Genomic DNA, 242,174 nt, shown 5'->3' with positions numbered 1-242,174 from the left:
TTCTTGGATGAACTGTCCTATTTTTCTTGCCTTTAAGAAGACAAATGAAATCACTGAAAGTATTGCTTTAGAAACTATTTCCAATTCATTTTCATCCTATATATTTTTAGTACTTTGGAGCAATTTACTTCTCATTTGAAAAGAAAAATTGATTTTTATTTAAAGCATAAGCAACAGTGGGTTTTCCTTATTCCCTAAAAAACTTGAAAGGTAAAATGGTTCTCATATGAAATTAAAGACAACAGTGAGGTTACCCTATTCTTACAGAGTAGAATACAATGTACAATACTTATACTTTTTGGCTGGGCCTAGAGGTTGTGTTAGCTGCTATTTTTTTCCCTTCAATTGTGTTACTTCTGTTCCCATTCTAGAATTTCCAAAGTCCTTAACTATAAAACCATTTCTCGGGGAGGCCGGATGGCTCAGTTGGTTAGAATGCGAGCTCTCAACAACAAGGTTGCTGGTTCAAATCCCACATGGGATGGTGGGCTGCGCCCCCTGCAACTAAAGACTGAAAACAGTGACTGGACTTGTAGCTGAGCTGCGCCCTCCACAACTAGACTGAAGGACAATGACTTGGAGCGGATGGGCCCTGGAGAAGCACACTGTTCCCCAATAGTCCCCAGTTAAATTTTAAAAAATTATCTTCCCTTGTGTCTTTTTCTGATGGAGAAACTGACCTAAAATGCATCCCTGCCACATGGAACTGACCTAAAATGGTGGCCTGAGCAGAGAGAGAGGTCCCCACCCTAAGCCCCAGCCCACTTCCACATAGCCCCCTCCAAGCCACACCCCGAGCCAATCACCAGAGGACACCTACCCCTTCCCCGACTCGAGGAAGTCCCCAACCCATAAAAACCTGCTCAAAACCTTGCTAGGGCCTCAGTCTTTGGGAAGGATCCCACTGAGCCTGCCTTCTAATAAAGCTGACTCTCCTAACTCTCTGAGTGCCGCTTGGGTTCCTTCCGGTCCTTGTATCCGTAACATTTCCACCAACCTTATAAATGGCTTAGACATTTCCTTACCATCAAATACACAAATAGACTATACTGGGCACTAGTCTGGGTACTACCGGAAAAGGATGTTGATGTAACTGACCCTATTGACCCTGTTTTCTGCTCTCTGTCGGCTTCTGTATGCACAAGCCTTTCTTTGCGTGAATGAGGCCTCTTCTTGCCACCGTGCCAAGTCCTACTGACTGAGAGCAACCTCCTCGGGAGCTTCATTTAGATCGTTAACTTCCAGTGACCCTTCGGTCACTTCGGAATCTTCCTCATGCTCTGCCTTGCTTGAATTCATGCTTTTTCCCTAACACTGCACATGGTTGCTGCAATCTATGACAGATGGTCAAGTTAGCAAAGCGGCAGACAACCGAGGTAATGATAAAAGATCTTAAGTGTGACTATCAAGGTACACAGCTGGAATAGAGACTCTGAATGCCACACTCAGCCCTGAGTTGGCGCCTCTTTCATCTCTAGGCTCCCCCTGGCACCTGCCGCTCCCTTGGTGCTCCCAGGAGCTAGCTTTTACCTTGCACTTCTATTGTGCCTATTACAGAGCGTTTTCCTGTGTTTTATTCTTGCACCAGACTGTAAGGTGTCATTCTTCTGGGGAGGGTCCTCCAGTGCCAGCACGCTGCAATGCCCAAGATGCCTATTTATAAATGTGAAGCGCATTCTTATCTATTACTGTGACTAGTGGTAAGTATTGATGCTGTTGGACCTCCGTGAGACATACTTTACAGAAAAAGGATAACCTTCTCGTAGAATCATCTTTAGATAGAGCTGAAGGAAGAGTGCGTTAGATCAGAACCAGCAATATCTTTACCCTGAATGAGATCATGAAGACCTAGGAAGACCTTAGGAGGCTTAGGAGTGGAGAAAATAGTATCAGACAAAGCGGGGAGGGAGGAGAGGGCAAAAGGGAAGAGGATTACAGAGGCACACCCTCTTGTGAGATTACACAGTGATTAGCACAGTGAAAATGAATATTTATGAAGGCAGCGCTGATTATATTACAGGGGGTCATTTGAATAATCATGAATATGTGTCTGTGCATTTGGACCTAATGGGACAGTTTTCTGTCCTTAATGAGGCATTGGCGTGTGTTTGAAGAGCTGGGGAGAGGAGAGCGGGAGCAGAGAGAAGGACGTGAACAATACGGGTCACAAGGGTTTGGCACGTATTTTTCTCACTGTACTGCTTTCTTATCTCTGCAGTCTGGTCTATATAGGTCTGGTGGAAAATGTCTGACGATGCACTGGGTGCCTGTCCCCACATAGGCTGAAATGGTTTGCTGTTTCTTCTAAACCTACTCTGCACTTTAGAAGGGGGAAACTTGACACTCTGTCCTTAGCAGATTATGGAACTGAGTTTTAGGAAGATATCCAAGGTCACACAGCTACATCATGGCTAAACCAAGCCTTCAGATTCATCTCCAGGGTCACTCCCAAGCGCATGGAGTGAATGAATATACATCCCCTTTGCCTGGTTGATTCTAGGTTATGCCTATTGTCCTGCCATAATTACTAATTTGATTTTCCCTTTCATTCACAAAAGTGTAACAGTTAGGATGTTAAATGGTTCGAGGAAAGGACCCATTTATTTCTTTTATTTCTTTTTTTTTTTTTTAATTTATTGGGGTGACAATTATTAGTAAAATTACATAGATTTCAGGTGTCCAATTCTGTATTACATCATCTATAAATCCCATTGTGTGTTCACCACCCAGAGTCAGTTCTCCTTCCCCATTTATTTCTTTTACCGTCAGTCCCTAGCAGGATGCCAGGAGCCCCGAAATGATGGTGGTTGTTTTGAAGGGAGAGATCACAGGAGGGTGGGTGGCAGGAGGCAGGAAAGGCATTAAGGGATGGGAGCATTTATCTATTCATGTGAATTGTTCAGTGGGTGAGAGAGAAAGGCTGTGGAAGTGTGGAAATTTCAATCTCAACAAAGTGAAATGGATTAGCTTCTCAGGGAAGACATACATGAAACCAGCCCCACACAAGACAGGGCATAAACCAGAATGCCAACTCGGTTATTTTCTACAAAAAGAAAGAGCTCTACTTGGTCCAGGCATGCTCCTGTGAGCGATACAAGCAAGGGAGAGGAGAGGTAATCTCGCATCCTGGAGCAGGGCCAGCCTGGGTCCAAACTAGCTCTTTCTTTTTCCAGTGTGTTCAGTTTGACCTTGGGCAAGCCCTCTAGCTCTCTGAGACCTGGGATCCTCGGCTGGAAACTGGACTGTATGAGGCCGAAATGCAACAAAGTGTGTACCCAAGGTTCCTAGCACAGGATGCCCACCAATCCACAGGAGTTATTATTAGGCTCTCCCTGTTGCAGGGTGAAGCCAAATTACATTCGGGGAGCCAGCTCACAGGGACCTAGAGCAGGGGAGGTAAGCAGTGATTCAGCTATGCGTCTTCTCCTCGCAGGGCTGCACCTGACACATGAGCTGGCACCTCCCACCGGGAAGGTTCTGGGTCAGGCTCTAGCAGAGCAGGAGTCTGACTGGAGTTTATTTTCCCAAGGCTCTAAGCTAACCACCCCCCACTTCTGATTGACACATTCTTTCTTTAGATATGCTAATACTTTCAATTAGATTACAGTCTTGTCTTGCCTTGGCAGGCTTTCTCTCTTAGGGGGACTTTGTCTCAGGCCTTTTTTTTTTTTTTAATTTATTGGGGTGACAATTGTTAGTAAAATTACATAGATTTCAGGTGTCCAATTCTGTATTACATCATCTATAAATCCCACTGTGTGTTCACCACCCAGAGTCAGTTCTCCTTCCATCACCATATATTTGATGTCTCAGGCCTTCTATATTAGACTTTTTAATAGTTCATCTCTAAGGAGGCAAGCAAACTTAACCTTTTTTCCCAGTTCCTTCAGAAGTATCCCAGTCTGGATACCTCCAACCTGGACCACATATCCATTTAACAACGATACACAGAGCGTGCCAAAAAAATGTATACACATTTTAAGAAAGGAAAAAAACTGTATTAAAATTGTAATACTCAATATATACCGATAACAAAAGATGAATACAAGCCATGTTTGACTTCTGCAATGACAGAAGGTATTCAAAGTGGTTCCCATCAGCGTAACTTTGATACAGCTTTTTTCCTTTCTTAAAATGTGTATACATTTTTTTGGCACCCTTGGCATTTGACTGTCTACTGGGATCTTGGGTGATTTTTTTTTTTTTTTAAACAGAAGAAACTACATCTTACTTTCCTGATCTACAGACCAGGTTGTTCAGTGAGTTGTTATGAAGATTAAATGCAGTCATCCTTGAAGAAATTTGAAATGAGACAATCTTGGGTACCATAGTATATGGTGTATAGTAGACTCTCAGCACCCTGGTACAAAGCCCTCAAGGCAAGAAAGACTTTCTTCCAACAGTGAGACCCTGAGGACCTATGGGAACGTACCTTGCCAGGGGATTTGGGCCTAGGAAGAGGCTGGGGAGTAAGTAGGCGTTGGATTTTTGGAGGGCTGAATAAACCACATGGAGTAGATTTTTCCTAAGAACGTTGGGGTGTTTAGGAGATAAGGGTCCAGAGGCTCGATAAAAATTAGAGCATGGAGGAAAGGCTAAAGGAGGGTTATGGATGACTCACATCTTTCAAGCTTGGGTTCCATATGGAGTAGTGGACAACAGACATGGCACCAGGCAGCCTGGGATTGAATGCTGACTCCACGGGTAAACGCTGTATGCTTGAGCAAGTGACCTAATCTCATGTGTAAACTGAGATAGTCACAGGACTCAGCTCTTGGCTTTGTATGAAAATGTGGGTCAAATGAGATAATACGTACAGAGCAAAGTACTTGGAACATTACATGGCGTAGAGTAAGTACGCCCGAATGTTGGGTATTATCCCTGTTACTGTAATACATCACACACCCAAACAAGTCCCAGATCCTGCAGCCAGCTACACAAACACGGATCTGAGGAATGGAGGGGGAGGGGGAAGATTACCAACTGCCCAAGGATGGAAACTGCAGGAAGGTGGAGCTCCTCCTCTAAGTTGAGTCACTGTTCTTACGAACTTGGTTACTTGGTTTCAATCGCTGATTAGAAAAGGAGGAGCTGCCAGAAGTAGGTGTCCGTCCCCCCCCCCCGTCCCCCCCCCCCCAAGGGCAGACATAACTCCTGGCAGCTCAAGGGAAGTTGCGGTACTAGGAGAAACAGAAACAAAGGCGAGAACCACAGAAGTATAGCAAACTCTGCAACTATTGAGAGCATAAAAGCTTTGTTCTGAATACGGCTCACCCATGAAGGCAGGAGAAGGTTGTATGAACTTGAGAAATAACGTTATGTTGGACAGAACATAGCAGATTCACAAGAGCTCCAAAGCAAGACAGCCCAGTGTTAGTATCTCTTTTCTGAACCTCAGCACCAACCTGTCTGGCTGTCTAGGTCTTGCGCTTGTTTTGACTTGTTCTCTTGAGGGTGGTTTCTTGGATCTTTGCAATTTTCTTGGCAGGTTTTCAGTAGCAATCTGTCCCTGTTCACCTCACTTTCTTCCTGCATCCCACCACTATATTGTTGGTGTTTGGTCAGTTCATTGTGTACTGAGATATACGTTGCTCATAATTATGCTGGAGGGTAAAGGCACAGCCAAGCTTAAAGGAATTAGCAAGAAAAACACATACATGGCAACTTATTTGTATAAACGTAGATGTTTTCTGGTTGTTTTTGTTTGTTTGTTTTCCTCCAGGTAGGTGAGATGTCAGACAGGCAGAAGGAAAAGAACATTTGGCTTCCTTCTGGGTAAAAACCAACCTCAAACCATGGCAAGAAGCACTTATTTGCTGCTGCTGGGTAGAAAAGGTTTGCTTTATGTGCCTCCGACCACTGCTCTGGCTTCCTGCCTCTGGAAAAGACCCAGAAGAGGAATGCCATGGGTCACAAGAGTTACTTAGCTGAGTAAATAGACATGAGTGATTGGAGGAGAATTACAAAGTCTTCTCTAAGTAACCGAGTCAAAACTAACAATACTCGGTTGTCAGAACAGCAGATGAAGCTGCCCAAACTGTCACCCTAGACACATCCAAGTATTTTGAAGACTAGCTGTTGAGGACAATATTTGATGGGTGTAGTTTTGTTTTCTAGCTTATGGAAACGAGTGCCCAATAGAGGGATAACAGAGTGAATGCAGTTGGGGGAAGAAGTCGGGTGATTATAGATGGGGGATACTGGGCAAGACAAGGGATGGATAAGGGTATGTTAAAAACAGAGAAAGGATTTTGTTTTTACTGCCAAATGTATGGCTTAATTCTGATTTGTGTCAGCAGGATTTGTAAGCTGTCCTTTGCCTGGGGTTTGGCAGTTGGGTATGTACTGGTGGTCTTAATCCAGTATCTGGACCAGAAAGCAAATGTTTTCATCCTTGGAATCCCCGTTACAATTGAAAATTTTCCAACGAGACAGCGGAGGCCAGATGGAAATATGGCATGCTTTGTCCTGCTGGCCCTAAGTCCTCAGTTGGTGCCGTATTGCTTTGTGCTTTCTTCCTTCACTCCTGAATACTTATTAGTGCCTGCAGCGTACCAAGCCTGACCAGGTTCCAGAACACTACATTTGGGAATTTAGAGCAGTGAACCCAGCAGACCACATCTTTGCCTCTGGAGCCTGCGTTTGAATGGGAAGGCAAGGAATTAAAGATGCAATATAATTAGGGTTGCAAGATTTAGCAAATAAAAATACAAGACACCTAGTAAAATTTGAATTTCAGAGGAACAATGAATAATTTTTTTGTATAAGTAGGTTCGGAAGATGGCATTGTATTTTATGCGGTAAACTTAAATATAATGCCGGGTAGTGGTAAGCGCCGTGGAACAAATACAGCAGAGTAAAGGGCTAGCTAGCTAGGGATGGAAAGGTGCAATTTTAGTAAGGGTGGTCAGGGAAGCTCCCTCTGACAGGTGACAATTGAGCAGAGACATGAATGAAGTGAGGGAGGGAATCAGGCAGGTAGATATCTGTGGAAAGAATATCCAAGAGAGCAGGAACCAGACTTCAGAGGCTCTGAGGTCCAATTCCAGTGTCAAGAATTGGGCTCTGCACCAGCAAGCTTTTAATAACTGATGCTAAAAAACCAAATTTCTACTGAGTAAATTTTTTTTTTTAAGGTGAGATATCTTTTTTTTTTCTTTCTTACTTTATTGGGGAACTGTGTATTTTCCCAGGACCCATCAGCTCCAGTCCAAGTTGTTGTCCTTTCAATCTTAGTTGTGGAAAGCGCAGCTCAGCTCCAAGTCCAGCTGCCGTTTTTTCAATCTAGTTGCAGGGGCCGCAGCCTACCATCCCTTGGGGGAGTCAAACTGGCAACCTTGTTGCTGAGAGCTCATGCTCTAACCAATTGGGCCATCCGGCCGCCCCTGAGGCAGCTCAGTGGCAGCTTGTTGTCTTCAACCTAGTTGTGGAGGGCGCAGCTCACTGGCCCATGTGGGAATTGAACCAGCAACCCTGTTGCTCAGAGCTCGCGCTCTAACCATCTGAGTTATCTGGTCGCCCTCAACTGATAAATTTAAAGACCAAATTGGCTTTATTCAGTGATTCATGAATTGGGCAGCAGCCCATCTAGCAAATAGAAAGGACCTTATAAAATGGGAGGCAAAAGGGGGCGGGAAAAAGAAGTTTCTGACAGAGTAGAATCAGGCAAGGTCACCTTTCTCTGGGGGAAGGGTGGGGACCTATTGTACAGATGACCTCACCAGTTCTGATGAGGTAATTTTCAGATTGACTGGTTAAAGGTCCCATTCCCGGGAGAGGATGCAACTGAAGTCAGGTAACTACTAAGTCTCGGTTTGCTGATGTGGGGCTTAGCACAAGTGACTCCATGTTGGGCCTGTTGTCTCTGATTCTTTAACACTGGGGCTGGTCTAACTCTGGGTCAGTCCACAGTTCTATTAGCCATTCATACTAGATGCCAATTCTACAATATGTTTATCAAAGTCTCAGTGGTCCAGGATGGAAAAAGACAAAGAATGGAAAGGAGACAGGTTAATACAGGGAATTGCTGAGCATGGCCTGGAAAGGAATGCAGCCTCCAATCTCTATACCAGGGGCTATGAGAGTTCCTTTGGGACCTTATGCTAGTACATTTCTCCATGCCAGAGAGTATTACTGGGATCTCCAACACAGGTGAGTCAGTCAGGTAGAAGGCCTGCTTTAAACCCCATCCTACAGGCATAATAGTTTGGTATGAGTGTTAGTGTCCCTCTTATTTCTACACTTGCACATACAGTTCATGGCTGTAGCATCCATCCTTGGAAAGTGCCCTGGATGCAGATAAAGAACGGTTTTCCAAATGCTACCTAGAGATCCACAGCTCTAAGACAAAGGGAGGCCTTCCTGGCTTTATATATCTTCATGGGCTTTTGCGATTTAATGTTAAGTGCTTACATAGTCACATCTTAACTAAGACAATAATAAGAAAGGAAATTTTTTTCTGCAACAAGTTTCGTAACAGAAACAATAAAAATATTTTATTTTTTTAAAATAAACAGGTTAAGAGAATGAAAATCACAACGTTGTTCTTTTCCCAGCTCTGCCCTTGGGGTCCCTCAGATCCTACCCACCTGATCTTGCAGGAGTACTGCAGTGGTCTTGTTTTACAGATGGCAAGAATTTCCCCCTCGTTTATGGCAAGACTTTCTGGCTTTGCTAAGGAAAAAGGGATCAGATCTCTTTATTGAGATTTTCCCAAATGCTTTATTATTTATCCAAATGCTTTATTATTTAGTAGGTTCCAGAGAGGAAGGCTTTAGGATACTTCTGTGTGTGTTCTCTTTCCTCTCCGGTCACTTGGCACTACAACCTCAGACAGGATGGATGAGATGGAAAGATGAGGCTGGAGTCAATTTAGAAAGGACCTGAGGGGACAAAATCAGCGAGAACCAAAATGGGCTACCCCCACCCCACCCAGCCTGGACATTGAAAATTTAAACTACACCTTAGAATCTACATTAACATGACTTTGCTATTCCATTATCTTCATTAGCATTTTTTAAATTCTTCCAGAACTCATCTGCCCAAGACAATGGTTTGATTGTTTCTTGGAAGAACTTCTCCAAAGACCAATCAACTCTTCTATGGAAAAGACACAATAGTCAGTGCTCTAAGATTCTTTAAACCCCTGACTTCAAAGTCCTCACCTTGCTGTTCCCCCCAGTCCCCCAGTCCTGAGCTCGTATACCTCCCTGCCAATTCCGCCTTAAATCAAACTGGCAATTCTCATTAAATTCTGACCTTCCTGCCCAAGCTTTTCAGGGTGGTGTTCTTCCTTACTTACCACGGTAAGCCTCAACCTGAACTTTCCCTTATCAACAGGTTGTGATGATCATGTTTGGGGAGGCAGCTTTTGAAAAGAGGGTCTTTTTTTTTTTTTTAGAGGGAAGGAATAACATGGTTTATATGCACTTCATATGATAAACTGTTGCTTATGGGCGGTTTGGTGAGAAGAAATTGATTGAAAAGAAGTTGATTAGTTAAGTCTCTACAGGGATCAGGTGAGAGATGTGTGCTTAAACCAAGACATCACGGCAGGTAGGAGCAGAGGGCAAGTATGTTGGGAAGGCTGCAGAAAGAACTGCAACACTCTCCTCTTGGATGTGGAGGGGGGCGTGGAATCTGGCAGGGGTGGGGAAAGGGGTTTGGTTCCATGGGGTGGCATGGCAGTGGAGGATAGAACCGGGGGAGCATGTGTTTGGACCTCCTGGGTTGGAAATCGTCAGTCATTTCCCTAGTTTACTTGGCAGTTCATGGCAATCTGGAGTTAGGGAGATGTTAGGAATAGAAACCCAGATTTGGGGATCCAGAATAAAGAGATACTTGAAGCCCTAAGAGTGAATGTGTTTTGCCAAGAAGCAGAGATTTAGAAAAGAAGAGGGTCCCAGATAGAACCATGAGGAAAAGGGTTCACAGATGGACCCATGAGGGTCACAGATAGAACCATGAGGAAAAGCGTTCACAGATGGACCCATGAGGGTCACAGATAGAACCATGAGGAAAATCCGTATTTAACAGGAATGAAGAAAAATCAGCTAAGAGGAAAGACTGAGAAGGAATGGTCTTTATGGGACGGGGAGAGGTGTCATGGAAGTTAAGGGAGAATTTCAAGAAGGTGCTGGTGTGAGGAGCCCCATGCAGAATTCCCAAAGGAGGGAAAATGTTTCAGACTATTGTTTCATTAAGGATGGCAGCCAAAAAGGGACCAGAGGGTTTATTTTATGCCCTAAGGGAAAGATTCTTTATTCCTGTTGACTTAATTTGTGTTTAGAGCACCTAGAGGGATTTATTTAACGTTCTTTGCAAAGCTATTGAGTGGTGTGCATGGTATGTGGTGCCTGGTGCCTGAGGTAGCTGGTCGTGGTTTATGCTCTCAAGTTTCCTGGTGCTGCAGTTGAGTTGACTTCACACTATACATGATGGGGTGGGATGGACAAGATGGATGGAGCAAGGTCAGAGATGAAGCCCTGCCGGAAAGGGAGGACCCAGGAACTCTCTGTAAGTGATGTCACCTAGACCTTTACATTTGGTGAGAGGCTAAGGTGGAAACTCTAAAAGGGTGTGATGATGATTATTTATCTGATACTTGGAATATTCAGCGCCACATACATTTTATTTCCACAAATCTAGACTGTCAGTGCAGTGAAACTAAGGAGTACAGGTTTTCACTGTGTCCAGCAAAAGTTGAGCTCATCTACTCAAGGACATTTTTTGAACCCAGTGACTTTTAGACCCTTGATCCATCACACCTATATATTCACTTATAAATTAAATGTAGGGAGTACTATTCTGCCATATATATTACAAATTATACACAAAAATAGACATATAAGGATGAAATAATGGGCTAAAAATATTAAAATTTAACTTCCTTTATTAGCAGTATAAACTATTATGCTGTCATTAAAATTCTTAATATTGAACATGTTTTTTTGGGAGGGGAAATCTTGGTATAACATTGTGATAAAGGAATTTGAGGGTCTTGTTCTAAATTGAGTTTTTTTTTCAACTTTGGTTGTTTTAATCATTGTCATGGTAGGAAAAGATGCTTTCTTAAAGTTGTGTACCATTGGAAGAGATGGATTATTTTCACCACTTACTTAATGATAATTCTCATTTTTCAATCCCACTTACCAATTACACCAAAGGTTTAGCTGAAATTCAGGTGATGAATCTGTTTCCCCATGTCAGTCAATTGTTCCTGCAATGTAAATTGGAAGATGTTGCATTTGATTTTTAAGTTTAAACCAATAGGTTCAAACACACTGAAACATGTCACCTGGGAGTTTTTTATTAACAGTTTAGGAAATTCTGTTTATGATATTTTAAGCGTACATATCTGAGAGTTGTCTAAAGTAATACTCATATATAGCTTTTAAGCACCAAATCATGAGTGATTTCCCAACATCTGTTTCTAAAATGCTCTTTCCATAGCATGACTTTTCTTTCTAGAAGCAATCAGTTCTTTTTCGGTGGTTAAATATTATCTTTACCTCAGAAAGACCGACTAAACATTTTTTGTTCTAACAAAATATCTGCCAGGTAGCATATTATGGACAGCATTTACCAAAAGAAAAGGTCAGCAAGTTTGAAACTACTCTTTTTAAAAGGACAGTGAATAACTTTAAGTTCTTTGCCGTAACATGACCAGCAAATCAGTGAATGATACAAAAGATTTTAATAGTCACACCTCATCTTTCAAAGTGCAGTAGAGGACCTCTTTTTATTTTTACTTAAGATTTTTATGAAAATCTAGCTAATACAATGTTATGTTTGTTTCAGATGCACACCATAGTTATTCAACAATAGAGTTCCTCTTAAAGAGATTGTCGTGAAGTCCTTCACACCCCTTCCTCCTAAAAATAAAATTAACCTCCCTGATGATATCCTGTAGCAATTTATGAACTTCTGGCTTCAGTTTCTTGGCCGTAATAGCTTATCTGTGAATGATTCAGTGATGAATTTTTTTTGTATTGGAATTTTTGTAATTTAATCCCAGAATTTTAACTTTCTGTATAGAAGCTGCTTCTTCAGTTGTTATCGTTACACAGTTAAAAAAAAAAAAAATCATATGTTGTTTTGATGAAAGAAATCATTTACTGTTGAGAATATACCTTCTCTGCTAAACTTTTTGTTTACTCATTCATAAAAAATAAGTTTTTTTCAGAGATGTCATCGTTGGAACAGGATCAAGCATATACCCTAAGTAGCAGCCTGTTAGAAATAGCTGCACTTTTCTTTCAACAGTAGAACAATCCTCCCACACTGTGTAATTTATTCTAATACATGTTGCTTCAAATCTACAGCAATATTTTTTAAGCGTCTTCCAACTGTTTGCCGACAAACGAATGTATTTTATTTTGCAGTCATATTTTCTGGTTTTTATTTTCATATTTTAACATTTGTTTGTTTATATTTGTGTTTTCTACCTTTCCAGAAATAACCAATGTTTCCCCAGTGCTATCTGGCTTTTGGTCTTTTGGCATTAAATAAATTTATGATTAAGTTTAGCAAAAATTATAAAGCATTTGCTCATCTCTTATCTCTCAACATCATTGAAAAAAACCCTATAGGCATTTTTAATCAATCTTGATGTTCTGAACATCTAATATTTAAATGTCTTTCTGTGTGTGATGCCATTGGGGAGACCTGGGTGAGCCAAAGTGTCACTATCCTTGACCTCACAGGTTTCTTATCTCATGGGCAGAGAGCCAAGTAAACGTTGAATATCATGTGAAAAGGACAACTTAGGGACACATGTCAGGGGCACCCATACTAAGCTTGTATGTGTGAGGAGAAGTCAGGGAAAGCTTCTCTAAGTGAGTGACATAAATTTAGACCTAAAGATAAATGGGAGTTAGATGAAGGGGACTGGGGAAGGGTGGGGAGAGTCTTTCTGAAAGACGGATAGCAATGTGAAGGCCTGCCAGTGAGAGCAATCAGGTCTAATTCAAAGAACAAAAAGTTCAACAAGATCGGATGTGAGGAGGGAGAAGCAGGGATGTGGGCAGGCAAACGGGTTGACTCATGGAGAGCCATCTAGGTCATTTTTATTGAGTCTGGACCTTATTCTAAGGACAATAGAGAGAGATGAAAAGGTTTGAGCAGAGATGATATCTTTAGAAAGTTTCTCAGAGTTTTCAGTGTGGAGGATATAGTATTGGAAGTTGGTCCTGTTGGAGGCCTGGAGATCAGTTAGTGACCAGTTCCACGTTCAAGTGAAGGGCCAGAGGTTGATTCGGGGTGATGGACATGGACAGAGGGATTGGAATCCACAGAGACGTGGGAGGTAGAATCTACAGCACATGACGATGGAGTAGATGGGAGGTTAAGGAAATGCCATCAGAGAGTGGAGTCAATGGGGACATGGGGCTGAGTTTCCTAGAAATAGGCTCTGGATACTCTCTGGAAATCTACTCGTGAGGGACTGAAGAAGGCAGGATTAGGCAGAAGGAAAAGTTGACCTACAATGCTCTGGAGACTGAGAACTCATCCAATTTACAGGAAACACTGGAGCTTGGGTGGCCCTTTAGAATTTGCCCAAATTAAGGCAAGTGGGCCAAGCCTGTGTATCTCTACATCAGCTAGACATTGTCTGCTCCCTGGGGCAGGGGCAGGAGTCAGGTGGTGGTGGTGGGTGTAGGGGGTTGGGGGGTGGTGTAAACTTGGTCAAGAGAGTTTCCAGGAACTGACACAAGATGGTAGCCAAGGCAGTTTGCAGGGAGGGATTCAGCTGTGAGTGCTCAGTAGCTAATAGTCTCAGCAACTAGGGGTTTGGTGTACACCCTGAAGAGAGGTTCTCTAGACAAAGTACTACAGTGTCCACCCCAGTGCAAAAGATCTTTTTTTTTTTATTGGGGAAGGGGAACAGGACTTTATTGGGGAAAAGTGTGTACTTCCAGGACTTTTTTCCAAGTCAAGTTGTTCTCCTTTCAATCTTAGTTGTGGAGGGCGCAGCTCAGCTCCAGGTCAAGTTACCGTTGCTAGTTGCAAGGGGCGCAGCCCACCATCCCTTGCGGGACTGGAGGAATTGAACTGGCAACCTTGTGGTTGAGAGCTCACTGGCCCATGTGGGAATCGAACCAGCAGCCTTCGGAGTTAGGAGCACGGAGCTCCAACCGCCTGAGCCGCCGGGCCGGCCCCAAAAGATCTTATATTTATTCTTGGACATGCTTACTTTTAGGGGCCTGTAGGTTTATTATCCATTCCTTAGTTCACTCACAAATAACTAGTTAATTTCAACTATGGGATGTGCAAGACATTGTGCTAACTGGTGTGGATGGTGGGAGTATTGGGGTAGATGCAAAGATGAAAATTCATATACATAGTGCCCAGGAAGCCTCAAGGCTACGGGGGAACAATGAGACCTGTTCTCAGGTGAAGCTGAGTCTCCATTTCCTGCGTGTTCCCTTCTCCATCTGGAAGGATTAAGCCTGCTTGCTTTTCCTTTTCTCAGATATTTGTCTGGCTTTCTCTTCTTTCTCTTCCCCTCCTCTTGGACTTAGAGCATAGGAAACAAGCCCAAACATCAGTTCCTTTCAAAGAAGCCCAAGTATGATGTAAAAGTTACAGAGGGGTAGGAAATCTTACACAGTTCTCAACAGGCCTTGTCACAGTGCTTGAAGAATCCTTTGCTGGTCTCCCAACCCCCATACTTTCTGGCTCTTCTGTGATTCTCTAGAGTTCATAAAACAACACTTTCTTTGTTTCCCTACCCTTCTCTTTCCTTGGGCAAGGCTGCCTTTCCAGCATGTAGGCCTAAAAAAGACAGTGGGAGACAAAGATTAGTGGATCCATCCAGAAGCCAGGATGTCAATGAGATATCTATGGGCCCAACTTTGAACTGTGAATTAAACAAGGAGGCCATTGGACTGAGGTAGCTCTCATCCTGTGGTGACTTCTGTAAGTAAACCAAAATCTAAGCCTGTAAATACCTCAAGGTTAGAAAATCGAAACGCTAGGGCAATCAGTCATAAACCGCTAACTGGGCTGTAAGCTAGAGCCGGTTAAATAATTTCTTTGTTTCTGCACATTCACTGTCTTTCCTTGGCTCCTGTAGGTGGAGCGTTCCTAACCACTTCCAGTTTGGCACTGCCCGATTAGCACAGATTTTTGCTCAAATAAAGTCTTAACATTTAATATGCCTCAGTTTATCTTTTAATAGAACACAGTCCCCAACCCTTCAGGTGTCTGAGTGATGAAAAGCCTTTGTAGGCATTTCCAAATTAGGGTTTGGGAGCAGGGAGGTGGCTTTGCTGCAGAAAATCTATTTATGAAATCACTAACAAAGGATAAGGGAAATCCTTTCCTAGACCTCCCCTTCTGACAGACTAATAATAATTTAAATCTGCTTATCATCTCTTTCAAGGGTATGTTTTTGGAAAATACAACAACCGAAAATCCTGATTCTATCACTATGTTGATGTTAAAAATAAAAAAAACCGGACTTTTTCCCCCCCCTTTTCTTTGCTGGCCGCTCAGCTTCAGATGTTTCAATTATAATGCTAGTGCAGTGTTGAGCAGTATAATAATTACTTTAAAAACACACCAATGAATTGAACATATTAAACTCTGTACAAACGCTTAGGCCTAGCTTAGTTTTGAGCTAAAAAATGTGTAGCTCAAGTCACGGGGCTGGCAGTTGAGGAGTGGCTTGTAAGGCCATTTGATGGTGAGATAAAGAAAAGGCTTTTCTTTTTGTCTTCGTTCTCCTTTCCCTCAAGGAACGCACCTTTGTGTGCTTTGCCTAACAAAGGAATTTCCAAATTTCATAGTGGAATTTGGAGGGGAAATATGATGTGAAGACTGATATCTATATATACACGCCTGCAAAGCTGGCTTCAAACCACAAAAGGATTAAAAAAAAAAAAGCTGGGATTTTGCAATACACTGATTGGAGGAAAAACTCAGACATTGAGAGTTAGCAATAAAAACAGGAACAACAAAATCCGAAAGGGTTTGGAATTCCTTTAGTTTCTCTTTGGCATAATAATGATATGATTTCTTTGTTCTGTCCTTTCTTACCAACAGCACTCAAATAATAGTTTATTTCATTCTTGCAGTGGAGTTACTTCTATTGTTGCCGAAAGTGGAGTGGTGCCCAAGATAGCCTTACACATGTAGAATAGCATGAACCTTTGTACTGATTTTTTGGAAGAGGGGTGGTGTCATTTTGTAAAAAATTACACTAAAAACAGCTTTCTTCTGCTGTGAAATTCAATGATTGCATCGAATGGACTAAGATGGGTGCTCTGCTTTTGAACTATTGGTCTACCTGGCAAAGGGGTTTCTCCAAATTCCTCTCTGTAAAAATAGAACTGAGTTAAATTGCAAACAATTCTCTTTTACTTTTGGTTGTTTATGGGTTTTAAAAGCAGATGCAATGTTAATTTGTCGTCGTTTGTGCAAATGATGAATTGTGCTTTCAAACTAATTTCTTCCAGTTGAGCCTTGACCAAAACACGGCTTTGTACAAAGCTCTGCTCAAAAAGTATTTGGCATTATGAAGCCATGAAGCAGTTCTACACTGAAGACACTTTGCGATAAGCAATCCAGACTTTAGTGCAATTCTTCTAACCATTCAAACACTGCAGTGCCGTGCTTTCAAGTCTTTTGAGAGAAGGGAGTGGGGGAGGGGCAAGAAAGTATTTGAAGTAAACAAAGATTTCAAATCTAGGAAACCTAGGATTTCCTATAAAATGCATGTTACGAAATTCCATATGTTGTAATACATGTAGCGTACCAAGATTTCAGATTAGCAGGTCTTTGGATACTTTTCAATACATGCAATGTTTCACGTGCATATTAATAAAGGCCCACCTTTGGGAGAAGGAAAAAGGCCTCCTTTCAAATGAAATGAAGCCCAGGTAAAGTTGAAACTCAACCCACAGAATACTGACACTGTTTTCAGGCTAAAAGAAGATGAGAGTTTCAATTTCATCATCTTGTAACACTGATAAATGTGATGCCGTGGCTGGCAAAATTTGCAGACTACATAGGTCTTTCTAAACACGTGTAAATATGTGTCCCAATTTATGTGCAACTTCAAACGATTTGCTGTTTGAAATGAAAGACCAACAAATCTTCTGCAAGACAATCATTTGGTTCATTTACATGAAAAGCCTTAAATAGCAAAAATGCTACTTCAATTTACATCATACCGTGTCCCCATAACAGAGGACAATGGCTTCCTCAATGGAAGTGAATGCAAAGGAGAGGCATACTGAGATTTAAACAAAACAAAACAATTTCCCAGCAGTTCGCGAATATTAATCAATTGATCTAATTTAAAATAGGCCACACAGGAACGTTTCCTCTGCTGGGAGTTTTCACTGCTACTTGAGTAATAGTAGTATCTTCAGGGTCCGATCAAACAGGAGTGAGCCTTTTTAAGAGATTATGGTGACATTTTTTCAGATCTTTCTATTTTGTCCTATTTCTAGGGTACGCACAATCAGCTTGACATGGGGTTTCTCTCTCGTTTTAAAGGCTCTCTCAATTGAGTGCAGGTCTGTGAATCACGTAGGAACCAGGACACAGGGCTGGAAAAATAGCATGCCTGACCTGGTGGTAACGTATTGTCTCCCTTTCAGATGTGTTAACGACTATACACACCTTTGTGGTCTTTACGGGTTTATATGTGTTATCTTTTTGTGTTCTGTAGGCTTTGACCACCTGCTGTACGTACAGTATGTGCTTGTTACATGTGTACACCACCTCCCTTCCTGAATTTAAAGACCTAGCTATTACATCTTGTTTACTCATATCATTCCCCCCCATTAAAAAAAAAAAAAAAGACTTCATGAACTGAACATGCCATGTTTCAATCTGGCCCCAGTGGCTTTTTCTCTGAAAGCAAAACGTGTGTCTTTTACACCAGGGCTTTCTCCCCACCCCAGGGGGTGTCTTCCATTCTTTTGTGGCTCAGTTTAAGGCGGACAGGGCTCCAAACCACTAACTAAAGCGAAGGGAGCCCCTTCTTTCACCTCCAGGGAGAATTTCAGATTGAATTTATCTGAAGATAGCGTGCTCTCTTCTTACTTATTTGCCACCATTACGAGGATAACAAAACACCACCTTGGCTTCAAGATCCTGGGTAGAGAGGCTCACGGTCTTTCTCAACCATCTTTGGCGAGGCCTTGCTTCCTTCCACTCGAGTAAGTTGCGGCTTGGGGCCATGGAAAGGACTGGGTGAGCGCCTGAAATGTCGTTTGAAAAAACAAGCAGCCCTCCCTCCATCCCCTCACCACCACCACCCCGCTCTCCGGGGCGAAGTTGCGATCCAGCAGCCCCAGATGGGCGAGACTTGGCAGGTCTGCGGGGCTCGTCTTCCCTCCGCAGCGCCGGCACCGGCCGGGCGTCCGCGGGGCTTCGCGCTCTCGCTCCTCTCTCCCGAATCCTCCCTTCCCCCACCGGCCGCCCCCTCCCCCTCTCCCGCGCTCCCTTTTGTTCGCTCGCGGCTCGGGCCGAGCCGCCGCCGCCCGGGCCCGCACCCCCAGCTGTAGGCCCCGGCGTGGCGGGCCGTCCCGCCGCCGCCGCGGCGCGGCCTAGAGCGCGGCGCCCGGGGAGGCGCGGGGCCAGGCCGGGCGCACGGCGAGGCCGCGGCGGCGGCGGGGCGGCCCGGGAGCCCGGGCGGCGGCGGCGGCGGTGAGGCCGCTCCACCGCACACGCACACACACAGACCCCGGCAGCGGGAATGCAGATGACACGCCCGTAACATGGAAGCCGCCGCGGCCGCCGCTACGACGACAGCAGCAGCCACAGCAGCAGCAGCCGGCGGCGCCGCGCTGAACAAAGGTCATCCGAGCTGCGGCCCAGACGCCCGGGCTTGACCGCTGCAAAGGCCAACCCCGGGAAGGGGGTGGGTGTGCGCCCGGGGGGCGGGGGGCGGCGAGGGCGGCCGGGCGCGCGAGGGGCACAGGGCAGTGTAGGAAGGGGCGCGGGTGGGCTCCGGGGCGAGGCGGGGCGCGGCTCCTCGTGCCCACCCCTGCGGGTTGGGGTGAGCGCGTGAGGCTCAGGCCCTTTCGCCTGACTGTAGTGGCCTGTCCCACCCTGGCCTTGGGGACAGCTGGCCTTCGCGCCCCGCCAGCTTCCTTGGGGGGCCGAGGACGAGCCGGTTTTGCTAGGCCCCACGAGTTCAGAGAGGGGGGCCACGTGAGCGCAGGAGCTCGCCTCCTCCCCCCTGCGGCGCTGGCTGTGCACCGAGGCTTTTTAAAGGCCTCTGTGCCCCTCTTTGCCCCTTCGTTTGCCCCCCACCCCCACCCCAGGCATCTCTAGTTTTCTGCCCCGAGGTGAAAGGATTTGGACGTCTCCCCCCAGGTGCTTGAAAGAAGAGAAGGTTGGAGGAGGAGGAGACTGGGGGGGCTGTTGGTGGTGGTGACAGGGCTGGGAGAGAGAGGAGAGGGACGGGAGGAGGGGGCTGGGTGGGGTGGGGGTGACAGGCAGAGAGGAGCCTGGTCAACAAGCCAGCACCACTCTGCTAGGAGGCCGAGGCCGGCTCCTGCCGCCGACGCAGCCAGTGTGAGGAGACACACATAGATTGCTTTCTTGGGGACTCTTTGTCAGCCACCAACACAGAGAACACACACTGACACACACGTACACAAAGATCTGAGCCAGGTTGTGGGAGGTAAGTGGGGGAAGGAGAAGGAGGGGGCAACAGTGTCTGCGGTGGGCTTTGGGGTGGAGGGGAGGGGGGATGGGCCCTGAGGGGCTCTGGGGTGCTTGTGAGGTGGGCATTTCCAAGACTGTGTGCTTGTGTGCTGGCTGATGACCTTCCCCTCCTCAAGAAGACCTAAAAGGGAAAAGCAACCCCCAGTGAGATCCCCTGTGCTGATGATTTTCAGGGACTTGTTGGCAACTCAGCGAGGGTTGCCATAGCTTTTTTATGTAGGGTGACCAGAACCGGCTGAAACTGGTTTGAGGCAGATCAGCTCCTGAACACAATGCAGTCACTGAGCTTCTACAGTGGGATAGCAGCTTCCTCCCTTCATGGCAGCCAAAAGCAGGAGCTTGCAGGAAGGTACCATCCCAACACAGTATGTGAATGCACACTTAGACACCACACAGCACTGGTACGTGACTAATGGAGTCCTAAAAGATTCTGTGTAGAGAAGATGGGGAAAAAGGTGCAGGTTTGCAAGGTCTGAGCTTACTTGGGCTTTTCCTGCCTTTTTCTTTTGCTTAAGGGATGGACAAGAAGCTGAGATTTATGACCCTTATTAAAGGAAAAAAAAAATGTGACTTGCTAGGGTGGGGACACTTGGTTTATGCAGTCTCTCTTTCTCTCTTTCTCTGTGTTTTTAACAAAACCAAACCAAAATGAACTGATGGATTTGTAATGGTAGTTTGTTTGTTGCTGGAGAATGCTACTTTGCATGCTTTTTTTTTTTTCTCTTGCAGGCTATGTTCTGTTTTGTGCTTTTCCTTTTAGAAGCTACTAAAGGGTGTTGGGGATACTTCTGACTATTATGAAGGCCAAAAGGTAACAATATTGTTCTAGGAAATGAGCATAAATGCTTTCCAGTGATGCTGTGAGGCATACATGCTGTCTTTTTTTTCCTTGTAGGCCTGTTGACTGGGGCTGCTTTTAACCCTTTCATGTTTGCAGAGAATGCAACCGTGTGACAGTAACTGAACCATTGGTCCAAAGTCTTTCCCAAAGGTCAAGGTTCACCAGGTGAGATACGATATTTTGAGCATGAATTTTAGTATTTATTTGAAGATCCATTCAGACACAGACTGACAATGGGTTGGTACCCTGGAGATAATACTGGGTTCAGAGGGGGAGAAGAAATACTCGTAATGTTATCCAAGTTTAATGGGGTTAGAGTGACTGTATGATGGTATTGCTATCCAGCTGAAATCAGGGACTTCATTCAATCGCATGTGTCTAGTCATTTAGAAGAGTCAGGCCTGGAAAGAAGCAAGGTTGGAGGATGGTAGGCATCAGGGCCTCGTGGAGAATGCACTGTTTTGCATAAGACTAAAGCAATACACATGTAGCATTTTCCTGATGATTACAAACTAGGAAGGACTTCGCCAAATCGAAGCAGCCTCGCCACCTTTTTGGGACTGGAGAAGTCTGAAGGTAGATTTGCCTTTTGTTCTTCATCACCTTTACCTTGCTCTCTGTGTTAACCTGAAAGGTTTTTCACTCCGAGTCAAGTGGTGGAATGGCTTTTATTGATTTTGGGGGCTGTTGACAGTGAGTTTGCCATTGGATTATTTGTGGCATACATTTTAATGTGAAATCCTAATGCAATACCAGGAGGAAAGCGGGTAGTCTGGCTTCGTCTGTGAAAAGGTGCTGTTAACTCAAAGCTTTACAGCAGTGGATGGTAGAAAATGCCTAATGCCTTAAGAGATTGCAGTTAGATTTGAGCTGGCATTTTTATGCACCCTCCAGAAGCAGGGGTTTTAGAGGGAAGGCGAGAAGAAAGCTGTAATGACTGTAGCCAAGTGAAGAACAAAGGCAGTGAGAGCTTACAGGGGAGTACTAAACATTTTGCCTTGGGGTTCCTTGTGAAAAGAACTTCCACTTCCCCAAACAGGAAACCAGCAGCTCCAGAATCACATCCAATATGATGTCATCAACAGATAGAACTGGTTCTGTCTTCTGGTTTAGTAAAAAAAAAAAAAAAAAAAGTACAGTCAAGAGGAGCCCATAGAAGACATGATTGAAAATAAATTTCTCTCCTACTTTGAAGAGGGTATTTTATTCCTCTTTGCGGTCAGCAGAACAGAGCCTTTTCAGAAATGTGTTTTCAGAGGATCTTAGAATTGGTTGTGTGCTGGCAGTTGGTGGCCAGAATATCTGCAGAGGAGGGTGTCAAGTATGCAAGGGTTGTGATTGTTAAAAATGGTTTCATACGATTGCAGAGCATCCAGTGTGAGAAAACAGGCAAAGGGAAACAGGAGTGCATGGCTAGCTCAGACTGTTTTAGTATTTTTATAGAGATAAATGTAATCTCAGACTGGTATACCAGGAAATAACTTACGTGATGGGACAAAATTTTTTACAAATCTCTGCTAAAATTGGTTTTTAAGTCTACATCGTTTTGGACTGCCAGAGGTGCTGTGTCTGAGTGTGGGCAGAAATGTGCTTGCAAAGCAGATACCAGTCCATGTTGCATGATGGACTGCTCCTGCCTTTTTGGTGCCAACTAAAACTCAGATGGCTAATATGATAAAGCTTAATTAGCTTAATACAATAAGCTGTTTTATAATTTAGTCCTTTACTCCTGTCTTTAGAAAGTCAGTGATTTTTATTTGATTTTGACTGCTAACCCCTTGCAAGGACTCTTTCTGGATAATATGTTTAAAAGCCCTTTTTTGTAAGGCATTGCATGTCACAGAATGTTCTGGTTTACTCTCACTGTGGCTTTTAGCTTTGTTCCTCCCCCTCCCCCCAGAAGGCTCCTGGAAAATAGCATTTGTTTTGCATTTAGGCCAGTCTTTCCAGCTGCAAATGCAGTGTGAGGTTGGAGAGCTGGTTCTCCAGGGCAGCAATCAGGGAGCTCATCTTGGATGGAGGTCTGTCTCAGGTGGCGATCTCATGCTGAGGTATAACAATGTGGCAGGCCCAGGTCCCCAGGGAGGGGATCAGAGTTTCTGGGCTTGGGAATGTGAATGTGAGTGTGGAGAACAAGTAACAGTATTAGCATTCTTTCCTGGAAGAGCCAGGAGGGAACAGGGGGGGCACCTACTTTTGGGCCCGGGACCTGTGTTTGGCTGTCACTGTTGCCTTGGGGGGCAGCCACAGCTGGAGCCCGGAGGGCGCCCCCACCCCCATTGGGATTGCCTGCGGCAGTCTCTCAGGCACCAGTCCCCTTTGGAGGAGGAATGTGTGGGTTGGCTGAAGAGAGGGTACACTGGAAAGAAAGTATCACTGGTTGTTGAACCTTTGCGTGTTTGTGTCGTTTGCCTACTTAGAATCAGTTTTTCCATGTTAGAGAACTTTGGATCCTGGGGCTTTTAGAACTCTCAGCCTCCTAGTTCGGGAGGACTCTTGTCATCTCTTTTTTCACAAAGAGATCCATCCGCCCCGCACCTTGACTCCTTTCTAAAGGAAGGTTTAGGAAGGAGGCGTCCAACAAGTAAATGGAATTTTCTGCTTATACCTTTCTTTGACTAGGCTGGGTTAGAATTTTAGGATTTGTCGTCTCCCATCCCCTTTGTTTCTTCCCTTGAAATGCTTTCTTGGGCATTGCTGTGGGGTTACAGTCTGTCTTCTGTTGATTTTGCATAATCTTCCCCATATCCTTAGCAGAACTCCATCTGGCTGTTCGCAGCTGGAGCAGGCGCCCTGATATGGCACCTCACAAAGGTTACCACTCCAAGGAAAAGTCCTGGAAGTGTCTGGAAAAGATCTGGGGTTGCCCACTCCGCATTCCTCTAACACCTCTTCCTAATCAATACAATTCAATAACCCCAAAACAACAGCAGCCGTGGTAAACATTAAGGAAATCCACCGAGTCATAATTAAATTAAAAATTTTTAACTTTTGAATTTATATACAGTAAGATTTACTCTGTGGTGTACAGTTTTCTGGGTTTTGACAAGTGTACAGCACTGTGTGTCTGCCACCACTGAAGAATGGTTCCATTGCTCCCCCAAACTTTCCTCCTGCTGTGCCTTTAAGGTCAGACTCAGCTCCCTAGCCCAAGCCCCTGGCAGCTGATTTGTTCTGTCCCTGTATTTGGCCTTTTCCAGAATGTCATACAAATGGCTTCTTTCACGTGGCAAAGTCTTATGTTTGAGATCCATCCGTCTTTCTTTGTGTATCCATACGTGGTTCTTCTTTATGGCCAAGTTGTAGGCCACTGTATGGGTGTACCACAGTTTTTTATCCATTCACCAGTTGAAGGACTTGAGGGTTTTTTCCAGTTTTTGGTGATTGTAAATAAAGCTGCTATAAACATTGGCATACAGGTTTTTGTCTGAACATACTTTTTTATGTCTCTTGGGTAAATCCTTAGGAGTGAGGTGGTGAGGTCATCTAGTAATTACGTAAGAATTAGAAGTTTGAAAATAAATTCAGCTCGTCATAGCTCACAGAAAAGATGTAGCCTTGTCAGCTGCAGTTCAGACTTCCCAAGTCAGAGATTGTAGTGAACGTGATCTGACGACACAGGAGAGATGATCGTGATAATAGGCCACTCACTAACAGGATGACATGCTTTATAACCCAGAACTAATTGGAATTAGCTAAAAGTGGAAACGAAAAACAGCAAGTGGTAAACTCGCCTTTATTTCCTACAGCAGTTATTTTTAATCGCTTCAAAAATATTTGTCGGTTTCAGTTTTACATTTGTCTTCAGGTTCGGAGAAACACCAAACAATAATAGAAACAAAATTTTGGAAAGCGGTACCAGAGATCTTTGTTGAAATCATAGTCATGTAAGCAACTTAACTATAATTGGTCTGATTTATTGACTGCTGAAAGATGGGTGGTGTTTTCTTTTTTTTTTCCCCCTACGGCTCAGTTTAAGATTTATTGAACACCTATCAGGAGCCAGGTTATATGCGGAGTGATAGGTATACCAAAAAGGTGTGCAAACTAGAAACTAGGAGCAAGGTACCCAGGATTAGAATCCGAAACAAAATGCTATATGCTTTGAATTTTTATCCCCTATCATCAATTATTTTTAAAGCTTAGTTTTTTTTTTTTATGTGATGGTGTTTTAATACATGAAGTTAGTATTCAGCTTGTATGCCTTTTAAGGAAGTGAAAATACATAAGCAATATCAAGGTGATGAAACAGGATTTTGGAAGCAGATTTTTTTTTTTTTTTTTTAAGAGGATAACATAGCATTCAGGATCTGGAAGAGCAAATAGACCCAATAGACCCAAGGTTATGGTGATGTAGAGGGAGGAGAGCCCAAGAAGTGGGGAGTGATGTTAAATTGGGGATTATTTCATCCACTTAAGAGATCCTTACTGAGTGTTTCCTAAGCACCGGATATTGTGCTAATCAGCACTGGGAGTACCGAAGGAAAAGGAATCCAGAGAAAAATGTAGTGGGGAGTAGCCTGCAGATGCTATGACAGGAATGCGAAGGAGCCATCTAAGCTGAACCGTGAAAAACCAGTAAGACTATGTAAGGCCGGCAGAGCCTTGGGGGGAAGAGCATGAGAGTCCGCTGGAGCAGCGTGTGGAAGGGCACGGAGGGAGCCTGGTGCCGCCTGCAGGGATGGGAGAGCGGGTGTGGGAGAGGAGAGGAAGCTCAGGAGGCAGTCCAGGGCCAGGCTTCTGACGGCCATTCTGTGTAGTTCAAGGGGACTTCCTTGGATGGCAGTGTAGGCAGATACTTGCTTGTAAGGACGAAGGCCCTGGGGCAGTACTGCGGGGATGGAATGCAGGCTGGAGCCAGGGAGGTCAAACTGTGGGGCCACTGCAGCAATCAGGAGACAGGCAGCGGGCTTGATCCAAGGTGTGCGGTGGGGAGGGAGTGGTAGGCGGTGACTGCGTCACACAGCAGCTATGCATGTGGTTGGTACCTGATGAGATATGGGGAATGATGGCGGGGGGAGGGATAGAGGCTCCGAGATTACTGGCTGCTGTTTCTGTCTCTGAGATCCTGAATTCAGAAGGCAGAATAGATTTGGAAAGGAGGTGCAGGGGCCTGATACAGTCAGTTCAGCTTTAGGTTGAGTTGCCTGTGGAGGTGTCCTTTGTCTCCCAGATCTGTTGGGGCTAGAGATCTAGATTGGGAGAAATTTGCATACAACAAAGATGATAAAAGAAAGGTGTCAAAAGGGTTGAGTTTGGGTTCCATATCATAATGGTTTATATATTAAAAACCATAAATGAGGTGCCCTAGGAGGGGGCGTGGTGGAGTGGGGGGGGCGCCTGAAGAACTTAAGATGCATGCTTCGGGAAGTTGGAGGGCCAGACTTTCCAAAAAGTCAGAAAGTATTAGTCGCTAACACCTCCAGGTAGGCTTTTGCATCTGTTCTATCATTTAATACTGAAACAGTGAGACGAGCTGTGTACTGTTATCCCCATGAAGCAGGTGGGGCAGCAAAGATCCTAGCCAGTGTCTGCCAGCTCATAAATGGTAGCAGAGGCAGAATTTGAAGGTTGTGCCCCACCACGAGGCTATTCTGCCTTGGGGGAGCACAATTGGTGGATATGGGGAACTGGTGGGAAGTGTTTAGGGGTGTGGGGCAGGCGGGAGGTGTCCGAGAGAGGGTACAGGTAAGTGAGTGCTAAACAGCACTGATGGTGTTCAGGTTGGGGGTGCCAGACGGTGGGTAATGGAGAAGTTTGAGTCACGGTGAGGGCCCTTGTCATTAGCCAGCTCTTCCCGAGTGCAGTCATTGCAGAGAGAGGAGCATCTGGATGTACACCAGAGACAGGGCCAGAAATAGCGTGTTGAAAAGACATTTTTCCTAGGATGAGGATACAAATTGGAAGGGAGACGGAACAAAGAGATGTTTTTGTTTTATTTATTCTTTGAAAGGGATGAGAGAGTCAAGGTAAATTAAAGTGGTATTGAGAAAAGTCTTTTGTTCCAACAATGAACACACACAGTTTAAAGAGTTCTTTGAATCATCTTCTACAGATAGAAAGTTCTAAATTCTGCTTTAGAATGGGGGTGGGGAGAGCAAATTTCTACTTAATCTAAACCTGGAGACTGAAATAAGTAATTGTTAGACAAACTCAAGAGTGGCCTTTTGAGCTGACCAAGTCAGCGCCTCTGGTCGATGATGTTTAGGGCCTGTAAATGTAGGCTTTTATTGTTTTATTCAGTCAGATCTTACAACTGTAGATAATTAGAGATTCCAGGCACCTTGAAGGATTCATAGAGGCCTGAAGATAAAATCAAGGTGTTGTAATTCTTGAATGTTTCCTCCTCAACTCAGCCTTTTCTTTTTGGAAGATAAACTCCTGCTTTCCAAAGGCTGACTCATGAGTCTAGTAATGGGTATTGATTTTGATCATTTTTTCCTGTGAGCAACAAATGCTTTCTAGGGATCTGAATGGTAAGAATTATTAGATTGCTGAAAAACTTAGGTTAGAAAGTTCAAAGCCCCGTGGAAATACTTCAAATCTTTATAGTGACCGCCTCCTTTTCAATAGTGAGCCCATACTGGAGTGGGTGGAGGGGAAGCGGGGTCATCCCGTAGTTCGTAACAGGTTTGGAACTGGAACCCAGCTCCGGGCTCCTGGTCTCAGGCTGTTGGATCATTACTTTATTTCTGCCTTCCAAAAATTTATCATGTGTGTTTTGATGGTATATAAATCAGCTCATATTTAAACTTTTTGATATCATGTGAATCTGAAAACATGAATTATTCAAATTAAGCCTCCCCTAGGTAGGTACTCATTAATAAGCTGGTCCGTAACACTTGCTGGTTTAATGTAGCAAGAACGAGAGAGGCAGTTTGAGGTTTGTAGCTTGCGAACTGATTATGCCTGGTGTTCTAGTTAAATCTGGGTGGTAAGGCCGTGGAGATTTTCACTTGCCTCTGCCTAGCCCTCAACGATATAAACCTACTATGTTCTGCCACTGACGAGTGGTGGGACCTTCAGCAAGTTACTTAGATTCCAAGCCACACTTTTCTTGTGTTTTTATGAGGATTGCATACACTAGCAGAGTGCCTGGTACGTGGTAAGTCCTCCTAAAATTAAAATCTTAGCTATTCTGTGTTCCCCAGTGCCGTTTTTGGGAAGGGTCTTTGCCTGACATGCTTTTTTTTCTGTCTTGGAGGAGGTTGGTTTCTTCTATCCTTCCTTTGATCTTATTTATAAGTAGATTTTTTTTTTGTGGGGGGGGCATGAAGACACAATGAGTGTCTCCTACCTTGGTCTGTAGGTCTTCAGTTACACCTGCGCTGTATCTGGTTAAAACGGTGAAATGTAGGCAAGAGGGAAGCGTACTTATTCCCACTTGGTTGTACTTTCACTTGTAGGTGGAAAGTCTTGGATGAATTTTGTAGTTATGGTCTTATATTTCAACTGTCTTTGTTTCTAGAAAAAATCAAAACCCATCAGTGAGTGGCTGTAGTCTAGATTGCCTGTCTATTGGTGCAGTTTAGGTTGATCAGAGTTTTAAAAACAACTTGATTGTGAAAATATGGCAGGTGGGCTAACGCCCCTGATCTGCCCCTTTCCCCTGGCACTTTGCTTCCCACGTTTGCCGACAGTGGCCAGGCATTCATATCTTGCCCCCTGGGATTGGGTGGTGATAGACAATTGAGCGGAGAAAGCACACAAGGGGCCTAGGACTAATTATTTTGTGTCTAGAACTGCTCTGTCCAGTATGGTGGGCACCAGCCACTCAGGGCTATTGAGCACCTGTAACCTGGCCCGTCCTGACTGAGATGAGTTGTAAGCATACAAGACACACCTGGTTTCGAAGACTCTTATGAAAACAAGAATGTAAAGTACCACATTAACAGATTTTTATACTGATGGCATATTGGAATGCCAGGAGGACTGGAAACGGGGAACTCCTGTCATCTTGCGCTCAGCTCACTCTGGTCTTCACACGGCCACGAGTCCTCAGTTATCTGTGTGCCTAACCCTTGGTGGAACTGCCTTCTCTTTCCTGTGCACGTGGCATAGATCGCTGTCCCACAGCCCTTACATTGCCATGTGCCCATTTAAACTGCTGGGAGGTGTTCTCCTCTGTATTCCTGAGTCCCACCTCCGGTTCTCAAGACCAAAAATGTCACCGCTCCTGGTCTAATCAGCTGTGGCTTGGTGGGCAGGGTTATTGCTAACCCTTAATGTTAGCAGTAGTCTTCGGTGGGCTTATGAAACATCCCCTGAGGGAGGGGGCTACTACAGTAGGGATCCTAATGGCCAATTCGATTAGCGCTCTCGCCTGTCTAGTCAGGGCATTCCTCAGTTTATAATTGCTTTCTAGAGACTGTTATTGTAAGGGCAAAACCTGGTAGCTGTCTTTGTTCAGACATCAGCAAAACCTTTGAGTGAATGAGTAAAGGCAATGAGAAATGATTTACACGTTTGTTAGCTAAGTTTAACAAGCTGTGGGCACAAAGGAGGCAGTGAAAAGGGGGTGGGGGCGGCCTTTTCATAGAATGTGCTCTTGTTCATATATGAAAATGACATTGTTGACCAACTATTGGTTTTTGCAGTGACGGGGGTGGGTTTTCCTTGGTTCGTCCCATCTTTCATCTGTTCGCCTAACCTAGAGCACAGAATTGCTTTCTGACTACACTGTTTTGGGAATGCAGTCTGTACTTAATTCATTATTATCAGAAAATAGCTTAGCCATAAATGAGTGAATGTGTGTCCTTAATTTTTACACTATTTTCTGACATGCTTACTTGGATGGTGGGGTGTGTGTGTGCAGGGAGAATATAAAAAAGGAAAGATCTGCGTCTAAATAAAGGTTCTATTAAAGGTAAATTTTGGATAGAATTGAGAAAAAGAAGAGGGATGGGGCTTGACAGAAAGAGAAAGATGATCCAAGGAGGGAAATGATGGGGAAGTTTAACACTTGTCATGAGGAGAAAATGTGCAGAGGACGCTGAGCATTGCTATCTGTCTAGGACAGAGATTTTGAGCCAGGAAATGATGAAAAACCAGAGTCTTAAGGAAGATTAGCTAAAGGGAAGATTAGCTAAAGGGTGACTTGGTCACCCTGGGAAAGTGCAGCTAAGGAAACTGTCTATTCAGAGCCACTTTTGATTTCTGAGTAGTTAGGTGTCACAGCAACCCTGACTGACAGACAAGTGGGTGTTGTTGTTTTTTTTTTGGTGGGGGGAGGGGAACAGGACTTTATTGGGGAACAGTGTGTACTTCCAGGACTTTTTCCAAATCAAGTTGTTGTCCTTTCAGTCTTAGTTGTGGAGGGCACAGCTCAGCTCCAGATCGAGTTGCCAGTTGTTAGTTGCAGGGGGCACAACCCACCATCCTTTGCGGGAGTCGAACCAGCTACCTTGTGGTTGAGAGCCCGCCCTCCAACCAACTGAGCCATCTGGCACTGGCCCATGTGGGAATCGAACCAGCAGCCTTCGTGGTTAGGAGCACGGAGCTCCAACTGGCTGAGCCACCGGGCTGGCCCAACTGGGTGGTCTTAACCCACTTTCTGCCGGAGGAATTTGAGGCTCCTTAGTCAGTGGGAGTTGGCATTCATACCTGGGTCTTTTTGACCCCAAAGTGTGTTCCTTTTGCCATTCTTCCATATAGTAGCCAAACTGTATGAGTGCTTTAGAGTGTAGAAATGGAATCTTTCCCCTACTTTATAATTACTCAAAGTCACAAAAACATCATGTTTAGCTTTCAGTATTTGTTCCATAAGGTGCATAGCAAATGCTGATTGTCTGAGTAATGCATTGGACTCAGACGCTGGAGGTGGGATATTTGGCCAAATGTCTGGAGGAATTCATTGTTCATACCTCATGTTTATGGTCTCATGGGTGGATCAATATGTGTTTGAGGCCTCTCATAGGTAGGGGTGTGCCGTGTGTGTGTGTGTGTGTGTGTGTGTGTGTGTGTTTCAGTCTCCTCATAGGTAGGGATGTATCTTTTTGACAAAATGCACGTCTGGCCAATGTTAATTTTGGGAAAGATAAAACACACAGTTTAGCAGCTGAGTAATATTAATTAGGCTTTCATGGTTTTAATGTAGACGACTCAGAGACTTAAAAAAATTGTGTGTTCCTCTAGTCTTGAGCATTAGGGTATTGTTGACCTCTGTTGGAGTTTCGAATTTAGCTATAACTTCTTTGGTTACACAGTGCTCTAATTTCAGGTCGTTGAGGATAGGAAAAATTTGTTCTGCATCTACTGTGCTTAGAAGGCCTTGCTGGCCTGCCTTTCTGCAAGGGGCACCTCAGTTAAAGGTGCTCATTATTCTGTGTGGTCATTGGCCATTCTGATGGTCTCTGCCTGGTTAGCACGCCTATTCGGGAGCATCGGAGTGGTGGCTTAATTTCTTCTAGGTCTTTCTCTGCTAGAATCCTCTTGCTGACCTTGTTTTGATGCTATAATAACTTACTCTAATAAGTATTCACGATATTCCAGGGACTGTGGTAAGCACCTACCTGGATTATTTTATTTAATCCTCATAGTAACTCTATGAGGTAGACCTTTTTTCTATTTCATACTGGAGAAAACTAGTTTAAAGAAGTGAAGTAACGTGCTTGGAATCTTGTGACTTTCAAAGGGAAGAGCCAGGACTCACTCCAGTTTGTCTTGCTCCAAAGCCGTGCTTTTAACCACTGCACTGTGCTGTGGTTTACAGGTGTCATTTCAATAGCTAATCGGTGGCAAGCTCATATGTCTTTGAGGTTCAAAGCCACTGCTGTGTCAGCCAGGATTTCTCCTGTTGTCACAATCCAGGAGACATTTCTTGCTTGCTCCATGACACTGATGTGGCTATGGCGACCGACAGTAGGCAAACGTTAAGCAATACCTTGCTCTCTTTTCTGATTTTTCTTCCTGCACCTTATAAATGTGTGCCTACTTGTGTGCATGTGCATTTTACAACACAAATAGCTTCATTTTGACAGGACTCACAGAACCAGCCAAACAAGGGTTTTGCAATCATTTTTAGGACATGAAAGTTAAGGCAGAGCCCCTTTAGAAATATTTTCTTATTGCTCTTCCTCCATATTTGGAGATGTGTTCCCTTGGACTGATGCAGAGGCGCCCCCGGGGAGGAGGAACTACCAGGAAACACATGGAGTCAGAGGTGGTTAGAAAAATGGGCAGGAAGCATCTCTGTCACACTCCGCTCCAGCAGATGCTCCTATTTCCTAATACCATCTCCCAATACCATCTCCCAAGGAGAATACTTTCTTTTTTCCCCCCTTCTTTCACCTCCCCCCCCCCCCCCCGACTCCGGTTCAAACCATTGTTTCTCAGTCTAGTTGTGTAGGACACAGCTCCCTGGTCCATGCTGGTGTTATGAGCCTTGTGCTCCCCCGCCCCCCCTGCTGAGACAGTCGGTCACCGGCTCACAGCAGCTCACGGCAGCTCTCGCCAGCTGCCAGCCGCTCACAATGGTTGCCGGCCACTCAGGCTGGCTACCAGCTGCTCCTGGCAGCACAGGGTAGCCCATGGCAGCACACAGCAGCCTGCGGCAGCTCACACCAAGCTCCACCTGCTCAAGGGCTCAGCTCCCGGGACAGCTGTTGTTCACAATCTTAGCTGTAGAGGGCGCAGCTCACTGGCCCATGTGGGAATCAAACCGGCGACCTCGGCGTTAGGAGCACGGCACTCCAACCACCTGAGCCATGGGGCCAGCCCAAGAATACTTTCTTAAACCCTGTTTCAAGTGTGTCCCAAAGATGTCTCACCCTGTAAGCTTCCAGCCTCATATAAGCGTGGGTAGTGCTCCCAGCCTGGATCCCTGTAATGAAAGTTCACATTGGAAGTTCAGAGCACTTGCAAGCTCAGAGAAGGCTTGAGAAAAGAAAGCGCTGTGTGTGTGTGTGTGTGTGTGTGTGTGTGTGTGTGTGTCTGTGTGTCTGTATCACCCAGCATTTCCCAAATTCCTAGACTGTAGAATCCCTCCTTCTCCCTTTCTGGTGGGAATGTGTTTTAAGTGAAGTTGGTATCTGGTGAGCATTGTTTAGGGCTTTGGCGATGGCATCATTCTGGAAATACAAAACGAGTTGTGATAACTGTGCAGGGAGCCCATTTGTCCGCACACTTCCTCAGTAGGTGGGAGAGGAAAGGGGCGGGGCTGGACTGCAGCATCTTGCCCCCATCTCCGTGCTAGGAGAAGGCCTTGGTGTGGATGACTGAGGAGAGCAGGCAGGTTTATTGTGTTTTTAGGATGATTAGGTCTCGGTGTGAGGAGGACAGGGTGAGCAGGGGAAGTGTCTGTTCACTTAGAGCAGGATTTTTCCACCTCAGCACCACTGACATTTGGGGCTGGCTAATTCTTTGTTGTGGGGGTGTCCATTGCATTGTAGGATGTTTAGCAGCAGCCCTGGCCTCTACTTTCTAACCCACTGGAGGCCAATAGCATCCCTCACGCCCCGCCCAGTTGTGACACCCAAAAATGTCTCTGGACATTGCTAGCTAAGGATCATTGGTGGGGGTGGGAGTGGTGGCAGAGGGGCAAAATCGCCCCAGTTGAGAACCACGGGCTTAAAGCTTTGTAGCAGGAACAATCTTCCAAATTTTAGGTTGTGCAATTCTAGAAGAAAGATCTCCCAGGGAAGCAAGCAAGCAAGCATCTATCATTGAACTGGAAAATCCCCAAGAGAAGTAAATCCCTTCAGCTACTTGTTTTCTCTTCCATGTTTTCTAATGCTGGAAGTCTCAAAAATGTGGGCAAATATTTTAAATTTAGTATTTCAAACAAAGAAAAATTACTGGTAAAATTGGTTAGAAAACATCAAAAATAGAGCTGCTGGTTTGATTGGAGCATTTTAGGTACAAAGGCTTCTGTGCAGGATTTAGGATTTATGTGCAAATATTTAGACGGTATTCAGGTGACAAAGGAAAATTACTTTGAAGTTCCCTTTTCTGTACTCAAAATATCACTTCTAATTTAGAAAATCTATACTTCAAGCTAGCATTGTAGAGATGCTACTAAAAGTGTGGTATTTATAAAATGCCAAAAGAATGCTTCTAAAGCCTTTGAGTTTACCTCCTAAAGCAGGAATCCTTTGTTTTTAGTACTTTAATGGATAAGTGATTTTCTTAGTTTAGAAATGTTGGAATTCACCAAACATGCTTCATTAAAACGAAAGAGGCAGTTTCTATCCAACAGTGAAGGAATTTAGACATTTCTTTCTTGCTTTCTCATCGCCAAACTATTTGAATAATCCACTTCAAGCAGAGGCTTTAATGAATTTTCCTGAAGTTTATTAACAGTGACAGGTTTAGCCCAGACCCTTTCAGTATTTCTCATTGATGAATTAGTAAGTTGCCATTACAAGGGTCTTTGAGTTGAAAGAATGTATATCCAATGGGAAATAGAGCTCATACAAAGGTACCTTTGCCAGAATGGCCAAGATTGATGATTTTGACTATCTCTGAGTTTATAGGAAGTAGAACTTCCACCTATTTCCCTGTAGACACGAGATTCTGAAAATGCACACCTACACTTAGGTGGATGAACTTTGAAAGACATTTTTCCCTTATCAAAATGTTTGATGTGCATCGTAAGCCTTTCTATGAATTTTACATCTATGTATCTAGACATATAAAAATGCAATTTACTTTAAAAAAAATTTTAATGTAGTATATATTGTTTTGATGACCTGATTTTTTTTTTCCACTAATGGTATGTCCTGATTGCTCCCTGTCAGTTTCTATAATAGAACTGCCTTACTTTTAACGACTGCATTGTAGTCCATAAAAAGATGTGCCGTAAGCAGTGTGAAAGTGCTTAACGCTCCTGAGCTGTCAAGATGGTCACGATGGTGAATTTTATGTTACGAGTATTTTATTACAATTTTAAAAAGAGTGTATCATAGTTGATTTATTTATTTCCCCACCGACGGACATTCACATGTTTCCCAGTGTTTTGCTGTATTACAAATAAATTCACCAAACATTTTTATACAGATGCCCCTTACTTTGGAAGATTTCGTAGTTTTGGTTTAAAACTTTGCGCCCCCCCCCCCAGGATCAGTGTGACATGTTGCCCAGATACCGCAAATAGGATCCTTGCCCTTTTTTTCTTTGGAAGTAACTAAGGAAAGAGCTGATGTTTACTTTCTGGACTTGAAGGATTGATTGGTTGTGGGGGTGCTGTTGGAAAGAGAGAATCCTGCAGCAATCTCCTTAGCTGAAGGTTTTCTTTTATTAGCTCGCAAACTCAGTGGAAGCCTGGACAAGCCCTGCCCTGAGCACTCTTTTACTGTCACACACTAGGTATCTGCAAAGATGGTCAGCCCAGGGAGACTACCTGGTTCCCAGAGGCATTCCTGGAGGTGAACTGAAGGCCACCCCTAGGGAGAGCACACAGCTGGATAACTGGGGTAGGCAGCTTCTTGCGCTGAGAGGAGGCGCTGGGCTGAACCCAGCCGGCTCTTCAGATCTGGGCGCAAAGGTTTGGTATTTAGTAACTAACTTCTGTGTTTAATTGTTTTAGCTGAGCCTTCTTTTGAAATGCTAACCTGAGGGCAGTCCTGCCCTTTAAATTTACATTCTGCTTTCGAAAGAAAAACATGGGGCAGGTATTTCTGGAAGCTTTGTATATTCAGTAAGTAGATACTCCACTGTTCAAGAACCTTAGCACACACAGCAAGTCAGCACAATTCTATTTTTGACTCTGAGCAAGAAAAAGAAAACACTGGTCATGTGGAGTGACTGGAGTTGCTTAATTTGGGTATGTTGGATGCAGGTTTAGTCACAGGGTAATCGAGTACCCTGTGTCTCATGGGTGGGTGAGGTGGTCTGGTGGGAGAAGACGGAGATAAACCGGCTGGTTTGCTGCAGCAACGCGGGACCTGTCACCTTCCGCTGGGGCCTCAACCAAAAACCACAAAGCAAAGCAGAACCCCCAAGCTCGGGTACAGAAGTGTCTGTGTCCTGCGGGGCTAGTCTGCATTGTGAGCTGTGGTGAAAGTGTCCTGTTCCAAATCCAAGTCGCTCTGTGAATGCTGGGGTGAGCTGTGGTTAGTCCCACTTCCTGAGGAAGTGACTGAGGCGGCCAGCTTTGTGAAAGCTGCTTCACCCAGGGAGCCCCACTGGGCCAGAGGAGTCGAAATCGCATGCAAATTGATTTTCCTTTGAGCAGGGGCTTTGGAATTCAAGGAGCCCTCCACAAACGATCTTTTTGTTAGGTTAGTGTTTTGCTTTCAAAAATGATTTCTTACTGCTCTGCTATTCTCAGTGCCTTTTGTGGGTGTCCTGTACTCCCAGAAATCAGAACCTTGACAGAGAGAACTTTGTTATCTGGAATTACGCTCTGATCTAAGTTATGAAAGTCTAATGATTTTGAAAGGAATTTAGTCACTTGAATAATAAAACACAATCTTCATGGGATATTTAATATTGAACAAGCAGACTCAGGATACAACTACTAGCTCTAGTTCATTAATAGAGGAAAATGTGAAAATTGGGCATTTTGGAATTTGCATGTGATTTTAGCAGACTACAAATGAAAATCAAATATTAAATCGGTCAGCTCCATGTGAAAGTAAAGACCCACGTTGAATGTACCCTATCATGGCTCGACATCATGTATTTTCTAATTTAGTAAATATGTAATCAAGTATTTTCATTTTGAGTTTTTTCTTTTTGAAAATGAGAGTATATGATTAAAACTTTTCCTGCTCTTTCCCGTTTTCGGCATATTTTGGACCATATTTTCTCTTTCCTTCTTCCCAAGCATTTAGATAACACGTGGGCTCCCTGTTTCTGGCTAGCTGCCACCATAAAGAGGGGAGCTTTTTCAGGCGTATACCTTACTTAAATCCATCAGGTTGTCTTTCTTGAGCCATGTAACATATGTTCTTCATGTTACTTTTACTTGCCTCTTCATATATATCTTAATTTTTCTGTAAAATCCAGTTATGAGGGAAATAGCACTCGCATTAACTCGTGCATTCTACTTCAAAGGACATTGTTCCAGAAGTGGAGCAGGTGCGTAAGGAATCCTAAGTAAAATTAAGTAGCTATCCCTGTTAGTGCTTAACTGCCACAGCCTGGTCTTATCCAAGCCTGTGCTGTCCTTCCTTCCACCCAGAGGGCAGTCGCTGTACCTAGGGCTCCCGTTTCCTCCCTGTCCTCCTGAACTGGAAGGGTGGTTATCACCTCCTTCAGGACTTCTGGTTATTTTTTTGACCTTCATCTGTATGGAGTATCCGCTTGCTAAAATCCCCATGACTGAATTGCACTGTTAAAAGAATTTTTTTCTCTCCCCCTTCCTCTCTTTTTTGAAAAATTAAAAAATGTAATGAAAAGTATGATACGAATCATATATCAATCCTACCTATTTGCTCATCAGCCACTATTTTAAATGTGAATGTCTCATTGTACGCATGTTCTGTTCCCTCCCTCTCTCCGTTCCCTCCTCCTTCCCTCCTCCTCTTCCTTCCCTCAGACCTCTCCCTTCTAGTAAGTAAATGGCTCCTTCCTTCCTTTTTGGAGGAATCTGGGACCCTTATACTAGAAACATTAAAAAAAAATCACCAGATAAAACATACTATGCTTTATAAGTGGGGTTAAAAAGTTTCTTATACTCGGTTTTGGTCTGTGTTTTTGCATTTATTTTAAGACTTTTTTAAAAAATATACTTAAACTGAGTATTTATAACAAATTTGACTAACGGTACCTTAGAAAGTTGACTAGCTACTTTATTCTGTCTTTCTGACCAACCGTTTCTGTTTTGTTCACCATTTTCCTTTTCATCCGACCATATGATATTACGTGCCAGCCTAAAGCCGGGTGCCCTCCAGAAGCTTGATGAACTTTTGTGTTCACACTTACCTTGAATTGGGGGAAGTAGTTTATTGTTTAGATAAGATTTCCTTCAGGCTAAGATCCCATAGGAAAATGAAAGTATAAGAATACTGAAATATCAGGTATGTGGATAAATATAAACCACTTACCCATAGGCAAACCTAGTTTACTATGAAATCAAGAATATGTCGTCTCTTGAGGGGTGGAATGACAGAAGTTGTTCTTGGAGACATATTAAACTCAAGGGTCATAATTCAAGAGCATGCGTCAAGGATGTTAATGTGTGTTTCTCTCATCTTTCATTTTATCACGAGTTAAAAATATATCTTCAGAATTTTAAAGCAAATGGGTGAAACTCAACACTATGTCTTAAAGGTTATATTTTGAAGTGTTCTTATTTTTGCAAAAATTCTTGAAGAAAGGTCTCGTGGTTTCTTGCTTTGGCAAAATTTCTTTGGAAAATAAATCAAAATCTAAATTTAAAAGGGTACTCTTGAACAAATGTATGTGTTCAGTTAACATAGACAATTGACCTGCCTGACATGATGGAAGCATGCATAGACATAAAAAGGTGTCTGTGATATACTGTTGAATGTAAAAAAGTATTATGTTAAAACTATACATGTGTATATGTATTTATGCTTACAATTGCATTTAGAAGTCTATATCCCAAATGTTATCAGAACTTATCTCCGACAAGTGGACCTTCTGGAGACTGACTTTCTTTCTGTTGCTTATACTTCTAGGTTTTAGAGTATTGGCCAAGAGTATATACTACTCTTATAATGAAACTATTTTAAAAATCCAGGAATGAAAGAGGAGTGTTTTGAATTGATGGCAATCTGTTGAATAAATAAAGCTCTTTTCAAAGGTGCAACCTGGGCATTCAAGTTCAGAGTGATTCTAATAGAGTATGCAGTGTTCACACAGAGATTTTGGTTGTACTGGCTAGAAGGTCCCTGAATGGGGGTGTGAAATAGACAGAGAGGTGGGGTGCCATTACTGCAGCAGAAGTCATACAAAAGAATGCAAGATTCTGCGGCTGGTGGATAAAATGATGGGGTTCTTGACCTATAGTTCGTGTAGTGCTCAGTACACTGAAAGAGTCTTGAGTCATGCTTCCCAATAAACTGAGAGTAAGTTGGTTATTCCAGGTTATCAAATCAGCAATTCTTATTTGTACTTCAAGAAAAAAACAATTAGAAGTTTCTGTGAGTTACTGAATCTTCCTATTATCAAGTTAGTGGTTAACTTTCAGAATTCGGAAGCTGTATGCATTTTTATTTAATATATTAATATATTAGAACTGCTTGCAGACCTAGCTTACCTGTGAAATGGTTGGCTTTAATATTTTATTTATCTGCAATGGGTTTGGCTTATGCTTCTCATGTGTGTAAGCTAGAGAGAGCAGTGATTGTGTGGCGTAGAATGATGGCACATTTTTACTTAACTGTGGATCAGCTGAGTGGTTCCAGAATATTTGGATCCTTCTGGAAAGGCCCCCAAATGTCCACTGGGTTTATTGTGGCTTTTTCCTTGTCCTGTATTTACTGTCTTTGGCAGTGAGATAGAAGAACCATTTCCTCTGGTTTCAACTTAGAGAAGACATCCGTTATAGCCCCTCCACTTAGAGAAGAGATGCTCCGTAGCCCATCTCTGTCTTGCTTAGTACCTTTGAGTAGATTGCTGTCATTTTTCTTGTTCTCATAGCCCATCATTGTCTGATCATTCTCAGCACTTTTGTTAAAGAAGCATAAATATGTGGTTTTCATCACAGAAAGCCTTTCCTCTGTTTAGGAAGGGTTTAAACAAAATAAGTGAAGATAATATTCTTATTATCAAATCCAACAAACCATGGCTGGTTCTGGGTATTAATTTGCGAGGCTTTAAGATTATCGACCTCCTTATTCTTCCCTAAGGAATTAATTAATCATTTGCCTTTTTTGCAGTTTTGATCTTCGTCTTACCCACTTCATTTCCATTAGATTTGAAGTCTTCCTCAATTGTCAGGTACTCCTTGGTGTCTTATGAACAGAAGTAACCTATCAACTTTTTCTAGCTATTTTGGCGGTTTTATCTAGGTTAATTATGCCCTTCCTGGAATCTTCTATAAGTTGATGTTCATTAAGGTTTTGGGGGCTATCGGAATCATAAGAGAGATGCATTGTGGGACTTGGAGAAACATTAACATCTCACAGGAAAAGCCCAAAGAAATGGTGCCCAAACGTTCCCCACATCCCCGTGGCACGGGGCCAGCAGACAGAGGCTCCAATTGGGTTTTCTGTGTAAATTGTCACTAAAGATAGACCCAAATTAGACTGCCCCAGTTTGATTAGCTAACAGCACCCCAATCCTAGCCTGTATTGGTGGCCCTCTACAGAGGAGTAAGAATCTTCTGGATGCCCAGCCATCTCTGCTCTGTGTGGTGGTTGGTGTCTCCTTGTCGGCTGCAAAGGAGTAGAATCATTTTTTGAACATGGTATTTCCCAAAAGGCACACAGCGCCTCTGAGAATGCTTAGGAGGAAAAAAAGGGTCTGGAGATCAGGTAGATTTGGTAAACATTAGATACTCCAACCCTTTTTTGTGATTCAAAATGCGCATAACCATAGTAAAGATCTCAGAATGGGATGGGGAGAAAGATTTGGGGAACCAGTTAAAACGTTAACCATTTGACCCTAGAATCTTCCTTCCTTCCTAATATCTATAAACAGGGACATATTTGGGGACACAGTGATGTAGGGATGACTTGGCATGTTGGCGCTGCCTTACTGGCATGTCCCTCTTCTTAACCCCACCAGTGACATCATGGTAGTCACTTAAAAGTGATGTAAATGGTGTGGGTGGGATTGTGTCTCTTGAAGCCCAAGAATGGACACAGGGACCAGAAGAGGCAAAAAGTTGGAAAGGAAATCGTTTATTAGAGGCAGGAGAAGAGGTTGCAGCTCCCCAGCGGGAGGGGGTGCCCGAAACTGGGAAGCTCAGTGTCTAAGGCAAAAGCTCTTACTTTTATACCTTCCCTTGCCTGCTTGGGTAAGGAGCTGGAACCTTCTAATTGAATTCATCTATCAGGTTTGTCCTGTTTGCCCATCCTGAAGGGATTAACGAAATAACCCATTCCTATCTGTCAGATCTGTTCCTTTGTCCAGACAAAAGGGATTTGAGATAATTTATTAGGATTTGAGATAATTTATTAACCTCAAGGCGTGTTCTCATATCTTTGTCTTGGAGTGAAGGAGACGTTCCAGAACCTGGAGTTTCAGGATATGGCTGCTTTTTTGTTTATTCCACCAGGTACCTTCCTGTCTACCTAACGACATGCTGACTAACCTGTCTCAAAAGGCATCGTGGTGGGTGTATTTGAATCATAGCAATGAATAAACAATCAGGGTTCCCACCCCTCAGACTGCTGGTTCTTAAAGATTACTAACACTGCTGATATTTACCAGCCATTTCCCTCAAGATGTTGCGAAAGGGTACCGGACATTAGAATACATAAATGTTGAAAAGACCGAGATAAATTGGACAGATTGAAGCCAGTGGAGATTAAGCAGAGAGGTGTTTTCAGGAGGCTTTGAATGGGAAGAAGATAGACTAGGCTGAGGAGTAGAGCATATGGAGATAAACCAGCAAAAGAACAAGTTGGGAGACAAGGTCCCAGCCCTGTGTGACCTTACATTTGACAATGGGCAGCCTCGTTAGCTAGAGACATAAAAGGCTGTATGGACTACATTCTTCAGAGGCCGTGGTTTTGTTCTGGGGTCAAGTCTTAGGTTGTAAGCCTTTTCTTTCTGCACCCCCTTCCCCCCACCTTTGAACAAAAACACAAAAAATTCTCTCTGGGTTGGAATTTCTCATTGATATTGGTCCTGGTCTAAGGGGGACTTGTTAATTAACATTTCATTATGTGTGCTATTAGATTTGGTAAGTTTAATGGAACAGTTCAACTGTTTCTAAATTAAATAATTTTATTTAAAAGCTGTGTACTTTTCTGGAATAGAGGTAATTGAAAAGTAGTTTGATCCTGAAAGTTTTTCTTCTCCCTCCTGTTTTTTTCTTCCTTTTATTTTTAACTCTCACTGAGTAAGGGTCTTCGAAATGCATTGAGGTTGGGGAAAAGAGACCTGAAAAAGAAAAATACATTTAAAAGTTCTTCTGAATATTCATGAAACCTAATTTTGCAATAAAGAAATGACTGTGTCTGGGTTTTCAGTTATGTAACATTTTTTGACAAATAATGGGATTTGCTGTATTTCACTGTAAACAATTTTGGACCACAGTAAATGCAGTAACGCCCTAAGGGTTACAATTAGTGAACTCTTTTCTTACTGTGACAGATTTGCATTTGCATTAGGAAAAGCCATGAGTGTGTTTTACGAGTTTTTGAAGAAATGAGGCTTGAGGAGCTGAGTGATTTTTAAGTTGTTTACATTGAGGAAATAGATGTGTAGTTAAGATTGTTACTTATCTATTTTTAACAATTTTAATTTTTTGTTCAAGTAATACATGTACATAGGTTAAAAAACACACACAGTATTTTCCAGTCCTCATTCCCGTAGGCAGTTAATTACAACTCTTTGATCTGTTCTTGTGTGATTGACTTTCATATTTCTAAGAAATATATTTACTCTGCTAAATTTGGACTCTTCATCTGAGCTATTTCCTCCCCACTGTCTGTTCTGATAGAGGCTATGAGCCTGGGGTGTGGAGGCAGAAGGTCAGTTCTGTTCCATCTTCCACCATTTACTTGCCATATGTCCTTGAGCAAGATACTTAAACTTTCTCTCCCTAACATGTAAAATAATGACGCTGACGGTGGTGATGACGGTGGTGGCGATGACGGTGATGGCGGCGATGGCTGTGGCTCCCAGGCCTGCTCTTTATGTTGCAGGGCTTGGGGGCAAGAGTACAAATGGAGACCAGATGGCTAAATATTTAAAAGGTATAATGAAATATTTAAACGATACATTTAAATATTTAAAAGGTATATACCATATGGCTAAATATTTAAAAGGTTTAAATCAAGCTGTATCTCTGGCCAGGACCTTGTTCCCACCCAGGGCCTTGCCTACTCCTCACACGCCTCTCTTTTTTATTTTTATTGGGGAATATTGGGGAACAGTGTGTTTTTCCAGGATGTCAAGTCGTTGTTTTTTCAATCTAGTTGTGGGGGTCCCAGCTCAGCTCCAAGGCAAGTTGTTGTTTGCTATCTAGTGGTGGAAGGTGCAGCTCACTGGCCCATGTGGGACTTCAGCCAGCGACCTTGGTGTTATGAGCACCGCGCTCTAACCACGGAGCCAACCGGTCACCCACCGGCGGCCCAGCTCCAAGCTCAAGCGGTTGTGGAGGGCGCCATTCACTGGCCCATGTGGAAATCGAACTGGCAACCTTGTTAAGAGCTTGCGCTCTAAGCACTGACCCGTCTGGCCACCCCCTCAGGTGTCTCTCTTAAAACCCAAAGTCTGAAGACTCTCTCACCCTTGGACCAACCCTGTGAGTTGAGTGACAGCAGGAACCCAGTCCAGATGGAAGCTGGGCCTGGACACACCGAACCCAGCTGCAGGCTGAGCAGCTCAGGGTTCCCATGGAGTCTAGATGGGTGGAGTCTCCATCACGGAAAATTTTCTTGAACGTCGTCCACACCTAACTTTTCTGAAGATTTCCAGGCACTTGTGAGCACCTCCCCAAACCTGTACCATCTGTGCAGCGGGAATCGGGAAGCTCTGGCACCCCGGGGTAGAGGCTGTGATCCGCACACACACACCACCTTCCCTCTTCCTGTCTCTTTCCCGTAATTCCCATTCACTCAGCCAGTTTCCAAAATTAAACAAAACTTTCCTGTGAGATCGAAAAGAGAAAAACAACAACTGCGCGTTAGTCCTCTAGACAAATGGGTTGTCTAAATCCCAGGCTCAGGGTGAGGCTCCTTCTGTCTGGAAGCAGAAGCACCGAGTGTCCCTTTGGCTGTTGTGTAATTTAACGACTTAACACATGCAAAGCTCTTCAGACAGTGCCTGGGCACAGTAAGCCTGCACCCTGGTTGGTTGCTGCACTCCTTACATTTTTGGTGGTCTATAGTTCTGCTGTGGTGTGGACTTTTTTCATTTGATGTGCTGGGCCGTCAGAGGTAGAAGGTGGCCAGATTTAACAAACAAAAACTTCAAGATACCCGGATACACAATGGCACAGACTTACACTAAAAGATTAATCATTGTTTACCTGAAATTCAAATTTAACTGGCATCCTGTGTTTTATCTGGCAGCCCTGTGAGGGCCCTTTCAATCCAAGATTTGACTCCTTTAGTCTTGCGAGATAGTCCTGTATTTTTTCTTTGATGATATCCTCTCTGCATTTTCTCTTTCTGAAACATTCTAATTAGTCAGATGTTGGACCAACTGGATTGCGCGTTTAATTTTCATACCTTTTCTCTCCTATTGTGTGGATCTCTTTTCTAGTGCTACTTTATGGGCGATATCCTTGACTTTATTATTATTTTTAGCCTGTTTTATCTTTCATTTGAATTATTAATATTTATTTGTAAAAGTTCCTTCTTGTCCTTTGGATGCTTCTTCATAACTTCCTGTTCTTTTTTCTCTGAGGACACTAATTATATGTATATATATTCTTCTACTCTTTGCGGCAGCCCTGTCCTCTGTTGTTTTATTTTCTGGTTTATTTTGGTCTCTTTGTTGGAGGCTTTCCCACAGGTCTGGCGATCTTATTTAAGGACGACGCTGTGAAAAGCTGGTTGGAAGCTCTGCCTGCACAGGTGAGATCTATCTGTTGAGGGGGCTTTTCTGGGATTATTCATGGAGCTGGGTGCTTCATTGAAGGACCCCACAAGTCAGCATCTGGAGCTTTCTTTTCCTAGGAGACCTATCCCTTTTCCTGCCTGGGGAATAATCTTGGCTTGTGGCCTTCGGGGTGGAGCAAACGGAAGGGCAGGCTTTCTGTCTCATACCTCCCTGCTGGGCTCTGAACCCCAAGCCTCAGGGCTTGGGTAATCCAGAGAATTGACCTCTTGCTCTTCTCTAGCTGTCCCAGGCTGCAGAGGGTCAGGGGATCACACAAGGGCTTTGTGTACTGACTTCCATTCCTCCTTGTTTTCAGCCCCACCTCACTTCCTTTTAACAGGCCTGAGCTTCTTTGAAGTTTGCTAGGACTAACTGTCCTGCATCTCTGCGGCTGCCTCCTGCAAGACCTTGGGACGTAGCGAACTTCTCGACTCTGCTGAGCTAGCTGCCACTCTTCCTTTTCCCGAAGCTTTATTGGTGACTTACATGGCATTGAATCCATTCTCACTGTCTTGTCCTTTGGGCATATAGCACTTTTTTCGTAACAACCTTATTGAGATAAAAGTCACATACTAAGCAGTTCACCCCATTCGTAGCGTGCAGTTCCAGAGTTGCATAACCATCTCCACTGCCAATTTAGGACCTTTCATGACCTTAGAAAGGAGCCCTATAACTTTCAGTCATCAATCTCAGTTCTCCCAACCCCTCAGCCCTAAGCAACCACAAATCTTTCTGTCTCTACATATTTGCCTATTTTTATCTTTTTACAAGTACTTTTAATGTCGTCTTTGTGGAATTTCAGGAGGGAAGGGGTAAAGAAGCTCATGAAGTCAGTCAGCGTCCTTTCATGGAAGTTTTTGCCATAAAATAGTAAAACACTAAAAACGTTCTGCTTGTGTCTCTACTTCTGTATTCTCCGGATTGACTAAAGTTAAAGTACCCTCTGGCAGACATGGGAATTTTCCTCCAAGCCTCTCCCACCATGTCCCTGCTTAATGCCTCGGGTTGACCTGAACTGATCATTGCCAAGCCAAAAATCAGTGGTCCTCATGACCTCTTGGCTTCTAGCAATTTCCAGGTGTCTGAAGAGAGGTTGTACAGGGGAGTTGGCTTCAGGCCTGCAAGTATCTTGGGAGCTGAGGAAGTGGAGGCTGTGTGCTGTGTGAAAGTAGACGTAATTTTCAGTCATAGTTCTAACTCTTCGGCATTTACTATTTAGTCAATACCTGCTCTTTGGAGAGCATTTTTAAAATGGACTTTGGGGCTCTGACTGATGCAGTTAGGGAAAGAAGCAAACAAACAACAGCACCTGTTATAAAGCATGACAAGTACACCTGCAGGAGTGGAGTCACAGTTCGCATGGCCTTAGGGATAGTTCTGAATGGACGTTAACCACTTGTGGCTGTTGCCGGGGAGCCCTGTCCCCCGTCTCTTCTGGACCTTTAGGATGCCTGTATTGGCTCCACACCCCTGCCTCGCAGCCAGCCAGCCTATGGCCTCTCCTTTCCCACCTCCAGGGCTGCCTCCCATCCTCTTCCCTGAAGAAAGGGCAGCTGCTCAACTTTCTAGAGAAATAGATGGCTATGGGTAAACGACGACAACATGGTAAGGACTTAGCCCACTTTTGCTTTGACTTTTCTCCAAGTTGTCTCTCCATTCCTGTTTTTCTTTAGTTCCCTTTGGTTTAGGAATTGGGGCTGCTTACGCTGGTGCTCAGCCGCCTGTGGGGTCCAGCCTGTGAGCCTGGGCCATGTGTAGCTGTCAGTCAGCGGGAGACCATGGTGTGGAGGTGGGGAGGCCGGGGTTAGGCAGGGAGCGCTTGAGATTACAGCCAGTCCTTGGTTAGGCTTGACTGGGAAGACAGAGTCTTTGAAATTAAGAGAAAGGCTCATAGAATAGTCAGAGAGACATTGAGGTATTTTGTTTCGTGAGTTGAAATTTTGCTGCCTTTTAAGAGGAAACTGCATTCCTTCCTTGTGTGAACTCCAGGCGACCCTACCCATGCCTGGTGCCTAGAGGAGCTCTGGAGCCTCAGCCACGTTAGGGAAAAGGCCGTACATTTTGAAATGAGGTGTAATAAGGAACCAGTACCATCACCCTGGAAATAACCCAAGAATGTCTTTTCCTTCAATCAGACCATTGTTACCTCAAAACTACTTCACTGTTTTTTTGTTGTTAATTCACTTTGTTTTTTACATTGATTTTCCAATATAGTTGACATACAGTGTTGTACTACAGGTGTACAACATAGTGATTAGACATTTATATAATTTACGAAATGACCACCCAGCTAAGTCTAGTGTCCCCATCTGACACCACACATCGTTATCACAATATGATTGACTGTTTTCCCTGGGCTGTACTTTACATCTCCATGACTTGATGTAACTGGCAATTTGTACTTCTTAGTCCCTGTCCCCTTTTCACCCGACTTCCTTCAGAGAAACCTGAGGGAATGGGTTCTTCATACTTGGCTGATAGAGGGGGCAGTGGAGGTGGTGTGGTGTGTGTGTGTGTGTGTGTGTGTGTGATTCAAGGTCAGGAAATGGGATGGCCCAAGAAGAAAACGTGCATCTGCGAACAGTACTTGTGGGGCTGCAGAAACACAGTGGCTGCATTCCAGTTGGGGTCAGGCCAAAGAACTTGGACTTAATTTGAAAGGTGATTCGAGGATTTTTAATGGAGAGAGTGATAGATACGATTAAAATGGAGTTTTGGAAAGGTTAATGTGGGAATTCTGAATGAGAGGATGGAGGAGCGGAGAACAGGGTATAATATCTGTGTAGGTGTAAGATGACATGGTCCAAAACTAAAGGCCTGACAGGAGTTAAAAGAGGATAGACATAAAATACATTGCCAAGGAAAACGGACAGGACTTAGTAAAAGAAGAGCTGCAGGTGGAAGTTACTTTGAGGGATGAGAGAATCACAGGATAGAAAGAGGGGAGTCCATTCTTATAGGAATAGATGGCGGCTTCAGCTGAAGGTGTTTGAAATGATTGTGGGATATCTGGTTGTAAATATTCTCCAGGCACCTTAGTTAGATATTTTAGGAAAAAACAAAATTTGATTTGAACCTCTCTGAAGCAAGTCACTGTTGTTATGACGTGTGGGTGTATATATATTCATTCAGAAGTCTGAAGTCTACATCTTGCATAATATGTGTATTTACAAATTGCCCGTTAGAGATTTTAAATAAATTTTCAGCCTACGTTTGGGAACAGCTCAACTAATTGTTTTTTATTCCTTAGCATGTCTTCACTTAGTAATACTAGGTAGCATTATTGCTTTTGTTATTTTGTATACTCTTCATATAAAAATTAAATGTGTATAGTTAACATGGTAAGTTTTATATGTGTATTTTACCACACTTTAAAAAAGTTAAATGTATATCTTGCTCTGTTTTCCTCTGTGTGGGCCATTGATTACATTGGCTTTGTGATGTTATGTGGATTTTAGAATACTCGTATGATTGGGAAATTATACAGGGAAACAATAGTTTCCAGTATGGCTGCTAATTTTTGGAATGGCAAAACCCAGGTACACTGCTATCGTGGAAGGAAGGACTGGCCTTGTTAGAAGGTGCCTGAAGGATGGTGAGAGGGATCAGCGATTCATTTTCTTCCATGTGACCCATACAACCAAATCTTTAGGATGGACCTATTTTTTAGGGGCTGTTGTTTTACATACTAAACAATCAGCAATGCAGTTGTCCTGTTGCTTACTGTTGGGCAGAAAGAGAAACCACATAATCTTGTATCATCTCTGGCCACAGGCTGGGGCTGGCTGTGGTTGCTGAAGACGTTGGCAGTCATGTTGGGACTCCAGAAGGCATGGAGAACGCAAACTTTTGGAAATTCTGTTTCTAGGAAACTTTGGTTTAAAAGTTGCTAAGTCGTTTGCTTTAGTCAGTGGCTGACCTTAAGGCAGCTTAATGAGAAGAGGATAAAATGGAGAATGAATCTCCACATATACAGCGTTGTTATTTAAACATTTTAGGAATTATTTCCTGTTTATAGTGCCATTTGCCAACATTCTTTGGAAGTAAAGAGATTGTAGTACCCATCTGCTCATGGCAACTCCCCTCTTTGCATTTTAATACTCTTCCACTCTCTTAGCTATTCATTACCTGTCTTACTTTTTAAAAAACTTAAGTCCATGGTTTTACTTAGATGTCCTCAGTTTTCACCTAATGGCCTTTTTCTGTCCCAGGATGCCACCCAGGGTATCGTCATGTTTAGTCCATGTTTCCCGAGGCTTCTCTTGGCTGGGACAGTTTCTTAGACGTCCTTTTGTTTTTTACGACCTTGTCAGTTTTGAGGAATACTGGTCAGGTATTTTGTCCCTGAATGTCCCTCAGTTGTGATTTGTCGGATGTTTTTCTCCTGGTTAGGCTGGGGTAAGCTGTTTCTGGGATCACCTGCTGTTCTAACGTCGCATCAAGGGAACATACCATCCACAGGACTTACCTCGGGTGATGTTGGCCTTGGTCACCTGGTTGCTGTCGTGTTTGTCAGGCTTCTCTCCTGTAGTCACTCTTCTCTCTCCCTTTCCGTACTGTCCTCTTTGGGAGGAAGTCGCCAAGGAGTGGGAGTTACTGGTCGCTTCCATAAGGGCGGGGCTCTTACATAAGCTGCTTGGAATCCTGTGCAGACAGGCCTGCTCTTCCCCACGTAGTCAATCATTTCAGTCGTTGATATCAATATGCACGTGTGGATACATATTCTGTACTTTGGATTATAATCCAGTGCTGCTGCTTTATTTGCTGCTCTGTTGCACCAGCTGTGGCTGTTGAGAGCTCTTTCACTTGACCCTTCCGTCCCTTTGACTTAACCCCGTCAGTGTTTTGCGTTTTGCAGCACTTTCTTCTTTTCTGGCATCGCACGGTGCTCCAGGCTCATTTTGGGCTTTTCCTGCCCAATCCCAGAACCAGCCATTTCTCCAGGAGCCCTGGTGCCTTTTAGTGGACAGCTGTGCTCGAAATGAAAACCTTAGCTCGGGTCTCCACACCCGTCCTGCGTTCACCTTCTCACATCACATGCCTCAGCTTCTCCTTGTTCCTGTCTGCTCTTTCTACAAGACTGCCCAGATTTGGTTTTTAGAGCTGTCAGGTTTTTAGAGACTAGATGAATACAGAATTGTTCTGCCTCGGATGGGGAATTAAGCTGCTGCTTTATGTGGTTTGACTTCCGAGTATGGGCGCTACATAGGAATCCCGCTAGAAAGTTAGATTGAATTTGGGTCTATGACACCTTTGGTCTGTGATTTGTATCTTTTATTACAGTTTCCAAGAAGTTTACAGATTTTTTGAACCTTAGGGAGATAGTTAAAAACTTACTAAATTTTGAGCATTTGGATTCATCAAGGCAAAAGAAGCAGATGAACTGAAATCAGGGAACTAGAGATTTGCATTTATTATTCCCAGTTTAAGGTGTAGCTTAGATTGGACAGAGTGCCAAGGGCAGTGAGATGGTTAAGTGAAGGAGATTAATTGAAGTGTAAGCAACTAGAACAATATACAATAGACACCTTCAGGATGTACTGTCACCCCTGTATTTGTCTTTTGTGGGAAACCCTATATCTGAGGACCACTTTCTTGCTGTTAACGTGAGTCAACCATAAGCTGAACTGAGCACTCCTCTACGCTGTCTCAAAACAGGTAGAGGCATATGTTGTTATATATGTATTGCTTCCCATATCACGTTAATTACTGATTGATTTTTTAATTAACGCTAGGACTCAAAACTTAGAGTTTGATACCATTCTCGGAGCTCCCTTGGGGAAAACTGACTTGCAAGGGTTCTGAGGATTTGGGAGGCACGGCTTTGCGGTCTCCCCTTCTCTGACCGTCCCCCCAACTAGGAGAGAGCTTTGTCTCCGGCAGGGCACGGGGACGCTGGAGTCCTCTCAGATCTGACTTTCAGCCAAGGCGGCTGCTGCCGCTTGTGGAAAGTGCTACACGCTGTGAATGCTGTGTCTGTGCAAACGCGTCATTCCGTTGTCGTTGGGGGGCTGCAGAGGTCAGGCGAGCTCAGGTGAGGATGGTGCCATGATGCCTCTGGTCTGAGCAGCTCTTCCGCCCGCCTCTCTGGTTCTAACCTGGGGGGTCATCTGTGCCTCTGACTGATGGCGACCAAGGCTCACTCCTCAGCCCACGGGTTCTGTGATGGACAAGGTAAGACCAGCTCCCCCACCCTCCCCCCACACACACACCTGAGAGTGCTATTCAGCTTCTTTCCTTCCCTTGCTCAAATGCAGATACTCGGTGACAAGGAAGTTTATGATCACAAACTATTCTTCCGAGCATGGTCCCCACCGCGTGGCTGGGTAGGTCTCCTGGCTGGAGTGGTAGGTCTTCGGTCTGGTTGTGGGATGAAAACAATTGGAACCTTCCTTGAGATGATCTGACCACTGGCTGCTCCTTGTTTGCATTTTAAGCTGCCTGTGCTTTTTGTGTGGTGAGTCTGATTATGACATGTCTCCCTTTAACTAAGTGTCAGTCCTCTTTCCCTGTATCTGGGTTGGGTATATGCTGTGATCCTCATCTTCTAGGTGGAAAATTTTCCAACACAAGGAAGCCCGGGAGCAAAGGCAGTGTTGACACTGAAACTGCAGGAAGGGGTGCTGTGCCCGCCACCTATTGTCTGTGTTTGCGTAGCTGGGACATTAAAAGCTCTCTCTCTTCACCCGGATCTGTCCATTTATTTTGGGGAACTGGATGGATGGGTTTTGTGTGCTCTTGCTTATTAGTTAAGTGACAAGAGTGTAGGTCAGTAAGTTATTTCATAGATCTGCAGAAATAGGAGATTCGTCATCTCCCTCTGCATTCATTCATTCATCATTCACTGGGTAAATGTTTCTTTTACAACTAGCAAGCAAGCTCTATGGGAAACAGTGTAAACTTCCTAATAATCAATGACACAGAAATTTGTATGTAAGAAGTCATCCTCTTGCCACCTTAGATGTTAGCTAATAAATATTTATAAAGGCAGGAGACAGGATGCAGTTAAAGTAACTAATTTAGAATGGCGACAACAAAAATTGGTATAGCCTTTGGGGAAATCATTTTGGTGTTTGTATTCGTGGCTCAGGAAAAAATGACCTGTGGTTAGATCAAAATTTGGGAACTATTGGATCCCTCTTGTCGGAGATTTATAATATTCCTTGCATAATAGAGGCTATCCTGCCTGAAAGCAAGCTGCTCAATGTAGAAAAATCCAGCATTTACTGTATTTATGTCTGGTGTTTGTGAAAAGCCTAGTAAGTCCTGCAGAACTAGTGTCTGTTGCACAGTGTGTGACATGCTGCCTGCAGGTTTTTAATACTTCCCTCGAGAAAGTTGAGTGTCACTGATGTCACACAGCTAGGACTCAGAGGAGGAACAAGTTGGGTGGGAACATAGAGTTTTTAGGGTAAGTGTGACAGCCAGTTGGGAGAGCCAAGTGGAATCTATAACCGGCAATTGGAAAGGTGACTCTTAAGGAAGAATTAGGGCTGAACGTAGAAATATGTGAGTTCTATGAATCTATGTGATTGTTGTGACCAGGGAGTTGCAAAGGTTGCCTTGGAACAAAGGTCGATGTCAGAGTCTAAAGGGACCCACAAGGGGAGAGGGGGAAGAGCCAGTGAGCCGGGGAGAAGTCTGCTCTTGGCAGTGCTGTGGGGTCCACGAGAGGAAAGGGCGACCGGAAAATGAATTCTGCTGAAAGAACACTGGCAGAGACAAAGGTCAGCGGTAACAGTATAGACAGAAGAGAACGAAGGTTGGGAGGGATGGGAGTATCCTGTGACACGCGCTTTATTTCGTGTAGTCGCTAAACACTATTAAATGGAAGCAAGCATCTGCACTTAACTTTTTAGTTTGAAATAATTTTAACTCATAGAAAAGTTGGCAGATATAATACAGAGAGTTTCCATGTTCCCTTTACCCAATTTTCCCTAACCTCCTGACATCATTATAAAACACTTATCAAAACTAAAGAACTGTCATTGGTCTACTGCTAACTAGATCACAAACGTTATTTGTTCCCTTACAGTGTACAGTAAACGTTTTGTTTTCCAAAGTCGCTTTGGGTGGTTCTGTTCTTCTCTGCCCACTTCCGCATGGTTATGTCACTCACTTGTAGTATCGCAAGGTTCTTTGTTACAGTTGGTGTTCCTTTTGGGGCCTTCCCTCATTTCTGGTTGCTTCCACCCCCACAGTGTGATAAGAACAGTTCCATCACCTCCCCAAATTCCTTCTTACAGGGTGGTTTGGAGAGTGGATTGCAAAGGGGACAGGCAAGGGCCGGGAGAGACACGGGCTCGAGGACTTGACTGAAGGCAGCATGCCGCTGAAACAGCACCGAGGTACAGGTTGGGGAGGTCTCTCTAGACCAGTTGGGATGTTCTAGAAAGAGTTCGTCCACCTGGCGCGAGCAGGGCCAAACACTAAACCCGAGAACTGCACTGGAGAAATACTGGCCTTTTCATTATGAATGGCGTCATCCAGGAGAAGGGGAAGCTAATGCTCAGAAGCCTGCGCCCTCCCCCTGGCGTGTAGGTTACAGATTCTATAGGGCAAAGTCACAGACACTGGGCTAGGGGTCTGGAGTTGTGCTGGTTGCTGATTGGTCGGAAGTGAGGTAAGGCTAATGAATCATTTCTTCAGGTGTTGAGGACAGTTCTGAGCTTTTTCTCTGGCATCCGTCTGGATGGTCTCATCTGAAAGTAGCCAGGGGGTCATTCCACCTTGGACTCAGGAGCTGAAACATAACTTAGGTCAAGATGTTATCTTTAGCTGCCCGAGGTCCGGGCCAGGTGACCATTAGTCAGGTCCAGGCGAGTGTCTTCTGCTGCCGGGGGTCGCTGGTCATCCAGGGGAAAGGTTAGGTCTCTGAGGGGGATACATAGAGAGAAGGATATGATTTCTAGAGTTAGGGTTTAAAAGTGATTTAATCAGTCGTAAGGACCCTCAGTTTCAGATAGTGGTGATCGGAGTGACCAAAATCTCAGGAGAAGGGAAACGAGCTCACGGAGGAGATCAGCTTGGAAAGAAAGGCCAGTTGTGCAGGATCAGGCAAGATCTGTAGGAAGGAAGGGCGTGGGGAGAGGTCTTGCCTGACGCCTGTCATCTAGAGGTCAACTGCAGAGAGAAAAAGGCAGAGGCGTGGAAGTAGGTAAGAGGAAAAGATTAGAAATAGCCTTTGTCTCTTGTCAGGGCTGGAGTTAATCAGGAAAAGAGGATTGTGGCAAGTGACACTGAGGACCCCCACCCTCACCCCCACCCTGGGGACGTGGAGCAGAGACTGGCTCAGCTTTCTCTGGAGGTTTCCTTGGCAGCTGCAGAACTTGAGTGGAGAAAGCGAAGGAGCTCTTTATGGCTGAGCTTCTGTTTGGACCTATGAGTGCTTGGAGCTGGGGTGGGGGTGAGGTGAGAAGTCAGCCAAGAATTGCTGATTGTACTGAAAAGGCCGAGCTGTGTAGGGACCGTTTGCTTACGTGGTGGCATGTTCCCTTGGCTTCTGAAGGGCCGGGGAGAATGATGGGTGGAGGAGGGTGGTGGTGGGGGTACCTGTTTATATGGCCTTGAGGCAAGAGTGAAGAATAACCTCAGGGAAGGGCTGGGGCTGGTTTCATTGTTGCCCAAGGTTGTGCCCTGAGTAAGTGACTGTTTGTATTTCCAGAAACAGTTTGAACTTTCTCGTCACTTACATTTAAATCAGGAATATTAGGTATTAACTGAAGAAGAAAGTACACTACCTTGATCTGTATGTAGATAGTAGATACTCTCAGAATTGAGTAAGTGTCTATTCTGGATGGTAGCAGTTGTGTTGACTAATTTCTGTGAACGCATACAGAATTAACAAATTGTACATTCTGTTCATTTCACCCTATGTACGAACTGCCTTTTCACACACTGTGTTTTTTCCTGGGGTTGGCTGTTGAGCAAATGAAGTGCTTCTGTCCTCAGCTGGCAGTGAGTGGAATCCAGGTCCCCCCCCCCCCCCCTGTGCTGGAAGGTGGGAGGGGGCCAGCTAGGCCTCTCAACTGGCTGTCGGGAGTGCTGTGTGTCAAGATTCTTCCCTGTGGCTGGAAAGGAACTTCTAGACCTACAAGCTGCTCTGGCTTATTGTCAAGATTCACTCAGGGTCTAATTAGTGTGGAGGACAAAAGATAAAATGAGCACTTTCTTTGGCATTTTGAGGCTTGTATGGGGCCTTCAAATGGCATGCAATTCTTAGATTCCTTCCGTAGCTCCATTTCTGATTGCTTATTTGTCCTTTAAACTATACAGACACTCATATATGTATATGATGTATATGTGTGTGTTTGTATTATTATTTATTATTTTGAAACCTAAGTGTCTGCCATTTTGGGGGCCCAGACGCCTCCTTGTACCTCGCCCCCTCCCCCCCCGCCCCACTTTCCTAGAGAGAAGTGCTGAGGCAGAGGTTTGTCACATCTTCTCCAGTTGCTGATCAGATTTAAAAAAAAAAAAAGCCTTGTAACTGACATCTGTTCCCAGCTGGTTCAGGAAAAGTGAAGACGCATGAGGCAGGTCTGCGTACTTGAACCTGCTCAGTATTTGGAGTGGAACTGAAGTGAGAAAATGTCCTTCCCCAATCAGTAATTCAGATTGAAGTGGGACAGATGCAAAAGGTCAGTTGGGGAAAGAGATGTGATTTCTTTCCGTTCCCCTTTCCTCTTTCCCTTTCCCCCTCTCCTCTTCACCCCTCCCCTCCCCTCCTTTCTTTTTGTAGTTGAAGAGATGTAATGATGGAGAGCCCTGAAAATGCTAAAGATGAAAAAGGGTTTGGTGATGAAGAGCAAAGGTCTGCATACCAGTGTAATGGGAAAAACAAGAGTTTGAATGTAGAAGGCCAAGAGAAAGCAATCCCTGTTTATTTCTGTGAAGACATTTAAAAACTGGGGGTGCTAGATTCATTTTCTGTGAGGAACAAAATAAGTGTGCAACATTGCAAAATATTAACATGCTAGAAGAATATTTTATATTTGAAGGAAAGATAAGGATAGAAACATGAATAAGACCCATTAATCTGTTGAATTATTTCTTTAAAAAGGGCTTCAGTGGCCAGGTAGTGCTAGGAAATAATGAGAAATGTAGTCCCAAGGGAGAATAATAGAGCTTGTATTATGACCGTTGTTTTATGGAAAGTTTGTATAATACTGCCAAAGTGGTCAATAGACTTTGATTTGTTTTTCTTTAGGATTATTATGATTTAGTTTATTGATTTTCATTAAAGAAAATGTTAGTTTCTCCATTTAAATGGGGAACCTGGTGTGTTTTCACTGCTCAGATTGGCCTTTGCATACTCACTCTGGAGGCAGAACCGTGGCTGGGTTTATGCTTGTCTCTCTGGGGACTATTTGAAGTTGGCCTCCATGGTTAAGTTCACGTTCATGGGTAAGTAACGTCTGAGCCTTTTGTGCCGTCACTCTCTAGTTGGAAATTGGAAACGGCTCCTTGAAGAACAGTTTTTGTTGTTGTTGCAAAGCATAAGAAGTATGATTGCGGGGTGAATAGGGTTTTGTGAAGTTTTTCTTTTGACTTGATAACTTTTGACTCTTGCCAACAAAGATGAAATAGCTGTCTGTAATTTTAAGAGGCTTTGGTAGGAAAGGAAATGATTTGTCTGTGTCATAGGAGGGAATAAAGTGATCATGTGACACACTTGAGTTCTTTCAATTTCCTTTTCCATAAACAGGCCTAGCATTTCTCTCCTCCCACCCCTCCCACCCCCATATTTTCAATGTGTTTGGGTGAAAGAACATTCTACATTAAACACAAATGCTATTAGTGAATTATAGGTTATTCAAATGGGGTTTATCTTTAAATTAAAAAGTCTGTTCGTGCCTTTGAAAGAAGATATATTTTACAGAGTATAAATGAAATGAAAGACATAGTTACGATAACTAAAGCTAATTCTCTTTGAAAATCAAGCTATTAAGGCAAGCTGAAATTTTGAGATCTTTTTGTTATGTTCTAAGAGAGAAGACTGAGATTTATTTTTGTAATGTTTTGAAGCAAAAGAATCTATTTTAAAAAGAGTAGTACTTAGGAATTGGGGTGAAAAACGAAGAAAACTTTCAAATATAATCATTTCTGTCTGTACTTGATATAACTGAGGAAGGAAGTGGGAGTTAAATATTTTTTTTTTCCTCCCAAGTGGAAAATGTACTCTTGCGTCGCAGAATGTGGGAAGGTAATGAGTAATAGGACAGTGTGATTGTGGGTATGAAAACCATTTCTATAAACCAAAAAAGAAGTGTGAAGTTACAGAGAGCGGTGTTTATGACATTAGTTACACAACGCCGGAGAGGTGACTCTACCCGCACAGTGAGCTTGGGTTTCAGAAAATGCGACGTGCTGTCACTGGGCCACCTGCACTCAGGCTTTTATGCCATGGTGCACTTTCAACGTAGAGTCCGGATTCCATCAGGTGACGTAGGAGCGCTGACTCGTAGTTTTTTAAAACCACTGCTAATTCACTCTGAACCTCTTCGAAATGTCCCGTCGTTTCACCCTGGGTTCACGCTTCCCTCAGGAGAAAGCATAATCGTTAGGTGACATAGAGAATGCGAGAGCAGGGTGTGTGGCTAGATTACTACAGAGAAAGAGTTGCTTCTGCGTGGGGGATGTCTTAGGGGGTTGCGGGCTTGGTGGTTCCTCCCTGGGGTTTTCCAAACCTTAACTCGACTTGACTTGGGCAGAAAGGAGGAGATACAGGCATTGTGGGCAGCATCGCACTACCAGTGACTGAACGATGTGCTAGTGCTGCTGCTGCTGCTGGGGTGGGGGGCGCGTACCTGCATTGATAAGTCGGGGGTCCCTGCTGTGTGTAAATAGGAGGTGATAATAGGAATCATGTATTAGGTAACAACTACATATCTGTCAACAATTACTTTAAATGTAAATAGGTTAAATGCTCCAATCAAAAGACACAGGGTGGCTGAATGGATAAGAAAATAAGACCCTTACATATGCTGCCTACAAGAAACTCACTTCAGATCGAAAGACACAGACTGAAAGTAAAAGGATGGAAAAAGATATTTAATGAAAATGGAAATGGAAAAAAAAATGATGCGTTAGCAATACTTAATACCAGACAAAATAGAATTGAAAACAAAGGCTGTAACACAAGACAAAGAAGGACCCAGTAATCTCATTTTTGGGAATTTATCCAAAGAAGCTCAAAACACTGCTTCGAAGGGACATGTGCATCCGTATATTCATTGCGGCGTTATTTGCAATGGCCAAGCTGCGGAGGCAGCCTGGGTGTCCGTCAGTAGATGAATGGAGAAGGAAGAGTGGTACATAATACAATGGATTATTATTCAGCCATAAAAAAGAATGAAATCTTACATCTGCAACAATATGGATGGACCTAGAGGGTATTGTGCTGAGTGGAGTAAGTCAGACAGAGAAAGACAAATGTATGATTTCACCTTATGTGTGGAATCTCTCTAGATTGGATAAATGAACAAACAAAACAGAAATAAGCCCATAGATGCAGACAGCATTTTGAGGGTTACCAGGTGGGAAAGGGTTTGGGGGGATGGGTGAAAAGGGGAAAGGATTAAGATGTACAAACTGGTAGTTACAAAATAGTCATGGGGATGTAAAGTACAGCATAAGGAATCTATTCAGTAATTTTATAATAATTATGTATGGTGTCAGATGGGGACTAGATTTATCAGGGTGATCACCTCGCAAGTTATATAAATGTCTAATCCCTATGGTGTACACCTGAAACTAATATCGTATGTCAACTGTAATTGAAAAATAAAAAAATAATTTAAAAGCAAGAAAGGCAAAGATTACCTGCCAGTTGCACTGCTGGTATGAACTGCCAACCACTCAACAAGTTTTGTTTCACGTGGCGACCTTCTATCATTTCTTGTGGTTGCATCCTGGGCCTACCTGAACATTTGAACTGTCTCTTACGTTCTGTTTGCTCACCCAAATCATAAGGAGAGAGCAAATGATGTGAATCCTGTGTAGCTGTAAACAAAGCATGGAGGGACTTAGGAGTAGCCCAGCTACCGCTGCGACTTCCAGAGCCTGGGTCCAAGCTTAGGATAAATGGTGGCATTAAAAAACCACCTTCAGCTCTGGTAGGGGTTTGGGGGGTGGCTAATGTTTCTATGTCTTGAGTTCTTATAAAAACAGTCATTATAAACTTGGATCAACATGGTTTGAAAAGATAGACCAGAAGGATGCTTTGCTAATGGTGGTTTTATTTTGAGTGTTCGATTTATAGCTGCAATATGATTCTTACAAGTAAAAGTGGTTGACCACGTTCAGGCATTAAGTGAGTGGACTCTTAAGTAGATGTATTATCGGACAGTTGGACTTTTCATTCCGCATATTTTGCAGTTTAAATGTTCAATTTCATTTTAGAAAGAAAATCATCATCACAAACTTTTGCACTGGGTATGACTTCTCATAGATATTTTCCCATCAGTATGAGCTTAGAAGTGTTGCTGTCTTGTTTCCTCTGTACCTTTTGTCTTGGCTGTAGTTTGATGCTGGGGATACATTATTCCCTGTCTGGTCCTGCATCCACCCATCTGAGAGAACAGTGGCCGTGAAAGTTTTCTCTAGGTGACGCAAACCATCTAGAGAAAAGTACGTGGGACTTCTTTAGATCTGTATTAACTGAGACATATGTGAATGGAAGGTGATTTATTCTCCAGCTCTTATTGAACCATGAGTGTTTATTTCATCTTCAACAGTAGTTTTTCCCAACCACATTCTTAGACATGTTTGGACGTGTCCCAGAGTGAGTGACTATGCTAAGGGTATCTTAGCAGCTGATGATGGATTTGTGGTTTATTTGAGTTTTCACAGATATGTATGTTGTCGCCTGAGTAGAAGTTCAACCTTGACCTTTGTATCATTTCTTTTATTAGGGGTGCAGGATCTTTTACAGATTGTACAAGAAAACAAATTATTGAATACTTCAGTAAAATGTGGAAGACAACTTAGTGATCTAAAGCCAGTTTAAAGGAGGAACAACATGGAAGATATTGAAGAGAAAGAGTCTAGGAATATGTACCAACAAATCAGACTAATTTTTCCATTGGGAGTTGCCTAAAATCAGCTGCAGCCCTCTTCCCTTCTGACATTGATTGTTTCCTGTTCTTCCCTTTCCTATTTTTCATTCTCCCTCTTCCTTCTTCCCTTGTCTTCCTAGCCGCTTGCCTCCCTCCACTGCAGACGGAGGGAACAGGCCCAGAAATGCCCTCACTTCCTTAGGGCCTCAGAGCTAGTGAGTGACCGAGCTGGGTCTAGGCCTGTGCTTCTGTTATAAATCCAGTGCTCTGGCCGCCAACACGTAGTGTATTAGTTTTCTGGCATGTGTGGTGTAAAGATGAGTGGGACATTCATTACCCGGCTTCAGTCAGTAGGTAAGAAGAGACAAGTGCGCACATACTATAGGACATAACCAGAAAATAATAGAATCATGAGGTTGAGGGCTCTGGGGGTTGAGGGAGGAGAAAGATCTCTCCTACAGTAGAAGTTTTATCGGGACCCTACAATCACTTGTTCTCTGCAGGTGCGGTGAAGGGCGCCTTTTAAAGACCCCCAGCATTTCATGTATTTCTATATCCTTCATCTTTACTGGTAATGACTGTCCATTTTCCTGAAACGCTCCATCCTCCTACCACCCAGGGCTTTGTCGACATGAATGGGAACACGTCTTCCTAGAATGTTATCAACCCACATCGAGCTCAGGGGCAGAAGTGGGGGCCTTCCTTCTCCTGGGCTGTGTCAGTCCCTGGCCCATGCTGGTTACACATGCGAGTAGTTCTGTGGAAGGGCCTTTCTCAGCTGCCACAGCCACTTGTACAGCTGTGTTGGATGAGTGGTAACAGCTGTGTGTTAACCGCTGAACTAGGGAAGGAGAAGGAAGGGATACTATACTTTTCTGCCAGGAGAGTGTTGTTTCCCTTAATATAATACAGAAAATTAGGATTAAATAAAAACTGGAATCAGCTCCTTAGGGATTTTTTAAAATCCCAGGTGGAACTTTATTAGCAGTAAATATCCTGTGGTGGGCGGGATACTTATTTCTTCTGTGGGTGAATTGATAGCTATAGTTGGATTTTTAAAAAATAAATTTTACTGGGGACTATTGGGGAACAGTGCGTTTCTCCAGGGCCCATCAGCTCCAAGTCGTTGTCCTTAAGTCTCGTTGTGGAGGGCGCAGCTCAGCTCCAAGTCCAGTCGCCATTTTCAATCTTTAGATGCAGGGGGCGCAGGCCACCATCCCATGTGGGAATTGAACCGGGAACCTTGTTGTTGAGAGCTCGTGCTCTAACCAACTGAGCCATCTGGCCGCCCCTGCGGAAGCTCAGCAGCAGCTTGTTGTCTTCAGTCTAGTTGTGGAGGGCACAGCTTACTGGCACATGTGGGAATCGAACCGGCAGCCCTATTGTTCAGAGTGCGTGCTCTAACCAACTGAGCTATCAGGCCGTCTCTGAAATTGGTTTTTTGATTGTAATGTATTTCTTTTAATTTGATATCCCATGCAAATCTGATGGTGACTATAATAGTGATACTTTTGCCATCAAGTCCAAATGTTGAAGGTAGCTTTTTGTGTAAACAGTGTGATGAATCTAGTGATAAACGACACATTTCTAGTTGTTACATCAAAACCTGCTTTCCGTGCTAGAACACTTTCAATCAAGTTCATTCTTCAAGAGCTGCCACACTGCTAATGCTATACAGCGTTTTGGAGGAAATACTTTGAAGCTACAAGTATCCAGGCTTTACCCATGTTGTCAGGGTGTTTGTTCACTTTGAATCAGGATTTCGTAGGTACATTAATTGTGCCGTTACCAGCTTGCCCTTTCTTGGGAATCTATAGGGATATTTATCCCATTGTTACAAAATGCCAGTTGCTGATGGAATTATTTTCTGTTTGTCTAACAGAACATCTGATCAAATTCATGACCATGGGGGATATGAAGACCCCAGACTTCGACGACCTCCTGGCAGCGTTTGACATCCCAGATATGGTGGACCCGAAAGCAGCTATTGAATCTGGACACGATGAGCAGGAAGGCCACATCAAGCAGAACACTCACGTCGACGATGACTCCCACACACCCTCCTCTTCTGACGTGGGCGTCAGTGTGATTGTGAAGAACGTTCGGAACATCGATTCCTCCGAGGGCGCAGAGAAAGATGGCCACACCCCCACGGGCAATGGCTTACACAATGGGTTTCTCGCGGGGGCCTCTCTTGACAGTTACAGTAAAGATGGATCGAAGTCCTTGAAAGGAGATGTGCCTACCTCAGAGGTGACTTTAAAAGACTCAACTTTCAGCCAGTTTAGCCCTATCTCAAGTGCTGAAGAATTTGATGACGATGAGAAGATAGAGGTGGATGACCCCCCTGATAAAGAGGACGTGCGTTCAAGTTTTAGGTCAAATGTGTTGACGGGGTCGGTTCCCCAGCAGGACTATGATAAACTAAAGGCACTTGGAGGGGAAAACTTAAGCAAAACTGGAATCTCTACGTCAGGCAATATAGATAAAAACAAAGTTGTTAAGAGAGAAACAGAAACCAATTCTATAAATCTGAGCGTTTATGAACCTTTCAAAGTCAGAAAAGTGGAGGATAAGTTGAAGGAAAACTCTGAAAAGGTGCTTGAAAACAGGGTCTATGACGTGAAGCTGAGCTCTGAGAAGAATGACGCCACCCTTGGTGGCGTGGCACCGTCAAGGTCAAAGCCATCCTCCAAGCTTTCTTCGTGCATAGCTGCAATCGCAGCGCTTAGTGCTAAAAAGGCTGCTTCAGACTCCTGTAAAGAGCCAGTGAGCAATTCACGGGCATCCTCTCCTTTACCAAAAGAAGTAAACGATAGTCCTAGAGCCATTGAAAAGTCTCCTGAATCCCAGAGTCTCATTGATGGGACGAAAAAAGCGTCCCTAAAGCAGCCAGATAGCCCCAGGAGCATTTCAAGTGAAAACAGCAGCAAGGGGTCGCCGTCATCCCCTGCAGGATCGACACCAGCAATTCCCAAAGTCCGCATAAAAACCATTAAGACGTCATCTGGGGAAATAAAGAGAACAGTGACAAGGGTATTGCCAGAAGTCGATCTTGACTCTGGAAAAAAGCCTCTGGAGCAGACAGGGCCTGTGATGGCATCTGTGACGTCGCTTCTGTCATCTTCCACTTCAGCTGCCGTCCTTTCCTCTCCCCCCAGAGCGCCTCTGCAGTCGGCGGTCGTCACCAACGCAGTGGCCCCTGCAGAGCTGACCCCCAAACAGGTCACTATCAAGCCTGTGGCCACTGCCTTCCTCCCAGTGTCCGCCGTGAAGACGGCGGGGTCTCAAGTCATTAATCTGAAGCTCGCTAACAACACGACGGTGAAAGCCACGGTCATCTCTGCTGCCTCTGTACAGAGCGCCAGCAGCGCCATCATTAAAGCTGCCAACGCCATCCAGCAGCAAACCGTTGTGGTGCCGGCATCCAGCCTGGCGAATGCCAAACTCGTGCCAAAGACTGTGCACCTCGCCAACCTTAACCTTCTGCCTCAGGGCGCCCAAGCCACCTCTGAGCTCCGCCAAGTGCTAACCAAACCTCAGCAGCAAATAAAGCAGGCAATAATCAATGCAGCAGCCTCACAACCACCCAAAAAGGTGTCTCGGGTGCAGGTGGTGTCTTCCTTGCAGAGCTCTGTGGTGGAAGCTTTCAACAAGGTGCTGAGTAGCGTCAACCCAGTTCCAGTTTACATCCCCAACCTCAGTCCTCCTGCTAACGCGGGCATCACGTTGCCCACCCGCGGGTACAAGTGCTTGGAGTGTGGCGACTCCTTTGCTCTTGAGAAGAGCCTGACTCAACACTACGACCGACGCAGCGTGCGCATCGAGGTCACGTGTAACCACTGTACAAAGAACCTTGTTTTCTACAACAAGTGCAGTCTGCTCTCCCACGCCCGCGGGCACAAGGAGAAGGGAGTCGTCATGCAGTGCTCCCACCTGATTCTAAAGCCAGTCCCAGCAGATCAAATGATTGTTTCTCCGTCAAGCAATACTTCTGCTGCACCTTCCGCTCTCCCGAGCTCTGTGGGGGCCGGCACACACACTGTCACAAAGATTCAGTCTGGCATCACCGGGACCGTCATATCCGCCCCTTCCAGCACACCCATCATTCCAGCTATGCCTCTGGATGAAGACCCATCCAAGCTCTGCAGGCATAGTCTGAAATGCTTGGAGTGCAATGAAGTTTTCCAGGATGAGACGTCGCTGGCTACACATTTCCAGCAGGCCGCAGATACGAGTGGACAAGTAGAGTATCATTTACATTTTGGTGTTTCGGTGATGAATCTATAGACATGAGCGCTCTATATGATGCCCTTGATTTTAGGGGTGGGAGTTCAGTTAAATGGGGGTGTGTGTGTGAGTGTGTGTGTGTGAGTGTGTGTGTGCGTGCACGTACATGAGAGAGGATTATTTTCATAGAGCAATGTGAATCTTATTTAAAAAATTTTTCAGGGAAGCTGATTCTTTTAGCCAGAAGCTATGTACTAATTGAGTTATGGCACCTTAAGTTCTTAAGTGAAGGAGTTCTTAAATTGTTGGACTGTGGGAATAGGTGTAGGATGTCTGAGATCTGGCTAATCTAGTATCATCCCATTGAATTAAGTGTTCAAGTCTGGCTGCATCACCAGTATTCCCCAGTTATTGGTGACAATTTTGACGTTTAAAAACTTTCTGTTGTTTTTTATAATTACTGTCTTTCATAGTTAAGCACACCTAATTGGCACCCGCTTTTACGTTGGGCCTGTTTACTTAAGATGCGGGTCTAGTATATTCCGTAATATTTTTCACTGCAGTGAGTTTAAGCTACACATGGAAAACCCATCTCCGTTTAAATAGGATACCTTTGCCTTTGTAGCTTTTTAAAAAAAGTGACATGTAGGTTGATGTAGGTGAAATACGTTTCACAATGGGCATCAAGTCAGCCCTTCATCTCTATCGTGGCTTCTCTCCACGAGGTCAATTTTTGGCTAATAGACAAAGGCGTTTTACAAATACATGATACTCATCATTTGGAAGTTACTGGACCTGTTGAAAGAAACAAATTCGAGCTGGAGAGTCCATATGAATTATTATCCACACCAGAACACTTATGAAATTGGAAGGGGGCACTAGTTTGGGTTAGGATACTCTGGCTCGAATGTCTGCTTTTGAACAGCCCGTGGTAAGCTGATCTTTCCTTTATTTGCCTCCAATATCTTGTCAATGAGGAGATGTATGCTGTGGTCCAGACATCTAGTACTGTCCCATGGTCAGTTCCCCAGGGCAACAACTTAAATAAGTTCTTTGTAGGATTTTAAATTTGGGAAACAGACGATCAAGAATGCCTCAGTATTGTTTTTTTCCTCTGGGTTTTCAGTGTAGTGGAAATGGAAGCAATAAAGAGTTTTGAGAACATTCTGGCAGCATTGGATGTTAACTGTTTCATGGGCTCTGACAGTCAAACATGCAGAAAGAGTGAAGTGACCAACTAGTGCAAGAAGGCAGTGATTGATGGCACTTTTCTAGGGCACCCCAGTAACAATGCTTGGGCTCTCTCTGGGCACCCTCTTATCTTGTCACCACTTCATTGAAAGGCTAGTTCATTCCATCTTAAAAGGAACAAAGCCCAAACCCATTTCTTTAGTTCTGTGTGTTCTGTTGCCTTGTTGCTCTGTCTGCTGGGATTTCGTGTGTCCTTGCTTCAGAGGACCCCTCCTGCTCGTGTGTGCTGGTCAGTGTCTGGCATCTTGAGCTGCTCTCAGATATGTCTGCTCTCTTTGCGTTCCCTTCTCCGGCATGGACAGAAAGGTAGGAATCTTCCTTCTTCCCTGTACTCCCCTAGGTTTTGTTCTCTGTTAACCTTTAGGCTCTACAGCCAAACTCTGGTCAAGTAGGGTTCTTTTCCTCAGGGAAGGAGATGAGCGTCTCTTCCTGTGCGTGCATGTGGTTGCTTCACCTTGACTTTTAGTGTTTCACTGGGACAAGTGTATAGCGCAGCTCACCGGTTTCACCTGGAATACTAAGGAATGAGTCGCGGATGAATATACGGTAAGTAACTCTAGGGCCAAGCATTCAGCGCCTGTTCTGCTTCTTAGCTAAGCATCCACTCGGTTCACCTCTTCATTGAGCTTCAGCTGCCTGTGTATCCAGGCATCACCGGGCTGGCAACATAAACGTGTGCCGTGCTATACTCTTCCTGTTCCTCATTTCCCCTTCTCTTAGAAATCCTAGCCCAGAACATCTCCTCCACAATTTCCCGTTCTTCTCAGACTCGGCCAGAGCGTTCGTGCAGACCCCGGCCGGCAGCTGGTCACTCGCTCAGCATCCCAGCTTCTGCTGGCTGTCAGTGGAATGGCTGCCTTCTTCACATTCAGTTTAACTCACCCACGCTTGTCTCTTCCACAGTCTGGGGTGTTGGTAGGGTCCTGATGGCTATTGCTGTAGCAGCCTCAGATGTAGTGGAAGGTGGGGTGGTCCTTGCCCATTGCTGTCACCTGGCATCAGGTAACTGGCCGTGGGAGGTGGTGCTGAAGACAGGAAGAGCAGAAGAGAGAAGAGAGACATGTCATCTGTCCCCAGTTTGCCATTCCATGAACGTTGGCCAGTTCAAATTTGTGAACTTAAATTCAGTTGGGAAAAAGAACTGAACTGTTTCCTCTCTTTAAGAGAATGGCACTTAAAACACTTATGGCTTCTTACAAAATTTAGAAGTTGAACTACTGGCGCCTCCAGTACCAGTCTTTCCTGAGCACCTTCTTTCTCCTGTTGTCTAACATATCCATGTATTTCAAACTTACTTTCCATTTCTCCTTTGACCTTCACCTTCTTGGTAGCTCATTGGTGACTGAGAAAGAGCGGAGCACTTCACATTTTAACAGCCCTTCATGGTTCACACCTTGGCCATTCTTTCTAGAATGGGAACCCAGTGCAGTTTAAGCCCTGTGGCTGCAGCTGCCCGTTTTCTTTTCTGACTTTCCTGAGAGTTCCCCAGGGCAGGGTTCCCTGTGTCTGCACAGAGGTCTTAGTTTGAGAATCATCCAGACTGGATTCCTGCACTGGCCCTGGTACCTCTGGATTCTGAAGGTTAATGTATGTGACCTTGGGGCGCTAGCGAGACTAGCAGAGCCACCACCCCTCACTCCTTGCCTCTCAGCTCTGGACTTTACCAGGCTGAGAAAAAGATGTAGCACGTAACTGGCAGCAGGAATCGTCCTCTCTCCTTCCTCCTTTCCTGGTACCCGGGATGTCCCTCTCTTCCTTCCTCCTGCTCACCGTCTACTTATAATATAATTTTTAAATTTTACCTGAATATGCTGACGTGTTCTGTGGCCGATGTTCTGGGTCTTCTCAAATCATTTAAATTTTTAAATGAAACTTCTTATTTTGAGATCATTTTAGAGTCATGTAAGAAATAGTAGAGAGATCCTGTGTACCCTTTATCCCGTTTCCCCCAATGATAACATCTTACAAAACTACAACAGTTATTATGACCAGGATATTGACATGGCTCTTGTCAATATACAGAGTATTTCCTTAACCACGAGGATCTCTCATATTGCCTTTTTAGAGCCCCCTTACCCCCTTCTTAATTAACCCTGGCAACCACTAATAAGTTCTCCATTTCTCTAATTTTGTCATTTCAGAAATGCTATGTCAATGGAGCCATAACCATTTAAAACCTTTTGGGATTGGCTTTTTTCAGTTAGCATAATTCCCTGGAGATTCATCCAGGTTGTGTCACGCTATCAATAGTTTGTTCCTTTTTATTGCTGAGTAGTATTCCATCGTATGGTTGTATGCTCACAGGATGGTTCACCATTTAGTCATTGTAGGATGTCTGCGTGTCCAGTTTAGGGCAATTATGAATAATGCTGTTATAAACATTTGTGTACAGGTTTTTGTGTGAACATAAGTTTTTATTTACCTGGGATAAATGCCCAGGTTTGCAGTTGCTGGGTCCTATGGTAGTTGCATATTTACATTTTGAAGTTCTTTTCCAGAGTGTCTGTACCATTTTATATTCCACGAGCAGTGGAAGAGTGATCCAATTTCTCTGCATCCTCGTGAGCTTTTGGTTTAGTCATTCTGATAGGTGTGTAGTAATAGTTCATTGTGGTTTTAATTTGCGGTTCGCCAGTAGCTAATGATGTTGACTATCTTTTCATGTGTTTATTTGCCATCTGTGTATCCTTTTTGGTGAACTGTTTCTTCATGTCTTTTGCTCATTTTCTAATTAGATTGTTTTTATTGTTGAGTTTTAAGTGTTCTTGATATATTCTAGGTACTAGCTTTCGTTAGATATGTGGTTGTAAGTATTTTCTCACAGTCTGTGGCTTATATTTTCATCTTTTAACCAGGTCTTTGGCAGATCAAACATTTTTTAAATTTTGATGAAGTCCAATTTTATTAGTTTTCCCTTTTGTAACTTGTGTTTTTGGTGTTAAGTCTAAAAATTCTTTGTTCCACATCCTTAAAATTTTCTTTTCTTTTTTTTTTTTCTTTTCTAGAAGTTTTTTAGTTTTGTGTTTTACATTTAAGCCCATGATCCGTTCTGGGTTAATTTTTGTACAAGGTGTGACACTTAGGTTGAGGTTTATTTATTTGTTTTGGCCCATGCAGCTCCTCTTTCTCCAGCTGCATTTATCCAAAAGTGTGTCCTCCATTGCTTTGCCTTTGCACCTTTGTCAAATATCAGTTGGGCATGTTTATGTGTGGCTATTTCTGGGTTCTGTGTTCTGTTCCATTGATTTACACATTCATCCCTTCACCAGTATTACACAATCTTGACTACTGTAATTTATAAAAAGTCTTGAGATCTAGTCGACTGATTTCTTCCAACTTTATTCTTTTTTCTCAAAATTGTTTTTAGCTATTCTAGTTCTTTTACCTTTCCATATAAATTTTAGAATAGTCTTGACTATATCTACAAAGATCTAGCTGGGGTTTTGGATAGGAATTATGTTAAACCTATATGTCAATTTGGGGAGAATTGATGTCCATGAACAGAGAATGTCTCTCCGTTTATTTAGATTTTATTTCTTTTATTATTTTGTAGTTTTTATCATGTAAGTCCTCTGCTTGTCCTTCCTTCCTTCCTTCCTTCCTTCCTTCCTTCCTTCCTTCCTTCCTTCCTTCCTTCCTTCCTTCTATTATAAATGGTATTGTATTTTTCAATGTTCACGTGTTCATTGCTGATATATAGAAATACAATAAATTTTTGTATATTTATCATATACCCCATGACTTTGTTGAACTCATTTATTGGATTTAGGGTTTGTTTGGTTTGGGGGAAGGTAGGCTACATTAAATTTTCAGATATTGAACTAGCCTTCCATCCCTGGAATGAATTCCTCTTGGTCAGGCTGTATAATTTTTTTTTATATATTATGAATTATATTTGTTAATATTTTGTTATAGTTTTACATCTGTATTCTCATAGGTTTATTTTGTGTACTGTCTTTGCTTGGTTTTGGACAGGTTAATATTGGCTTTATATAATACATTGAGAAGTAGACCCTCCTCTTCTATTTTTTGGGAAGAGAACGTATAATTTAGTGTTAGTTTTTCTTTAAATATTTGGTAGAATTCTCCAGTAAAACCATGTGGGCCTGGAGATTTCTTTTGGGATTATTTTAAACACCCACTGGGCTGGTTGAGGGACTCATTATCAATTGATAGGGATAAAAGTTTCACTTTTCCACTGGTTATCTGCCACTATCCTGGCAGGGGTTATTGGGTCACCTTATTACAGCCTCAAGAGGGCAGAGGTCTGGACTTCACCTAAACTTGGCGTAGTGGGAGTGGGGCCATAGGTTTTTCTGTGGTGTTTGGTTGTACGATGTTTCCTGGAAAATAAGACCTAGCTGGATCATCAGCTCTAATGTGTCTTTTGGAGCAAAAATTAATATTAGAACCGGTCTTATATAAGACTGGGTCTTACATTATAGTAAAACAAGACCGGGTATTATTATATGATATTATATGATATATATAATATAATATGATATGATATGATATGATATATTATATAAGACCCAGTCTTATATTATAGTAAAATAAGACCGGGTTTTATATTAATTTTGCTCCAAAAGATGCATTAGAGCTGATTGTCCGGCTAGGTCTTATTTTCAGGGAAACACAGTAGTAGAGCAGTCATTGTCTAAAAGTTTTCTCTTTTGCTGGGTTTCCTCTTTCCTGGTCTTTTGGCTAAAGATAGCAGGTTTTTGTTGAGAATTTTTTTGGGGAAGTGTCTCTATCCATTGACATTTCTGGGTGGCCAGTTTCTTCAGCTTCAAATCTGGTATATGTGAGGCAAAAAGAAACCCAGAGAACTCACCACTGTGTCATTCTTGGGTCCTGAGATCCCTAGTTAGCCTGCCGCCTTCTCCCAGCCTTTCAGAGGCTTTTTCTTTTGCTTTATGTATAATGCCTAGGAGTTTTAGTTGTGCTAAGTGGAAGGAATGGGGGAAAGGCACATGTAGTCCATTTTCCTAGGAGTGAAAGTTTCACTCTGTTGTGTAAATGTGTGAAAGTAGCCGTCCTGTCTTCAAGGAGCGATTCCGTAATCACATTCGTTGTTCGGCTCTGTCTGAGGCTTCAGCCTGTGATGCTCAGTTGCTTTGTAGAACAAGTTTCCTGGGAGGACAGCATCCCATTTCACTCTCTGGGACTTCTCTCTTCTCTGAGTTGCAGGCATTTCTCCTGCCCAGTGCAGACACGCTTTCTCTCAGCCCTTCTGCAAGCTGCCAGGAGTAAGGTGAGGCTGTGGAGTCCAGCTTTCGCATCTGTGGAGTCCAGCTGCTGAAGACCGCAGCCTTTCTCTTGAGAGCAACCTTTTTTTGGTTTAGTGCAGTTACTGTCTCCCTTTACTTTTTATCTTTCATTTTCTCCCCGTTTATGTTTTAACTCCTGTTTATGGTTTGATTGGATCCTTTCCTGAGTTTTCCAAGGGTGCTTGTTTGAACACAATAAAGGATCTCTTTCTGTGAACACCAACTGTGGCCGTACGTGCCCGATCTCCTGCACCATCCCCAATCGTGCATGGTTAGCCTTTTTTAACTTTGCCAGTTTGTAATGGGATAAAGTGAGGTTTTAGTGGCATTTGCTGGGTTCTGCCTTGCCAGTCACCACTCCTCTTATAGATGTCCTGTGGACAGTCTATATGATAGTAACGACGACCTGAGAGAGTCAGAGTGCCACTTATTAACTGGCCCTTGCTCGGCAAGCCTTCTGGTGCCGGTTCCCGCTCGGAGCTGGGTTGGGGTATACGGTTTAGCTCCAGGCTCTCTTGGCCCTCCATTTCCCGAGCCCGAATCCAAGTTGTGGAATTCTGTCACACTGTGGGCTGTCCTATGGGACAGGACCCCGGCTGTGCTTAGGCCCAGGTTACACTGCCCTGCCTGCCTCTGTTTACCCCCCAGAAGACCAGGCAGCTGGCGGAGAGGGCGGAGCCTCTTGCTGGATCATTTCCTTTTCCCGCCTCACGCCAAGCGGTGCAATAAAAAGGAAACACACGGGCACTTGACTTTTGACACCAGTCAGTCTGCCCTGGTTGGGGGGTTTGTATTCTGACCTGCCTGATCGATAACCCTACTTTGGGGCACATTGAGGAACGGAGTGGGTGGAGGGGTGAGAGAACGAGAGACGCTTTCATCCTCTCCGTGAAGTTTTTAAGAGCTGACAACTAACTGTAGCTTGAATAGTTGATATTTCAATGTATTGGAATGTCGTCGTTTCACTTCCCTGTCAAACCATGACCACATTTAGCCAAGTACAGATTGGAAGTGTGCACACTGTGACCTCTAATTGGTGAAATCAGTTTTCTTCCTGTAGAAGTCTATTATCAGCCATAGAGTCAGAGACCGGTATAGGTCCTTGGGTCAGCCCTTTTGTTTTACAATTGAAGAACCAAATGCCCAATTAGTGGCAGAATCAGGACTCAGGACATGATTTCTTTATTGCTCGTTCATTATTCTTTCCCCTTGGTCATGCTGACAACCTACGATATAGGCGCATAGCATTTTACAGTTGCTGGACTGTAGGAATCCTATGAGAATGGACTCTTGGGTTACGTTCATCTCAGCTTCAAGGTGACTTACCTTCAGTGGTCCTCATTTTCAGAGATGACCGATTCAGTTTAGTTGCGGGAACTTTCCGGGCATCATTATTAGCACAGCATACCTATGGGTGACCGGTTAGCTCAGGTGGTCAGAGCGTGGTGCTAAGAACACCAAGGTTGCCAGTTCGATCCCCGCATGGGCCACTGGGAGCTGCGCGCTCCTTAAAAAACACACCCCAAAAACACAACTTGCCAAGTACATTGAATTATCTTGAGCCTCCCAGCCAGCTCTCATTTCTAGACAGACTCTGCTCAGGCAGCTTCTGCTGGAAACCATGGAACCCACCTCAGTTCCCTCGCCCGCCGGACATATCTTCATTATCTGAAGACTCATGACTTCTGGTTTTTGGTCCTGCTCTCCTAAGAGCTTGCTATTAATTTTGGTCATACTAGTCCTGTCCCAGTTTCTGTTTCAGTGTCAGCCCTTACTTTACCTATATTCTCCAGTGTGATTAGCATCTGGCTAGATTATGTATGTCAACCATACAGCTTTCTGAAAATTTGTTCATTTAACTATCATCTCTTATTAGGGGCTTTTAGTTTAGCAGAATGATTTGAAGACAAAACCACCACAACCAGCTAGCTTTGGGAGCAAAGGTATATGTAGTCATTTCTGCTGTAATTCTTGCTTTGTGTTATTTCCACTTAAGTGAGATCTGAAATGAAAAGCTTCCGCTGTGTTCTCTCGTGTAATTGTATGAAAATGAAAGCCAGGAAACAAACTGGTATACTTTATTATTATTACTTTTGGTGATTATACCGTGGACAGAAAATTATGAAACTGCTGTTAATGAGGCAGAAACAATGTACTTGGCATCTGGGCTGTGAAGCTGACAGTGCTTTTTGGCCTTTGGAGCCAGCGTTTCAGCTATTGCAGGCTTTTGATCTCTTTGAAATGTAAGCATAAATATACGCTGTATTTACTCACTTATCGCTATCCTTTCTCACCTTTCCCCTTCCTTGTACCTTTTCCAGGCTTTTTTTCTCCCTTAAGTTTTAATTGAAACACAGAGAATTGTTTTCCATGTTACTCAGACATCTCTGAACCCCTAATAGGGCCTTCATGTGTCCCTGTTCCGCTTCTCCGCGGCCTGCGTGTCTTGTCAGCCATGGATTTCAGTGCCAGGGTTGGCTAGAGAAGGCACAGTGTGACTAGTTGTCAAGTATGGAATGCGATTATGTACTTTTCAGCTGTTTTTCTATAGCCTTCTCTGTTACCTGACTTTTGAAAAGTAGTATCTTACTTTAAAAAGTAACAGTTCTCTGAGCAAATGAGTCTGCCCCAAAATAGAAAGGAGCTGTTTCTTACCTAAATACTGAAAACATGCATCCATTTTTGGATGGTATAAGTAAAATGTCAGAAGACACATGAAACCATTTAAGTGCGTTTTATTATACTTTTTTCTTTTCAGAAAGCAGGTACCATCACATTAAATTGCTTTTTCCTCTAGTAAATAGCCTCAACTCCTAGAGTTCGTTTTAAAATACATTGTAGTTCCTTTGATTAGAGAAAAGGAAAGAAACTCATGTTCTCTTACAGCACAAAAATCCTAGCCTGCTCCTCTGCTCTAATACGTCCCCCGAATTCAGAGAACGTGTGTCATGGCCACGAATGCAAAGGACCCCAGAGGAGCTAACAGGATAGACTCCTTGGCATCACCACTGTGTCCGGTAGCAGGGATAACAGTGTTATCTAAAACAGGTCCAGAGACTAAAACTCTAGAGAGTACAGTTAGGTGAACTACTCCTGCGAGTTTAAAACTGTTGCTATCACCCAAGCATGAAGGAGGAAGATGCCTACAACCCGGGCAGCATGGTTTTTCTCAAAATGGAGTGGAGGCGCAGAGTGGAAGCAGGTCAACAGAGATGTGGGAGGAAAGGCAGTGTATGTGCATGGACACATACGCATCTCTGTGCGTAAACTGGAGATAAGGTCTGTATCCAGCGGGATTCCCCAGTGACTGAATTCTCCTGTTTCAGTCAGTGCCGAATATGCAAGCATCTTGATTTGGGGCTGTAGTCCGTACTGACTCCCACTTTCTCCTTGTACAAGGAGCGTCAAAGTGGACATGGATGAGTGCACGTTCGCATAGCTAGTCGGGCTGAGGGTGGTGGTGGTGCTAGAATGGCTGTCAGCAGCACTCACAGAGCCCCAGGGGATCGAGGGGACCCCCTCCCCCCACAGTGCATCAGGAAGGGAACGCTTCCCTCTCTAGGAACTGGTATGAGAGGTTGGTATTGAAGTGTTGGTGTTTAGGTGACCCTGTTACTCTAAAACATTTTCATAGTCTCTGCAGTCAGCAATTTCTGTTGTAAAGAACCCTTAATTTATAAAACCTATTTTTAATTGAACAGTTTGATACTTATTTTGTTGTTCACTTGCTAGAAACAAAGCCTTTTCATCCACCAACACATCCATAACAACTTATATAGTTATATGTGTATTATAAACATAAACATCCACTAGGAAGAGTGTTTAAGCAATTCGTTGTTGAGTTCTCTATGTATTGTGAACAATGTTTGTTAACGTATCTTGAGAGATAATGTGAAAATTTTTTTCAGCTTTTACGGAACACATACTTCATTTCCTTTGTAGATTTTCGATTTTTGTTGCTGTTTTCTTGTTGCTGTATACTATTGTAAAATAGTATAACCAGATTGTTTTAGATAAAAGAGAAGCTATGGAGGGAGGGGCATCACCTATATTCCTAACATAATGGTTAGCATTGGTATTCAGGTGTGTTTGCCCATAGTAGTTCTCCTGTGTATAGTTGTTTGTTCATTCCTTGTAACCCCCAGGCCACTTGTCACAAGCATTCCATCACAGGCCTTGGAAGTAGTCAGAACCCAGTTCAAATCCTGGTTCTTACACTTAATAGCTGTGGGACCATGGTGAGTTTCCTAACTTCTCCAAACTTCATTTCCTCATTTGTAAAATGGATATAATATCATCTACTTCATAGATGATTATGAGAATTAAATGAGATGTTGTATTTGAATGTATTTATTTAAAGTAGTTAGTACATCACTTGGCTTATGGTGGAATGGGTTCAGTTATCTATCTAAAATGTGTTTTGATTTTAGTATAGAATATATTAATTTTGTTCCTAAGTAAGTGCAAGACATTCTAAGATGCCTGTGGAAATTCAGACTTTATAATTCACTGCCTGTGGTGGGAATAGGTAGAAAACTTTAGTTCAGAGAAATAAATGTGATAAGGTAGATGTCAACAGGATCTTATAATTAATGAATCCGTTGATTGGTTTTCTTTGCTGTAGTTTGTTTTAACCTTTGGAATATTGTTATTAGAAAAGGAATGCTATTTTTTAATGATGCTAAATAATCTCATTAAAGCTGCCTGTAATGTTCTTCTTCTGTGATTATAATAAACATTTTGTGGGATAAAATTTGTATTTTAGTTCTTTCAGGAGAAAACCAAGAAAGCATTTGCAAGTGAGTTTCTGATTTTTCTTAGTTTAAGTTGCTCAGAAGTTTAAAACTTAATTTTGGGGTTTGACTCAAAAGCTATAAAAATAAAGTCTTTTTAAAATGTGATCATTCTTTTGTCAATATAAAAGGTCATTTTAAATCTTACGTAGAGTCTATGTTTTTAGGCTTTCTTCAACAGACTTGAATACAAATTGTACATTTTAGAAGACAGTAGACACTTGTGTGAATATCCAAATAGTATTCAAACACATTTTATCCTGTGCCATGTTAGATTTATTTTTGGAATGGATGTAGTAAGTACTCAGTTTATATTTACTTTAGGTTTTCTGTTTTAAAAATATGCCGTTTTTAGTGCTTACATCTAAAGGGATGAAAAATAGTGTTTCGGTTTTTCCCAGTTAGTCAACTCTGTAGAGCATTTTCCAAAGAAGATTTCAGCCTCTGTTTTATATGTGAGTAGATTTTTAACCTCTACGTAAAGTTTCCATTTAATGGCTAAAATTTATATATCTGAACTTGACTTCATTGGTTTTAATTATAGATCAAATAATGTCCAGTTCATCCATTTAAAGATCAATTCATGCACAAAAAAGAACAACTAATTGCTGTGGCCATTCTTCTGTATTCCTGTATTTCAGATTTTAAATAACCGAAGTGACTTAAAAAAATAGAAACTGGATTAGCTTCTAATTAATTTTTATTATTTTGAAGAAAGGTTCTGAGTTGTGGGAACTGTGACTGTTGTCAAGACAGATGCCCATAAACTTGTAATTATACATTAACATTGATTTGCTTACGGAATTTGCAAGAATACCTCTTCACACTAAACAAAATGTAAGAGTTAACAAAATCGGAACTCTACCTAAAGCCGACATTCTCTTTACATCATACTTTGGGGTGAGCCTGACTACTTAGAACATACGATTTTTATTTTACAGGGTAAGGAATTTTATGTGGAACATGTAACTTGCAAGATTGCTTTTTCCTTGGGCTTAGAGTCAGTTACCGTCGTATTTGAAATGACCGATGTGTAATGATTTTGCGGTTTAACCAAGCTTCTTTGCGTATTAGAAAATGCTTCGTAGGACCAACCCTGTTTCCCCCTTTGGTTTGTTTAGAAGACTTGCTCTATCTGCCAGATGCTGCTTCCTAACCAGTGCAGCTATGCATCCCACCAGAGAATCCATCAGCACAAATCTCCCTACACCTGCCCCGAGTGTGGGGCCATCTGCAGGTCGGTGCACTTCCAGACCCACGTCACCAAGAACTGCCTGCACTACACGCGGAGAGTTGGTTTTCGGTCAGTATATTGTTCACTTCCGTGCCAGTAAAGCTCGTTCACGTAGAACTGCACAGCGTATGGAGTGGTCTGTGCACATAGTGATCAGGGTCGTACAGTGATACCTCGATTAACAGATCCTCTGGGAGCTGAGCTCGTTTGTAGTCGAGTTGATCTGTTTGAATTTTTTAATGTGGTCTTGGCCCTCTGGCCCACCCAAAGCTGAGGGTAAATGGAGCCCATCCTTCCAGGCACAAGTGTGCATGTGGCAAGGTCTGGCTTTGATTGACTGTTAGAGCCTTTCTTTCTGCACCCTTTCGGGCCTACTTTTGTTGTCATGCTCTCTGCATTTTAACCCCTGTAACCATCCCATGCATTTCTATACCTCTTAATGCTTCCTCTCCTTTAATCAAAACAAAGGGTGCAATGGTTCCTTATTTTTATTTTGTCATGTTGAAGAATTGGGTGTATCTTCTTTCCTAACATTGCTATTTGTGGAAGAGCCTTCTCCGCCAGATAACCTTCCTTAATTCCTTCTTCTCCTTTACCTGAGTTCAGCCTTCTCCCCCATCTCCACACATCTCGACTAGGATCTCTTTCACTGCCCCCTTAAGATGCTTAGATGTGTCTTTTACAACATCTGCCAAATCTAACGTTAGTTTAGCTAATACTGAAGGATGATGGATTTGAACTTGATCCTTTGTGACCTTCTGATATGCATTCCTGTGCCTTTTATATTTTGACCCAATGAAGGCCCACCAAGAAAATCTGTCATTGATAACACAGTATCTTTGTTAATTGAGGTATTACTGTATTGTGTGTTTATCTTAAACTTAAGTGTTTGGTTGCCTGGTATCTTTAATGTTAGATTGTTCATATACATTATTATTATTTTTAAGTTGTAATAGAGTTATGTTTTATAAAAATGAAGTCCAGGTGGTATGATTTCACAGTTTTATTTCAGTTAAATTTAGGTTCTGGCATCACCGATTCCTAGGTGGCTCTGTCCATTTTTCTAACACTCAGAGAGACTTACTTCACATTTTTATCTCATACCTCCAAACCTGTGATGCACAAACGTTTCGTGGATTGGAATCTACCCTGCTAGAAAACCTTTTGGTTTGGAAGTTAAGAAACCAGAGTTTTTGGTACCAGTTCTGCCACCAATTCTGTGGTAATTCATGTATTCTCTCTGTGCCGTGGTGCCCTGTCTATAAAATGGGTGTGATGCTAGCTAGACTCCATCTCCACTGGGATGTTGGAGAGTAAAAACGGGACACTCAAAATGCATGCTAAGTGCTGGGGGGGCAGGGTGGGTGGGAGTTACACACTGAAGGTGCTCTAGATGCCATATACAAAATCTATACACAGTTATGTTTTGGTTCTTTCCCCATGTTTTGAAACGGTCATTACTGGATTCTTTGTTTAATGATGGAAAGCAGTTCTACAACATGTTCTGAATGATGTTCTTTTAATGGATGCCAGACTTTCCTCCAATGTTTAGTTTACTTTTCTAGTATAAGGAAAGGAGACTTAGGCTGGCAGGAATAAAGGAAGTAAGACTTCTATAATTCTAGCTATCCCTGGTATCTTTCCTAAATTAAAATAGAGGCTCTGCTGGCAGGCCAAAAGTACTTAGCTCGTTTGGAAAACCCACCCCCTGCTTTTTCCTTTTGTTCCCCCCATTCACAGAGTTGCTTAAATTTGGGGTTTTGAATTTTTACTAAAATTGTTGTGTTTAGTGTAGATTTTTTCCCCTGGACACGAGGCTTATAAGAGCAGTAAAAATACTATGTTTGTATTTTCTGAAGTTTAGTTCATGGTTACCTCTTTTGATGATGCAAAATAGTTTGACCTTAGTTTTTTTCTCGCTGTTTCAGATAATGGTCCAGCCTAATATTTGACAGAGGCTTAGCAGGCCCTCGCCTCGTATGTTTTCCTCTCCTTTTTGGGACTCTAGATGTTTTCTTTTAGGCAGATGAGTCTTCTGACACGGCTCCCATGTCTTACGCTGTCTCTTCTTGATTCACTGTGCCTCCTTTTTTCTCTCTTCTTGATCACGTTGCATCTCCCAAAGATTCAGGGCGTCATTTCTAGCTTCTGGTTGATTTGGTAAAAGTAAAGTATTTATCTGAATTTTCCTGCTTCTCAATCCATTGGATCTGCATCTAGAAAGCAGAATTAGAGGATTGTATACTGTAAACATTTTCTTACATGAAAAAGTACAGAGAAAGTTGATTGGGTACCCAGAACACAAAGGACTTGAGGTGGGTTAAACATGCGTTAACAGACTGATTTTTAGTAGCATTCGGATACTGTGTGACCCTTTCAAGCTCTGCCTTCTCTTCGTCTTATTTACGTTCACTGCTGGCCTCTTGTTGTCCTTGAACCTTTTCTTCCACTTGGATGCAGATACTTTGCAAGTCGCTCTTTTCTTAGTTCTTTTTAATTCTCTTCTTTCTTTCCTTCCATTAAAGAAGTTTTTCCCGTGGCCTCCATTGATGAGACCTTACCTTGCCTCCATCATCAACTGTAGAGATTCTTTAATTTCCAGTTTATTCTCTTCAGGATGATCTCTTCCTCTCAATCCAGGCAACTTCAGAGCATGAACTCTTTGTTCCTTTTTGCCCTTCCTTGGTCTTTTGCCCTTTGAACACCACCTTTCTATCCTTGATGGAAAAAATCTTTTGCTTATCATTCAGGTATAGAGGACCCTTCTGTTTCATTAGCGACGCATCTATTTTTGTTTTGGGTAATCTTCCTCTTTCATAGGAATCACAGGCTTCTAGGGTTGGGAAGGACTGAAAAATGATCTTCTCATTTCACAAATGAGAAACTGGCCCAGAGAGGATCAGTAATAACCAATTCAAAACAACAGAAGTTCAAGTTAACCCAAAATAATTTCAGTATGTTGGGGTGGCTTTATTGCCTAAAATAAAAGTCGATAGAATAGTGATGCTTTCCTTACTTATTCTCCTTTTGTTTGTAATGTTTTTCATGTATATGCTGCTGAACTTAAGTCATTTAAAATGCTAATGCATTAACGATTTTTATAAAATGCTTGCACAGGTTACCATGGCACACTTTACAGTGCACAGACAATTCAGAGTCACTCCTGTGTGACTTTGGTAGCATCTCCATGGATTCAGAAGGGAGGTTCTAAGAACAGAAGTACCTTAGGTTAAGGCCAAAGTCTCTGAGTACTGCTTCCTGAAAGCAGGCCGTCTCTGCACCTTCCTCCCCCAGGCCAACTCACATTCACACCCAGGAACAAACACATCTGTCCGGTATATTAAAAGTGTAACCCTATAAACTTGAGAGTCTACAGAGCGACTCCCCTCAAATACTAGGGGTGCCAAAAAATGTATACACATGACTTGTATTCATCTTTCGTTATCGGTATATGTCTAGTATTACAATTTTAATACAGTTTTTTTCCTTTTTTAAAATACGTGTACTTTTTTTGGCTCCCTCTGTAGTTTTCAGGTGTGAACAAAGGACAACTAGGTCATCAAGTGGATGTACTATAAGTATTGCTGAGAGTCCTAGTGTAAGAAAGATGAGGTTGGGGAAAAGTGTAGCTAAGTTGTAAAATTTGTTTCTGTAGGACTAGATTTGAACAAGGAATGAGCTAATTAAATCATTAGAAAGTCAAGAAGAGGTTAGCTAGAGAGGCAATTTATTTAGAGATGTTGATTTTTCACAAGTTTATTAATTCATGTCATTTCTTAAACAGATACAAGTGTGCTTAAGTTGGTTTTCCAGAAGGCAAACAATCCAGGTGGTTGACCTCTATCAAATGGGCCCCCATAATCTCCAGATACACTAACCCCCTCAGTGTGTACCAGGAAGTGGGCCATGGCCTTGGAGCCACTTTTTCCTGTGCCCCACCATCGATGGCACGTAGGGTTAGATAGTGAAGATTGCTTCCATTGGAAATGCCATTTGGGTAGAGGGGCTGGTGTCAGCATCCAACACGTTGGAGTCACAGGGTCTTCCTGTCTTCCTGGCCTAGCTATGGCCCCACGAGGCTTTGTTCTCACCAGTCTGGAGTCTAGACATCCGTTCCTAGAAACTTGAAAGATGCTTAAAATTAGACCATTTGAGTTTTATTTTTCGTCACGATCTTCCTTCTCCCATCTCTAAATAGGAAAAACACACACACATATTTCCCACAAGCTGTGCGAAACCTGCAAGGGCTATTAAAATGTGTTCATTTTACCCAGTTTATAACACAGTCACGTCGCACACGTTTAATGGTCTCGCGCTAACCACTCTGTTTATTTTTCTAACAGATGTGTGCATTGCAATGTTGTGTACTCTGATGTGGCCGCACTGAAGTCGCACATTCAAGGTTCTCACTGTGAAGTCTTCTACAAGTGTCCTATTTGTCCAATGGCGTTTAAGTCCGCCCCCAGCACACATTCCCACGCCTACACACAGCATCCCGGCATCAAGATAGGAGAGCCAAAGTAAGTCGTGCTGCTTTTGCCTTTTACTCCACTGCTTTCGTAGCGATTTGGAGGAAGGAGTAGCTCAGTGGACTAGAACTGAAACTAGGACAAGTGACGCCACTGTGCAGCTTCTGAGGCTCGATGAAGTATAGCCCGTAGCGCCCCAAACCTTTCCGGTCTTTCCAGGTGAAGTCTTTGTCCAAAAATGTCGCTTATTCCTTATGCTTTTGTCCTCAATTTTTAGTACACAAGTGAATATTTGTCAATTTTGTTCATAAGGAGACTAACAATTTCTAGGAAAACTATAAATACTGTCAATCTTTCCATTTTTCCATAGTTGCATTCTTATAGGAGACACTTTTCGCAGTGACACTGATAAGGTGAAGTCAACTTAAGACACTGGTTATGGAATTTAATTTCATAGCCAGTATATGTTCTTGACTAGTAAAAGTAGATTTCCTTTTTGCCATAATCTTGCTCTTAATATTGCCCATTTTTAGCTTTTTGTGTCTTTACTAATGAAGCGGTGCCTTGGCAGACAATTATGGGCCGCCTGCCCGCAGTGGAGGCAGCTCAGCAAAGAGGAGAGAGTCGGGGCCCTGAGTCCCAATCCTACCGCCCACCCCCCAGCTGTGTGAATTCGGACTGTCACGCTCCCCTTCTCAAAGTCCGTCTTCTCCCCTGTACAGGGAGGGTAGGCTGATGTCCACGGGTTTGTATAAGGAGATGATGTGCCAGCAGTGCTGAGCCCACGGTCCCTCCATCTGGAACTTGGAGGGCCTCTGTATGTAGCATTAGTCCCTTCCCACGTTACCCCCCACCCCCCACATTCTATATGTGGACCCTGCACTGGAATAGATGCTTCTAGTCACGTTCATGTTTTTTCCCGTATTTAAGGCAACGTGGAATTTGATAATCATGTGAGGCTAGATTTGCAGCCTCAAATCTATTAGAGTGTTTTTGCCTATAACTCCGTAATCAAGGAAGTATTAGAAGATTTGCCATATTATATTGTCTGGCTTTTATTGTAACATGTAATTGTGGGGCAGTGTTATTGACTAAACACTATCGAAGTGACTCTGTTTGCTAAAAACTATGATAAAATGGAATTTTGTTTTCGTAGGACCTTCACTCTGGTCTTTGTAAATCCTCAAAATGAGACAAACTACAAATGAGAGAATCGATATACAACCTGGTGTGTTGACTCCAAAGACTGACGTTAAGCAGTCTTCAGTATTTGTGGTAGGGAGGCTTCCGGACACCGACATAGGGTTTTTCTCCCCATGAATGTAGTTTTTGATATGAGTCTTTATTCATATAAAAAAAAGTTTATTCACTGAAATGTGTATGAAATCTGGAATATTGTTGTTACCTGGAAATGCGTGGCAGCAAGTGTTTAAAAGGAGCTAAAACATTCCTAAAATTATTAATAGAGTAATGTATAGGAAAACATTATTCCAGTATTTTCTTAACATGTTTTTTACTACAATGGTTCTTTAACAAGTACCAAGCCTAAAGATGGGCATCAATTGCTGTTTTAAACTATAGAAATTAAAACAAATTTACAAATGAAACGCAGCAAAATATCCTCATCAGTGATCTTTAAGTCAGCACTGATTCAGGGTGACAGCTGGTACGTGGCCGAGTCCAGGCCTCCCCTGCAGCCCGGCAAAAGCGCCAGGGGCTGCCCCTCGGGCCCTGGTTGTCATGTCTGCACCTGGAGCACACTCTTCCCTGCCACCTTTCCCTGCTCAGCCTCCTGTAAGCCCTCCTTCCTGGGCCGTGATGGAAGGCCCTTTGGCCTACATTTGACCCAAAAACTTCCTTTTAACATTAAATCCATCTCTGTTCTGTTTATGTTAGCCCAAAATAAATCACTAGCCCCCACTCCAATGGACCCGTAGGCACTGAACTCTCCTACCGTGTTTCCCCGAAAATAAGACCTACCTGGACAATCAGCTCTAATGCGTCTTTTGGAGCAAAAATTAACATAATACCCGGTCTTATTTTACTAGTATATAAGACCAGGGCTTATAATATAATATAATACAATTAATATGATATAATACCGGGTCTTATGTTAATTTTTGCTCCAAAAGACGCATTAGAGCTGATTGTCTGGCTAGGTCGTATTTTCGGGGAAACAGGGTGATAGCAGTTTCTTTTGCTGCTTTGTTCCTTTCTTTTATTTGTCACTTCTAAATGTGTATAAGTGGATAAATGAGAACTCCAAAGTTAAGACTTGTGTAAGAGACAGAGTTTTGAACAAGTCCCTAAGAAATGAAAGAGGTGCAAAGTTACAGCAGCAGCTCGGTAGAGGACTTGGGCGGTAGATGAAGCTGAATTTGCACCATGGCCCTGGGATTTACGCGGCATCGGGCACATGCTCGAATCTCTGAGTCTGGGTCCCACCTGTGAAGTGGCGGTGCTGTGAACTCACCTAACGAGGTGTGGGCATTGATGATGCTCGGCATGGTGATTTACACCTGGTTAGCTTCAGCCGGTGGTTATGGAAGACATTTGGGATTTCAGAGCTTAGACTCCTTTATTCATTTGTTTTCATACCCGTGTCAAGTGTAGCACTCTGTTCTGGAGAGTTACGGTTGCGGTAAGTTGGACCTGAGTATGGGTACTTGGTTTTAGCTTTCTGTTTCTTCCTTCCTTCCTTCCTCCCTGCCCCTCCTCCAGTTTCTTTCCCTGCTTTGTTACAGCCTAGTTACCTTGTCATTCATTGGGTCCTACATCTAGGATTAAGTCAAACATTTGGCTTTGCGATTCCCACACTCCTGGGAACCTAGCATGCTGAATTTCTCACTGTCTCCTCACCATGCCCCGCCCGTGGCCCTTGTAGACTCTGCGTACAAACTGGTCTCACTTCTCTGCCCCACAAGCCCCCTGTGGGTTTCCATTGTCGTTGGAGAGTTTGCTCCATTTTCATATTCTGTCCCTATGTCTGTGAGGTTCCTAGTACCTTTACTTGGGCTTTGTCTTAACATTAGCACCAGTTTTCTTTTTTTAAAAAAATAGTTTCTATCCTCCACAAAAATTGGAAGAACATACTAGAGAATTCTTGCCTTCCCTTCACCCAGATTCCCCAGCTGTCAGCATTTCCTTTTGCTCCATCATTTCTCTCTCTCTCTCTCTCTCTCTCTCTCTCTCCTATTTAGGAATCATGGGGCATTATGACATAAATATTTGTGTGTGTTCTGCCTCTGCTCCCATAAAGGACACTTACGTATCTCACCACCATCTAGCCTCCCAGTCATGAATCAGTGTCGATTCCATTCCCATCTATTCCAAAGAGCCCATTAAAATGTCTCCAGTGGTTGAGACAATGTCTTTTTAAAATTTCTGGCCCGGAATTCTATCCAGGAGTAGGTTTTACGTTTAATTGTCCTGTCTCATCAGTGGTCTCCCCTCTGGAACAATTGGCTCAGCCTTTCCCCCTCATGTCTTTGGCATCCAACAGACAATACAGGCCTTTCATTCTGAGGATGACCCTCCCTGCCTCTGTCACTGCTTCCTCAGGACATGCACTTTTGGCTGGAATCTTCTCATCGTGTCACATTGGGGACACGCAGTACCTACCTGTACTTGCAATGGTGATGTCATTAACCTCCATCATCCAGTCAGACCTCTCCCCTATAAAAGTCACCATTTCCCCTTTATACGTGTTAGCGGTTGGTGGGGCGGAATTCTGCTGTGCTGCTACTATACTAACCTGTTCCCCAGAAAATTGCCTAAGTGAAGAGATTCTCTGCTGCTTTACACTTTCTTTGCTAATAATATTAAGTAAAGGCAACAAATCAAAATAAACAAAACCCTACCCCAAAGGAATGTAGACAAAATGGATAAAATGAACCATGCCATTTTTCGCGAAATAGTTATTGTTGAAAATGTAAGACTAGAATCCTGAGAAAATTCTTAGCCTAGCTAGTAAATCTTAGTTCTTTTCTGGAGGCTGTTCTTATTTTCTGATTGCTGTATGCTAATTACAGAAAAATCAAGAAATATAGACAAGCAAAATAATAAAAGGAATACGTATATTCAGCAGAGACGATGACAGTTATACGCCTTCTGTTTCTTTTCTATGCCCTTTAAAAATTGTGGTCACATCATACATACTGTCTTGTTACATATGGTTTTAATTTTCAGGAAAGTCTTTCCACGTCATTGGTATATGTCTGCAACATTATTCAAACAGATTTTTTTTTTTTTTTACATAGCTGCTCTTATTTAATTATTTATATTACTGGACTATTTACAAATCTTAGCTATTTCAAACAGGGAGGAAATGAATATCTTTTCATTTGGTAAATGAAAAGTTAATGATGACACATCATTACTGTACCACCGTTGAGCTGTCTGAAGTCCTGTAAAACTTAGTCAGATCTTAAAAAATACCCACGTCCCAATCAAGGGTGCTTGTGCTATGTGCCAAAGTAATAACATGTCAAAACCTTGTTACAACATGTGTCAATCCAATTAAATTTATAAATCATATGTGGTATGAAAAAAAACCCAAGTCAAATCTATAATTTTTTGACAGCGAAATGAGGTGAGGTTTGGAGGTACATGAGAAGTGCTCTGTTAAGAAGACCCCAGGTGGAAAGACAAGTAGATTCAAGAGGCATTCCTTTCTTTAGCTTTTCTGCAGAAATATCAGTTGAAACCTCCATTTTTCCATTTCCTCTTTCCTCTTCAGTCAGTGTTTCTCTGCCAATTCCCTAAGTTGCTTCGTAGGATTCCTTCTGCTATTCTCATCCTTCTTCTAAGGACACACAGGTCTTCTGGGGATTCTGCTAAGAACCGGGACGACCCGGAACGGTCACTGAAGAAAGGGTGACCCACTGTGGGCAGATGTGCTCACAGGTGACCCGTCAAGTTCACTGGAGGTGAAGGTTGTAGAAGGGAGTCTAAGAACTTTCACTGCCCCAGACTACGCTTGCCTGAGCTTCAGTGGAAGGTGCTAATGGATAGAAAAGATTATGTTCTGAGGGTTCAGATCTGCAGAATTAGCTTAAGGAAGCTGCTTGGTAGTAAATGTTAGGTACGGAAAGGGTTTGTCAAGGACAGAGAGTATTTTAAACCATTGAAAGCACAATGCACATTCCGGTGTTGAAATATGGATTTTCTCTTCTGCCGGGCTTTCTGTGTTAAGAACACATGTTGACATTGAAGTGCAAAACTGCTACTAAGTCTGAAAGAAAACTTGGAGCAAGTAACCGTTTGTGTAGTTACCGGAGCTGAATGGGCCTAGTTAGTTCATTAACCAAAATCTTTTTCAAGTTAGAATAGCACCCTTGAATTGTGTTTCTTGTCTGATGTTAAAAAAGAACCTCAAAAAAGAAAAAGAAAAAAGCAAAACCCAAAAGAATCAAGAGTGCTTTTGCTCAGTTTGCTTCGTGTTAAAGTAACTAACGAGTGAAGACCTTATAAAAATAATGTGTCGGTTGTAGATCTGTAAGTCGCAAAATGGTCATTCTAAGCACGTGTGGTTGGTTGGATGCATCTTTACCCAGGATGTTAAGATCGACCAGCACCTGAGCGATCCCAGTTGCCTTCAAAAGTTTGTTTCAAAGCTAAACTGATTTGTTCTCTTTATCGTGTTTATGTGTTCCCGCTGCTTCTGTCTCCTGAATTCTTGAGGTGAGATGAAAAGCAGTAGTTCCTTTGTCTGGAGAGATGCGGGCTGGCTGACACTCCGTGCGCTTCTCTGTTGTAGAATAATATACAAGTGTTCCATGTGCGACACTGTGTTCACCCTGCAAACCCTGCTGTATCGCCACTTTGACCAACACATCGAAAACCAGAAGGTGTCTGTTTTCAAGTGTCCAGACTGTTCTCTTTTATATGCACAGAAGCAACTCATGATGGACCATATCAAGGTGTGTGCACATCTCTCCTGTCCTTTAAATGAATTGCAGAATCCATTTGTGGGTGATACAGCAAGGCTGAGCTGCAGGTTACAGGACAGTATGGGTGCTGTGGGGGGATGGGGTGGGTGCTAGTCGCTGGTGAAGAGCAATGACAGCATGCTGACACCCTCAGTTCACTTGACTGAGGGTTGCTGGTTACCCCCGAGGCCTGATCGCGTGCCATGAAAGGTCAGAGCAAAGTAACAAATGCATTCACTGCCATTAAAAGAGTAATGGAGAGTTCTTTTTTCTCTACTTGTGAAAATGATGACTGTGAAATTTACTTCTTTGAGAACTTGGTTTTGTAGAGGAATCAAACAGACAGGGACTCTGGCAAATTGTGTAGTTTGTATAAATATTGGTATATTTAGAAAAATGACAGTTTTCCCTTAAAAATTACTTTAGTTCAGTTTGCATTATAATTGATGCCCCTGGATCTTTCAGTCTTTTTTTGTTTGTTTGTTTTTCTGTCAAGGTTGCATGTAAATTGACTGTGACATGTCCAGGGTACAGCACAGCGTCTGGCATCTGGTGCTGTTCAGTTCCTGAAATGCCTAAATGTCTAAGTTGGCTAACCCACTCCCCAACCCCCAATGGGCCGCGTACATCTCTGCACGGCCTTTTATGCTCACTCAGGACAGCTTAGTCCTAGCCTCTTACCTGTCCGCTGTGATAGGTTAAGCAATTTTATTCCTGCGTGATGAGGAGATAATATCCATGCACTCTCAGAGATTAAAGTGATTTCACTTTTTAAAAAGAGAAACAACAGACCCAATATTATCATGAACGCAATCTCTTTTTCTTAGTTTTTCTCTTTTTTAAATATATCACACAAAGTGGTCAGTTTAAAGAGCAAACTAAGTCTCTGAATTAGCCTAGTCTACCTTCATTAAATGAATGGACTGTTAATCTTGGTATTAATATTTCCTGTGTTGAGTGTGTGTGAGCTCACGTGGCGTAACCGCCTATTGCAAAGGACGTCACATGTCTGAGAGTCTCCATGATAGAGGCCAGGGCACGGTGGTGGCAGTGTGGCATTATCAGGTCAGGAAAGTGCGTGGAAGGTGTGTTTCCTCATTCTTACTTTAAGTACAATAAAATCCCCTTAGAGTATCTTAAAGGTTTTCACTAAAATTACAATAACTATCTTGACAATAACTATTTATTTAATGAATGACCAAGCAAAACTAAAAAGTGCTACTAAAAATGTAGGGACATTGGAATTAGACCCAAATATTTTAACATGCTATATACGGGGAGTGCGGAAAGAAGAGTTTTTTCTTAAGAGACTTTTAAGGTAGTTGCTTTGTGACACTCAGCCTCACGTCTGGATATGGGGTCGTATAGAGTTTGTGGTTAGGGTCTTCCTGGTGTTAATGGTGAATTTGGAGGGATACAAGGTTCCAAGAACTAGAGACTGAAGGGGAGTAAAATCCTGTGACTACCAGGAAGGAAGAACGGTTTTTATTCATCTGACCCTTTACAAGGCTCCATGGTAACGGAAACAGTAGGAAAAGGGGCTGCCTCTGCCCCACGCTGCCCTTTATGTATGAAGTAAACTTTCCAGTTACGGTCATTCAAATTATTTATTGTGACTGGAGCTATGGGAAGATCAACTCTAACATAATGAAGCTGTTTCATTTATTAAAAACCATTTGTTTTAAATAAATAATCTTATTTTTACTTAACAATGGGAAAATAAAATGAGTAAGTTAGAAATTCTCACCTTAACACCCATTCCATCGCTCGTCACAGCAGAATCTTTTGCTGCTTTTCTGTAATTTCTCTCGCACAATAAGGTTACCTTATAAAAGAATGCTTTAATACTTTATCCTCTACTTTTTAGTTAGTACATATGTATTATATTTGTCTAGAAACTTAGGGAAAGCTTATTAGAAGATTTTGGCTTTTGTCTTTTGGTGGGGGGAGTTAAATGGTAAAAGTGTGGCTTCTGGTTTGCGAAAGGCCATTTAACACAGAAGCCTGTGCCCTCCATGGTGGAAAAGAAGTGAGAGCCCACTTTCTGGTTGTCAAGACGTCATGTCTCGCCCCCAATTTTCTCTTTGCGAAGGAACGTTGGACATGGCACTCAGGCCCCTTTCTATAGGGTAGACCTGTAACCTCTGCTCATGAGAAAATGATAGAACTTTATTCCCCTCTGGCGTAACACAGGATCGAAGGTTGGCTACTTGGTACTGTTTAGAGAAGACCTTACCTTGAGAAAGTATGGTGGAAAGTACGCTGAAGGGACAGCTGCTCAATCAAACACTCAAGAAGGAACATGGGGCTGGGTCTCTGCAGAGCGGGTCTCTGTGACCTAGGAGGCTTAGATGTGCTCATGCACCTTAGGAAAACGGGTGTCATGTCGTGTCTTTCTGTAGGCTCCGGAACGCAGAGGCTAGCTGCAAGCCTGAATACTGACAAACGGAGAAGGCCCTAGTCAAACATAAATTGTACATTGAGGCATAGACTTTTTTGCTTCTACATGTTTTTCTTTTCCTTTTTCTTTTTTTGGACTCCACACTTCTAGAACACAAACAAAACAAACACCAAAGCGAGCCGGTCTTTAGAAGCAAAGTGTACTAAATTTACCCCAATAGAATTTGAAATCCTGAGAATTGAAGTTGAAGATACGGTAGCTATTGAGGTTAATGAAAATAAATAGCTCAGTGGTTTCAGAAGGCTTGTTGAGTACCTACTGTGTATAGTTCACAAGTCTGGGCGCTGTCTGTAAGGGATGGGTTAGCACAGGGTGTAGGGAGATTAAAACCACCCCCGCCCCCAAACCTCAGCAGAAATCCAAACTGCTAAAGATATTCTAAGCGTCTTGAGCACCTACCAATACGTTAGCCTATTGAAATGTTTCTGGGTAGATAGGAAAGTAAATTGTTCTTCCCCAGAAACGGTCTGTTGTAGAGAGGACTCACTGTGGTACCCTGGGGAAGGACAGAGTGCCAGGAATAATTTGGATGCAGTACAGAAGGCTTTCTTTAAACAATTTTAAAATGGCCCAAGCAAATAAGTTTTTAAAAATAATTTGGAACTAGAAGTACATGTGTAATAGCAACCATAAAAGTTAATATTTCCTTTTCTCTTTTTAAATTGTAATTGACATACAAATAATACTTTAAAATTTTTTTTCAATTATAGTTGACACTCACTATTATATTAGTTTCAGGTGTGCCACATGGTGTTTAGACATTTATATGAAGTGATTCCCTTGATAAGTCTAATACTCACCTGACACCATACATATTTATTACTATAGTACTGACTACATTCCCTGTGCTGTACTTTATATCCCCATGACTGTTTTGTAACTACCAATTTGTACTTCTTAATCCTTTCACCTTTTTCACTCAGCTCCCCAAACCCCCTCCCTCTGGTAACCCTTAGTGTGTTCTCTGTATCTATGAGTCTCAAATAGTACTTTTTTATCTCTTTATTTAAGCATGTATTTTGCTTAGGTTTTCTTCTTGATATGTTAAGAAAAATTTCTGAATGAATATAAAATTGCATTTAAAGTCTAATGTATTAAGAGCAGCCCACATGTACTTTCTTTTAGCGGTGCGATTTGTGATAGATGTTTCTTTTTATAATGTAGTCTATGCACGGAACATTGAAAAGTATTGAAGGGCCTCCAAACTTGGGTATAAACTTGCCATTGAGCATTAAGCCTACAACTCAGAATTCAGCAAATCAAAACAAAGAGGACACCAGATCCATGAATGGGAAAGAGAAATTGGAAAAGAAATCTCCATCTCCTGTGAAGAAATCAGTGGAACCCAAGAAAGTGGCCAGTCCTGGGTGGACGTGTTGGGAGTGTGACCGCCTGTTCACGCAAAGAGATGTTTACATTTCTCACGTGAGAAAGGAGCATGGGAAGGTAAGAATGACTGCCACCCCTGCCCCCTTAGAGTAAGGAAGAGTGACTGCTACCGCAGCCCCTTAGGGAAAGGAAGCACTCACTGGACTGACAGACCTCCAAGACTTGGGTTTTGGCCTTGGCTCCATCAGTAATTAGTAGGGTGACCTCAAACATCACTCAGTGTCTCTGAGCCTCAGTTTCTTTACATATAAAATGGGCATTTCCAAGTCCTGCCGATCCGGTTCTGTGATTTTGCTAATAATTGCCTTTACTTCCTCACCCCGAGGCTGGCAGTGAGTTACCTACCACACCTGTGAGGAAGCTGAGAACACAGGTAAACCAAAGTTAAAAACATTTAAATGACCTCTTTAGCCCTATGGCAAGTAAGAAAGAAAGCAGGGGAGGAAGAAAGTGATGTTTTGAAACCTGCTAGTAGCATTTTTATGACTTACGTGACCATTTGATGATTTTGGTAGTGGGAAGAGGGACCTTCTAGGAGCTTTTTTAACTCAAAATCACTGGAATTTCTGAGTTGCAATATGTATATTCTTTTAAAAATAATACGTACACATCTCCAACTAATAAGGAAATTTTTTTTAAATGCCCATTATTACACTAATATAACGAGCAAGATTATTTTTAAATATTATTATGATCATCTCAAAATTGGTTTGTCTTGGTCAGGATCTAGAAAGAGTCTGCATTACATCTGGTTGTTTTATAACTTAGATCTCTCTTAGTCTATGACAATTTTATTTTATTTTTTAATGTGCTACTGAGTTGTTGGAAAAACTGGATTATATGTCCTGTGGATTGTTCCCCGAATTTCTAGATTTACATAATGGCTTCCTTGTGACACTGTTTAACTTGTTTCTCTTTATCCAAAAATTCCTAGAAATTTGGTTAAATTGAGGCTGAACGTTTCTAGGTAAGACAAGGTCATAGGTGCCGTATTCTTTTTGTATCACATCCTGAGGCACATAATGCCAGCTTGTCCTACTTTTAGTGATACTAAGATTGATTACGGGTTTCAGAGACATTACACTTTGAAAGGAGCCATTTTATGACTTGAATTTAAGCCAATAAGACCAAATGGTTATCCCGGGGGAACCTATGTGAATAGTGCGTAGGAATTGGATTGTAATTAGTATAGACTAGAGCCTTGAAGAGTTTGTTACATTAAGTGCTTTAAGCATGACTTTGTAATCTAATTTATTTATACTACTTATTTGAAATACTCGTGCCACTGACGTGTTTTACCTTGCTACGTCTACATGGTATCAGCTTGGCTTTGAACATCAACCACAGTGATCACTAATTGTAAAAAGCTGTTTTTGTTATATTTGGTCTAACTGTCCTTACTTCAGTGTCTCTCCATATAAAAATTATTTACTTATGGAATATATATGGCTTTAGTGGCCCCTTGCTTATTTAATCCTCTCGGCTTCTGGCTCCCCAAAGAGGCCTTAGCCTCTTACAATGCTCATTGTAAATACTGGGTCGTTCTTGAGGGTCAATACTTGATTAAACCGACTGTGTAAATACACTGCCGGTAGTTCTTTCAGAGTCTGATGTGGTGATTCTAGGAGAAGTCTTTTCTTGGCACCCAATCTGGATTTCACGAAGGTTAAAACAGGAACACACCTTAATTATCTAGCAGATCAATCCATTCATTTCTTATACATTTGAGCTTTTTGTAACCGTCTTGGGACATTTCTGAATTCTTTCTGTTCCTTTGTTTACTTTTTCCTAAACAATCTTTATCTTGCACATCTGACAATTATTGGATCTAGAATGTAAGATCAAATTTAACACTTATGTGTACTTAAACTATTTGCTTTGGACTGAAGCATGGAGCCCGCCCTGAACTGGACGTGTGTGCAGGCTGTGCACGGTGAGTATACTTACGTTACACGCAGCCATTCATCACTGAGGAAATGCTGGGCTTAGTAGGATTTTAGGATTAGCTTTGAAGACATGGAGACCCTTCTCTTTTGGAATGAGGCACATCAGATTAGATTACGGTTTCAATTCTATTCACTCAGCCTCCCAAGAGAACCGAAGGGAGGTGGGAGAGGGAAGGAAAGAAATGTCTTTATAAGCTGGTGAAATGAGAAGAATGCGGAACGTGAGTCAGAAACCAATGCATGAGCTCTGCCGTGCGGAATCAGACTGGAAGCCTCCACTTCCACACAGCCCACCTGCAGACACATTTGTGTCTATTCCCGTTCTCCTCTTCTTCCCTCCTGTCGGAATACTCACGTCACGTCTCTTGCGTTTAAACCCCAAACTTCACATCTCTGACACTCTGTGTTTTCTCTTCCCTTTGAACAGCCAAGCCAGCATCTCGCTGTGTGTACTTGACCACTCGCATTTACTCCCCAACTGACCTCCTTTGTCACCAAACCCACTTCACTTGTGACCTTGTTGTTGGGTCCAGTGGACATTTTTTTGGACTTTTCCTTGATTGACCCCACTGCAGTGTTTCACCTCATGGACAGTTCTTTCTAAAAGCATTTCCCACCCTAAGTTGAACGCTATACACTCTCCTGGGTTTTCTCATGGTTGCATACACCCATATCTCACTTCTCATGTAAATACGCAGATAACTTCCAAATCTCTGCCTCCAGCTGTGGTTTCTTGCCTGCATTCTGGGCCCCGAAATCCTACAACTTATCAAGTGTTTCGGCTTGTTGGATAATTCACAGAAGCTTTAAGCCTGCACAACAAGGAACCCACACACCCCTCCACCTCAGCTTCTGCAGTCAAAGCTTGGTGCCCAATGTGAGCTGGTGATTCCTACCTTCTACCCAGCCGTCTCCCCAATCCATTGAAATACCCTTTCGTCCATGCATTTATGTTCATTGAGGCAACTATTCGTTCTTGCCCAGATTCCTCTTCTCACTGTAGCCAGAAAGAGGTTTTTAAAGTGCAGTTCCAGTTGTGCAGGGCTATGTCCCTCAATGTCCAGTGGCTTCCTGGGTCTCCTCTGAGCTACCCTTCCTCCAGCCGTATCCCTCAGTGCACACGAGACAAACTCAGCGGCCGCAAGTGCTTTAACCACTGCACATTCACTTGCCTCGGGTGGTACACATTTCAGGTGATACACATTGGCTCCAACAGCCGCACCTTCCAGGGAGCTAACGCCCCGTAGTCCTCTCAGCGCTCAGTGTAGACGTCACTTCATATGGAAAGCCTTCCTTGGTCCCTCCCTCAGACTGAATCGGGTCCTCTTCCTGCCTTTTCCATGGCAGCTTGTCCTTCCCTTATATGTACTTACCGCTGTATGAAGGGTGCCTCTCCCTTAAGCAGACCCTGAATGCTTTCTTCCTCTCTTCAGTTCTCATGCATAAAGTATTTGGGGGCTTCCGTCCCTAGCTCATAGGAAGCCGATGAATGTTTCTTGAATTAATGGATCAGGAATGGGTGCTGAGTTGGAAGACATCGAACCCCTTTTATACATAACTGCCTCTTCTTTAAAGTGGGAGTAATCTATGCGTTAGTGACGGCAGTGTCCTGTGGGGTAGGGACCCAGAAGGACCTGCGTGTGAGGTGATGAGCAGCCTCCAGTCCTTTTGGGGTTACGACGAGATACAAATATGAAACATGCTACACACATGAGGGGTTGGAGAATTATATTTGGCTAAATGTCTCAGGAGAGGAGAGTTGTGTACCTTTAACAGGCTAGGAGTTATTGGAAAGATCTAATTTTGCAGGATCACCCAGTGAAATAGCACGATGTGTTATGACAGTATGTAAACGTTCTGAGCCAGTGAAGTGGAACCACACACGGTGGATGATTTTGGGAACTTGTGCTGAACTGGTAGGTGGTGACAGTGACAGCGACAGGGTAGGTAGCACTGACGGAGGGCTTGCCATGGCACATGCACTATTGGTTACCTCATTTATCCTTGAAACAGGCTCATGAGGTAGATGATATACTGATCCCATGTCACAGACGAGGAAAGGAAACTTAGGAAAGGTTCAGTGATTTATTCCCCCAGGTTCTACAGCTTGTAAATGGCAGACGTAGGATTCAGTCCAGACCCAGACTGCTCCAGTGCTGTGCTGAGCGGCTCATCCTTGCAGAGCAGAAAAGCTTGGCATTTCAAAATTGGCTTAATTTTAGTCTCATTAAATCTTTCAGTACAGATTTGGAACAGTTAGCAAATATATGACTTTCCATCCATCGTCACTTTAGGCGTTCAGTCTTGGTTAAACTTGTTTATGGCATCATTACAGGAACGAACGTGTGTGTGCTTCTGGAAGAGTGCTGTGTGTAATCGTCGTGTGTTCTTCACTGGGGACCGAGTGCCTCACTGGAGTGCATTGCAGTAGTGGTTAGTAGCGCTCTGGTGTCATTAATGTATCGCGTGAATCTTCCTGCGGAATCCTGGGACGCTTTGGAGTGGCTGGTATGTCTTAGCCACTGCCTGGGATGTGTTTGGGGGCTGGCTGGATTGTACACAGGCTGTTCCTGCAGAAAGAGAGTTTCGGGAATCTGGAGACACACACGCGCGAGTTCTCTGCCGACTCCCGGAGTTCTCCTAGAGCAGCAGCTCTCGGTCCTAACGTGGAATGAATTGACCAAAGTGCTGGTTAGCTAGGCTGCTTCGGACCATCAGTGTGGCCGGTTACGCTCCCTCCTTTTTGTAACCAGAGATTCCTCCTGCGCTTGTGCCCTGCTGCCTGGCAGGTGGGAGCCTTTGGCCAGAATGACCGGCCGAAAGGGAGTGGATCCGTGCAGACTCGTTAGCACATCCCATGCTGGCACGACACTACCAGGTTGGCTCTGCACGTGAAGTACAGCTCCTGTGGCACTCTTCTCTGGCAAGTCAGTCCCCTGCAAGACGACTAAGCAATAACGGGGTAGAGCTGGCAGCGCACCGCCACCAGGGTAACGAACATGTTTATAGACATCTGGGTGTTGGCAGTGCTTCGCCCGCCAGGGCTGCCATTTCTTTGGAGACCGAGGAAGACGTTTCCTCCCTGGGCTCTTCCTGTTTATCTCTCATGTACAGAGGCTCCGGAGGTAAAGGCTCCCTAATGCTAGGCTGGTGCTGTCGCCAGACAGGGCAGGACAAATACGAGACTTGGCCCCCGTCTCCTGCTTTGGATGAATGCACTGAGGTTTGCTGGCATAAGAACATTCTTACTAAAACCATCGCCCGCAGCCAGGGACTGACCTCGCTCACTGTCACCGATGAGCAGTTTCCCTTCTCTGCCCTCCTGCTCTGTGAGCCTAGCTTCTGGTCCTCCTCCTCCTCCTCCTCTGAGCTTGTTTGAGGTCTGATTTTGCCATCTCTTCATGCTGCTCAGAACCGAAAGCTTCCCCTGTGGCCCAGCCTTGGCCTCTCGCTCTGTTCCCTGCCCCAGACCCGGACTTACGTCCCCCGTATCCCCTCCCCTTGTCACCTGTCAAATCCCAGTCCTTTGCTGTGCCCCAGGTTTTTGCCCTGCTCCGGCATCCCTGGTAGGTAGAGTGTAGGTGTGGATCCCATGGGGCCAAGGGAGGAGGGCAGAGAGTAGCTTCTTTTATGACTCGAAAGACCCAGATTTGCTGTGGGGTTAGGTTTCTTCTTTGAACGGGTGCTGAAATCTTGTCAGGCCTTAGAATATTGGCTCAGTCTTGTGGTTCTGTGTTACATGGGTAGGTTTTTATGTGCTTGCCCAGGAATGCCACAGTAATTTGTAATTTCTTTAGGAAACTACGTTCCTAAATCCAACTGGCAGACTAGAGTTTTAGAATTTAAGTATGTAGCACATGATCGTGTCTGTAAGTGGATATTACCTTGAAGTCCAAAACAACCAGAAAATAATATTACATGCCCCACGTGGCGACATCTAAGGACATAAAAGGCCATTCTGGCCGTGGCTGACTTAAGAAGGAACCGTAAAATCCACAGCACTGGAAGGTAACTGAGAGGCCCTGAGTCCCCTCTCAGTGTCGATGGGAAAACTTCACAACCAGAAGGACTGCAGGCCGTTTTTCAGAACTCAGAATCCTCCCTTCTGCCTCAAGGTCAGGGTGTGCGCATTTAAGCTGTCACCCCAGGTTATGAGTAGGAATAAACTTTTGTTTGGCAGGAGAAGAGCCAGAGCCTCGGGTGAGACTGGAGCAAGGAGGAAGCATGTAAGTCTGCTCGTCAGTGCCCAGCACGTCCTACACGTGGTGCCACAAGGCAAACACGAGTTGGGAGGGTTGTTCAGGAAAGAAAGAGGCAATGCCTGGAGTCGTTGCTGTTCTTCAGATCCACTCAAAGCCACATAATTGTAAAACGGGGACCAAGACCCAGGCAACAAACACGGAAGAGCCTTTCAATAGCTGTGTGAGGGTTCGTTCTCACATGGCGGCTCAGACGAGGAGCTGTCCGTGGTATCGCGAATTGTCCTGCAGATCTGATGGTGGATCATAGCGACCAGCAGGGCCTCATTACTACGGTTTGTTTAGACAGCTGGAGAATTAATGTATCATGTAGGACTAGCACAAGCAAGAAAATAACTGTCATCAGGCAGTGTTAATGGTAGCCTTTTATATTCGTGCTTATTTACTTTGTAAAGTTATTAACTGATTTCTTATAGATTATCTGATACAAACTGATTATCTTTAAAATGACTAGTTTCTTTTGTCTTGATTTGTGGAAATAGTATTAGAAAGAATCTACTTAGCTCTGCAGACAGTATATTTTAATTTTTTCGTTCTGTTGCAATAGTTGCCCTTTCATAAAATAGTGATCATAGGGAAAAAAATCTTTCCCAGTGACCTCTTTCAGCTTGCTTTTTAATGAAAAAGGGCAAAAAGATTGTAGTGAAAATCACACTGGAAGAAAAACATTCTATATATTCCTTCCAGTGGTCCCTCCATGAGAATTAGGTTAAGAACAGAAATCATAGAGAAAGAATGTGTCACCATTTATAGGCATGTATTTTAGGAACCGAGAAGGCTTAGAAGATAAGACAAACCCTTATAAGTAGAAGAGGAACAAAACAACCCGACCAAGGAGAATTTAACAGCAAAGATGTCTTTTTTCATACTCGTATGGTCTGTGATTCCTGAGTGTCTTAGAGTCAGTGACACATGGCAGCAGCTGTCAATTCTGTTTTCCTTGTTGTGAAGGAGAGAGAGTGACAGTCAGGATTTCCCATATGAGGGCCTTGAGTGGAGCGGATGGCAGGACAGAAGAGGTATGGGGTCTGTTCAGGGCCTGTAGCAAGACCCCCAAACCTATGCTGCATGTCACCACGAGTTAGTGGGGGTCCATGCAGAAGTCCCAGGCTGACGTGCCCGTGGTGACCCCACGACACCCTGGCAAGCATTGGTGAGTTGCACTGCCGTAATTCGGGCAGCCTTATTAGAAAGCCAGGCTTTCTCAGCACTTTGCTTTTCCCATTGCCCGGTGTCTGACGCGGCTCTGAGCACAGAAACTGTGGTGGGACGTGTTTCTTTCCCGTCTGCTCTGGGTTTGGCCTTTTGTTACTGTGCATGTTTTACAGTTCTGTCTTACTTTTTCAGTTGTACAGTGTCATCAGCAAACCTGATAGTCTTTTGCCATCAAGTTAGGAGACTGGCTTTGTTTTGTTGTTTTCAACAAGCCTCGCGATAAGCACATCCTCGTCCTGCAGCGCACAGTGCACTTCAGAGCCGTCGTCTCAGGACCACAGCACCACCGTGTTGGTGGTGCTCGGACGTGTTCTGAGCACGACACATGAAGAAGAGCTCATTCTCCTTACTTTAGAGTTAGGACTTGTTTTTTTACCTAGATTGACTACCTATTTTGTTAAATAGGTTTGGTTTTGAATGAGACTTGGTTCTGTTTTCTATGGAATGTGAGACAATGGTCTACAGTAGGATAAACAAACTATGGTTCACAACCCACCACCTGTGTTTGTAAATAATTTGTTGGAACACAGCCACACCCATTCATTTATGTATCACCGTCTAGGGCTGCTTTTGCACTACAAGGTGGAATAGTTGCAACAGAGCTTCATTGGTCTGCAAAGTGTAAAATATTTACCATCTGGCCCTTTACAGAAAACGTCTGCCAACCTGTGGTCTAAATTTATTCTCTGTGTTTAAATATTTCCCCTGAACACTTAGTTCTAATTTGTAAACTTGGATCGTTTGGTACTCAAAAATTATTTTTCTTGGTGCTTTCACACGTGTGTAAGTTAAGTTTCTTGTTCTATGGTCGTCTAAATACCCATTTATTTGTATATTCTTGGATATAGTGAGACAGGAACTGGAAAATCTCACTAATGTCTTAGATGTTGAATTGTCTCAGTAAGGACTTTGGAGTACTCCAAACTTCAGGGGAAGGCTACTTGCCCATGTAAAAGGCCATTTTCTAAGGGAGCATGGGTGGTTTGATTACGCAAGTATTTTTTCTTATGATTTACCATCTATAACTGTACGTGATATTTATATACAGGGAGTGAAAACTTTCCAGTTTCGTGAGCACATACATACTAACTTTATCCAGATCTAACATGAATAGATAAAGCAACTTGAATACCTATGAAGTGTTCTTTTGTATTTATCCTAGTAAAAAGTTTCAAGAATTCTCAGAGTGAAAATTAGGCCTTTTCTTTATTTAATAGGTATGCTAATGATGTTACATATTTCTTTAGTGAATTTCTTCCTTTTTAAATCAACTTTGCTGAGCTATAGTTTACAGGTAAATTTAGCACATTTCTGTCCTTTAGGAAAACTTGATTTTTTAAAACCTGTTCACGGTATCAGTCTACACTATTTTTAAGTCTTTGGTTTGTCTGGGTACTTGGATATTATAGGAAGTGCAATTATGAAACAATTTAGAGCAGCCCATTCATTCATACTTTGGGAATGTTTAACTTTGAACCATGTTTATTCTTTTGTATGTACCTTTCTTTTACTCTATAAATATTTACCAAATTGCATAGCATTTGCTATGGAGAAGTACAAATAAAGTGTAAAATGTAAATCTTGCCCTGCAGATGCTTACAATTGGGTAGGAAAAAAAGCGTAAATATTTGAAAAGCTAAAACTAGTATGAGTTTGGGTGTAAACCAAGAGTCTTGGAGGACTCACAAGGGGGTGTGTAATTAAACACTAAGTGAAAGGTGCTTTTGGTTCGGATTGCAGCTCAGCTCTTATTGAGGCCTGTAAATAGAGTACGCCATGAAATATAGCCCAGCCTTTAAAGAGGTTGGAGGAGGATAGAGTGAAATCACAGTTGTGTGTGTGGTACGTGGGAGACAGGAATTGGATTTCTACCTAAAATACAAGGAAGTGGAGGTCTGAGTATCACAGTTTCGTGGGGAATCAGCATGGGTTGGGAGATGCCAGGGAAGCCTTCACAGAAGAAATACTCCCCAAAGAGGTATTTGGAGGATGCGTAAGAGAAAGTCGCCCTGTGTACAGAACTGCAAGAAGAGTATGGACGTGGTACAAACCACACGACAAGCTACGCCAACAAGTAGTTATGGAGGGTGATGTGCTGAAAAGGCTGTGAAGGGAGGTTGGACCGTGAGGTAGGCAAGTCCAAAGGCCTTACTTCCTGAAGCTTCTGAGAACAACAGCTGGCTTTTAGGCAGTCACGTGACATGGAGGTGCAGTTCCAGTGCTTCGCTCTGGTAACTGCGTGGGATATCGGTGACAGAAGGAGAGGATGGTGGCTGGAGCGGTCAGGGGTGCCCCCCAAGGAGCTGAGGGGAGCTGGCCAGAGGGGTGGAAAGGGTTTGAATGAATCTCCAGAAGAGGGAAGGCTGTCTTAGAAGGGCAAGGAGGAAGGTGTCACTGTCTTCAGCAGATGTGAGCGTGAGTAGCTTTGCATGGAAAGTTGATAAAGCCCTAGGAGATGTAATCAAAATGATGGCTTGAGAACTAGATCGTGGACAGCCTCGAAAGCCAGCAAGTCTGTGTTCTGCCTTGCACGGAGGGAGAGACGGCCCAATGGAACCCCCTGTGCGTCTGGAGGCACCTGCTCTGCCTGTGTTAGGTCCCCAGCTCCCCATCCCGCTGTTACAAAGCGTGACCCTGTGCTCTGCATAAGAACAGCCCTCCATCTGTGCACTCCACGTAACCCCCTTTTTGACCACTAAAGGATGTCACAGCCACACTTGTCCCCTCTCTCCTGCATCTTCAGCTTTTCTCGATCATTCTCAAAACTCATGAAGCATGCCCTGCTGCCTCTGACCATCCCAAAGCAAAACCGCCTTCGTGCCCCACTCCTCTGCTGCCTTTCTTTGTCTCTCTTTGCAACAAATCTCCTTGCCATGGTTTTCTGTCCTGTACTCCCCACACCTCTCCTCCCATTTAGGCATTTGTCTCACCACGGCACCCAAACCACTTGAGCTCTCAGTGACATCCCTGTCACCAAGCCCAGAGGTCTTGGCTTCCTCAGGCGTCATCTAATGTGACCTGTCTGAAACACTCGGCCTCCAGGACACTCTTTTCTCTTGGTTCCCATCCAGCCTCAATGACAGCTCTTCTCTGTCTTTCTCATCTTTTTAGCTTATAAATGTTCATGTGGCCATTGCTCTCACCAAGTTCTTGTCAAAACCCATGGTTTTAAAAGCCGTCTGGATCCTAATGACTCCCAGATTCAGGGCTCTGGCCTGGAGCTCTCCCCTGAGTTCCCGGCTTGAATCTAGCCACCTCTTTAGCATCTCTGCTTAGATCTCCAGTGGGCGTCTCAAATATAATGTATCCAAAATGTAACTTTAGATTCCTCTCCTTCCTTAAACCTGCGTCTCCCCTGCCTTTCCAGTTAGTAACTGGTAACTCTGTTCCACCAGGTGCCCAGGCGGTGGAATTTGGAATGAAACTTGACCCTTCTTTTTCTCTCCTTTGTCACCCACATTCAGCCAAATGCTCCTACCTCTCTACCTTTGAGATATACACGAAATCCAACCACGTATTATCGTCACCTTTACTTTCCAAGCCCAGGGTACGTAATGTCTCCCCTGGATCGTTACGGACAGCCTCTGCTCTGGTTCCCTGCTTCCACGCTTGGCAGCCAGACCCTGCCCGAACCCTTTAGTGTGCTCCCCTGACACTCAAGGGCAACCCCAAACCCTCACCACGGTCCACGCGGTCTGCTCTCTGACCCCCTCCCCCGCCGTTTCCCTTGCCTTCACTGCATAGGAAACTGCAGGAAGGACATGACTGGGCAGCTGGCTCGCTAGGGAAATACGAGTGGCTCAAGGATGTGTCGATAGATGTCCAGTGTCACTACGCATTGAAGAAAAACAAAATCAAGTGCAATGTAGTATTTTACCTATCGCCTGGGTAAAGCTGAAGAATGGTGACTGGTGTTGAGACGCTTGGTGAACGAGGGCTGACTTATGGGGGGGGGGGGCTCTTGAGGACAGTTCTGCAAGAAGCTTCAAAGAGCCTTAACCTTTTTATAACTTCTAAACTACAAAGACGACTTTCAGAAATGTATACAAAGATAACTGGTTGACTACAGAAATTTTTATCTGTAATTAGTAAAAAATCGAAACAACCTGAATCATGAATAGAAGACAGTTAAATTATGGTCCATTTATGCAGTAGAATACTGCGCATGCATTCGGAAGAATGCAGAAACATCAAAATACGAGTCGCTGTGTGTGTTTTACAAGCGAAAAAAAAATCAGGTTACAAATTAATATGTATGATGTAGGCTCACTCTTATCAATATACATAAGTATGTGTATTCAGAAAAGAAATGGGAAGGATATATAACTGGGAATTGACCATGGTTACTTCAGTTGTGAGATGAGAAGCAATCCTTATTCTCGCTTTTATTTCGCAAAGAGCATTTGTTATATTGATAATCGGCAACAATAAGAGAAAGGCGACGAAGGCGGCAGTGTCTAGGAGCACCATATACACGTCACTGAAAACGGAGGCTGCCGGGCAGGACTGCCTTGTTTGCCGCTCCCGTCCTCACCCACCCACCCACCCACCCACCGCTGACGGAGTGGGCGCTGCACCTGTCTGTGGACGGCGCCTTCTCTCCGGCCGCGTGGGACCCTTGTTCTTCCTTCTGTCTGGACCCCTCCGTGTGCAGTGCTCATCTCTTGCCTTTGTCCTCAATGTCTTCGTTTCCTATAGGCTCTTTCTTATCAGTATTTTAACATGCTCACAGCTCACCCGTTTTCCATAAACAGAGCAAGCAGTGCTTGCTCTGTGTCCAGTGCTTTATGCTACATTTGTTGCTCTCCGATTACGTGCTCATGTTATTCCAGTAGATAATTGTGTGTTCAGTTATTCTCTCCTGCAGTCATTCCCTCACATGATAAGTGGCTATGAGTATTTCCTGTACGCCGAAGGCCAGGGATATGGAGATGGACTCACAGCTTCTGTTTTCAGTGAGATTACAAGGCAGTGAAATTCACTATGAAATAAAAATAAAAAAACCCAGAACTTGTAGAATTCAGGATTTTTTCTTTGGAGGAAGAGGTACAGTTAGGTAAGTCATTGAAATTTAATCTGTTAATTGAACATTTTTTACCTTAGTACTATGAGTCATTAGAGAAATACAAATTAGAACCACAGTGAAACACCCACCACTGGCCGTCCTCTAGATGGTACAATGAAATAAAATGGCAACACCGGATGTGGGGAAGGTTGCACAGCAGTTGGAGCTCTTACGCGGTCATTGCTGCTGGTGGAAAGCAAAGCGCAGCCAATCTGGGAAACACTTGGACAGTTTCCTGTTTGATTCACCACATGACTCAGTAATCCCATCCCAGGTGTTTACCCGAGAGAAATAAGATCACATGTTCACATCAGAACCTGCACTTGCACGTTTACAGCAGTTTGAATTCATGAGTCCTCCAAACTGGAAACATTGTAGATGTCCTTCCCCTCAAAAATGGGTAAACAAACTGGAGTGCATCCATGCCATGGAAGAGTCCACAGTGAAAGGAATGGACGACTGATAACACTGAACAGCACAGATGAGTTGCAAATGTTATGTCCAGTGAAAGAAGCCAGACTCGAAAAACTACGTGCTATACTATATGGTTCCATTTATATGACAAGCAGAAAAGCAAAACTAAAGGGTAGAAAACAGATCAGTGGTCCCCAAGAGTTGGGTGTAGGAAAGGGGGCTGACTATAAAGGGGCACGAGGCAATCTGGCCCTCGGGGGGGTGGGGACATATGTGGAGGAACGGTTCTGTTAAGTTGGTGCAAAAGTAGTTGTGATTTAAAGGTTAACAGTAATTGCAAAAACCACAATTAATTTTGTACAAACTTAGTCTATCTTGATTGTAGTTGCAGTTACTCAACTCTATCCATTTGTCAAAACTGAGAACTATACATTAAAAGAGTGAATTTATATTTTGTAAATTATCTCATTAAACCTGGCTTAAAATTTTTTGGGTGGGGCAAAAATTTTTTTTTTTATGTGCTGTGTTCAAGTTTCAAAAATCCAAACAATCTAAAGGGATACAGTGAAAAGCCTTATTCCTACCCTTGCTACCTGTAATCACAAAGTTTCTTGTGCATCGTGAAGTTTCTCTCTCTGAGTCTGGTCATGTGTTCTCATTTTCACTATTTCTAACGCAGAACACAGTTTGTCAACATAATTTTCTGCAGCAGTTCGTTCTCCATACAAGTGACAGTCCTTTTCGTATCAGTGCATTGAGACCTCCCATTCTTTTCTGCAGCCACATGATAAGAATGTTGTGTGTGAGTACATGGACTGTATTTAGCTAACTCTCCTTTGATGGACCCCAATTTTTCCCCCACTATACACAGTGCTGCAGTGAATAACCTTGTATATACTGTCAGTGCTGTTACAACGCTTGTGCTTGTGTGGAAAACACACACTTGTTCCACTGCAGTTGATACATCAGGGCACAGTTGGAGCAGAACGAGAATTCTGAGTGTGCTCCTGTGTGATTTCATCCCTGAGAAACACTAGGTGAGCACAGAAAACCATGGAGTGGAGTTGCGTCGGAATAAATAAAACGCGTACATACACCTCAGATGTCCACCTGCGACCTCCCCTCCCCTTGTGTTGTCATGTGGTCCACACCTGGTGTCACAACTTCCCTCCGGCCCTCCTTCCACCACCTCACAAAAACTCAACAGACCACAACCCTCTGACGCCCACTTTTTCAAGGTAAAGTGCCTTTCTTCCTTTGCAGCATCGATGTATTTCTTAACCACTTAACATGTATCAACCATGCTGCTGTTGCATGAAATGTGCCACGGATAGGTTTTGAGTATCATGCCCCTCGCTTACTTTTTGATTGAAGCCCTGTAGCTGTTGTGTTCTGACTTGGCACAGTGCAGTGGTTTATAGTACAAGTTATTTATATGTCTGTCATGTTGTAGCAGAACTGACTGTACCCTGTACGGGTAGAGCTGTAGAATCGATTCCCACGTGGAAGGATCCAGAGTGTAGGAGTTAATTCTGAGGCATGGCTGCTGTGATACATTTGAATTACATAGTTGGTTTGTTTTTTTCCTTTTTCATAAAAAAATGTTGTGATAGCTGAAGAATGTGTGTCAGCATGGTTTGGGAATAATTCAACTCTCTTTAATCTGAAATCTGTGGGCGTCCGGATGTGTGACGGTCATTAAGGAGGCTTTTTGTGTGTGGGTGCAAGGCCATGCCTCATGGAGGCAGGAATCCAGGGAAAGGTGACCGTGGCTGTCTCGCCAGAGGGATTTGTAAAGATGTGACTCTCCTTCCCATAACTTCCTCAGAGTCACCTGACACAGAAAGGCCTTCAAGCCCAGAGACAAGAAGGGACTAGTTATCAGAATGAGAAATGTCTGATTCCGACAGAGCCAGTGGCGTTCACCAAGTACCATCTGAAAACAATGGATTTCAAAGGCATTTTAAATCCCTGAGCTCAGACCTTGAGTCCCGGGCCAGGGCACTCAGAGCAAAGGAATTTGCTAAGAGGAGCTAATGCTTTCTGTCCTAAAGTCTGTGAAGATAAAAGAGTCAAAAATAGGAGATTAGGGAGGAAGTTTAAGAGGTGTACCCAAGTGTGTATTTGGTATTTTACTGCTTTAAAGTTTTACAAACATTTTCAGACCCTGCCAGCTTAGGGCTGGTTCCCTATTTCTTCAAAGAGTTCTATTTAAAAACAAACAAAACAACTAGTAATTGAGTGGGAAAACATGTCTCTTTTCCAATTCTGGTTGACTATAGAAAATCCAGTCAAGGCCACGCATGGTCCCTCAGGATCAGCTTACACTACATTGGAGCCAGAGGAAGTAAATGCCCTTAGAAGTTTTGAAAGCAAACCATGATAGACTTTATGCTTTCTTAATACTGTTTTTTCTATTTTTGTTTGATAAAAAATGCTGTCTGTGTCATAAGGTGGCAATGTGAGCTATTATAATATTGAAGATACAGTTTTTAGTATATGTGCTGCTGAAGCGAGCACAGAAGATATAGTTATGAAATAAATTAGGTAAAGCACCTTTTAATAAGTTAATATTTAAATTTTAACAAAGAAGAAAGCAGTTTGTTTTTATTAGGTACTGTGAACACGACGTTTGATTTGGAAGCTGGAGTTTAAACCTGTAATTTTCTTGTCACTGGTGATTTTCAAATCCTGCTGCATTGTTTTGGGGTTGCATAGTTCATTTCTGCATTTTTTCATAAAAAACATTGAAAAGATTCCTATCTCACACGTTGTCAACTCTTTTTGAAAATAGTAATTATTGATTCAGCTAAGCTGCTCTTCATTTATTATCTACTGAGGATTTCTTTATTGAAATTTCTCTATTAAAATTTTGGCTTGCTATTAATGTAACTACACCATAACAAGAAATGGAATATTAAACCCTTCACCTAAATAGAAAATGTGGGTTGCATGTCTCTGAGGCCTCTTGCCTGTTGTAAGGGTAGAAATAGAGATTTTAGTTGTCTGCAGCCTTAAGGATTCTTTGCTACAACTGTCTTATTTCACGAAGACTTGCAGTGTTGCCACTCTTCCAGGTGAGCTTAACATTGTGCAGTTTGTATGTACAAAATTCAAAAGGAATTAGCTATTAGTAGATATTTAGATACCTTTGTTGGAACAGTAGAAATTGTTAACTGTTCTTTACTTAAAGCTCTGTTCTAAATGTAACCTCTTGTTCCTTCTCAGGCTAATCCAACAGACTAGGGATTTACTAATGGTCTATTTGTGTGATCACAAATTTTTATGAAGGAATACCTTTGGGAGAAGGGAGAGCTTGTCTCAGAGGCACCAGCTGCTTATTTGCTTTGTTCTTCCCCCTCTTGACCGCCCCCCACCCCCGACAGTTTACACGTAGGAAAACAATAAAAGCAGTGGTCTGACTTTCATCTTTAACGTGGAGAAGAAACGTCCTCCATGGCCTCTGTCTGGGTTCAAGACCCTTTTAAACACCTACCAGACTGATTGGCTTTATTTAGTAGACAATATTTTCCATTCTTTAAAATGAAACTTGGATATGTAACTTTACTCTTATTAATAAAAGAACATTTATTGAGAATTTCTGTGTGTCCCAAGCGCTCTGTTGCCCCTTTAATGCCCCCCCAGCCCCACTCTCTGAGGAAGGCACTAGTGTGACCCCCACTTTACAGCTGGGGAGTGGATGTTTATGCAGGTTGAGACACATTCCCCAGGTCTCACAACTCGTGACTGGTAGAGACAAGATGCCAGCCCGTCTCTGAGACTCTGGAGCCAAACCCTCAGCCACTTAAATAGAATCGCTTACCAGTTTGAACAGAACGTGTTGTCGGGATTAATGTAAAAGGGTATAAAAATGCACTTCTCATTTCTTTATCACTTAGCTCACAATTGCTTATCTCTTATTGCCAGAAATAGTAATGTTATTTGAAAGAACTTAACTCCCATGAGGACTTATTCCCACTTCAGCATTATTTTTAATGAGGATTGAGCCAAATTTTGTTCCATTCCTGAGACAGAGTCCTTTCTTGATTTAATTTCATTGTGACGTATTATTTTATTGCAGACTGCAATGCATGTTATACCCTAAGAATTGGTTTTCAAGTTAAGCCACTGATTTTACTTCAACTGTTCCATGTGAGAATATGTTAACGTTACATAATTATGTTGTAGCCAAAGTGGGAAACTTGAACTTTGATTTTGTATCTCTTGATAGCTTTCTCTTGCTCTCTGACTCCCTCCCCCATACACAGACACTATATATCAACAGGCAATCTCCATAAAGTGGTTTCACACTTGTGTTCTTGCGATAACGAAATGGTATTATTTAAAACAAAAGGCCTCTGGAAAACTCTCCCCTTATGTGAGGTACAATTACTTAATCATTAAGCAGGGAAAATTAAGATGTTTAAAATTAGCAAGAGATTTAGTTTAAAATGGTACATGGGATAAGGTGACACATTCTTTCTGGATATAACACATTAAGTAATGACTTTATGTGGCATTTACTGAAGAATTATGTTTTCATATATGCTTCTTAAAAATAACGTATCTTTTGCAAAGAAAATTTATGTCATGTTTTCTCTTATTTTAAATATCTATGTGTTTGTGTTGGATCAAAATTAAGTGTTTTTGAGGGAAAAAATGCAATTTTTTTACTTTATGATGAAGTTTATCGTGTCCGCTAGACATTAGCTCGTTGTGATTATCCCAGTCCTGCCCTCCCTTTCGGTTTCAGCTTTAAAAGTAATCTTCTAGTTTTGCTACTGTGTCACTAAACAATTATGCGGATCTAAACTCTTAGGAACGTTTTCTGAATTTTTAAAGCATTTTTCTGTTTTTGTTCTCTTAAGTGACTGTCTTTCTCTTCTCCTCATAAAGCAAATGAAAAAACACCCTTGCCGCCAGTGTGACAAATCTTTCAGCTCATCACACAGCCTGTGCCGTCACAATCGGATCAAGCACAAAGGCATCAGGAAAGTTTATACCTGCTCGTAAGTTACGATTTCTAATGTGGGAAGCACAGTGACAGGATTAAGCTGCAACTTCACCAAGGTTTTTCATATTTTTCCATTTTCCATTCCCCATGCTCTGTTCCACAGTGTATAGATTTCGTTTCTTAATTATATTCTGTTGTCTTGACATACAGCTTCTTGATTGGGTTGTGACACTTAAAAATATCAAACCAGAAAGGAGCAGTTTCCTGCATTCCCTGTGTTCCTGTGCTCTTACCTGCTGTCCGGAGGCATATCGTTTGTGAGTGAGGATTTGGGAGCAGTGATTGATAGGCAGACGCACGATGGAATCAGCAGCTCTTTGCTCTCTGTACACGCAGTGTTTGCCAGCGTGGGCAAGCGGCTTTGTCTGGTTCATTTACTCCGTGGTTCGGAGCAGGCCCTGACACGCCCAGTCATGGGTTGTCGTCGGCTGGGCTGTTTGTCCCATGGCTGCACTTCATACAGGGCAGCCTTCTCTCGGCACACACACTTGGCTAGGAGACCAAATGCGTGGGACCCGTGGGCCAACACGCTGAGTGGACCATCCCACTCAGGATGGTCGTAAGCTTCTTTGTACGTGAATATCAGAACTTGTTATTGGTGAAAAGCCTTTTATCACCCTCTCAATGAGAACATGCCTACAGTGAGTGGATGTAACAGGGTTACTTACTTAGAGGCACTTCTCCTGAAAGAGAACCAAAGCTCACACAAGCCTCGGAGCCAGTGTGGAGCGCATTTGTGGCACACGGCTGTAGCGTCAGATCAGGGGGGCTTTGCTGCCTCTTGGTTAGTTAGGGAAAGTGCCTTGGGTAGGAAAACGGGCGTACACTCTCCTTCAGTGAAATTAAGTGGAAAATGATTTGGGTGAGATGAAGACATTGTACATAAAGTCAATGTGTTGAGATTGAAAGAATTGGAGAATTTAGGACGGCCTGGGCTGGCAGAAGATGAGAAGCGAGCCTGGCAAAATCTTTGAAATGACAGGCTTTGTTTATTTCCCGGGAAGTCACTCACTGTCAGGCGTAAAACGCTGGGACTGTCCGGCTACTTCCCTGTGTTACCTGGTGTTGGAGCTGGCCCCCACCACTGCCCCTGGAGAGGGTCTCTGCCACGAACCCATCGGGGTTTGGGGCCTGTCATTCTAAATTCCTCAGAAGCCTTTTCGGAGGCAGCCAGTTTGGTCTGTCTAAGCTGAGGAGGTGCGTTTCATGCCCCTTCCCTGCAGCGGTATTTTTGATGTCTGGCTTGTCGATGGCTTCCATAGTCGTCATGGTCATTACCTTTTTTTTTTTTTTTACTCTGTTTTTGTCCTTAAAGAAATTGACCTGTTTGGGGTGTTTGTTCACAGTTGTCTACATTTGAATCTCTGAGTGGGCACATTATTTGATTGCTAGGATCCTAGCCATCCACGTGGCATTTGTGCCTCGAGGAGGGATTTGACCAGGCGAGACGCTCTGTCCTCTCTCTATGATGGCAGAGGAATAATTAACCTCATCAGGAAGGAGTCAGGGGGCACGCTCTTCATATTAAAGTGTCTCTTGTGATGTCAACTCTGAGGGAACACTCTGAGTCAATGTAAAGAAAACTTCTGAAATGGAACATTCTCCATTTTAAAATTAAAGCCTCTTAGAATTACCAATTAAGCGATACTTTAACCAAACCTAGAAAATAAATATTCTATCTGAACCAAATTAGGCCGGGCCTATAAAGACATAAAAAATGGACAGAAAACGTTTTACAAAAGCTGCAAATTTTTTTTGGCACAAAGTGGACACTGTGATTCATAACAAAATAGCCATTTCGCTTGGGACCGTTGGGATGTGCCCATCATCTCGACCCCTCTGAGCACACTGCTTGCCAGGGAAGGTCTTTCGGCAGCGAGTGTACCCCTCCACGTGAGGGACTTTTCAGCAAGTAGGTTATCTCCTTGTCTTTTCTCCACAGGCACTGCCCAGACTCCAGGCGGACCTTCACGAAACGGTTGATGCTGGAGAAACACATTCAGCTCATGCACGGCATTAAGGATCCCGACTTGAAAGAAATGACAGAAGCTGCCAACGAGGAGGAAGTGGAACTGAAAGAAGACACCAAGGTCAGACGTTACAGACGTGCCCTTACAGTGAAGTCGTGCTGCTGACGTGCTTTTTTCCATTCATTGCTTTTAACTTTTCTACAGTTACACAATTTTAAAAAATTCAGACTATATATACAGGTATAAAATAACAGGTAATCCCCCTCTGTACCCATTCTGGCCTTTCCTCTTGCTCCTATTAAGTTTCTCCTATGTCCTTCCAGAACTAGCTTTAGGGATGTACTTACATCAATAAATTTAAAAATGTGAGGTTGACTCGCAGAAATCGCCTCTTAGCCAGAGGGAATATATAAAGCTAGATCCTTTTTCACTGGCACCGTATTGGTTGTGATAGGGTCCTAATAAAAAGCGTGGTTCCTTTTAGCTTCTCTTTTAATGATAAGAGATAAAATGACAAGTTTGTACCTATTCTTACCTCAGTGGATAGTGAGCTTGGATCAGGTAACACTATCTGTTGACCTGTGTACAATGTGCCGAGTGCTCTTAGAGCAAAGCAACAGTTCAGCAGACACTTAAGAGACCCTGCTGTCCGGCACGGGCTGCGTCTGGAATGTACCTGGTCAAGCCCATGTGTGCTTTCAAGGCGTTAATCGTTGAGGAACCCAGTCGGACTCTAAGTCAGACTAGTGTCCCATTAGATTGTAATTCTTTCCCCTAAGTGATGGGGTGGGAAGGGGAGTGGGAGTGAGAGAATACAGGTGGAGACACAGCTTCAGGTCAAGGTGTATGAGAGGTGCCCTGTGAATAGGGCAGGAAAGGTGGACCACAGAGCAGGAAGGGGGGAGTGTTCTTTAGGCTTGGATTTTTGGAGAGTGAAAAATGAGGGGGTTTGATGTGTGTTGGAAAGGAAGTAGAAAGGCCTGGTCCGTGAGGGAAGGAGTAAGATGAAGGTGAGCACATAGGCAGGAAAGGGCAGTTACTGGACCAGCTGGGTCTTCCAGTGGCTCTCCATCTTAGTCATAGAAAAGGCAAAACTCCTGGCATTTTCTCTCCTGCAAAGTGCTTTTCAGTTCACCCACCACTGGCTTCATTTACGCACTCAGCTGGCTGCCCTGCTCCAGCCCTACTGGCCTTTCTGCTGCCCCCCAAGCACACAGGCCCTAGCTCAGGCCTTTGTATCCACAGCTCCTGGTTTCTGGGCCCTTTCTTCCATGTGGTCGCTGGCTCATGTCGTCCGGCCACAGGCCTGTGTTCAGACGTCACTGTTAGGTGACACGATATGTAACCTAACAACCCCACCGCTCCCTCGTCTTCTCATCTCCTCCCCCGCCCTGCTTTGTCTTGCTGTGTGTGGCGCACTATGGATTGCCTCCTTGGTTGCTGCCTGTCACGCACCAGTGGCGCCTGTTTTCCATGAAGGCAGGGACTTGTTTGTCCATTGCTGGGCCCGTGGGCCAGAGTGGATGCCTGCTGACACAGGAACTCAGTCATATTTGTAGAGTGGATGAAAGGCGTGAGCCTCGGGTGCGGTGGCAGATACGCTGCTGTCAGAAAACCCCAAATCCCGAAGCTCACAGTACACATTTTCCCGGCAGCTTTAAGAGTCCGAGAGAGCTGGTCGTGTATCACTCATAGAGCAGAACGGCTTTCAATTGTGTGTTTTTTTCCTCAAAGGTTCCCAGTCCCAAGCGGAAGTTGGAAGAACCGGTTTTAGAGTTCAGACCTCCCAGGGGAGCAATTACTCAACCACTGAAAAAGCTAAAGATAAATGTTTTTAAGGTTCACAAATGTGCCGTGTGCGGCTTCACCACCGAAAACCTGCTGCAGTTCCACGAACACATCCCTCAGCACAAATCGGACGGCTCCTCCTACCAGTGCCGGGAGTGTGGCCTGTGCTACACGTCGCACGTCTCCCTGTCCAGGCACCTCTTCATCGTGCACAAGCTGAAGGAGCCTCAGCCAGTGTCCAAGCAGAACGGGGCGGGGGAGGAGAATCAGCAGGAGAACAAGCCCAGCCACGAGGACGAGTTGTCCGATGGCGCGGCGTCCGACAGAAAGTGCAAAGTGTGCGCAAAAACGTTCGAAACTGAAGCTGCCTTAAACGCTCACATGCGGACACACGGCATGGCCTTCATTAAATCCAAAAGAGTGAGTTCAGCTGAGAAATAGCCACACACCTTCCATCAGGAAAATCCCCGTCCACATTGGAATCCGAAAGACATTTTTGTTACAAAAAGTTTGCAGTATAATAGAGTTACCAGTACTCTCTAGGCTGTTGCAATATATTCCCTTGCAGCGTACCTTCTCCACCTCGTCCTGTATATCCTCGATAAGTATGAAAGCAGTATTTGAGTTTAAAAGAGTTTGTATATATTTAAAGGAATAACTTTTTATACTCTTTGTTACATGTTTGTATCAGTATTTAGTAGCAAATGTTTTGAGTTTGTTTCTCTTTTTTTGGGTTACAAGTTTTCTTTTTGTATTGTTTCTTTAAAACAGAGTTCTTAGTAACAGGGGCAGTTCCTTGAATTCAAATAAACCATTTTGTATGTTATGGATTTAAAAGGGTTAACTAATTACAGGCTAAAGGTAATGCCTTTTTTAGTGTTTTTAATTTTTAGGATTCACTACATAACTTGTAGGTGATTGTGGGTCTCCAAACACTAGGGACTTTTAAGTGTCTTAGCACCACCCTCAATGTGCCTGCTCTGAATCCGGGCCGTGCCCTGCAGACACCTGCACCCCGGCGCCAGATGGCATCTGTCCCAGGCCGTGCCAGCCGGTGTTTAAAGCAGCCTTGCAGGTGGTGAATAAAAACTGAGGCCAGAAATCCAGGAAGGAACGCAGAGTTCCTTAACTCCATAGAATGGGGGAGAAGGGTATTCTAAAGGTAAAAGTGTGGGCTGGTTGTTTTCTGGTCCAATTTGCAAGGCTGGCTTGAAGAGCACAAGGCGATAACATTAACGAAAGGGCTGGACTACTGTAACAGTTACAAATATGTGGTTAGACCAATAGATTTATATAGTCAAAGCTTTTGTCGTGTAATTTATTAACTATTATAAAGACAACAACTAAAGATACCAAGTATTTCTCTGGCTCTTGACAGGAAGACAAAAATCACAGTGGACTTAACCCTTTGCTGTCTAAAGAGTTGGCGTTTCCTGTTCTGGGTGCTACTGCCAAACGTTCGGGTACTTAGAGTTGAGATGCACAACTTCCCCCACCAACTTATCAATGCAGCAGCCTGTGCATGGCGACTGGCCGTTAGGTTCAGCACTGAGCCACCTGGGGTTAGTTCGGTCGTTTCCATAAGTATATTTACTAGCGGTAGTTATTGAAGTGTCCCTTCCGTTTATAGTTCTCTGGGAGAGTTCTATTTTTTTGGTTTTTTGTTTTGTGTTTTCTTTGGCATTTTATATCTTGTATTTATCCCTAAACATGTTTTGTACCTTTTTTTTTTTTTTTTTTATGAAAAATTCTTTTGTGTATATATAGATACTTGCATGGTATACTGTAGTCAACGTTCGGTTCCTCAAAAGGTCTTGCTGCTGTCAGGTGTTATGCACTACATCCATCATAACTGTATTAAACACATTTCACATGTAAATAAACGTGGGACATTTGGCCCTTGTGCTTCTGTGAGAGAGTTATTGACGGTGGGACTGTGACATCTTCGTGAAGTTTAGGAAGTGATTAATTGCAGGGACAGGCTACAGGATACCGCAGAATTCTTCCCACTCAGAAGAATGGCACATTTGTTCTCGTTAGCAATCAGCTGTTTTGTCACTTCTTGTTGACTCCATCAGGACATTGCTGTGAGCCAAGGGCATGATTCCAGTATTCCTCAACTTGAGATTCAATTGCTGTTACTTGTTATATTTATTCTTGTATTGCTCTAACTTGTATTCATCGCACTTTCACATGTTTCTGCATTTGAACCTTGCAATAAACCTGTGTGGGGGGCTGCACAGGTCTTACTGGCCTAGTTTTACAGTTGAGGAAGCTGAGCTCAGATTAAATTCTTTGCCTAAGCCCTCATAGCTGGTAAGTGGCTTTGCGTATGAGAGCCCAGATATTCTTGCTCTAAATCTAGCGCTCGCTCTATGTGTTTATGTACATATTGACAAATATTCACTTATTCAACAAATAAAAAGTATGTGCAAAACACGATACTAGAACTTTTGTTTGTGGCACAATGGCTTTTATAAGGTAACCTGGAAGTCTGTCTACTCTTGAAATACCCAGAAATGCTCAGTAATATGAGACTAGCATCTTTTCAATGCTTAGTTGAGCCTCCAAGAAAGTTGCTAGAAAGAACTAGAGGTACAAAATGAAAAACAAACTGAAACCCAGAGTAGAAAAACAGCACACGATGCTGTAGTCCTGGAAGGAACGCTGGGTGGCTCAACCGAAGAGAGAATTGGTGAACTAGAAGACCAATCGTGAAGCACTTACCTGGAGCACAGCACAGAGACAAAGAGGTGAAATATGTGAAAGAGAATTCAAGAAGGACAAAAGGAGAACATCTAACGAGTTTAATTAATAGGAGTTCCAGAAAGAGGGAATAGAACTGGGAAGGGCCGTTGCGGAAACTTCTTAGCTGCTAACAAAAGATGTCAGTGCTTCTTCGGTCAAGTGTGACTGCTGAGCAAAAATCCACATTAGGACTTGTGACGTTCAACCCATTCATTCTTCATTAGTCGTAGATGCTGGGTGTGGTTGTCATGTGGGCCTTTGAGGAACAGGACGTAGTCAGACCAAAGGCAGAAAACGGGCATGTTCCATGAATCCTTAGAAAGCCCATTCCCTCTGGCCGGTGAGGGCGTGGTGCTGAGGCCGACAGGGTAGGCTCAGGTCAATTTGCAAAAAGCCTTGAATGGTGAACTAAGGAGTTTGTACTCGGGTAGAAATTTCTTTGGACAGGAAAGTGACGTAACCAGATTAGGTGACAGTGTTTAGGAGGGATGGTGGGAACGTGTATCAATTGGGATAAATTAAGTTATGCTATGGTTACAACCCTAAATCTTCGTGGCTGTTAACAACAAGACTTATTTCTTGCTCACATTTGATGTCCATTGTGGGTTGACTGGAGACGTTGCTTCAAATCTCCTTGTCCCCTCATCCGACTATCATAAAAGCTGCTGATTACTGTGGCAGAGGGAAAGGGCAATTAAATGCTCTGGCCCAGAAGTAGCAGATGTCACTTTTCACAACTCATTGGTAAAAACCAGTCACATGGCCACCTAATTACAAGGAGGCCAGGAAGTGCAATCCTACTGTATGCCCAGAAGGCGGAGGCCTGAAAATACTCGAACAGCATAAATGACCATCACAGGAAAAAAGTTGGAATCAGTGTAGCTATGGTGCTGACACACATGGGTGTGAGGACCCAGCTTAGTGTGCTGGGTGTAGGCTTGGAAAGAAGCTGCAGTTGTAGGTAGCATTTCAGAAGTAGTGTCAGGAGGATTTCACGCTGTGGGATACAGAGAGAGGATAAGTCTGATTGGAAGTTCAAAAACCTAGGTGATTTCTTAAAACAGACTCCCCCCCCCCCCCCAGGTTTACATTACTTAAATAGAAACATGAAGTCAAAGAGCTAGTTAAGGAGAAGCTTGCACTTTAGATGTATACATTTAAGATGTTTTTGTGTGTGGTTAGATGATTCTATTTCATCAATAATTGAGTAATAGTGACACGTAATGAAGAATGCCAGCAAGGTGATAAAAACTTATACAAATGAGAAACAGGAAAACATAGGCTTAGAGTCCATAGCATTAGCCACGTCATCCTCCCAGATGCATTTTTTTGCAAATTCCCCACTCCTACTTCAGTAAGTATTCTAAAGAACAACTAACTCTCCCATCCAAAGCTTGGTGGACACTTCTCCCCAGAGCCAGTGGTCTCATGAGTTCCAGCCCCGGGATCTTTGGCCAACAGGGAAATTTCCTCTTGAAAACTTTGGCGAAGATTAAGATATTATTATTTCATATTAATATATTCATCATGCTGTGAGCACTTTGTAAAATGCTACTTGGAAGGAGAAAAGAGGGAAATGTGTTTGGAGAACTTCATGAAATAAAATAGGACTTAAAAGAACTATTCATCTATCCCAAAGAAAGGTCTGAAAAGAGAGGGGTGTGCCAAATGTGGAATGTGTATCGATGCCATTTAGTTACACACACACACACACACACACACACACACACACACACACACACAGTCAGTGTTCCAGATTGTAACTCTTAATTTTAAAGCATACATCTTCTAAATAAGGAACCTAGAGTTAGTTACCTTAGAAACTGGGCTCCTACTTGTGCACAGTTCATTCTTTGCTTAAATGGACACGAACCTTCTTGTTTACTTCGAGTTTCCTTTTGAAATTAGGACTCTCACATCCTTCCAGAGTTACCCATAAACCTTTGGGACATGGCACTGTGAATTTAGGTGTCTGCAAAGAGCCACTCTGCCAGCTACTGGAAGCTCTGGACTAGCCAGTTATTCTGTAGGCATCACTCCCCTCAAACCACTTATGCTGGATAGCCCGGCCTCGTCCACATTGGAGACGTGGCTACTGCCAATCCTCCTGTGAAAGACAACATTCTCCTGTCACATCCTGTTCCCCTGCCTACTATCCCAATAGGTGTTGGTGAACATTTTAGTAAAGGCTCAATTCATTGAGTGATGGAACTCTCATCATTGTAGCCTATGTTTTCCTGGGAGTTTGCTCATTCATATTTGCTGCCTTTATTGGAAAAGTCAGATCTGGGGTTGCCCAACCTTAGATCCTTTATGAATCAGGGTCTTAGCAGGATACAAATACCATACTAGGAAAGGTTTAAAGAAATGAAGGAGGGCACTACATACAGAGCTGTGGTCTGGAGCAAGAGAGGTTGAGACACCGAGGCACTAGCAATGATGGGGAGGCACTGTCACCCCCAGGCTGCCGACGGGCAGAGCTGGAGCTGTGGAACAGGGACGTCTCCTGTTCCATAAGAGCCAGAGCCACGGTGAAGCAGGGGGTGTGGGAGGAAAATTACAGGAAAGCTGTCTCGTCACACTCGAAAGTTTCCACCCGCACCTCCCAGTGGCCAAAGCCAAATGAAAGCTAGAGGACAAGGAAACCCCAGAAACAGCACGTGGGGCACAGAGCAGGACAGAGGGATGTGTGATGTGTCTGGGGTACCTGGTGGGAGACATTGTAACGATGACAGACACCGAGTGTGCCCTTTCAGAAGAGCCTGCTCTGTACCGGTGTTGTCAGCATGCATCTCACCCCCTATAGGCAGGCTGTGAGCTGGAGCAGGTCCTCTGCATTCCGTGTTTACCTTTTCTTTCTAATTACCTCACCAGGTTTATCCTGGAATGATACCCTTCCCCTAGTGGCTCATTTCACTTAAGGAAACAGAATAGCGTTTCCCAGAAGATATTCTTTGCTAGTTTCTAAATTCAGTCTGTGAGGTTACTTGTGACTCCAGGCTGCACGATTTATAATGTCTTGCACCATTTAAAGGAACTGATTATTCACACTTTGCTTTGCTATTATTATTGCAAGCTGCTTGTCCTGGAGCTTTTCTTCTACTTACAATTGTAAATTACACGACCACGACAGGTCTGTTTCTCTAACAGTCCTTTGCAAGACTACATTTTAATCTAGGGGAGCTCTATAGGCCCCACCTTGTCACACCTCCAGCTCAGTTCCAGAGAGTGTGAGTTTAGCTCAAGGGTAATTTTCTGACCTTCGGGTCTAGTCAAATTTAATTGAGCTTGGTTATTCCTGCAGAAGAAACACCATGGATGTGATGAAAAAGAACAAGGAGGCATAGATCTGATTGGAGAGGATGGTGTGATGCTGACAACTCAGGAGAAGCATTGCTGCACGTGTCAGTGAAGGACCCTCTCTTGGAAAGGGTAGAAGATACATCTCTAAGTAGGGGTAATGGATGGTTCTCTTGATTTTGTCAGTTCAGCATCTGATTCCCTTCCAGGGTTTGGGACTCTGCCACTGTATGACCCTCGGCAAGAGTTGGATCTTGCCTCCTGCTCCGGAAGCCAAAGGTCACTCTCCCTGACCCCTGGCAGTCGACCCTCAGGCAGGGGATGACCATACTTGGCCACATAGTGCTCCTGCTTTCACTCTCCAGCAGACGATACAAAGAAGGAGGGACAGATTCAATGTATTCATTCTGGTGGCGCGGTTTGCAATGATCGTGGAGACGGCAGATGGAGAGTTACCTTGTGAATCGCACTTGTTGGTCAGGGAAAGGGAAGGCCCAAGATGTGGGAGGAAGGAATGTGGACATCCCTCACCCTCTCTGCCCACTGGGGAATCAGTCCGCCTTCAGGGAACAGCTGAGCCGTCTTGGACCCTGGGAATGCCAACACCACGGCGGGACATTTCAAAGCGTAGACTCTTGCTTTCCTCTGAATAAGACACCATCCAAACATGACACCATTAGCTATTTTTGAAAAGACTTACTAAGATCAACGGAAGTGTATACCTTTCAATAACTGTGAGACCCCAGTAGCCCTTCCGTTTGCTACATCTTGTCACCTCCCCAACATCCTCTACCATTTCTTCCTGACTGTTCCTTGAATACACTATTCACATTCCCTTCACAAGACCTGGCCCTTGCTCTCCCCTCTGTTGTGATTCCCACACAGGCCTTTCCACTTCTTTCAGGTTGGCTCAGAAGTCACCTGCCCAGAGGGCCTTTCTGGATCACCTTGCTGAAATGCGTGTGCTCCCACCAACAACACACACCCACTCCGTCACTCTCCATTTCTTCACCCTGCATGATTTTTCTCCCCGGCACTTATCACTCCTGACATTTTATGGTTATTTGCTAATGGTCTGCCATCCTCTGGATCGATGTCCTGAGCTGTTCCATGAACTCAGCCTGCTTTCTAATCGGCGGTCGCCCTTTCCTCTCGCTGCATGGGGCGTGATTCATCCTGCATCCTGAGAGGAGCAGCTATTGGTTACAATTTTCCTGTCAGGTTGATCCCTTTTCTTGTCAGCAAAGACAAATCCTTGTTTTCTCAAATTCATTGCCAAACGATGAGCGGCCTAATGCTCTTTGCTTTTCCATAGAGCTAGTTACTTGACTAAAATAACCGTGGCATTGATAATAGCCTCAGCAAGCGGATGGCTGCTGCCTCGGGAAATGATAAAGGCCGGCTTTCAGGAAAGGGAGGCCTTATTTATTTTCATGTTCTATTTTTACGCCTCGCACCTTGCCTCGCATAAAACAGGTACTTCAAATGTCTTTGTAAAACACCTGCGTCTCCTTGAACTTGAGTAGTCATAATTTTGTTTCTTAGGACTGGGGACAAACATTAGAAGGGTCTTGAGCTATTAACTTCCCAAACGTAAGATGCTCTTTTTTCCTTTTTGTTCATGTGGTATTTAAAAAGCATCCAAGTGGTTTTGAGTCCTGCCTATTGAAATGTGGGGGTGTGTTCTGCACATGATATTTTTTTTTCTTCCCAGTTGACAATAGATGGAGTATTTAACACTGAATTCTAAAAGCATTTTCATATTTTCAATGACGACACTATGTTCACAACTGACTTGGAAATACATCGAGGTTTTAGAGATTTTTTTGTTTAATCACCCAGAAGAGGGCTCACACCAGAGCCATGCTGGAGCCTTGATCTTAGACTTGCAGCTTCCGGAAGTGTGAGACACACATTTCTGTTGTTTCTAAGCCACCGGGCTATGGTATTTTGTTACAGCAGCCCCCATGGACGCAGACAAAAGTCTGGGGTGCTAGAGGCCACCTTACAGCCAGGGCGACACAGGAAGGCCAACTGAGTCCCAGCCACCCACAAGAGCGGACTTGTTCCCAGTTTGAACAAGGTTTGCATCTCATTTTAAATGCAGTTAGGGAGGCTGCTATTTAAAGAAAGCCTTTTTGGAAAGAAAATATTTATACGCTGAGAAATCCAGACCCACACATTTTATGTTTTCTTAAAGTAGATGAACACAGTGCCCGTGGTCTTCTGTCAGCATCATTTCCTTCCTGGGATGTGTGTTCTAAGCCCCACGAGATGACGTGTGTCCTTATTTGTCCCATTGCAACATGGTTCCTTCCGTGGGGGAGTTCATCACTCCCACGCCTATGTTGCTCTCAAGTCCGGCAAACATGGACAGATGTATGAAATATCCAGCTGCTCACGGAGAAGCCCTTCTTTACTTATCACTTATCCCAATGCTTTAGAGGTGGGATTCATAATCATTCTGGGGAAAAACCCAACATTGCCATTTATCAGCCACGGTATATTTTTGAAACCCTGAGATGTACGCAAGACCGGCTAACTCCAGAGAATCTAGCGTTATCCATGTTAATCTGCATAACTAAAGGGAGCCAGGTGGTCAGCGGCCCCCACATCCACAGCAAGATTTTACTCCACAATAACAAGTTGTGTGTAAATCGGTTTCCATGGTTTGTTTATCTCAGCCGCTTTGCAGGTGGCTGAGGAGACACAGCTTGTCTCTGCATATTAAGGAGCAAGCAATGTCACATTTCCCCCCAACATGTTATAGACTAGTGTTTCATAAATATAAGCCTCTTTGTCTAAGAAGGGAGTTTTTTCCTGACAAGTTAAGTGACAATGATGGTTCTCACAGTACTATTTTGTCTGCTTTCTTTTCAGTTTCAATTACATTTTGTTTTTCCTGCAAGAAACATTTCTCTCAAGTGCATGCAAGACACTGATGAATTCCTTTCTGATCTGAATTCAGTGGAGCCCAAAGAATACGCTCTAAGAAGTAAGTTGGTTCCCCTGGCCTGTTGGGTAGGTGAATACAGGGCAGTCTGAGGTTCGTCCTGGAGCATTCTAGAAAAAACTCTGGAGAACTGAAAACACAGAACTAATTAGAGAGGACAAGATGAGCCTCAATTTACAAATTGCTCCAGGAATCAATAAGGGAGGAGGAATTTTTCTTGGGGGAAGGCAGGAGAGGAAGTGATATCAATTCTAGCCAGAAGGAATCGCATGAGGACCAACCTCTTAATAAGATGAGAATGATTTATAAATTGTACGAGGCCACTGATGCTTGTAGGACGCTGTTGCTAACATTTCACTTTGTATGACATAGCTTACGTTATTTCTTTTTCTAGACATTTAGTCTGCTTTTCAGAACAAATTGCTTCATTATTCAGGGAATGAATTGTGCCTATTATATGTTTGATAGTAAATTCTGAGGCATGTTGGTGAGTGGACTGGTTCAGGCTGGAAGAAGTCCCCATACCTCCTAGTATGTGATATAGATGGATGTCAGGTCACTGTAGTTATTTTCCATTCGTGTCCCAACATTATTCTCACAACTAACGGGACACGTACCGTCCTGCTAGAAAGGGGCAGGAAACCAGATTCATTTTCAGTGGGGGAACTTCTCTGGGTGAATGATTCCTTGTTGATGCTGATGGAAAGAAACCACTAACAAGGAAAAATGTAAAAACTCACTTTTTCTAAAGCCAGAAAAACTATCATAGCAATCTCCATTTCCATTTTGAACACATTTATTTTGTGTTCATTCAGGAGCATCATATACATTGTAAAGATAAACAAAAGTGTTGGTCTCATATTGGGTAATTCAAAATAGCACATGGTTTGAAGCCGTTGCCATTCTGCACTGGATTAGATGTCTTGCTATTTAATGATATGGTGGGAAAAATAAATACGACTTATTCAGTAGCCATTTCCAGGTGCCATGTTGGATTAGATTTTGTTTTGCTGCAACACTTGATGATATTGACAGGAAGCATTCTGACAACCCCAGGCCAAATAAGCCAGCCAAGAAAACCCAGAAGGTGCAATGACTGCCTCAGATTCTTGATGGTGGCAGATATTATCATCATTAGTTACAGCCTTTTTAACACTTTATTTGCCTTAAAACTTCCTCTAGTTATGCCTGAAAATTGAAAAATCTTTTAAAAAATTAATTAATTTTTATTGATTTATTTATTTTAAAACTGTTAATATTTTATTTTTTCATTTTAAAATTTTCCCCAAGATGAATGGTCCCAGAAAGAATTGAATGACTTACATAAATGGGATAGATGACAACTGCTTCATTTAATAGACGGATGCTACTGTCTCTTGTCATTTTAACTGATTTTCATTCTGATGCACCAGGAAACACTGGGCATTCTTGCTTTGACATTTTGCCTGAGATTTCTGAGCTCAGGGCATGGTTCTGACCTTCGTTCTCCGAATGGTTTTCCTGACAGTCATGTGGATGGAAAAATAATAAGAGTCAATATTTAGAGAAGACTTTCTCATGGCAGGCACCATTTCCCAGCCCTGTGTGGGAGTTGTCTCATTTAGCTCCCTGTGGGGAGGATGTTTTTATCATCCCCATTTCATAAATGAGAAAATGGAGCCACAGAGATGTAAAGTATTTTGCCTGAAATAAGTGGCAGAGATAGGATTTGCGCCCAGGTCATCTGATTCCCAAGCCTGTACTTTCAATCATTGCCTAAAATAAGCTATGAGAGAAACAAGGGGGAAAAAAAAAAAGCACCAGCAAAAAGGAGTGAAGCATAGCTACATGTATTAATATGGAGGGACTACTCAGAAATACATCAAAAAAGTTGTAGGATAATATATACAGTATATAAAGCTTTTTCAAAATGCAAATTAAGGTGCTTTATTGCTTATGGAGCCACATTTGCCTTCAAGGAATAGAAGGGATGCCTGAGAGTGGCAATCTCCAAATTCAGTTAGAAGTTGCCTTGGAGTGGGGCTGGTTAGGGTGGGGATGCAGCTCAGGACACATGAGGTTTCAAATGATGGGTCAAGTTTTATTTTTTAAGCTGGGCAATGGGAACATAGGCATTTTCATATTTTCTTCTTTAGGCCCTTTTAATATATTAAATGTTCACAATAATGTTTTAAAGTCCCATCCCCCATCCAAAGCACAGAGATAATAAGCAGGATCTCTGATAATGGGGGGGTGGGGGGTGTCTAAGGAATAAGGTAGAAAGAGAGGGTCCTTGAAATCCAGGCAGAGATGTTTGGTCTTGCAGAAAGAAACAGGAGTCACTGCTGTTCTGGAACAGGAGAGAGGCTGTTCCGGAGCCTGACACAGAATCTCAGTCTGGCAGTGGGAAGGATGGACGGAAGGTTGTAGATGTTATAGGAAAGAAGAGGGTAGTAAGATAACTCCGGAATGAGGTTCGGTTTCTCCCTTCCCACCATCCTTCTCCAATTGCTTTCTAACAGACACATATGCAACATCTTAAAGGGAACAATATCCATCATTTTTGCTTGCTTTGATTTTGCCATCCTCTTGGGTCATTGTCTGATTTTTGACCCCCTTCTCACTGCTGAAGTCCTCAGGCCAGTAATCCGGCCCCACTGCTTCCAGTTTTGTTTGGAAACTCCATAATCCACAGAAATCTACATTCAATCTCTTACCACAGACGAAAAGGGCACTGTAAAAGGTTTCTGGCATATTCCCTCCCGAGGAATCGTTTTGTCTCAATTTCCTTTCTCCTTGACCACTATGGTCTTACCTGCCTTCCTCTTTAAAATTCAACTGTTTCTAATTCTGAGACAGTCCCCTGTCCAGGAGGTCCCTCCTCAGTGAGAATCAGTCTTGGCTCTCCTCCCCTTCCCCCTCTACCTGGCGCCCTCCACCTGCCCCCAGGCATTTTGTTCCTTTCCTCATCCTACTTTTGTTGTCAACCAATCACATTTTAGAGCCTTGGTGCTGCTGAGCCACAGAGCTGGTGCTAGGCTGGTGCTTTCATCCTGGTGAGGCCAGTAACCAGCTGTATGGTTGGTCTCACCCAAACCATGTTCACTTTGCGAATCAAGTTTCCTCGACTGTGAAATGGAGAGACCGTGTTTCTCAAACTGAAAACCTGCAGCAGTTTTTAAAAAAAATTCCCATGCGTACTCCTTTTAGCCTTATCATGTATGTTCTGGAAAAATGATTTCATGTCTCTTCTTCTGAATATCTTGTCTTATCCCATCTTTTCCCTCGAGAAGGGCTCCTATAAGCTAAGACTCGTGGTTTATGCCCTTTTATGTAGGCACTTGTTATATATGTATATAATTTAAAGAGTGGATGAGCAGAACACAAAATAGAAATTCTGTTGAAAGAAGACACTGAAGCCACATGGCATTTCTTTGGTTCTAGGAGGCATCCGGTTGGTTTTTATTTCCACAGGTCTTTGGCCGTGACCCACTGCATTCTCTGACCATTTAGGGATCTCTCCACAAACTTGTCGTACCTTCCCTGAGCCCACAGCTGCTTCTTCTCTCCAGGCCCAGAGCTTCTGCAACCGTGCCTCACAAGCTAATTATTAATAGTAGCATCCTAGAATACCCACTAGGGGAGTGTTGTGGGTTGAACTGTGCCTTCCAAACAGATACATTGAATCCCGAACCCTTGATACCCATGGGTGTGAACTTTTTTGGAAATACGGTCTTTGTAGACATGTCAAATTAAGATGAGGTCATGTTGGATTAGGGAGTGCCCTAATCCAATGAGTGGTGTCCTTGTAAGAGGGAAATAGAGACATGCAAGAATGCCATATAATGACCGACACCGATTGGAATGATGCACCTTTCAGTCAAGGAAAGCCAGGGTTGTCAGCTACCAGCAGAAGTTAGGAAAGAGGCATGGACCAGATTCTCCCTCAAGAGCTACCAGGAGGAACCAATGTGCCACTTCTTGATTTTGGACTTCTGGTCTCCAGAACTGTGGGTCAATACATTTCTGTTGTTTTAAGCCACCCAGTTTGTGGAAATATGTTAAGACAGTCCCAGGAAACAAATAGAGAGAGCTATGGCCTCTTAAACACACCCTCTAGAATAAAGCAGCATGCATTTATTTTCTGAGATGAAAACAAAAAACCAGAACAATCAGTCTCAGCCCTTGGAACTCATTTTTCCTGAGATGTACCAGACCCACCCATGGCCATTTCTTAAAGTCCAGGCAGACCCATTTGTAATACTGTCTGCAGCAGAGGCCTTGCGGGGGAGGCTATTTATATGGAATTAAAACCATGCTCGCCATATTGAGGCCCCCGTGGTTTCACATGATTTCTGCATTTTTTTTTTGCACTTTATTCCTCAGAGACAGAATGAGGGGGTGGAGGCCCTTGGTTCCCAAGCAGCCTGCAGGGCTTTTCATTTCCTATTTCCTGAATGCTCATAACATCCTTGAAATCCTCCCCAAGCACTACTTTTGCTATAAACTTTCTTAACCCTTTTCAGGCACGGTTCTCTAGGCCCCTTGCCAAGCCTCTCAGCCCATCCTGGTGGCCAGGTTGCTGAACTTCCCACTCTGATGACTGACACCCCTGAGCTTCATTGTTTATCCTCTGGAATGATGATTTCATGTCTCCTGTCTGTGAGTCCCAGCTGCTCTCCTGGAAGCCGAGGCCCGTGATTTATACCTGTGTTATAGAGGATGCAGTCCATAGGTAGACACTCACTGGGCTAGCCGGTCACTGGCCCCAGCCCAGCCTTTGTTCTCCGGTCATCTGTGGAGGACTATCTACTTGATGTGACTTCTCAGAACATTGCCTCTTTTCCCATCCACCTGTTAGTCTGCAGGACATTTTACTCATGGCCAGGCCCTCCCATGGTGCTGGAGCTCGGGACAGAAAAGATGCTAAAACGAAGAAAATCTCATCCTAGAGAAAGGGTGACAATGCACTCCACTGAAATTTCTGGGCTAACTGGATTTCTGATATCCATGCTGAGGTAGGCTGAACCGTGGCCCCCCAAAACATATCCACATTCTAATTCCTGGGACCTGTGAATGTGGTTACCTTATATGGAAACAAGAGCTTTGCAGATGTAATTAAGTTAAAGGTTTTGAGGTGGGGGGAGTATCTTGGATTATCCAAGTGAGCCCTAAATGCAATCACATGACCCTTAGTAAAGCGAGGCAGACGGAGATTTGACACAGACACACAGAAAAGGTGACGTGACCAAAGAAGCAGAGATTAGAGTGCCGTGGCTATAATCCAAGGCACGCGAGCAGCTAGGCAAAGAATGGATTCTCCTCTGGAGTCTCTAGAAGGAATCCAGCCCTGCTGACACCTTGATTTTAACCCAGTGCTAACTGATTTTGGACTTCTGTCCTCCAGAACTGAGAGAAAATATATTTCTGTGGTGTTCAGCCACCAGGTCTGTGGAAATTTGTTATAGCAGTCACAGGAAACTAATACACATGCTATTCTTATTCTCCAAGTTCAAGATTAATAGTTGACCAAACATAAGGGGGACTTTAGGAGGTGTTTGCAAAGAGTGTGCTTCAGAAGCTTGGATAGAAAATTGATAGCACATTCCTATGGCTTTCTTACCAACAAGGGGATCTCGGCAACCCCTTGTTAGGGGAGGGTTAACACTCTACGTGTATGTCCCGTATCATTCCTTACAGGGAAAGGACTATTCAATTCTAATTTTTTAAAAATCTCCAGTATAACACAGTGATCTGGTAGGTGCTTAATAAATATTTGCTGTTAATGCTGAAGATGGTCCTTACTTTTAGGATTTGTTTATGGCTTAGCATTCTAGAAGCTCAGCTGCCTTCAGCTTCACGGTATATATGCATCCATATTTTAAAATTTAACGCCATTCATCAAGGTTTTCTTTCCTCCCTTCAAACCCAAATATTAATCAACACCGCATTTTACTCTCCATATATCATTGCCATCATGTGAGAAAATTTGTCTGCCAATTAGCCCAGCAGAATTGAAACGAGTTGTTTTTAATCTTTTGGTGATGAAAACTTGGAACAACTGCCGTATGATTTGAAGTAGCAGGGGGGATTAATCATTAGTGTTTTCTCTCCCTCCCTCCCATGACAATCACAATAGATCTTGATTTGGATGGTGCCCATGGCCAGGCATCTCAGGTTCTTGACAGAAACCAATTAAGGGCAAAGCAAGAAAAGGGCAACTTGTCCATTTGCGTTCATAATCAGAAAGGAAGCTAATGCAATAGAAAATTTGCATAGCGTACGAAATAACCTCAGCGAGAAGACCATAAATCCAATCCAAGAAACCCAGTTTACAAACCAAACCGTCAATTAAAAATTAGAATTTAATCTCTCTAGTGAAGAATTGGGTATCGCCCTGCATTCATTCTTCAGGGTTTTACCTAAGGGTGAAGATAAGTTCAGTATTGGCACCTCTCTTGTTTCTATCTCCTTCAGCTCTTATAGTTCCAGGTCCTTAAACTTCAGGCTACAGAGTCTGGGATAGTCAGGAGGTGATGGAGAAGGGAATTTGGACATCACTGAGTCTATTTCTAATAAACACATCAGTTTTTAAAGTAGTTATGTTGTTTTTCTCGACACAGAGAGGACCTCTAAATACATTTGTGGAGCTGGATTTGGGGCATGTGAAGATAACTATTTCAAAGTTTATTTCAATTCAGCAAATGTTTATTGAGCTCCTCCTCTGAGATATCCATTAATGAAGACACAGCCCCTCCCTCACCTGGGAGACAGACAGGTGAACGATTTGTGCCTTTTGATGTGATACACGAAGCAAGCGTTTGCAGTGTTTCCTGGGGGAGACTATCCTTCAGCCAAGAATCAAAGGATGATTCAGCATTTGCCAGGCAGATGGGAAGGAGGAACATTCCAGGCAGAAAGACAGACAAGTGCAGGCCTGGTGTAATGGAGCAGAGGAAATGGGTGTGGGCCTGGGAGGATAAGATGGAGAGGCAGGTCAGGTCACAAAGGGCCTTTGAAACCATGCTCAGGAGTCTGGAATTAATTCTAAAGACCAGAGCACTCAATCTTGGCTGCACCGGGGATCACCTGGGAAATTTTGAAAAACAATTAATGTCCAAGCCCCACCCCTGACCAATGAAGCCACCTTTTGTGAGGGTGGAACCCGGGTATTAGAATTTTTTTAAAATGCCCTCGGTGATGCTAATGTCTGCCCAGGGTTGAGAATCACAGCTCTAGATAAGAGGTCTGCAAACTTCTCCTCTAAAGGACCAGATAGTAAATATTTTGTTTTGTGTGCCGTACAGACTCTGTGGAAACTACTCAGTCCCACACGGGCAGACCTCATTTTCTTGTGCTTTGCTTTAGTACGCTTCACAGATGCTGCGTTTTTACAAATTGCAGGCAAGGCCTTCCACCAGCAAGAAAATTGACGCTCTTTATTGTGCTACTCGCTTTATTGCGAGGGTCTGGAACTAACCTGCGGCATCTCTGAGGTCTGCCTGTCCTGGGAGAGCAGCATGGACAAGGTGTAAACAAGTGACATGGCTGTAGTCCAGTTGTTTACATGTCTTGTTGCTTATATACAGTAGTCCTTCCTTCACCTCAGTCCCGCTTTCTGTGGTTTTAGTTACCTGTGGCCAACCTCGATTCGAAAACAGGAAATGGCAAACTCCAGAAATAAAACTCATAAGTTTTCAATTTCGGGCCATTCTGTGCAGTGTGATGAAATCTTGCGGGGGCCCAGGATGTGAATCATCCCTTTGCTCGGAGTCTCCACGCTGTGGACCCTCCCCACTTGGTAGTCACTTAGTAGCCATCCTGCTTACCATGTCTACTCTCGCGGGATCTCAGTGTTGTGTACATGTCACCCTCATTGTGCTGAATAATGGCCCCAAAGCTCAGGAGCAGTGATGCCACAGAGAGGCTGTGAAGTGCTTCCTGCAAGTGAAAAGGTGAGTACAGCATAATAAGGCATTTTGAGAGACAGAGACCACGTTCACATAACTTTTATTACAGTATAGTGTTATAATTGTTCTATTTTATTATTATTATTGTTAATCTCTTGCTGCGCCTAATTTATGAATTAAACTTTATCATTGGTATGCATGTAAAGGAAAAAACAGAGTATATACAGGTTTTGGTACTATTCATGGGTTCAGACATCCCCTGGGGGGCTCTTGTAACACAAACCTCATGGATAAATGGGGACTACTGTATTATATTTACTAAATAATATATGAATCTATTCTCACTGTAAAGGGATTGAAACAATACAAAGCTTGTCTTTTTTGTTTCCCTCATTCCTTTCTCAGTCCCCTTCCTGGATAACGGCTGTTATCAATGGGTGTGTCTCCTAGAACTTTCCAGAAGTTTCTCCTTGCATTTTTGTGCATCTCCATCTACTAGAAAGATATTGTTTTATAACATTGAAAAATTATTGTTCTTAAACTTGCTTCTCTCCCCCCATGTGATAATATGTCTTGGGATATTTCCCTCAGCAGCAAATACAGTTCTAGCTCATTTTAGTTGTTGCATAACATTACAAAATGTGAAAGTACCATAGTGCATTGAACCTTTTCCTGATAGAGGTTGACCTATTTGAAATCACCAACGTTAAACTATTTCTGTCCCATAAAATGGAATTTTCATGTGGTTCAACTTGATCGTTTGTGTCCAATTTTTTGCCTTTACAAGCATCACTGCCACAACATCTTGCAGTGGGTGTCCTGTGTGTTTCCCTGGGTCGGATTCTGAGATGTTGAATGGTTGGGACCCTGGGGATGTCTGTTTGGAAGGAGTCTTTGGTTAAACCACAGACACCAATTCTGGCAAGCTTCAGCAAGAAGCAGGGTTTATCAGTGGGCTATGCGGCAGCTCACAGGTTAGAGAGGATGGTCAGAGATGTGCTAGGCTCTGAACCAGTCAGGCCCAGACAGCGTCCATGGTGGTGGCCATTCAACAGCCTCTCAGGGGACCACTTTCCGATGGATAAAAGCTGAGCTTTGCTTTGGGCTTTGACTTACTCCACACTAGTCCTGGGAGAGGGGTGACATCATGTCACAGGGAAGAGGGAGGGTAGAGCGGGAGCAGTCTCCAGCAACCCTGTCAGCTTCTGTAAAGAGAGGACAAAAAAGGGGAAAAAACGTAGTATAAAGATCAGAGGGGAAGAATAAGTGCAGAACTCCTAAGAAAGTTGAGTAAATTCGCCAGGTACCAGAGCAAAGTACAAAAATCAACGACATTTTTCCACACCAGCAGCCATCAATTGGAAAATATAATTAAAAATAAAACACCAAGGAAACTATCTAGGGATTGTCTATGTAATGTGTTTTCAGAGTACCAAGGAAAAATATAAAATTGTAAGTAAGGGCACCAAAGAAGCTTTACGTTGTGTGATAGCCAATGATGGCTTAATACAAAAATTATGTCAATGTCCCATCATATACTTTATAAATTTGAAGCAATATCGATCAGTATTCTAGTTCGATGTTTTGAGGAGCTCAATAAACTTTTTCCAAAATGTTCTGAAATGTCTGCAAATTTTCTGAAATTTGTATGAATGATTAATGGTCCACAACTAACTAGCTCAACTTTGAAGACGTAAAAAAGGACTAAAGGCAGAATACTCAATATATTATACATCCATAATAATGAAAACCATATGGTTCTGGTTTTAGAGCCAGGACTGACTCCATGGACTTGTGACCTTTGTAGTCAGATAGGGGCCCACACTTGACAGGCCCCAGGCTTGCTGTAAGCGTGATTTGCTGTCACCATCTTGAAATTATTAATAATTTTTAAATAAGAGAGCCTGTATTTTCATTCTGCATGAGCCCTGCAAATTATGTAGCCAGTCTTGACTAGAACAAAGATTGTTCAAAGACTCGACCAAAAATTGCAGGCTCAAAAGAATGTATTTCTGTCCGGTGGAGGACACCATAGATAAAGAACTGACAGATAACAAAGGGTAACTATTTCAATGACTCAGGTAGACAAGGGCCAATATACAGTAGAATAAGGAGCTCTTGCAAACCAGAAAAAGAAAATCCGTTAAAAAATGGGCAACAGATGCAAACAGGTACTTTACAGAAAACTTTAAATGGCTGACTGAAAAAAATATACTGGCTTATATGTAATTAGAGAAACAAACATTAAAACAACAATTGGGTATCATTTTATATCTACTAACTACCAAACATGAGATAGCTTGCCAATGCAAAGAAGAAATAGGAAGCGGCATCCCTGGGGAGCGCAGGTGGGGGCAGTCCCTCTGGAATGCAGTCTGGTGGGATTTACGTGCTGTTTTGTACCTTATGATCCCGCAGTTCCACTCACAGGACTATATGCGTAGTTAAATCCTCTTGTAGGTCTATACGGGGACACGTATGAGGAGGTCGTCTCCGTGAGTTTCTCTGGGTTGGAGGCCTTCTATGTGTTCATCACCTGGGGAATGGCTAAGTCTCAGATGGTGATGAACGATTATACCGCAGTCTGAAGCTCTGACCAGATAAGCACCGTAGCACCAGGAACAGTACAAAGGTAGCAATGAGGGACATATGTAGAAGCAGGAGATCGGAGGCACAAAGTCATTTATATAAATTAAAAATACAGTTACACAACACAAGAGCACTGACAAAGGAGAGGATACACATCAAACATGTAGGGGAGGAGGGACTTTGGGGGAGGCAAAGAGCGAGGGAGAGACGGAGCAAGATGAAAGAAAACAAATTATTTGAAATGAGGGAAAGAAGGACATACACAAGCCCAAACCAACCAAAAGCTTTGCAGGACCAAGTGCTAAGAATGCCGTTAACTGTGCAACTTGATTACCGCGCCCTTCTCCTCCTAAGATTAAAAAAAAAAAAAAAAAATGAACTCTCTCCAAAATGAGATTCCACAAGATTGGATAAAAGAATTTTAAAGACACAAGTGTTTTCTCCTGGCTGTATGAAGGGGGTGGGGGTTGGAGAAAAACTACCAAGTATTAACACCCCAGAAGCATTTATTTTTTCAAAGAATTCAAACAATTCATCTTTTTCAGGAACAGACCGTGTAACCAACACAAGAGCATACATCACTGTCCCACCTCAATGATGAGAGGGATTGCAGATGCAAAATGTAGGCTCATGGTGGCTCTCTCTTTTTTTCAGTCATTTAAGTCTGCTGGGTTTAAGTGATGGAAATAAGTGCCTATAAATTCATTGGAAAGTGACACACGTAAGCTAACTTGGCCCACTTCTTTTGCTTTGACATTCAGTGTACGACTCTGTCGGGAAAGTTGGGAGCAATATTCTCCATGGAAACGTGGACAGGCTGGGATCCTACAGTGAGTGCCTCTCTACCCACATTCCCTCAGGGAACTTCCAAGGGCAGTACTGCAAGCTTCACATCCTGCAGGTGAGTGCGGGGTCTGCGCACATGCTTTATAAGGACAAGTGAACGTCCTGATGTGGAACCCATGGCAACTCCACCAATTGCTTTTCTGAATTTAAAAAAGGAAACTATTATGATGTTTTGCAAAGAGTTAAAACTAAATTTTAAACAAGTGGCAGAAAGTTGCTTGCATGTTCTGAGGCTGGGATGTTATCAGAGACAGTTGTCCACAAAACACACAGGCCTTCCGAGGTTCCTCCTACCATGTTATACGGGGAAAGACAGCCGTACGACCTTAGTGGGGAATCCAAGGTCAAGTCCCGCCGGTGTTCCTGGGCGTTAACTCCTGACTCACTAGCAATGTTTGGAATACCAGCCAAACGGAGGGTGGACTTCCCATTACCTTACATCCTTTTCCAGAAACAGAGCTCCAAAACATGAATTTGAGGTTATCTTAGCAGATAGGCTGGGACTTTTATGAATACATCACAGAATCAGTTGACGGAGGTCCCAGGGCTCAGTATCTTCAAAGCATGTTAATTCTTTTACTGCCAGGGTGGCTGGGGGGGTGGTAGGGGTGGTGAGCTAGGAACAGCACAGCCTGCTATGAAATATAAAGATAAGACTTTATGCATGGCACACAGCACTAAAAGAAAACACATCACTGGTTGGGTAATAACAATAGCATAAAATAACAGTAAGAAATCCAAGCTCTCTGATAGTAATGCCACAAAATGGTCTTCTAATGCTTCACCACTGGACAGAGGAAGATTGTCACCCAGCTCCTTTGTCCAGCTGAGAGTTATGGTGAGGATTGCTTGAGGGTTGATTCAGTGTGTACAAATGTCATATCCTGTTTTCAAAGCAGATTAATGGTTTTGATATCAGAGCAAAAGGTCAGGCCTACACAGTCATGGAAGTCGTATGTTTAGAAGCATCCTGGGAATTTTTGTTTATAATTTGATCTTAGCTTTATTGGGACACGCATTGTAGTTATTGGCTTGATTTATTAATAAAATCTTTACTTGATGCATTGTGTCCTGCTATGAAGAAATGACAAGTTGGCAATTTTGTTGAAAATTGTAGCAGCGTTACGTCTTACTACTGGAGAGAGAGGCACTTGGGCAGACTATGTAGCTGCTTCTGTAAAAATAATCAGTGTGGGTGGCTGCTTTTTAAATAATCAGCTACATTAAGCCTTGGAACATATTTTTATTTAAATCTGGGTGCATCTGACACTCTGTGAATTCACTTGAACTACTCTGTTATGGAAAAGCCATCTCCAAAGAATTCAGCCAACTTTTCTTTTTTTAATACCTTTCTCTTCCCTTTCCGATGTGCTTACTTCACGGGCAGCAGCAGGCTTACTTAGAAAGGGTCATGCATATATTCCACGGACACTGACATCTGGAATGTTGTGGCCTTGTTTCCCAGGATGGCACTGACTACAGTGTGGGCGTGTGTGTCCCCAGTTCTTGTGCCGAAGAGGATGTGACTCTCATGTCTCAGCTGGGTAAGTACAAAACAAAACCCAGTGAACTGTTGTCTCGGCATAAACTTTTCTTTAAAATTAAAGTTTATTGGGGTGACAATGGTTAGTAAAGTTACATAGGTTTCAGGTGTACAATTCTGTATTATATCATCTGTATATCACATTGTGTGCTCACCACCCAGAGTCAGTTCTCTTTCCATCACCATATATTGGATCGTCTTGGCATAAAATTTGAAAAACCCCACTTCCTTGGAGCCAAGAAAGGCCATTCTTTCAGGATTGGTAAATCCTGATAAAACCAATAACTGAGGCTAATGGAGTAGAGGGAACTAATGGAGTTTGGGGGGACGTGGCAGTTTGGGTTTTCCTCTCACGTTATGCAGTTCTGACACTATCTGGAGATTGTGCTGACCTCACAGATGAAGGGCTCCGTCCCACAAGGCTGTCCCCTACTTCAGGCGCCAGTCAGAAATAGTGGGTCCCAAGGTTACCCACACTTCTGTCTGATTTGGTTACAAATCAGGGGTTCGTTCCCATGGCACCCTTCTCAGGTTCGATAATTTGCTATAACAGGACAGAACTCAGGGAAACACTTTACTTACTATTAATGGCTTATTATAAAGGACAAAAACTCAGTAATAACCAAATGGAAGAGCAAAGTGTGTGGAAAGGGGCACAGAGCACTCATGCCCTCTTAAGGTGTCCAACTCTCAGCAATTCAGTGTGTTCACCAACCCAGAAGCTCTCTGAATCCCTTAGTTTAGGGTTTTTATGGAATTTCCATTATGTAGGCATAGTTGATTAAATCACTGGCGATTGGTGATCATTCAATCCCCAACCGTTTTGTCTCCCCATCTCTCTTCAGGGATGGGGCTGAAACTTCCAACCCTCCAATCACATGGCTGGTTCTTCTGACAACCAGCCCCCATCCTCCTAGAGTGACCTTATTAGCATAACCTCAAGTATGGTTGAAAAAGGCTCATTATGAGTAGCAACAGATGCTCTTCTCACCCCTAGCGCTCAGAAAATTCCAAGGGTTTTAGGACCTCTGTACCAGGAACTGGGGATGAAGACCAAATATATATATTTCTCATTAGATCACACTCTCACACACATTATTAAATGTCCTCTTTTAAAAATTGATATTGCAATTAGTGTTCAATAACCTCAAGTTGTCCTCCGAATTTCTGATTATCCCTACAGCTTCCCATGCCTTATCTATTCATCTAGCCAAATATATTATGTGCTGTTAAAAAGAAAACCGATTGTTATAAATCAAATTCCAATTTCAATTCTTGTTGGATAAGTCACAATTATCCTAGCAACAAAAATAAATTTGCAGAGTTCTTATTAAATTAGCATTTCAAGTGAATAAATGACTCCCTAAGTCTGAGTTAATGCTCATTATTATTTAAGAGATTTCTCAGTTTAGCCTAGTTTTACTTAGGGCTAAGCTTGTTACTCAGAGTTGACATTAGAATACAATGGAAGGTCAGAAACTATTATCAATACAAAGATATATTTTTAATTTATTTTTCAATTACAGTTGACACATAATATTATATTAGTTTCAGGTGTATAACACAGTGATTAGACCTTTATATAGTAGGTTGATGCAAAAGTAATTGCAATCACTCCATAAGCCTAGTTAGTATCCATGTGACGCCATACATTGTTATTACAATATTATTGACTATAGTCCAGTATGCTATACTTTACATTTCCACGACTATTTGAATAACTGGAAATTTGTACTTCTTAATCCCTTTCCCTTTTTCACCACACATCCCCCCAACGCCCCTTCCATAGGGCAACTACCAATTTGTTCTCTTTTGCAAAGACCTGTTGATGATTCTCTGAGGAACTGGAAAAAGGAAGGGCCCTGGTTGGGGTAAGCAGAGCTGACTGGGTAGATGTTTGTGGAATTTAGTCATCACTGCCAAGGCGTTTCTCTAGTATCTGCACAGAGGCAGCAGATAGAAATGGGAGCGTCTTTGTCCAGGGGTAAAAATAGTCCCCATCTGGAAAGGATTTGTCAGCTATTCCTTAAAGCTTTTTAATGGAGTTTCAATATTTCCTCTACAGATATGGGGGCAACCAGCTCCGCAATCACAGGAGAAAGATGACTTGACTCATCTAGAGCAGGAGGGCAGGGAGTCAGCACGTGGACACTGCAGCAGCTAAGCCAAGAAGAAATGAGGCCAGGGTTGCAGAGAGAGAGAGAGGAAAAGATTCTGGGTGGGTAGAACATATTGCAAAAAGCTGCACGGTGTAGTTGCCATAGGGTGTTATAAAAATGTCAACCAACAGACTTGAGAATGAAAATACATTAGCACCAGAGTGTTGCGATTCTAGATAAAATTTAGGTGTGCTGTTTACAAACTCAGTTAGAGGCCCGAACAATTCATATCTGCATATTCCAGTGTCACTTACTGTGTTCCATTTCCTAGTGATTGTCGGGGAGGAAAAATTTTCCTTTTACCCTTCTAGGTTCTTTGGCTGATCGAATAATTAAATTGACCTAAGACAGATTAACAGGAGAAAAAGCAAAATTTTAATTTTGTACACATCCTTGCCCCATAAAAATATGAAACTCAAGGGCAAGTCAGGCAGTTGAGGTTTATATGCCATCGTGAAGTAAAGAATGAGATAGGGGCCTGGGGCTTCAAAGGAGAGGAGAATAATTCAGAGGACAGTAAGAAGAGCAGGTATTGGCACGTCGATGTTTGCCGTGTCATACAGATAGGTCATTCAGATAAAAGTTAGCTCTGGTAATAGCTCTTTTTCTGAGCAAGGCTCTCATCTCATTTCTTTGGGCAGTTTGGGGTGACATGTTCTCCTCCCCTTCAGGATCCTGTAACAAAGTACGATAACCTGGGGGGTTAAAGATGCATCACTCTAATCTCTCTACCTCTGTCGTTACGCAGTGTTCTGCTCTGTGTGTCTCTCTGTATCCAAATTTCCCATTTTGCATAAGGACAAAAATCATACTGGATTTAGGGTCCACTCTAACCTAGTATGACCTCCTCTTAAGTTGATTATATCTGCAAAGAACTTGTTTCCAACCAAATAAGGTCGCATTCATAGTTCTGGGGGTTAGGGCTTGAACTTTTTGGAGGGGACACAGTTCAACACGGAAAACTACCTAATACCTAGTTTCCTAGTTTGGCTAGATTATCCGAGGTCCCTTAAACACAACAGGAAGGAAGGTGAAAGGGTAGTGACTTAGTCCAAGGTTCTGGACTTAGAGCATGCTTGATCAACATTAGACAAATCTGACTGAAGTTTCATCGTGAGGCAAAGGAACTTCTCTGGTCACAGGGACAGCCAGATCTGAAAAAGAAGGGGCTTGGTTTAAGGGTCTATTAACACCGAGTTAGCAAACTTTATCTAGACTCAACTTTGAAGGGCTGCTTATTTCCATTCTTAGGGACCCTCTCAGTCTGTCGCCTGTCCTGATGGAAATTTTAGAACATCACAGGGTGATTACAGTGGCTCCATTTGCAGTGGCCCAAAGCACTGGGTACTGAGCTGCTTACAATCAATGTTTAACAGTCCCTTACAATATGCTGTAAACTGCCCTGTTTCCTATGCTCTCTCTATTAGGTTAATTTCATCTTGCTCTGTGGATTAGAATTAGAATGATGAGGTCCCCATTGCAGAACAATGGTGTTAGAACTTCACGGGATGACTTCTTTCCCCACGACACTCTCTTGTGGCTTCCCTGTGTGCTGATTGAGAAAGTGGAGCTATTCTAATAATAACTCCTTGAATCACCCACTTCATGGAAATGCCTTTCCATTAAGGACGCAACAGGAATCCAAAACATTTCACAGAGTACCATTTTCTGTTCTCCGTTTAATTCAGAAAATATTTTTATATCTGGCCCTTGTGTGAGACATCACGTGTGTGCACGGGGGGGACCGTCAACACAGTTGGGAGTTCCTCATTTTGGGAAACCCAGAATTTAGAGAGTAAGAAAAGTGTGTGTGCCCGAAGCTGTTGGGAAACCCTCAGGAAGTAAATGCTCAGTCTCACACTGAGTGCTAGGGGCGGGCAGACATGTAGAAGAGCTTTGGGGTGCAGGAGAAAGAGAAACACACTGGAGAGGTTGAAAGGGGGCGTTTGTAACGAGAACTTGAGTTGGCCTGTGTGAGTGAGGCCAAGGGGTAGGAGGGACATGATGAGATGTTGGTGGGAAACAGACCAAATAAAAGCTTCAAATAAACGTTTCATCCTTTCCTGTGTAGACCCGGAATCTGGCACAGTGTAGACACTTAAGGGTGATTGAATGTGTGTAGGCTGCCAGTTGGTTTTATTTCCCATGGCAGGATTCAGAGCCAGGCCTGAGTGCTTTTCCTCGGTGCTGCTGGGACCTGAGCACATTGACCTGGGTCAGCAGGTGAGGTTGGACAAGTCCAACAAACCCAACCATCCATGGGGAGTCTCATCCCTAAGAGTCTTGGCCTGGTTCCCAGTCCAAGAGCTGCCCCACTGAGCATAGTGATTTGGTGAGCCCCCATGTTTGTTTTCCAGGGCTGCCTTAACGAAATCCCACAGCCTGAGGAGCTCAAACAAAAGAAACGTGTTTCTCACATCTTTAGAGATCCAAGATGAAGGTGCTGACAGGGGTGGTCTGTCCTGAGGCCTCTGCCCTTGGCTTACAGATGGCGCCTTCTTACTGTGTCTTTACATGGTCCTTCCTCTCTGTGCCCACATGTCTGTGTCCAAATTTCCTCTTTGTAGAAGGCTTGGATTAGGGCACACTCTACCTCCACATACAGCCACATTCTGAAGTACTGGTGGGGGGCTTAGGGCTTTAACAGATGAATTTTGGGGGGACGAAATTCCATCCATAACAGTCTCTTTTCAAAGCCCTCCAGGTAATTCTGAGATGGGTTATAATCTGAGACCACCACCCTCGTCTTACCACTAATATCCCTATAAACTCTTTCTTGTGGTGGCTGATTAGCTGTGTCTTACGTTGGGCTTCTTAGCTTCAATTTCAGACAGCACCTTTCCCTCGCTCGTGGGCTTTCATCATATTGTTCCAGCTCATGTTTCATTTGTCTCTCTGTGGGGACCTGTTCGCAAATAGATCTGAGCCGGCAGTGTTGCCTTTTTAGGACTGTCATTCCCAGTGCTGTGTGTCGGGAAAGGAAGTGAGAGTCTGGGAAGGGTGAGAATCCAGGAGACCCGTGGTCCACCTCCAGCTGTGCTAAAAGTTTCTAGTTCCATGAGTCTCAGCATCTTCGTGCCCCATTTTCCCCATAAAATCAGATATATTAAAACCCAGCTGCTCTTTTTAATGTCAAAGTTTTGTTTTGAAATAGCAGATATGAAAGCTCTTGGAAAAGTATAAAGTATTTATTGCCAAGTAAAGTATTATTAATACAATCCTTTTTTTGTTTGTTTCTTGGTAGATATTTTAAGATTCAGAAATGCTTCATTTTTGGCTCCTCCTCTTTCTCTCTTTGCAATGAATTCTTCCTCTTTGTCTGGCGGGAGCGTGGCCACATGTGCTACTGGAAAGTTCCACCTCGACACGTTTGTTGCCGTGTGTCTGTGAGTACTGGCGTCTGAGTACTGGTTGGCATATATGTCAAGGCTGTTTTATCAACTTTCGCTCACCAACTACACTTAGCCATTTAACGTTCAGTCAGTGAGTGATGTCTGGCCAGTGCTGTCTGTGTGCAGAGAGATCACCATTTCCCTTAAACAAGAAAATTCGCAAGTGTTCAAGAGGGAGGCTGGCCACACCCAGATATAACTGGGTTCAAGGTCATTGCGCGATGTATCCTGTCCTAAAATATTTCTCTTCCTGTCATGTGCCCACTGAAGATTAGTTTCTCTTATTCGAGAAGTTGCTTCTCCCACAAACACCTCAGCAGAGTTGCCTGTTACTTCTTGTTTGCACCTTGCATTGTTCCTTAGGAAAAACTAATAGAATTGCTGGTCCCGAGTGCAAATCGTTTGATAAAGTGCTTTCCTGAGAAACCTCACTTAAACTGCCCCAGTAGGAGATGTCCGTATCTGTTTCATCACCCGATTACCAACATCCAAAGCTACCTTTATCAAAACCAGTACCAATTTGATAGACACATAAATTGGTTTAACTTACATTTTTAAAAATTGGTAATGCAGGGTTTTTTTTCCTGTTCATTTATCTGCTATGCATGCTCTTCACTCCCCTTTCCATGTGTGTATTTGTTGGGTTCTTAAGGATTTTTAAAGTTCATTGTATAGAAAAAGGACATGAATCCTTAGCCATATCAGCTGCAAGTATCTTCCTCAGTGTTTTGCTTGCTTTTTTGTTTCTTTCTTTATGATTACTGTTTTACAATTATAATGAGTTTAGTGAAATCCATGAATCTTTTACTTTGTAATTTCGTTCAGTTGTGTATTCTCAGAAAGCTACTTCCAACCCTTAAAAGTGTTAACGATTTACCTATATTCTAGTAGGAGTTCAGTGGTTTTGTTTCTGTGGGACTGTGTCCTCTGTGTCTGACTGAGGGCTTGGTGTGCAGGAAGCCTTGGCCACACATGTGTGTCTTCTCCCTGCAGCTTCCTCACCCTCCTCGGCCTCGTCTTTCCTCTGGCTGGAACTCTGTACGTGGCGGCCAGGGGGTGGGGTTCGGACCACAGGGCGTCCCCTGCACACGGGACACCTTCGGCTATTTACGGGAGTCTGCCTTTGAGAGCGCTGGAGAGGAGTGAACAAAGCCACAGAATCCGATGGACGCGTTACCTGGCCCATCTCTCACTGTCAGGAACCCCGGGCAGAGGAAAAAGTAGGCATTTTAATCAACTAAGACACAATGTCGTGAGAGGTGATTTTGATGAGTATGAAATTGGAAAATAATTCCTTCCGTGCTGGAGTCTAGTGAATGTCCAATGGCTTCGAAATGCCAGCGTGAAGGCTGGGTCTCTGCTCTTCACAATTTAGTCTTTGTTTACCATCAATGTGTTAAGGCAAGATCACTAAAAATGCTGCTGTGTTTCTCGGGTACAATTATCCCGTGTGTTTTTGTGCTACTCAAAGACTAGGTCACAGCAGAGCTTGGGTTTTACTATAGGAACCCTCTAAAGAGCCATTCCATCACAATGTCTATTTTCAGTGTCTCAGCTACACAGATGCCTCGTAGAAACTTCCTGGCATCACTAAGGTAGATGATTTGTAGAAACCACAGCAGGGCAATGAATATGCAACATAGCTGATGAGAACATGGCAGCATGTATCTGAGCCAGAAAAAGATGACCTGGCAGAATGCAGTGAGAGGCTGGATGGCGGTGAGTCACACTGCGTTATGCTTTCGTTCAAAATCAACAGTCTTACCTTCATTTGCACTTACCCATACGGCAAGGCAAAGAGAACGTGCACACACACACACACACACACACATACACACACACACACACTCCCTAAAACAAGAAGAGCCTTGTCATGCAAATATCTTTAGAACATACGAAAGAATTTTTGGCAAAGTCCCTTTAGGTCCTTCCTTTACTCCAACTAGGGGGATAAAAATAAGACAAAATTTCAACAAAAGAAGAGTATGAGTATGTGACAAAGTGGCTTGAGGGAATCCATCCAGTGTGGAAGGCGTAGTAACGCTTTTATCAGATTCTGTTTGTGTCTTCGGGCAAAACCAATAACAGCAGCAACATCAACAAAAACCCCAAACAACAAAAAATACGTGCGTATCAAGATGATGTAACAGAAGAGCTGAGAAGGCTTAGAGGTCCCGTGCAGCCTCTTTCCCAGATTAGAAGCTGGTTACTAGCCCAGTGGTTCCCTTTCACCCATCATGATGGGAAGGGTTCATGGTCTGGCTTCCATGGCCAGTCTCTGCTGCCCTGTAATTTCTACCCACGGGCCCTGGTGTTACCCTCTGGGGCCTCAGAAAATAAATCTACTTGCTCTCTTGTTTCTATTACAGCCCCATCAGATTTTGAGGACAATTTTGATGGCCTCCCCCAAGTCTCAGAACCCCTCAATTGTTTCTCACATGATGAGGTTCAAGAATTCTCCCTCTCTGCTCCCTGGCTGCCCTGTAGAAGGTTCTGTGGTGGGCGAGGCAGAAAGAACACAAGCTTAGCAATCTCCAATCACACCTGCCTTGGTTTCTAACTCTGCTCTTCATCAGGTTTTGACCTCTAGGTACCTCAGTTTCCACATGTGTAAAATGGGGGCATATACTGGGTTTTATGGAAGGAATTAAATGAGATAATGTACTTGTCTCCTCCTAATTTGTTGTTCTTTTCCTCATTCTCTTCTGTTAAGCCAGGAGATGGGGGGAGAGTAGGCGCCATGACCTCTTGCTACACTGACCACACTGAGGTCAGCTGGGTTCCAGGGGGCTGCTTCTAATTGTCAGGTGGAGGGTGAGCCTGCAGGTAACAAAACCCAGCATTGCTGATCACCAGTGGGAGGCTGACCCACACAGCCCTGCATTTTAAGGCCAAATTACAAGATATAGAGCAGGCACACCTGGTGTGGTGTGAAGACTCGGCCACTGAATCTTTAGGTTCTTTACCCAAAATGAAATGCTCTATGATCTAAGGTTATGTTGGCGTTTTCAGCAACTTACGTTTAACCACGGCCTCAAAAGGGGGGGTTTCCTTGTGCTGTGGCTGTAGCAATTTTTTTCGTATCCCACCAGAGTAAAATACATTTCTGAATGTCTAACAATAAAAATCGAGATGGAGAGACCCCCTCTGTTCAGCATTTTCTTCTCTCCACTTTTACACTCACCAGCAAGTCAAGTCAACCTAAGACCACGGAGTCTTTTAGCGGTTTAGAGCCAGGCTGGGTATTCTGGAGCCCTGGTTCTTCATCCTCCAAATAATCACTGCATTTGCTGAGAGTGGTTTCCTGTAACAGGAGCCTGTCCTTTACTATTTAGATGAGAAAAATGTGAGCGAATGTTTGAGGACGTTGCCGTGAAATAAATAGCTATGGATTTCAGCCCCTGGAGGTCAGGGCTCTTGTTCTGGGGTCCATTGCTTACGTGATAATAATGCAGAGACTCCAAAGGCACCACAAGGGTGTTTAAAGTCCTGTCAGGGCCAGCGGGTCTCAAACTCTGGTGAGCATCAGCATCTCCTGGAAGGTTTGTCACCCCCAAAGGTTCTGACTGAGTAAGTCTGGGGTGGGGCCTGGGACTGTGCATTTCTTACAAGGTCCCAGGTGATGCTAAAGCTGCTGGTCCAGGGACCCCCACTTTGAGAACCACTGGCCCCGTGCATGTGCATCGTTTCATCCATTCCTCCCCGCGTTCCTGTGCTTTATAGTACTTTCCATTTACAAATGAGTGAGATGGTGAGATGGTGCACAGAGAGGCTGCCTTCCCTATACACCCATTCTTTTCAGAAGATTTTATAAGCTGCTGCTAGTTAAGTTGCCTCACCAGTGGAATTTAGACAGGAAAAATAAATAACGATAGCAAAATGTATTCAGGATGTACTTGCCAAATTGCATTGGGCTAGAGGTTTGACAAACGTTCTCGAATCCTCCCGAGAACCCTGACAAAAAAGTGTGCTTAATTTGAAATTGAGGCAACAGGCTCAGGGAGGCAAAGAAACTTGGTGCAACTCAGCGGGGCCCAGGTCCAGTGTCTCTCCATTGCAGCCTGTGGCTCCTCAGGGGGCTGCGGGGGGCCAGGTGACACGAGGTGGGGGACTGCTGATTGTGCTGTGGCCCTGCCAATTCCTGGTGAGTGGAAATGCCTCTACATGAGAGGCTGAGCTGCGTGCCTCCAGGCAGACACACTGAGAGAGACTCCAGCGGAAAAATCATCGTTACGACTGAAGCCTCAAAATATTAGGTAATTACATTCTTCCATTTACGAAATTGATTTAGATTTCCAGGGCCTGGTTATAAGCCAGCTCTTGCTTGTGAATGAGTTTTAATTCTGCAAGGACTTCTGGTGCCCACTGTTTAAGGCACAGAGCTATGTTCAGGAGAAAATATGAGTCTCTTAAAGGCGGTCTCTTGAGTTTGGAGGCTCCCGTTTCACAATTCCAGCCCCTCAGTTGGCTCTTGGAATGAGTTAAATTAAATTTTTTAAAAAAGGGAATAAATTAAGTATAAAGGATTAACCATTCTTAAAGCAATAGGGCTTCAAATAGTGAGCATAATAGCTGTGACATTATCTCATTTATTCCTCATGATAATCCTGTGTGTATAAGGTCTATTTTGATTCCCATTTTGCAGGTGTGGAAACTTAGGCACAGAGAAGTTAATTCACTTGCCAGAGGTCACAGAGCTCATAAAGGGCAGCCAGACTCAGAGGCAGGAGTATCTAACTATAAGTGACACCATTAGCCACTGGGCCACCTGACCTTCTGTTCTCATACTGGTACCCTGACAGGTAGGGATGTTATTTGCGAGGGGTCCATTCTTGGGAGAGTACTAGGAGGCCATTTCAAGTGAAATGCTGGCTTCCTGTGGCTTCCTAACGCTGTGTGAGCTCTCTTCCCCTCCACCCTCTGTAACATGGGACTGTGGTCAAGCATTGGCATTTGGGCACCTGAGCGAGGCAGTGTACTCTGTAGGAGGCAGTGTGGGCACCAACCTCAAGTTGAGTCTGTTAGGGAAAGTCAAGTTTCACGGGCAGGGAGACCAAGTCCAAAGGTCCACATCTCGGGCAAGAGGGGACGATGGGAAACTGAGTTGAGCAGTCCAGGGTCACAGCGAGGGAGCGTCCGGTGACAGCCAAGATCTCTAGCGCGTCCTGGCTCTTGTTTGTGGGGCAGCGTGGGGCTGGTCTGGCTTTCAGGGTGGGCACTAACACATTTGCTCTCGCCCAGGATTTCTTGGAGCCGCAGACCGTGCCCTGAAATGCTTTTCTTGGCAGAAGAATGTGCCGGCCATCTGGTCTACCAAGATGCCAGGAGGCACGTGCTCTGCACTGAATGGCGTCCGAGTCCTGAGTCTCCTCTGGATCATGTCTGGGCACACCAGTCAGATGACGGCATGGCTGTCTTTGGGTACCGAGAATTGATGAGCCTTTGTGAGCAGTTAAGGAAGAGGGGTCATTTGGGCCATAGGATGGGAGGCTGCAGCGTTCACGTGAGCAGCCTCCCTTCTGTGTTAGAGACATAGCCGTGACCTCCCATCAGTGAGTTTCCCAGGCCAGTGTCCAGTGGCTGCTTTACCTCTTCTGAGGTATAAATCGGGTACCTGGTTACCAGGTGAATAGTGACGCCTGAGTGTTGTATTTTCATAGTCCGAAGAGCTGGGTTCCTCTCATGGGGATTCATGCAGCCAGAAACTAACATTATGTTTTTAGCTGCAAAACCCGGCAAGCAGACATAAATATTGTGCTTTGGTATTCAATCAATGTTTCCTAACCTTCTCCCAGTGGCTTATTCTGAAAAGAGAGATCACACGATTGTCTTCTGTTATACCCATGGACACAGCTTTTTATGTTGGTTACAGATAATGTGCTTGAATGGAAAACCAGAGTGCTGAAAAACCCACTGTACCTTTATTCTCGGAGCGGCCCCTTCTATCTCGGGGTTGACACATTTTTCCTGATCAGGTAATATGGTGTTATTTTCTGCTGTTGTGCTTATTGCTATTTGTTTGGGGATGTGTGTATGTTATGTGTTGCTGTTCTCACTTCAGTGAGAAAAACTGAATGGCGCACCATTTCGCACCTGGCGTTGGCTCCTGTCCATGTCTGGTCAGCTGTTATCACAGCTCCCTCTCCTCGGCTTTTTCAGTTTCTTAAATGAGTTAGGATGGCTCTCTAAAATGGGCCTTTTACAAAAAGTGGGTTTCTTTCTCAAAATTGTTTATGTCAGTGATTCTTAAATTCTGGTCTATGTACTGATGTGAATCCATGATAAAGTTTCCAGTTCTCATTATAGTGAAATGTGAAAAAAAGAAAAGAAAAGAAAAGAAAGTGGTGTGATGTTTCATAAAGCTATATTTATTTAAATTAACTACTCCGAGGTAAAATGTCTGAGTTGTTTGGTAAACATCAGGCACTGTGTTAAATACTTTGCATCATCACCCCGTTTAACCCTCATGATGTCCCAATGCAATAGGGACTGTTGTCAAAATCCCCATTGTTTTTGTTGGGACGAAATTCACATAACATAAAATTAGCACTTAAAGTGAATAGTTCAGTGGCATTTAGTACATTCGCCATGTTGTGCAACCACCATTTCTATCTAGTTTCAAAACATTTTCATCCCCTCCTAAGGAAACCTCATACGCGTTAAGAAGTTATTCCCCAGCCCCGCCTCCACCCAGTTCCTGGAAATCTGTGGATTTACAGTATCTATGGATTTACCTGTTCTGGATATTTCATATGAAAAGATTGTATAATATGTGGTCTTTTGTGCCCGGCTTTGTTCATTTAGCATGATGGTTTTGAGGTCCATCTGTGTTGTAGCATGGCTCAGTGCTTCGTTCCTTTTTATGGCTGAGTAATATTCCACTGTGGGGATAGACCATAAAACCTCCATTTTGAAGAGGGGGAAACTGAGATTGAGGGGCATGGGCCTGGTGAACCTGTGATGCAAACCCCGGTGGTCTGACTCTGGAGTCCACGTCTTAGCCACTGTGTGGACCTGCCCTCCCCTTTTCTGGGTTAAATACCCCTTCCCTCACAGGGAGGTAGTGATGGTAGGTGGCAGCTTCTTTCATCAAATACGAAGCATTCGTCCATCCAACCACGACTCATTGACTGTCTGTTTGCCAGGCGTTATTCTAGGCCTTGAGGATACATCAGAGGATAAAACAAACAAGGATCCCATGGTGCTTCCGTGTGTGTGTGTGTGTGTGTGTGTACATGTGTGCACCCATGCACGTGAAACCGGCAATAAACAGATAAGTAAACAAGAAACAATCTGCTAGTAATAAGTATCAAGAAAGAAATAGAAGGAGGAGAGAGAACATATGCCTGTTTCGACTAGGTTGGAGAAGGCTTGTTTGATGTGTGGCTATTAGATGTAAGAACTGAATGATGGCAAGAAGAAGCCAGCCGGACATGGGAAAACCCCAGACAAGACAGTTTCAGGCAGAGGTAGCAACTGGTACGAAAGGGTTAAGGCAAGAGAGAGTGGCCTTGATGAAGGAGGAGAAAGAGGCTGAAGCCTAGTGCAGGTGGGGGTGAGAGGGGGTGGGGAGATGAAGGCAGGAGAGGTCGTGGGGGTCAGTCATGGAGGACCTTGCAGCAAAGCTATGGGAAGTCACTAGATTGCTTTAATTTGGGAAGTGATATGATCCAACATTTTAAAACGATCGCTCTGGCTCCCGTGTTAATAATAGATTTAAGAAGGTCAGAGCCGGAAGCAGGGAGATCAATCAGGGGACAATTGTTGTATTTCAGGTGAGAAATGATAGGCTTGGACTGGGTGGTGGTGGCTGAAATGGAGGGAAAAAGTGAGAAGACCTTCACCTCATAGCTGTTCTTGTCCCCTATTTAAAACGGACCCACCCAGCTCACTCCTGCGTTTTTCCTGATTTGTGTTTTCTCTTTATCTATTATAGCTGCCCCTTCCTTCCTTCCTTCCTTCCTTCCTTCCTTCCTTCCTTCCTTCCTTCCTTCCTTCCTTCCTTCCTTCCCTCCTTTCCTTCCTCCTTCTCTTCCTTCTCTCTCCCTCCCCATCCTGCCCCCCACAGAATATAAGGCAGGACCTTTTCTGTTTTGTATATTGCTGTCACCACAGCCAAAAGCAGTGTTAGGCATACATACTGCTCAATAAATAGTTGTTGCAATGGTTTATTAATTGTTTTATCTTAAGAGTCTAGTATGATCGTTTCTTGGGGCTAATAGAGAAAAAGTAGGGTGTAGAATGAGCTGAGGCCTGTCCTCTAGGGCAACAGCTCGTGCTAGGAGGTGGCTAAGGTGACTATGGAGAGTAGCTCAGACAGGCAAGGGTCAGAGTCCACCATTGGCAACAAACCCAGCAGAGATATGGAACCACGGGGCACCTTACTTTCCAAGAGGGCGTAGCGGGGTCTGGCCAGGCAGGTGAAGCCCAACTGCAGGAGACCAGGGGCAGCCCTGGAGGGTCAGGAGGTCCGGCCACAGCCCAGCAAACACCAGACCTCTGTTCCCTGCAAAGGGGACTAGTAAGTACAAGGCAAAAAAGACAACATATGCTCGCTGCACTGCTTGGCTGAGCTCCAAGCCGTGGGAGGGAGGCTGGCAAGGACAGGTCAGGATGGCTGGAACCAAAGCCAAAACTCAGTCTGGGGAATTGTACCCAGGAGGGAAGACTACAGGGCACGAGGGGCCACTGCTCATCCTGGGCCATCAGTGGGAACGTGAGAAGCCATTGGGGTCGGTCCCGAGATAGCCAGACACAGACCCAGGCTACTGAAATTCCAAATGCCTGGGAAAACTATAAATGTATGCCCGTTTTATTGTAAATACCTCCCTCCCGGCTTTGCCTGGGGCCTGGAGAGGGCCGTGCCTTTGCCAGTGCTTCTGAGAGTCTGGTCCCTGCTCCCTGGCACCAGCATTATCTGGAAGACTGTTAGAAATGCAGATTCTCAGGCCCCACCCCAAACCCCCTGAATTAGCCTTGTTTTCCGTAGTCCCTACTTGCCTTTATTTCTCATTGCCAGTCTCGATAACTGTTTTTTCCCCCTTCATCCAATTTTCATTGTATTACTTTAGAAAGGGCACATAGTCTTTAAAATAAACTTTTTGTTTGAACGATGGAAACATTACCAGTAGTGATACCTAGTATTGTCATTATGTTAAGAGCTTAAAATCTTGTATCCCATACAATTTTCACAATAAACCTATAAAGCCGGAAGCAGTATCATGTCCATTTTGACCAATGAGGAAGTTGATGTTTGGAGATGAAACAACTTACCCCAGTCCCCCCCAACTAGGAAAGTTAGTGTCACAAGTGGAAAAGAGTGTTTGCCTCATGCTGAAACCATATCTTCCCCACCGTGCCACTGTGGGTTTACATAAGAAAACCAAAGCTTTCGGATTCTTGTTAAGAATAGCTCACTAGTGACGGTTTGGCGTCCTCGTCCTCGTCTACCTCTCAGGGTGACCCCCTAGTCTCTACTGCAGGATGTTATTCCTTCCCGTCTGTTTAGGGCTCTGGCTCTCCTTAGCCTCCTGGAATGGGTTCTCTTGCTCAGATCTTGTTTTCCTGCCAGCCTTTCCCTTTGTCCAGCTTTCATGAGCGTGAAGGCTGGGACGATGCATGCCTGCACCCAGAGCGAGACCCAGGCCTGCTTAGCAACAGGCTGGCCGGGGGAGGGCAAGGGGGCGAGCCAGTCACATTGAAAAGAAAGGCTTGCTCAGGCCCCTGATCTATTCTTTCCCGAACCGGAATTGGCTGTCCTACTCCCTCATCTCAGTGTTGTTTCTCAGAAGACTCTGTAAATTTTCTTTCTGTTATAGTGACTCCTATTTGCTTCATTTCAAAGGGACATCTAGCTGGCAGAGCATAAAGGCATTCTCCAATCTTCCCCAAGCCCTTCCAACTCCTGCCCAATTCTCACGGCCTTTTGCAACAGGAAATACATTTCTTCCTTAGGGAAATACCCACAAGGGTCCTTGGTATAAACATCAAAAGGTTGGGAAACTCGCTCACAAAGTTGCTTACCATCAAGTTATAACTCAAAGGCATAGCCTCAATTTCTTTAGCTGAACGTTCTGAGTAATGAATTTGTCATCAGGATATGTTGGTTAACAGTTCTAACTGGGCTGTTGGGTAACCCATGTTAACAGTCTTTGAGTTGCAGGATTGCTACTATTATCCCTTTCACCTAATAGGCTGTTTATTCATCTATTCGATCAGTCACTCAACAAACATTTATTGCGACGTAGTTTGGTATGGCTAGAGAAGCAAAAACAACCCCCATTCGTGGTAGTGCTTGAACATGACTTGGTGCTGCAGAAATGGAAGGTCTCGACGTTGTTATTGTCACAGACCAAGGCGGCAGGCATTAGTGTTCACCAAATGTTTCTGGCTCTCCTCCCTCCAGGTGGTTGGTAACATTGTACTTCCTGAACCCACTGTGGTTGGCAGGTCTCATCCCTCATTACTAGGTCGGACCAAAGAGTGGTACCTGGTATTATCATCAAGCTGAGAGCTTTAAACATGTCTCTTCTGGGCTAGGACATGTCATTGCTGGTTTGAGGCCCTCCAGGACAGTCATGTTCTCTGCCACGATCACTGGTGAACTTTCACGTAATGGCTCCTCCATCGGCCTGGGTCCACAGGGAGGAAGTTGCTGACCCCAAAGCAAATGGCCATGGGCATGTGGCATGAGCAAGAAGAAAATGGTGGTTGTTTTAAGACTTGGAGGTGTTTTGTTACTGCAGCATAACTTACTCTATCTTGATAGAGACAGCGAAATTAATGAACCAATGAACTGTGTCACTGATAAGTAATTCCTGTGACTATTCTCTCTCTTTCAGTGGCTGGTTAAGTGCAAGGTCATTGTTAAAGATGCATCAGACTTCAGAAAAAGGATTAACTGCTAAGGTCATACTGAGATACTACTTCAGTCGCCTTATAAGGTAGGCTTATGTGTATAATTTCTCAATTCACAATTGCAGCGTAATAATTTATTATTTTTTAGTTTCTAAGCCTCTTTTGGCAGAATTTTCAAAGAAACATAAGCGGAGAGGAATAGTTTTCTTTCTTAAATACAGTTGTTTTTTGCTGGTTTAATGGCTTTGGCCTGTGGAAGATACCAGTTTTCATGGTATTTGTCCTAATAGAATTTGAACGACATTAAACCAGCAAAAACATCCTTATTCCTAGGCTGACGGGCAGCAGATTTGAATAAACACGGTCAATTTTCATGGAATATATTCAACAGGAGAATTGGTATGGCTCCTGTAAATTGTTAGTAATGGGAGTCATGAGAGTACGAATGGTAATGATAAACATAAAATAAGATACAACCAGGAGAGGGGCTGCTGGATGCTTGGCACAGAGGTCGTTCTGCTGAGAGGGAAGCAGGGTGATGATCTTTACAAATGTGTCGGCCGTTGGAGCAGAAGGACGACAATATTGGGACAGAATGTGGAATCAGTGGGAGAGCAGAAGGGCAGGCATAAAATAAGACCGTTGAAGTTGAGGTAGAAAAAGACGTTCAACTCATGTGACCCAATCCCTCCCCTTATATATTTGCTAAATCCCGTTTCGTTGCCCAGCTCGAGCCCATCTCTCACCACTCGTGGCCCATGCCCCCTTGTTGCACTATATACTGTTATAAAACAGGAAGGGGAGCGTTGGGACAGCCTTTGGGGCTAATACAATGGAGCGGGTATGATCTGGCCCTGCGGTTTGTCTGCTGGACTTGCATTCTGGCTCAATCACTTCCCAGCTATGTCACTTTGAGCAAGCGCCTCAGCCTTTCTGTGCCTGAGTTTTCTCCTCTCCAAAATGGGGATAATCACGGTATCACTTAATTGGACTCATGAGGATTAAATGAGATAATATATGTGAAGAACTTAGAAAAGCATATGAACATAATAAGCCTTCCATAAGTGTAAGCTATCATTATTACAATAGTTGTTTCATCTTTTTACAATTTTCCTGTAAGTAGGTTAAGAATGAATACAAGCTAAGGAATAGACCTTTACTGATGTGTTTTCACCAGGGCCATGTGGTGTCTTCCAAGCTCTGTTAAATCTAGCCCTTGTTCTGGGAAGGACAGAACGCTTCTTCTGTCCGTATATTTTGGTACGTGGCACTGGGTTAAGTAGCCTGTGGTGCCCTGGGTTCTTGTAGAGGAGAGGAACTGGCATTCAGGCCAAGGGTTCATAGTGATAAAGGCTAAGATGGCTTAGTTAGGGGTTGGGGGGTGGGATCCAGTGACATGGTGGATTCTTTCTGGGATATTTGCTTCAGAGGAAAAGTCCTGGAGCTGGGGACTGAGGTACAGGAAGTGTTTCACCAGGCAGATAAAGCCGTGGTGGGGCCGAGAGAGCACAGGGGGCGAGGGGGTGGTGAGGACTTATGGGGAAGATGGAGGCAAGGACTCCAGGGCATACATTCCTGCGATGTCTGGGCAGGAGAGCAGGGTTCGGGCAGGTGATTGGCAGTGGGAATGGAAAGAGGACAAGTCAAGGACACTTGAATTTTCTGGCCCGAGCAACATGGCAGATGGAGGTGGCGTTCTTGAGGGAGCTCTGGAAGAGTGCCAGATGGGACCAGGAAGAGAGTGAGTCCAACAGGAGACAAAACTGTTGAAAAATGGAGGGAAATGTCACCAACCCGCAGTATGAACCCCCCCCTTTAAGGTGAACCCAGTGAAAAAGCAGCCATGCTCTTGGCCATTTAATTCTTCTCATCCATGCTGGCAAAACTCAGTTATTACTCAGTTATGATTTGTTACTTGGCAACTTGCCTCCAAGAGGAGTGAAAGTAAAATCATTTGTTCACACCCTCTTTCTGTTTTTATCGAGGGCCCACTATGTGCCAGGCACTGCAGTAAGCCCTGAGGACTCAGCAGTGAATAAACCATGCAAGTGCCTTCTGGCATGGGGATTACATTCTAGTGAAGAGAGCTAGACAATAACCAAATAAACAAATAAACATGCACCATCCAGTTGCAATATGCACATACATTTATAATAGGTCAGTGATGATCAGGGTCACCAAGTGAGAATTTGGAGAAGGAAGCAAGATGGGGTCTTCTTCTGGAAGGGTAATCAGGGGTGGTGACATTAGTCCAGAACCTGGAAGGAGGGGAAGGAATGTTCTAAGCAAAGAAAATGCTGTGAGGGAAGAAGGGTCCATTCAGGGGGGAACCAAATGCAATGGTCCTGAGGGCGGAGCATGGTTGGTGTATTTGAAGAACGGCAGAGACCAAAGGTGCTGGAGTGGAGAACAGAGAGATGAGGTCAGAGTGGTGGGGTGGGGTGGGGTGGGAGGATGGCCCAGGCCCTGTAGGGTCTGTGGGCTGCCTGAAGGTCTTTCCATTTTACTCTGAGCGGAGAAGCCTTTGGACGGTTCCAGTAGGGCAGTTGCATGGTCAGATTTATATTTCACAAGACTCACTCTGGCTGCAGGACAGGAGACAGGAGACCAATTGGGAGCTATTGCAAGTTATAAGAAAATGCAAAAACCCAGCTTCTAGGGGTGTGTGGGTACAATATTATCTCATTGGAAACGAGACATTATCTCATGGGAATAATCACAGCTGTGTGATTATTCCAACTAGGAGCCACATTTTTAAACGTTGTTTTTTAAAAAATAGGTTGTTGATAAAACTGTCTAAGTATAACAGACGATTATGTACTAAAATGAAGGGACCCCCTTCCAGTCTCACTCCCCACAGTGCACCTTTGTTAACAGTTACTTATGAATTCTTGCAGAGACTTTCCATATATTTATATGCACTATGTTTTTCTTTCCCATGAATAGGACTATACTATATGCTATACTATATACACTAATTAGCACACAGCTTTTTTCACTTAATGACTTAGCATTGGCATATTTCTCTATTTGCATGCAAGGACCCGCCTCACTGATTTTAAAGGGTGCCTGGGATGGCCTTGTGGGGTGGGCCATCATGTATTTAACCTGTCCCAGTAATGGGCATGGAGATAATTTCCATGTTTTGTTTTTTTGCTATTTTAAACAACGATACAATGTATGTACATATTTGTGCAAATGTATGAGCATGCTTGCAGGATAAATTCCTACGAGTGCAATTGATGGTTGGTGCATCTAACAATTTGATGGACATCTTCAGATTTACCTTCCCAGCCACCAGGTATGAGAACGCCTGCTTTTCAAACCTCTACAACAATGGCTGATGTTGTACATTTTAGTCTTTGAAAACTCACTTTGACTTTAAATCTTCTGGGAGCACGGACAAAAATGAAGCATGTGTACATTTATACGATGCTTTCAATGTTTCAAACTGTTTTCATATTGAGCCCATTTAATTCTCAAAAAAATCTTAGGAGGCAGAAAGCCTCCTCCTCCTTAAAAGAATCTAAGAAGTCGTCATCTCCTCTTTTCATAGAAGAGGAAAGAGAGAAGAGGTATGATTTTCTCAGTGTAAAAAATTTAGACAAAACCAGAACTCACGGTTCTAGTTTTTCCCCCACAGCCTCACCCCGCGAGGCGTGGTCCACCCAGAAGCCTCTGCCCCACCCCCACAGCTGCATTCTAACCAGCACCCTGGGGAGGGGTGTGGATATAGCATGCCCCCTCCTGAGGACATCTGACTTGAGCTCTGCTTCTGAGGGGAGCAGGGGACTGACTTACTCTCCCCAGGGAGGGGAAAAGACAGATGGTGGGAAGGGGGGGTCCTGTGTGAGCAGCTGCAGGGCACTGTGGTCAGATGGCTAATCGGACAGGACCCAGCATCCAGGGAGGGCTCCGTGACTGTTGCCTGAGCTCATCTGGGATGTTGCACCCTGGCCCAGTCGGGCACCCTTTTGCTCTGACTGTGATCCGCAAATCCAGCCCTGATCCCTGAATGCCTACCTCCCTCCTGCCCACGGGACACTCCCTTTGAAGGATGTTATTGTGGGAAGGACAGGAAGCCAGCAGGTCTGCGTGCTGAGTGCAGATCAGAGGCTGAGTGCAGACCCATAACTTGCTGGGGGGAGGGGCTCCAGCGGTCCCTCCCTTCCCATCTGTTACACCTCACCTCAGGCCCTGACTCCCACAAAGATGATGGGGGTGCTGCTGGGCCACGTGCTCTGCCCAAGTGGCACTACCCTGAATTTTTAAATGCAGCCCACCCAGATCCGGGCACCTCCCTGCCACAACCTCACGTTAAAACTCTAGACCCGGCTGTCCGGTTCGCAGCCACCAGACATGGGGCCCATTAGATGTGCTGCAAGTATAACACACACACCAGGTTCTTAAACACTTAGTAAGAGAAAAACGTATGTAAAGTAGCTCAATAATTTTTTATATTGGTTTCCTGTTAAAGTGATCACATTATGGATTTATTGGGCTGAAGTATATTAAAATGAATTACATCTGTTTCTTTTGACTTTTAAAAATGTGGCTACTAGAAAACTAGGTGGCAGATGTGGCTCGAATTATATTTCTACTGAATAGCGCTGGTCTAGACATCTTGTGCCTTACCCATCGTCTTTGTGGCTGCTTCCAATCCTGCCTGGAAGGAGGTCGGGTGTGAGGGAAGGAAGGAAAGAATAAAGCAAGAAAGGGAGAGAGAAATAGGTGGCAGGAGAAAGATGTTTCCATCCAGGGAGGTGACCTAGAGTCAGGTCTCAGTACTGCTGGATGGTTGGGCCACCTTGGGCAACTCACCCAAATTTCTGTGAGCTAGAATTTTCTCATCAGTAAAACAGAGGTAATAGTTGCCTGACAGGAGTATTCTGAGGTTTAGAAATAACCCCCAAATCGCCCAGCGCAGTGACCAACCTGTATGACTTGCTCAGGGGAGTACAGTATTTTTCCATCGCAGCACCTGAGCCAGCACATGACAGGTGCTTGAGAAAAGATTTTGACCCACGAATGTTTGAGGTGTGGGTGGGAGGTAATCGCCAACCCCATCTGTCGTGGAGCATTTTACCCCATTTCTATGTGCCCACCTGCGGGACTGAATGGAACCCCTGTGGAGTCACCTTCCTCCACCTGGCTCTTTCCTGCCAGGTTGCAGCCTCTTCACATGTATTCTGTGTGCTTGTTGGTTGCATTGTTCTCCCTCGCTCCCTGGGGACCCGTCTGGGAAGTGCCCAAGTTCCACCTGGACAATTGCCGGCAAGCGTGGTGGACGAATTTGCTGCTGCTCAATAACTTCCTGTCGGTCCGGAATTCGGTGAGTCCCAAGTTGTTGGCTGTGAAAAGTGAGTCACCCGAAGGTGGTATCTCACTTCACACAGTTCGGTGAACTTTTCAAGGGTGAATCCAAGTCTGGTCCCCTTTCTTCTGGCATATGCTCTGGAGTGATGGTGCTGCTGCAGGAAGGTGGGCTGTGGGCAGGGAGACTAGCCTCTTGTGACAGGGCAGCGGATACTGCACCAGTCTTGGCAGAGACAGTAACTGTGAAAAGCAGAGGGAGGAAGCAGGTAGTGGGCATGGAAGGGCCAACCACCTACGTGAGTGTCCTGGAGGCAGCTGACCTGCTCCATCACGGTTCCCGCCCCAGTCCATGTCACCCCACAGGGAAGAGACACTTCTTCACCTCCACACAGAGAGCCTGTAATGGGATGGAATATTGCACCACACGCTCACCATAATGAATTCTGTTTCAATTGCGAGCCAGATCTGACAGAGCAACACATATGTATATATTGGTCGTGGCTTCCCTAAAGCCCCGATTTCCTCACAATGAACTTGGAGCAAAGCAAATGAAAGTGAAATAGCTGTAATTAAATCATGTCCCTGATTTTGCATATGCTTTGAAGTACAGCTGTAAAGAGAATCACTAAAGTGTGGCTAATTGCCGCACATAACCACTTACTAACTAGACGGCCGCCTTCCCTTCTTCCCAAGTGCCAGCAGCTTCGACAGGGCGTATGTCACCATGTCACCGTATAACTGCCTCCAGGTGGGCCCACGTCTGTGCCAGGGCCCACAGGGATAGTCTGGGCTGTTGGCCCAGATGTACTGACTTGGACCCTGTGTGGGAACCAGTGGCAAGGACATGATCCAGTCGCCTCTCTGAGGTAAAGCACCCCTGAAATCCTCGGAAGCAGAGGTGTGAAGGCCATCAAGCCGTGGGCACTTGCCAATTTCCCCTCCATGGAACTTGTCTCTAACTGGGACAAGAAAAGCTGTCACTTCTGTTGGATAAATCTGGTCTCGCTTGCATGGAAGGGGAGGTGACTTTTATCACTGAAGCACTGGACAGAATTGCCCCCAGGAGATCAACTATATGGTGATGGAAAGAGAACTGACTCTGGGTGGTGAACACACAATGTGGTATATAGATGATGAATTACAGAATTGTGCACCTGAAACCTATGTAACTTTACTAACAATTGTCACCCCAATCAACCTTAATTAAAAAAAAAAAGAATTGCCCCCCAGGAATTTCCTCACATTGAAGAGGTAATACAGGTAACTGCCTCATTTCACACAAACATGGACAGCCTGTTGAACGATGATGTGGCTTTGACCAGACGATCTCATGTCAATCATGCGTGGGAACTCTGGATTTCCCACATACTGGTCTGGAGCCAGGCCTCTGTTCTAAATGGAAACCCTCTCTCCACCAAGAGTGGGGGTGGGGAGGGCGGGCAAGTAAGGAAGAGAGAGCAGTGACCCTTCTGACCCCAGCCACACTGTAATGACAATTGTTCCTTACATTCGTGTAACAAGATAGAGTTTATCTCCCACAACTGTCCTAGGAGATTAGCTATTATTGTTATTTTTTAAAACAAGAGAAAAAACTTGTCTGAATTTCCATTTTGTAAAATGGAACCTACCCTCCAGGCTTGGTAAAGGATTTTAAGAATATAATAGATGAAGTGAAGGCTATGAAATAGCTGTAACTCAAAATTCCTTGCTCTTCCCATGGAAATCCCCCCGCCTCCTGAATTCCTTCTCTGGTCCAGGAAGGGAAGACCGTGTGAGGCAGAGATGGGACATGATGGAGAGAAGTAACTTTTCCTCTCTTTTCAGTGCAACGGCTGGACGTGGTACCTTGCTAATGACTTTCAGTTCCATCTCACGACACCAGCGATCCTCTTGGTCCATGGAAAGTGAGTCTCATCGGGCAAGTTTTCTCCCCACGTGGCCTGTCTCTCAAGCTCCTTAGAGGGTGCTCCTGTGTGTGGCTGTCCGACCCTAAACATGCCAGATCTCAGAAGCTAAGCAGGGCTGGGACTGGGTCGTACCTGGATGGGAGAGAGTGTTCCAGTTCTGGGCAGAGCAGCCCTTACATTTTAGGATATGAAGTTTTCAGAAGAGTTTGGAACGTGGATTCCTCCACTGTTTACCTTCTGCCACGTTCTCCTCTCATCTTTGTCTCACACACATCAGTCGTTGTTGTTATAGAGTTGTAATCAGTGCGTATGTAACATCTCGTGCTCAGCTTTTTCTGTTTAACTGTTCTCATAAACATTTCCACATATTGACAGGACCAGCACACTTGCCAGGTGTAGGATTTATATACTATTTTTATGGTTGGGCATCTAGATTGTTTCCAATTTTTCAAGATTATAAATGGCACTACAGTGAATGTCTTTGAATACACTACTTTTTCTCTTAGTTATTTCCTTGGGAACACATACGCGAGTGGAGTTACTGGGTCAAAGGGCAGGAACAATTTTGTGGTGCTTGTCACATACGTATCGTGAGATTGCTCTCTGGGAACAGTGAAGTAATTTACAGTGTCCCAAGTCACACATCAGCATACCTGCTGTTCCCCATTGGACATTTATCACCTGAATTTTTGTTAGTTTTAGAGAAGCTCAAAGGCCTCAATAATTCATGGAGAGACTTATAGTTTGTGGATTATCCATGCCATATTTTAAAAGATTTATTCTTCTCATTCGTTAACATATGTGTTCAATTTAAAAACACTGGGAAAAAAACATTGGGATGAACAGAGGGGAGCACAGTCACCCTAGACCCATTTCCTCCCTCCAGGAGAGGCGAATTTCTTGTCAATATTTTGGTGTGTATCCTTCTGATCTTTTTTCTGCGTAGTTTTTTATATGTGAAAGGATTCTGCAAAATACACTTAGTATCTTTTTTTAATAGTTTTAAAGAATAAGTATTTCCCTATATTACTTTATTTTTAAAGTAAACAATTTTAATATCTGCATAACATTCTATTCCATGAATGAACTATAGTTTACTTGCACCTTCCCCTGTGTTAAATACTTGGATTATTTCCAATTTTGTGCCTTTATAAATAATAGTCTGATAAACATTTTCATGGTAACCATGTATCTCCAACCCCAATGGTTCTTTAGAAATACCCTTAAGAAGAACCACTGGGTCAAAGGGCATAAATGTCTTTTGGGATCTTGAAGCATAATAACAAATTACTTCCTTTAAATGTTGTATCTATCAATACTCAGCTCTCTGGCCATCTAATTACACCGTTGCCAATATGGAATATTAATAGTAAAACAAAACAAAATATAAACTTTGTTATTTTGGTACATAAAAAGAAACACTCATGTTTCACATCCAACTTGTGTTTGATTATTAGGGGGCAGAGCTGTGTTACAAATATGTGTTGACCAGCTCTGTTTCGTGGTTACATTTTATGCCCTGTATAAGGCACACATTTAAATCTCAGGCTGCCCTGTGATGGCTCCCATTCAGGCCACATGCAAACATTCAAGCTCCTGGGCAAGGAAAATGCATCCTCATTTTAATTTAATTTAAGAATTGAACACTTCTTTAGTGTTCAAAGAGGCAAATCTGCTTCTTTACATCCGTATCTTAAACACACAAAGCCTTCTAACTGAAATGTAAAAGATTTTTCAGCTGGCCATTAAAAAAATTGTTCCATAGCTAACCACTATGAGGTGATTTGCTGGTATAGTGAGTTTGAGTCAGAAGACGCGGGTTCAAATAATGACAGGTAAATGACTAACTGGGGGACCCAGGGTAAGTCACTGGACTCTTACTGTCATTTTTCATATCCATGAAATGGAGGTGAAAACACTTCACATCAGGGTTGGAGGACAAAGTGAGGTCGTACGTATGGGAACCAGCTCAGTGCTTGCTTGTTTGTGATGTGCACCCACATGTGATCTCAGTCACCTGTGCTTTGAGATTCCATGTAATTGTCGTTGTTGTGCGGGGGACCCGCTCGCTGCGCCATTTGTCATGCGAGGCGGCCTGTGGGGTCTCTACTCCCGCTCCCCACATAAGAATGCAGGATACGGTGAGGCCAAAAAGGAACACCCACCGAGTCCTACCACTCTAGTCTTGCTGGCGGCTGGGTTGGAGACACAGGAAGCAGGAGCCACACTATCCGCAACCTGCCGTCCACTTGTCTGCCAACCAACCTCACTTGCTAGCTGCAATCCGCTCTTGCTAGCTCAGCCACCATCTTCTTGCTAGCCCCCATTTTCTACTAGTGTAGCCACAGCAGTTATATTAGTGGCCAATGGCTCACTGGTTACAGCTGACGGCCATCCAATCACAGTTGATGGCCATTTACTACCTGAGCCAGCACCTTTCTATGTGAGGCCGAGAGCCTGGAAACTGCACTCCTGGCTCTGTCCCCACAGCCATTGTCTGCAGCTACCATCCCTAAGCAGTGGCCGTCCCTCGCCTTTCCCAGTCTCTTCAGGTACTGGGAGGAGGTTGGCTGGCGAAACTGCTGAGTGTCTGCTCAGTTGGACCTGTTCAGCATTGGCCATCTCACTGTCTTCTCTGTACCATTCCTATTCCACAGCAGGTTCCCTCATCTGTATAGCCACTCCCCTTCCTCGGTTTCCTCTCTCACCACCCTTTGTGGTAGATGTTGGTGTGGGACAGACTTTAATGAAGGCTTCCTGGATTGGAGGTTTTGCGTTCTTCTTTGACTCAGCCTGACCCCTTCTCACACATTTCCGGCTTCACCACTTCTCAGTCCCTTCTGCTCTGAAGGAGGTGGGTAGATAAGGAGACCAGGAGCAAGTACCCAGTCCCTGGAGGGTTGGGTGTCTGTCCCTATATGTGTATTACAGAGGGAGGGAGAGGTGAGGCCCAGGTTCTCCACTACCCATTCCCCCAACCAAAGCATCCTAATCTCATGTCTTATTTTCTAGGGGTGCAGGAGGAGGCAATTTTTGATAGCATAATAGAACTGATAAAAGCATATGAGATCCACTATGAAAATAAGATCTGATGGTCACGTTGCTATTTATTATGGGACTAAAGGTAAAAAAACAACAAAAAACTCTGAACATCGTTTTCTAGAACGACCCACCACTCCATGTCTACTTTATTTATACCCGCATCTCCCCAGGATGAGGCCACTGAGAGCAGAGGCAATCAGAAATGAGTGCCATCTCCTCCCTTCACCCCAACACAGAATCAGGCCAGGAAGCCAGGAGTACATAAGGTGCCTGTGGGAGGGGTGGTGAACACGGTCCCCACCCAGACCCCTGAGAGGGGTCGACTGATCACCTGGAGCGTTCCTGGTCACTGGGTCCCCTGCTGCCAGGGGAGGAGCTCCCTGAGCCGGTGCTGAGACACACTCAGGCCCACCAGGGCTCTCTACTTGAGTGGACTCTCCCTCTAGCAAGAAAGTCAAACCCTAAAAGCTCCCTCATGGGATGGGGAGCAGCTGGGCCCAGCAGAGCCAGGGCTGGCCAGTTCTCTGGGGCTGTCAGTCTGTCATGGGCTACAGCCCCTCGGAGGGCTCTGGAGACTGCCGCAAGTGCCTGCAGGGGCAGGCGCAAAACATCAGCGGGCTCGGCCGCCCTGCAAAGAGGAGAAAGGGCAAGTCTCTGCACGCTTCCTCAGAGGTGGCATTTGCAGTAGGATGCTCTGACTGCTGGTCCGAGTAGTTAGTGAAGGGAAAGCAAGAGAAATCCTGGCAAGGATGATGGGGGGCAGACAGAGGCCTTTGAGGCAGCCCAGAATCTTCTCAGACCAGAGGGAGACACTCTGCTCTTCCTTCCTCCTCTTGGATGGTGGCCCCCAAATGGGCCTTTCTGAGGGACCAACACTAGTGAGAGAATGGGGTTGGTGATCAGTGCTTGAAGTTCTGGGCCTTTCTCAACCTCATTATCCTGGGGGCAGTTTCCTCCACGAGCCAGAAGATACAACCGCTGATCTGAATTGGCCGAGGGAACACCTTAGCACCAGGCCATGGGTGCTGTGGCCAAAGGTCCTGCTCAGCGACTCGGGCTCAGGAGGACAAAGGACTAACAGGAGGGAAGGTGGGGCATGTGTCGCTATATGCCTGTCTGGTTGTTTTGGTACTTCTGTGTATCAGTTTGCTCGGCTGCCATGACAAAGTACCATAGATTGGGTAGCTGAAACAATAGGAATTTATTTTCTCACAGTTCTGGAAGTTACAAGTGAGAGATCAAGGTGTTGGCAGCGTTGGTTTCTTTGGAGGCTTTTCTCCTTGGCTTATAGATGGCTGTCTTCTCCTTGTGTCTTCACATGGTCTGCCCTCTGTACGTGGCTGTGTCCTAATTTCTTCCTCTTGGAAGGGCACTGGTCACATTGGATTAGGGCCCATCCGTATGACCTCATTTTACCTTACTTAGCTCTTTAAAGAACCTACCTCCAAACTAAGTCATATTCTGAGGTGCTAGAGGCTAGAATTTGGGGAGGCACAATGCAGCCCATAACAGTCTCAGGCAGCTTTATTAGTTGAGTTAGCTAGGGGAGACTTGTCTGACTCCTAAGACAGGTGCCCTGCATTGGGCTCAAGTTCCCCATGGAGTTAAACAAATATTTATTTGGGTGAATGTGAGTTTTTCTTAGATGGCTTGACTGGATGGTTTACCACTCACCTAGGACAATCAGTTCTTAGCACCTCCCCAGTTGACACCTGGCAGGAACCGACTTGAGTGTCCTTGTGACTGAGGAGACCTGACTCCAATGTCAGCATCTTTCCCAGAGGCTGTAATAGAAGGCAGATTCCAATCCTTCAGCTAAAAGCCAGTACTATCTAGACTTGTGACTCTGCAACTACATTTAGCTTTTACATGGAGGGAGGGATAAAAGGTAGGCTTGTTTCCTTCAGAGGACACAATCACAAAATATCAGTAATTCAAGGACAGAGCCAGAGGGTCTGGCAAAAGTCGCAGTAAATAGACAGCACTGTTACGATACCATCCCTGCCCGTACTCACGGCAGACATTCCTAATCAATCACAGCACTATTGAGCTAAGACTCCTCTGTTCCACCCAGTAACACTAACCTAGAATTGGCACTCTGGATGAAAATCATTTGCTCCCTGTATCACTATGGTGATAACTGAATGGTATCTCATCCCTTCTTCATGAAGAACCTTGGCAACTTCAAGTGGAATAGGATTAGCAAAAGCATCATCCAGGCGGAGTTGTGCACGTGTGTTTGACATTTCTCCTACATCACTGCAGATCCTCTTGGTCCCAAGCCCCACAATTCTGAGTAGGTACAACCAGACAGTGCTTCACTCTGAGCCTGTGTCCCTAAATCTCATTTCCGGCCCCAGCACCTCCTACATACTATAGCTGGGACTCCTTCAGGAACTTACCCATGCACAATCCCAAAGAATGGAGGAATTAATTTGTGTGGGGTCACCCTTGACCCACGGGGGATAGAAGACAGTAGGAAAATGCTTCCCTCTTTCATCCCCCAGGGCAGTTTTCAGGTGCATTTCATAGGACTCTGCAGAACATTCTGGAAGAATTGAGCATTAGCCACTTGGATAACTCATCCTTGCATTGACTTTCCCTGCTTCTCTGTTTCACTACCTCATCCCTCATTCTACCCTCACACGAACTACGTGCACCCAGGTATTTGTCTCAGACCCTGCATCCCGGTGGGGGGTGGCAGAAATCCCCAGATTCCCTGCCTTTGTGCCTGGAGTGGGTACCTGTGCACCCAGTGTCCCATCCTGCCTCGCATAGTTCATTTCTTTCCTAAATCAACCACCACTATGTCCCTATGTCCGTATGATGCTTCATAGGTGACAAGAGATATTCCCAAGCACGGTCTCATTTTGAGCCACAGAGAACCTCGGGGGGAGGAAGGTAAGGATGCCTTTACTATTCCTTTCTAGACAGGAAACTCAAGTTCAAGGTCCTGCCCAAGGTCAAGTCTAAAGACTAACTCAGGTTCTCCAGTTCCAGCCCAGCTCTCACTCCACTCAGCCACAGCTACCCCCATATCAGCCTCTCTCAAAGGCAAGCCTAGCAGGGTGCACGGCTGATTGCCAAGGTTTCAAGTCTTTCGCGTCCATAAATTTTGCAGTGAAGGAAACTGAAGGGCACTCCCGTCAATGTCCTCTCTTCTTTGCAGAAGTAAACATGTTCTCGTCCTCCTCGGGGCTGTGCTGTTCTTGGCGACGTTCACTGCCACTGCTCTGCTCACAGTGGCTCATGGCCTCCCGGTGCCAGATCCGTCAGAAGCAAGGTAACTGCGGTTCCCAGGCGGCCGAGCTCTGTCCCTCGCCTGCCCTTACAATGGCCAGGACCTCCCAGGGAGGGCAGCTGCAGGAATGCCCGGCGGTTTGCACTGTGCTCACAGGCTTGTGGAAAAACTGGGAGGGAAATGTTTGGCCTGGATGGGAAAGTTGATTGCACTTTTGTTTCGAAACTTCTGAACCTTCCAACTTGTACTAGGGGGGTGTCTTCTCACCACTGAAATGCTTCTCGGAGGAAAGGAGCGCCCCCACGTGGCTGTACTGTTTCTCCTCCAGTGGCAAACTGCCGCTGGGAGGCTCTATTGTTGGATGGAGAGATTTGAAACTTGAGGAAGTTGGGGTTACTCCTTTAAGGTCACCAGGCTAGTAAGTTGCAAAGGTGTCAGTTGAACCCAGGACCTTACCCACTAGGCTATTTTGCCTCCCCAAGGAAGTATGTATAACAATTCTTCCTTTAAAACACGTTGTGTATAATTATACAAGAAAAACTTCCACATTAACCTGTTAATCTATTCTCAGTGCAGCATTCAGAGTGAGAAATGAGTGCAAATGAAAAATGAGACCTTGTCAGTCATCTGCTCCAATTCCTCCAATGGCGATCCATTGCTCCCTGTGTGACCTCATCCACCTCTCTCCTAGCTGCCGACTCTTGGCTTCCTCACTTCCACACGCCAAGGTTGCTCCCTCCTCGTGCCTTTGCATTTGCTCCTCCCTCACACTAGAATGCTTTCCCTCTAGAATCTAGGTGTGGGCAGGGCTTGCTCCTTCACTTCCTAAAGGTGTCTGTGCAAACATCACCTCAGAGCAGCCTCTGCTGACCTCCCAATGAAAAACAGCCCAGAACCATGCCTGGTCCATAAGTGCTCAGCGTGTATTTGTGAGTGGAATGAATGAATGAATGAATGCACCCTAGGCCTTCTGACCTGGGGGGCATCGTGTTATGGCCCTCCCTCATGTTATTGTGTCAGAGGAGGCTCGCTTCTGTCTCGCCCAGTGGTTCTCAACTCTGGATGCACATGAGAGTCCCCTTGGGGGGCTTTTAAATCCCACTGATTCTCCCAGAAAGCACCATCTCAGCCCAAAAGAACCATACTCTCCAGGGGTGTGGTTCAGGCAACTGAATTTTGTATGAGCTTCCAGGAAGAGATTCACTTCTTTCAGAAGAGGTTCACTTCTAAGAACCATATTTTTAGAGTCAGCCTGACATACCAGCCACCAGAAACAACTATTGACAATGAACGCAGCCATCCTATTTCCTTGGGATCTAGGGCGGAGGGGCTGAAATTCCAAATTTTAGCCTACAGCAGGATCACGAGGTCACTGTGGATTGTTACTGAGGAAATAACCAATGTACCCTCAATTTCCTTTGGATTTTCTGATTGCCTCAATGAGCATCTGAGAGACCAGACCAAACATAACCTTTTGTCTTATTTGCTGTGTTTTTAGTGAGAATGCGACTGCATTGTATTTCTTGGAGTACTACACTAAGCCCTACTGCCGGTTCGGGCCATTCCTCGTGGGCCTCTTTCTGAGCATTTTCATGCACCAAAACCACCAGGCAAACATTCTCAAAACCAAGGTAAGGTTTCCCCCTGCCTCACTGGCAGGGCCAAATCTGTTTGTGATGAGGGTGACCCATCTGGCCAGGCTCTTCCAAAGCCACGGCAGGAGCACTTTATTGTGTTGGCATGTGCTGGCGATGCCTTGGTGCTAGAGAATACGAGGGACCTTATCTCCTTGCCAGAGCCTGACTCTCCTTCCCTCATTGAATCCCTCAGAAAGCACCAGACCTGGACCCCAGTGGGGTCCCATCCATCAGCGCCTCGGTACAGATGCAGGGAAACCACCAATATGGGGAAACACACTCAGTGAGATTACAGTGGCAATGAGATTACTTTTCATAGCACATGCTCTTTGGTTTCGATGGCCAGGATTCTCGGTCGGATTTAATGGTTCCATCTGAGATTCAGGATGTAAGGTGTCTATAGGGAGAGCAGTTATTACTGTGCCCTCTGGGGTGGGCCTTAAGCACACAGTTCCTTCCCTGGCTCCATTGTGAGTAGTCATTCTGGTTCACCAGTCAACCATGTTACTGTCACTCAAGCCGGAAACCTGGGTTCATCTTGGATGCCTCCTGCTGGTTGCCCACTCCGCCCCATCCCACCAGCCACCATGCCTGCCGAGTGCTTCTCCTGCCATCTTCTCTTAGCCTCTCTAACTGACCTTGTTGAAGCTCTTCTCATTCCTTGTCTGGACTTCTTCAGTACTTTTCTTGCCTCCAGCCTTGTTGACCTCAAATCCATCCTTGGGCAAGCAGTTTTAAACACGACCTTGGCCTTGGTCTTGAGCTGTGCAAAACCTTTTTAGTGGCTTCCACTGATCCATAAATACCACAAGACCTGTGGGCGGGACATGCGTTACCCACCTCCGATTCCCCAGCACTTGGTTCTGAAATCCTGATTCTCCGCAGGCATTCAATAAATGAATGAAAGAATGATAATTTGCTTCTCAGTGGAAGGACCAGGAATTCCCTTGCACGATTAGGGTACAATGCCGGCCCCAAATTCCCTGTGCTGGGCCCCACCTTTGTTTGCCTAGGTCTTGTGGGTACCTCACCTAGACATTCCAGCGAAGGCTGTGGTCCTTGGAAAATCTTGTGGTACTCATGGCAGGAACAGGAGATAGGGCTTAATTCGAAGGTACGGCTATACAGGGGCCTACGTGACTTCTCCAATAGGTCAGAGTTATGATATTACCCTGAAATGCACAATTCAGTTGTAAATTACAGTGGAGTGCCATTAAAGAGGTGCTTCAGGGTCGCCCAGGTTACATGGGTGCCCAGGGAGAAAACGGGTGCAAGCAAAGGGGACAACCTAACATGGAGATGGAACATTCGGGAACCACTCTGAGGATGAGGTTAGGACCAGAGAGCATGGAGTTAGACCACAGTCAAGCTGAGCTGGAGAAACAATGGAGAAGGATGGGTCAAAACTTTTAGAAGCCAGAAAAGAAGGACACAGAGGCCAAGCTGGGGGCAGCTGGGGCATATGCCATGGGCTAGGAATGAGGTAATACAGTGTGCATTCTAAGTAATGGATGGAAGGGGATTCCCAGCTAAAATAGGGTACTTGTGGAGAGCCCTTGAGGAAAAACCTTTTCTATAGCCAGAACTCAGGACAGGAACTTGAGAACCACGGAAGAAAGAGATTCTCTTAGTGACAAGATTGTGGATGGATAAGATGCTAGTTCAATTCAATGTAGATGTCGTCATAGCAGCTTGAGAACTGGAAGAGAGAAGCAGGGGAGATCCTTAGAAGATAGATCTGAGTCTGAAAAGGTCAGGTAAGGTGACTAAGATCTAAGATATGGAACTGAGCCCAGGAATAGAATTTAGTGATTAGGGTGTGGCCCAGGTAGGGGCTGTGTGCTAACAGCCCTCACATTCATGGTGGGGGCAGAACCAATCAAGAAACCTTTGGCTTAGGGACAGCATGAGAGATTAGTAGTGGTGGGAGTGGGTTAGTGCATTATCTTTTTTCTTTTCACTTTCATTGAAAAACGATTCAAGATTCACAGCAAAGTAGCAAAAGTAGCCCAGGAAGTCTCATGGCCGTTGACAACCAAGAAATTGACACAGCCAAGAAATTGACATTGGCACACTCCATAGACCTTAGATCCACCAGTTTTATGTGCACTCATTTATGTGTGTGTATAGTTTTGTGCAATTTTGTCACATGTGTCCATTTGTGTAACAACCACCACAGTCGAGGCAAAGAACTTCTCTGTCACCACAAGATCTCCCTGGTTCTACCCCTTTATAATAACACACCCCGCCCTCCCCTACACTGCCCCACCCCTAACCACTTGTAACCACTAATCTGAACCTTCCGTTTTAGTCAAATTTGGGCACTGATTGAGGTTTACAAATACATACCTAAAGTGACAGTGATAACACATAAAAAGGAAGTTGGTGTAACAGGGAGTAAACACACAATGGTCCAAACGCACTATGAATGGCATCTTTCCTTTCCCTGTAGGCACAGGCTCTGCTGGGGTGGATTTGCTCCCTGTCCATCATGTTTGCAGTGGTCGCTCTGGCCTACACAATGGATGACACCTCTGTCACCCCCTCAGCTGCTGCTGCTCTCTACCAGGCCCTCCACCGGACCTTGTGGGCAGCGGCGGTCGGCTGGGTCGTGTTTGCATGTCAGGAAGGCTATGGAGGTATGATGCCCATGTGGCTCACACGGTCCCTTTAAAGGTAATTCATGTGGAAACAATGCACACAGAGGGCTTTGGCTTGTTGATGAGTGACTCAGAAACATCAATTTGTCCTACAGACTGAGCACAGAGCCCAAAGCCCATGTTCTGCGTTTCTGTGAGACAGTTGCCTTCTCAGAGAGTTGATTATTCAATAGGGTTGGGAAAGTGGAGAGACCGGGAGACTCCACTAGGCTGAATAACGGTCCCCAAAGATATAAGGTCCTAATCGCTGGAACCTAGACGTGATTAAGTCAAGCATCTTGAGATGGAGAGATTATCTTGGATTATTCGAGTGGACCTTAAATGCAATCTCATGTATCCTTATAAGAGGGGCAGAGGGAGATTTGACCACACACGCGGGAGACGGGATATGAAGAAGGAGCAGAGAGATTTGAAAATGCTGGCATTGGTTGGAGTGATGTGGCTGCAAACCAAGGAATGTTGGAAACTACCAGAAGCTGGAAGAAATAAGGAATAGATTCTCCCCTGAAGCCTGCAGAGGGGATATGACTCTGGCAACACCTTGATTTTGGCCATGACACTGATTTGGGACTTCTGCTTCCCAGATTGATGAGAGAATAAATGTCTGTTGTTTTAAGCCACTGTGCTTTTGCAATTTATTAGAGCAGCCATAGGAAATGAATCCAGAGCCATACAAAGTAAATACATTTATATTATAATTTCAGATGCAGATAAACACAGTGTCTAAAACTAAAGCAGGAATTGGAGGGTAACTGGAATAGGGGTGCATTTGCAAATATGTGGTACAGAAGCATTCCAGGCAGAGGGAGATGCTAAGGCAGAGGTCTGCAGACTGGAATGAGCAGAGCAAGTGGGAGAAATAACAAGAAGACCAGTGAGACAGGGATCAAGGGTCAAGGGGACAGAGAGATGGGAAGGAGGACAGAGAGGACGGCAGCAGACAGGTCCTGCAGGAATTCAGAGGCCGTGGGGAAGAATTTGGATTTTATTCTAAACACCATGTGACATAATCTGATTTGTGATTTAAAAAGATTAATCTGGATGTTGCACGAATGAGAGCAGAGAGACCAACAGATCCATTACGAAGCTACTGTAACTGTCTGTGGAGGAGCACACGTAGGATCCATTGAGGGTGTTAACAGAGAGGGGGTGAGAAATGCTCAGCTTCGAGATATGTTTCTAAGAGAGATTGACAGCACTCTGTGGGGTTCGAGACAAACAAAGGAGTCTGGGGTGGTGGCAAAACTTTTGTCTTGAGCCACTGAGCCAACAGTGCTACACCACCGGGTGCGTGAGACAAGGCTTGTGCAAAAGAGATGCAGAAGTTTCCTTTTCTTTCGTGGCTTAAAACAACAGAAATTGATTTGCTCACTGTTCTGGAGGCTAGAAATCCAAAATCCAAAATCCAAAATTCAGGTGATGACAGGGTCCTTCTGGAAGCTCTGGGGAAATCTGTGCCATCGTCTCCTAGCTCCCGATGGCTGTCGGCACCCCCTGGCCCTCCTTGGCTCATACGTAGGTGCGTCACTCCAGTCTCTGCCTCCATCTTCACGTGGCCTCCTTCCTCGTCTCTCCTCTGCGTCTGTGTCTCCCTTTGTGTCACTTATAAGGATGCCCGTCTTTGGAGTTAGGGCTCACCCTAATCCAAAATGATCTCATCTTAATTACATCTGCAAAAACCCTTATTCCAAATGAGGCCACATTCTGAAGCTCCAGGCTGACGTATGTTTTGGGAGACCACTGTTCAACCCACTACAGATAGCAGGAAGTCCTATGCAGAGAGGGACTTCTGACTGCATTTAAGTATAATTAATTTAAAGGAAATGGCCACAAGCTCGTGGCTATTATATGGGAAAGCACATTTCTAGAACTATGTCAAGTTATGGAATCTTTGCCCTGAAAGAGGCCTAGAAGTTGATCAAAGCAAGCTGCTCAATAACAGATGAAAATGGTATGTTGGCGATGGTAACTGCCTCGGCCCAAGGCCCAGCAGCTGGCGAGGGTGCGCCTTGAATCAGAACCTGGGGGAGTGAAAGGACTTGGCACCTTGTTTTATATGTGGACTGTTTGGTGCTCAGGGGTTAAAACCACATTAAGGAAGTAAACTGACTATAAACTCAATATTAGCATCTCATTTTTTCTTACTCCTGCAATGGGAAGTTGGCTTTAATTTTTTTTTTTTTGGTATATTCTCTTAATAATTATAATGAATAAAGACCTTCTTGCAAGAAGTTCGCAGACTTAGGTGCAGAACCCAGAGGGAGCGGTGGTGACAGGGTACCTTCACAGGCCCAGAGAGGGGAACTTGTGCCTCCGTGAATGTGTACCGTTCCCTCCAGGTTTGGTAAACCGGCTGCTTTCCTGCGGTATGTGGACTTTCCTGGCCGGCATCAGTTATGCTTGCTACTTGGTGCATCCTACCCTCATCATCCTCTACAATGGACTTCAGGAAACGCTTATTCACTACACTGACACCAACATGGTGAGTAGGCCCAGCTCTCAGCTCTGTGTAGCATCCCGCTCAGTTCTCTTCTGCAGCAACAAAGCTACCTATTGGCTTTGTGAGAAGCCTGGGTCTGTTGTTGTTGTTTTTGGGGGCCTATTGTTCTTTGTTTTTACTTCAGCACAGGATTACATCTTTGTTGTATCTTTAATGTGTTAGGACTGTTTGTCTACAGCTCCACTCATGCAGCCAGGATGATACAATTTAATATCCAAACACAATAGGACTCTTGAAGTAAGATTGTGTCCACTGTACCCCTCTTTCTCTCCAGTTCTATCTCTTCTCCGGACACTGTTTGCTGACCTTCATCGCTGGGCTGGGCCTCACACTCTTCATTGAGAAACCATGTCAGGAACTGAAGCGGTGCCTTCTGGGATCAATGCCTGCAGGGCCAGGAACATTCTAGTAAAACCCAAAAGAATGGATGGCCCTTTATTGGTGGTGATGGACAGACGTAGGGGTGGCCTCATTTATGTAGTGAATGCTTGTGTTCCTGAAAAGGGGTGTGAATCTGATTCTGTGAATGTTTACAGTATGTAAGTTTCCTTGTTTAATATATAAAAGAGTTCTAGGATAATCTTTTTAGTAGCATAATAATCACCCTCTGATGTACTTTTTAGCAAAAAACAAATTCTGGATATTTTTGATCTGCTTCTGTATTTTCTATATAAATGATCACAGGAAAACATAAAATGTAGTAAATTTAATGTAATTTGGGTTAAAATGCTGACTTTCCTTATTAAAATTACAGTATGTAGTTGTCCTCACCATAATTGTATTTATGTTATTATAATACCTTTGTAGACTCGTAACTTTTTCTTGACCCCTCGGTGGTATAACTCACTAGCGTGTGCAATTATGGCTTTGTTGTTACAAACCTTCCAAACATTATCTTTTCTACCACGTGGTCCCTGTTATGGGTTAAGTTGTATCTCCCCCAAAAGATATGAAATCCTAATCCTCCTAGTACTTTAGGATGTGTCCTTAGTTGGAGATAGGATCTTTACAGAGGTGATCAAATTAAAATGAGGCCATGGGGAGTGTGTGTGGCCCTAATCCGACTCATGTCCTTATAAAAAGCAGAAATCTGGACACCAGTGACAGATATGCACAGAAGGAAGAACATGTGAAGACACACAGAGGGAAGATGGCCATCGTCAAGCCAAGGACCACCCAGGATGGTGGGCAAACCCCAGAAGCCAGAAGAAGCCAGGAAGGATTGTTCCCCGGAGCCCTCACGAGAGCACGGCCCTGCTGACACCTTGGTCTGGGATTTCTGGCCCTTGGAATAGTGAGGTGATACATTTCTGTTGTCTGAAACCAGCAGTTTGTGGTTCTTTCTTTATTATTGCAGCACTAGCAAACGAATATAGTCCCTCAACAAAAAGTCCCATTGGAGAAGGAAGAGACCTTAGCAAGTGGTTTCTATCTTGACCCCCTCAGTTTCCAGCAGTGAGACCCAAAGAGAGTCATAAGGCCAGATGGAGAATCTGGAGGTCTAGGTTCCTGCCTTAGTGTGTTAACCATCCCTACTTACATGTGTCTAATACTGCTTATAACAGCGTGCTCTGTGTACTTACTAATGGAAGGATTTCCTCACAATCGTGAGGCTACAAGGAGTTTCCCCATCTGTGTATGCTCTCTTTGCCCTCCAGTGGATCTGTGAGGAAGACCACTTAAGGGTGGGGAGGGCTGCAAACCTCAGTTCCTTTGACCGGCAATTGACAGCTAATGTCCTTTTCTAGTTAGTCTTCAGGAACAGGCCACATCTCCCTGAGGTCTCGCCTGTTGGCAGAATCTAAGCTGAGTGAGGAGACACGCCTCACCCTGGCCTGTTCAGTTTGTAATAAAACGCACCAAGTTGGCGGTTTTTTTGGGGGTAACTCCGAAGTTCTCGAGTTCCTCGCGAGCCCCCTGGTGGCTGGTTCGGCACCTGACCCCTCTGACTTAATTAGGCCTCACAGGAGCTCTTCAGGGCTACCGGCATTTACAGGAGGAACTTTGCAATCCAGCTGGACCCCAGCGGGAACTGACTCGCCTGCCAACATTGCTGAGCGCTCAAATTGCCAAGTGCTTCTAATTATGAGGCTAGAAACCCAGGGCCTTGGAAATAGCTTCCCAATTACTAACATAACCTTTGAAAAATTTTTATAAGGAAAAAAATACCCTCTTTACTCTCACAATTTCATAAAACATAAAGTGGGGATAGGGCAGTCCAATTTGTTCTGGCTTTTGTTTCAGTCCAAAATGCCCTAGAAGTTGAAGATTTATAGACTGTGTGGACCTTCTTTGGATCCTGAAACAAACTGTAAAATAGCATGTAACATTTATGAGGCTCAATTGGAAATTTAACCACTGCCAGGGTATTAGATGATATTAAGGACTTATTGATTTTTTTTTTTAACGTGTAATGGTATTGTGGTTGGTTTTTGTTTTTTAAAAGAGTCCTTATCTGTTAGATGCATACTGAAATATTTATGGACAAAATGATGTAAAATCTGATATCTACCTCAAAATAATATTGGGAGGATGTGGGCTAGACGAAACAAGATTGGCCACGTAATAATGATTTTTCAAGTACACGGAGCCTCATTTTACTATTCTCTCTATTTTTGTATATTTTTGAAACTTATATAATAATGAAGTCAAACAAATTTCTAGAGGCCTCAGGGTCAGAGTAGAGTAAGCATCAGTAGATGGGTGCTGCCTCTGAGTCTTCCTGAATTCTGAAATCCATGTTCCATTTTCACATACCAACCTGTGGATAAAAACAGGTCCCATCAACAGTAGAGAACCACCCCCAGTGGATCTAAAGGAATGCCATCCCTCTTTAAATTCCTCATGACTGGTTTTGGGAGAGTCCAGAGATATCTCACCTGTCTGGTGAACTCCTGGACTCTGCTAGTTCCATTTTTCCAGAGCTGCTGTCCTCAGCCCAAGCCTGCCCTGCCACCAGGGCTTCTGGTGGGGACCAGCGTCTCCTACACACGCCAACATCCCCACTCTGCCCTCCCAAGTGCACCGCCTTCTCCCGTGGCTTCTCTGGGCAGAATGTGGGCTGGGCTGGCCCGGTGTCCAGGCCACCATGTCCATTCAGAGCAGAAACAGTCTCCACAGATGCCACAAGCAGAGAAGTCCCCTCTGTCCCCATTTGTGCCATCTGTGCTTTCTCATTCAGGTTTTGACGCAGTGCAGCATGTTTTTATAGAAACTGCTCCTGCAGGATTTCCTCGCTCTAAGGTCCGTCTCCCTTGGATGCACTAGGAGTCTGTGGGCGCTAGTATGGAGCGGGACCCGTGACTGAGATTCACAAGGAAAAATGAAGCTTTCACTATATAATATTGAAAATCCCAATGGGCGCACAAAGAAGGTAGCATGTAAATAAGCCAAAATGACAGCATGGAAGTTCTTTGTTTGAAAATATGCAAACAGAAGCAAGAAAGAAGAAAAGCAAAATGGTGTGGAAAGGTTTGTCAGCTCAGGCATGAGAAATGAGCCAGAGCGGGGCCTTCTCTTCTATGTTGCTTTGTTTCAAGTAGAGTCGGAGTTTGGAACAGGCAGGGGCTTTAGAGATTATCTGTTCAGCGACATCCTTTTACAGTGATGCAGCTGAGGCCCTGAGAGGCTGTGACCTATCCAGATTCACACGCCAGTCACCATGGAGCCAGGACCAGAAGCCATTCATCCACTGGTCTATGCGGGCAGGACAGAGGAGCAAAAGGAACACCTTTTTTCTCTCCATCTGCATACACGTTCTTATACACATAGAAGGTATATAGGTATATGTATGCATATACACATATATGCATATATATACATATTTATAGTCACAAACCTGTTCCTTTTCTTTCCAAATTTCCTGTTAAGAAAATTTAGAAAAATCAGTATTACCTGCCTTGATTTCTCTTACCTCCTCTGTGCACAGAACATTGATGAAGCAACAGCCACAGCAGTGGTTTCAGACCTGTGGAAATATCTGTCTTGTGGCAAACTTCCATCAACTCTCCCCCATTAGTGAGAGAAATCAGTTCCTAGGCTCTGCTCCCTTTGATTTGCAGATCTAGAAAGCTTTAGTCGCATGTGTTCAGGCGACCACAAGAGGGCAGCACCTCAGAGACCAGTGCAGGGCCCCACTTGCCTTGTGGAAATGCTCCAGAAGCTTCCTAGGAAAAATAGATTTGTTGAACTGTGATTAGAAGAATCAAGGTGTATTCATGGTTTCCTCTTTTTTTATTTTTTTATTAAATTAGTTTCAGGTGTACAAAACAATGTAATAGTTAGACATTTATCATTTATATTCCTCACACAGTGATAACCCCTCGCCCCCCATCTCAGTTTCCTCTTCAATGGCAAGCCTACTAAGGAATTTATAATGTCCTGAGAACCAGAATAAGTTTCCACTTAATCCTTTTGAAAATACATTTCTAACCTGTTTGTTATTTCCAACTGAAAACAACTTAACGTCTTTGCAGTGATTTCCACTGCCTTCTTTCTGAGGAACTTCAAATGAAAATTGCTTCATTTATTTTTCATTTGTTAAGATGAGGACTGCTTGTCAGACATGAGTTCATAGTTCTTGGATCTTAACACCCAATGCAGCAGGCAAATGCCCAGATATGCCCTTCCCTCCCCACCCCCACCCCCACCTAAGGGACAATGCTGGACCTCCATCCTGGGTGACAGAGATCTCTTTGGATTCCTGGGTCAGAGGACAGCTCGGAGGGCTGCTCAGCTCCAGGCTGCTGTGGGGATTGCAGGCCTTCTGAGCAAGACTGACTGCGGCCCAGAGGTGCCGCATACCTAAGCACAAACATGGAATCTGCATCCCCCCTGGGGGTGAGGAAAGGTCCGAGCAGATGCTCAGGATGTGGTGCCCTCCGGCATTGCTCGGCTCTCAGACTGACTTCCACAGTCTGTCCTGGAAGCTTCCTGGGTTTCCCTGTGGGTATTGAATAGATTGTTACAACATTGATGATAAGCTCTCCCCGGAACTACAGTGAGACAGAAGCGCAGAGTAGGTGGTTTGGGGGCATGGGCCAAGGCAGAGCCCAGGGAGGTTTCTCTAAGCAAGTCCTTCCCAATGTGGTCCCGAGACCACCGCCACCAGCAGCAGTAGCACCGGGGAACTGGTTAGAGATGCAAATTCTCAGTTTCCAATCCAGACCCTCCTGCATCAGGCGGGGCCGACAATCAATGTTTCAACAGGCCCTGCAGATAAAATTCGGATGTGGGCTCAAGTTTGAGAGGCACCAACGCAGTATGTAAGTGGAAATGTTCATGGAAGCAAAGCCAGGTGGAACTCGCTGCGAATTACAGAGGACATGAGAGCAAGAATATAGGAAAAAAGAGTAAAAACTGAGAAGAAAAAAAATATTCAAGCAAGCGTGGAGTGCAAGAGCGTCGCCTCCCCTGCTGTGTGGTAAGAAAACCCTAGTTGCACCTGCTCCAGGGAATATTAGCAGCAACTTGCTATCTATCTAGAGCCTTCCACCCTGCTCTGTCAAATTTATTTAGCTAAAAACAACTCTTGTAGTAGTGACCTTTTATTCAGCTAATCTTACTCCCATCACTGTCTCCAAAGCACACAGAGACACTGGAAGGCTGCTGAAAATCTTTCAAGTCTCCTGCATACTAAAGCCTTCCCAAACACTGTGTACTTTTCAGAGACAGGTTCTTTTTATTGGGATTTCAGATTATTGAAAGGTCATCTGTCTCCCGTTCCTAGAGGGATTAAAGTGAAACAGAAGAGAGGAGAACAGATTGTGATGTGTGCTTCCCTCCCTCAACTGGCCGTGCCGATCCGACTGCAGCTGTGTGTAGCCAGTGGCAAGATTCTGGAATTCTTCCTGAACAGATCACGGTGAGCCCAGGAGGCTGCAGCAGACGCAGACGGCTCGTCGGCAGCTCTCCCAAGAACGAGAACGTTCTCCAACATAAAGTGACTCCTTCCAGATTTCTGCTGCTCCAGCTGCTGGAGTTGCATGTGACTGCCTCATGCCTCAGTTTCCTTTTCTGGAAAATGAGAAGTTCAGGGCCTTCGTACCGCCGACAGCCCTTTTGTTCATCTCTGTTCCTTTTCTCTCGTTCCCCTCTGGGCTCTTTTCTGTGTTGCAGCCATCGGCACTCCTTGAATTTCCTTCTCTAATCTACCTCGTCTGTGCTGTTTCCTAATCTTAAATTAACTTTCATATCACCCAGCGAGCCACTTGCCTGTCTTGTTTGAGCCCACAAAATCTATGGCTTGAGGGATAAAATGGGAAGTTAGAAGACCCAGTTTTTGAATCGTTCAACAAGCCACTAGACTCGAGCCTCAGTTTCCCCATCTGTAAAGTGCTTACCATGAGCAGACAGGATTATCTCATTTAATCCTTACAGCAACCCTTTGAGGTAGGTACTAAACAATTTTTTGAAGTCAATACAATCAATATCCCCATTTCGTAATTGAGCTCAGAAATGAGGCTGTGGGGACAGAGCCCCAGAAAGCAGTTTCCAGGCTCTCGGCCTCATGTGGGAAGGTGCTGGCTCGGGTAGTAGATGGCCGTCAGCTATGGCTAGTTGGCTGTCAGCTGTAACCAGTGAGCCATTGGCCACTAGTATAACTGCCGCGGCTGTGCTGGGGAGTCGAGTCGAGGAGAGTTGCCGGTCGGTTTGCAGAAAAGCGGACAGTAGGTCGCACGTCGTGTGAATCCAGCCTCCAGTGAGACTATAGTGGTATGACTCCCCCATCTATGGCTCCGTGGGTGTTCCATTTTGGCCTCACCATGTCCTGCGTTCTTATGTGGGGAGCGGGAGCTGAGACCCTGCAGGCCACCCTGCACAACAGAGGCTCAGAGGAGTTGAGTGAGTTCCTCAAGGTCACACAGCTCACCAGTGGCAGAGCTGGGATTCCAGTCAGGCATGAGACCCCAGCAGCTGTGCCCTCACCACTACTGAGTATTAACACTGGCTCTTCCTGCCTTGCAGTTTTGTCATAAGAAGGAAATGAGACAACATCTGTAAGAACCTTTTGAAAAAGTTAAACTACCGTATACAGGGAAGGATATGGTCTGTGTTTTTTCAGGTCAGTGGGGGACAGCCTTTGCCCTCCTTCCTGTCCAGTTACTGTTTCTGTCCAAGTTGTCTGGCCAAATGATTTAACCAGTGCGGTCAAACCAGAGGGAGCAAAAGAAAAACAGTTTTAAAAGTCTGAAACAGAAATTCGCAAGCAGAAGCCGCATGATGGAGCTGAAGTGCAGGCTGGCAAGGCTGGTTCAATAAAATAGGGCCTCCTCTCCCACTGAGGCCACAGACACCCCGCCCCGAACCCCAACATAACAACCAGCCTGTGCTGCGATGCTGCAGGGACTGCTCAGAATCTAACCTCAGGGCTTTCGCTCGACTGATAGAGGTTTTTCTTCCACTTAGAATTCTCTCTTCGTCTCCATTCTCATTTCTGTCTTGCGCTCTAACCACTGCCCCTGCCCCCATCCTGTCACCCTTTCCCTTTTTGTAAGAGAGACTGCTATTTGTCCACCAACAACCATTTTCTCTTTTGTTCATAACAGCAGACACTTAGTAGCTGGGCACACCTTTGACCAGCCTGATGCCATCTCCCAGCCCCGCTGGCAGGTAGAGCCATGCGACCAAACTCCCACCAATAGAAGACGAGCAGAAGTGCCACCACCTGGGACGCTCTTCCTTCTTCCTGCAGCCTGGAACTGCCATGGCAGGGACCCATCCTTGACAATGCTGTAAGAGATACAGAAGGCTGCAACCAGTCACATGTGAGTGACAGAAACTTCTTTGTTCCTTAAAACAGTCTACTGTTGAGTCTCTTTGCTAGAGCAACCTTGTGTAGTCCTGATGAATACAGCTTCCCCCCCTCCTGTCCTCCCTCCACCACTTCACACTCTTCTTTCTTTTCTATCTTCACCTCCCATTCACCTGTGAGGTTCTAGAACCAGCTCTTCTTGGGACTACCTAGCAATCACATTAACGCTGGGGCTCTCTTTACCTTAATTATCAGAAAGGTAGGAGAATGTGGGCCTAATCGTCTCCATCTCAAAAGACCAATCTCAAGCAACTGTTAAAAATGGATTTTTTCTCATTATAAAAGAAACACTGGAACTAATCAGTGGTAGTAGCAGGGTTGCAGGATACAAGGTAAATATACAACAACAGTTTTCCAAGATAGCAGCAATGAACAAGTAGAATTTGACATTAAAAACACAATACCAATAGAGAGAATTTTTTTGATCAGTAAAACTACTCCATATGACACTGTAAAGGTGGGTACATGTCATTATACTTTTGTCCAAACCTATAGAATGCACAACACCACGAGTGAACTGCACCGTGAACTATGGACTTTCCGTGATAATGATATGTAGATGTAGGTTTATCAAGTAACATACATACCACTCTGGTGCAGGATGTTGATAATGCGGAGACTATACACGCATGGAGGCAGGGCATATGTATCTGAGGCAGGAAATCTCTGCATCTTTGCTCAATATTGCTGCGAATCTAAAACAGCTGTCCAAAAGTCCTTTAAAGGAAGCAACACACATTCTCAATTCAGCAAACTTGGAGAGACTAATGGAAGCTGAAGGACAAGAAACGAACCAAAGAAAAAGAAAACATCTCACAATTCTACTACCCAAAGGGGGAAAAAGATGACTGAAACTGTTTTTGCTTTGGTATTTGAAAACAGATGCCTATGACTTCATGTAAAAAACAAAGAAAACTTGAATAATGGCAACTGCAGATCAGACAAAGAGAGTTGATATCTTTAAAAAGTCTTTTAATAGAGTTTACAAGCGCTCCATGTCTATTTCTTTAATACGTATGCTAATGTAAGTACTTACCATTTCCTGACTCAACAGTGAGAGGCAGACATGTGCTCCATAGAATCCAGGCGGAGTCTGGCCATGGGGCCGAGGTGTGCTGGCTGCCTATGAGCTCAGGATTCAGGAACACCATTTGATCTGTTTTCAGTTACTCTACTCCTCCCCAATTCAGATGCAAAATAGCTCTGAGAATACAGTTTCCCAGTGGCTCTGGTCGTCCAGCTTACTGACGTTACTTTTGTGCCATATCTTGTTAACGTGTACAAACGCTCTCTCTGCTCGTGGAGCGGAACTAGCTACCTCCTTCTCTAGTCTGTAGATCTGCAGGGACCTGTGCCTGTGCCTTAGACGTAGGGAGAGGGAAATGCCGTCTCCTTTCCTCCCACTAGGAGACATGAGTGTAATCAGTATCTAATGATCAACTTCTAACGTGAGCTGCTCTGGTCTAAAAAGAGGACTTTTACCTGCTGCTGTGAATACGGGAGTGGGCTTGTTTAAGCACCATGGGGGACGTTTTCCAGAAGGGAGGGGAGCATGGCCACATTTTTATCAGGTGTGGAAGTGAGCCTGTTAAGGAGTTAATGTGGATTGAGGACCTACCATGTACCTGAAGATGTGTGAATCCCTTTAGATGGAGTATTTTACTCAACCCAACCCAAAGCCACTGCTATTATTTCCATAATATAGTTGAGGAAAATGAGATGCAGAGAGGTTAACTAACTTGCCCAAGGTCACACAGCTAGTAACTGACAGAGAAGAGAAGGGTTTGAACCAAAGCCCACTGATTCCTGGGCCTTTTGCTCTTGATCAGCGCTCAAACAAAGAATAGAGGGCAGTAAATTACAGGCTCTGAGAACAAAGGTGCTCGAGGACAGAACAGAGTCTATGGCCCATGGGGCAGCTTCACTCCACTTGAGACCTGCCGCTTGGCTATAGGAACATCGTGCTCTGTCCCCCCTCCTGCAGCGAGCTCTGTGGGCTCTCCCTTCTGTGCCCTAATCCTTTACTTGCTGCTCCACAGAGAAGGCTCAGTACCAGCGACCAGTGGGTTACCTGGGGTGATAGGACATCACTAGACATACTAAATGCACTTGAACTCTCCCTTCTCTGCAGATGTCTCTGAGGAGAACGGGAGCGAGGAACGCCTGCCAGGCTGTTCCTGGGACCATTGGTTCCTGGGCCAGGTAATTTAGCCCACATGTAGGAAGGAACAAGGAACCGGTACTGCGAGACTTGAGATCACCACGTTCATGACGCCATTTTTAAAAAAGGATGTGAGAGTGGGAATTTGGTTACGGCCCTAAGCCTTGACCCCTGAATGCATATCTCGGGTCTCCAGTGAGAGAATACATTTTTGGCAGGTGAAATATTTTGTTCCCTTGAATTACATGCTCTTCAGCCCCTCTCAACACCCAGAATCCATCTAATCCATTCAATGGCACTGGAAAGTTTTCTTTAACTTGTCCTTTACCTTTCATCCACGTGTCAAAGCCTTTTGAATTAGCTTCCTAGGGCTGCTGCAACAAAGTGCCACAAATGGGGTCTTAAACAGTAGGTATTTATTCTCTCACCGTTCTGGAGGCTAGAAGTCCAAGATCAAGGTGTCGGCAGGGTTGGGTCCTTCTGAGGACTCTGAAGGAGAATCTGTTGCATGTGTCTCCTCTGGCTCCTGGACGTGTGCCGGGATGGCTGATGTTCCATGGTTTCTGCTGCGTCACCCTGACCTCTGCCTCCATCCTCACATGGCATCCTTCCTGTGTATATATCTGTGTGCAAGTGTCCCCCTTTCATAAAGACACCAGTCCTATTAGACTAGAGGCCCACCCAACTCCAGTATGACGTCATCTTAACTAATTATTTTTGTAAGGACCTTCTTTCCAAATAAGTTCGTGCTCTGAGGTACGGGGTAAGGACTTCAACATAGGAATTTGCAGGAAAGCAAAGGACATGATTCAACACATAACACCTTTCAAAACTTTACGTTTCTAATAAGGCATTTCCAGAGGCTCTCTGAGACAATATTTTCCACTGTGAAAGAGGAGGTGTGTGAAAGAAGCCGTTAAAGAGGAATAGTGAAACTGCTGTTCACTGTTCAGAAGATTGCTGTCATTGAAGATGTGAAAATGCGAAATTACCCCCCAAGAACACTGTTCCCTGCGCTCTGCGAGCTGACACAACCAGCCTTGGCACAGGAGCGGAGTGCATTTCATCCATGAAGTCTATTGTTTTTGCAATGCATTTTGAAAAAGGCAGTAGAAGCAGCGGTGGTGGTGTGACTTTGCTTCCCCCGCCCTCACTCCGGCTCCACTGTCTGCTCAGAGACACAGAAGGGAGGCTCTGTGCTCTTCTCCCTGCACGTTAGGGCCCAGTCTCCACTTCTCAGCCTCAGGTCTACTAAGGGGCAGGTTGCAGCAGGGCTCTGCCAAAAGGAGTCTTTCTTGTTTGCTCCCACAGCCTCTCCTGTGTTGTATGCAGGTTTCCGACATGCTCTGTTGTTTGGATGGTCCTCTACGCTGTGGCGCGGTTACAGCTGACCAGCGCCAGGCAGGCCTGTGGGATGAAACAACTAGAGGGCCACGAAGGGACAGCCGATACAGGTGGCCCAACTACAAAGGCCAAATGGGACTCAGCCTGGACACACAGCTTGGAGACTAGAAGGACTGTGTACACAAGACAAGCGATTCCTCGTTTTGTGTTTTCAGTTGTGAGGGTCAATGTGGGACCTGTTTCTTGGGGGCAATGATATTTCCCTTTGCTGGTCCTACCCATCATGTCACAGGGACTCTTTTTTTTTTGGTTAAAGTTATATTTTCTTTCTTTCTTTTTTTTTTCTAATTGGGGAATGGAACAGGACTTTATTGGGGAACAATGTGTATTTCCAGGATTTCTTTCCAAGTCAAGTTGTTGTCCTTTCAGTCTTAGTTGTGGAGGGCGCAGCTCAGCTCCAGGTCCAGCTGTCATTGCTAGTTGCAGGGGGCGCAGCCCACCATCCCTTGCGGGACTCGAGGAATTAAACTGGCAACCTTGTGGTTGAGAGCCCACAGGCCCATGTGGGAATCGAACCGACAGCCTTCGGAGTTAGGAGCAAGGAGCTCCAACCTATTTCTCCTGAATCCTCAGAGAAGTCTGGTTGGCCTCCTGCAGGATCCCTGACTGACCTCCATTCCTCTCCAATGTCCATGTTCTTCTCTAGGTTCTGTCTCAACTTTCTGCCTGGTTTGCCTCAAACCCTCTCATTCCCATGGAGTCCTGGTTGTTAAGCTGCTTTACTTCTGTTGCTCAGGAAAGGGTCTTTCTAGAATCTGTGTACTGACCAGGAATCTTGAAGCTAGGGACAAGCGCCAGTGCTACGGTCAAACATGGCGGACGGAGTGAAGGAGCGTAAACCAGATGGGGACGGGCCTCGGTCAGGAAGGAAATGCCAACAATCACTGGTGAAATTTGAGCCAAAGAAATGGCAGAATCCCAAGTCTGAGAGAAAGGCAAGAGGCAGCTGAGGCTGGAGTGGATGTAAGTAGGAAACCAGATGTGGTGAATCTGGGTGAGATGGGTAGAGAGACATCTGCTGAAATCTGGTAGAACCTGAAGGTGGTATTGGAGGCTTGGCTTCGGATCCGCCTGGCTGATCTCCGGTACGAGCGTGTGTCTCTGATTCCTGACCGTTCACTGGGCTCCTGAAGACGGCCTCTGCCTTGGCTCCCTCTTCCCTAGGCCCTTGTGTATCGTGCCTCACATTGGACACCAATGAAAAAGGTACCTGATTTGTATGACTGAGTGGGCCTTATCCAAGCAAAATAATTTAGTGAAATAGTGTTAGCACTGGGATTCTTCTCTCTGGAGGTTCTTTGGAGTCATATGGATGCTTTGGGTGGGAAAATCTTGAATCATTGGGGGCCATGAATCTAATAGCCCACCAAGCCCCACAACCCACTTCTGAGCAACAAGGCCCAAAGCCTTGGGTTTGGGAATCCTGAATTCACTTGACATTGTTCCCTCTCTTTCGCTTAGTCTTCTGTTCTCATGCTTCCTGATACTTAAGACTGAATTGAACTTGGCTTAGTTTATGGGAGTGGGGAAGACTCTGAAGACTTTCGATCTTTCCTGAAACACTGATATTGATTTCTTGGTGGTGCGAGGTATAATGAGTGAGACAGCCATCTTCGGTCTACTCCTCTCCTGTAAATCAGCATAAAACCATGGAGGCGACGACTGTTGGGATCAATAAAACAGGGAGTTGACAAATAGGACAGAACTGTGGGAACACGGAATGAATCCCTCTCATATTTCTGATCGCAGAGTGTGGCACGTTACATTCTCTCTCACAGTTGACATTTCACAGAGGGCTTGTCTGTAAGGTATCTGGCTTGCTGGTACTTATCCAGCATCTCATCTGAGCACACGGAAGTTTGGGACTCTCTGCTGGTTAGCACGTGACCAGGTTGAGATTGGGCCCTGTTCTTTTTATCTTAGTGCAGGACACTTTGCAGTATTATGTGCTGCATTTCTTGACATCAGTGTGTTTTTGTTTCTTAAAGCAGAACTTTTTCTCTAAACAGAAGTGGAACCCTGTAAACAAAACCACTAAAGGTCAATTGATCTAGTTGCAATGGGGTAAGACACTTGGAGTCCTGAGATTATTTGAAGAAATCTCAAGTGTCTTTTGTGTCCCAGGAATTGTGTTAGACTCATCCTCGTAGGTCCCCATGAGGTGAGCATATTCTAATCTTAGAGATAAGAAGCTGAGGACCTAAGAGGTTGAAAGACTTGTCCAGGTTACTCACTTGATGTTATGGGATGAATTGTGTCCCCCTCACCCAAATTCATATGTTGGGGTCCTAACCCCAGAACCTCAGAATGTCACTTTATTTGCACATAGGGTCTTTGAAGATGTAATTAGTTAAGATGATGACATATTAGAGGAGGGTGGGCCCCTAATCCAATAGGACTGGTGTCCTTATACAAAAGGGGACATTTGGACACACATTGGGAGAATGCCGTGTGAAGATGGAGGCAGAGGTGAGGGTGATGCAGCAGAGCCCCAGAACACCAAAGATTACCAGCAAACCTCCAGGAGCTCGGGGAGAGGCACGAACATTCTCCCTCCCGGGCCGCAGAAGGAGCCAGCCCTTCTGACACTTTGATCTCAGGTTCCCAGCCTCCAGCACCGTGAGACAATATGTGTCTGCTGGGTCAGCCTCCTGTTGGTGGTACTCGGGTAGGGTCGCCCTTGCAGACATACACTGGCCGTGAGGTGGAGCCAGGCAGCAAATTCAGGCCTGCTCCACTGTCCCTGCGTCAGGCTGTAAGGCCAAGGCGTGCCACCAGCCTGCTGCCAGGCAGGAGGGGCAGAGGCCTCAACAACACATTCAGGAACATATTTCTGGATGTTTCAGGGGAACCCCTGGGAATGAGGAGAGGCCGTGCTGGATGAATTGACCCTCAAGGCTTTGCTTTCCGTACCTTCTGTTTTCCTGGCACAGGCGATGAAAAGTGGCAGGGAAAAGATAAACAGTGGCTGCCAAGGTTGATGACAGATGCCAAGCAGTGCAGCAGGCGTGGGCGGAGTGTCTTCTAAATGAAGCGCCCCCAGACATGTCCACAGAGTTTCTGGACAAACGGGTCACTGCAAACACGATTTCATCCCTGCTTTGCACCAGCTGGACTTTGCTGTTTGCAAGGGTTGGCCCCGATGAACCCCCGTCCTCTGATTCAGACACACACACTTCTGCTAACAGCACTTCAGCAGGCTTCTTGGAGACAAACAGACCTAGCCTGGGTTGCTTTACTTGCTTTGTTTGTCAGACAAATAGCTGGAAGGCTGTATGAGTCCAAAGGCTTCCAGCCATCAAGGTAAATAAAGTGATGGGAAATACATTATTTTGCAAATTAAAATAAAGTTCAACTGATGAGCAGCACCAAGGAAGATGTGCTCCTCAGATACTGGGAGCCTGTGAGAGCTGCCCCATGACAGTCAATAGACGCAGGGCAGAGTCTACGGGCGAGGTTACCATGTTAGCACAGGAGAGGATTTTCTGATGACTTCTATCTCATTCCTTGTCAATGGCAGGACACACAACTTAAGATGTATTTGAGAATCCATGACATTTTGTCTGGTATGAGAAACCCACCAGGGCCTAACTTCATTGTCGTTTTAGGGGACTCTCTAACAAGCTTCTCAAAGGTCACGTGACTCTCTAGCTAGGGGACTGCAACGCTTTTTACTATTTTCTATTGATTAGGGCCCAGAAACCTTACAATCTAGAAAGTTAGATGATAGATTGTAGAAAATTATTGCTGATGAGATACCAATGATTTTTGTTAGTAAAGGAGATATTTCCAAAAGTTATGATTTTCTTTTTGCCCTGTAGGATATTAAGCCATTTAAAAAATATTATTCAGAAACCATAAGCCAACATTCTATCTATATCTATCTGAATTTCTTGTATCTTCCCTTAAACTGGCTTTGTCATTCTGCTGCTGGTTTTCTCATTAATGAGTTACATAAAACTTTGATATGTGCTCACTATGTATTTGAATGAGATTGTGTTTTTGAAACATCTGGGAAAGTATATTTGGGCATTCCTATCCCCTGTGTATGTGGCTTATTAAAACTCAGGCTCTAGACTACCAGGGATCAAAAATTACCAGCAATAGTATTGCTTGCCCTCTGAGTTCAAACTGTATTGTCATTTTTGCTCTCTGAAGAATTCCTTTCCTTTCCTGACAGTTCAACTGTGCTTGCTTTAAATTAAAAAAAAAAAAAAAAAATTAGTGGACTGTATTGAAAGAGACCTTTCTGAATATCTAGTCTGCCCTATTGATCAAAATGGAAGTCCTTCCAGTTGACTTTTTAAGCATCTACATGTTCACTATATTTTGCTAACTAGGGCCTTGCAAAGTAAATGCTTCTTTGCTTTCCCATCGTTTGCACTTCCAGTTTATCTCAAGGCTCTGAGAGTGGGAGCAAGGCTGGGGGAGGAAGGAGAAGGGTGGGTTCCGGGGAGGAGCGGGGAATGAGCAGTGCGAGGTCCCAGAAGGTGTGGATGCTAGGACACCCTGGGCTGTCACTCATCAGTGAAAAGCCATTGCTGTAGCAGAGCCATGGGCAGCTCAGTGTGGATGGAGAGTGGCTTGGGGGCTCCCAGGGAGCCTCAGCTTTGTGGGGCTCACTGTGTTCCCTCCCTACTGTGAGGAATTGGGCGGACAATCTGCCAGGTGGTCTGTGAACTTCTCCAGGGCTCCCTGGGATCTTGTTCAATTTGAACAAACACAGAACTCTGATGGGCTGGCACTTCTGGCAAAGACATAGTTTTGCAAATGCAAAATTGCTAATGAAGTTAAGTTACATTCCACATAGCATCTGTTCTGTGACCAATTTACCAGCCTCTGAGTAAATTGGCACTTGAGCGCGTCCTCAGGCAGCAGCCTGGGTGCTTCTTACCACGGGCTGCAGAGAACCTCTGTGCGGAGAAGGGGCAGGGGTGTACAAACAGAAGAATATTTACAGCCCCTCGTTTCCTTGTTATTGAAACCACCACCTTCTTTCCATCCCCACCGTTTCCATCCGAGCCTACCTATGCAACTGTAAAAATGTTCTGTGCTGCTTAAGACTTGGTTGGGAGCCGGTGATGGAAACCTAGTTTTATCCGGTTTACACCAAAAGGGGACTTTATTATAAAGATACCATGGGTCTCGTGGAACCCAGGACGGGAATAAGGTCATGCCTGGAACCCCTGGAACATGGACCTCAAACGTGGTCAGGGCTCACTCTCCGTCTGTCATCTCTGTTCCACCCTCTTTCTACAAACATGTTGTCTCTTCTTCTCTGGTTCATGGAGGACATGTGACTGCAGGTAGCTGCAGGCCCTGAGGGAAAGACTCCCAAATCCCAAAATGTTGGGGAAAGACTCACTGTGCAAGCTGCGTCAGGTGCCCACCCCTGGACTGGACCGGTACGCCATGGGGATGGCACTGTGCTCCACCCGGTGTGGTTGGCATCCCCGCCAGGACCTGTGGCTGCCATCAGGACCCTATGGGAACACAGGGGCTGCTCCTGCACGTGGTGAGCCAACCCGCTCCTGGCTCTTCCCAAGCCCTCCTGCCTGCCTCCCTCTCCTCCTCTTCCTCCCCCCCTTTCTTACTATTGCTGATATTTGGCATAAAAGTCCTCATGGCTGGTTGTGACAACTGTAAGGCAAAGAGAGGTAATCTGAAGAATCCGCCAAGATAGAAGAGGGTGGTAGTTGGAGAAATGGCTTATTTTGACATGAGCACATCCTGTGCTTGGATGTTGGCCCCAGCGCTGAGAGCTTGCTTGCTCTCAGCTCGCTCTTCTATCACGTGGGGACTCTGGACTAGGTCTATACTAGTCTGCACTGTCTCCCAGGACCTGCGTTGGGTCTGAGGACCCCAAGCTGGCCTACTCCAGAGGGAAACAGGAATTCAGATTCTAAATCTTCCCCAGATTTAGATGGTATGGCTGGTTCCTCCTCATCTATAACATTATAGATGTCTAAAGTTCTCCTAATTATTTATTTGTTTAAGAGATTGTTGTCTCTCTCCCTGCTAGAATAAAGTGCTACGCAAGCAAGGACCTTATCTGTTTTGTGCACTTTTGCATTCCCGGGTCCTTGAACAATGCAAGTAGTAAGGATTCAATAAATAGATGCATTTTAATGAGTTTCTTTAAGAAGAGAACCCCCCTAATTTTGAACTCAGAATTCACATTTAGCAGGGTCTAAGAATTGTCAAATGTATTACTAACAGCTTTGCCCCACCTCTCAGCGTCTTACTTTTTAATCTCTACCTTTGGACCCCTTGCCCCAGCACAGACGGCCGAATGTGAATTACGCACTTTGGAGGATAAGGGGTCACTTCAGAGTCTGAGACTAAGGTGAGTAGTTGACTTCTGAGATCACAGATACCATTCAGATGTAAAACCAAAAAAAAAAAAAAAAAAAAAAAGTGAAGCGGGACGCTATCTAGTACAGTCATCTTTTCTTGGAACCCCCTTCAAAACTCTAAGCTGGAGTACGGAGAGGACAGTTAGAGGACAATCAGTAGAGATTCCATCTTTGGGTCCACCCGCTGCCAGCTGAGTCGTGAAGGTATAGCCAGGTATAAAGAATTGTGCTCTTTTTAAGAATTGGTCATTCCAGAGTGGAAGGGCATCATCTGAACTTCTGACCGCCTTGTCACTGTCCCCGAGTCACAACAGTATCGGGTAAGGGAACAGAGATGGGTGGAGAGTTTTATGGCCAAATTATGCTGAGTGACAGTGCTAAAACTCACCTGGGCGTCAGAAACACTCAGGAAGTCAGCCAAGAAATGACCAAAAGCCTGGTAGACCCACAGAAGTGTGGGGCTTGAGGTCAGACCACTCGTGATGCACGGGGATATGGAGGCCTGAGGCCACGACAGACCTCAGACACGTCAGTGAGGGCATGAGGACAGAAGCCAACAATTCAGCAGGGCAGGAGTCCCATCAAAAGACAGATAAGAGAGGCTGCCTTTCCCAGGATGCTAGAACAAGAGTGAGACTGATCAAGACAGAGAAGCAGATGCAAATGTGGTCCGTGAAAGTCAGGATATGCCTCCTTAACTCAGTTGCCATCTGCGGAGGAAAGGGAGAGGGTATGAGACAGTTTTTAAATAATCTCAAATTGACCCAGTTTTAAAACTGGAACTGACTATATGAAGTTGCTGCAAACCAGGCAGAAGGGGGTTTTAATATAACTTTTCTAAATTATAGGAAAATACAGTCACATTTTTGCTCTCAGAGGCCATGACTGTGAAAATTATACTTGCCACAGAACTTTCGAGGCCACAGCTGTGTTTCTACAGATGAGGAAACTGAGGTCCAAGGAGAAAGATGGGTTGTTTCACAGTGACACTGCTGTGTGGGAACACAGCTAGGAGGACGGCCACACCTCCCGAGTCTTGTCCCAAGGTACACAGCACCGTAGGGGATCCCTTCCCGTGTCTCTCAAACTCTTGAAGAAAGTGTTGAGCCACACACACTGTGTAGCAAATGTAATAAAACGTCCCTCTGTCTTTTTTTTTTAATTGAGCATTCAGTTAAATTTAGAAGCCACATTTTAAAAATCTCTTGACTGTCTCATGACATGGGATATAAATCAAAATGAGCACCTTTGGTCATCTTCCTTCCTCTCACTCCCTCCTTCCTTCCTTCCCTTCTTCCCTCTTCTCCTCTTCCTCCCCCCCTTTCTTACTATTCCTGATACTTTAGCATAAAAGTCCTCATGGCTGGTTGTAACAACGTAAGGCAAAGGGAGGTAATCTGAAGAGTCAGCCAAGATAGAAGAGGGTGGTAGTTGGAGAAACGGCTTATTTTGACATGAGCACTTAGGCAGAAGAGTGGGAGACAAATTGAGGAGGAGGGAGAGGCAGCCCACATTTCCAGCCTCTGATAATGACACCCCGGGCAAGAGTGCAGTTCTGAGACAGATCCTTCCACAGATGCAAAGGCAGAGCAGGCAGAGCATGACTCAGAAAGCTGGTGTCTGGCATCATTAACCAGGTGCCGCTGACTCAGACCTGAGATGACAGAATTCATTCCCACCAGCCAGCCGAGCTCCAGTGTTCTCACTACGACCAAATTCCAAGTCCTCCATCAGATGTCTTGCTGTTTGTGCTCCGCTGGACGATGAGTCCTGCCTCTCTCCATCAAGCACAAGTAGACCAGGCTCCCCGAGTCTCTGCAGCGCTCGTAACTTGGGCTGATGTTGGCTTCCAATGCCAGCCGTCTGTAGACCGTAACTTGAACTTGGAAATCAAAATTTGAAACTCCTACCTGGGACTGTGTCTGCTCACGCAGTCCCGGGGTCTTCAAAGGGCAGGAAAGAACTGAGGAGAGCCTGTGCGGTACAGAGAATGAATGGGACTGTGAGTTTGGATTTGGCAGACCTGGATTCAAATTGTGACTCTGTCATCGCTTAGCTCTGTGACGTTGGGCAAGTTACTCATGATCTCTTTGAGTTGTTTTCCATTCTTACAAAAAATAGATTTTTGTAAGAATGAAATTGATAATAAAATAAACACTTAATGGATACAAACTAAACATGCAAACAATCTTGGCTGGTATTGCTTCTGTAGCCGTTCCTCACCCCACCCATAAGGGCTACCCAATGTGCTAAGGGGTTTCTAACCCAGAGTGCATTCCTTTCCCTATGGACTCTCTAGTTCACCTGTCAAGCTGTATGGTCATCATGTCTGCACATTTACAGCTTCAACTGGATCTAAGAACTGTGTCTTACACACCTCTGGATTCCTAGTGCTCAATGAAGCAAATAAATCAATAAAGAAGAGAGTCCATTGTTCTTTGGGAGATTTCTTCAAGTTCTACTTCTGATTTCGAGAGGGGAGTGATGGTGTCTGGGAATTATAAAGAGAGGGTGTATGTTTAGGGGATTTCATACAGAAAATTGAAATGCTCATTTCTCCATGGAAAATGGAGAAATAAAGCAACACTGTTTTGATTTAAGATACACGATAAATCAAAGACAACTGTATAATGATCAAGAACTGGGCAGAGGAAAGCTTGATTTCTGATACCAGCTAAACTGGTTCTCCCCAGATACTGGCAATAGAGCCAATAGGAGCTGAACCCTGCTCCTTTTCCTAGGACTTTGGAGGAGACAGGCCAATAGGAGCTAAGCCTGTATTTGCCCTCACAGCGTTGCTGGAGATGGAGAAACGGGGAGCTAAGCCCCTGTCAAGGGTGGGCCTGGAGACCTTTGGGGCGCTTGGTCGGCCTTTAAGACCTCACTTGACTTTAATGACTTCTTTTGTAAGAACAAGTCAAACAGACGAAAACGGGGCCCAGCAGCATCAGGAACTGGTCCACGAGGGACCTCCAAGATCACAGCTGTCATGTGAGGGAACTTGTGGATGCTGAGTGTGGACCCTGCCCTGTGGCCAGGGGTGTGAGGTTGGGGGATGGCAGGTTGGGTGTCATGGCTTCTGCTTTTTCTCCTCCATCAAATGAGCCTCTTTTCCTGTTTTTAAGGGACTGGTATTAAGGAAGCACAATTTAAACAGCGTTGAGCATACTTTTTCATAAGTGGCTGTCCTCTGCTCTATTTTTGCTAGAGAGTTTAGGAGTTGTTCAACGTTTCATTAGAGTCTTTATTGATCGTCCAGTCTTTCAGAGGAGATGCCGGCCCTGGGTAGAAATTTGACCCAGAAGAATTCTGGATCCCTTTGAAGAATTAGATGTATGATTCTAAACAGAGAAATTGTCCAACAGCTGGACGATTCATGCTCCAAAACCACCCACAACTAAAACACACAGATGATTTTGTGTGAAATGTGGGACTCTTGCAACAGTGTTACATCTAGAGTTGCCTAAATTCTCCACTTCACTTTGGGTTGACAAGATTTATATATCTGACCATTATTTAAAATTTATTCCTTAAGGCCTAGTCCAATAATTTAAGTTTTTTGCCACCTCCAGGTTTAGCTAACTGTGTGATAGTGAAAAGTTATCTCCCTGTCATTCCCCCAGGGATGCATTATTGCGTCTGGTTCATCATCTTGGTAGGGAGGGGGCATTGTATGGGCTTCTACTTAGCTCTTCCTACCATAATGGACCCTACTCATGGATGAGAGAGAGAATGTGGGGATTCTGAGAGTGACAAGTATCTCTATTCTCATTATATGTCCAAGAACTGAGGAAACGAGCACAGGTAGGTCTGTACACCAACTGGTCCCCTGTGGGTCAGACTTGGGCTAAGACGTCATCTACCTCCTGACCATTTTAAGTAGCCCCTCCTTTGACTTGTGGGCACAGTCTATTTGTGATTGTTCTAACAAACAGGTCAGATACTACCAATATTGTTGTTCTTAATTTAAAATCATCTTTAATTTTTTAGAGCAGTTTTAGGTTCCCAGCAAAACTGAGTGGACAGTAAAGATTTCCCCTCTATCCTCTGCCCCCAAGGCACAGCCTTCTTATTACCCATATCCCCCACCAGAACGGTATGTTAGTTACAACTTATGAACCTATATTGACACATTATTGTCACTCATAGTTTACATTGGGGTTCACTCTTGGTATTGTGGATCATATAGGTTTTGAAAAACATATGATGACATGTATCCACCATGATAACATCACACACAGTAGTTTAATTGGCCTAAAAATCCTCTGTGCCCCACCTATACATTCTTCTCTCCTAACCCCTGGCAACTACTTACCTTTTTACAGTCTCTATAGTTTTGTCTTTCCCAGACTGTCATATAGTTGGAATCATACAGTATTGCCTTTCAAATTGGCTTCTTTTACTTAGTAATATACATTTAAGTTTCCTTCATATTTTTCATGTCTTGATAGCTCATTTCTTTCTAACACTGAATAATATCCCATTGTCTGGTGGTACCATAGTTTGTTTATCCAATTGCCTGCTGAAGGACATCTTGGATGCTTCCAAGGTTTGGCAATTATGAAAAAACCTGTTATAAACATCTGTGTGCAGGTTTTGTGTGGACATAAGTTTTGAACACCCCTGGGTAAATAGCAAGGAGCATGATTATTGGATTGTATGGTAAGACTATGCTTCGTTTTGTAAGAAACTGCCGAAGTAGCTTCCACACTGGCTGTAACCAATGTAGTTTTTAGTTTACAGATGAGGAAAAGGGTTCCTGGCAGCTAATCAACTTGTCCCAGATTGGACAGTATGCAGAGATTTCCACCCAGTGTCTTTCTGCCTTGTTCCTTAGACAGTGCTCAACGTAAGCAGGAGCTTGGAGGCAAAGTCCCAATGATGTGGATAGTGGGCTGGTAAAGCCTGGGTCCCAGGTTTGCGGGTCACAGGGATGTGAGTTCTTCTTCCACAAACCTGCTCCACCCATAGCTTTCCTGGTCTCAGCTGAAGGCAACTCTGTCCTTCCGGTTCCTCAGGCTAAAGACCCTGGAGTCAGCCTCCCCTTCTTCTCTTCTCTCACACTCGATATCCATCTTTCAAAAAATCCCGAGGACTCTACTTTTACACTGTGTCCACAATCTGAGCACACCTAAACACCTTCACTTCTACCACTTAGTTCAAGCAACTCGTTAGTACTAATTTTAACATTCACTGTATGTTTCTGATGGACTGACGAGAACTGAATCTTCCACTTATGATTTTACACATCTGCTGTTTGGAAGACTATTACAGACTAGCTTCCGCTCTATCCATTTAAAACCTTGTTCCTCCTTTATTACCCCCACACTGCCAAGGCCAGGTGCTGTGGGACACCCTCCTATCAGGATACAACCTCTAGTGCAGCCTCCTGTAGTGATGGCAGGGGAGTTGGCACAGGTGGTGGCAGTATTCCTAGAAGCCATCCCTACACCAGATGGCAAGAAATGACCATGAACCACATAAATATAGCCACTAAACCCAAACTCAATGTGTCCCCAACTCAAATTCTCCTTAGCTGTGTCCTCAAAATGCTCCTTGTCTCTCCAACATGAGCGGAAGTACAACAGAGCGGACGTTGGGATGCAAAAAAACAGGACTCAACTGATAACAACTCAAATATCTTGCTTTTGAAAAATTTACAAAACCATATGACCATTTTTCTTCAAGGCTTTGGAAGGAGACTTTGCAAGTGAAGCATCTCAAAGCTGATCTTTCATGAGCTTCATGGTAAGTCAGCCTCTGGGATGTTTAAAATTGCAACCTACTCCCTTCCCCCAGAGCTCGTTATCTATCTTATCTGCCTTTTCTTATTTCCACAGCACCACCCCCTCTAGGTACTGTATGATTTACTTATTATGTCTCCCTCTGCTAGAATGTAAGCTTTATGAGGGAAATGATCTCTGCTTTTTTTGTTCACTGATGTTTCTCAAGTGCCTAGCACAGGGCCAGGTGCATTGTCGGTGCTCCAAAAACAATTGTGAATAAATGAATGAAATAAATAACACATAAATAAATGAGTGAATTAACTAAAGACAATCTAGGATCAGGACTGTAGTAATACAGAATTATAAATTTTAATATTTCAGTTCTGTTGCAGACTCTGCCCCTTCACCTTGACCATGTAATTTAATATTTCTGGGCCTCTGTTTCCTCGTGTATTAAAGTGTTTATTTATTCATTCAGTTAACATCTGTTGTGACACTATTATGATCAAGAGGATACATCTTTGTACCCTCTTGCTCCCTTCCATTCAAACCCTACTCCTCTTGCAGAGCGGCAACCCCGCAGTTTCAAAAGTCCCGCCTTTTCCAAGCCCCGCCCACCTGCCATGCCCATCATTAGGCTCCTTCCCAATTCAACACAACCCACCGCCTGCGTAGAAGCCCAGCCTCCCTGGTGCTGTCATCCAATGGCCGAGATACACGGCTAGGTGAGTGCGAGGGAGCTTTTAGGTGTCCTCTTGGCGCCTGACCAGAGTCTTGGGGACTTCCGTTCCTCTTGAGTAGTCACTTTCCCGAGTTACCCCTGCGATACGCAGGACCACCCGCTCCCCCAGGTTCCCTCGTAAAGGTCGGACAAGGCTCCTGAGCCTCGTCGCTGCCCTGCTTAGGAGCCCTGGGTCTTCACTGGACGAGGCTGTCGCCCCGCGGCATCCTGGGAGTGGTAGTTTTCTTCCTCTCGGTTCCTTTCAGGCACACTGGTGGCGGAGACTCGTGGGACTACCATTCCCAGACGCCTGAGCGAGTCACCGGTCACGTGGCCCGCTAGGACGCGGGGCTGGTGGGCGGGGGCCCGGCGGGCGCTCCGCATCTGTCTGTAACACCCGAGCCCGCGGGCCCCCTTGGTCCCAAGACCCCATTATGGTGCGCGCGGGCGCCGTGGGGACGCATCTCCCCGCGTCGGGCTTGGACATCTTCGGGGACCTGAGGAAGATGAACAAGCGCCAGGTAACGGAGGGCGGCGTGGGGGGCGCGCCCGGGGTTGGGCGTCCCAAGTGGGGCTCCTGCAAGGACAGCGCCCCGCGACACTCGCTCCGGGCTCTTACAGGCCCTGGGTTCAAATCCGCACAGACCCACGTGTGGGCACGTGCGTGCGCCTTCTTGCACTGACAAGAGCCCAGTTAGGGGAAGGTGGCCGGGAAGGGGAAGAAAATAGAAATCTAGTCCTGTGGATGTCAGACGTTGAGAAAGCGAGGAGCGATGACTCGGCGGTGCGTGACAGCTGTCTGCACGGGTTTGAATGGCCACCCGGTGGAAGAGGGAACACATTTCTCTGTGGGGCTCCTGAGACCCGACGCCCAAAGGAAGGCTGCCTGCAGATGGAAGGGGCAGAAAGGCAGGCGCCAGGAAGGAACTTTCTGACACTGGGACTGTACAGTAGTGTCTCCCAGAGCAGTTTCTTCCCATCCTGGAGGTGTTTTCCCGGCCACGCGTCGGGACGAAATAAAACTCCTTGTGCCTAGAGAGCTCAGTGGCGGTTCTCAGTTTTCTGGACTGAATCAGTGTCCCAGAAGGGATTTCCAGAAGTCTTGTCTAACTTTTCTTTTTTTTATTGAAGTATAATTGACTTACAATATTATATTAACTTCTTTCCCAGATTCCGCTGTCTGCTGCCCCTCGACTATAGGAGGTAGTTAGAGTGGGGTCCGTGGGCAGCTGGGGTTGATTTCTCCTCTGTGACCCCAGAGGAAAACTTCCTTCTTGCTTTCTCCTTAGCCAGCAATTGGCTCGCATCACTGTCTTTGGGTTTTTTCTCTTCAACATAAGGCAAGAGTGAGTCGGGGCTGGAAAGGAAGCCCTGTCCTCCACGAAAAATGTGATTGATTAAGCTTCTAGATAGAGAATGCTAATGGATCCCAATACTTCTATCGATACTAATAATCAAGGATGCTAAGGGAAGTGCAGCCTTCCTAGTGGGAAGTTTTGGTTGTCTTTGAACATGTATTAACTCATTATTTTGATGACATCCTATTTCATTTATCCCACTTATATGGAGGAGTGGGTGACGCCCTAGGCAGGGCACAACTTATTCCTTTGGGCGTATGGTTTGGTGTGTAGTGTGTGTGTGTGTTTTCCAAGTAGAATTTCAGACTAGTGCAGTGATATGGGAGAGTTTGGAGACTTGCATTTCATGAACTGTGTTTAGGATCTGGTCGTTTCTAGGTTTGCATAGCTGATGAGCTCCTGGAAATGTCTGTGATTGAGTGGTGGTACTGATTATCACACTTGAAAAACCAACAGCAAATGCCCTGAGCATTGGAACTGTCCCCAAGAAAAATCATCCAGGAAATCGAGCTTTAGTTAAACATCTAGACTGAGGGTACTGGTTTTCTGATGGTTAAAATTGCAGACTATCGGGAAGGCCTTCTGATGAATTACCAATTTCTAAACCAGTTTGCCTTTTGAAAGAGCTGTTCATTCCCACTCTCAGTGATAAGGCCTGTCAGTAGCTGTTGCTTTGCCTGTGTTTTGCTAGTGTTCTAATTAAAATTCAGAATCTCAAATCTGCTGCCTCCTGGTATGTTTTTTGTTTGTTTGTTTGTTTGTTTGTTTTTAAAGCTTTGTCCTTTTACTTGTTTCTTTTTCTTTTTTCCTCCAAAATAGCATCCTGGGACACCTTGTCAGGCATACATGCCCCACCAATCCTGGAAGTGGGACCTCCTTTCTCTGCTTCCCCTGCTTACTATTAATTAAGGCAAAAGCCACATGCACACAAGGGCTCTTTGTTTCTGCAGTGAGGAAGAGAGAAAGAGATACAGCCACTGGCATTTCTGCTGACATTCTGTCAGGCAGAATGATCTGGTCTCAAATGTTTGTTTAAAACCCTCAGACATTGGCTATTTCATCTTTGGTTGACACAGACTAAGTGTGGGCCTTCTTCTAAACTGCGGGGTTGTTAAGGGCTAAGCATACAAAGTTGGTGCGCAAAGATGAACAACAACAAAAGGCACCAGTAAAACATAATGGTCTGTTTTTCACATCCCAGTCAGCTTGTCAGTAGTTAATCAAGATTATGTGTCTAGATTCCAGGATTTTAATCCTGGACTCAGATTAGTAGGTTCCTAATGGTAGGGTTTTGGAAGTGTGATCTTTGGTTTCACAGTTCACTTGATTATTGGGGTTTTGTTTAAATGGCCATTTCTTTAGCAAATAGATGTCTTGCTCAAAGGAAGTTTTTCTGACGAATTGATTTTACTTCCTTTCAATGAGTTTTTCAAGCATAGAAAATCATACTGGAAAATATATTCTTAGTACTCAGTCATTATTGGGTAAATGTCAAGATTTTATAATGTTCCTTTATCAGGGTGTAGCCTGCTGGTTTGAAAACTTCCCTAAACATGAAAATCTGTTTAAAACCGTGACTTGGGGCTTTCCTAATCAGATCTGTAATTCATAATGAAACTACTTGTTTTATCAAATCTTTAAGTCAGGCAGAACAGGTGGAGAAGTTTTTGAGTGAACCCTAGAGAACAGCTTTTGCGTTAGACTGATGTGAAGCAGCGGTGTAACGTATTCTAGCTCAGCAATTTATATCTCCCTGGCCTTCCAGTTTCCTTTTTTGCTCTCTTGGGAATGTAAGGATAGTTTCATAATTGGCTATTATGAAATTCATACTAGCCAGAGTTTTTGAAAAATGGTGTGTAACTTTAACTTTGAATCACATTTATTTACCTCTTGTCATTCATTACGTCAAAATAGCTTCAGTTATTGTAATTGCCTTTTTATGTCTCCACTTTCTGTCATATCCTTCCTAATTACCTCAAATTACGTAATTTCACATAGATACAATGTTAGCAAGAGACAGTTTTGAGCTCTGCTTTTCCTACCCTAGAATCATAACAATATGTTTTCATGTTGTGTCACATTTCAAAATGGTTATCTTAACGGCCTTATAATATCCTGTCAAATTGTCATGTCATTAAAAGTCTTTAAACATTGTTTTAAATAGTACAGAAATTTGCCACTATTTGCTGAATCATTTCTCCATTGTTGCTCATTTATTTCCTTTACCCTGTTATTAGAAATAAGACTGTGATAAATATCTTTGGGCCATAATTCCCTCTCTGCCTTTATTTTAGACTGAATTCCTAGGATAACTGGGCCCACAGGAACCTCTGGATACTAAATTGCTATCGGAATGATTATGTTCTCTTGCATTCCCACAGCAGTGCACCCTCGCCAAGCACTGCCTATTAGCATTAAAACAAACAAACAAAAGAACCCTTTACATTCGCCAGGCAAAACAAGTGGGGCCAGGAGGGTGGAGCAGGATTTGGTTCGAACACGTTCAATATTTATTCACCACTTGTATTCTCTAGAAAATTAATAGTTTTAAGCTTTTACCTCTGTTTTGCTCCAAGATAAGAAACTAGGAAAGGAAATAAGATCAATAAAAAAGTAGAAGTTAGAAAACAGATGAGAGTGGTAACCGACGGCCAGAAAAAGCTGAAATCCTAAAGCAGCAGTGTAGGAAACTGAGGAATAACTTCACTATGGATGCCACAGAATCCTCCAAGACCCAAGTATTATTGGCAGAAAGAACCCTTCTCTCTGGAACTGGGGGTGAAGGGGAGGTGGGGCTACAATAAATTCGATGGGGTACAGAAGCTGAGAAACAGACCCCTCGCTGTCCTCCCCACCCCCTCACCGTCTCCCTCTCCCAGGTGGGGGTCTGGGACTTTATTCCCTACAGGGGTGAGGTTGTACTCCTGGAAGGTCCGGGAGGAAGGGCTGCCAGGCCTAGTGGAGGAGGTGGGTACTGTGCTTGGGGAGACAGTGTGCGGAGGATGCAGAGACCAAGTGAAGGTGGAGCCCCGGAAAGAACAGAGTCCTGCCGTGTAGGTGAGCACATAGGCCAGAGGAGCGCGTACCTGGTCAGGTAAAGGGCGATAATTGGATGAGGGACCTGGGGATCAAGCGGCTTCAGTTCCAGGTCTGTTGCTGAGAGAAGATGGGTCAGGTGGAGGGAGAAGTCGTTGGAGATGAGGAGATCCAGGAATTGAGCTGCCCGAGTGCTGGTGGGCCATCCACAGGGCTCTTCAGAGCCCAGGGCAGTGGGGGAGGGGCGGTGAGGAGGAAGGTTGAGGCAGGTCCCAGGGTAAGGAGCCGCCTGCCGACAGTAGTGGCAGGTGCCCTGAGGGGCTCGCACTGGAGCTGTACTAGGCACAGCGGCACCTGAGCCAGCAGTTCAGCTGTAGCTGGACGGGGTGTTGTAAGGTGGGTGGTGTTGCTTTTGCCCTGAGTCCTCGGGGTTGGCAGGTGTGGCAGGCAGCACGTGATACAGGAAGGGTCGAAGACAAATCCTGTGGGTCTTAACTCAGTGGTCTAAGGTGGGGCAAGGTCAGCTTAGCATTAGAGACTGGCTGGTGTGGCCTTCCATCTGTGGAAAATCTAAACATCCGGGTATTGAAAGTTGACTTGCAACTTGTTGACTTTTAAAATGTACTTTCAGATGCAGCGCTGCCTCCTTGCTAAGTGCCCTGGGACTCTGAAGCCTCGTGTGGGGCGGCTTCGGCCGAGTGGCTGAGGAGTGGTCCTAGGTGCCCCACACTGCGTGTCCCGGCGCTCAGGCCGGGCGTGCGCCCCTCACTAGAGCTGAGGCCCTAGCGGTAGGACTGGAGTGGCGGGACCTTCAGGGCAGAAGGTGCTGAAATCCCGGGAGGAAAGCAGAGTCTCAGCAAGCCTTTGACAAAGCAGATCCCACTAAAGGCTGTGGTTTTCCTCCCTTTTCTCTCATTGAAGAAGAGATGTAGAGATGTATAGGGAAGGCTCATTCCAGGGACGAAAGTTGAAATACTACCTAATTTTGTAGTGTGTGAATTAGTTTCATGTCATCACAGCTTTTTTTTTTTTTTAAACAAGCCCACCTGCTTAGGCCTTGTTCATATTGTACCACTGGTTTTCATCTTTGGTTTGGCCTTTTTCGTTCCAGCTCTATTACCAGGTTTTAAACTTTGCCATGATCGTGTCTTCTGCGCTCATGATCTGGAAAGGCTTGATCGTCCTCACTGGCAGCGAGAGCCCCATTGTGGTGGTGCTGAGGTGAGTCCCTCAGGCTGTCACTGCTGCCGGGACCCAGGAGCAGTGGCACCTTGCGTGAAAGCCTGCATGACAGCCAAGACTCCGTGTTTTAACTGGATCAACTCGCAAGAGTCTTCTTTATTGATAGGTGTTTTGAGACTATTTCACTTTTTCTGGCTTTTGTTGAAAAATCTTCTTTTCCAACAGACACTTTAGAGCCTTTATCATGTTGATGCTGGTCCTGCAGGGTAATATATTTGCTTTTGTATTTTCACGTTTGGATCCTCGTAAATTGACAGTTAATAGGGTATTAGTACATTCTTTGTGTACAAATGGACTTTTCAACAGAGGTAATTTAAAACTGTGACTTGGTTTTCCCCAGTGGTTAGCAGCGTGTCTGGTACTTTTTCCATCTACTTCTGCATTGCTTTTGTAGGTGGTTTCCTCCTCCAGACGGTCACTCTTAAAGGACAGACCGTTTCTTCTAGAAAGGTTGATACTTTAGTTAACTTCAAGTAACCATAAAGTCATCCAAAGGGAACTGCCCCTGTGTCTTAGCTGACTGATTCATACTGTGGGTTGGGGACAGAGCCCTCTATTTTACAGGTGTCACAGTGGGCTATAGATTTGGGCAGGGTCAGTGCCCTTCCCTGCCCTGGGCCCCGCTGCCCGGTCATGGGCGTCAGCCATGGCCCTGCCTCACCAGGCTACCCTTGTGTGGCTGGCCAGGGGCCCACGTCTAGAGATGCAGCTCTTTCATCAATTTAGGAGCTTGAGGAGAGAGTGGGGTGCCTAATCCACTGGGGCTCACACGGTGCTCCAGGCCTGCCCGGCCTGGGGGCCGGGTGGGAGGTTGGGAGGCAGAAGGAGACTGAGACACGGATTCCAGACACCTTAGCCTTGCTTCAGTCACGACAGCTCCACTTTTAGGTAGCACATGGTATTCTTCCTGGTAGGATTTCATTGGGAGGATGCATTTTAAGGCTTTTTAAAAATATAAGAATTTCAAAAACCTCAAATTTCAATGGCCCTCTCATTGAACGGATAGGGACCCCAAGGTCCGGAGAGGCCACGTCTCCTGGATGTCACAAGCACTTTGGGCAGCGCCAAGACTAGATTTGAGGCGTTCTGGCTCTCCTTAAATCATGCAGACACACTTACGCAGAATTATTGGGAAAGTACAGTATGTAGGGACTTTTTAAAAGCATCCTTTACAATTCTAAAGCAATTTGGTTTATAAATACAAAGAGGTGACATCACGAGAAGTGTGTGACCTTGGGGAACACTGACCTTGGGGGAATCTCTGGCCCATGAGGAAAGCACGTGTCAGTTGGTATTAGTGAGACATTTCAAGGAACTGCTGGGACACGGTAATAACTCTTGATGCCGGATCCCAGTGTACTCTTCCTGCCTCTACTCGGCCAGGAGGGTTTTCTAGCTGCAAGGCTTGTTATCGCAGGCTGAGATGGCTTTCTAGAAACATCTTCCCATTGTGTGTCTTCAGGAATTTTGTTGAAAGAGTGAAGATGAAGCAATAGATGAAGATATTATCTTCAGCCTTTAGCTATTATTCTTTAAAAGAAAACAAAATCCTGAAGCAGTTATGTTTTATTTTCAGAAGAAGATAAAATAAACTTCCATGTTGGGGGTCAGAAAACCCCAAATGTAGTTTTACTCAGATGTTTTCTCTTTCTTACCCTCTTAGTCTTTTATATTTCTAGCCCTTTCCACCTTTTCTGAATGCTAGATCTATTACCATCCTCAGTGTCACTGGTTTCACTTAAAAATAAACACATCAGCGGGGACTCAGTGACAGGCCACCCTGCACTGCATTTTTCCTTGCTGCGTTCCCTGTGTGCTGACAGGTTTAAGGTGTGCCAGGGCTGGCAGGGCAGGGTGGGGGCCGAGTTACTGAGCTGCTTCCACTGCGAACCCCCGTTTTCCTTTAAGGCTCCCCATTTCTCACTCATCTAGCTCATTCTCCCGTCTTGCTCTCCGCAGACTCGCTCATTGGCTTCACGGCCCCTGTATCACCCACTTTCTAGGACTTATTTATTTTCCCATGCATTAAAACAAAGCATGCGCATATGTAAAACAAATTCTGTTTTGATACTTTCAGCTTCCACTAGATGACAAGGTTTTTGGCCTGGGCTTCACCTGGTATCATGTGGGATTATTTACTCACCTCCACATGGAAAATGGTCAACATTGCTTTGAATGGGGCGTTCTGTGGAAAATGGTTGAAAGGATGCTGCCGCAGGAGTCAAAAGACTTGGTTTGGGATTTTGTCCCACACCACGGCCTGGCTGTCAGATAGCTCACCCCCCTCGCATGCTCATTTGTTTGTTCCTCATTCCTTGAGCCAGGACGTCTGTGTCCTAGGTGCTGGGGGGATGCACCGTAAAACGGAAGAATTCCCCTCGAGCAAGAACCAGCTAGCAGAGTCTGAATGAAAACAGTAGTGTGTTTGCAGATGTAGGACTTGTTTCAGGCTAAACATCGGCAGCTTTACTTCACATTATCCTTGGTTCTTTTTCTGCTACTGCAAACTGCAGGCAGGCCTCCTAGCGCCGTTCTCAGACGTACGTCTAAGAAATCGTCTCCTTTCTCAGTTGTTACCACCTTGCACAGTCAGATGGAAGCACTGTGGCTTGCTTTATGGCTTATAGATCTACTGGACTGTTGATGAAGGTTGAACTTTTAACTCAGATGTCTGTTATTATATACTTTATGAATTGAAATGTTCCCCTGTGACCTGAGAGTAATTGGATGTGATGTTGTGTTTCTTTCTAGTGGCAGCATGGAGCCGGCCTTTCACAGGGGCGACCTCCTGTTCCTAACAAATTTCCGGGACGACCCCATCAGAGCGGGTGAAATCGTTGTGTTTAAGGTCGAAGGACGAGACATTCCTATAGTTCACAGGGTGATCAAAGTGCATGAAAAGTAAAGACGCTTTACTTCCTTTTGGTGGCATTTTGTAAATTTTTGATAGATTGTTTTCATGGTTGAGTAGAAAGTGGAAAAAGTACTGGATTATGTTCCTAGTTGTGCTATTGACTAGTTGGATGCCTTTGAACCTGCTACTTAACGCAGCCCGTAGGCGGGGAATGAGCATGCGTTACCAGTAGTAACCCACAGGGTGCGTATGAGAATTGAATGAACTGGTGTTCATTAAAGAGCTTGAAAATGTTAAGTGGATGCCCCATGTAAGGTGGAATGCATTATAGCATATTAGTTATGTGGAGCAGTCCCACAGGAAATAAAATCCCATTGTAATTGAGAGTTATTTTGATACTGGGAATTATTTTCTGAAATGCAGAAAGCGGCCTGTTTCTTTATGTCACTTTGGGCCAAATGGCATTCTCAGCAGTAATATTAGCCCTGGATGAATAAAAATTCCTTTCCCCATCTCAGCCCATGAATCAGTCATTGCATATCCGACATTAATTCCCCGCCCCCACACAATGCCCTTTCCTTTCCTTTAAATGCCAGTGATGACTTATTATGACACCTTTTGAGAACCAGAAACAATTACTTCTAGCTCAAACATATTGAGTTCCCATGAGAGAATACAGTCACATAATTAGTGAAAACGTTATATTTTATATAGTCGGTTATTCATTTACCTTTATGCAGCTTAGTGTAGCATTTTCGCCTGCATGAGTTATGGCATTAAATTTAGGTATGTGTATTTGTATTATTTATTTATTTATATTTATTTACTTATTATATATTTATTATTTGTATTATTTATTTAATTAATTAATTAAAGTTTATTGGGATGACAATTGTTAGAAAGTTACATAGGTTTCAGGTGTACAACTCTGTATTACATCATCCATATATTGCATTGTGTGTTCACCTCCCAGAGTCAGTTCTCTTTCCATCACCATATATTTGATCCCCTTGTGTATTTGTGTTTTTAATGGAGCATTGCTCATCCTGTGTGTGTGTGTGGTAACTACTTTGTGCATTTCGGTATTTAGATTCCCATTCCATTCACTGCTTCCAGTGTTCCCCAAAGATGTTGATACTTAAAATCTTCATTTTACTCCAAGCATTAGAATTGGCCCAGTTTCAGTCTGTGTGAATACACGGTACTGCACGGTGGTTACTTGACATCTGCTTGTTAACTTCCTGATGAAAAGTATGCTCCGTCTTAATGTGACAGTCCTCTCACCTGGCTGAAAAATCATTTCTAAAGATGAGAAATTGTTCAAAACTGAGGAAATAATGGTGACTTGCTGTGATTTGCATGAATTGTGAGAGACTGCCCGAATTTTTATCTCTTGATTTCCCTAATAATGATGGCTGCAAATCAGCTTGCTCCTTTTGGCGTAGTTTCAATTCTTTGTGGACTTTTAAGCTTTTACCAGATTATAATGGTGCATGTTTTCATTTGTCTTAGAAGACCCTCCTTACAGCTTTATGATGTTGTAATACTGTATTTCTAGTGTCAAGACTATGTAAACACCAGTTTAGAATGTTTAAAATGAATCCTGCGTATCTCTTTAATGTATTGGTTTTATGCCATTTGTGATTCCCGTTTCCTTGAAAACAGATTTTACACCACTTGGTTCAGTGGTGAAGGAAATAATGCATTAACACATTCTGTAATTAGCAAGGAAAAGTGAATTTGAAGAGACGTAAGAGCACACATACGTTTGACTTACTTTGTGCTCAAATTTGTGTGATCTGGGACCACGTCCATATCTAGATTGAAGAGGAAAATAATCCATGTTAACAAGTTGGTCCGTGAGGACTAAGAAAGAGTGAAAACAGTCGCTGGAAGCTAATCATTGCTTTACTGGTGCCCTTGTGCTTTGCTCTGTTTTTTGGTTGTCAGGGTAACTTGAGTGTTTTAGAATTTAAATCTATAAAATTGTGATTAGATTTTGTGCTTTTGTAAGCAGTCCTCTTAGACCAAGATAGACCAGGTTCTCTTTGACTGCTTTTCTAGATGCCCGTATCTGGCTGTAAAGATGTTGCTTGGGAAAACTAATATTTTTCTAATGATGCTGTGCTGAAAATAATTTTTGAAAGGACATTATTTTGCTTTCCAGAGATAATGGAGACATCAAATTTCTGACTAAAGGAGATAATAATGAAGTTGATGACAGAGGCTTGTACAAAGAAGGCCAGAACTGGCTCGAAAAGAAGGACGTGGTGGGGAGAGCCAGAGGGTAAGGATTAAGTTTTAAGCCATATAGAAGATTCAGAAACTAGAAAAAAATTTAAAAACAAAGAAACTAAATGTATAGGATAATAGAATAATTCATTACTAGTACCGGGGGTGCCAAAAAAATGTATATACATGACTCGTATTCATCTTTTGTTATCGATATATATTGGTTATTATAATTTTAATACAGTTTTTTCCTTTCTTAAAGTGGTATACATTTCATTTTTTTCTGGTACCCTCTGTATTATGTGTCAGGTGAGTTATAACTACTTTTAGTTTATACTGTGATGACTGAACAAAACTTAGAATTAACTAAGGACCTAACATCCAAAACTGAGATTAAGTATATTATCTATATCATCAGCTTAATTCTATTTTTGAAATAAATCCTCACCTAGAGATTACTTATTTGTGGATTTTAAATAACAATTACAAGAAATTCTCAGAGCTAACCCACTGTTAACATTTTGGTAAATATTCTAGACATTCCCTGTACCTATACAGATGTATGTATGTATATATAATATATGATTTTACATAGAATTTAATTTAGTTTTACCCAACAGGAAGTTGGAAATAGCTTTCTGTGTCAAATCTATCTCTAACTCTTTTTAAATGGCTACATGCTGTGCCCCTGAAAATCATGGCTTATTTAACTAATCCTCTTTTGGTGGATATTTAAATGATTTCCTGTTTTTCACTATTAAAAACAGTCCTCTGATAAATCTTTTAATATTTGCCTTTGCATAATTGTTCCAGCAGTGAGTTCTGTTTCTGATTGACAAAGCAGAGAGTGTATCCTCTAATTAGAAAACACAAAAAAAGTGATTCTTCCCCTCTTTTGGTGACTCTTTTTATGTTTAACCCTCGTTAGAAATGACTTTTTTATCTTACGTAAATCCCACCAGCTGTGTAAGGCTGGAGACTATTGGTTACCATTTGCTAAGATTCAGCTTTATTCGGATTGTGGTTTAAAGCCTCTTTCTACCCCTTTTCTCCCTCTGCTCACCTTTTAACAATTCCTACTCTGTTGTGTTTTCACTTGATTATCTACTGGGAGATGAGAGAGACTTCAGTTGGTCCGTCCTGTATTTTTAGACACTCTGGTGATAGGCTTTGTATAAGTGGGAGGGTGAAGCTACTGATTTAAATAAGACTGGAGGAGACTAAAGGTGAGATGATTGAGACTGGGTCAAGCTGATTACAAATTGACATTAATTTTGCCAGTGTAATTGTTGGCTAGACTGCTCTAAACCTTCTCTCTCTGGGATTGTAATCATATGGGTGTAAGTTATGGATTTCACATTTGTATTCACTGCCCAGTACACTTGTCTGTTACATCTGAGAAGCCCAGTGGAATGAAAATGATGATGATTCTGTCCGTTACACACTGATTATCCGTGTACTTTAAATGCTTTCTCTAACAGCAAGCAGTCTTTAGAGAAGCTATCTGCATCTTACTTCTCTGCTAAAAAATGAAGAACTTAGGTTGATAAAAGCTGCCCATTGCATTTGTACAAGTGGCTCAGCTACTTACTTTAATTCTGTGATGGGGAATGCAGCAAGTGAAGACAGGTAGCATCTCTAGGAAGTCGTGTGTCTGCTTAAAAAATTGTCCTGGCTGTTAGCGCTGATGCTTTTCACTAAGGAAGCCTTTTGAGAGAGGAGTGAATATTGCTTTCAAAGTCCCAATCAGTGGTAGTCTCAAGGCAGATTTGCTTCCGAAAGCTGATTTGTAGTGTTTTCAAAAGTTGTTATATTACAAACAATTTTTATATACCTGGCTTTTTATCCCACAATTTAGGTTTTTACCATATGTTGGTATGGTGACCATAATAATGAATGACTATCCAAAATTCAAGGTAGGAATTTGTGCGTGTGTCTGTATTTTTTAAAACATATTGGAGCTTTTACATATATAGCTATAAAGATACAGTTTGTTCAAAATGTTTTGCTAGTTCTTTTTTCTGCAGACTATTTGTAATTAACTATGCAAATTAACATAATTGTTTTAATTATTGTCATTGAAATTAATTATTTAAAATAGTTACTTTTGTCTTTTATGTTCATAGCATGTTCTAAAATGGTGCCTATACACTTGTTTCTTATTATAGGAATCTGTAACATACAAAAAAAAAGTAGTACAGTAAACTTAGTAATGCTTATATGCTCTCGACTTGAATAAAAACGGTATCTATTTTTTAAAAACCCTTGAGAAACAATAGGAAACATCCGCAGGAATGAGCAGTGCGTTAGCTGTGTTTATTGGGTTTTGATCCTTAGTCCATCGATATGTTTTTGGGTTTTTAACCACAATGTGTCATTGAACAGCTAATTTGGAGAACAAGGCATGGGGAAGATGTCATTTTTTGATTCTGTCTTCAGTCTAGTATTGAACAGACTTATTTGAACACATTTACAAACCAAATTTATTTGTAGACCTCACAGTAATTTTCCATTGTGTTTTCTTTACAGTATGCTCTTTTAGCTGTAATGGGTGCATATGTGTTACTAAAACGTGAATCCTAAAATGAGAAGCAGTTCCTGGGACCAGATTGAAATGAATTCTATTGAAAAAGAGAAAAACTAATATATTTGAAATGTTCCACTTTCTGTATAAAGGGAAACAATGCGGAGATGTTTGTGTCTTGTCCGAATAAATGATTCATCAGTAAAGATTATTTTCTTTTGTGGGCTCTGATTTGAATCTGCTCAATCTATCTGCCACTCATGGTGGTCATTCTAAACCGAGGATGAGGGTCTGCACCACTTCAAGAATCAGGCAGGCCATTTGTGGGGGAGAACGTATTGTCCACGTGCTAGAGTTGTAATATCTTGAGTTTCAAAACCAAAATACTTTGCATAGTAGTAGCATTTCTGGGGGAAACAAACAGGCCCTTGAAAGGAGATGGTTTCTTATTTATTAAAGTAAACTGATAATTAATAAAGCCTAAAACTTTTTAGAAGGAAAGGTGTAATCCACTTTGTTTCTGTGGTTTGATATATCTTGAGATGGTTGGATAAATTATTTGAAGAGTGATTAATAAGATAGAAAAACTGCACACTCCTTTGAAAAATTGCAAAAAGTACAGATGGGTAAAGAGGGCATGTCCCTTTCCTCAGTTTTCCAGGGATCTCCACATTTCAGTTTAGGTGTCAGATATTTGCATCACATGTAGTCCTGCATATAAAGTAGTCCTTCATTCAAATTATATATATATATATATTTAAGATTTTATTGGGGAAGGGGCACAGGACTTTACTGGGGAACAGTGTGTATTTCCAGTACGTTTTCTGTTGGGGAACAGTAGTATGTTTTTTACAGGACTCATCAGCTCCATCCAAGTCAAGTTGTCCTTTCAATCTTAGTTGTGGAGGGCGCAGCTCGCTGGCATGTGGGATTTATCAGTCACTTATATCCCAGCCACTGTCTTAGGTGCTGGGGATACAGAGTCCCACCCCGGATGGAGTCTGCAGTTCAGTGGGAGGAACAGACATATTCCAGGAGTGACAGTCACTATGAGGAAGGATAAAACACGGTGAGCTGAGAGAGGGCGCAAGAGGATACTGCTTTTCATGGGGAAGTCAGGGAAGACCTGGGTGGGGGGGAGGGTGCCTTTAAGGAGAGTTAAGAGAAAGAGGGAAGGAGGCATGTAAATCTTGGGGAGAGCGTTCCAGCAAATGCGAGGCCCCGTCCAAGGGAATGTTGTTCTCTAGCGTTCATGAGCGTGCAGAGCACCTGGCTATTGTTCACGGGGGTGGGTGTGGGGGGGTCTGACTTGGATGTCCGGGGTGGGGCCTGAGATTCTGCATTCCTAGCTCGCCCAGGGAATGCCAGTGCCGCCTGTTCTGCTGGTCCCTGGACCACACTGTACGTAGCAAAGCGATAGTGGGATAGACAGGAGGTCAGTGATTTCAAATATACAGTGGCATGCGGGGTGGCATGCGGGGTCTCAGCTCCCGCTCCCCACACAAGAACGCAGGATATGGTGTGGCCAAAAAGGAACACCCACGGAGCCACAGGTAGGGGAGTCACACCACTACATTCTCACTGGTGGCTGGGTTGGAGACACAGGAAGCAGGAGCCACACTCTCCGCAACCTGCCGTCTACTCTGCAATCCACAACCCGCACTCCTCTGTGCTAACTGCAATCTGCTGCTTGCCAGCTCAGCCACCATCTTCTTGCTAGCCCCCATTTGCTGCTAGCATAGCCACGGCAGTTATATTAGTGGCCAATGGCTCACTGGTTACAGCTGACGGCCAACTAGCCACAGCTGATGGCCATCCAATCACAGTTGATGGCCATTTACTACCTGAGCCAGCACCTTTCCACGTGAGGCCAAGAGCCTGGAAACTGCACTCCTGGCTCTGTCCCCACATACAGTTTTACAGAAATGTCCTCTTTTCACTGAACAATGTGATGGTGACACCCTTTCAGTCAGAGCTTTGAAATCTACTTCATGCTTTTAGGTCTGTCCAATTCTGATCTCAGGGTTTAGAATCCCTAAAAGTCACCTAACCACCTATGGGCTTCGAGCATGTTACTTAACTTCCCTCGGCCTCAAATGGAGGATAAGAACAGCATCTACCTCCCTGGTTGTCCTGAGAAATAAGTAAATAATTCATTGAATGCTCTTGGGCATGGACGCAGTACACACGCCATAAGCGTTACCCGTTGTTGCGTGTTCTCCTTTTCAGTGTAAACCTGTGGCTCCTTACACCTGTGCAGTTACTGTCTGAATGAGCTCCTGACTTGCTAGGGACCAGCAGGAGCGATCTGCGGGGGGCAGCTTGCCCTGTAATCCTTTATCTCTACTGAAATAGGCTATTGCAACAATAATGGCCCTCGTCCTGTTGAAATCAGCAAAGTGAAAAGAAAAAAATGTATAGCATGCTTTCTAAAAACATTATTCTCTTGTGCCCTTTAATAAACTCTTTTCTTAAGAAAAATAGATTTTTCTTCCCTTAACTAAAAATGGAATTTAAAAATGTTGGGCCAAAACTTGATTATTTTATCATCTTCCTGGGGTTCTGTATTTGGTTAATATAAGCTTCAAAGAAGCTCTTAACATGGCTAAGCTTTCCGGTAATTTTTTGGACATGCCCAACATTCTAAAATAAACTCTGCAAAGACACCTAAGAATGCTAGCCAGAGCCATTCAACTGTGGCTAGTTAGAAAGCACGACCTCGTTTGGCCTCTTCGATGCTATGGGTCCTTATAAAATAGAAGTGATGGGAGTTAATGCTGGATTGAAGTCCTTTCATCTGGGGGTCTCCGTTGCAGCCTCAATTTCTGGAACACACCAACAAGAATCAGGCCTTTATCGGAGCAGACAAAATCAACCCTGCAGCGCCCATGTCACCTGTAGTTTATTCTCAGGTAGAACCTCTTGCTGGGAGCTTTCACATGCTGCTGTGACACTCATTTCTCACATGGTTGGGCAGCTGCTTTTCCACTTCACAAGAGCTTAGAGGCATCAAAGTGGAAGGTGTTTAGTGGACATTGGCCAAACAAGTAACACCCACTGAGAAGGGAAAGACAAAGTGTAAGAACAGTGCAAGGGTTTCAAGAAGCCACCTGGTGTCGGGACAGCCCATGTTTTAGCTGACAAAGGCCTTGCAGTATTAGGACTCTTACGAAGAAGTCAAATGGTGTTTGTTGTACTGTGTTTGAGACTGATTTTGTTTTCCATCAAAAACGGGGGAGTTTGAACTATGGAGATAAGCTTCAGTTTTTTAAAAGAGGTTAGTGGTAGAACCCACAAGCCTTAGGCCCTTTCTGTTTGACAATGAACATGTCAGTCTTATGCCAAATACATAAGTTTAGACAAACACAGCTTCGAGTATGTGTGTGAGGGCACACGTGTACACACATACCCCGGCCAGACTGTGGCATCCAAACGACTCCTCCACAAACACTTTGGGCTTGCCCCTGTCCCCAGCAAGGCTGGGCAGATGACGCATTATTGTGAAGTGAAGGAAGTCTGCCTGTTTCGAGGCAGCAAAAGGTCTGAGAACCTTTACATTGGGAGCAGCAAGCCTGGGCAGCTGCACTTCCAAAAACCGCCCTGGGTGACTCACGTGCAGCCGGGATTGAGACTCCTGAGAAACATCTATACAAATTAGTTGAGTAAATGTGATTAGGATGCTTGATTGTTCCCATCTTCCTTCTCATTCTCATGAAATCATGTTCAGATTGTATGATAGGAAAAAACCAGAAACACACCGTATCTGGTTGCCACCCTGTCGCCACCACTTGCCACACCCAACTGATGCGAATGTCTCTTATCAGTGGTCGCCTTTGGCCCAGCACACTGGGCACTCAGTGTTGTCTCATCCTGGAACTCCAGGCAGAGATCCATCCATCCTCATTCCTTGGGTTCAGCAGTTTCCCTTGGTTTCCAGTGAGAGGCATGGGGTGGCATGACGTGCCGTGGGAAAGAAGATCTTGGAATGACACAGGTTTAGGCCCTGCCTTTACCTACCAGATGTGTATAGTCTGTAACGAACTCAGACTCAGTTTCCTTATCTCCAGAATTAGTGTCAAGAATTTATCAGATGCTTGGTTTTAATCAAATAGAGCTTTCCCCTTTCTCCCTCAAGTTCACTTGAGTTTGAACAGTTAGAATATATTTATTAATATTTTCCAAGCCTCCCAAGCCTCTTGGCCATTCTTCCCTATAATCTTTGGCCATGAAATTATACCTCTATTTTCTCTGAGTTTTAAAGTCTGCTGCCCTACATTGTTGCAGGCGTGTCTATGACAGGCATCGCTCCCCTGGAGCCTGTGCTTTTAGCCACATGAAGCTGTGAGATGATGTCGGAAGCCCCCTTTCCACTTGACCTTGCGTCTGCACCAGTCCTGTGCCAGGATGGGCCTGGGAAGCATCTCCACATGGTCTCTGTGGTGCAGCCTCCTGTTGTAGGGTCTTCTCTGGGCTCCCTCGCCCTTTCACTCAGCACCGCAATACTGTCCACCCCATGCCTCTGGTCAGGTGAATGGTTTCCCCACAGGTGGTTAGCTTTTGCCATATGGCAGGAATTTTTATTTTTTTTAATAGACTTTAATTTTTAGGTTCACAGCGAAATTGAGTATAAAGGACCAGAAGTTCCCCCATACTCTCTGTCCCCACAAATGCACCACCTCCCCCACTGGCCACACCCGGCAGCACAGCAATACATTTGTTACAACTTATAAACCTCCATTAACACCTCATTATCACTCAAGGTCACGGTTTACATCACGGTTCCTTCTTGGTATGGCACATGCATGAGTTTTGACACACGTGTAATGACAGGTATTCACACTGGAGTATCCCACAGAGTTTCACTGCCCTAAAAATCCTGCTCTGCCTGCTCAGCCCTCCCACCCCCGCACCTGGCAACCACTGATGTTTTTCACTGTCGCTACAGTTTTGCCTTTTCCAGGATGTCATATAGTGGGAATCACACAGTATGTAGCCTTTTCAGACTGGCTTCTTTCACTTACTAATACACCTCGAAGGTCCCTCCATATATTTTCTCTCGATAGCTCATTTCTTTTGAGCACCGGATAATATTCCATGTTATTAATAAATAGGTTTATTTAACCATTCAACCACTGAAGAATATCGCGGTTGCTTCCAAGTGTTGGTAATGAATAAAGCTGCTGTAAACATCCCTATACAGGTTTTTGTGTGGACATGTTTTCAACTCATTTAGGTAAATACTAAGCATCACATGGTAACGGTACAGATAGCTTTGTAAGCAGCTGCCAAACTGTCCTCCAGAGTGGCCCCACCGTTTTGCGACCCCACCCACCACGAGTGGGAGTTCCTGTTGCTCCACACCTTTGTCAGCATCTGGTGTTGTCAGTGTTCCAGATTTTGGCCATCCTGATAGGTGCATAGTGGTGTCTCATTGTTATTTTAATTTGCGTTTCCCTGATGACAGGATATGGAACACCGCTTCCTATCCTTATTTGCCATCTGTATATCTTCTCTGGTGAGGGGTCTGTTAAGGTCTTTGGCCCATTTTTAAATCGGGTTATGTTTTTTTTACTGGGTTTTAAGAGGTTGTTTTTTCTTCTTTTCTTTTTGTGTATATTCTGAGTAACAATTCTTTATCAGATGTACTCTTTGTAAATATTTTCTTCCAGTCTGTGGCTTGTTCAATTCTCTTGACATTGTCTTTCACTGAGCAGAAGTTTTTAATTTTAATGCAGTCCAGCTTATCAGTTATTTCTTTCATGGATTGTGCCTTTGGTGTTGTATCTACAAAGACATTGCCATGCTCAAGGTCATCTCGATTTTTCTCCTATGGCATCTTCTAGGACTTTTATAGTGTTGCGTTTTACATTTGCATCTATGATCCATTTTGAGTTAATTTTTATAGAGGATGTAAGGTCTGTGTCTAGATTCCTTTTCTTGCATGTGGGTGTCCAGTTGTTCCAGCTCCATTACGTTGCCTTTGCTCCTTCGTCAATGGTCTATTGATTATATGTCTGGGGGTCTATTTCCGGGCTCTCCATTCTGTTTCATGGATCCATTTGTCTATTCTTTCACCAACACCACATGTCTTGATTACTGTAGCTTTATAGTAAGTCTCGAGGTCAGGTAGTGTCAATCCTCCAACTGCGTTCTCCGCCTTCATTATTGAGTTGGCTATTCTGGGCCTTTTATGGCCTCTCCATGTAAAATTCAGAATCAGTTTGTCAATATCCATACTGCAGGAATTTCACAGGGTATTGGTGTTTGGGAAAAAACCCAACCTTCCACTGCTATATTCCTTTGGAAGTTTTATTCCTCACGCCCATCTCTGAGGGAGAATTCCTGCCTTCTTTAAAATCGCAGATTGATTTTTGTCTACCTTCCTTGGCCGGCGTATTGGTATAGAAACAGCTGAGCCTGCTCCTCCCCCGAGAGTCACTGGGCGCCTCCTGTGTTATTTTTCTATTTTGCGCTGACACACTTGATGGCCTCCACAGCATCCGGTTTATCTGTTGTGCCTCCGTATACATTCCCCTCCCTCCTGGTTATCAGTTTCAAGAGCTCTTGATGAGATCAGTGGATTTAAAGGCAGAGAGATTGACTTTGACTTCTCACAAAGGGAAAAACAGCTCATAACAGAATCAGGCTGCCATTTAGAGCTCCTACCTGGCAGCCCGGGGATCAGTCGATTGGATCTTGTTAGTGGATTAAAGAACTGCAAGGAGCCTACTGATTCACTCTCAGGCTTAAGCAATCATCCTTAGGAGGGGATATGTTGGTCCCTGTGCCTGCAAAGCTGTGTCTCGTGGTCCCACTTCATGCCTTGTACATGGACCAGATGCCTTTTCAGCTCCACATGGGGCACAAAAGTGGAAAACAGCATTGAAAGATCATTTTTCACAGTTTTATACTTGACGTGTTTTATGCTTTCTGATTTTTAATGGCTAAGTGAATAAACCACTGTGAAACATTTAAAAACTCAGCAAAACCCTGTACAACAGCTTCCTTACATATGCATAGAAAGTTCCAGTGTTCAAAGTACTTGCTTGTTACGTGTCCTCTGGCTGCCAGGAGTGAGGTAGCTGCTGCTTTAGAAGTCATCATGAGTCATCTTGGCTATTAAGACACTAAGTGGAATAATTTGGTTCTCACGGAAAAATGTTCTCTGTGACCTGGAGACTGTGTCCAGTCAATACGCTGGCAACACGAGGGCTCACTTCGTCCCCCTTCTCTCTGGGACCACAAGCTTACATTCCCTGTCATCCAGTATGTGGATGACACACCACTGTTACCTCTGTTTTGTCCAATTTCCCAGTTGCTTAAAGTGGGAGAATAAATCTTGTCCTATTTTGGCCAGAAGGGGATATTATTTTTTACATCCTAGTTTTATTGCCACCTAATTTTTTTTTTAGCTTATCAAATGTTATACAATATATGAAGGTGGAAAGTTCGTGAACTTAATTGTCTGGACTTCATATATATCCAGTCTCAGCTGCAAATAAGAGAAACTGATTCTCGTTCCACCGGAAAAACAAATCTCTAGAAGATTGTTCGGTAGCTCATAAAATTACCAGGGAAGCTGGAGACCCAGGCTCAGAACGTAGAGGAACAAAGGTAGGTTACATTTCCAGAACCTCAGAATAAAAGTCCTGCCACAGAAGAGACCTGTGAGTATACAGGGCCCTCCTGATTGGATGATAGGACGCTGGTGTCCTCATCACTAACCGTGACCCTGGACGATAGAGGCTGCCAGAGGCATGGCAGCCTTAGCCTCTCTGGACGCTATATGTGGCTGACTTGGCCACGTTCTTCTGTCTCTGCTTCTCCAAAGGCAGAAATTCCAGATGGATTACATTACATGGGATTGACCAAGCCTAGAGAGAGCCATAGGAAGACATAGAGGCATAGGTTCTGATGAACACACACACACACACACCCCTGTTCTTCCACATAATAGGGGTGCAGGGATACAATGAGAAGATTTTTATAAACACATTTTATAGAGTCAAGGATAGTTACAAAAGACGGGTACTGCTTTTCATTCTATTGGCTTTTGAACTCTGGGCGGTGTACCTGATTTCCTTTTCAGTGGCTGTCTTTCTCTAGCTGAACTATTAGCTGTTAAGGACAGAGAACCCCTCAGAGTCTTTTTTGTGTCCCCTGAGGGTAGCTCAGAGCTTTGCTGCCACGCTCCGTCACTACCCAGTGGGCTCCAAGTTGTCACATCAGGCATGCAGGGACCCACTAACCATGCAAAATCTGCCTGTTTGCTCAGATGGAGAGTGGACAGGCCTGAAGACGAGACGGACTTCAGTAAGTTCGCATCACTTTGCTGGACATTCTGGAGGACCCTTCCCCCTCCAGTAAGGGGCTCAGAATGACTTCAGAGTAGCAGAGCCTAGAGGCCCTTTGGACATTGGTCCTGCGACCTGGGCACAAGCCTTGCAGCATGGAGAAGCTCCCAGGAAATAGAGGCCATGTCAGCTCCCTCACAGCTCTCTTACAGGCTTCCCCACAGTTCAGGAGCTCCAGGAAAATGCTCTTGACTGCCAGCCTTGGGGACAGCTCAGGCTGCCCTCTTGTGACCTCTGGGTCTGAGGCGAGAGCAGCCGTCAGGCCTCGTCCTCAGGATTCCAGCCGGGTCCTTTCGCTCCTTCTCAGCAGCCTCACCCACATCAGGCCTGCTCTTGGCAGCTTCACTACAAGCATGAGAGTTCTTCCCCAGCAGGAACATAACCATCCAGCCTGGGCCCAGGTGGAACTCACAATGGTGGCTCCCCCGTCTCTTCCTTCTGATCAATGTAAAAGATTTCCTTTGCTTAAAGCTCATCGATGCCATTTCTCTAAGAACTGTGCTTTCATCTGACACCCATGCCAGAGCGATTTCAGTTTTACAAACATCTTGTTGAAACTTTAAGTTATTGGTCTCCCATCTATTAGCCGGTGGCATCAGTGTGAACCCAGCTTTTCCTCGGAACCATCTGCAGGTCCGTGAAAGCAGCACCTGCAGGATCCCGGATGGTTCCCCTGTTGAAGGAAGACAAGTCCTGGGCCTTGTGTGACTGCAGAGCTCGGTTTGATTCCTCCTATAGAAACTTGGAGATTGCTAGCTAGGTCCTGGGTTTGTGAGTCTGGTCTGCCAAGCTCAGCTTCTTCTTGGCCTGGATCCTGGGTGTCAGACTTGCTTTGTTGTTCTTGCTACTTCTACTCCAGGGCCAATCTGAGGCCTCTTGCAACAACGCTGGTTCCTAAGGAAGCAGGTCTGAGGCCTCTTGCAACAACGCTGGTTCCTTCTATCAGTTCTGAGTGAGTAGCAGGGTCTGAAAGATGCCTACCTCTGGCTGCTAGCTGCCCCTGCCCCTTCTCTTCCCAGACGTCAGAAGGATTTCCGGAGACAGTCTTGTTGCTCTCAGAACCGGAGGCCTCAGTTCTCAGTCCTGATAATGTAGCCGTATGGTCACGAAGTCTCACGTCTCAATACCCGGCCCCAACAAGCCTGGGTGCTAAGTGGAAAGAGGGGGTGGTCAGTGGCAGGGAGCCTCTCAATGGTTTTCTTACTCGAGAAGGGGCCCACACCCAGCAGTAGGGGTCACCAGGTCAGTCGAAGGCTGTGCCTCTCACCGGTCTTGTTCAGCATCTGTCCAGTGTGTCATTGTCCTTTTATTCCTGACTATTCATTTATTTGTCCTCTATGTCCCAGCACTCGGCTGGGGCTGTAAGGGGAATGAAGGAAACCCAAGACAAAGTTTCTCCTTACAGCTCTCAGCTGGCCCGAGGACTCCCCAGGCTGGAGACTCACGTTTTATCCAGAGTCAGCCCTAAACAAAAACAAAAACAAAATGCGTGGGCCCCTCCACTCCTCAATGCTCTTCGGTCCTCTCAGGTCCTTTGGGACCCACGTTGCCTATCTTGAGTCTCATGCCTTGAAGGCATAGTTCCTAAACTAATACGCAAAAAGGTAGTAACTAGCAGGGCCTTAACTCTACCTCTCAGGAGTATTTACATTTTAGTGGTGAACTTGTGAAAAAGCTCCAGGCCTTCAATATCCACAGGAGCGTAATACCAGTGCGGTCATTACAGATACCTTGATAGCTGAGATAGAAAACTCCGGGGTGTGGAGGAGTGTGAATTCCCCAGATCTATTGAATCACACATTTGTGTTGATTAAACAGGGATTGTGTCCAGTTACCTGAGTTTCTGCAGAGCCTGGCGCAGTAGCACAGGCCCGCCCACACCTCTGCCTCCTACATCCACTGGAAACTGACTTATGCAAATGCTCCTGCCCACCCACCCTGCCAGCACCACACACCCCCCCCATGTGTGTAAGTAAGTGGTATTTGATGGATTGCCTAGTTTAAATGTTCGTTCCAAATTGGTTAAATAGAAAAAAAAAAAAAATCGAAGTAACAGATTTGTATCATTCAGGCAACTGATAGATAGGAACTTACAAATGAGAATCCCAGAGGGGGACTCTGACAAGTAAAATGTAAAACGGAGATTAAGGGGCTTAAGGGGAATTTTGAAAATCAAGTAGCCGAAGATAAAAAGATAAATAACAAATTGTGCAAGAGTGGAGCTCCTACAGCACCCGTATTTCTTCGTGGCTCTAAGTTGGCAGTCCCCGCTGGCATTGGTAGGTGAGCCACCCTGGGTCCCGGGAGGGCTGTGATGGGTTTCCCATTAGAAATGCCTCTCCCTTGCAGCCAGGTCTCCAGCCCCTGGGAGATGTGACATGATGTCTGCTGCTAGGACCTAAACTATTCAAGCCTCCATTTCACTTTGTAGCCACTATTCTCCCTCCCTCCATCTCTCTCTATTTCTAGCTTTTGCCAAGAGGGAAGTTAGAGAGGAGAGAACAGGGGCCAGCAATGGGAAGAAAACAACTAGAGTAAGCCCAGTGTTTTGTAATGTAATGTTCTATATTTAATTTCTAAGTTCCCCATCATCAGTGGTTTTCAGCCCTGGCCACCTATTAGAGTCACCTGGGCACTTTGAATAATCAGGATTTCAGGGCTCCATCCCACACCACTGAAAGCGAGTCTGCGGGTAGGATTGGACATGGCATTTTTGTAAAGCTCCCAGGTGGCTCTAATGGGCAGCCAGGCCTGCGCCTCATGACATGAGAACATCTTTCTCCTCCCTGTGTGGGAGAAGAGTGTCCATTATGCTTTATCTACTGGAGAATAGTTCCAGGGCAAGAGATCCCTGCATCCCTCAGCTGCCAGAATTTCTAGAACCTGATCTCCCCACCCGGCCTTTCCCTGAGAGCCTCCTTCTTCACTCAACTCTTCAGGGGAATCTCACCAAATCCTTCTCTGCCTATAGCAGTGCAATCTCTGAGCAGGGTCCTTTGGGGGAGGGGTGTATGAAGAAGTTGGGGAGGGGAGGGAGGCTGGCAGTTTGCTCCCCGCTCGTATAAGGGCCCCTACGTCAGTGCATAGGACTCACCTGGGAATCTTGAGAAAACGCAGCTTCTGACTCAGGAGGCTGGGGGTGGGTGTGAGTGTCTGCATTTCTCACCGCTTTCCAGGTGCTGCTGAACAGTGGACCCACTGGAATAGCAAGGCCCTCGAGGGCTACTTTTCACCACCCCTTCGTCGGAAGTTTCTGGAGCTTAAATTTGGACCGTCTGGTGGCTTCATAGGTGAGAGAACCAGAAATGAGGCAGACCTGGGCTCCTTGATTGGCATAGGATGTGACTGGTATACTGATTTGGCTCAGACAAGGCTGTGGGCTGGACGTTACACTGAGACGAGAGCCCAGTGAGAAGGTGTGTCTTCTCCTGGCCAGGTAACAGAGCTGCGAGTCTTAGCCACAGAAAAGCAACCTCGACCTCCAGGCAACTTGGAAGGATAGCTCCTCTGCTGTCCATGCCTTCAGACTGCCATCTAAGGTGACCATCTGTGCTCGGGCTGACCTCATTATACTGGAATCATCTGTCAGTGGTGCTTCCCCCACGTGCCGGTTCCTACTCTGTTTCCTTAGAGCCCCAGGAGCCATCATAGGAAGCAATGAGTCTCGAGCTGAGAGTGAGTGTTCAATAAATATGAGTACATTTGTTGGATGGATGTGAATAAAATAATTTGCTTGAATATTCCACTCAGTATTTCCAAAGCGCCAGCGTCAGGACACAGGATATTTAACAGGAAATATTCATCAGGGCCCCATGTTGCAAACATCTCTGTGATAGCTACCACTAGGAGGATTTCTTCGATTTCATTTCTTCCCCAAACACTACCTTTCTTAGCTGCTGAGTTTTCAGGCTCTTGTCATCTTCCCAGCGTCTCCTCATTAAGCCTGTTGCCTGGCAGGGGAATTAGGCAGGCCCTGACGACCCTTGGCTGAGGCTATTTGCATCTCTAACCACAAGGAAATTACTACTGACAGCCCCATGTAAAGCAGAAATATTAAGAATGATGGAGTTGCTGTACCAGGAGAAAACTGGAACACTAATAAAAAGCATTAGAGGCCAGCGCTTGGTAATAAACTGTAGATTGGAAAACCATATTGAAAGCCTGCATAAAAGTCAGTAGCCTTTGTACCTTGGAATTTGCAAAGTGTGTTAGGTTTCAATTGGCTGTTTCAGAATTCTTGACTACAACAGGTCAGACTCCTGCACTTTTAATTTCCTTATGTTATTGCCCTTCAGAAACACTGGCTCCATCTCCATTGTTGCATTCTGTAAACAGATAAGTAGCACATTAGTCTGTAAAGGGCCCAAACATTTGAATTTTTCTGCTGCCTGCTTCTGGCTGGTGTAGGCACAAGAAGAAAAGTGAAGGGAGGTGAAACACCAATCAATATATTTAGTACTTATTTATTAAAAGTTCTGCTGGGAAAAAAATGTGGAGGGTGAAGAATACTGAGGTTACTATCTAACGCTTGCCAACCTGAGGCTTCCACCTGTCTATGGTGGATGCAAACCTTCGCCTGTATCCTCCTCCAGTGGATGACATCTGTGACATACATACTTGATGACAATCCATTATAGCTAAAGATTGAGAATGAGTACAACAGTAATAAATAGTATTATTATGCATTAAAAAATCAATCCATCCATCATGTCCTATTTTTATTGTCAAGTGCAAAGGGCCTTTAGATGGTTTTCGTGTGACCTTGTGAATTAATTAAAGGTCAGTACTCAATAGGATCTGATCCTGGTCCCTGTAATATGTGTAAATGAAACCTCTATGAGGGAATTTAAATACATTTTCACTTGCTGAGGGGTAGCAATGACTTTTATAAACGCCAAACCTCTTGCTTGAGACATAGGAATACCCTAGTCAAAATGTCTGAATAAGACATTAATTAAGGAATGTAATCCTTTAATTTTCCAGTCTCAGACAAACACAAATGTTGTTAACCATGACACAGTTAAGTAGCTGACATGAAACTCATAAATACAATAAATAAATGAAATAAAGTAAAATGACAACTCAGACGTTTGCGGAGCATTACAATGATGACGTCAGAGATTCTGTCTCATTGACATTGGAGCTGGGCCTTAAGCCTGGTTCACTCCATCGGGGAATCCAGAGCCAACTGCAGACATAAAGTCACACTTGTGACCGCTCCTTCCCTAAGTATAAGTTTTCACAGCTGCAGTGTGGGTAGAATTAGGGAAGTTCAGCTCACTTTTGCACAGAGATCAGGGTTCCAGGAGAATGATCCATGAGATGGAAGAGAGGGAAGAGCTGGTGTGAAGTGCTACCTGCAGCTGCTGCGACCCCAGCTGAGTGTCAGGGGGACAGTCTGTCAAAATGGGGGAAGATGGTTGGACTTTGGTGGCCCTGATCACTCATGCTCTGAAGACTTTGCCCCTTGTTACCACCACCTCTGCACCGGACACGAGCAGGTGCTGGCCTGCAGGGCTCTGGGCCACCAGAAGGCGGCGCTGGGCTGGGGTAGAGTTCCTAGGGGACCCCAGGGATTTAAGAGTGCTATATGTAGGGAAATGGGACCATGGTCTCAGCCTAAAAGCACAGCTGGGGTGAGGCTTCCCCATGTGAAAAATAAAAGGCTGGAACCAGAGTCTTGGCCTGAAAGCAGAGCTGGGGTGAGGCTTCCCCCATGTGAAAAATAAAAGGTAGCAACAGTTGACAAGGTTTCTGGTTTTTCAAAGCTGGTTGCCTAGGAAGGAAGTTAGGGGGACGTAGACACATCCAACTAGGACCTGAGCTGAACTGCTGCCTGATTTTGTGACTGGCTCTGTAATATCCCTAATATCAGTAAAAAGCTGATGAAGAGAAACCAGATGGTGGAAATAAGTTCAAACATATTAGCAGTAATCACAATAAATATAATTGAATCAACCTATTGATTAAAGGACAGAGACCATCAAATTGGATGAAAACAAATGAACAACAACAAACCAAATCCAGAACATTCCTAGAACAATGAAAGGTTAAAAAGTTTGGGAAATGATAGTGAAGGTACATATTAACCTACTGAAGCTTTTACAATTTAATGACAGATACAATAGAATTTAATTTTAAAAAATAGAGTTACTAAGGATAAAGAAACATGCTACAAAATAATCCACAAGCTACAAAAAGCATAATCGTGTATGAACTCAACATAAAACCCAACATAAAACTAAAAGAATCAGAAATCAACTAAACCACAGCTAGAGGGGAAGATTTTAACATACCTCTATTAGAAACTGCAAGATTAAGTAAAGAATAATTGGACAGTCCATGTAATGTTTGTTCAACATGATAAGAAATTTGACATAGATACAGACATAGAGGTCTGCACCCAGTAAAAATAGATAACATGTACCCCCTTTAAAGAATATATGGAACATTAAGAAAAGGATCACATATTAGGATGCAATTTTCAAGCAAGTTTCTATTATTAAAAGCAATTAAATGAAAAGTGAGTTAAAATTTTTAACATACTTGGAAACTAAAGCATGCACTCTTAAGGAGTTAAAGATAATTTCATGATGGAAGTGACAAAATAATTAGAACTGATGTCAATAATAGAACCACACATTATGATACTTGGAGGGGAACTTAAAGCCTTATACTCACATTAAGAAAATAAAGAAGGGCGGATGGATGGCTCAGTTGGTTAGAGCGCCAGCTCTGAACAACAGGGTTGCTGGTTCTATTCCCACATGGGCCAGTGAGCTGCACCCTCCACAACTAGATTGAAGACAACGAGCTGCCCCTGAGCTTCTGCAGGGGCGGTGGGATGGCTCAGTTGGTTAGAGCGCAAGCTCTTAACAACAAGGTTGCCTGTTCAATTCCCGCATGGGATGGTGGGCTGTGCCCCCTGCAACTAAAGATTGAAAACAGTGAATGGACTTGGAGCTGACCTGTGGCCTCCACAACTAGATTGATGGACAACGACTTGGAGCTGATGGGCCCTGGAGAAACACACTGTCCCCCAATAGTCCCCAATAAAATAAAATTAAAAAAAGAAATGTATTAAAAAAATAAAATAAAGAAGATGAAAAATAAATGAATTTTTAAATTTAAGAATCTAGAAAAAGAATAGCAGAGAGAACCCAAAGAACAGAAGAAACTCAATAATACAATCAAGAGAAAAAAATTAATAAACTAGAAAACAAAGAAATGGTAGAGAGGTCAACAAAAATCACAGACAATTCTTTTAAAAAAATTAAATAGACAACCTCTGGCAAGACTAAATGAAATAATAAAGTAGAATATTGAAACAAAACTAAACAATATGAGGACTAAAAACAGATGAAATAGAGATTTTATGAATTATCAGTGAATACCGTGGATAATTTTATGCCAAAAATGTTATTACAACAGTCCCCACTTATCCGTGGTCTTGTTTCCCACAATTTCAGTTACCCACAGTCAACCATGCTTCAAAAACATTGTATTTCCCCAACCATCAACATCGTCTGCTCCTGATAGCCAACCATCGACAGTTACGGCTCAAAGAGCCAGGGTGACTCAAAGCAGATGACCCTCCTGCTGAAGTGTCATCAGGAGGCCTATAGTAATGCACAACTACATCACGATGCCTATGTCATTCACCTCACTTCATCTCATCACATTTTATCATCTTACAGCATCTCAATAAGGAGGATGAGTTCTGTGTAATCCAGCATTTTGAGGGAGAGAGAGTCCACATTCACGTGACTTTTATTACAGTTTATTGTTATAATTGTTCTATTTTATTATTAGTTATTGTTCATCTCCTACTATGCCTAATTAATAAATTACACTTTATCATAAGTATATACATATAGGAAACACATAGGGTTCAGTACTATATGCAATTTCAGGAATCCACTGGGGCGGGGGGCTGTCTTGGACTGTATCCCCTGAGGATAAGGGTGAATTGCAGCATATAGAGAAACATAATAATTTCCTAGAAATACACAAATTACCAAAATTGACAAGGTTAAATAAAAGACATAAATACACACCAAAAATCATTTAAGAAATTAAATAATCAGATAAAAGTTTTCCTCCTCCTCAAGACCCAGACAGGTTTTGCAAGTGCATTTTTACCTAATGTTCAGGCACATAATTTCATACAAACCTTTCCAGAGTCTAGACAAAGAGAATGGGTTATTAGGTGAGAGAAGCCACTCCCACTGCCATTCTTTGATTACTGGAATGAACCCAATGTTCAGGTTGTGGAAGAAATGGAGCCATGTACTGGTCTCTGACTCAAAGCCTGTACCAAATTCTGTAAGCTAGACCATACTTTCTGGGGGTTGTGTTCCACTGGGTGCTGCAACTTACCTTGCAATAAAACACCTCAGCTTTCAATCAGACCAGCCATTTCTAAGCGATAGGCTATGTAACAAGGCTAGTTGGTTCCACAGGCATGAGCCCACTGGTGCATTTCCTTTGCTGTGAACTGTGTTCCTTGGTGAGAGGCCATGCTGTTCCACCGCAGTGAAGAAGACATCCTGGGAGTTCACACATGGTGGTGCTGACAAAAACACCACAGGCAGAGAAGGCAAATCCGTGGCCAGAAGACTTACTTGTTGGAGTTAGACCAATCCCAGCCCACTCCACAATAGAAGAGGTCCAGGGTACTCAACAGTGACAGACTGAGGACTCAGAGTCAGTCTCTGCTTTTAGAAGATGAAGCACTCACTAGTAGCATCGGCCAGATCAGCTCTGGCAAGGGCGAGTCCACGTCGTTGAGCTTCTGCTTAGCCTCCGGACCTACCACCACAGCCACTTTGTTCATGGGCCCGTGGAGGAAGCACTGGGGTAGCGACGGGAAAAGAGACTGCTATCCTCAGAGCCTGCCATTCTGTCTTTCTGACTACGTTAAGAGCCCCTTCTGCCCTTTGGTCAGCATTCACACGGGACATGAGACTCCCTTGGCCCATGGGTTATGATGGAAACAACGTGATGTGACTTGGAGGCTGAGTCATAAAAAATATATATGTATAATTAAGACTTGTTAAACCAGCCTGGTATATACGTGAAGTACATATTATATTATTTGGTATTTTTCTATGTGTTTAAAAAAGTAAGTTAAAATATTGAGGGTGAGGATACTAAAAAATACTTTTGCCCAGATCACAATGTGGTCAAGGTTAAGTTTACTCCAAATTCTCAATGGCAGAGTCTGACGTTGGCCGTCGGCAATTTATGTAACCTGTCTGGGCTTTAGCTTTTCGGTGGAGACCACATTGCTATAGACAATGTGGCAGAAGAACGTCCCCAAATTGCTCCGGCCATTTGTAGGAAGAGCTGAGGGAGTTTATTTTCTAAAGCCACATGGACAGCAAAGAGCTGTTTGTAACCCTCTAAGGGATTGCTTTGAGATGTTTTATCTCTAGGAGTAAAAACATACATGAGGGAATTAAAGGAACATAATGTTATGGGTCATAAGATTTTAAGGTGGAAAGGGAACGACTGCTCATCTTCTCTCCCATGGCAGGAAGGCCTTTTACAACGCCTCTGACAGGTAGTGAATCAGGCTTTGCTTTTATTCCTCATGGTGACAGGCGCTTACTCCTTCGTGAAACAGGGTGTTCTGTGGAACAGCATGGAAAGTGCTCAAATCCTCTCGAACAGAAATCCTTGGGACTCTCACCCACTGCTTTTAGCTTCCAAAGCAACACATAAAAAGTTTGCTCATTTCCACATGACAACCCTTCAAATATTTGAAAACAACAATCTGGTGCCTCTTCAGACTTCCCTCCTCCTGGTAACACAGCCTGAATTCCTTCAGAATGGAGAGAATCTGGCCATTCTGGATTACCTGTTAAATACATATGCCAAGTGCTTTATAGCCAGGGTTTTACCTCATCTCCAAATTCCCTGTGATTATCCACATCACAGATAGGGATTCTGGCACTCAGGGAATTTAAATAACTTTGCTGAAGTTATAAGGCTAATAAAGCAGTAAAACTAGTCAAGTGTGACTAACCCCCAGTCTTTCTGCTCCTCAGTGCTGTTTGTGAGATGCGTGGTCCTCACAGGACACTGAAGCCTGCCTCACCTTGTCCTGTTCACTACATGCTCAAACGTGCACCTCCAAGAATGTGCTACTGAGAACTAGACATGACATCATGACTTCTAATAGCCCTTTCTAATATTTTCTTTTTCTTTATTTTTTTATTGGAGAATATTGGAGAACTGTTATTTTCCAGGACCCATCAGCTCCAAGTCAAGTAGTTGTCCTTCAATCTAGTTGTGGAGGGTGCAGCTCAGCTCCAAGTCCCGTCGCCGTTTTCAATTTTAGTTGCAGGGGGCACAGCCCACCATCCCATGCAGGAATTGAACCGGCAACCTTGTTGTTGAGAGCTCGCGCTCTAACCAACTGAGCCATCCAGCCGTCCCACTGGAAGCTCAGCGGCAGCTCATTGTCTTCAATCTAGTTGTGGAGGGTGCAGCTCACTGGCCCATGTGGGAATCAAACTGGCAACCCTGTTGTTAAGAGCTTGCGCTCTAACCAAATGAACCATCGGGCCGCCCTCCTTTGTAATATTTTCGCTTGTTTGAGTCTCTCTCCAACCCTTTGAGCAGGCAAGAAAGGCATTAGAACTCACATACTACAGATCAGGAAACTGCAGTTCTGTACGATGATGGACCCAAGAAATCAACAACCCTTAAGCAGAAGAATCGGGATGCAAACCCATATCTTCACATTCAACGTCAGTCCTTTTCATTGTCCCAAGATGCTTCTCCGTGGTCCAAACTCTCATCAGCATTTAGAACTGGTCGCCCACCCCACCCAGTTAATTGGGATTTAAGTACCAGAATCGTTCATACGCAGCCTAAAATGGCCTTAGTTTCTTTAGCAGCCATTTGACACTATAGCTGTATGTAGATTGTTAGTAAGTAGTCCCCCAAATCTGTTTGTCTGTTTTACAAAACCTGCTGTGATGTCATAGGCTCTCTTTGTGCAGTTGAATTTACATTGATCCTTGTAAAACTCCGTCTTTCTTCTGTCCTGATGGACTCCATCCCAAGCTCCAGCCTGGGAGAGTGTTTTGAACTATCACTGTGTCATGTGATGTAGTAGCTTCTCCCATTAGAATCGGGTAACTGGCACCATCGACAAGCACCTGTTTGCTCCTCCTAGAGCGGAAGACACTGGGGAAAGCATCACGCTGAGGAATGAGCCCCAGGGTGTGCATTCCAAACACAGTGTCCTGAAGAAATATGATGGCAGAGGAGGGAAATCAATGTCCGTTTAGCCGCCACACTGTGCCAGGACTGGGACAAGTGTGTGTGTGTACGGAGCAGCGTGATAGCAGCTCCCAGTGGAGATATGTACCCTCTATACAGCGCGGGGGTTGATGGGTTTGGGAGGAATGAGACTCGCATGGACCCATCCCCCACGTCTCCCTGATATAAAATCATTCTTCTAATTGATTACAGACTGTGCTCGAGGTCACACTGAAGGTAATTCAATGCCATTGCTTCTCCCCGCCATTGCCTCATTAGCGGAATTCAAGTAGCTTCGAAAAAACCCCATCCCAACTGCCTCCTTTGGAGCTTTCTCTTAACTGAAGTAGATCCCCCTACACACACACACACACACACACACACACACACACACACACTCACAACACACACACACACACACACACACACACACACACACACACACGGTTTGCCTTTCTCTAATTGCTTCAGACTCTCCTTTTCCTATTACCGTTTTCCCCCCAAACAGATGGTGTTTATAGACAGGAAAGAAATGAAGGTATTCAGCTGCCAGGCTGGTAATCAATACCCAGAAACCGACCCTCTGGAGACGCCAGCCAGAGGAAGGGCTCTCGCGGATGCAGCCTTAAAAATAACAGAGCAGAGACTAACGAGCTTGGCCAGCCTGTGTCCGGGACAGGATGACAACTTGCAGTGCTTGTAGCGGGTTAAGGGGAAAAATACATGTGTTTTGCTGGCTTTTTCCAGCTTCTCTGTGGACTTCACAGCTGTCTGTGTGAAAATTTTATGTTCACGTAGCCAGGAGCAAACGGAGAGCTGCTTTTCCCTGGTCTGGTAGTCGATTGCGCTGCTAGGCGGTATTTACTGGCTCCCACTCGATTCCTGTGCTCTCCTTTCCTCCTGTTGTTGTGGGGACCCCAGAGAAATGCTGCGGTTCTACAGCTGATGAGCACACTGTGCGGCCAGAGCAGCCTGCCCTTTGATAAACATCCAGGCAAAGGTAGAAATAAGACAGGGGGGAGAGAGGGTGTGAGGCAGGCAGTGTGTTTGTGCTTGTATACTAGGAACTACAGGAATAATCATTAAATGTGGAAGAACACACACACACACATACGTACACGTGCACCAGGATCTTGGATGCAGATAGAAGAGACAGGCCTGATTTTTGAACCAGCTGCCAGGAGAGTTTGAATGGAGGGGTGGGGCAGTGGTTAGGGAGTGTGGGGTGGCATGGGGGTCCCAGGTGCTGAGAGGGATTATGATAAAGGACACCTGTTTCCCCATAACCTCAGAATAAGAGGTTGTCAGTTACAGACAGGTTTCCTAGTGGGTCAGGGGCCTCTCTGTAAAGAGGGTGTGGCTACATATGGCATTTTGAGGCAGCCCCTAAACCTTAGCCAAAAACAATGTCAGGACCGTCTCTGTGTCCCCCTCTTCCTCCCTACAAAAATATAATTTCTCTTTTGGTCAATGCCTAAAATGTCCATAGCAAAGAGAAATAATTCTATACCACAATTTGAGATAAGGCCTAAAACTCAGCAGGTCCCACCGAGAGGCAACCCCAGGCGGAGGTTAGAAGTACAGGCTCCAGATTTTGATGAGTCCCGGGGTGGATCCCAGCTCTACCATTTGCTTCGAGGTGATTTCCATCGCGCTCTGAGCCTCATCTTCTTAATCTGTAGGTTGGGGACTACAATTTGCACCTTCCTTATAGGGTCCTTGTAGGGATTAAAGAAGCCAATGAGTTTTTGTTTGTTTGTTTGTTTGTTTGTTTTGTGCGTGTGCAGTTATGTTTGTAAACCATCAACAAACAGCAGCCTTTGTGAGTCCACCCATGCAAATGAGTGTAAAAGTTTCACTCACCGACATGAGAGGATTTCTATTTATATAAGAGAACAAGAAAAGATAACTCAGGACACTGAGGAGCTTAAAGGGGGGAGAAGAAGAAACGGGAAAAGAAGGGAAAGGAGCAAAGACAACCAAGGCTCCCCACAGAAGACAAAGAGATGCCCAGAGGCACTTCCGGTTCCCATGAGCCTCTGCATAGCATGGGCGTGCAGCGCAGTTAGTTTCCTTGGATATTTGACTTGCGTAAAGGGACCTCATTCCCAGGTCAGTGGCTGATTAAATATATTCCAGGTTGAGATTTAGTCTCTGCCCTCGAGCCATCTACTGTCTGGGTGTGGGGATTAAGAACCAGCAGTGAGATGATGGGACAGGTTACACTGGGAAGGTCCATGCACTAGTTGTGCATTGGAAGCATGGGCCCTGGTGTTGGGACAGCCAGAGTCCACCTACAGAGGTGGCATCTTGGGCTAAACCCTTGAAGAGCAGCAGGGTCTGTATAACCAGAGTGAATGCAAAAGGCATTTGTCATGCTGGCGCAGGATATGGTGAGGCCAAAAAGGAACACCCATGGAGCCATAGATAGGGGAGTCATACCACTATATTCTCTCTGGAAGCTGGGTTGGAAACACAGGAAGCAGGAGCCGTAATCTGCCATCTGCTTCCCTGCCAACCAACCCACCAACCAACCCTAGTGTCGCTACGGAGGCTATATTAGTGATTAATGGCTAACAGATAACATGGCCACCCAGCCACAGCGGATGGCCATCTAATAACCAAGGTCATGGTTTTTGGCCTGCATGAAAGAATTTCCTCATGACCAACTCTATAGTTAATTCAACTTGTTTTATTAGGATATTTAAGCCTCAGAAAAAGAATAAAACAACCCAAGGGAGACTTAGAGTGTGAGTTGTGATTAAATTTGTACTTGTATTCAGAAATTGTGGAAGGTGGTTGGGATCCCCTCTAGCCAAGCTGAAGCCAGGTTTATAACCCCACTCCATTCATAAGGATTAACAGCTAACTTAAATTCCAAATCAATATAAAAAGATACTCCTGAGGGCCTCCCCAAGCACGCTGGAGCCAACACACTAGTTTACTGACAGTCAACAACCGACTCTTTTACGTGAGAAATCCATACATGGTGAAAGGCCAAATATTTCCGGCAAAAATGAAACAAGTGAGGCAGCACCAGGTCCCAGTGACACAGCACTATTTTAAAGGTGTCCTCTGGGCAATTTGGAGATGACCAGAAAATTCCAAACTTGTACGTGTTCAGATACAGCAAATCCATTTTTAGGACTATACCATACAGAGACACAAAGCGTTTAAAGATCATGCCCAGTGATCACAAGGTTACTTATCACCACTTTATTTGCAATAGCAAGTGGTGGGTAATCACTTAAATAACCACCAATTAGGAACAGGTTAAATAAATGATAGCTTTCCACAAATGGGTAACGTTCTTTCAAAAGAAGAAGGTAGATTTATGTGTAGTGCCAGGAAAACATCCTTAGTGAATAAAGCAAGCTTCAGAATAGAATGTGATCCTAAAGAAAAAAGGGAAAAATGAAAGCATTGACACAAGCCATCGTGGATAAGAGCATACACGCTGCAGTCAGACTCCCTGGGCTCAAATCCTCACTCCACTTCTCACCAGGTGGTCACAATAGGCATTGAAGGAGGCCTTGTTTTCCTCATCTGTAATACGGGAATAATAGAGTAATTACCTCACAGACACATGATAGGCTTTCAGACAAAATATCAAACAAACGACTAGTAATGATCAACTCTGGGGAGCTGGACGTGGAGGAAAAGAGAACTTTAATTTTTACCGTATTCACTTCCGGACGATTTTATTTATTTATTTTTTGCAAGGATGTTTAAACAGACTTAAAAAAAATCAAACTGTACTCTCTGAACTAGAAGCCATTTATTAGCAGGTGACAACTCTTGACACACCCTTAGTTGACTAAGGATTAAGGAAGGGTGAAGATATTTATCAGTTCACTGAGGCCCTAAGGTATTCTGAGACTCTCCTCCCCAGAGAGGATACCTTAGTCCACAGGAAAGCCGTGCCATCTGAAAAGCACAAAATTCTTTGCACAAATGACTCTGTCCAGCAACCCCACACTAAAAGGCTTGACCACCTTCAGCATGGTTCCTACCAGCCCAAGATCATGTCCCTAGGATGAACTCAGCCCCGTTAAAATGCCCATCTAAGAAAGCTCAACACTGTCCAAAGAATTTATTTTGTTTCAGCTAAACCCTGACTCGAGGTCCCTGACATGCCTTTTCTTAGAGCAGTTACTTCAGAAAACTTACAATTATAAATCTTTTCTCTGCCCCTTTGAGGTGTAAATCTTCTACCATACAGAAATGTCTTCTCAAGGATCTGGGAACCAGCTCTATGAAATGCAAACATCGAGGTAGAGAGCTCCCACTTCTCCCAGCTTGTGTGAGTGTAGGGGCCTAACTTGCTGGGTGCCTTGCTCCAGTTTGCAAAACCACCTCCTGTCATAAAGACATGAGAAGTTTGCTTCTCCAGATAAGTGCCAATTAGCAAACACAGATGGCCTAATCACAGTGACCTCCACGCCTCCTATGTTCTTCAGTATTTTTCCTTTGGCACAACACAATGTTTTAAAAGTCTCCTGCCTTTTATTTCAGTAAAGTTGAGCTCAGTTCTGTACTGTAGTCTCTCTCCCCTACTGCAGTAGTCTAAATAAAATCTGTCTTGCCACTTTTACGAGCTGTCACCTCTGTTTCTCTTTGACACCACTGGTGAGGGGGCACTTGGTGCAGGGGACAGCCATGACCATAGAAGAGGGAGGCCTTGGCATTAACCCTGTGGTATTTACTACATTTCTCATTCCCAGAAAACACCAAAGGAAGAAGAGGGTAGTGGCGGCTCAACATGCAAGACAACTGAAATGTATGAGAGGTTTTCACCCGTGTGAACATTATAATAAGTCCTTTATTGAGAGTTTGCAAAGTACTGGGACATATACTAAGCTCTCAATAAACAGCATCTCAGGGGTGGACAGTTATCTCAGTTGGTTAGATCGTGGTGCTGATAACACCAAGGTTGCCTGTTCAATCCCGCATAGGCCACTATGAGCTGTACCCTCCTAAAAATAAAAAAAATAAATAAACAGCATCTCATTAAATCCTTACAGCAACTTTATGAGATAGGCATCATTATTTTCTTGGAATCTAAACCTTGGAAATGTGAAGAAATTTGCTCGAAGTCACACAGCTCATAAGTAGCAAGCCCAGGTGTCTAATTCCCCTGTTTCTATTTCCATAAGCTTTTGTATGGCCCTAAAAGTAGAAGTACAGCTTAAAATCATTGTTTGTCCTGGAAAGTTTCTTCTCCATGGAAAGTAGCTATGTCTTAGCATATGTAATCAAAAATGTCCTTATAAAACAATAACAACAACACATATCACTGTGGTAAAACATTCAGCCTTATTCCTTCAAAACTAGGCATCTGGCTCCTGAAGTAGGTAGTCATTGTTCAAATCACAGAAGTCTGTCTTCTTTTCTTCATAGTGTCTACTGGTCTCTGAAGTGTCTTTTTTTTTTTTTTTTAAAGATTTTATTGGGGAAGGGGAACAGGACTTTATTGGGGAACAGTGTGTACTTCCAGGACTTTTTTTCCAAGTCAAGTTGTTGTCCTTTCAGTCTTAGTTGTGGAGGGCGCGGCTCAGCTCCAGGTCCAGTTGCCGTTGCTAGTTGCAGGGGGTGCAGCCCACCATCCTTTGCGGGAGTCGAACCAGCAACCTCATGGTTGAGAGCCCACTGGTCCATGTGGGAGTCGAATCGGCAGCCTTCAGAGTTAGGAGCATGGAGCTCCAACCACCTGAGCCACCAGGCCAGCCCTGAAGTGTCTTTTGAGTATTGTTTTACTCCCCAGCTAGAACATCAGCTCCCTATAGGTAGGGATTTCAACTGTTTTGTTAACGTCTGTATCTACAGCATCTATGAAAGTGTTTGGCTGATGGTTGGCGCAGTAAATATTTGTTGAAAGAAGGAAGATGGCAGGGAGGGAGTCTAGGGAAGAAGAAGGAAGAAAGGAAGAGAGGTAAGGAGGGTGGGAGGGAGGATGGGAGAGAGGGAGGAAGGGAGGAAGGAAGGAAGGGAGGAAACTGAAATGGGGTTTAGAAAATATACAGTCTCTAATTCCGTCCCCTCCTCCACCCAAACTTCATGATGAGGGTACTGCAGTCCAGAGAGGTAAATGACTAGCCAGAGGGGAGCAGGTCTCTTTATTCCTCAACAAGGTTAATCACTCCCTCCTTCTTGGTGGTGGTTATGGCAGAGGAAGGGACAGCTTTGAGAGTAGCTTATATTTTACAAGGTTTCTCAACCTCAGCACTATTTACATTTGGGGCCATAAAACGCTTTGCTGTGGGGGACAGTCCTGTGCATTTTAAGATGATTAGCCACATTCCTGGCCTCTACTCAGTGGATGCCTGTAGCACTGCCCCTCCCTACCTCCCCAGTCTCTGCCTCAGAGTTGTGACAACCAAAATGTCTCTAGGCATTGCCAAATATTCTGGGGCTGGAGGTGGGGAGTGGGGGGTGGGGGAATGGGAGGCAGGAGGTGGGGACAAAATTGGCCAAGTTTGAGAACCACTGGATTAGAAGATAGTGTAATGACTGGCTACTAACTAGCTAAGAAGTAATTAAACCCCAGTGCTTAAACAGAAGTGGAGGACACTTCAGGCTTTCGGGGGGTACTGAAAGCCATTGAACACACTGTGGAGAGAACTGGAATTCTTGGGATCTGAGATGTTTCCAAACTCCAGAAGCAGAGGAACATTCATCAACTTGATGGCTCAGGAAATGAATGTTCTTGTGGTCTGCCTGCCCTTCCAGGTAAGAATTTAAGAAATTTAATAAGAAAATTGATCTGTCCGCATATGGTGAAAGAGAATCTAATGAGCAACAAGCCAGGCAGACTCAAAAGCCTCAAATTATTCTCCCTAATACCGGCACAGCCATTTTTGAACACAATTACAGACTTGAACTCTCACAGGGAATTCAGTGGAAATCATTTAAACATTTATTTGATGTGAAACCTATGACCCAAGCAATTCATAGAGCAATTAAAGAAGTAGAGTCTGAAAGATTTGACAGTTACGTAGTTTTGGGTTTTGTTGACAAATGGTCCGTATGAGTAATAATTAGTGGCATCCTAAATTAGATCTGAATGTGAATAAGAATGAAGACGGATCCCATAGGGCTCAGTACAGGAAACCATATCATCCAATATACAGTGCTCATTAACAACCCAGAGGGGAAAGTAAATTTGACTTAGATTAAATTTGCAGAAAATGCAAAATGAGTGAGAAATGGCAAATAGCGAAGATAAATTAAAGTTAAAATTACCAAAGGACCTAGACATTTGAGAACCTTAGAGCTAAATAAGATGGAATTTAATGAGGAAAGGGAAACTATTATACATGGTTGGGTTTGATTATACTTGAAGGTCTGAGTAATCCAATAACTGTCCACCCTGAGGGAGGTCAGGATGGTTGTAGATAAGCTAAAGGGAAACTTGGTTTTCTTCCAACACACCTTGGAAGGTTGGCTTAATAACTTAGCATCTTGTGTTTTAAGGAGATTTTACAGCAGGGAAGTGGAAAGTAGCAGATAAGAACCTGATGCCCTTGCAATGCCAGTCAGGGTCAGGGGTGTAGAGTTTTGCTAGAGGGAAATGGAATTCTGGTAAATTTAATACCCTAGTATGGCTACAAGGTGATTCAGTGCTTTGCAAACCGTCATTTTATCACCATCACCATCATCATCATCACCTACTGAGTTCCTACAGATCACCCAGACTCTGTTATAAAAACTTTGTTTAGCTTAAAAATAATCTGTCACAAAGGCTGGTGAACATGTATTTGTTACTCTGACACAAACAGGCATATTGAAGAACAGAGTTCTCATAATAGAATATACAAAGAGAAGATAAAGATCAGTGTAATGGAAAAAACTTCTTTTTCCTGATAACATAGAATAATAATAATAATAATAATAACACTTTAAAATGCTTAAGTGGTTTTTTTTTAGCTATTTAAAAAATTCTCACAACTAGGTATTATTTTCCACTTTTTACAAATGAGGAAACTGAGGCACAGAGAAGTTAAATGTTTTGCCCAAGGTCACACAGTAAATGGCAGAAAAAGGATATCAACCCATATTCCTTGGGAAACAAACTGCAGTAGGGAAATTTGTGAGAAAACCTAGAAGATTCTCGGCAAATGTGAGAGAAGTGATGAATTCTATTTGTAAGCAAACTCTATTTGTTGGCTCTCGTCAAAGAAACACGACATTTGTCTTCAATATGCTCCTACCTCTTTTTCAGAACCTCCTTATATTTATTTGGAGATTTATGTGGCTCTAAGAAAAACCTTATTAACAGTGGCTTAAACAAATAAGGGTTTATTTGTCTCGTGTAACAAGAAGACAGAGGTGGATGGATACCAGTGACCATTTGCCATTTCAGCAATGTTGGGGGCTGATGTCTCTGTGTATTTCTAGGCCTAACTTTCATGGTTGCAAGATGGCTGCTAGAGCTGGGCGGAATGTCTGCATTCAAGGCAGGAAGAAGATGGAAGGGCGGTGCTAGCCATATCTGTTCCTTTTATTGTGAAGTCAAAAGCATTCCCAGAAGCCACCACAAGCTGACTTCCACTTAGGTTCCATTGGCCAAAACAGGTCACATGGCCACTCCTGCTTGGAGAGAGACAGGAAAGTAGGAAACAGGATTGTTATGATTGAGTTGAAGCAGCCATGATCCATTGCCTGAGGCTGGAGTTAGCAAGGAGTTACCTGGAGTTAGCAAGGAAGAAAGAGGAAGTGGGTACTGGGTAAGCGACTAAATATATCCAAAATGGCCTCCTTCTCTCTTCGCTTCAACCAAGCAACCTGATTCCTGCAGTGCCTTGATCTGAGCAGCTGACATGTTCTGGCTAGCATGTGAGCTAGTGGGGAGCTAAGATGTGCCTATTCCTATTATTTATTTTCAGTAGAGTGTTTCTAATGGAATGCAAATCACAAATCTGTAGGAATGGGTTCTGGAAAGCCATCCCTTTGCAGGGGCCAACATTCCCATGAGGCTGTGCTGGGAGGCTCCGTGTGTGTACTTGACCCACCAGACACCCTCATTTTCGCCGTAATGTAATATAACCCACTGAAAACCTGGGTGCTACATTGCTAGGCGCCATCAAGAAGGAGCACAGAAAGATGGATAGATGTATTTTGATTTGATAACTCAAATCCCATTAAACTAATGGCATTTTAGAGATTTTTCTGAATAATTTTTTTCATAGGAACTCACTACTAAACACGGTTGCATATTTGCCTGGCTTGAGTTGAGAGACTGTGGCCAGCAGAAGACAGCTGGCTGCTGGGGTGGGGTTGGGGTGTGTGTGTGATGATTTGGAGATCATCATGCTTTTCCCGTTTGTGCTGTCAGCTCTTCACATAGTGTCTATACAGTGGTTTCACATTCTTGGTCTTTTTAATTTTTTGTCCTTACAAATATCCCAAGAAAAGGGGGTTGGGGTGGTAAAGAGCACAGACTCTGTGGGTATGTCCTTAGAAGAAGGAGCCAGACTTTCTCAGGCTCAGAACCGTGCCAGCCCCATCACCTACTTTGCTCTGGCCCTCTTGCTGCCTCAGTGCCCACCTGTATGCTATCTGGGGGGTGGGGATGACATCTGAAGCCTCCCAGCTTCCCAGACAACGTTGACCTGCAGCAGGCAGCTGCTTGTACATTGGCTTTTATTTCCCCCCAGGAGGCCAAGTGACATAGGTATATACCTGTGGAAAGTTGTAGAAAGTAGTGTCCTTTTTTCATCAGATCCCTTGAGCCAAGCTCAGCTCCTTCTGGAGGTGATCCAAGGAAGTGATTCCTTTGTGGTCAGCCTCAGCACCCCTGTCTCTTACTCTCTCAACTTTAAAGAGGACGTAGTCACCCTGTAGGATGTTCAGATCCATCAGAATGGGTCGGGGAGGAGTAATCATTGCATTTGAGAAGTGTTGACCACACAGGAATATCTGGTATAGAGAAGAATCAGGGGAGGCATGATGCTGTCTATAAACACCTGAGGGAGTGTCAGAAGGGCCATGCAGGGCAGAATAGGACCACGTGATGGGAGGAAGCTAAGAGACACATTTAGGTTCCTTACAAGGAAGAGTTTTCCAACATCAGTGTTCTCTGAAGATGAGAATGAGTGAGGTCTCCAGCATTGGAGATATTCAAGTGTGAGCACAGGAGCACCAGGCAAGGAAGTAATTAAGGAAGGTGAGCAGTTGGTTCTCAACTGTGGTAGATTCCCCTCCACCAAGGGGATATTAGCAACGTCTGCAGACATTTGGTTGTCATGACCGGGGTGGGGGGGTGCCATTAGCATCTATTGGGTGGAAGCCAGAGATGCTGCTAAACATCTTAAGATGCCCAGGACAGTCCCCACAACAAAGAATTATCCAGCACAAAATTCAAATCGTGCTGAGGTTGAGACGCCCTGGAGAAAATAAACTGTAAGGCTGGAGTCTTCGGTAATCGCCCCCTCCAATCTGTCCAGTAATTCAGAGGACCATGGAAGTTAATCAGTGAAATGCCAGGAATATCCAGATTTCAAGTAGGCTCATGCAGTAGGATATTCCAGTACACAGATCTCAGAAATATGTTTTCAGTTTCAGACACTGTGGGCTATATTTTGGGACTCTGGCCATTCCTACTGTAGCCAAAACTATGAGTGTGTTATTCTCCAAAAAGCAAATGTATATGTTCCCACCACTTCCGCCTACTTACACATAGAAGTTGGAAGGTGATTGCACCAATCTAGAGGCGGGATAGGGTGAGGTGGGAGTGGGGAGAAAAGAGCTGAAAACAAGCAGAGGGATCCACAGTGAGATTTCACCCAATCTAAAATTACCCCTGATACCTCTTCTAAAATTATTTTTAATATACTTTTTAATGCCTTCTCGGTGGTGTACCAAACCCGAGAAAAGTCCTGGAACTACCAGGAAATTCATTTTCACCCGATTTACCTCACTTGGAACTTGAGATTCAGATGGATCTGAGGTCACCTCTGGCCTCTGCCTATTACCATCTGGGCATCAGCTAAGTGATCTAACCTTTCTGAGCCCCAGTTTCCTCATGTATAAAATAGGACGAATAACATCTTCACAGGGCAGTTGTGAAGATTACACGAATGAATGCAGGTACCACCACACACCATGCCGGGTACATGATGGTGCTAAGTGGCAGGTATTATTTGTATGATTATCCCCCCAGCGGATCTAAATAGCACATGGCATTGGGTTAGGCACTGACCAAGGAAATCATGCCATCTTGAAACTCACAATATAAGACAGAAGTTAGCTCACCCTAATTATAGCTCTCTATTGTTAGTGATTAAAATACATAAGTAGCTGCCAGTCAGTAGATACACATGACCTCATTTAATTCTCTTACCACTCTAGGGAGGGAGGTATTACGAACTCAATTTATAGATGAAGAAACTGAGATGCAGATGCTAAGTGACTGGTCTGAGGTCACACAGTAGCTCCTCGTGGTAGAGGCAGAATTAGGACCCACGTGTGGGCAGGACACCACTGCATTCCGGTGCCCTGCCATTTTCCTTCTCAGCCTGCTTCCTTTGCTCTGGCCTGGACCTGCTGCATCTCACTGCAGCAAGACCTGCCCTCAAAGCTTCACAGGCACCAACATATAAAAAGTCAGTTACGGCAAAAACAACTCCTTAACCTTAGGCAAAGATGCCCACCCTGGCATCCCCTTAGAGAAATGATAGATATGCATGAGCTACCTTCCATGTTCCAAAAAGCCACTCTAAAAACATACATTTACTTTTGATGAAGCCTGAAAAGATGAACTAAGATGCACTGTTGGCATTGATTTAAGCTGGAATTATGTACCTTGACTCTCTGTGGTAATACCGGTTATTTCAACCTGATCAGAAACTCCAATAGATGGCTCCTTATGTCTTTGATGAATGAAAATGGGAAATCTAAACAGTACAGCCTGTTTCATAGTAAAAAGCCCATTAAAACCTGAACTCCATGGGAGAAAGCATAAAAAAAAATGTTCTTTATGTTCTTTGTGATGAAATGTCTGGGAATTACTGAGCGAAACAGAAAGAGCACAAATCATGGAATATCAGACACAAGACAATGTGTGCCTGAGGATCTGGGGAGAAAGGCCATTGTGCATGAGACATTTGAGTGCCATTCCTGCCCATTCCTCCTTTTCGGGGAACACTGCCCTGTCCAGTGCCCTGTGAAGTGGACATGCTACATCCATCACCATGTGTCCCTAGCCCCTGACAAGAGTTGATGGGACATTCTGGACTTACTCATTATAAAGCTATTGGGACACCTCCAACCTGTGTGACTCGGTCACAATAATGAGCGAGGTCCATCAAGTTTCTCTCTTGGAAATCAGGAATTAGGACACTGAGACATGGGGGCAGTTTCCAGCAGAGGCAGAAGACAGGAATGTGAAAAGTTGCCCCCTTATGGAGGGTGGTGGGGTGGGCGTAGTGGCCACATAATGGCCGAAGTTGTGTGGGAGTGGAAACTCAATAGTGGGCAAGGAAGTCAGCCCATACAGCGAAGAACAGACCAGATATCCAGAGGAGGAGATACTTCTCAGGAGTGGCTCTGGGGGCCTCGGGGCCAGTCCCACCTTCTATGAGACTCAGATGAACCACACAGTCCTGTCTTTGAATTTCCTGAAATTCCCATTGTGTTTTCACAACAAATCCCACTTTGCCCAAGTTAGCTTATGTGGTCTCTCTTCCCAGCACACAAATGAGCCTGGTTAGACGAGACCTTCCAAGACTTTGGGGAAATACCCTTAAAATCACATGACAGAGTCATGCTCTGTGGAAGAGACACATCATTAAGATATAGACTGACACCTGAATTCTTTATAAATCTAATATATATACATACACACACATATATTTCATGCCCTGTGGATTAGAGAGACCACTGGGAAAAAGAGCCTTGGAATTTTCTGGAAAATGCCACCTTGAAGTGGAGAGAGGAGCACAGAGGATGTGGCCTTGGAAATCTCACACAGGGAGGCAACGCCAAAGGTGAATAAACACCATCCTGTTGGCAAGATTCTTTTGTTATTCATCATCCACAACATGATAAAGAGTTTGTGCCAGAATGCAAATCACTAAACACGTTGTTTAGTTCAGCTGACATTCTTTTCCCTGGTCAGGTGGTCTCGATGAAGGAAGCAGTGCTTTGATTTACACGCTGGTGCAAGCTCCCTGCCTCCTCAAGGAATAGCCCTTTGAGGAGCAGCGCCCTCGGGAATAGTAGAGGCACAAACATGAACAGGAGTGAACCCAGGTTCCAGAATATATGAATGGAACAGAGCTGCCTGCCAACCTAGAACACTTGCCCTAGACTATAAGAAAAAAGAGAAACAAACCTCTCCTTTGAATGTGGCATTGTGCTGTGAGATTTCTTTCTCGTGGCAGTTTAACTTTCCCCTAACTAAGTCAGTGGGGCTGTGCTGAACATTGTAAAAGCAATGTGAGAGGTTGTCTAGCCAGGATCTTTTGGGGCTCATTCAATACTGGCTGAATCCCACGTACAATGGTTTCTTTCTCGAACTGGTAACAATTCGTTGTCTTGTCTGGTTAGGGCACTGGACTCAGCTCCTGTGCCTGCAGTACAATGCATCCATTCCGATCTCTCGAGTCCTTCTCTGTGCCTAGAACTGGGCCAGGTACTGTGGATGCAGCCCTGAGCAAGAGGGCAGAGTCACTGCCTTTATGGGATGCCCAAGCAAGTCACAGGGCCACGCCGGAGTCTGGGTGAAGAGAGCCTGTGGGCTGGAGTGTTTAGAGCAAGAGCTAAGGTGAAGGGAGGGACCCAGGTGCCTCCTCGCCTGCCAAAGAAACTGGGTTGCCTGAATTCACAGAAGAGTTGGATTTTCCGTAGAACTGTACAGTGATTTTCGTGTACAGTGGTTTTTGCTCAGTCTCATGGGGGAGAAACTTCATTTAAAGATTCTAAAATAATCTTTTAAAAATAAATTCATTTCTCAATTACAGTTGACATTCAGTGTTGTTTTATATTAGTTTCAGGTGTACAGCTTAGAGGTTAGACATTTACATAATTTAAGAAGTGATTCCCCCTGATTAGTCGAGTACCCACCTGACACTATGCATAGTTATAACCATGTTATAGACTCTATAAAATAATCTTGATGAAACTAAGGGGAAAGGATGTTTTTCTACAACTTAATCTGGAGATATAAGGCTGAATGCTCCTCCAAAGACACAGGGTTGTGGAAGACATTTAGACCTGAGTGTTTCTTAGCTTAGTTGTTCATTTGTCATCCCAGGAGGATGGAGTCTGGGCCAATTGTGGACTTTTTCCTCTTGATTTTCACTTGGATCATTCCCTCAGGATAGTATGACTGTATTTCCTTGGCTACTAACAGTGATCTGGAAATTAGTTTTTTTTTTTTTTCCTTTTACCTTATAGCCGAACACATACATGGAAATATTCTTCCAAGCCCAAGCATACTCAGTCATGCGATGTGATCATGGAATCATGGCATAAATGTATTGATCAGGTATACAGAGAAAAATGGACTATTTCAATTTCGTTAGTGTCAACATCAGTGCTGACACGCAATACCAGGGACCCACCAGCGAGACAATTCACCAGCACGTGATGAGGAATAAGCCTGTAGGGAACACACAAATA

The 242,174-nt window shown here is 44.2% G+C and overlaps 3 protein-coding genes and 1 long non-coding RNA gene across 22 annotated transcripts; all 4 read left to right on the top strand.

Moving 5' to 3' along the window:
* The first annotated feature begins 17,910 nt into the window (after window positions 1–17,910).
* On the top strand, window positions 17,911–114,360 carry ZNF532 (zinc finger protein 532). 16 transcript variants are annotated; one of them, XM_074339886.1, is made up of 12 exons: window positions 18,581–18,877; window positions 19,500–19,645; window positions 20,419–20,500; window positions 20,585–20,695; window positions 61,103–63,465; window positions 75,886–76,067; window positions 80,342–80,518; window positions 86,226–86,388; window positions 90,023–90,304; window positions 108,043–108,155; window positions 110,103–110,250; window positions 111,865–114,360. In XM_074339886.1, exons 5-12 carry the CDS (start codon window positions 61,120–61,122, stop codon window positions 112,357–112,359), a joined length of 3,906 nt encoding a protein of 1,301 aa, XP_074195987.1. In that variant the 5' UTR covers window positions 18,581–18,877; window positions 19,500–19,645; window positions 20,419–20,500; window positions 20,585–20,695; window positions 61,103–61,119; the 3' UTR covers window positions 112,360–114,360. The 16 variants fall into 16 exon arrangements, with proteins under 16 accessions (XP_074195991.1, XP_019584847.2, XP_074195993.1 ...); XM_019729288.2 differs by lacking the exons at window positions 18,581–18,877; window positions 19,500–19,645 and adding an exon at window positions 17,912–18,173; XM_074339887.1 differs by lacking the exon at window positions 19,500–19,645 and having other exon boundaries at window positions 18,581–18,813.
* A 5,935-nt stretch (window positions 114,361–120,295) lies between these two features.
* On the top strand, window positions 120,296–171,577 carry LOC109446167 (O-acyltransferase like protein). Of its 2 annotated transcripts, XM_074339881.1 has the most exons (16): window positions 120,296–120,412; window positions 120,847–120,961; window positions 132,159–132,298; window positions 133,709–133,787; window positions 139,190–139,331; window positions 140,331–140,557; window positions 144,579–144,758; window positions 145,210–145,312; window positions 150,179–150,280; window positions 155,361–155,526; window positions 157,335–157,414; window positions 163,629–163,742; window positions 165,199–165,331; window positions 167,790–167,976; window positions 170,337–170,479; window positions 170,772–171,577. In XM_074339881.1, exons 1-16 carry the CDS (start codon window positions 120,344–120,346, stop codon window positions 170,904–170,906), a joined length of 2,115 nt encoding a protein of 704 aa, XP_074195982.1. In that variant the 5' UTR covers window positions 120,296–120,343; the 3' UTR covers window positions 170,907–171,577. The 2 variants fall into 2 exon arrangements, with proteins under 2 accessions (XP_074195982.1, XP_074195983.1); XM_074339882.1 differs by lacking the exons at window positions 120,296–120,412; window positions 120,847–120,961 and adding an exon at window positions 128,622–128,853.
* Window positions 171,578–175,356: 3,779 nt separating this feature from the next.
* On the top strand, window positions 175,357–182,422 carry LOC141573132 (uncharacterized). Its single transcript, XR_012498728.1, has 3 exons — window positions 175,357–176,360; window positions 178,045–178,263; window positions 180,442–182,422. It is a non-coding gene; the product is annotated as an uncharacterized LOC141573132 (long non-coding RNA).
* A 12,220-nt stretch (window positions 182,423–194,642) lies between these two features.
* SEC11C (SEC11 homolog C, signal peptidase complex subunit) lies at window positions 194,643–208,135 on the top strand. Of its 3 annotated transcripts, none has more exons than XM_019729292.2 (6): window positions 194,643–194,682; window positions 200,184–200,293; window positions 203,066–203,215; window positions 205,336–205,455; window positions 207,259–207,316; window positions 207,930–208,135. In XM_019729292.2, exons 2-6 carry the CDS (start codon window positions 200,211–200,213, stop codon window positions 207,981–207,983), a joined length of 465 nt encoding a protein of 154 aa, XP_019584851.1. In that variant the 5' UTR covers window positions 194,643–194,682; window positions 200,184–200,210; the 3' UTR covers window positions 207,984–208,135. The 3 variants fall into 3 exon arrangements, with proteins under 3 accessions (XP_019584851.1, XP_019584852.1, XP_019584850.1); XM_019729291.2 differs by lacking the exon at window positions 194,643–194,682 and adding an exon at window positions 195,005–195,199; XM_019729293.2 differs by lacking the exons at window positions 194,643–194,682; window positions 203,066–203,215 and adding an exon at window positions 194,972–195,199.
* Window positions 208,136–242,174: the final 34,039 nt, after the last annotated feature.

This window comes from Rhinolophus sinicus, linkage group LG09, assembly GCF_036562045.2.
Source record: "Rhinolophus sinicus isolate RSC01 linkage group LG09, ASM3656204v1, whole genome shotgun sequence".
NCBI classification, from domain to species: Eukaryota; Metazoa; Chordata; class Mammalia; order Chiroptera; family Rhinolophidae; genus Rhinolophus; species Rhinolophus sinicus.
Note: the sequence above shows the minus strand (reverse complement) of the source record. Positions and strands in the feature narration are given on the sequence as shown.

Bases quoted from the DNA above. Each gene is read 5' to 3' on its own strand.
- SEC11C (XM_019729291.2), top strand. From the start codon at position 195,113: ATGGTGCGCGCGGGCGCCGTGGGGACGCATCTCCCCGCGTCGGGCTTG. The intron at 203,216-205,335 runs GTAAAGACGCTT...TTTGCTTTCCAG, and splicing joins GTGATCAAAGTGCATGAAAA to AGATAATGGAGACATCAAAT. The intron at 207,317-207,929 runs GTAGGAATTTGT...TTTTCTTTACAG, and splicing joins ATGACTATCCAAAATTCAAG to TATGCTCTTTTAGCTGTAAT.
- LOC109446167 (XM_074339881.1), top strand. From the start codon at position 120,344: ATGTATGAAATATCCAGCTGCTCACGGAGAAGCCCTTCTTTACTTATC. The intron at 120,962-132,158 runs GTAAGTTGGTTC...TTTGACATTCAG, and splicing joins CAAAGAATACGCTCTAAGAA to TGTACGACTCTGTCGGGAAA. The intron at 165,332-167,789 runs GTAAGGTTTCCC...CTTTCCCTGTAG, and splicing joins CAAACATTCTCAAAACCAAG to GCACAGGCTCTGCTGGGGTG.
- ZNF532 (XM_074339883.1), top strand. From the start codon at position 18,735: ATGGAAGCCGCCGCGGCCGCCGCTACGACGACAGCAGCAGCCACAGCA. The intron at 86,389-90,022 runs GTGTGTGCACAT...TTTATAATGTAG, and splicing joins TCATGATGGACCATATCAAG to TCTATGCACGGAACATTGAA. The intron at 90,305-108,042 runs GTAAGAATGACT...CTCCTCATAAAG, and splicing joins TGAGAAAGGAGCATGGGAAG to CAAATGAAAAAACACCCTTG.